This window comes from Bombyx mandarina, chromosome 15, assembly GCF_030267445.1.
Source record: "Bombyx mandarina strain Sakado chromosome 15, ASM3026744v2".
NCBI classification, from domain to species: Eukaryota; Metazoa; Arthropoda; class Insecta; order Lepidoptera; family Bombycidae; genus Bombyx; species Bombyx mandarina.
In genome coordinates, this window is record NC_143221.1 from 6,052,929 (window position 1) to 6,297,921 (window position 244,993).

The 244,993-nt window shown below is 38.4% G+C and overlaps 11 protein-coding genes, 2 long non-coding RNA genes and 1 pseudogene across 17 annotated transcripts; 5 read left to right on the forward strand and 9 right to left on the reverse strand.

The window, feature by feature from the left end:
- The first annotated feature begins 2,349 nt into the window (after window positions 1–2,349).
- On the forward strand, window positions 2,350–9,634 carry LOC114247130 (uncharacterized). Its single transcript, XM_028179994.2, has 6 exons — window positions 2,350–2,631; window positions 2,737–4,153; window positions 4,697–4,868; window positions 5,414–5,676; window positions 5,890–6,073; window positions 7,466–9,634. Exons 1-6 carry the CDS (start codon window positions 2,566–2,568, stop codon window positions 8,706–8,708), a joined length of 3,345 nt encoding a protein of 1,114 aa, XP_028035795.2. The 5' UTR covers window positions 2,350–2,565; the 3' UTR covers window positions 8,709–9,634.
- LOC149501436 (uncharacterized) lies at window positions 9,136–10,608 on the forward strand (annotated as a pseudogene).
- A 1,485-nt stretch (window positions 10,609–12,093) lies between these two features.
- On the reverse strand, window positions 12,094–31,968 carry LOC114247146 (uncharacterized). The gene is made up of 32 exons (XM_028180010.2): window positions 31,736–31,968; window positions 30,759–30,992; window positions 29,079–29,238; window positions 28,515–28,677; window positions 27,864–28,227; window positions 25,352–25,464; window positions 25,010–25,141; window positions 24,387–24,581; window positions 22,555–22,629; window positions 21,461–21,571; window positions 21,124–21,384; window positions 20,849–21,046; window positions 20,657–20,773; window positions 20,467–20,557; window positions 20,292–20,389; window positions 19,549–19,710; window positions 19,307–19,351; window positions 18,967–19,173; window positions 18,436–18,687; window positions 18,164–18,344; window positions 17,932–18,074; window positions 17,545–17,761; window positions 17,307–17,467; window positions 16,252–16,521; window positions 15,635–15,796; window positions 15,259–15,474; window positions 14,715–14,979; window positions 14,193–14,342; window positions 13,720–13,883; window positions 13,133–13,248; window positions 12,865–12,967; window positions 12,094–12,328 (listed from the first exon to the last, which is right to left on the reverse strand). Exons 1-32 carry the CDS (start codon window positions 31,803–31,805, stop codon window positions 12,191–12,193), a joined length of 5,334 nt encoding a protein of 1,777 aa, XP_028035811.2. The 5' UTR covers window positions 31,806–31,968; the 3' UTR covers window positions 12,094–12,190.
- A 5,378-nt stretch (window positions 31,969–37,346) lies between these two features.
- On the reverse strand, window positions 37,347–48,034 carry GSTz2 (glutathione S-transferae zeta 2). The gene is made up of 5 exons (XM_028180005.2): window positions 47,796–48,034; window positions 46,514–46,700; window positions 39,281–39,399; window positions 37,885–38,102; window positions 37,347–37,526 (listed from the first exon to the last, which is right to left on the reverse strand). Exons 1-5 carry the CDS (start codon window positions 47,796–47,798, stop codon window positions 37,403–37,405), a joined length of 651 nt encoding a protein of 216 aa, XP_028035806.2. The 5' UTR covers window positions 47,799–48,034; the 3' UTR covers window positions 37,347–37,402.
- Window positions 42,393–46,507, reverse strand: LOC149501437 (uncharacterized). The gene is made up of 2 exons (XR_016324156.1): window positions 42,512–46,507; window positions 42,393–42,481 (listed from the first exon to the last, which is right to left on the reverse strand). It is a non-coding gene; the product is annotated as an uncharacterized LOC149501437 (long non-coding RNA).
- A 117-nt stretch (window positions 48,035–48,151) lies between the features above and the next one.
- On the reverse strand, window positions 48,152–110,273 carry LOC114247155 (uncharacterized). The gene is made up of 3 exons (XM_028180022.2): window positions 109,978–110,273; window positions 49,198–49,915; window positions 48,152–48,966 (listed from the first exon to the last, which is right to left on the reverse strand). Exons 2-3 carry the CDS (start codon window positions 49,913–49,915, stop codon window positions 48,749–48,751), a joined length of 936 nt encoding a protein of 311 aa, XP_028035823.2. The 5' UTR covers window positions 109,978–110,273; the 3' UTR covers window positions 48,152–48,748.
- LOC149501438 (uncharacterized) lies at window positions 57,448–63,279 on the forward strand. Its single transcript, XM_089732776.1, has one exon. The coding sequence runs from the start codon at window positions 58,088–58,090 to the stop codon at window positions 58,952–58,954; it is 867 nt and encodes a 288-aa protein (XP_089588902.1). The 5' UTR covers window positions 57,448–58,087; the 3' UTR covers window positions 58,955–63,279.
- A 1,072-nt stretch (window positions 110,274–111,345) lies between the features above and the next one.
- LOC114247161 (kynurenine formamidase) lies at window positions 111,346–127,353 on the reverse strand. Of its 2 annotated transcripts, XM_089732778.1 has the most exons (6): window positions 127,205–127,256; window positions 125,278–125,366; window positions 124,931–125,043; window positions 113,905–114,006; window positions 112,703–112,916; window positions 111,346–111,879 (listed from the first exon to the last, which is right to left on the reverse strand). In XM_089732778.1, the coding sequence occupies exons 3-6, from the start codon at window positions 125,040–125,042 to the stop codon at window positions 111,417–111,419; spliced, it is 891 nt and encodes a 296-aa protein (XP_089588904.1). In that variant the 5' UTR covers window position 125,043; window positions 125,278–125,366; window positions 127,205–127,256; the 3' UTR covers window positions 111,346–111,416. The 2 variants fall into 2 exon arrangements, with proteins under 2 accessions (XP_089588904.1, XP_028035833.2); XM_028180032.2 differs by lacking the exon at window positions 125,278–125,366 and having other exon boundaries at window positions 127,205–127,353.
- A 7,591-nt stretch (window positions 127,354–134,944) lies between these two features.
- serpin-21 (serine protease inhibitor 21) lies at window positions 134,945–145,035 on the forward strand. Of its 2 annotated transcripts, none has more exons than XM_028180007.2 (9): window positions 134,945–135,222; window positions 137,197–137,331; window positions 138,709–138,915; window positions 139,014–139,112; window positions 139,738–139,878; window positions 140,661–140,870; window positions 141,275–141,419; window positions 142,366–142,553; window positions 142,737–145,035. In XM_028180007.2, exons 1-8 carry the CDS (start codon window positions 135,166–135,168, stop codon window positions 142,494–142,496), a joined length of 1,125 nt encoding a protein of 374 aa, XP_028035808.2. In that variant the 5' UTR covers window positions 134,945–135,165; the 3' UTR covers window positions 142,497–142,553; window positions 142,737–145,035. The 2 variants fall into 2 exon arrangements, with proteins under 2 accessions (XP_028035808.2, XP_089588903.1); XM_089732777.1 differs by lacking the exon at window positions 134,945–135,222 and adding an exon at window positions 135,307–135,348.
- On the reverse strand, window positions 142,918–171,357 carry LOC114247148 (kynurenine formamidase). Of its 3 annotated transcripts, none has more exons than XM_028180014.2 (5): window positions 171,191–171,357; window positions 153,747–153,870; window positions 151,899–152,000; window positions 146,011–146,224; window positions 142,918–145,033 (listed from the first exon to the last, which is right to left on the reverse strand). In XM_028180014.2, the coding sequence occupies exons 2-5, from the start codon at window positions 153,850–153,852 to the stop codon at window positions 144,574–144,576; spliced, it is 882 nt and encodes a 293-aa protein (XP_028035815.2). In that variant the 5' UTR covers window positions 153,853–153,870; window positions 171,191–171,357; the 3' UTR covers window positions 142,918–144,573. The 3 variants fall into 3 exon arrangements, with proteins under 3 accessions (XP_028035815.2, XP_028035814.2, XP_028035813.2); XM_028180013.2 differs by lacking the exon at window positions 171,191–171,357 and adding an exon at window positions 157,208–157,356; XM_028180012.2 differs by lacking the exon at window positions 171,191–171,357 and adding an exon at window positions 154,221–154,397.
- Window positions 171,358–185,687: 14,330 nt separating this feature from the next.
- Window positions 185,688–187,051, forward strand: LOC149501439 (uncharacterized). The gene is made up of 2 exons (XR_016324280.1): window positions 185,688–185,994; window positions 186,882–187,051. It is a non-coding gene; the product is annotated as an uncharacterized LOC149501439 (long non-coding RNA).
- A 7,577-nt stretch (window positions 187,052–194,628) lies between these two features.
- On the reverse strand, window positions 194,629–208,354 carry LOC114247175 (carbohydrate sulfotransferase 4). Its single transcript, XM_028180051.2, has 5 exons — window positions 207,190–208,354; window positions 206,003–206,182; window positions 205,442–205,658; window positions 197,367–197,549; window positions 194,629–194,939 (listed from the first exon to the last, which is right to left on the reverse strand). The coding sequence occupies exons 1-4, from the start codon at window positions 207,912–207,914 to the stop codon at window positions 197,439–197,441; spliced, it is 1,233 nt and encodes a 410-aa protein (XP_028035852.2). The 5' UTR covers window positions 207,915–208,354; the 3' UTR covers window positions 194,629–194,939; window positions 197,367–197,438.
- Window positions 208,355–210,645: 2,291 nt separating this feature from the next.
- LOC114247183 (ATP synthase F(0) complex subunit g, mitochondrial) lies at window positions 210,646–214,289 on the reverse strand. Its single transcript, XM_089732832.1, has 4 exons — window positions 214,256–214,289; window positions 212,708–212,791; window positions 211,109–211,215; window positions 210,646–210,887 (listed from the first exon to the last, which is right to left on the reverse strand). The coding sequence occupies exons 1-4, from the start codon at window positions 214,287–214,289 to the stop codon at window positions 210,717–210,719; spliced, it is 396 nt and encodes a 131-aa protein (XP_089588958.1). The 3' UTR covers window positions 210,646–210,716.
- Window positions 214,290–217,549: 3,260 nt separating this feature from the next.
- Window positions 217,550–218,449, reverse strand: LOC114247121 (uncharacterized). Its single transcript, XM_028179982.2, has one exon. It carries the CDS (start codon window positions 218,248–218,250, stop codon window positions 217,615–217,617), a length of 636 nt encoding a protein of 211 aa, XP_028035783.2. The 5' UTR covers window positions 218,251–218,449; the 3' UTR covers window positions 217,550–217,614.
- Window positions 218,450–244,993: the final 26,544 nt, after the last annotated feature.

A 244,993-nucleotide genomic window follows, 5' to 3' on the forward strand; every position in this document is an offset into this window, starting at 1 on the left:
CGCCGACGCGCCGTTTCACAGCGAGTGCATTTTACCGCGGTCTGCCACTTCACCAAATATTATTATCTTTGTGCGAAATTTCATCAAAATTAAACACAAATCACAAACGCTCATTTGACCTCAATCTAGGATACCTTCTACTATCGGAAATAGAGATTTAGTTAGTAAATTTAAATATATACACGTTTGCATTTATAATGCAATTTGGGAATATTTTTTGAAAAGTTAGTAATGTCCGATGTGTAGCAATAATTAGTATAAAGTTTTGTAATTTTTGTTTTTTGTTACCTTGTTGTAAACTTTTATTTATTAAGGTCTTCCTAAAGTTATTTTTCTGTTTACTTTCTACTTACCTGTAATGTTAATAGTGCAAACTTGTTTAATTTTTGTATATCTATTTTGAATGTATTTTATGGGTGTTTTGTATAGTAACCGGCAAACATCTTGAGCAAATGACCTTGACTGCGCAGAACCGAATTTTAGATCACTTTGGTGGTGAGGGTGAGGCGCGACGGCAGGGGAAATCGTATCGAGCGCGTTATTGGTAGATCAGTCGAACCTTGCGTCCCGCACCGCGCCCTCATTCCGCTTGCTCCCAAAAGTACGCTTGCGTACAGTGGAAAGTTATTATATTATTAAAGTCTATCGTTATTAATCGTTAAGTTATTTGTTATAATTACTTGTGGACTTTGTTGCCATTGCTATTTGTTGAGTGTTTGTTGATTTTTTATAAACATACACTATGCCGCGACAAACCGGTGTAGTATTCAAAAGAAAGGGTAGAAAAATTGTGTACGACGTATATTGCTTCATTATAAAACAGGGGAAGAATGATATGGAAAAAGTAAAACAGACTTCGGAAGTAACAAAACCATCAGTGAGGACTGTTAGGTGCATTATTAAGGAAGCTAAAGGCTCTGGCTTGCTCGCCGTGTTTCGGACTCCGGGTAAGAAAAGATCAGGAAAGAAGAAAGTTATCGGAATGGATAGTTTCGTTCAATCTGTAATAAAAAGATGTAATCATAATAACTACATAACAAGCAGCGAAACTCCGTACCATAGAAAGGCTTCGAAAATTTTAAAGAAGATATAAATTTTAATGGCTCGGAATGAAGCTTACGACGTATTATGAAAGAGCTAGGCTTTAGATGGAAAAAAAGAACAGAAAATAATCGGAAGCTGGTAATTGAAAAAAGTAACATTCGATTACTACGAATCGAATATTTTCAAAAAATAATTAATTATAGACAAAAAAGAAGACCGAATCGACCGAGTTGTAAACTACACCGATGTGCCCTATGTCGACTAATCACGATGATAGCGACTCGGGTGATGAAAACAGTGATGATGATGATGGTGGTCAAGATTATGATAACGAAAAAAAATATACAAATACCAGCTTCGCTTCAACTGAACCAAGACCTGGCAACAGCTCTAGTTTTGACTTAATAGAAGGAATATCTATTTTACCCCAAGATTAAATTATTACAATTATTAACCTACATTTTTTGTTGATGTTCTAATAAATGTATAAAAAAATACATATGTTGATTTTAATAATTTAATTGCATTATGACGCAGAGCAAATAATGTTTTTGCACGTGAGTGTACCATGCGCAAACTTACCCCCACTACGTCAACAAATGCTCAAGAAGTTTGCCGGCTATTATACTGTTACTGTTTTCCAAATAAATAAATGTATACACATTTAACATAAAATAAGATAAAGACAAAAAAATATTTTAGTTACACGTACGATTCCCCAAAATGGAATTCCGAACTTACGATTCTCAGCCCAGTAGTTGGTGCACTGACTACGGTACCCCGAGTCACTCGATTTGTGTACTAGTGTACTATTAAATAATATTTAACTAAATAATATATATAGGTATAGTCGTAAATGTAGTTTTAATTATTTTTATTTCTTCGATGGGTGGTCGAGCTCACAGCCTACCTGGTGTTAAGTGGTTACTGGAGCCCATAGACATCCACAACTTAAATGCGCCACCCACCTTGAGATATAAGTTCTAAGGTCTCAAGTATAGTTACAACGGCTGCCCCACCCTTCAAACCGAAACGCATCACTGCTTCACGGCAGAAATAGGGAGGGCGGTGGTACCTACCCGCGCGGGCTCACATGAGGTCCTACCACCAGTAATAAATTCCATGTATGACTCTGGAAAACTCAAGAATCACAATGGTTTTGCCAATTTAGATATAAAACTTTTCATTCGTTTTGTTTAAATCCCATTTAGGTAATAAAAATGTGAGCCGACGTGGATGTAAGGCGATTAAAATTAAAGATCGATTTTCCAAAAGATCGATTCCGATCGGGCCCATCTATGTACCTACGCACTTTGCCGCGATCATAGATTAAACACTTTACGCGATTGTAGGCTTTCGTTGATGCACCTATTTATTTGTTGATATAACTTTCATTCCTGTTTTATGAAAAAATGAACGTATTTCGCTAGAGTAATGAAGCAAAATATTCCAAGTTTGTAACCTACAAGGTTTATAATCGATTACAAAAATATTAACATTCCCGATTAACATTGATGCAACATGGCAAGCGAAGATGTGATAGAATTAGGTTCTTCAGATGATGATACTGAACCAGCGCCAAAGAAAGTATGTACCCAATTTAATATATATGTAAATTTAGCGCACTTTTGCATATAATATTTGATAGACCACTAAACCTAAACAAGTTGTTTAATTGTTATAAACTTTCAGGCAAAAACTCGACCGAATGCCATGGTTCACATACCAAATAATCTTTGTGGAATAACTATAAAACCCGCAAAGCCGTCTAATAGTGCTCTCCCACTGTCGTTAGTGGGTAGGTCAATTACAGTTACTAAAATCCCTAAAGATGTTAATCCAGTTTCAATGAAATTTAAGAATAATGGGTGTGCTATTCAGAAGAATAATTCAGTTTCACCGAGACCAGTTGTTAGACAGTATATCAGACAATCACCAAAAAGTAAGATGACAGGGTGCCGAATTCCAGTCAATTTGGTCAATATGAATAATGCAAGAATAGGGAATGTTCCACAGCAGTATAATAAAAATCTTGTACCGAATCCAATTTTGATACAGAATGCGAAACCAAAGGGATTGTTACCAGCTTCCATAACTGTTAAAAAAATGAATACCATGAAACTAGCCACCCCACATGTAACTAACCCAAATATGAAGAAGAAATTAATAAAAATATCACCAAAAATACCAATAGCTAATACAACAGTGGAACTTGACGATGATGATGGTGCTTCTCCAGGCCCTGGACCTGCTCGTCAGTGGTACCTGAGACCCGAAGAGCCGACTCAATTTGAAAATGATATAGGGAATGATGCCTCGGAAATTGAGAAACAAAATAATGCAGAGCCTACTCCATCTGATATGGTCGAGATAACTATACAAGACAGTCCTGTTCAGTCTGCAAGAAAGAGGGCATTTGAAGTTGGAGCTGAGTTTGCTATAACTATTGATGATAGTCCTAGTAAACCACCAGCAGATAGCAAAACACAAGATAATGGTAGTGATATTGAAGATAATGTACAAAAAAAGGAATCAAGTAGAAAAAAAAAATTAGAGTATCCTTTGGAAGTGAGCAAAAGGCAGTCAATAGAAATTGAAATATTACCATTTGAAAGTGTACCAGTAAATAAAAGTAATGATGAAGATACAGGAAACAAACACAATACTGGTACTCAACACAATGAGGTTATTGAAATAGAAGAGTCTCCAGCAAAGTCTCATGACCTGCAAGCAAGCACACCAAAGAAAAAGATTCCATTGGTAGTAGCACTTAAAAATAAAACATTTGATTATCAAGAGAATGAAGTAAAAGAAAATAATGAATTTCATCCAGTATATCAGGAGTTTATAGCATTATGTTTCAAATTGGAACATTCTGATGATATGGAGAAAATAGTTGAAAAAAAGATTAAAGCCTATTACAGACAAGTAGACAAAACTTATACTGAATCAGAAGATTTCATAGAAATGGTAGCAAGTAAAATTATTTCAATGAAGGCAAGCCCTGAGAAAATGTATTTGTACATAAAAGATATTGTTGATGAACTAAATTATAAAAGAAAAATGACAAAATCAGTTATTGTCACCGAAGATTCAACTAAAAGTAGAGGTATATAAAATGTTTGTTTAACCCTTTTTTTTTTTTTTTGGTCATGAGGAAATCGCCGGACTTCCGCCCTCCCCTGGGGATGGAAGGCGGGGCATGTCGGAGTCGAACTGACTAAAACCTCCTGTCGCTCAACAACCCGCGTCCGAACCTCGCATGAGACAGAACCCATGAAAAGGCAAAGGGGGGAAAGTGAAGCGTTTAGTGCGGAGCACATCTCTCCCATCACCCTCCCCCTCGGGACGCCGGACCGGCGGTCGTCGGCGCCACGACCACCAGCCCTCTCGGTCGGCAGGTTGTTTAACCCTTAAGTACTGATCTATTCTCAACAGATTATGATTCATAATCATAGTCTCAGAAATATCTATATTTATATGAGAAGTGTTTCTGCACATATATGAACACTAACCATGACATGACTTGTCATGTTTATGGGCTCCAGTGACTATTTAGTAACAGACGGGCAGAGATCTCAGTCACCCAAATACGTAATAAAAAAAGTACATTTTTGTAACATTGGTGAAAATGTTAATTTTATTATTCCAGATGAAGAAAACTTTTTATATGGTGAAAATAGTGAATTTGATTCAAAACGGCAGAGACAGATACGGAAACTTGAAAAAACACTCAAGAAGTTGCACCGAGCCATACAAAAACTTGAAGAACAGGAGGTTGATTTTGATGATGATGAAGATTCTGTTTATTTGTTAACTGAAAGGTAATTCTATTGTGTTTGGGAAGTTACTAGATTTTTTTTAATCAATTGATGATGTACTTATAATGTACATCATTAATAGAACACTATTGAAACTCTGCCTAATGCATGTGTTAAAACTTGTAACTGAATTAAATTTAATAAGACATAAAAGCAATAATTAAAGATTATTAAAATGGTATATTTGGTTGAGACCTAAATCTTCATAACAATAGTTTCAAGATATTGACTATCTATGTTCAGATTTTTCCTTCTGCACTGGGAAGCTGTCTTAAGAACTTTTACTATATAATATGTGGTATGAGCCAAACAAATTTGATTTAAATGTGAGGAAAAGTTTGCAGGGAACAATTGTATTTGGTATTGTGATATGAATTGAAGATCTTCCACTGTTGTCGCAAGACTTAAAGTAGACCGATCATAGGCCTTATATGTTATGTGGAAGTTATTGTTTGTGTAATCCAATTTTCACCAGAGAGTTAATCTAAAATATGATAGGCATCATTACTATGCAAGATCCTCTATTATAGAAAATTTTAAATATGTAGGTACAAGGAAAGAATGGTTCGAGTTCATGCAAAGTTTTGTCAGCTGACCAACACAAAGATGCCTTCAGAGCCTCGCTTACAGATCGAACCTCGACCTGGTCATCCTAAAGGACCAGCCAAAAAATTAGAGAAATGGATAAACAAAAAAATTCCAATAGGCACACCATTACCTTTCCCAGACTTCCACGATGTACTGAGGTGTGTGAGAGAAGCTAACGAAGAAGACGATCTCAGGTGGAATGAGGTTGATATCATGGAAGAAGGTATGATTTATTCAATTTATAGTTTTCATAAAATATCTTAATAGCCAGAACATTACGAGAAATGGTTCCAAAAAATTTTTTGAAGTGCACTTTTACTATGTGAAAAAAAAACTGTTATGATCATTACTATAAATACTACTAATGAAAAAAAAAAAATAGAACACTTATTATCTTCCCAATTTTAATATTTAAATAATGATGTTTGATTTTCAGCTCGAGATCTATTCACAAGATGTGGCAAAAAATTACAGAGACGTAGACAAGAAAATGAATGGAGGTTAGCAGCATCAAGACTAGCTGTGGATCTCGACCCTGCCGAAAATAGCACTGACCTTAAAACTAAGTTACAACATAATAAAGTATTAGCGAGCAAGAAAGAGACAGATGTTTTTAACAAGTAAGTAGATGTTTTGTGTGCAAATTAATCATGTCTATAATAACACTTGAAAAAATGTTAAAGATAACTTTTTCAAGTGTTTGTTTAATTTGGTAACCACAGTTAAAAAAGAATCTGAATATCGAAATTTGGTTTCTAGAATCTCATGATTCATTAGGAAGTAAAATTTAGAAACGTAATTTAAGCATTGAACTAATTTTAATACAATGGAGCCTACTCAAATCGTCTTTTCGCATTAAAAGTGTACAATTTCCAAAAATATTCGAAATTCAGTTAATATGCGGAATCATTTGGTATCATCACCAGTATTTTTCTCATAAATACTGTCAAAAGAATGTTTTTTTTTACCTATGTTTTGACTACTGTTAAAAAAATTAATACATAATTTTATCTTAATTTAACAGACATTTAATGTATCTGATAAAAAAAAAATGTTGCAAAGATGAATAATATTAAAAATATCACATGTTAAACCTTTAAAACACTTTCCTGTAAAATTAGTAAGTTTTGAGATTATACAGTTTTAATGTGAGAAAATGAAATATGTCTTTGTTATATTAACATAGCAAGGCACACCAATGTCTAAGAGCCTTTATGTAATTCATCGTTATTCAAATCATTTCAAGTTTTTCTATTGCCAATAAAATAGCAGTAATCAGAAAATAGATAAGACCACTCGCAATTGCGGTCTGTAAAAAATTACCGGTTCCATCCACCGCATCTGGCATCTGGTTTCACTTTGTTACTGGATAGTCAAGTAGCCGACACTTTGTCGAACAGTCCAAACTTCCGTTTACGGACCAATTTGCCACAATTGAAATAGATATTTTAGCAATAATTCAGTCATTAATCAAACACAACCACCTACCATAACAGTTAAATTAATCAAACACCACCACCCGCTTCTTAAATGAAGACAACTTTTAGGCATTGGTGGTAATGGCAAGCAATGCCGTCTTTACCATAAGGGCACACGGGGCCTGTGCCCAGGGCCCCCATTCTCAGGGGGCCCCTAAGGACCGACAATTTCTCTCACACATTTATTCGGTTTCCGTTATCGTGATCGTAACCAAAAAACCAGCAGCATTCTAATATCATTAATGACATATTATATCATACCGTATTTGATTACCTATAATAAATGGTCATACTCGGTAAAAAAATGTTATTATAATTCGCTTTTTTTACTTTCCAAAAGGGCCTCAAATTCTTGTGTGCCCAAGGGCCCCAGCCTAATTTAAGACGTCCCTGATGGCAAGTCATCATTGTCTTCTCCACAGGTTTCTGAAGATAGGTCCCAACAATAGTGCCTCATCTATAACTAAAATTTTAAATAGATTTTTGTTTTTTCTTATGCTAAAAACAAAAAAAAATTCAAATTTTCTGTTTCAGGTATGCCGATAAACAGAATCAACTTAAGCTAGAAGCAGAAGAGATAGGTGACAAGGAAGCTGAAGAGTCACCGGAGGAGAGTGACGACGAGGACACTGTTAATTTGGAGATGTCTTTGAAAACCAAAGAAAAGAGAAAAGAAAGATTAAAGAGATTACTTCAGGGTAAATCTAAAAAGGCGAATACAACGAATGACACACTCAGTAAACCTGATGACACAGTGCAACTTATTGAAAATAGTGAAAATCCTGTCACAAAACCCACTGACGAAAATGCGTCTGACGAGGTACAGGAAACTGAAACAGTTGAAAGTGAAGATAAGGCCCAGGCTACGAAAGATCGTGAAAATAATTCAGACTTCGGCACTTCACTAAATGATAGCAAAGAAATTGAATCGGACATAGACGAACTTCATCTTCTTGAAAAATTGCACTCGGATCAGTTCAATTCGTCAACGTCAAATTCTTCAGATTCAGGAAGTGCCATACAATTGTCAGATACACTCGACTCGAGCAATGACGATAATCCTGACCGAGATGTCATTAGTATTGAAGACTCTAGTTACTCAGAATCAGAAACCCAAAAGCAACCAGACAGCTTATTTCAAATAGATGAAGTTATGAAGAATGAAACGGAAGAATCTAAGCCTGATAATAAACTAGATGACGAAATGAAAGGCACTGTTGAAAACGAATTATCTTTTGCTGGAGTCAGGTCGCGTTACAAGACAAATTATACAAACAATGAACCAGTAGACGTTGTTCTTGCTTCCTCCTCCGATGACGAACATATAATGAACAGCAAAGAGAGACCTGAGAATTGTGTAAATTTAAGTGATGATTCTATTTCTAATACTGGCTCCGTTAGTGCTGGCGTTACTGAAAACAAAGTAGAACATGACGATATTAACGAAGCTGATAATAGTGCAGTGAGTAGTTTTAATATTCCGTGCTCTGTTAGCAATTATGTAGAAAGGGAAAACATTGATATTTCGGAGAAAATTTGCGACCCAATCCAAGACGACAACCCAATGAATTGCGAAACGGATTTATCACCTACAATCGAAAATGAAAATAATCTGACAAGTATTAATGCAACTGTCCAAGTTATTGAGAACAAAGAGAAAGGAAAGGAAGAAAACAAATTAAGTGAACATTTATCTTGTGAACTCGAGCATCCCATTGGGTCCAGTACCAATGAAAATGAAGTTGTCACAACCTCACATCACGATCCAATCGACTGAGTAGTGATAAAATAAATAGGAATAGCTTAGTCAGAGAAGTTTAGTTTTCTGGATGGAACAAAAACCAGAGTATAGCGGGCTAACAGTTATTATGTTAATCTCATTATTGTGTGTAAAAGGGTATTTTACTGGGGTTGTTTTTCTAAGCCCCGTGTATTGTATATTGATCAAACAATATAAGTGCTAATAAAGTATTTAACAAAAAGTGTTTAAAGTTTTTGTGGCCGATGAGAGATAATATTATTTTTTTTCCCTGCTAAGCAGGCAGCACTGTGCCATATAATAATGAATGGCGCTCGTAAAAGTTGTCGTCACATATTATTTTATATTAAAATTATATTTCTTTTTCCTAAGCATATTTTTGTGTTTCTTTATTTGATCAGAGAATATAAATATTCTGTTAACTTTCCTTTTCATTGCAAAAGTAATGAAAGATAAATCAGTAACATTGTAATATGTAATATGTGACCTGCCTGCTTAGGGGCAAATAATACTGTTGAACTTTACTTCATTTTAATACTCTTTAATTTGCTATTAGCTATGTGATGGAATCTTTCAACTTCAGATTTCCGATTAGTTTGAAAGTCTGCACACGTATCTAGGACCGATGTCAATTCACTTATTTAATATTACTTTGTCCAAATGTGCTGACCACCACTCTCCAGAATACTTTTATTTACTTTGGCTCGCTCGATCTAAGCGTGTTTTTTTTTTAAATCATTTATTTATTGTTCATTTACATTTAAATTTATAAAGGGTATTTAAAATTGAAAATAATGATAACGAATTATTTCAGTTTCATGAATACGTATAATATGTTATTTGAAATGTTATTACGCTCAAAATTGAGAAACAATTATTTATTTTGTTTATTTATGTTTTAATTCACACATGATATCGAAAATATATAGATAATTACCAACGTGCTTTTGTGTTTTATTGAAAACAAAAAGATTAGGCACATACAATATTTATTTGCCAAACATTATTGTAAATCTAACTTAAATTTTTGTAAATTGAAAATATAAATTGGACCTTTATACTGTTTGAACGATTTCAAGATTCATTGCATAACGTGTTCTATTATGTTGTTTTCATAGAAATAATGTGAAGCTGATTAGGGGGTGTAAATTGCAAACAAAACGAAAGACTGGGCTATTTTAGCCGAATTAGAACGAATAATTTCAAGATTTTTGAGTATCCATGTAGACAGATCTTTTATTTATAATGTGTGCATTGCGTTGTGCATTCTTATTTCAATGCCTGTTTTGAAGTTATTTGGATACGATACGATAACGACTTTCTAATTCTTTTTTGTAATTTGATGAATTCACGGTTCATATGATGTTAAATGGTAACTTTAAGTCACCATTTACCTTCACTTAACCTGAGAGTCAGTTCCGTGACTTCAGAGTCACATTAAGTGGACTGGTCCGCGACTGCGAGACCACGGGTCCAAAGACGTTTTCAGGGACCTACCCACTAAACAAGTCCCCTGCACTTTTCGCCCAAGCGTCCGATCCCCTCCGAGGTCAGAACCCGGATGAGGTAAGGGGGTTATCGCGGTCAACACTACAACCAGACGGCGCAGCTCACCCCAAGGACGCTCGGCCGACGGAGCGGAGACGAATCGAATACCCTGAAATGTCGGCCGTCTTGGTACGGCAGCCCGTCAGGCCGCCCATACGGTGCAGCTGGTGGCCCGGAATACTTTGCTGGACTCGAACCAGCCTACCAGGTCGGGACGCGATATACCGCCAACCGGTTGTACTTTCGTATCTCCTTGGCGGCGCGCTAGAGCACTGGTAGCGCGCCGCGCGGCCTCTACTCGCTCAGGTCGCCCCGTGACCTTTACCGGGGGGAAGCCGCCACCTTCAGGGGTCGGGATGTGCGAGTGTAATCCCTCCTCCGGACCTCGGCTCGAGGACGACGCATCCTAAGGGGGCCGCGGGCCTAAGGGTGTTTTAGGGTCCTACCCACCAATTGTCGTGAAGGATAAGACGTCCAGTGCAAAGGTAGATATCTAGCGATGCACCGGTGTTCGCATCCCGCTCTCAATGGCAATTTTTCTAATGAAATACGTACTTAACACATCTAAATAAATGACTTCCATTTTAAAGTACATATAACATTTTGTAATAAAAACTCGCACGCTCTTTGCGTGGCGAATTGGCGGTTGTCTTTTGAGCCCGCGCGGGTGTTTTCCACAAATCTGTTTCTGCTCAGTAGCAGAAATGCGCTACGGATTGATGGGTAAAATAGCCATTATACTATACAATTGAGGCATAGGCCGCATTACTCAAACTTAGGTTAGATTGCCGAAGTATCTGTTGTTGACCCAACGGGGTAACCCGGAACACCCGCAACATAGCCCGGGCGGTCTGACATCGCGAGTCTAGTTGTATTGTTGTCCGAAACCACCCTACACGCCCGGGCTCCGAAACTGGATGGAGACTTTTTAATTTATTTATTGCTTACTTGGGTTGACGAGCTCACGGCCCACTTGGTGTTAAGTGGTTACCAGAGCCCATAGACATCTACAACGTCAATGCCGCCACCTAACTTGAGATATAAATTCTAAGGTCTCAGTATAGTTATAACGGCTGCCCTTAAGTACCTACGTATTTCATTAGAAAAACTGTTGAATTTTATGGTCCATCGCTCGATTTGAGCTGATTTTACGTTTTATTCTTTAAGCCATGAAGACTTATTGAATTTATAACATGTGATTAGAAATATGTAGGATTGGGGTAGGTTCCTGTGCCTGCGGTAGCCCATGTACCAGTAAATCATTAAAACGATAGGTGGTGCGCTAGTGGTTTTAGGAAAGTTGTTGTATTTGTATTACCAGACTCTTCATACTAATCAGTAACTACTCATAGCGAAGCATGGTCGGGAATTATAATTTTTAAATAAATAAAGTCCTTTCGGTCTTCGCTTCATTAAAGCATCACTAGCTTGTTAGTTAAAAGCTGTTGAAACACTACGAGTATTTTATAGACTTGACTAGAAGGACATCTTTTAGACATATCCGGATCTCTGCTACTGCTGAGTGCTACTAACTTTAAGATCAACCTGGGTCATCGTATTTGTCAAACTAATTAATAATCCACGTGAAACTTAGTCCATACGCCCGTTGAGTTTCTCGTCTTATCTTCTCAGATGGCCGACGTGGGTAGATGCATCTGCCAAGCAGTTGCCCTCGGGCTACTAGGCCTCCTTCAGGGGTGCCGAGGAAGTTATTAACGAGCCTCTCTCCCGACTGAACCGTCGAGTTCACCTACCCGTCGTGATAGCGTCCTGGCTTAGCCATAGTTTAGTTCCTAGTCAAAATGACGTCAATGCTGAGTTTCCTTCTGACAACACAGTAAGTAAAAGTAGACAATAATTCGTCGTCACATTTATTTACAAATAATATTTACAAAGGTCTGTTTTAAGTACAATGTTTAATTTATCCTTATTAGCTTAATCGATCCTGGTATTTACGTGAAACAAATAGGTCCAACTTTGAAGCCAAATTGATGTTTTGCTTCATTAAAGCTTAGCGGTTGGAAGTCTGTTATCGGAAGTCTTTCCGTCCTTGACGTTTTAATCTCCAATACGATCTCGCCTGACCCATCCTGAGGATATAATTGTAACTTAATAAATTGAGTAAACAATATTTTTTATTTCAGATATTTCTTTTTTTGAACAATTTTCCTTAGACTTTCTATACTTTGTACTTAGTTAGATAATTTAAAATGAATTAATTTTCATATTGAATTAATATCTTTTATTTTCAGGCGAATCAGTTTTCTTGGATTTAAAGACAAACAAAAGTTAGGCTGGTATCATGATTAATATATGAGTACTTAACAATAATAAAGTAGATAGATAAACTTAAAGAACAAAAGGAATAAAAATGAAAAATCTAAACCTTTTTAACCGGATGAACCTCAGGATATTAGGCCAAAGTAATAAAATTATTGTATTGACACTAGTCCTGGATAAGTATACTGTAAAGTTTTGCTTAAATAATTCACGAGCTTAATTTATGTTGATATGTGTGGAAAATATCATGTAAATCGGACGTGAAGATGCTGAAGTTGTTGAAAATTACATTGAAAGATTATTTTACATAAATAGATATTTAGAATAGAAAAATCAATCTTCGTACCTTACATTCGTCTTTGACAATTTGGGGTTCCCTAAATTCAGCAGAGTTGAAACCGTACAGTTTGATATTGCTAGCTATTACCAAATCCATCGGGATATCAGATCTGGAGATTTAATAGAATTTTTATATTATTAGATTATATTAGAAAACATGATTTATTTTTTAGAGTGCATGCAGAGTTAATTACTTAATTATATGTTGCTATTAATTGATATGTACAAATAATTAATTAAAATTATTTAATCATTAGTTAAAATACAGTCGTCACCTTTGTTGTATTTCGGTATTTACGCATATATACGAGAAGTTTTGACGGGCTCCTTTCGAAAGTAGCCTCAGGAAACGCAATTGTATGGCTCCAGATCCTTCTGCGTCATAAGATATCTAAGAAAAAAAAAATAGTCAGATATTTTTGTGAATTTTGTGATGTTCTTTATATTAATCGAGTTACCTACAATTTATTGTGTACTCGTACAACGAAATGCAGGTAAGTAAAATACAAAACTATAGAAAAAAAGAAGTGTTTTATTTTTTCTTTTATTGCTTAGATGTGTGGACGAGCTCACAGCCTACCTGGTGTTAAGTGGTTACTGGAGCCCATAGACATCTACAACGTAAATGCGCCACCTTCGCCAAAGTCGCAGTATAGTTACAACGGCTGCCCCACCCTTCAAACCGAAACGCATTACTGCTTCACGGCAGAAATAGGCAGAGTGGTGGTACCTACCCGCGCGGACTCACAGGAGGTCCTACCACCATTAACAAACTTTAACTATAATTTTAAATTAAAAATAAGGTGTCACTTTTAAATTTCTTTTTTGTTTTTACTCTTTGAAAATTGAACTTTCTACTTACCCGGAAACCGTTTTTCATCTGTGAAAACTTATGGGTATTGGCGTCGTTGCTGTAAACGCTTTGTTCTTTAACATCCGGATATAAACAAGTACTATATCCTTTGCAGTAGGCTTTGATTGGACGTCCGCTCCCGCTTCCACCTCTAGCATCAATCCAATAATCGCCTACATTTAAAAAAAAAAGATTTACAATGCTTACCTCATTATGCATGACTACAGGATTCAGAAAAGACTACGACATTTAAAAAGTTTCGCTTCTAGTTTGCTTAGTGTGAGTTTTTTAACGTTTTCGATAGCGAAAAAGCTCAGATTTGTATGGAGTTCGAGCGTTTGCCTACGTTTGCCGCTAGGGGCGCTGTTCCAACTGCATACAAATTCGAGTTAACTTTTACGCTATCGAGAACGTTAAAAAACTCGCACTAAGCACACAGCACTTTATTTACAATAACCTAAATACTTTGTTAGTAAGCTTACCGTCAGTAATATTAGGAAAGGACGTCTTTAAGTCTTTGCACGACAGTGCTGGATTGCTTCTAGTTCCTCTTGGACTTTTAACGGTTTCCAGAGTGCTGCGAGCAACTATTATTCCTGACATTATTTCTTTCACCCAGTTGATGTCTTCCTCTGAAAACGTATGTAGTACAGACAAAGGCTTCAAGTTCATTAGCTAGTAGCAAATAATAAATAGCTATGATTTGATGACATGATTGCTCCGTGCCAAACTGAGTCGTAAGACTATCACTAGAGCAACTAAAAGGGTAAACAGTGGTAATTAAAACAAATATTATAGTTAAATTAGGGCTAAGGTTCCCGAAAATCGAAGAATATGCTTTAGCGGTGAATTTTTAAGTTATTATAATAGTTTTTTCTCAATTTAAATTTCAATATAACAGTTTGTACTCATTACTTTGATTGTATACTTTAATCACAGAGATTTGAATTGTCTAGGTCAAATTAGAAGGATAGCTTGAGTAAATTTATATGTTATAGGAATACCGTCATCAAAACTGTCTTCAGTGCCTGTTTCAATAGAGGAGGAAATGGAGTCAACACTGCGTTTTCTTCTATAAGATGATAAAAGTTCTTGAGGAATTTGTGGGGCTGGTGCGGGGGGTCCGGGTGGACCTGGTGCACCTGGTGGTCCTGGTAATCCAGGACGGCCCTCCGGTCCTGTCTGGCCTTTCGGTCCTAGAGGACCCTCAGGTCCTGTAAGACCAATCGGCCCCGTATCGCCTTTTTGCCCTGGTGGCCCTATGGGTCCCTTAAACAAATATATTTTATTTTTAATCTTTAAATCTTTATCTTTTATCTTTAAAGTAGCATTATTCAAATTAAATGCTTGCAGACCATTATATATTGATGAAGTAATTGTTTGATAATAATATAAGTTGGTAACATATTATAATAGTAACTTTTTTTAAATAGTCCATTGTTTCTCGTAATTCTGACTTGGAATATGATGAATATTTAGAATTTTTGTTATTTCTGATGTTTAAAGGAATTACAAATAAAATATATTAAATATGTTTAATCAACTAACATTATCGCCCTTTGGGCCTGATGGACCCATTGGGCCGGCTGCTCCTGTTTTTCCGACTTCGCCTTGATCTCCTTTCAGGCCCATAGGCCCTGTATTTCCGATATGCCCTTTAGGTCCTCTGTCTCCCTTTTCACCTCTGATACCCGGATTTCCAGGTGGCCCAGCCTTTCCAGAAGGTCCCGATGGACCCATTACTCCTGGTGCTCCAACTTCGCCCTATGAATAAGTACAAGTACAGTAATTTAATTTAATTTTATGATATACAATATTATATATTCCAATACATTGATTTAACATTATCTTTAAAAAAAATGTATCATTAATCAGCTAATATATATATTTCAATGTTGTGTGAATACAAAAGACGTTTACTAACATTAGGTCCTGGTGATCCTCTAATACCTCGTTGTCCTTCTGGACCGGGAGGTCCTGGTGGACCATTCGGACCAGGTTCACCTTGAGCTCCTTTAGCTCCAACATCGCCTTTTTCCCCGGCTAAGCCAGGACTACCCTGTAGACCTGCAGGACCCTCGGAGCCCTGAATGAGATGTATTTACGTATTTGATAACACGATTAATCACAGAATAATGAATTACATCATATATTTAAAATCAATTTCATTCTAGACTAGCTGTGAATAATGGTACAAATAAAATATAATATAAACGGCCGTCTGGTGCAGTGGTAAGTGACATGGTGACTTTACAAGGGGGTCGTGGGTTCGAATCCCGCCAAGGGAAGATGATATGATAAATATAAAAATGTCTTTTCCAAGGTTATGGATGTATATTAAATACATATGTGTATGTGTATAATAAATATCTTACATTTATTTCCGTTATCTGGTACCTGTAACCGAAGTTCTTTACGAACTTAGCACGGGACCAGTTAACGTGGCGTGATTGTTAGTAAATATTTATCTGTTATTTATAATATTATACAATGAACATGTTCTAGAAGTAAGTTTTATAATGGACTGTGTTTGATACTTACAGGACTACCGGGCATCCCACTTTCGCCAGATTTTCCTGTTGGTCCCACAGGTCCGGGTGGTCCTGGTAGACCAGTACTGCCCTCGGGACCTTCAGTTCCGGGTTCACCCTTGATACCAGAAGGTCCAGGTTCACCTCGTTCACCTGGTAAGCCGGCAGGTCCGTTGTCGCCTTTGGGGCCTTCCGGGCCAGGTAAACCTTTAGGCCCTGGTTCTCCTTGTAAGCCAACTGATCCGTCATCACCCTTAGGTCCTACTGGTCCAGTTGGCCCCTGTATATAAAAGTAGAAAAATATAAATATCGTCTTCCGAGGTCTAAAGTATGTCTAAATATGTCCTTATTATTCCCTTACACCATCGTAGCGTTTGTATTTTGTTGAAGTTTATACATTATGTGAGCGTCACATGTTTATATTTCGAGTCTTGATATATTACCTATATCATTAAAATCTAAAAAGCATTGACCTAGTTGAAACTAACTTACCAGGGCTTAAGGTGCGGTATTCACGTTGTTATGACATGTCTATGGGCCCTCGTAGCCCTTCACCACTAAGTAGACCGTAAGCTCGTTTACGAATATATGCAAAATTAAGAATGATACAAGGAAAAATAAAATTATATAGATATGAAAATTTAGTAACGCTTTTTTTTTTATTTTTTTTTTATTGTGTGGTGTTAAGTGGTAACTGGAGCCCATAGACATCTACGACGTAAATGCGCCACCCACCTTGAGATATGAGTTCTAAGGTCCCAAGTATAGTTACAACGGCTGATCTACCTTGCTTTACGGCAGAAATAGGCAGGGTGGTGGTACCTACCCGCGCGGACTCACAAGAGGTCCTACTACCAGTAATTACGCAAATTATAATTTTGCGGGTTTGATTTTCATTACACGATGTTATTCCTTCACCGTGAAAGTCAATCGTGAACATTTGTTGAGTACGTATTTCATTACAAAAATTGGTACCCCCACCTGGGGTTCGAACATCGGTGCACCGCTCAACACGAACGCACCGGACGTCTTATCCTTTAGACTACGATGACTTCAAAAACTCACTTGTTTTCCTTCAGGGCCCGATGGCCCTGGTTGGCCCGTTGGTCCTGGACTGCCTATTTCTCCTTGTTGTCCTTCTGGCCCACGTGGACCAGGTTCACCTGCTATCCCTTTAGCGCCACGTCGGCCCGGCGGCCCTGTTGCACCCGGCTGGCCGGTGGCGCCTTTAAATGCCGATTGCTTAACATTCTTCCCGAGTTAATTATTTAGTAGGTATTTAGAAATATATCAAGATATTTACCAACTGGACCTATGTCACCAGCGTCTCCTTTTGGGCCCTGTTGTCCTTTGATTCCTTGAAGTCCTGTAGGGCCAATTGGTCCCGGAGGTCCACGTGTTCCATCGATACCAGGAGGACCTGGAAGTCCAATATCACCCGGAGGTCCCTTTTCTCCTGGAAGACCAACTGGACCAACTTCTCCACGAAGACCTTGAATGCCAGGTGCCCCTTGAGGACCCTACAAAGCCCGTAAACATTGAGCTTAATTTCGTTATATTTTATTAATCTAATGCGTGCTTTGAGATAACTTTTGAGATAATTATTCTCAACTGGTATATGAGTAGGTGTTTCACTTCAAACCAAGCTACGCATTTGACTTAATGTGCCATATTAAAATTAATTACTTACCGATTCGCCCGTGGCACCTTTAAAACCTTTTTCTCCGGGTGGCCCTGCTTCTCCTTTGTCACCATCTTCTCCAGGAGGACCTACAGGGCCTGGAACTCCTGGTAAGCCTCGTGGGCCAGTTAAGCCATCACGCCCGATTGGCCCTAGATTGATAATCAATTCGTTTGTTATTTGTTGTTTATTTGTATGTGTAAAATTTTTAAATAATTATATTGTTTATTTGGATGTATACCTATTGGCCCCTGTTCACCAATTTCGCCTTTTTGACCACCTGGGCCTGTAAATCCTCGCGGTCCTTCACGTCCTTGAGGTCCTGCATTACCTTCATGACCGGGTTCACCGGGCTCTCCTTTATCACCTCTTATTCCAGGGGGTCCAGGTGGACCTAAATCTCCTTTGCTTCCGGCATTTCCCTAGAGTTTAAAATAAATGAAAACAGCTAAATTAAAAAAAATGTTATTTCTTAAATGTGAACTATTTCATGTGTTTGGCTCCAATTTTTACCGGTGTTCCTGGTAAACCAGGATCTCCTTGGGGTCCTTGAGGTCCAGACGAGCCCACGGGTCCTTGTTTTCCTTCAGGGCCTGGAGGTCCAGGCGGACCTTCTTTACCAGCTTCTCCTGGAGAACCAGCCTCACCTGGAGTACCAGGTATTCCGGAAGATCCCGTTGGTCCTGGAGGACCCGGGTCACCATTAGGTCCTTGTGGGCCCATTATTCCTACGGGTCCTATTAATCCTTGGGCACCAGGTTCACCCTTAAACAAAATTTATTTATTTCATCAAACGTGGCCCGTGATACGTAGATATTTAGTGCAATAAAAACGCGGTCAAGTCGAGTACCGATGGTATTAAATGGTTATAGTTTTACTCATATATTTAGAAAGGTTGTATGCTCTTAGGAGAGCGACCATAGTGCTCCGTTATCTCGTTCCGTTTTGAGTTTCTCTTTTTATTTCGTCCAGGATTTCTCCAATAGCTTTGTCATTTGTTACTGACATTGTACTATTGTTAAATTAATTATTAATGTGACCTACTGTAGGGCCCCGTTCTCCTGTTGGTCCAGGTAACCCAGGTTTGCCATCAGCTCCCGGAGGGCCTATAGCTCCCGGGAAGCCTCTCACTCCTTCAACTCCTTGAGGTCCCCTTTCTCCTATCTGTCCTGGTGGTCCAGGTTGGCCAGTATCACCTTTAGCACCGGGGGCCCCATCTGAACCACGGCGTCCTCTAGGACCCCTATAACCCTAAAATATATTTGTTATTAACAACTATTAAAATAATAAGATTATTTTTTTGGTTTGAAACATAATTAATCGTCATTAATTACTGCACGTTTCCAGAACGTAGTTAAGACTGAGAGGTTTTTGTAATACTTACTCTTGGTCCCATTTCACCACGGTCGCCTGGATTTCCAATAGCACCCTGTAAGTTGCAAATATATTATACAATTAAAACTCAGGTTTACCGCATGACAAACGAGTACAAGCTTTACTGTTTAAATATATTAAATTGACCATATCAATTTCCTCTTTTAAAACCTTTTCGGGGTAAAATAGAACGCAATTACTTAATTATCAGTTTTTGTTTTACATTCTGTCTTTTTTAAATAATCGTAATACCGTATTTCCTTTGTTTCCTCTTCGACCTCTTCGTCCTGAAGCTCCTTTATCTCCTTTTTCACCTTGGGTGCCCGGATATCCTTGAGGACCGAGAGGACCAGTAGCTCCCTTCTCACCTGAAGGTCCAATTGGTCCTGTCTCTCCTCTTGGACCTTCAACGCCCTTGAGATAGACAGATAAGAATTTTATTTATAAAAGAGAATTCAGATTTTCTACATGGGTTGTACTTATCACTAATCGATTTCACTAACAAAAACAAATAATTGCGTCCTTCTTTGGCGTAAATCCGATTCCCACTTAGCACGACAATGGTTGCATTAATTTATTTTTTGGTTAGAAATTTGGCTTGTGTTCTGTGCCGGGTACTAAAATAAGACATTATATTGGTAATTAATACGCAATACAAAATCAAATTGCAAATTAAATAAATAAGCTACGTTCGTTTTTTTTGTGACATACATTTAAAACCATTGCTCATATACGAAGTCATGACCAGCTTGTTGTTAAGGGCCTAAAGACGTGTATGCCATCATACACCTTGTGATATGAGTTCGAAGTCTTAATTTTATTGTGTCACGGCTGTTCCACACTTAAAATTGGAACGTATAATTGCTTCGCAGCAGATACAGGCAAGATGCCGGTACATACCAATGCGGTCTCATAATATACCCCAACACCAGATTAAATAAAAATTTAGATAAATGATTATAACAGATAATTTTAAAGTGATGATCCATACTCACCTTCTGACCTTCAGGCCCTTCTATACCAGGAGTCCCAACTTCGCCAGATAGTCCTCGTTCTCCTTTAGGACCCATGTCTCCTTTCTCGCCCTCAATGCCTACAAATTTACGAATAGTATATTATGTACACCGATTTTGTTGTCGTAACAAAATTAATTTCCACGTTATAGCTAACCCCTTATGCCTTTATCTCCTTTGTCTCCTGGTAAGCCCCGTGGTCCTTCATCTCCTTTTATTCCACGAGTTCCAGGGAAACCTAACATTCCCTGTAAAACAAGAAAAGTGATTTGAGTTCAGGATAACAAATTGTCTTTAGTATTTATGGCATATGATAATCCAGTTATTTAAATTAAAAAAGAAAAAACCTGTGGTCCTTGTGGCCCAACTTCTCCTGGAGATCCTTGTTGTCCTGGATTACCAGGGGTACCGGGTACTCCTTCCGGTCCTGGTAGTCCTGATATTCCAGATTTGCCTTGAGGCCCCTGTACATTACAATTGTTATTAACCAACGGCAATTTAATTTGAAGTTCGACCTATTTTGAAGGACTAAATTATACCTGCAAGCCCGGTATTCCGGTTGGTCCTTGTGGACCTGGTGCTCCTGGAGGCCCACTTATACCTGGTTGTCCTTGCGGCCCGGATGGCCCTGGTTGTCCTGTTGCTCCTTTCGTTCCTTGGAGACCCTCGTTCCCAGGTATGCCAGGATATCCTATTAAGCCTGGAAAACCTCTAGGTCCCACAAAACCTCTTGGCCCCTGCAAAAGTCAATAATATATAGTAGAATAAAATGTGATATACATACGTAGGAATTGAGATGTAGAAAAGTATTAACCAGTTCGCCAGAAAGCCCTTGTGGCCCCGGAGGACCGTCGTCTCCAGGTGGACCGTCTTGTCCTGGAGCTCCTGGTTCACCCTGTAATCCTGAGATGCCCCGCTCTCCTTTGTCTCCTGGCATGCCTGAAGATCCCGGGTACCCTGGTTCACCCTTTTGACCGAAAGGTCCTGTTGTACCTCTTTCGCCATCCCTCCCGGCATGACCCCGGCGTCCTTGTCTACCTGGCGGCCCTTGGGAACCTCTTGGACCTGGTGGGCCCTAAAAGTACAAAATTCCATCAAAAAGATGTTGAAAGGTGAAATAGAACTCTAAATTGATTTTTGTATATTCTCACTGGCTCTCCTTGTTCGCCCTGTTCACCTTTCGGTCCTTCAGGACCAATTCCACCTTCAGGTCCTGGAGGTCCGGTTAGACCCATCGGGCCTTCAACACCTCGCATTGCAGCCTGGTGGGAAATCATAAGTTATGTTCAAATTAGAAAGTATACAAATACAAACACTAAAAACTATAAACTATAAACACTAAAATCAAAAAACTGATTAGGCGTGACCTTCGCCAATTCAACACAACAAAGATTAAAGAGGCAATAGAACAAAACAAAGGCACCAAAGTGTTTATACGGCAGCAACAACTAGGCCGAAGCCATCTGACGAAGCTCAAAACTGCCGATGGAAGAATTGTTAACTCAAGATCAGAAGTCCTCACTGAAGTGGAGAACTACTACCGTAGTCTCTATGCCTCACATGCTCCCAAACCCTTTGGCCACCCAGAGAATGACCACCGAGCCCCTTTAGTCCGCCACTATACGGAAGACATACCCGACGTCAGTATAGAGGAGATAAGGGCTGCTTTGGAACAGCTTAGAAATAACAGAGCTACAGGGGATGACGGAATCAGTACAGAATTGTTGAAAGCAAGTGGTACACTAGTTCTCAACCAATTATGCACAACGTTCAACACCGTCATCCAAAAAACGACTACACCGGAAGCCTGGAGCAAGGGTACTGTTATTCTTTTCTTTAAGAAGGGAGATCGTGCTCTGCTCAAGAACTACAGGCCTATTTCACTTCTTAGCCATATTTATAAGCTGTTCTCGAGAGTCCTTACAAATCGCTTGGCCTCTAGACTTGACGAGTTCCAACCTCCGGAGCAGGCTGGGTTTCGCAAAGGCTACAGTACGGTAGACCACATCCACACGCTGAGACAGGTTATTCAGAAGACTGAAGAATACAATCGTCCTCTGTGTCTCGCGTTTGTGGACTACGAAAAAGCCTTCGACTCCATCGAAACTTGGGCTGTTCTGGAATCCTTACAGCGATGCCTAGTCGATTATCGGTACGTTGAGGTGTTGAAGAGTTTATATAAAGCCGCCAAAATGACAGTTAGGGTATTTATTTAAATTTCGTAGGTAAAAAAAAAAAAACTCACCATGTGTTGCGTTAACATTTGTCGCAAGGCTTCAGACTGAACATCGGGGCCTTTATCACTGCCTGATTGTTGTAACTGAAATATAATTAAAAAATACTCATATCATCTTTAACACGTTAACCTTACGTTGCTTATCGCTTGAAGATCTATGACGTCGCTGAAGATCACACAGCTAAATCATCTTAGTTCGAGCGTCTCACGTACGAGTAAATCTTTCAAGTTGATAGCCCTAAAGCTTCTTCATTTAATTATCGATAGTTAATTTGTCAAAGTAGTGATTTGAATCTTTAGTATAATGTTTGGCTTTAAGACATCTTTTACCGATTATTGAATTCCTGCTTTAAGTATTTACCACGGACAAATTATACAAAAAATCCGTCTTGTTTTGAGTAGTTGGGGATTGTAAATACTATAAAGGTTACACTATGATAATGAGCATTATTTTAATGACAGAAAATTCAGGCAAAAAATTTTTCTGAGAAATAGATTAAAGTTACTGCAAGAGCCAAGACATTGAGAGAGATTAAATTTATCAAAAGTTTTCTGAATACGTATAATATACTAAATAGTAAGCACTGAATACTCGTAGTACTTAATTAATGAATCTTCTATATATAAGTATATAAAAATGAATTGCTGCTCGTTAGTCTCGCTAAAACTCGAGAACGGCTGGACCGATTTGGCTAATTTTGGTCTTGAATTATTCGTAGAAGTCCAGAGAAGGTTTAAAAGGTGAAAAAATATGAAAATGCTCGGAATTATATAAAAACAAACAATTTTGTTTTTCCTTTGATGTGTCCCCCGTTGGACGGATTCCTTTTGTTTTTTTTAAGTTTATTTTATACAAAAGTTTAGGTCTTTTATTTATCGATTTAGGCACTACGAAGTGTGCCGGGTCAGCTAGTTACTGAATAAATGACTAGCACTATTCAGCTAACACAACTATGTAGTTAGCGAATAATTTAGTTTTTTTTTTTTTTTTTTCCACAGGACAAAATCGCCGGATCCCCACCCGCACGGCGGGTGGGGTATGTGGGAGTTGAACCTCACTAAAAACTCCTGCCGCTCACAGCCGGCGCCCTACCCCGGACTGGGTGGGAACCCAGTCGGAGCTATTGAGACGGCGGGACAGGGTTTACGCAGAGCATATTACATCCATCCCGCCGTCCCCCAGACGCCGGACCGGCGGCCGCCAGCGACACGACCGCCGGTTCCCTCGGTCGACGGGCCAAGAGCCCGCATTGATGGTGCCGCGCTACACCTTCCCCCGGAGCGGTCGGGGGAACGCGGCTTACCACGCCGCCCCACGCCTAGGCTCCCTCCCGCACAAAACGGGTGGAGCCCGAAACTTTTAGGGGGCCGGGTTACGGACGAGACCCCGACCCCCCGCTCGGCGGCGGCGGATTTCTGCGTAGTGAGGAGAGCTTTGCCTCACTCGCCCCGCCGCCTCCTTCTGCGAGATGGTGCACTCGCAGAAGTCGAGCATAGCCTTCCAGGACTCGTCACCGCCAAGCATCGACGCCACGACGCCAGGCAGCGACAAGTCTGGTCCTATCTTTGCGACCAGGACACGGCGCTGCACCTCCCAAGCGGGGCAGACAGCGAGCGTATGCTCCGCCGTGTCCAGGTCGTGTCCACAATGGTGGCACCTCGTCGTCGGCTCAGCTCCTATCCGGTGCAGATACTTTCCGAAGCATCCGTGCCCAGTCAGCACCTGCACCAGACGGAAGGTGAGGCGTCCTCGGCCACGGTTCACCCAGTCATCAAAGACTGGGTAAACCGCCTCGACGGAATAATTTAGTTAGTACATTTTAAAACAGCGCTTGACTTACAGGTACGACAAATACATGTCCAGGCGGACCTTGAAATCCTTGTTGTCCTTCTACTCCTGGTTTACCTGGTTCACCTTTCGGCCCTCTTGGTCCCTGGGGACCAGGCGGTCCGGCATATCCTCTTGGACCATTATACGAGCCAGAGCTACCATAATCATAATATGTTTCTGATGAATCATAATTTGATGAGTTATTCTGAAATACAAATATAATTATAGATTTATTTTAGCTAATAAAGTACAGCTTAAGAATTCGATTACGATAATTCAGTTTAGGATTCAGTCTTGGTACATTTCAGTTTTGATCTCAGTAGACTTTGGTAACCTCTTAACACCTGGTGGGTCATCCACTCGTTAACCTAAATAGTGCAATCAGGACCCTCAATTTGTGAAGGATTATTCTAGTTCTAGCTTATAAACCTTTAACATCCTATTTATTGTAGGATTCACATGAATTGTTGAACAACATTTTTATAAATTCAACCTTTTCAGTCATTTGATGAAAACATTGTGAAATACAGTTATCTTAACCTAACCTAACTACATACGTAGCTTTCATAAAATGCGGGACGCATTATACAACGTACATATACAAAGCTTAACGTAATAAAGGCGTTATCTCACTTCGGCTTCATCCGGCGGGTGTGTGAGCCAATTTGTGTCTTCTGTGGTTGTAATAGGGGTGTAGGGCGAGTCTGTTGTTACTAAAGTTACTTCCGTCTCTTCACCGGTCCCTGGCGTAATGTGTGAGGTGTCCTTTTAGAGAAAAAATAATTTGACGTTCAAAAAGGCTGCTGTGAAAGATTGCCAGTGGTTTTTATTTCATTATGTTTGGTAATGGAACCCGCATAAGCAATCTATAGTTATTTCGTACTTACTACTGATTTTTAATAATTAGATTACAATTATTGTAGCAAACTTAAATTGAGACCTTCCATTCAATTGGTTTTTATTCTATATACTCACAAGACTAGGCGTTATTTCAACAGTTTCAGGAGTGGTCGGAGAGCTATCAGCGTCTAATGAGAGAGCAGGTATAAATTCGTCATCAGTAAATCTTCCAAATATGCTGTTTTCATCTAAAATTACAACAATAGTTTATGTGATTTGATTTATTTTTAATTTTTGGAAAATTAAAGAGGAAAAAGGTAAGAAAGACACGTTTTCCAAGGATCTTAATAGCGTGTATCCATGTAATAAGAACTCATTTATGATTTGCACCACTAATATAGTCGAATAGGATATATCCATGTACTCATCTACCTCCGAGAAGAAAAATCGTACTATACGTCTATAAGAAGCTTATTTTAATCCCACAGCCATAGCCAACTGAGTTTCTTGCTGGCTCTTCTCAGTGGGTCGCGATTGCGATCCGTGTTAGATTCAGCGAAGCACTACTTTTGCTAAGATGCCTACACGTTCGGTGAATCTAACCCCTCGAAGTTACAGGCAGCTTGGCAAAAAAAGCCTCTTTGAAAGTTTTATCGTGATTTCACTTGTAAACACCTTTTAGAGAAGTTATTAATATACTATAGGCAAGCATTATTGTGCTTAACATGGCTGCTAACAGGCTAAGAACATTTAACATTACGAACATCAAATAAATATATACGTTACTAGCTGACCCGGCAAACGTTGTGTGGCCTTAAATAAGATTTCTAGTGAAATTCTACTGTAGAAATAAAAACCTCATTTAACCACATAATACCTCATTATAAACAAAAAAATATATCCAAAAAATTAAAATAAAAAATAAATGTTTGGGGTGGACAACCCTTTTCACTTAGGGGTATGAAAAATAGATAGTAGCCGATTCTCAGACCTACTGAACATACTATTGATACACAAATAAAACCAACAAAACATGGCTGAAAAATGTATAGTATTGTATAGCTCTCAAATATATTAAGTGTATAATCTATAATGTATAATGAGTAAGTAAGACAGGAGACCGGCTTCGTGCCCATCCCTACTACGTGATGTTTGCTGGATCAGTGGTGACACCTGGTGGGGATAGCTGATCGATTGATAGTTGATCAGTAGTCGACCGGCGAGCGCGGGAGATCAAATTCAATTTAAAAAAAATCATAATTAAAGGAACTTGAAATTATAAACTCTGAATAAGAATTTATCGTACTACAATTATAATATTTGATTGCCATCTTGCAACCTTATTGCGGATGGAAAAATAGGGGTTGATCGTATAAGAGTGAAAATTGAGAGTAATATGATTTTTTTTATTTTAAGTCATGAAAATTTGATGTATGTTCGTAAACATATTGAGGAGTTTCCTAAGATGTCGGACATACATAATAGAAATACTAGGAACAAACACAAGCTTGTTGTGCCGATGAGTAGGTTACATAAGATACGAAATTCATTCGGGTGTTTGTCTGTGCGCCTGTACAACAAAATCCCACAAGATGTTCAGAACCTACATATACATAGATTTAAGAAAACTGTTAAAGAACATCTGTGCAATAAAGCTTACTATAAAGTCAATGATTATCTAGAAGATTGCACAAAGTGGGAATGAGTTGCTCGCTCCGGGAATTTCAATATTGTAAAATTGTTATGTTATAATTACTTATTGTAATATGAATATTTAAAAAAAAAAAAAAATTAAAATAAAAATAAAAATCTAATATTTAAAAAAAAAAAAAAAAACATGCCCGCTGAGTTTCTTGCCAATTCTTCTCAGGACGGAGGCTAATTCTTGTGAATTGGCGGTAATTCTTTTGACGTTCAACAAGTATGTACTTTCATTTATGTTGAATAAAACTTTTTTGATTTGATTTGATTTGATTTGATTTGATTTGATAAAACTAAATAAAAAACTTGCCAAAAAAATTAAAGTTTATAATTAACAAAAAATAGGAGTTGATCATAGAGGGATGAAAAATTGAGAGTAACATCAGATTTTTTATTTTAATTCATGACAAAATAAAAATAAAAATGAAAATCTTGCCAAAAAAATTAAAGTTTATAATTAACAAATAAAAAATAGGGGTTGATCGTAGAGGGGTGAAAATTTCAGAGTAATATGATTTTTTTTATTCTACGTCATGACAAAATAAAAACAAAATTCTCGCAAAAAAATTTAAAGTTTTTAAATAGCAAATAAAAAATAAGGGTTGATCGTAGAAGGGTGAAAATTGAGGATTGTATGTATTTTTGTATGTTGTATCATAAAAAAATAGAAATTAAAAATTTTGTCTAAAAAATAAAAAATAAAATTTAGGGGTGGACTACCCCTAACATTTAGGGGGATGAAAAATAGATGTTGGCCGATTCTCATAGATACCGGATAAGTACAAAAAATTTCATCAAAATCGGTCAAGCCGTTTCGGAGGAGTATGGCAACGAAAACTGTGACACGAGAATTTTATATATTAGATTTAGCGAGTTCTACGACTATAGTGATATTTGCACTGTTATACGTTCCTAAATGTAACAAATATTAACGTTTTTTAGGTACCTGCATCTGTAGAACGTACGAATTGTCCCGTAAGCGGATTGTATGACTCTGTGATGTGCCAGTTTGGTCTGATCGTTGTTAATTCTCTGCTAGCGACTTCCCATGGATTATTAGTTTGATTCCTATCAATGAATCTTTCTGTATCGACATTCTCAAATGTCCTCGGCTGCTCTGTAGTTTCAACATTAAAGTCTGTTTGAGTAGTTATTTCGTTGTAATGAAGAGGTCGATATCGGGGCTCTAGTTCAGAATTAAAAATTCCTCCTGCAAAGTAGCCGAGACCTCTGCAGTCTGGTGCAACTACTGTGCACATTTCATAGGCAATATCAGGTTTGTCAGCGAACTGTAGCATTTCTATATCCCCCTATAAATAAAGTGGTTTGGTTAAATCAAAATCACTTTTCTGATATATCTTGTTGAAGTCGTTCGAGTTTGCAAGCATGATTTTTTGTTCGAATGATTTTTAAGTAAATAAAAATTCATTGTGAATAATAAATTAGTTTCATCTATGATTCAACAGTCGTAAAATGAATAGTTTTATCGATCAGGATTTTTAAGAATAGTTTTGTAGGTGGCTAAGTTGTTTGAATTTTACAATGGATTACTAACTAATTTATCTACTTGTTAAATATAAAAGTTTTTGTGACAAACCTCGTAATATTGATCTGGGGTATACTGAACTCCCACAACGATAGCACCGGCTAAGTTGAACGTGCTCCCAGGTTTTCGATTCAGAGGCATTGTTTCTATGTAATCGCAATCCACAATAAGAGTGGCTGAATCGCCTTTTATGCTGAGCGCTAGACGATGCCATCTGATGTGAAAGAAACTCAGATTAATTCACGTGAGTAGCTAGAACCATACCAATATGTGATACCAAGTCATCGTGTATTTCGAATCGAAATATAGGACAGCCGTTTTTCAATACCGTTGAAGACTACGGGTCGAAATTGATAAGAGATTACATAGCGGAATTTAAAGAAGGGTTTGAGTTCATCTTTTCACTTGATAAGGTAACTTATAATGACATCATTGGCATTGACTTGATAAATATTTCGTGTGGAAAAATAGCATATTTTATCGTTGGGATCTTGGACGGATATTATATTTAAGAATAGTTCCACAATAAGCGTCGTCGTGATTTCACATTGTACGAAAAGATACTTTGGTAGGTACTCATACCTCTTTGTTTGTTAGTTTACAGGTTAACCTTACCTTCCATCAGCAATATTAGCGCGATAAGTTAGGAGCTCATGGTCTTGAGGATCACCCCTTGTATCTTCGTAATATAACTCGACAATTTCTCCAACTACCAGTTGCAGTTGTTCGTCACCAGCATCCGAGTACATCACGAATACGGGGTTCTGTTCTGTGCCTGAGGCAAAAGTACATTTATGGAAATCCACAATAGTTTTACTAAATAAAATTAATTGAATTGAATTTAGATAAAATTAATTGAATTGAATTTAGATATAATTCAACGGCTGAAGGCCTCAAACGGCGGAAATATGAAAATCTCTCTAAAGATTTCATTTTTGTTCCGTTTGAGGTAGAAACTTTGGGCCCCTGGGGCCCATCTGCCAAATGTTTTTTTAAGGACCTTAAAAAAAACTATTTGAGGCCTCGGGAGATCACAAGGCGGTACGTATTTTGCACAAAGAATTAGCATTGTTATCCAGCGTGGAAATGCTGCCAGCCTTCTGGGAACGCTGCCAACTGGCGGTGAGCTAACGCAGATTTTCTATTTATAAGTAGCTTTACCTAAATAATAATTATTTTTATTCATTTATTAGTAGTAGGTCCTTTATTTAAATATTTTTAAATTGGTCTGTATATTTAACTAGTGTTCGCACAATGATCTAAATTCGAACATAATTACACCTCCAAAATTAAAAGCTCACGATCTCTTTATGTTCATTCCACGATATAAGTATACTTACTTACTTTAATTTTATTTTACATTTTATTTTAATTCAATTAACTTTTCAATTCAATCAAATATCAATTTTTTTCTCTCTAGTAAGAGAGAATAAAAAAAATATATAAATAAAATATTAATTAGCTACATGTCTAGAGAAACTCTTTATTGAAACGCCACTTAAGTTTCGATTTTGGCTGTTTTATTTGTTGCAGAAATATCTTCTAGATAAAACGTAGAATTGTACAGATATAGTTAATAAAAATATAATAATGTAGTCTACAGATATAATATTTGAGACAGAGATATGAGACTAGAGAAATGAATGGATCCGTAAAGTAGGTGCGTGGGTTTTAGCTTTAATTTGTTTATGAAATGTCAACGTTGCTTTACATACGTATTTATTAAATGTAAGATTATTACTTCATTAGTTCTAGGATTTATGGACTGTGATGAAATATTGATCTTAATATTGATACAATTAAAATAATTTAAAATATTATTTAAATTATAGGTATATTTTAAATTACGTTCCAGCTAATTTTCCGTAAGACTTTTCTCAAATATTTTATTTGCTACCCCTGTCCTTTTTTAACCCTTTTGTCGTCTCGAGAAAAGGGTCTCGCTTTAACAAATAAAGACTAAAGAGGCTAACAATCCCTCGATGTAGCCTGTAAATGACCTTTGGGGATGTCTTTTTTAAAACATTTAGAATCCCGGTATAAAATTTAACGCTTTTAGCGGCTTAATCAAGATGCTGTCTTTTCCGATCTCAATCAATTTTATAATTTAATAAAAAGTGAATTATGGTTATGATTTTACTAAAATTATCTAACAAATCTTACTGTTTCAAACGTTCTACACTTAAAGTCTTCACAGTTTTTCTTTTAATAATTAATAACAAACTGAGTAAAAATAGTTATTTTGGAACGAATCATTGCAATAAGAACTGTAAAAAAAAAACGTTTTCTTCTTACCGTTTGGCATTCTAAGTACGGCCAAAATGGAAAAGTCCTCAGGGAACGTGTTGTAAAACATCCCCGCGGTGAGATGATGTAAGGACGCATTTTCGTTTAGACTGAAGGCGGTGTATTCAGATTTGGGCGTTGAGTAAGATTGGCATCGTCCTTCAGTTCTTGTGAATCCTTCGGGTAGATCACCGCGGCGCGCCTCCGACAGTAGATCAAAGAACGCTACTCCATCGACTACATCTAAATTAATGAAAACAAAATAAACGGTAATAAAGTTTGACATACATGCAATGTATGTTAAGAAATAATTTTATACTAGAGGTCCCACAGTAGTCGAAATTCGACTATAATTAATTGGAATTGTAAGTTTGTGATTATAGTATGTGTATACTATAATCACAAATTTCGCCAAGGCTACACTATAAAAAAATATTAATAAAGACAAACAATATTTAATCTATTCTCAATTTCACCACAGACGTCAAGAACAAACGTTTGACAATAAATAGTATGCATGCATGTGTTCGTCAAATATATGGTATGTAGTGTGTGTAATGTTTTCTTTATTGATATAATGTATCTTTTATGAATTATTTAAAAAAATATTAGCATTGTGCACTTCTTCTCTATATTCTCTATAAGTATGGAAAATTTCATACTCCTCAGTCCGCGCAATTTTCGTAAAAAGGGATACAAAGTTTTTGCTTCACGTATTAATATATAGATTTTTTATCTATACGAAGGCAGGCGTGTAATGGTGCTGTGCTCTTAGAACCTATTATTGAACTTACCCAGCATAAAAAAAATGTTTCGGTAAATATAAATCGATTTCTCTAAGTAATTAATTGCTTTTAGAAGCTGTTTTTTCGTTAGACGAAAACAAAGAGAAAGGCTTCGAAATTTGTTTTCGAAATGAATGCGTAGGCATGCGTCGCAAAATCGAAAACGAAGGTATTAAGCAAAATAAACCGATGTTTACTTACCGTCCCCGCTTCCTCCACTAAGCACGCAAAACAATATGAATAGAAACTGAGCGCTTGTCTGTGGAGCCATCGCGGCCCAAATAAATATGTTGCAGGAATAATATTCTTTAGATTCGGTCCCATCCCGGTCGGTGTTAGGTTAGAGGCTGTGGTGCTGGGGCAGCCTCCAGCAAGCCTCAACGGACCGGTGGGACATGTTGTCAGGCCGACGGACCCCAACTCTATGCTGATTCCTAGGCTCTCTGCCTCATAACGTCACTTCGCATTTAACTATTTTATTGCATTAATTAAGATCAATGAACAATCAGAGTTGCGTACAACCTATACTACGCATTTAGCTAATATTTTTTGTTTCTCTTAGATTTAGTAATACGAAATAAGAACGAGATTTCGTGCATTGTTTTATCAAAATAATTACGCATTTGGCATTGCGTCCATGAGCGACGGTAACCACACACTATTAGAGAGAGAGAGAGGGAGAGAGGAAGAGAGAGAGAGGGAGAGAGAGAGGGAGAGAGGGAGAGAGAGAGAGAGAGAGGGAGAGAGAGAGGGAGAGAGGGAGAGAGCCAGAGAGAGAGAGAGAGAGGGAGAGAGCGAGAGAGAGAGAGAGAGAGAGAGAGAATACACACACCAAAACATAGTTTACATTAAAAAAACAGTCAAAAAGCAGATTCTATACATTTGTACAATAAACTTAGGTGGGCTGTATGGTCGTCTGCCTAATCAGGATAATAAAAAAAATGGTAATTTAGAATTTCTTTAACTTTATTTTAGTACACAAATATGTTTGCGCATAGTACTTAAACTATCGATCTATCGATTGTGTGGATTTGCTGTTAGGATTGAAAGGGTTAGGTACCCTTTTCTACGAATATATACATATTTGTTCTAGAATTAATCTTATTTGTTTTGTTAGTTCAAATGAAACGTATGGAAAATGTTTACGATTTCTGAACTTCATAATATTCAGATCGACGTTACGGATGTTTTGTGGTACAAAGCCGTTGGGAGATGTCCTCATTAGAATTGAGACGAAATAACATTCAGTTCCTACGCATAGAAACATTCAAGCTGTATGATGAAAGCACTAAGTTATTTACTGACGTGTTTATTAAGACTGCAAACGTTAGGTATAGTACAACGGAGTTGAGTTGTGAGCGAAATATTCTCGAGACAATGAAATTGGTTAGGCTTGTTCAGGAGTTATGATGAGTAATATTATATTAAGTTTTACGTTTTTTTTTTGATGTAGTGATAACAGTCGAGTTGTTATTTGCTTAAAGCTCGTTTATGGAATACGCAATTTAAAATAATGTCATCATTTTATTATTTATTGCTTAGACGGGTGGACGAGCTCACAGCCCATCTGGTGTCGAGTAGTTACTGGAGCCCATAGAAATTTACAACGTAAATGCGCCACCCACCTTGAGATGTAAGTTCTAAGGTCTCATCACAGCTACAGCGGCTACCCCACCCTTTAAGCCGAAAAGCATTACTGCTTCACGGCACAAATAGGCGGGGTGGTGTTACCTACCCGTGCGGACTCACAAGAGGTCCTACCACCAGTAATTACGCAAATTAAAACATTTTGCAGGTTTGATTTTTATTACACGATGTTATTCCTTCACCGTGGAAGTCAATCGTGAACATTTGTCAAGTACGTATTTCATTAGAAAAATTGGTAACCCCGCCTGCGGGATTCGAACACCGTTGCATTATTAGATACGATGTATCACTGCTTCACGGCAGCTCACAGCTTAGCATGTTATTTATAAACAGTACAACTAGTCAACCCTTATCTGCAGCATAAAAGTATTTTCGTTACCCGTAGCATTGCACCTGAGAAAAAATACTATAGAATGTTTTATAAAAGTAGCTAAAGAAAACAAACAGATGCTTGTTACATTTACTATACTGACTTCCTTAACACTCGGCGTTTCTAAATACATTGTGTTCTTAACGTGACATCGCATTTTCATTTTGAAAATCTAATACTAAGTAATTCAGTCGTAACTCGTACCTTCTTGGTTTTTTTAACCCTTGCATTAGACTCATTTAGCTCTAACACTAGAAGTAGAGACCCCGGTAACCGTACTCGTCGAACTCGGCAAAGAGTTCGACGTGCAACCTAACCTAAACATCAGCCCGCTCAGTTTCTGGCCGGATCTTCTCAGCAGGTCGCGATTCCCATTCGGTGGTAGATTCATTCGCGAAGCAGCAAGCATTACTCTTGAGTTGTTAGGTCTCCTTTGGAGATGCTCGGGTAGCTGTTAGCAAATCCCACCCCTCCTGGCTGAGCCCTTGCTCGTCCACCTGCCTACCGTAAAACTGGAAAGGGGCCATCAGTAATCTCTCAAACATAAAAAAAAGAAGTTTGACTTTTTTAAAGTGATTAATAATAGTGTACAGCTAAATATGTAGGGAAACTTTAAAATTATCATATCAATAAACGTCATAGTTTTAATTTCTCGGAAAAATAAGTGTTTTGATTATCGCACTTGTGGTAACTGCTCTTAGTAAAAGTAGGTGGAGATTTCATAAAAATCAGTAAATTCTGTGAAAATATCGTCATCATTATCAAAGGCTATCATCAAAATCAACCTCGCGTCCCCAGAAATTGTTGTCGTAAGTTTCAATAAGAAGTTGCGAATTATTATTTTTATTAGTTAGATAGATTCTAACTAATTTAATTAATTCAAAAAAATGCCTTATTCCTATTTGGTCTTAAATATACAAGTGATCCAAAAAATATACAAGCTTTGCGAAAAGAAAACTTGTATTTATAAAAAGATTCAAATATATCTTTGCATTTCAAATTATCGTAGGGCACAGACGATTGTGAGAAGGTGAACATTTTCATATTCCCCAACGCAAACTCTGAATTGGGTCGAAGTAAATATGTATTATAGGCTTTTATCGCTCGTGGGAAAGATCACAGAACGCGCCCGCATTCAAAAAACTTGTTCATGAAACTTTTCTATTGAACGCAAAAGAGTTTTTGTTGACTGTGGCGATTTACTGCTCAAAGTCACAGTTTGATTTTAGTTTTATCTACTGGCGTAGGTATACTGGATACATTACGAAGTGAGTACGATAGAATTATATTCAAAGTTATTGGACTAAGTTTAAATTGCCTTTAGGCAGTTTGGGTTCTTGGCTACTTCATTTAATGCTTTTATTTTGTTTTTAAAGCAATGTCATTAACGACTTGTATTAAAATCAAAAGAGTTACTTTTGCAGGTACTGAAACGTACAATTCATATGGGAATTTACTAAATACCTATTTCATCTTCTCCTATATCATCATCATCATTCATCATTATCCTGCCCTTCTCCCAGTCACCTGGGGTCGGCGCAACATGTTTTCTCCTTCCATACTCTTCTATTATATACCATTTCTTCGCTCACTCCCCTCTTCTTAGGTCTACCTCTTCCTCTATATCCTTCCACATTCATAGTTAACACTCTCTTAACAACCTCATTTTCATTTCGTCTCATCACATGTCCATACCATCCTAAACGCGCACTCCTCAGCTTCTCTGTCACAGGTGCCACTTTCAGACTTCCTCTAACATATTCATTCCGTATTCTATCTGTTCTCGTTACTCCACACATCCATCGCAACATTCGCATCTCTGCTGCATGCAATCGCCTTTCATCATATATTCGTATTAAAATATAAAAAAATATTTACGGGATTTTTAAACTAAAAGGCTTGAATTATTTGTTGCTGTTGTAATATCAGCTATAGTACTCTGAATACAAAGTAAAACAGCGCTAGGAAATTTTCAAATAAATACACAAAAAATGGTAATTGTTACAAACAAATAATATATTACAAATCCAAATAAATCTTTTACCGGATTCGATTGCCTGTAAATAAAAAACAATACCTCTATCTACCTATCTATAATATATCCAAATACCTTAATCCTGGGGTCGGTTTGTTGTCTGCAGCATCTTCGTAAGCTACTAAATGCAGGAAATAAAAATGGTAAATTAATATAATTGATTTTTATTGTTCGTGCCTACATGGGTAGACCAAGTCATGGTCCACTTAGTGTTTGTATAACCAGCCCGACAGAGGAGACTTTGTATAATAGTAGGCAGTGTGTTAGCTCTGCCCCTGGCTTTGCTGGCGTCCATGGGCGACGGTAACCACTCACCATCAAGTGGGCCGTATCTTCTTCTGCCTCCAAAGGTAATAAAAAAAGAACATCAGCTCAAAGTGTCAGCTGTATAGTAATAGCGGTAAACGATTTTTTTTTGTTGCTTGGAATGCTGGACGAGCTCACATCCCACCTGGTGTTAACTGGTTACTGGAGCCATAGACATCCACAACGCAAATGCCCCACCCACCTTGAGATATATAAGTTCTGAGGTCTCAAGTATAGTTACAACTGCTGCCCCACCCTTCAAACCGAAACGCATTACTACTTCACGGCAGAAATAGGCAGGCAGGATTTTTAAGCATATCTATCATGACCCATATCAATACGCTAAAAGCTAAGCTAAAAAGATTCACAGGAAGTATCGTAATGTATAAGCGGCACAGACATTGCCTTTCTAAGATTTTTAGACGTTTTCATTTAATTAAGTCGATGGTATTATTCTGAAGTAATCCACAATAGGTACCGTGCCGAAGCTAACTCAATTGAAACCCTCCCATTGAACAGATAAGTGCTTAATTTGGCGCACAAGTTCTTTGAATGGATGAACTTAGAATATTAATCCGTGTCCTCGCTTCCTAAATGAAATGTTTCCCGTTCAATAGCCTATTTACCGAAGTAATTTTATCTTAAGCGTAAACCTTATATCTGGGTCGACTCTCGTATTTGTTTTGATGCCAAACTTTTTGACATATTATGTTGTATTATTAGCGTTAGGGCTGCCAACCGTGAGTTCTCGTGAGCACACTTCACGTTACATGCTATACTCAGAAAAACGTCGAACTTTCCATTATTTACTATTTTATTTCACGTGGATAGATTGGGATCTCTGGAGAGAGTTTGGTGCTATCCTATACCGTATGTTCCATGGGGGTGCTCTGAGAAATTGTTTGAGATGTTCTCGTCACCTTCTGTTTAGCGTCTTACTAATGGACAGAGGAGTAGAATTAATTCCTATTAAGTTTTAATTAATTCCTTTGCGACGTGACTAATAAATTCCTGAGATTTTTAGTGGTATGGTCTGCTTCAAACGACTTTGAAAAGACTCTTCAACGGTAGGGACTGGTTGTGTCTCAGGCATTACTGATGTCCATGGGTCAAGTTCTCCATTAAGGGGTTCGTAAGCTGTCTACTTATTTAGTAGAAGAAAGTAGTACCAGAGATGGCACCTACATCATAGAATTATCTGTTAGCATTACCATAGTTCGGTAGTACGATCAAGTTAGCTTTTTCGATAGCTTAACATAAAAGCAAGCTCTGGGCCGTGAGTATTCGTGAACACACTACACATTGGTTACGTAATAATCATATGACTTTCAAAAAATCCGAAGAAAACAACTACAATACGTTTGCTCGCTCAGTATTTCTTGACTCCACGACTATTGAATTGGTATCGCTGGTCCTGAATTTAAATAATTAATTAATAAAAAACTTTTTTGCTATTGAGTTCATTTGTGTTTTAATAATAACAAATCAGCAACCAATATATAAGCATGATTTACAAATTGATTTTCAACTTTTCCTTAGTGGCTTTTGGGTGAGTCGCCTGAAATAATTCTTCTTTCAATAAATTCTCGTAAACTTTGGATACTATTGGATACGTCTTTAAATCCAATTTATGTCTGAAAAATACAATAAATTATGTACGTTATTTATTATTTTAAACAAAATGTTCTCATCGGGGTTCGCCATATAGATTTTTTTTATTGCTTAGAAGGGAGGACGGGCTTACGGTCCACCTGGTGTTAGGCAGTTACCGGAGTCTATAGACATGAACACCATCGCCACCCTCCTGTACATACGGATTCCAAGTCTCAGTTTTAATGTACAACGACTGCCTCTCTCTTTAAATCAAAATGTATTACTGCTTCACGGCAGAAACAGGCGGGGTGGTGATATCTACTCGGGTGGGCTCACAATACGCCATAAAACCAATTAGTGACATTTAGGTTTCACATATAGATGTAGATATTCCATTACCTGCTTACTCCATTATAAATTTGTGGCACAAGACAGATATCAGCCAACGTAATTTGATCTCCGATGCAGTAAGCTCCTGATGTTTTCGCTAACAAATCATTGAGCGTTTGCAGTCCTCTTTCAGTCCAGTATTTTGTGAAGCTAAGGAATTTCTCCTCCGTTCCCAAATGTTTCTTCAGACCGAAATTTTGTAATGGTTGTATACCGGATACAATAGTCTGTTTCGTAAAATATGTCCTTAATATTTAGAGACAGATGCAAGGAATAACTTTGCAAATCATAATATTTAACTAAAGCAGAGTTACAATGTTAATCGTTGTTGTACCTGTCGATTTGATAGTAATAAGAAAATCATTTATTGTTGATAAGATTTTCAATAACTTCAGTTGAATTGTAATCTTAATGAAAACTATACTATTTCTTAATTTTATTCTAGTCTATTTATTTTTATGACTTTTTTAAAGAATTGAAATAATACATTTATTCTATCAGTTCATAAAATTAAATTCTCTTTTCGTCTAGAAAAGGATAAAGTATTTCGATTCTATCGTACCACTTCGATTCTAAAGGTGCGATATGTGATCAAACAAAATATAAAACATTAAGAATAGAATGACTGTCCAGGTAGACTCACGTCAGTGATGTTCCGAAATAAAACAAACTCATTCATACAATACTATACTGTACACATTAAGAGGAAATTAAGATTACAAAAAGAGTCTTCAAAAACTACAAAGAAAAAGAAGCCCATCACATTAATGAGTTTAGAAATTACGGGGTTCTTTTTTATATCCTACCTAAACTCGTAGCCTTAAGAGGGCTATGCCAGCGTAACCGAAGGCGTGGGGTTCTATTAATAGTTTTGTGTTACTAGACTCAGATTTATTACTATAGTACAAGCGTATTTGTATATTATTTAAGGGTGAGACCAACTCTCGATTCGCCTGCAAGTTCTAAGCATAGTGAATGTTTTCTTTTATGATTGAAGGATTACTTGTGATCAGGAGGCCTTTCCAGTTTCACCAGGACATGTAAGCGAGTATGGGCTCAGCCAGGAGGGTTGGGATTAGCTAACAGCTATCCAAGCGCATCTAAAGGACAACTAACAACTTAAGAGCAATGAGTCTACTACTGGATCGGGATCACAACCCTCTGAGAAGCCCCGGCGAGAAACTCAGCGAGCTGATGTATGGATTAGGTTGGACGTCTGACTCTTTGTAGAGTTCTAAGAGTACGGTTATAGGGGCCCCTAAGACTGCTCCTAACGTTAGAGCTGAAGGCGTCTAATGCAAGAGTTATTGGGTCTGATGGATCCGTTAGGACGTGTTGTTTTGTTTTTTTGCACAAAACCCTTCGTACATAAAACTCTTATTCTAAATTTGGACCAAATTCTAACCTCGCATATTTCTCTCATACGGGCGCGTTGTAGTGCTGTGTCTGGCATGAGTTTCGGTTCAGGTCTCGTATCTTCTATGTACTGTATTATCGCCATAGATTCGACTAAGGTGACTCCATCTACACAGAGGAAACTGACTATACCTATAACTTTTATTTATTTATTGCGGAGTTTATTTAGGCACGGAGCCGAAATACATCAAGCGTTCATTTCGCTATCGACCTGGAAACATGAGATTGAAGTCTCTCTGGCACTCCTACACTTTAGGCCGAAGCGAATGACTGCTTCGCATGAGAGTTTACAAAACGCCCTACTACTGGCAAATATTAATGATATTCCATACGAATAATTCGGTCGCTTTACTCATCAGGACGCGGACGCTTCAAAGTTCTAGAAATTTTAAATGAACGAATGTAGCCATTGAAGCAATAAACGTTAAATATAGAGTTGGGAGAGCGATGACTCGATACGCAAATTGAACCAATGGAGCATAACAGAACAATGAACTGCAATCATAATTTAGCACGATATTATTAGTTAGACTTTACACAGTATATTAACAAAAAAACAAACAAACAAAAAAAGGGTGCGTGTACTTATGTATGCACGTAAGAAGTTATACTTTATTTCTATTAAATTTATTTCTTTTGTTTATTTAAATTTTAATCAATTTGAAAACAAATCGATTAAACAACATCCTCAAACACGCATATTGGACATCCCTTTTCTTGACATCGTATAAATTCGGTAATTCTCGGTACGGTTCGGAAAGTTCACCTGCGGCTATATTCAGACTCGCCAAGTTACGTCGATCGTATTGTAATGAGCGATTTAGTGGGCAACTTTATTCTGTTAATTTTGTGTCACGGTACTCTCATAAATTTTTCATAACGTGCCTAAAGAAGTATAACTTCAAAAATAAATGATGACAGGAGTTGTCCTTTTTTAATAATTAAGAAACAAATGTTTTTTTACTTCTGACCTGTAGAATTGAGTTTTATCGGCTTTTCTTTAAATACCAAAATTAGTAAGAACATGGTTATTGTTAAATTCATTGGCTAAAGAATCGCGAACCGAGTCAAATCAGCGGGTGTGGATTTCCGGCATAGGAGCGAATATTTTTTGTAGTCGTCTTTTGAAGAATGTTATATACATAATTGAATTATAATTATAATATATCCATATAAATTTCGTGTGTCTATATTAAAGTTGTGTTAATTTTGTTATGCGATTTTGGACAGATGCTTTTATTCGAGAGGTTTGAGATCGGCATGTTTCAATTGTACTCAATTTTGCTAAAATTATATTTACGGAACTTGAACTGTATGTGTGTTCCAGTGTATTCACGCTTGGCTGCCAATAATGTTAATGTTGAAAGAAATGTGAGCGACCATTGTGCGAAATCTTGAAATTTAGTTGCTGCATAGGTTTTTTAATTATTATATTGTCAATTTACTTTCCGAGGAATACACTACGGCTTTCTGTGCATGTATGCTACGATGCGAACTTAAAATACCGGCCCGAGTTATCAGCGGCTTCTCCGCTCAGCCTCACATAACAAAAGCAAAGCACAGTTGAATTGCTCAAGTATTTCGATTAAATATTACAAAATTATTCTCATATTCAAAATTAAATTCCATGTTCGCTTTCAATAAATGTCTAAGTTTATTGATTTGGAATCAACCGAGATTCGAACCGCGAACACGAAATTGTGTAAATATTTAAATGAATAATGTTTCTCGCCAGTTTCACTTAAAATTTCTCAACAATTCGTATTATATTATTGAATCAACAAACGGCTATGTCAATGTTTTCATCTAAATATTGACTGATGCCACACAACTCAGATACTTGTCTAGTCGCTGATCGAAATGAATTGAGAATTACGTTTATTGAGAGTCATGTACCTTAACAATTCATTGACCTAAATAGTTGGCAATCTATGAGTAGTTTTTCTATAGGCGTTATTAATGTGGCGACATATTTCTTAAATTCATCACAATGTTATTGGTCGGTCTATAGAATCAAACGGTTCACTTGTGTTTACTAATCAAGGGGTTGTTTTATTTCAATCTAGGTACTAAAAAAATGTGTGTGTGTGCAAAGTGCAAGTCACACACGGTAGAAGTGAAAATTATAAAGTATAAAAATAATCGCAAGGGTAGACCACTCCGCAGAGCAATGGAGCAGCCGTACCCTGAGGGAACCGCCTGCATGATCACGGTATCCCGACGCCAGGTAGGTATGATTAAGCAAGAGAAATACGAGAACGTCTACCAACTGTGTAACATCTCGTCACTGCGATTCAGGAATTGTTGAATTTACGTGCAGCGACATCTGTAGATAACAAACTAAATAGAAATAAAATAAACATGGCGCGTAACAGAAGAAATTAAGATGGCGCGTAACCGAAAAACGTTACATACGTTTTTTCCTCCCTACATCAATAAAGAAGTTTTATTTCAACAAATCTGTTATCTGATGTCAATGGGCTCCTTAATGGGCAACTTAACATCTCTTCTTCAACCCGTGTCCACCCAATGCTGAGTGTAGGTCTCTTCGAATGTACCCCATTCTCTTCGGTCTCTTGCCTTTCTCATCCAGTCTCTACCAACCACTTTGACCAGGTCATCGTTCCACCTCGTTGGCTGTCTGCCCACGTTACGACGTCCAGTACGAGGTCTCCACTCCAGTACTTTTTTACAACAACACACAACACTTACACTTACAAAACGTACAACTTAACATCGAAGCTTATCTTGCAAAAGTCGTTAGTCTGATTCAAGTTTTTGTCACATTTTGTCATATTTCTCTTCTATGATACCAACAGAGTTTTCGTAGTCCTCCAGTTCTCATACCGACATAACTAATATCTTAAGGTTTTTTTTAAGAGTAGTTTAATTTTCACAATAAAAAAATCCCAGAGCCTAGATAAATGACAACCATCTCCTTTGTTAGTTGTTGGAAAAATAATATATGTGTCTATAATACAAAAAAGTATAAAGATTCTGCGTTAGAAAATTAGGCGCATTTTCTTAAAATGTAATTGAAGTCGGTTTCGCGACAAAAATAAGCAGAATCTGTCAAGGTTTTGCCAGAATTGTAATTGTTCAATTATGTATTCTTTTTGGAGTTTACTCCTTTAGAATCGATTTACATATATAGGCCCGGGGTATGAAAATTATGGGGACCAAAATCGTACTAGCATGTCACACGAAATGCGTTATGCGCCTAGCATGTCACACGAAATGCGTTATGCGCCTGATTGGCTCCTGATTGCGTGATGCGTGCGCGCGCCAATCAGGAGCCAACGCGCGGCCGCGTTATCGCAGGTGACGCCGGGCTGCTGCGCCGGCAGTCCGCCACAAAGCCTCGTACTGATCGCGCGTTTCTCTCATTATTGTATTTTCATATATTTGTTAGTCGTTTGTTTTGTGTCTCGTTAATTTGTTAATAATCTGTTGTGTATCGTGTTGTCGTAATATAGAACTATTTCTCGTATTGTTTCGTTTAATTTTTTATATCCAGTAAACTCCAGTCGTGCGTCGGAGCGGACACACACACTTTTTTTATTTATTTTTGCTGAGTGGTTACTGTCGCCCATGGACTTCAGCAATGCGGGGGCCAGAGCCAAGCCGCTGCGTATTTGCGTATCGCGTGATATTAGTTACAAAACTATCATCCTGGAATTTATAATCGAAACTTAATCAAGTTTGATAATCTGCCAGGCGCATTAGCAAGAACCTCATTCGGTAGTTAGAATCTCATTACTTTCATATCTTAGCATTAAACGACCTCCGAGATGTGAGCTATATTGTTTAGTTCTAAGGAGTTTCCCGCTTACGAGTTTTGTTATCGTGACGGACAACGTTATTGCTTTAAACCGACTAATTGAGGTGCTATTTTACTGCAAAATAAAACTCTTTTATTAGATGCAGCAGTATTTCCGTATTACCATTTGATGGTTATAAGTCCGCGAATAAAGTTTAGTATTTTGTGCAGACGATTTATATTTTTACTGTCGGTATTTTTTAAATGTATTCCAGAATTTATTTAGTTCTTGGCTGGAAATTGGGCTAAAATAGAACATGGACTCGATTGACCTGCCCAGTTTAGACAAGTCAACGTTCTCACTAGAACAAAAAACAAAAACATATTATAGTAGATTAATTCAAAAAAATCTCCTAGCGGTCATATGAAGAATAAAGCAGAAAGCTATTTATAAATTTATAGATAACAAAATACATCCAGCGAATAATAATGTATTCTGATGGTAATGATATGGTGATTAGCAGAGGCTAGAGTGCACTCGATACGGCTAAGGGCCCTTGTGACCCAATGACGAACGAGGCCTCGTCAAACGTGTCGTGCTGACAAGAGAGAATAATCATTTAATAAATAGTGTACTAGTACCTACAGAGATATATGCTCTTTAAATGATTTTTTATGTTAATAATAGCATTTCGGTTCTATTACCTTATAGTATCTGAACGATAAGACGAACTGAGAGGCCAAAGATCGACGCTTTTGAAATGTGGTGTTGGAGGCGGGTATTGCTAATGCCATGTACAGTACGCCGGACCAACTTATCCAATCTGAAGGAGCTTGGTATTATTACAAGACTGTCCACTATCTGCTTCTAACGCATTCTCACGTATTTCGGTCAAATCGCTCGTAGAGACCTCGGTAACTTAAAGAAGCTGATGGTAGTTAGTTAGGTTGATGGGAGAAGATCACGCGGACACGCTCACCTACCCACTGGTCTGGTCTGATCTGATATAGACGCTAACCGGCCTGCCAATAATCGAGGCTATGAAGACGTGGGGAAGATTGAGTGATCAATATTACAAACTAAACACCTTCTTTAGCAATGAAGAGACCGACTCAGAAGAAGTGGTTATTAGAAATATTTGAGTCACCATTTATCAATTAAGTACTAAATATATCGAGCAGGCATAAACAGGATCAGAAATACCGTTTCATGCTCTGCGAACATTTTCCATATTCATTTATTATCATTATTTCATTTTCTACATAATATGTATATATTTAAATATATATAAGTTTCTTTATCAGTTTATGGCAACTATAACACAGGGAATCATAAATTGGGGCTGGATGATCGTGCGTGATTTGTTGTCAGTTATACTTTTCCTATTTTATAATTTCCGCCGACCTTGAAACATGCATTCTAAGTTTCAGTTCTATAGTATACAATCGCTGCCCGGCCCCACTGGAACGCTTTACATCGACATTGAGATAGGGTGCTGCTCGCCGCCTATCTATGTTAATGACTAATGGGCTAACATAACGCTCATTAGTCATTACGCGATATATAATTTTAGGGGATTTGATTTTTATTAAACGACGTTATTCTGGCATCGTGGAAGTCATTGGGAAGTATGTGTTAAGTACTGAATTATCCACTCTCATATTCACGAAGAACTTCTTAGAACTGATTGATACCTGTCTGCAAGATTCTAACACCGATGCAGTCGTTTTATAAATCACATAGACCGGTGATATGTATGCACTGGGTATCTAATCCTTTAAGCCATGATGACTTCAAGTTTTTTTTACCTATTAAACTCATTTTAACTGACTTTCAACTGTAAGCTTTCGTCCCGAATACGAAAAAGCTGAGTGCGTGTGGTCTAGCTGTGGTGGAACAAGTTTTTTAATTATATTTACCTTTCTTTGACTTTGAATACTTTAAGCTTCTCTTGTAATCGGAATTGTCTGACATCGTCTGCTATAATTCCACATCATTAGACTAATTAAGGACGAGACAGACTAAATATTGATTGATGTAAATATCTAAAATACGCATTCTTCTTTGTGATTCTAAATACTTCTTATAATATTCCTTTATTTCAGCACTTAATACTACTATTATTTTAATGATCTTTTGAAATGTGAAATGAAATTTATAAATGTCATTTAAGATAAGTATGTCGGAGGAGCCACAATTATTAACACCATCGTCAGACATCGTAGGGGCAAATAGGGTGATCGAGCTAAGAGAAATATTGAGTACACCAATCACGTTTGTTGTCTTAGAATAATTTAGAAATCTTCTCTTGACTAGTATAAAAAGGCTAAACCTATAACGATTTATGGGCGATATTTTAATATTCTAAAGTTGACAATGATTCGATTCAAGGGACGGTTCGCGCGGATACAAAAAAATATCCCTTCGTCTTCGTTAAGGAGCATCCAATTCTCATAATGTAGGGAGTGACTAAGTCACATTCAGCGAATAGCCGAATACTTTTCCCATTTCCTCTCTGATAAATCAAACGGATATATGTGTATTAGCAGCCTTCATGTCAGATGTGGGTATAATGGTCGTGTATTTTCAAAGTTATACTATCGATGATTATGTGACAAAAAGAGTTAAGCAGCATTACCTCTTGTGTGTGTTATTATTAGCGTGCTTTACTCGTGTCACGAAAAATGTATGAAATTAATTTTTTTTTTAAATGACAACACACTAACGTATCTTGGTATATCTACCACCTTTTTTGTTTTTTTTTTCTTAATATTACAATAAGCTACTTGCGATACTGTTTTGGCCAGCATCGGTTTTAATCTTTATTTTTTATTATACTTGTAAATTTATGTACATACTTACTTTGTTATATGAAAATGAAATAAAGTTGAATTATGTGAAATTGCAATAAATTGGGATGAAATCTAATAAAATAAAATGAGTTGAAATGAAACTTTTTGAAAGAACCTTAAGATTCACGTCCAGCGACTTTGTTTCAACCGCCCACATTTGTCCACTTTCACAGACGTTGATCAGTTAATAAGCTACTTATTATACACGTTTAAACCTGAAGAAACACTAAATTAACAATATAAAACAAATTACACAACTTCGCCCCTCACATTTCGTTAAAGACATTATTGGTAACGATTGACTAGAGTTATTAATACAAAATTTCGAAATAACAAAACAAAAGAGAAAAAGATACATATTTAAATGAACGTAAATCTAGAGGTGCCAATGATTTCAATTATTGGACGAGCACTGTTAATTATAAACATTGTGTCATTTATATCATGTCATGTTTGAAAACACTCATAAAAAAAGAACCAAAACTTCATACTTGATACCTTTTATAAGCATACTGACTCTAACCAAGATTAAAATTCAAATCAATCTAGTGTGGCACATGATTATGCGTCACCTGATCAACAAGTCGATGAAGTCAACCTTTTTCTTACCTATCTCGAGAGCTGGTACTTTTTGCGCTGGATTGATGGCTCTGTACTCTTCAGTTAGCTGTTTACCAGTTTTAACAATATCCACTGGGCGTTCTTCGAAAGGTATGCTTTTTGCATGTAGCATTGCTCGAACACGCCACGAACACGAAGACAGCCAGTAGGCGTGCAAAATCACACGATTTTCAACCTTGCGTAAATAAAATGAAGAGCAAAACTTAATGCATTCTTAAAATTGCCAATGGGTTGGGCGAATGAGTTAACAGTCCACCTGGTACCTGAATAAAGCATATAGACAACAGAACCTTGAGACATAAGTTTGAAGTCCGAATCATATTAAAGTTGTACTTTACAGGGGACCGGCGGCAGTTAGTAATTTAATAATTTCGCACATTTTCAATGCTATTTACACATGTATAAACTTGCGTATTTATTTCATTAAATTGTATAGGCTGCTGAGGATTTGAATTATATATGTATATGTATGATTATCGGAATGGCAGCCCGATGAGAAGATTCGTCGAGAATCTCAGAAGGCTAATAGTATGGGTGAAGTGTGAAGTTTGAGTCTAGTTCGACGAGAATGGTGACTTGGGTTGTGGTTGCTGTTAGCGTTCTGCTAGGAGCGTAGAACAATATCAATAGTGGATCAGAAATAGTGCTAGTACTAATAGTTGTTATCTTATGCTAAGCTACCTACATATTTTCAGCGTCAACCGAGATCAAACGGAAATATAATAAAAATTATTTTCTGAATTCCAAACAACTCTAAAATTTGAATATGTAAGTTCCGAATTATCAGTTCCTTTAAGAAACACCAATTTGAGAAACAATTTTGTATTTATTACATTAAGATTGATTCAACAGCTAGTCTCCTTTAGGTATTTTTTGAGTGATAGATGTGTTTAACTATTTACTAGGTAAATAGATTTAAATTGCCATAGATGCTACACTTCATATTACTGTAATCTTACTCTATTCGTGCACAGGCAAAGTACTACTGCCTTCATTTAATTTAATTACATTTCACTCCATATTATCATTTTTCGTAAAAATAAGATTATAAATTATAATGACATGACTTAAAGGTCTTAAGTACCAAGTCTTAAAATCCCTTTAAAAAAACCAAAGTACTAGTCGTCAAAATGATTGAATGTATAACAACTTTATCATTGAACTGTTTATTTTATTCGAAAATTTTGAGGTTAGTAGATTAATGTAGGAAAAAGGTGTCGCTGTCGTTTTACACAAATAAAAATGAATAATAAAAATGTTAAGAACTTACCATTGTCGCTTATGAAAGATAGAGTATTCTAAGTATTATTCAACAATTTTTTGCGCCGTTTGTGTTTACGATTGTTTTCTCACTAGAGAGGTATTTACTTTGTCAGAATATGATTCGATAAATCTTATCTGTCAAGGTCAAAGTAAGCTGTATTTAAATTCGTTATTCAATTGACATTTTTACATTTATTAATGGAGGTTATGAATAATAGCTAATAGCCATGAACCAAAGGCAAAACAAACACTGGAATCAAATCGTTTTATGATACTAACAGAGATGGCGCTAGCTTCCTTTTGATCAGAACTAGCAGACATTAATTTATTATTAGGTAGCGGGAATTTAAATAAAACATGATAGCTCATATACTTGGTATTTATTTACATGAAATATATAACGACTAGGTATATATTATTACGCCAGGAATTCATTAGTACTATAAATTCCATTACAATGTTTCATATTAGGTATATTGAATTTTTACAGACACAATAGAAGCGGAAGTTACACGGGTTAACTTGTAAATCTAATAAAAGACGTAAAGCGTTACACATTATAAATGCACAAACGGAGATACATCATACATAATTTAATATTCCTCTACAAAGTTATAAATTCAAAAATACTTATATCAGACAAATGTCTGAGTTAATATTCTTTGGTCGTTTTATTGTTCTGATCAGCTATTTAGCTTATATTATACATGTTTTTATTTCAAATAATCTATTTACTTAATTTAGGAACAATTAAAGTACTAAACATTGTCTTTATAATAAATAAAAAAACACAAAATATTTTACACATAAAATTTTTGAGCCTAATTGTTGTATTCAGTGATTCAGTTTCATGAAATAACATCAAAAAATATTTTTTAGTTAGAACTTTAATATCAGTCAACAACTACTTTAAATACTTTCTAAGCGAACATAGACCGAGCAAAGCACGATCATATTTTATCAACCCCATCTAAGCGGAGATCCTGGCGGTCTCATCAATGTAGCCCTGGTTTCAGCAGTTAACACTCCTCCTCCGTCGCCGTCAGGAAGTCCATAGAACGCGTGCAGATGCCGCCTGTGGTGGAGCTCATGGCCTCTGTTATGGTTCAGACCTTGGAGACGACTCCACAGGGAGAATATCCTTTTTGCCACCACTTTATTTTCTTCCATGGAATTTTCTGAAAAATAATAATGACAGCAATTATTATTTTTTTATTAATTTATTTTGCTTATTTCTAATTGTGAGATAAAGCTTCGAATTCAGTGATAGGGTAACATTTATTTCAACATAATTGATAAGTCAATCTCTTGGACTGCCAGCGATATTCACACTGCAGTTTGATTGGATTCACTAATCGTTTAATATTAGACATAAAGCCTCTTTACGTGAAAAAAATAAAAATGCCCACCTGTATTTTCGGTTTTATCTAATTTATCTTTTAATAAAGCGATTTCGGGGTTTAAATCAATGTTTAGTCGTGCGTTTACATCTTTACGTTCGTTCTTTCTCGGTTGAGTTTCTGATACGATTGCTGATTCAACATCGTCTTTATATTCAAAGCGAATGTCTTTTAACATAGGATCAGCAGAACGGACGTATTCGCCGTCAATGTTTTCATTTAAATCGGCCTTGTTGGCCATTGCTTCATATATTGGTTCTTCGTCTAAAGCTTGTTGCTCTCTGTCTTCGTCTTCAAGTTGTCCGTTGACGTCCAAGCTCCTTTTATCAACATTATAATGTTCGTATAAATATTTGTGCAGTCGATCAAGTTGTCTGGGATAGTTATGCCATTGCTCTTGCCTGAACCCCTCATCATTGTAGTTCTCTTTCTTATTGATAATATTCAAGTTCGTTATCCATTCATCGTTTTTAGGGTCTGGGAATTGTAATTCTGATTTTTTAAATTCCAGATTTATATCGTCTTGTACTTCGGACTGCGGGCTCAAATATAGGCTGCCGGGTAATTTTATATTATGAAATTGACTGCTAAATATATTGTCGTTTTGTAGATCATTCAAGTCGAATGGTTCTGTTTCCAGTTGATTTTTGGACAGCAGTGGAAGAATGTTGCTGGAAGATAACGCCGCTGTTGCGAGGACTAGTACTGGAATAATGGCTTGCAGCATCTGTAACAAAACAATACTACAGTATCTATTTTGGCTAGCTTATCGCAAACATTTTTACTGCGCTATATGGGTATTCGACATAACGAACCTAAAGTGTTGAGTTACTGAAGTCATCATAACATGATTAATGTTACCTAACTCGAGACGTGAGGTCATAGTTTCATTCTTTTTAGAGAGCCTAGTCTTCAAACTGGAACGTGTGACCGCTTCGTGGCAGAAATAGACTGGATGCTATTTAGCCGTGTGTGTTCACATTGCGTCCAGTCACCAGATAATAGATCCGAGTTTACCAAAGCCAACTGCGAACAGCCTAATTTCAGTTTTGATCGATAAATAATTGAAACTAGGTCAGGTGAAAACAATTACGATTGATCGTCATTCAGCTTAATCGGGCAATCATGCCAAGTAACCCGTCTATTGTGTTCAGTGAAAGTGATTCAATCCGAAAACCACGAAGTATTAAGACACGTACGACCATTTAAAGAAAGGTTTTTCCTATTTATCTAACACGTGGCAGAAGCTAGGAATTCCTGAAAGGCAATAAAGGTTATTAATGGGATCCGTTCGGTATACGTAATTAAAGACGAATGATGCCCCAGAATACAAGCAGGAAAACGTTACTAGCGAACTGTGGCATATCTCTTGACGTAGAAAATGGGTTAATGAATAATTTATTTTGGTTAGGGTTCGTCTGACATTTGGAGGTATTTTCTGTCAGTACTTTCTTTTTCGTGTACCTAAACAAAGAAAAAAAACCAACAGATAACAACAGATAACGCCTTCATTGAAATTTTGTAATAGATTTCAATATCTTTTAGTTAATCAAATATGTTAAACATGTAATCATCATCAATTTTGAAGTCGTCGTGGCCTAACGGATAAGACGTCCGGTGCATTCGTGTTGAAGCGATGCACCGGTGTTCGAATCCTGCGGGCGGGTACCAATTTTTCTAATGAAATACGTACTCAACAAATGTTCACGATTGACTTCCACGGTGAAGGAATAACATCGTGTAATAAAAATGAAACCCGCAAAATTATAATTTGCGTAATTACTGGTGGTAGGACCTCTTGTGAGTCCGCACGGGTAGGTACCACCGCCCCGCCTATTTTCTGCCGTGAAGCAGTAATGCGTTTCGGTTTGAAGGGTGGGGCAGCCGTTGTGACTATACTGAGACCTTAGAACTATATTTCAAGGTGTGTGGCGCATTTACGTTGTAGATGTCTATGGGCTCCAGTAACCACTTAACATCAGGTGGGCTGTAAGCTCGTCCACACAGCTAAGCAATAAAAAAAAAAAAAATACTTATTTCTAATAATACAGTAGAATCCACATTCTGTATACCTACATATTGAAGGAAAGTAATAAAAATAATTCTATAAATTAGCGATTTATAATATTATTTTCTGCCTGTCTTTATTTCTCTAACAAATATCTCTATATCTAACAAATAAATATATATATAGTGTCAGTAGCAGTAAATTGTGTTGTAACAATATAAATAGAGTCGGTCAGAAGTCAAAGCTTTGTTTCATTAAAATCAGATAATGCAAAACAGTTATCGTCATTTAAATATCCTTAGAATTTAGTTTTAGATATTAGAAGTCACGTTGTAAATTTTAGTACGAAAGTAACTGTCTGTCTGTTACGTTTTAATGCTGGTTATTATGATTACTGAAATTCGGTATAGGACACAATATAGGGTACATCATTATACTTCTGAGACTCCTTCCACCTAGTACAAAGTTTTTTTTTTTTATTGCTTAGATGAGTGGACGAGCTCACAGCCCACCTGGTGTTAAGCGGTTACTGGAGCCCATAGACATCTACAATGTAAATGCGCCACGCACCTTGAGATATAAGTTCTAAGGTCTCAGTATAGCTACAACGGCTACCCCACACTTCAAACCGAAACGCATTACTGTTTCACGGCTGAAATAGGCAGGGAGGTGGTACCTACCCGTGCGGACTCACAAGATGTCCTACCACCAGTGTAGTCAATGCAGGTGAAGTTGCGGTCAGAAAATAAATCGGTGTAGATATAGCTCTGGGATATTAGTATGGTCTGGTCAATCATAGATAGCGGATTAGCTGTGCTGTTGGTAACGCTGATGGCACATTAGCAATACCAATGCAATAGCAATGTATATTATTATTTTTAATTTCCTTTGTAGGTAGACGACCACACGGCCCACCTGATGGGAAGAGGTTACCGTGGCTCATGGAGGTCAGCAATGACAGGGTGCAAGTCGCTGCCTACCACTTTGCTGTACATTTGCCACCAGGTTGGCTTAGGCCCGTCTGCATCCTATGGTTTTACTTACAGTTCGGTTACAGTTTGCAGGGTTTAGTAGGTGGTCAACATGTGAGCGGCAGGCGTCTAGTAGATATTATTTGCTTCTAGTTAATATCAGGTATGACGTTTTCTTTACTCGTTATTTTTATTTTACAATAACAAAAATTGTTTATTTATAAGTATAGGTAGGATTGCGATAAGACTCAGCTACTATTTCGATAATTTGCAATGATAATGTTGTTAGTATTTTTTTCGTCATGTTATTCGCGCACAGTAATTTCCGATCACCGTAACTTACATCACTTTAGTTTTTTTTTATTGCCCTTGTAGGCAGACGATCATACGGCCCTCCTGATGGTCAGTGGTTACCGTCGCCCATGGACTTCAGCAATGCCAGGGGCAGAGCCAAGCCGCTGCCTACCGAGCCAAGCCGCTGAGGGGGTCAGTCGTATCGAGGTAAGGCAATTCGCGGCGCGCTGCTCTAAAGCGCCGATTATTTAGATACTCCTCAAAGGAGTAGGACCTACCTTGTATATCAAATGCATAAAAGCATCAGTTTACGGACTTAGGTATACTACGTGCTAGCTGTTGACTGTTGCATTACTTATAGCCCTTTTTCATAAAAGTGAATGACTTCATAAAGGTTAAAGGGTTAATTTATTACTCGGTACACGATGAGTCCATTGGTACCGCCACGTACCTTTGCTAGGGCACGATAATTGTTCGAAAAGGTCGATTGTCGAATAATTATGTTATCCAGTAATAAATGTGATGATTCAGAAATTCAAACTGTGTATAATTTTTAATTTTTAACATATGTGCTGTGTAAGCAATGTAATGTGAAAATGCCTGTAATAATATAATAGCAAATGTGCAAACGTGTAATATGTATTCATTGATAAGGTATTTGTTTTTATGGAATTGTTTGACGCTTTTCTTTTACAATTAAGTTGATGTAGGTGTTTGATTTTTCTGCGGAAGAATTTCGATTCCCGCGGCCTCGCGCGCACCTGTGGGGAGACACCGGGGTGGTTTTAGCTGGTAGGGTCCGGCAAGCCCCTCCGCCTTTCCCCAGGCGGAGGTAGTCCATGAGGATTTCCCTCCGAAAAAAAAGGTGTTTGATTTTTGAGGAGGCAGTCTCTTGCCGGTGATGGTCACGGGGTGATCTGAGGGGGTAGAGGCTGCGCCGCACGCTACCGTCACTCTAGCGCGCTGGCACCAGGAGGACGGGACGACGTGTCGGCGGGTGCTGCCTGCGATGCGGTCCGCATTGTCGACGTCGCTGTCGTCGCCGAACATACTGGGGAAGAGCAACCCGGTTGGCGGTGTATCGCGTTCCGACCCGGAAGGCTGGTTCTGGCCCAGCTGGGTATTCCGGAAAACCAGCAGCATCGCCCAGGCGGCCTGGTAGAGCTGCCGTACCGCGGGGACCGGCGTCGTTGGTCGTCGACTATCGCCTCAACGACCCGTCGGTCGGGCGTCCTCAGGGTGGCGCCGCGTCTCTGGTTGTAGTGTTGACCGCAGGAACTCCTCTACTCTGACCGGGTTCTGACCCCGGACGGAGTACGGACGTCGGGTGTAAGAGTTCAGGGAAGTCGTTTAGTGCGGTAGGGCCCTAAAATTTCTTGGGTCCGCGGTCTGTTCCCAACATCTGCAGATCGTCAAGTCCCACATAAACCGCTCGCCCCTTGGGCGCGGGGACCTCGTAGGAGGTTCGGCCCCCGGCCCAAAAAAAAAAGGTGTTTGATTTGTAATTATAGGAATATCTCGTGTTAAGTAATTACCAGAGACTATAAATACCGGTAATGCAGGAAGAGTCTGAGGCGATTGCATACATTCCTTGAACCTTGTTTTATGGGGGACATTCAAAGATACATATTAGAACATAATATGATAGAACGGAGAAGAAATAAGCTAACTAGAGCAAAATACTTGCACCGATCTGTACCATCATAGACTTAAACGAGCTGGCACTCCGAGCAACGGGTTGGGAATAAAATTGAATGCATTGCATAAATAAAATAAAAATCTGTGTGACCTATTGAAACATTAAAGTTTAATTTTTCTTAGTTATTTTAATTAATTCAATGCAAAATGCACAATCAGACGGGTGTATGTGTTGGATGCATACGGAATTAGGATGAATTCGAAATACATTTTAAAATAATTATTTAAAAATAATACATTCTAATAAATTTGAACACTTAAATATGTTTGTTATTATGAAGTTTTTTTAATAATACGTCTTAGCCTATGAACTTGCTGTTTTACAACACTGGCCATTTGAGACGTACTTATTTTATGTGTGGCTGGCGATAAACTCTAAATTGAAATAAATGTCATTGTTAAATATGGAATTCTATTTTCAAATTCAGTTATTTGTTTATTGATTTGTGTTTTGTTTTTTCATCGATATGGGAACGATAAAAATATGAGTAAATACAATACTAATTTAGTCAGGTACCTACTAGACGTAGCTAGCTACGTTAGCCACCATACTTACGCGACCTTGCGCCGATAGACTTCTATTTTTTCAAAAGAGAGACAAGTTTTTGTCTGTGAAAAAATCAATACCCGCGAGGTAGTACAAAATGCCTTTGAAGAGTTTATTGGCTCCTGTACCTGACTTCTTTAAGAAGGACATTGAAAATTTACCACTGAATTGGCAGAGAAGCATTGATACCATGATTGCATACTTTGATTTGTAGAAAAAAAGAATATAATTGTATAAAAGAAACGGTTTTCTTGTAAGTACCTACCAGTTAAACTTAAAATTCCTAATTTTCTAAAGCATTTATTCGCAAATAATATTGCGTCAACGAATGAAGAATAATTCAATGAAATACCTACATACTTTTACCGACTAGGCGACCCTGTAATGTTTTATTTAGTCATCTTGCAACTAAGTCAACAAGCCAGTGAGTTGGTAAGTTAATGTTTTTACATTTAGTTTTTATTTATTGCTTAGATGAGTTGACGAGCTCACGATCCACCTGGTGTTAAGTGGTTACCGGAGCCCATAGACGTCTACAACCTAAATGCCGCCGAGATATGAGTTTTAAGTTTTCAGTTTTTACAGTACAACGGCTGCCCCACCCTTCGAACCGAAACGCATTACTGTTTCACGGCAGAAATAGGCAGGGTGGTGGTTCCTACCCGTGCGGACTCATAAGTCTACCACCAGTAAAACTAAAGTAAAGCTATATTAGATGTTGAATTCCACGTGAAAAATCGAGAATGATCATACAGGCCAGGCGTGAAGGTTCCAATGTAAATGTTTCTTAGAAGCCACAGCTTGTAGCTATCAAAGAAAACGCGTATGGAAGTGGGCCGTGTGGTCTTTTAGCCGACGCGAACGCTTTGGTATTCAAATTTAATAGACAGTTGTAGTTTTTATCAAGATTATAGATTATTATCAAGATTCTATTAAAATATCTTAAAAACTAGACCGTAAAAGTCGCTAATTTTTATCTCCTGTGTAAAATATCGTATTTTATAAATTTTAGAAAGAAAATCTCAAGTTGATAAATATACTGATTCCCTAATTTTGGCTTGGTCCGAATGGTAGGTATAGTACGCTAGGCTCATCGGTGGACCGCATGGCGTTCAACGTGCTAAAACCTCTTTATCAAGTGTTTTTGAATTGCGTTTCTCCTCGACTCTAGTGCGAATATTCAGACAAATTTGTCGACACAAGCGTTGCTAAGCAACCGATAACAACATCACACTTTGTATCATGAAATATTCTTGTGTATGCCCGTGTTCGGTAACCGGATTTACAAATATCCTTGAAAAGATTTATTTGGTTGAGCTTTGTATGCGTGAAATATGTGAAAATACGCGAATAGTGAATTCACCGACGGAATTTTGTTTCCTGTATACCTACGTATCTATAACATTGAAAATTGGTGATTTGTTCGGAAGTTTTATACTTTCATTTTTCTATTATGACCAAAAAAAAGGACTTTTTTATAGCTTAGATGGTTGGACGAGCTCACAGCCCACCTGGTGTTAAGCGGTTACTGGAGCCCATAGACATCTACAACATAAATGCGCCACCCACCTTGAGATATAAGTTCTAAGGTCTCAGTATAGTTACAACGGCTGTCCCACCCTTCAAACCGAAACGCATTACTGCTTTACGGCAGAAATAGGCGGCGTGGTGGTACCTACCCGTGCGGACTCACAAGAGGCCCTACCACCAGTAAAATACATAAAAATTTATGGTTCTAAAAAAGAATCAACTATACTAATACAAGAATCAAATGCTAAAATATGTTCTGAATAGGGTAACATTCTGTTTTGGACACTACAAGAAAGTTTCCTTTATATGCGTGTCAGTGAAACCCTGAAGGCGACAGGCAATTTCGCCTTCATCAAGTCTATGTGGGTCGTGAATGTCCATGACGAACTCATTAATATGATATGACAACGAAAATTTAATTCAAACAGCAGAACCAACATATAGCGTTTAATAGCTATAGGTTGCTGTGCGTCTTGCATATTAAGTGTATAATCTATGCGTCTTGCATTGCTGATGTCCCTAAATATCGGTGATAGATGCTCCTCTACCTACAAAGGCAATAAAAAGATCCCGAAATTGAAAAGTAGGTTAGAATAAAATTGTAATTAGCTGTCATTAGTGCATAAATTAAAATTTAATATTATAATTTCGTAGTCTTGTAAGCAAAATAGAAATAACAATTATTTTGCTAAATCACCTATTTATAAATGCTATTCAAAGAATGCTCATAATTCTGTTTTAAATCAAATATTAGAAGTCAATTTGATTTAGAAGTTTCACGAACATTAAGAGTGAAACGAGGAAAAGTTTGTACATAATATTGAAAATTTGCATTTGTATTATCTCTAGGTCCGTGATTGGTTCATTTATTGGAAAAGTTAGTTGCTATAAAGTTATTCTCAAATGAATTTCGATTCGAATTCGATTGAAATACGAATACCAAAGAAAAATAATAAACAGAGTTACAAATTATTTGCTACTTGTGTTGAGATTATAATACGCGAAGGAAAAACTTTGTATCCCTTTTTACGAAAATTGGACGGAGGAGTATGAAATTTCCCACACTTATAGAGAATATAGAGAAAGAGTGCAAAATGCTAATTTTTTTTAAATTATGGCTAAAAAATACATTAAATCAATAAAAAAAAACATTACACACACTATAGGTAATGTATTTGACGCACACACGCATGTGATAGCTTATGCCTATGTATAGGTATAGATATATAACACAAATAATGTTAGTAAATTAAGTAATAATATATTGATAGTTTATGCCTATGTATAGGTATAGAAATATAACGCAAATAATGTTAATAAATTAAGTAATAATATATTTATAAATAATTGCAGTAAATACAATTTTAAATTAAAGCCAACGTTCGAGCGATGACAAACAAGTATGACGCATAGTTGTTTGTCACCGCCTACAAAAGCCCCTGCGCCGACCAATCTCGATTCATTCTCGGTTGAGACGTCGGGCGGTGCGGAGCTCTCTCTCTGGCTTGATACTGTGTATAAGTGTGGACATTGTGAATTAAAAGATAAGTATAATTATTACGTTATTAAATAAATATTATTATGTATGTAAAATGTTTCTATTTGCCATTTATCATAAATAAATGAATATACAATGATTATTACATAATGGTATTATTATTACTCAATAGATAGATGTTCCTGATGAAGTAACTGTTTTGAACTATGCTTCAATATGCAATTCAACAAATATATAGTGTAGAATTACTAAATTGCTAATTCTTAGGTTGTTGTTAGATAAAATTGTTATTATCAGAAGTGGGATTCGATAATCCTAGCTTGTTGATTAATATTTTTCTTTTAAAACTCCAGATGGATTTACCTATCTTACAAGAGCTTCTGAAGGCCATCAAAGACGCAGTTTCCGGTTCCCGCCAGAACGACAGCGAGGTCGCCCTGCCCGTATTTGATCCTGCTAAAAGTGACCTTGGTGCTGAATCATGGTGCAACAATATTGAAACCCTCTCCAAAGAGTTTGGATGGAGTAACATCGCAACAGTCGCCAAAGCTGGTAAGGCCCTTAAGGGATCCGCCTTATTGTGGTTTGAAACATGGGACCCGGCTGAGGGTCGTTCGTGGGACAATTTACGTTTAGAGCTGGTAGCTTTATACCCTGAGAAAAAGAATCTAGCAGAAAAACTTCATAAGGCAGTACTATACACGTCGGAAACTGCAGATTCTTATTGCGAGTACGCAAGGGAAAAAATTAGGTTACTAAAGAATACAAAAATTACATTTACGGAATTACAATTGATTGAATTAGTCTGTGGTAGTATATGCGATGTTAATGTAAAAATGGCTTCGTTTAACAGCAATGTTAAAACTACTTCAGAATTAATTGCCCTATTTACTTCTTACGCGAAAACAAAAAAAAGGCCAATAGACAGTAAAGACTCTTACAATGCGCAACCCTCTAAGCGCTTTAAGACTGATTCTAAACCCGATGACACAAGGTGTTTTAACTGTGGTAAAATCGGTCACACCAAACAACAATGTTACAGTAAAAAAAGTACCCAAGATAATAAACCTAATTCAGAACAAGGATCAAATAATGAAAAAAGAAAATTTTGTACTTATTGCAAAAAACCCGGGCATTTAGATTCTTACTGTAGATATAAACCCAAAACGGACCCTTCTAAAATTGATAACGAAGTAAATTTTTTAGACAAAGCGAATTAGTTTTAACACCAGTACATATTAATAATGTCTTAATTCAGTCACTTATTGATACAGGATCAAGCTGTAGTATAATCAAACAATCTATAGCAGAACGTCTTGGCGTCCACTTTAACCCATGTTATTTATCTCTTTGCGGGATAGGCAAAGGTACCTTGAAAGTATTTGCCAAAATTACAGTTCCTGTTAAATTTGATGAATTGTGTATCGAACTAGATATTTTTGTCATTACGGATACCGATTTTGAATACGGTCTGTTGATTGGCAGAAATGCTATCCAACATCCCGACATTGCATTAGTGACCGACTATTTAGGTTCTCGATTAGTGCGAAAAAGTATTACGAAATCTAGTTATAACGTAAATTTGATACAAAACGTTAACCTTAATAGTATAATGGAACTCTCAGGTGCGATAAACAGTCTAGATCATCAGCTGCAGGATAGGATAAGGGCTATTTTTCAAAAATACCCCTCTGTTTTGGACAATATTGGTCATGTAAAGACTGGTGAACTTGAAATAAAATTAAAAAGAGATGAGGTAATCTATTACAGGCCATACCGATTAGCCCCGATAGAAAGAGAGAAGGTTAAAGAATTAGTGGAAGATTTATTGAATAAAAAAATAATCAAAGAAAGTAATTCATCTTTCGCTAGTCCCATGATTTTAGTTAAAAAAAAGATGGAAGCGATAGAATGTGCATTGATTATAGAGCGTTAAATAAGATAATAGAAAAGGATCGATATCCTCTCCCGCTCATTGAAGATCAAATAGATAAATTGGGAAATTCAACGTATTATATATCCATAGATATGAAAAATGGCTTTTATCAAATCCCTATTTCCAGTAACTCCACTAAATACACCGCCTTTGTAACACCAGACGGACATTACGAATTTACGAAAATGCCTTTTGGAATTTGTAATGGCCCGTCGGTGTTTCAAAGAGCTATCACTAAGGCAGTAGGCCATTTACCATTTCTTTTGGTGTATATTGATGACATTTTGATCCCGTTTAATACAATTGAAGAAGGTTTATCTTATTTGGAACAAACAATTTCGGCACTTAGCTCTTGTGGCTTTACAGTTAATCTTAAGAAATGCAAATTCTTCCTAGATAGCATCGAGTATTTGGGGAGACAAATATCTCGTGAAGGTGTTAGGCCGGGTGAATCTAAAACCAATGCTTTAGCAAATTCACCAACACCCTCTAATGTTAAACAAGTCCGACAATTTATGGGCTTATGTAGTTATTTTAGGAAATTTATACCCGATTTTGCCTCGAAGACAGCTTGTATAACAAAATTGACTAGAAACAACGAAAAATGGGAATGGGGCATTGAACAAGATAGAGCACGAAAGTATGTAATTGATCGTCTTACCTCCAAACCTCTTTTGACAATATTTGACCCTCAGCGTCCAACAGAGTTACACACCGATGCTAGTGCTATAGGTTATGGAGCAATATTATTACAAAAGTCAGACAACGTGAATAAGGTGGTCGCTTATTATAGTAAACGGACAAGTCCAGCAGAATCCAAGTACTGCTCTTATGACCTAGAAACACTTGCCATTTTTAATGCATTAAAACACTTTCGAGTATACCTTCTTGGCATTAAATTTACAATAATTACTGATTGCAATGCAATAAAATCAACCATGACTAAAAAAGATTTGTCACCTAGGGTAGCACGTTGGTGGACCTTTATGCAGGATTTTCAGTTTGATATCCAGTATAAAAAAGGTAAATTCATCAGTCATGTTGATTTTCTAAGTCGCAATCCTGTTTCCGCTCCTTCAGAACGGCAGCATTATTTTAAAGTTAATCTTATTGAAGCCGATAATATAAGTCCCGAGTCTTGGTTAAAAATCTCGCAAACAAATGACCCCGAAACCCAGACCCTAATGTCGCAATTACAAGCCGGTAACTTAGACACTAACCAATATGTAATTAAAAATAATTTATTACATTATAAAACTAGTCCTGATGCTGAGCCGAGGTTGTTTGTGCCGAAGGGATGTAGATTAAAAATCTTAAAACTATTTCATGATGAAAATTGTCATGTGGGGTTCGATAAAGTTTTACATAAAATCCGACAATATTTTTGGTTCCCAGGGATAACATCTTTTATCAAAAAATATATTAACCATTGTCTTACTTGCGTTAAGAAAAAGGGAGTCTCTGGTCCTAAACAAGGGTTATTACATCCGATCGATAAAGTTGCTGTACCATTCCATACCATACATTTAGATTGCACAGGGCCTTTTCCAACAACCACGGAAGGCTTTAAGCACATACTATTATTAGTTGATGGTTTCACAAAATTTTGTCTCTTAAAACCCCTTAAAACACTAAGTGCGGGAGAATTAATACCAATTATCCGAGAAACTGTTACACTATTTGGTACACCATCATTGGTAATAACTGATCGTGGTACGAATTTTAGCTCTAATCAAATCAAAGACCTTTTTAGAGAACTGAATATCGAACACCACATGATAGCTACTGGTACACCTCGAGGCAATGGTCAGGTTGAGCGTTATGTGGCTACTGTAGTCAATATGTTAAACACTATGTGCGAGGAGCCGTCAGAGTGGCCGAACGTATTGCCAAAAGTACAGCAGTCAATTAACACGACAGTACAAAAATCGACTGGTTTCACCCCCTTACGTTTACTAACCGGTATAGAAGCAAATATACCTATAGTACAATCTCATCTAAACGGAATTATTAATGATGAGGATTTACACCAGAATATTGACGTCCAAGCTGATCGTGAAATAGCCAAACAGAGACTACAAAAAATAGCAGAAACATTTAAGCAACGATTTGATCATGTTAGGCGGAATAATAAACAATACAATATAGGTGATTTGGTCTATGTCAGCCAAGATCATAGGCGTAATGATAAATTAAGATCTAGATTTAAGGGCCCTTACGAAATTCAGTCTATCCTTCCAAATGATCGCTATACTCTGAAAGGCAACGGTAATGTTAGGAATATAGTTGTCGCTAAGGAAAAATTACGGTTTTGGCCAGGAGAATGGGTTGATGATAATTTGTGATTTCTTAGATTTCAAGATTATAATTGTTTGATGATTATATTTATTTTTCAACTATATAATGTTTTGTATTTAAATTAGTTTTTTTTTTAAGAACATGGGTTACCTACATAAAATGTTACTAAAAATATATACATGGTACAAAAAGAAATTGAGAAACTCACGTCATATTGTGAATGAGTAAAAATATTTGGCTTTAAATTTTATCTGTCTGAGTACCGCTGGTCGGCCTACTATTTGGTGTCAATTATCTCACAGGCAGCGGGTGAATGTGATTGACATGTCTATGTAGTTGGCATTACTCAATAATTTTTCAATCCGAGTACCGCTGGTCGGCCTTCTATTTGGTGTCAATTATCTCACAGGCAGCGGGTGAATGTGATTGACATGTCTATGTAGTTGGCATTACTCAATAATTTTTCAATCCGAGTACCGCTGGTCGGCCTACTATTTGGTGTCAATTATCTCACAAGCAGCGGGTGAATGTGATTGACATGTCTATGTAGTTGGCATTACTCGAAGTCAGAGTACCGCTGGTCGGCCTTCTATTTGGTGTCGATTATCTCACAAGCAGCGGGTGAATGTGATCGACATGTCTATGTAGTTGGCAAATTACTCTGTTACTTATTTAAAGGGGACCATCGTGTCTATACAAATGATTCATTCGACTTGTTTGAAATGTTTTGACTACTTTCTTTTTTTTTCTGTGCCATGTATATTATGTTGATTAATGAATCGCATATACCTACTCATATATTATAAATAAAATAGTAACACAATACTTCGAGGACGAAGTACTGTCAGTATGGCCGTGATAGCTTATGCCTATGTATAGGTATAGATATATAACACAAATAATGTTAGTAAATTAAGTAATAATATATTGATAGTTTATGCCTATGTATAGGTATAGAAATATAACGCAAATAATGTTAATAAATTAAGTAATAATATATTTATAAATAATTGCAGTAAATACAATTTTAAATTAAAGCCAACGTTCGAGCGATGACAAACAAGTATGACGCATAGTTGTTTGTCACCGCCTACAAAAGCCCCTGCGCCGACCAATCTCGATTCATTCTCGGTTGAGACGTCGGGCGGTGCGGAGCTCTCTCTCTGGCTTGATACTGTGTATAAGTGTGGACATTGTGAATTAAAAGATAAGTATAATTATTACGTTATTAAATAAATATTATTATGTATGTAAAATGTTTCTATTTGCCATTTATCATAAATAAATGAATATACAATGATTATTACATAATGGTATTATTATTACTCAATAGATAGATGTTCCTGATGAAGTAACTGTTTTGAACTATGCTTCAATATGCAATTCAACAAATATATAGTGTAGAATTACTAAATTGCTAATTCTTAGGTTGTTGTTAGATAAAATTGTTATTACATGCATACTATTGATTTCTTGTCAAACTTTTGTTCTTGACGTCTGTTGTCAAATTGAGAATAGATTAAATATTGTTTGTCTTTATTATTATTTTTCTATAGTGTAGTATTGGCGAAATTTGTGATTATAGAAGTATAATAGTCTTTGAAAATAGAATCTTAATAGTGTACAAACTTATAATTTCAATTAATTATAGTCGAATTTCGACTACCGGGCGACCACTAGTTGAGATTATTTGTTTATTTAAATAATGTTAGATGCTCCGAGAACGCCTCCGTTTTGGACTGACCGGGTGCTTGTTTCGGGAAGTATCGACAAGAGAATTAAGCCGGGTTGATGGTAGAGTAACATTCCTGTGGATGCTACTGCGACATACGAAAGAAATTGACACTTTTAGCTGCCGAGCATTTTGAGTGCAACGCTTGGCAGAAACAAGTGGTGGGGCGTTAGAGAGACCTCTCTTTTCTCATTCCCGATCCTGCGGATCCTCTCGATCCACTAATGGTGCATTTAGGTCCTACCTCAAGCACCGGTCATCGTTCTTGTCGAGCGCGTCGCTTGCGACGAAGTGCTCTGCGGGTAAATTAACCAACAGACATATACCACTGAGTTTCTCGCCGGATCTTCTCAGTGGGTCGCGTTTTCGATCCGGTGGTAGATTCTGCGAAGCACGGCTCTTGCTAGGGTTCGTGTTAGCAAAAATGTCAGGCTTGAGCCCCGGAGTTCACCTACTCGCCCGGTTACGCTGAAACGGTCTCTCAAGACCTTCATAATAGTTAAAAAAAAACCTCTTTTCTTCCGCATTTACATGTCGCGCCGGGAGGTCGGGATAATCCGATTGCTGATCCGTATGTTCCTATGTCAACTTGAGCACTGATGAGGAACACTAAGGAATATGACGTGCATTATACTGTCTAGTGAAAGAGCAACGATGGACTCGCGCAGGTTCCGACCCAGCGATGCCTCTGAGGTCCCATTCGATTAAGGAGGCTCCACTCCACAATTACCTTATTGTTAAAGAGTAACTGTTCTGTTCTGTAGCCGTTAAAATATTCGTATAAAATTTTATCACCTTATAACGTTGGGAAGAGGCATCGTATAAAATTCAATACAGCGACTGTAAAATGAAAAATCGTACGTATTGGAAAACATTCGTATCACGATAGCATTCATGCTTCTAAGCACCATTGCTCATACTCCACATCGGCATCTCAATGTGAAAAACTGTGTTGCCATTCCTCAGTTGTATAAGCCGCAATAAATGAAAGAACATTTCAAATAAAATCCGTTCATTATTTTACGGTACAGAAGAGAAATTTAAATAGGAGTATACATTACGGTAATTTTTAAGGCAGAAATACTTTCCATAAGGAATGTTTTTTAAAATTTTCGGTTTTTTGGGTCGAAGGAAAACTGTCTACTCTATCAAAATTTGTTTTGTTTAAAATAATGTTGTTCAGAACGTATTAGGGGAGCTTATGCCGAGTCTCGCTTTTTCCGTATACATGTTTTATGATAGCAACCGCTACGTATACCTATGTACATATGTAGTGTTATATCCTCCTCCTTGCGTCGATAATCCTCAGTGCTGAGGGTCGTGGCCTCCTCTAATCACTTTCTCCTGCATCATCTTGCGCCATTCCTGCCTGTCCTCGGCTGTGTGGATAGCAACGTGGACTGAGGTATTGAGAGTGGAGCGTATTTGGTCCGACCAGCGCATTGGATTTCTGCCTCTGTGCCTTCTCCCGCATACCTTGCCTGTCACCAGCAGCTTCTCCAGATTGTCACCTCTCCAAATTGTCACCTCAGTGTTATATAAGTGCAGATAATTTTCCAGAAATCGTTATGTTGGCAACTCTGTTTCAATATACACTTTTTTCAACATACTGCGTCGTGCCAACCGAACTTATGGCCTGATTTTTCACACAAAGAACATATATTTACATCTACGGCGCAATAGTATTATGCATTTTGTGAACAAATTTAGTTATAATCTGAAATGAAATTATTTCATTAATTGCCTAAGCAAATTATTACAATAATCTGCATGATGTCATTTCGTAAATATTTTAAACTCATAATGTTGTTTTGACGTCACCGAAGATTCCACCAAGTGGTTATTTGTCTGTATATCGCAGCTACGTTTTGAGTATTTTTTTTAAACAAATAGATTTTGGAGTATGTTTTTGGTTTTTTATTGGTGTCACAATTTGTTTTTTTTATAGAATAAATAGTTGACCGGAGCCCATAGATACCACATGCTCAATGCAGCCACTTACCTCGAAACTGTGTCGTTACGCAAATGCTATTTTATTTTGTGGGATTGATTTTTATCACATCACGTTATTCCTTCACCGTGAAAGGCATTCGTGAACATGACCTAAGTGTGTGTTTCGTTATAACCAGCCTCCGGGATTTCAACACCGGCATAGCCGCATCGCTCGATCGAAGTACTGTCGAGTACCATTGGCGTCCTATCTAACAAGCCATTTTGTGGGATTGATTTTTATCACATCACGTTATTCCTTCACCGTGAAAGGCATTCGTGAACATGACCTAAGTATGTGTTTCGTTATAATAGAAAAAATAGTACCTACCAGCCTGCGGGATTTAAACACCGGCATAGCCGCATCGCTCGATACGAGTACCATTGGCGTCCTATCTATTAACCCACTACGATTTCGCTGTTAGAGTTCAACAACTGTTTTCTATAATGTTACAGCAACGTAAGCCTAGCAGTTCATTACGCTGCTTAACTTTAAAAGCGAATTCGATTAATGCGAACAAATATTTTTACATGTAAAAAGGTTCCATACAAATTTTAATAAAGCGCTTTCACCCCCTTCGCATTCGTAAATTTCTATAAAGCTTTAATGGCTTTATCATAAAGTCGGCCTATACCGCCTGCGTCTGATTGTGTTCTGCTTTTAATGTTTTAATCGTTGAACTTCTAAACGAAATTATAAAGGTTCGTACCCAAGTTAATGAAAAATGGCTACCGAAGTAAGATTCCTATTACTTTCCGATTCGTAAACAGTTCATTCATTCAATAAAGTAACCTTTTATTAACCTAACATTGATGCTGTTGCTTTTGCTAGATACATAAAAGAGGATAAAAAAAGATCCTTTTTTCAATATTGAAACCAGTGTAGGTACATAAGAAATAATTGAGAAACTATATACAAGAATTCTAGTTCTGTATTTTTTTTATTGCCCTTGTAGGCAGAAGAACATACGGTCCACCTGATGGTGAGTGGTTATCGTCGCCCATGGACATCAGCAAGGTTAGGGGCACAGTCAATCCATTGCCTACTGTTACCGTATTTATATGAGCATTTGCCGAACTCTGAACTTGAATACATAATTAAACAAAAAATAATAATAATACGTTACAAACAGTTGGCTTTTGAAACCTGCAACCTTCTTATAACACAAATTTTGCCTGATCTGCGAATCGAACCCACTACGGTGCTAACTACAGCATGACTGAGTCAGTACAATGAGACTTCGACTATATGTCTCAAGGAGGAAGATGGCTTTTACGCTGTGTGTGTTTTATGCTTGGGTAACCGCTTTAGATAGGCTGTAAAATCACGTTCGCATCTACGGATATAAAAAAATCATGATTCATCTTCCCGCGTTCTCTGATAGAATTGTGGCACACTATCCTGAGGCTTAGTTTGTTTTCCTTGTTAAAAGCTTTCGAGGACTAAGCTTATATATCGAGGTTTCAGATTGCAATACGAGACTCGGGCGAAAGATAAAACTCGGGTGGCGTTTGGTGAGCATAATTTGAATTTCGCCAAAACTAAATGGTATTATCCATCCAAGGCCGTACCATTTGTTTTTATATATTTTGTTATCGAAAAGCCGTGATAGAAATGTCAGATTTGCCAGACTGATTCCTGTCCTATTTCGAAAGACACATGCTAGCTTATCCACGGTCGGAAAGCTGGATTGACAGTTCATCGATCATTCTGTGACAAAGCCCATTAGTACGAAATCCTTTATGCGCAGTATTTTTATAATGTTATAATGACAGACGAGCATCCGGGCTAAGAATTTGAATGTGGTCAGTATTGGTGGCCTAACAGTGCGGTTTGTTCATAGGAAGGGAATGTTGAAGCTCTCGGGGAACTTAACAACTTCAATCTAACTTTTTTAAATATAATACTTAGTAAGGCGGGAGAAGAGACGGGTATTACGAATTTGTTCGTAGACCGGTGTTGATAAAAGACTCACAACAACTTTCCTCTCTGTTCGCGCTAGAATTTTCTGCTGTGCTATTAGGATTGGAAACATATACACGACGCAACAACTGCTACAAAGACCCCAGTGTATATAAGTACACCTAGGATGGACCCTTAGGGGGCAATACGATTACGATGTCCATATGCGCTAAAAAAAATTGTAAGCATTCAAAAACGAGTTTCAGGTCGAATTATTTTAACTCTCTTTTTAAATATTATTAAATATTTAAGTTAAAATCATAACAATATTTTTTGGTAATTTTAGATTATATTTCAGCGTTTTTAAATCAATTTATTTTTAAAGAAACAGTGTTAGTTAGATAGAGGCTGTAATACAAAACAAGCTAATGAGTTACATTGTATATCTGTCTGGTTTTGATTAAATCAACTGTAAGTATACAAAACTTATCGAAGTTCATATGAATAAAACGAACGTCGATCGTATTCCTGAAAACCATTTACGCGTTTTATATAACATGAAATCTAATTTTCTCAGTTCAATTGATGATCAAGAGCTGACCTATGACATTTTCAATGTCCTGGTGTACACATGTGACGTCGTCTCGTTTCACACGAACCCATCGTTGAATGGTCCTGATTGAATAATGTTGCTGTAAATGGATTTTAGGACTATTGAGTTACGGTCCTTAAAATAATTCGATTGGCTCCTTTTACTGGAGAACTGTGAGTGTCTACGCCTCACGGTATTGTATTAATAGAATTAGAATTCAATTTCCTAGTAAAAAAAAAACTTAATTTTCGTAAGTTACAATCATTGGTCTAAATAAATTCGGAGAAAATATATTAACAAGAATGACGATAAATAGATTCTCGAACAATCTCTAATTAACGAAATAAAGAATTCACTTCAACGATTCCACGTTAAATTTAGTATGGTAACTGTAAACTGCCGAATAAATTCGTGGACTAATAAAATAATAATCTAAGAAAGACACAATGAGGATAGACTTTATAAAGTGTAAGAAACAATCCGCGATAACATAGGAGCACGTAGTGACAGTTGCGTACATCATACTCATGTGTTAGGTAGCATGAACTAATAATTTAATTACAATTATGATATAACTAGCTGAGTCCCGTGATGTACCACGGGTAGCGGTTATTGTCGTACCGCGGGTGACAGACTTCGTAGTGCCTCAATTGATAAATAAAATACCTAAACTTTTGTTTAAAATAAACTTAAAATAATCAAAAGGACGGATTCCTTCTGACGGGGGACACATCAAAGGGAAAACAAAATTGTTATTTTTATTGAATTTCGAGCATTTTCATATTTAACTTTACCTTTTAAACCTTCTCTGGACTTCAACAAATAATTAAAGAACAAAATTAGCCAAATCGGTCCAGCCGTTCTCGAGTGTTAGCGAGACTAACGAAGAGCAATTCATTTTTATATATACTTAGTCTGGCCATAAATACTGTTACAATTAAAAATAAACAAAATATTACATTTGAATTTGGAATCTGTCTTTTTTATATGATTGCTCATTGAGTTTTCTCATTTTGGCGCCAATCCATTGTACAATATTTTGCGATATTAAAATGGGGTGGGGTGATAAAGAGAACCGAATCGCTGTGATTGCATTACAGAAAGTAGATATGGAGCCAAATGCAATTTTTGAAACTCTCCATACGCTTGGTATTAGTAAAATGTTTGTGTACCGGGCTATTAATAGGTGCAGTGAGACCTCCTCTGTTTGTGACAGAAAAAGATCTGGCCGTCCACGTAGTGTTCATACGAAAAAGGTGGTCAAAGCAGTAAGGGAAAGAATTCGAAGAAATCCTGTCCGAAAGCAAAAGATTTTATCTCGGGAGATGAAGATAGCACCTAGAACCATGTCGCGTATTATAAAAGATGACTTAGGACTTGCCTATAAGAGACGTACTGGTCATTTCTTAACTAATAATTTAAAAGAGAATAGGGTGGTAAAATCGAAACAACTACTGAAGCGGTACGCAAAGGGAGGTCATAGAAAAAAATTGTTTACGGATGAGCATTTTTTTACAATTGAGCAACATTTTAACAAACAAAATGACCGTATTTATGCTCAAAGTTCTAGGGAAGCTTCCCAATTAGTCGACAGAGTGCAACGTGGGCACTATCCGACTTCAGTGATGGTTTGGTGGGGTATTAGCTATGAAGGAGTGACTGAGCCATACTTTTGTGAAAAAGGTATCAAAACATCTTCACAAGAGGTAGTGAAGCCCCTTAACAACACCATGTTCAATAATCAAGAATGGTCCTTCCAGCAAGACTCGGCGCCAGGACATAAAGCTCGGTCTACGCAGTCTTGGTTGAAAACGAACGTTTCAGACTTCATCAGAGCTGAAGACTAGCCGTCGTCTAGTCCCGATCTTAATCCGCTGGATTATGATTTATGGTCAGTTTTAGAGAGTACGGCTTGCTCTAAACGTCATGATAATTTGGAGTCCCTAAAACAATCCGTACGATTGGCAGTGAAATTTTTTCCCACGGAAAGAGTGCGTGCTTCTATTGATAGCTGGCCTCAACGTTTAAAGGACTGTATTGCAGCCAATGGAGACCACTTCGAATAAGCTTATTATGCTTTAAATTGTTTTATGTTTATGTATTAAACTAACACACTGTAAACGTAATAAATGTTATTTGCAATAGATCTTTTTTTATTTTTAACTGTAACAGTATTTATGGCCAGACTAAGTATAGATAGATAGATAGATAGATACCGGAAATACTTTGGTATTTCAGCCCGGAACATATACATATTTACATCCACGCCTCAAATAGAAAATATCTTTAGCACTGACTCCGGCCGCCGGGAATTCATGGTTGTTATCTAGTTTGGTATTGAATAATTTCTTCATCGTTTTGGACACACTATTGCAGTAGTGATTTATGATTCCCTTGATTATAATTTACGAGAAAATCTTAAGAAATTTCCTTTCTAAATGTTACTAAAAAGGTAGGTGGCCATTCAATTTATTTTTACTATCCAGTATCAAGATTGCCCATCATGGAGTCAGCATTTTAAATTATAAATGTTTCAGGAATTGTGAAATTAAATTGGGTGGCAACATTATGAATTATGTAGAAGGCTGTCAGGTGAAGATAAGGCACGTCAACGAATCACATCAATTTAAAGTCTGTTATTGTGATTAATTTACATAGCATAATACAATCGAATAGCTTTGTTTTTAGGGGCCGTTATTTGGATTTTTTTTCAGAAACTTATCATTTTATTGGTGAGCCTTTTTTATAGTGTCCAAAGCAAAAATATTTGGATAAGGTTAAGGTAAATGTTAAATTACTCTGATTACAACGATTCTGTAAAATCTGCTCTAAATTGAATTGATTACATGATTCACTATTTATGTAGGTGCGTTGATAACAAACATAAATTAAAAGAATAATTTGGACTATTCATGTGTTTGCGCGTTTTTAATTAGTTTTGTTATGCCAAAAATGTACTTGGAATTAATTAATTTTCAGAGTCCGTAGACATCTGAATGTAAATACTATCACCTTTAAATTTAGGTTGAAGTCTTATTTATTTCGTAGATATAGACGAAAACACTCCGGAAAGTCGTGCACCTTTGCTTCATAGCCAGAACGACTGCGATAGATGGTAAAAATATTAAGACATACATTGAAATACGTAAAAGTTAATTCTCTTAAACGTTTCCCGGTCACGAGGTAAAATAAGTAGCTCAAAGTGAAACAAGCTTACCTGCAGATACTACACGTCCTCACAACACAATGCCGGCATAATCTCTTTTATGATTCGCTCCGAGAGCTGTGGATCCCTTTTAAATAGGCTTTCACACCTTGTTAGCGAATATTCTTTAAGACGAGATCCGTAAGGTATTTTTTCGAACATTATATCTTCCAATGTAATGTTATTTTTGTCGGTAAAATTTTCCGAGAAATGTCTTAGGTTTGGAAAAACGTTTATGAAGTTGCAATCAATATTAAACACGTGACCGTACCTAAATAGGGGATCTTAAAATTTTGTCGTAGAATATATTTTATGGTGAGAGGGTTGTGAGCCAGGATGAATTGGAACAACCATCCCAGCTGCGCCTACCACGAAGCAGTCAAACATTCCAATTTGAAGGGTAATAGACAAATATCCGTTACATTCTCAAGGTTTTCAATAATTGATTTCTGAAACCCGTGGATGGTCTAGAGAGAAAATAAAAAAAAGAATGAAGTCTCAAATCATTTTTTCTGGCGGAAGGCAAATACGCCTCTTATTAAGGAGTCTACAGAGGTAGTCTATTTCGGCGGCGTCAATACATCATTTCAAAAAGTAATTGACATCTACCGCACGCTTCAAGATAGTTTGCGGAATTCACGTCCGATACCTAACTAATTAACATACTGTGAATCCGGAGCAGCAATTCTATCCATATAGTGAGCAATAAAGATGTTTCGAGAAAGAAACGGAGCGGGTGGAGGTATCCTGCGATGTAAGCTAGGTGTCCGACACAGTATTTCACATACGACACAGAACTTAGACGAAGAGTAATATCAAAGCAAATCTATAGGGAGTGGTGTAACAGGTTGACTGCTTTGTATGTACTAGAGGTACCGCAGTAGTCGAAATTCGACTATAATTAATTGGAATTGTAAGTTTGTACACTATTATGATTGTATTTTATACTTCTATAATCACAAATTTCGCCAAGACTACACTATAAAAAATATTAATAAAGACAAACAATATTTAATCTATTCTCAATTTGACAACAGACGCCAAGAACAAAAGTTTGACAATAAATAGTATGCATGCGTGTGTGCGTCAAATACCTGGTATGTTGTGTGTGTAATGTTTTCTTTATTGATTAATGTATCTTTTATGCATTATTTTAATTTTTTTTTAGCATTGTGCACTTCTTTTCTATATTCTCTATAAGTGTGGAAAATTTCATACTCCTCCGTCCGTGCAATTTTCGTAAAAAGGGATACAATGTTTTTGCTTCACGTATTAATATATAGATTTGGTGTACAGATATTTATATGTGATTTATTTTAGCTTTTTGTTTTGTTATTGCCCACGATGGCAGGCAAACGACTTTAAGTAGTCGACTACGTGTTTCTATTTATTTATTAGGAAGGAAATATTTTCTTCAGACCCGAGGCTATTCCAGTTCCACGAGGATAGGAGGGCGAGCACGAATCAGCCAAGAGGAATGGGATTTGCATTTGCTAACAGCTGTCCGAGCGCTTCCGAAGTAGATTTAACAGCTCACGGGCAACTGCTTCGCGAATGCATCTGATACGGATCACAATCTGCCGTGAAGCAGTAATGCGTTTCGGTTTGAAGGGTGAGCAGCCGTTGTAACTATACTGAGACCTTAGAACTTATATCTCAAGGTGGGTGGTGCATTTACGTTGTAGATGTCTATGGGCTTCAGTAACCATTTAACACCAGGTGGGCTGTGAGCTTGTCCACCCATCTAAGCAACAAAAAAAACTATCACGACTTGCTGAGACAAATGACGATCGGGCGAGAAACTGGGCTAGCTCATTAGCTATATCATTATATGGGTTAGGTTTCACGTAGAACTTTTTGACGATTTCGGCGAGTAAGATTACCATTGTAATAATATATATCATTAATCTCGGTTAGTTATAATTAAATCTCGAATATGATTCCTAATACGCCGCTCGTTACAGAATCCATACGAACTGTCTGAACCAAACAATTAATCACTTTTAGGCGTTTCCAGTTAATAGTTACGACAACTGTACATTATGTTCGTGACACTGGAACAAAGTTAATGAACTGTTCGTCGTCGTGACTTGTCACTAGTTCCCTAATAATTTACTTTCTCGACGTAATATCATTTGGAACGTGACTCACGGAAACTCACTAAACTCATTAATTCCAATACTGAATCGATCTCGATGGCGCAACTTGTTTCGTTGAGCCGATAAGGTAAGTAAGTGTATTGTTAGTGACACGAAAATAGTAATCAAAGTATATTATTAAAATAATTATTGTTGTGTAAAATAACAATAATAACCATAGCAGCATTCAAGAAATCTGTTATGGAACATTATTTATCCTTACCATCTTAAATAAATTATATATATTTGTATAATGTATTATAATATAAAGTAAGTATATGTGTGTATGTTATATATATATGTGTGTGTGTGTGTGTATTTGTATGTATATATATTGTTTTGTATCTTGTAATATGTATATATTATTATATGTAATGTTTACTGTATGCACTAGGTTTGTGTTCCTATTTCTTCTTTCCTTTTGCGGGCCTACTGGAAGAGATTTCAGCATGAAATAAGTAGTGCCCTTGTACTCTATATCCTTATTGACGTGTCTTTTCTAACAGCTGTGTGTACAAAAAATATTGAATAAATAAATAAACAATATTAACTATATTATAATATTATCACACTAAAACTGTCACCGTATTTATTATTGTTTGTATTTTTGTTTTTGTGGTAGGTTTAACTAAATAGTATAATAATCGTAATATTGGCAATTAATGGGTGATAATTATTATGTATACAGTCTTTAGAAAACTGAAAATTAACTGGTGACGAATGAAAAACCAGAATCCAAGATGAAGGCATAACATCGTTGTGACTTCGTTTGCCAGTCTTGGTGATTAGTAAATCTAAGTGTTTAAAAAAATTATTCAGAATCCTTCAATTATTAAATAAAAACTTTGAGTACCACTCATATTTAACTCTGCGGTGAAATCGGTAAAAGCCATAAATTGTGGTAACGTTTCTCGAAATATAATATAAACCAATATGACATAAACAATTCATTTGGATCAGAGTAGGTTCAGATTATATATTTGGTATCTATCTCAGTGAAAGGCAATAAATGGTTTTATTACTTTTATTAAAATATAATTATTAAATAAGCTGACCAAACGGTTTTCTCGTATTATGGGTTCGAGAATAAACATACGCAAGATAAACAAGTAAACCTAACGATTTACCAAAGATACTGTCTTCAACTGGGATTCGAACCCGTATCCCGTAGTTTTTAATTTTTTTTATTGCTTAGATGGGTAGAGGAGCTCACAGCCCACCTGGTGTTAAATGTTTACTGGAGCCCATAGACATCTACGACGTAAATGCACCACACACCTTATATCAGTTCTACTGATATCTTATATCAATTCTAAGGTCTCAGTATAGTTACAAAGCCTACCCCGCCCTTCAAACCGAAACGTATTACTGCTTCACGGCAAAAATAGACAAGGCAGTGGTACCCACCCGTGCAGAGTCACAAGAGGTACTACCACCAGTAAAAGTACACATAGTAGCCTCTAACAGCTGCTACTCTATTCCCTTAACTTACCTGTAGTACCTGTTAGGTATTATTCAATGACTCATGCACTTCCAGGAGGATCGGGGATCGCAAGAGTGTATATAACCATTGCACGTAAAAGAGACACTTTGTTATTGAATTGAGTTCTGAAGAAATCCCCGCCTTTCAAGATTCGAGTCCGCTGGGTTGGCTTCATTTATATTACACTAGCTTTTTTGCCCGCAACTTCGTCTGCATGGAATAGTTCAAAAATAATGCTTTATTTTAGAACAAATTTGGTCAGCATAAAAAACGTTATAGGCAACCTTAACATATAGACATATGCTGTCGCAGACTTTTTTTAGATCTTTTAAAGGGGAACAATTCTCTCATACATTATTTTAGCGAAACAACCGTTTCCGCAGCGCACGCAGCGGAAGCTCTCAAAAAGGAAAAAACCCCCAATTTTGCAACATTGTGTATTGGTCCGTTTGTATTGGTCTTAGCGTGGTGTTATAGCCTATAGCATTTCTCGATAAATGGGCTATCTAACACTGAATGAATTATTCAATTCGGACCAGTAGTTCCTGAGATTTACGCGTTCAAATAAACAAACTCTTCAGCTTTATAATATTAGTATAGATAGCATCCATCCGCTCTCCTCGTTAGAGTAGAATTGTTTTAATATCACATTGAGGCTTCCATCTTTTCCGGTTATCGTTTTGTGATTTCATGTTACAATTAGCAGCTCGTAAAAGCCACCTTTTGTTGCATTACACAGGTTCTCGACTGGCGACGTAAGATCGAATGCTGAATTGTATTTGTATGACGAAAACACCATCCTTCAAGTTTGAACGCAAGTCTGTTTCGGTGCAAAAGTAGATAGGATGATGGTATATGCCCGTGCGGTTTTATAGCACCACATGTAACCACCGACTAATCACTTCTATACATCTCACTTGCATGGTATGATTACATATTTTATATGTGACTTTGAGTCATAAAATGCAAGGCCTAAGGCACGAGATCCCACCGACTCAGAAATATATCTAGCGGCCAGTATAATATACTCTAGCATCAACATTATTGTAATGATGATGATAATGGTCAAAATAAATTAATTATTATAATGAAGTTATTTTGAATATTCCAGGATATGTTTAACAAAAATGAATAATAAGCAATATGCGTGCGATAATAGAAAGTAATCGTGCTGTAATTATGCATCAACCCTTGTCAACGTCACGGCTGACATTTTTGGGTTGCATATTTTTTGTAGGGCTTAAACTAGTTTTGCTAATAAGATTAACACATATTCTGTATATTGTTAGTTAATCTATACTCGCGAAGCTCAAAATTAAAACAGGGCTTTTTAATATCTTCCTCAAATGAATAATACAGTAAATCGGGCACATTGCCAAGAATGATGGAGACCATCTTGAAAAACGGATCATCCGTTACTGACAAATTAGAAGTAAAACTGACAAATTAGAAGTAAAACTGACATACTGACAAATTAGAAGTAAAAAGATCGCGGGAGCTTTGTCCGGTGCGTTAGTCTGAGCAAGTTCGCGTTACCCTCGATTCTTGCGTCTATGATATTCTCAAAGTAGCTGAAGACAAGACGAGATGGTATAACATCGCGAGGACAAAATTCATAGATGACGAGCATGACTGAAGGAGATATTGTTAATAGACGAGCTCATGGCTTGCCGGAGTCAATGGGCAGCGTGGGTCGTGAGGCTGTTCACCTTATGGTATAAAATCGAATATGGCCATAATATACTCGTATACCCTCCAAGCTAATAATTATATTTTGAAATCCGTAAATGTGTTATAATTTTAATTACGAGTATATAAAACACTCACTTCTTAATATTGAAACTAGATTTAATCAGGTCAAGTGTTAATTAAGCTAGTTCCTTCCTAGTCAGATTAATGAAGTATAAAAAACATGTCCCTACGCAAGTATTGGATTTACAGTCCGAATTCAATTGGTTTGCAATAATTTTATTTAAAGTAGCATCGTCGCGTGCAAATTGAGTGTTTAGTTAATTATAGAAATCCGATAACATGAGAAACTGGACGGCTTTAACCTTTGATGTTGTCGTACCAACTTAACGAAGCGTAAATATACACAGACAGTCTTTTACCGTCAGATTTTATGTATAATTTGTCGCTCTGAGAGGATTAGGTTTTTTTAAGTAATGTCAGCAAAAAAGCAAGCATTTACATGAAATTCTATTCCCTTTGATTTCCACCCTCAATATAATGTGATGTTAACAAGTATGTACAGTTTCAAGAGGTTTGACTAAGATTAAAGTTAAGTTTCCATTTAATTGATAGCTTGTCGCTGTTAAATCAAATTGCCTTTTCTGTTAGTTATAATTCGAAGCTGACAATACTAAAATACTGTACGAAGTTGGAAGCAATCCAACATTTCGGTAAACTTATCCCCCAGCTCACGAGCGGGAGACCTTTTTTTTTTTTTTATCTCGCAGAAGGAGGCGGCGGAACGGGAGAGCGAGAGCTTTTCTACCCTCTCGGCGCGTGCTGCCGCCGCCGAGCCGAGGGTCAGGGAGGGCGTTCGTCCAGCTCCGGCCCCTGTGAGAAGGCATTCTCCTTCCGGGGATAGTCACGGGGCGACCCGAGGGGTTCGAGATACGCCGCACGCTATCGTCACTCTAGTGTCCTGACAACAGGAGGATGGGACGGCGCGTCGTTGGCTGCGGTCCGCGTTGCCATCACTGCTGTCGTCGAAGAACGTACTGTGGAAGAGCAACCCGGTCGGCGGTGTATCGTGTTCCGACCCGGCACGCTGGTTCTGACCCAGCAGCGTATCCTGGAACACCAGCAGCATTGCCCGGGCGGCCTGATAGGCTGGATGGACGGACGACACGGCCGCCCGGCGTCCTAGGGGTGGCGCCGTGAATCTGGTTGTGGTGTTGACTGCGGGAACCCCATACTCTGATCGGGTTGTGATCCTGGGTGGAGATCGGTCGTCGGGTGTGAAAATGTAAGGAGAGTCGTTTGGTGCGGTAGGGCCCTAAAATTATTCTTAAGCCCGCGGTCTGCTCTCAACATCTGCAGACCGTAGGAGGTTCGGCCTCGTGCCCGAAAAAAAAGGGACTGTAAACATGAATATTAACTTATTTGTAAGTAATTGTGGCATAAACGGCGATAATTGGTGAAAGTGTGCTTAATTATGTTATCTAACTAAAATCGGCACTTTTAACAAAGCTATTATGGAGTACTATTTACTAAAATAGGTTGCTACACTAACCTCACATTGTAGAAATTGTAAATCTGCAAATAATTTTTTTATCGTGTAAAGACGTCGTACTAGTAAATTCAAAATTTCTAGTATGATGAGCTAGACTATGTATATATATGATGAGCATGGCTATCTTGCAATGCGCTAAATAAAATTTAATATTTAACATTTTATTTAGCCAAACGAACATTACCGCCGTACCTTGATTACGAAGTTCATGTCAAATCAATATATTGCGATGCTCCTATGTTCGTCCGTCTGTAAAAATTTAATGCCCTAGTACACTATCGATCTCCAAGTATGACAGGGGCCTTCACAGTTTGTTAAACAGAATACGAGTGCTTAACTACACGTTAGATTACCTTTCAGTATTTAATTTAAAAAAGCCATTAAACCTTTCACAGGGTAATGTGGTAATGCCAACTTAGTCGTGTATTGTGCTGTATTATTCAATAATTTTTTTTATGTTTTTAGGATTTTTTTTCCTACCTATGCTGATAGCCTTGAGAGGCTATTTCAGCTTCGCCCTAACGTTTGTAGGTGAGCTCACGGGGCTCAAACCTGACTACGATGCTAACACGAACCCTAGCAAGGGCCGTGCTTCGCAGAATCTACCACCGGATCGGAAACGCGACCCACTGAGAAGATCCGGCGAGAAACTCAGTGGGCTGGGTTTTTAGGAATTTGTAGTCTAATGCGCTAAATGCTTAGTGTGCTAGTGTCAACTTATGTAAGGGTGAACTGAATTTTTTATGAAAGAGATGCTCGCTTACGGCTTCCGCGATGAAGGAATGCTATTAGGTTATAAAAATGAAGCAGGCAAATTTTCTTTTGTGTTATTGCTTGTAGTAAGACGTGTGCTGAGCTTGCACGGATGAGTGCCGTTATTCCGTTAACTTCTGGCACGAATTTTTCCGCTCCAGTTAAAAGAAGGCTATCTATTAGAGAATAAAATTTAAAAATCTACCTCGTGTCTGCAGGCTCGGGTGTATTCATATTGGGATGTATTATAATACATTTCTGGTTCTGATAAACACTTGACACTAAGTGAGCGGTGAGTCGCCCATCTACAGCAAAATCTATAATGCCTACAACAGAAAATAAGCTCAAAAATTAAAATAAACAACGTGCTTATTTTTAAATATGGTAGTCAAATTGGAATCTGGTAAATTTTGTTTATCTTGACGCGATAATCATATTTCGAACCATATATTATCCAAATATAATAAGAATAATAACATACCTAATTTATTGCCTGTCAGACAAATTTAGGACACATTGCTTTATGAGTAGTCGAATGTTTTAACTTTTATCCATTGAATAATATTATCGTTTACAACATACTTTAGACGCCATTTTTATTTATTAGATTACTATATTAAAAACGCGATTAAAATAGCACGTTGTATTATTAGAATTTCTAGATATTTAAATAGATTTTTTGTAAATTTTTATTGCGAATAAATTTGTATTTTTAAATGTTTAAGCGTCAAATAATTTAATGGGGTTTTCAATAGTTATTTTAAATCAAATTAAATACTTTAAATTTCGAACCTTAAAATAAAATCATTAACATTATTTATTAATTGTTTATTTAATACAGTGAGGCGCTATTATTAAACCATATTCACGGTGAAATGGAGAAATACCTCTGAATTCAGACGTATGAGTTTTTGAGCAATACGCATTCAGTCAATGCCAGAAGGATTTGTACAAGTCATTTTGGAAACTGAAGAACACTTCCACGAGATAATCTGGCTGACGACACAATATGGCGGGGGAAACTATGCATCACATATTTTGTGTATAACGCCTAGCAACGACAAGAATGAACTTCTTGGGTATATTAGTATACTATCCATAGGCTCATATTTTTAATTTTATTTTTATTGCTTAGATGGGTGGATGAGCTCACAGCCCACCTGGTGTTAAGTGGTTACTGGAGCCCATAGACATCTACAACATAAATGCCGCCACCCACCTTGAGATATGAATTCTAAGGTCTCAGTATAGTTACAACCGCTGCTCCACCCTTCAAACGCATTACTGCTTCACGGCAGAAATAGGCGAGGTGGTGGTAACTACCCCTGCGGACTCACAACAGGTCCTACTACCAGTAAAAAACATATCTCCTAACGCTATTACAAGATTCATGTAGACGGTATTCGAAAATGACCTGTAGAGAATAATGACAGAAAAGACCCTAAGGGTTGACGTTTCAGGCAGCTGTGTGCCCAGCCCTTAAATACAAGATAAGATAACGGCGAAGGCTTTTCAATACATTTAATTTTGGTGCCATAGTTGGGTGTATTGTGGTCTCCCGCGGGTTCGACCACACCGTTTTTCCTATATACCGCGCGTTCGGTCTGAGAGAGAGGGTAGACGTAATGCTCAATGCAAAAGTGACTTTAATCACTACAAATCAGCTGAGATGTCTGGATTAAGATGCTTAAAAATATTTAATTGCGTCTTTAGTATTTTTTTTATAAAATATACGCTAATTTTCTCAATTTATAAAGCTGATTTAAACTTAATTAAATATTCACTGTAGTTATTTTTTAACATTTTTTTTTATAAGTAGCTTCAACTTGTACACTTGATTTCGATGTTTATTGCATAATTTTGTTTTTAAAACTCATCAATGTTTATATTTTACAAAAATTCAACGGAGGAAAAAGATTACTATTCTGTTAAACGCTCATCGGGAACACTAGACTGCTAATAAAAATCAATGAATCGTGCGTATATATGTATCTATATACTTTTATCAAAAATAAAAAGGTACCTACTCGTGGGCCAATTATTATACTACTATTAACTATTAATTTACTATTACTACAATTAATATAACTACTTTCTTAATATCATTTAGTTAAATACCTTAAGCTATCTCTTGGCTCTTGTCGTAGATTAGATAAAGATATCAAAAGCTTTAGATGTATATAACTACAAAAATAACCAGGATTCTACGTATGTACAAATGCTCAGGTCACAATCGTAGAGGCACGAACATTTTTAATAAAACTGCGGAGATATGTAGATGCGGCTCATACTGAAGGGTTCTTTTTTATTAGGTACCTGACGGTATGTACAAGGGTACCTTGAATAATAAAAACACACTCCCATATTTTGACCTTAGCTCGTTTATGAAAATCCTTTTGAGTTGATGCCCTATCGACGCAGGACGATCTCTCATCCTTAGACCCTTTAATTCCATCCGAGTTCTTTGAAGTGGACATTAGACATCTTTTTCCGAAGCGAAAAATGTACTAAAAACTTTTTTCGTTTTTTCGTCCGAACACGGATTTCTAATCGATAATATTTCGCTAAATCGATGTTAGGAATGAGCGCAATATAATATGAATTCAGTAAAAAAGTTAGGTTAGTAAAAAGGGGAAAAAACGTTCAAGACAAACACAAAAATCGATAATATTAAATGGTAGTTAGTGACTTGACTAAAACAAACAAAAACCGACTTCGACAATTTAAAATCAGAATATCATCAATGTGATCGAAGTCAAATAAATATGCATCATCAAGGTTTTCAAAAACAGGTAACATCTAGATAAAATTGAAATAGGAGACTAGAAGCTACAGTTTTAAAATTAAAAACTATGCTTAAAATCGGTTTACCCAGAAAAAAGTTCACACTCATAAAAATGCAGTTGAATTGAAAACTTCCTCGTTTCATCGAATGAGTGTCCTGACGATTTCGGGCTACTTACTAATACTGGTATCATTTCCTTTGTTACAAACTTAACGACTCTTAATTAAAGATCTCTAATACATTAGCTGATTTATTGTAAATTTCTTTTGACAATTGAATTTCCCGTCAAAATTAAAAAATCAGGTGTTGGTCATAAAATTGTTCGTCGAATTACACAATGGACTAATGCTGTGTTAACTCCGCTTAATAAGAGAAGAGAGTAGAAGATGAATTAACACCAGTGAGAACCGAGGCTTAATACGCCTCGTCTGTATATCCCTTATAATGGGCTAAATAAAACCTACACTTTTCTGTCGTGTGGAGGCCGTAATATCTATTTGATTTAGTGTAGAAAAGTGATGAATTTATATCAAGTTGTCCTATTAAAACAGAATTCTCGCTGTGAACATGCTATTGAGCCTAACGATATTTTAATATTTTTTAAGGAATTTTATGACCTGGTGACTACGTCTTTTAAGTTATGTCTTATTTTAATGTATATTCTTATTTTTATGAGATTTTTTCAGTGGACTGTTTGGAGGATCCCGAGAAGTTACGTCCAGCGGCTTTGTTTCATTTTTCCACATTTGTGCACTTTCACAGATACTAAACAGTTCATAAACCACCGTTATAACACATTTAAACCTGAGAAACACTAAATAGACAAAATAAAACAAATCACACAACTTCACTCCTCGCGTTCCCGCCAAAAAGTTCGATATTTAAACGTATTTTGAAAGAATGCTAAAATCTGAAAAAATACCAGTTTATTTTCTTAATGTAGAGTGGCTTCACGGTATGAGTCGCGCCGCGTAACGCAGTTAGACGCAATCTCAAGTAAATAAGATTGTAGCCAATCTCATCAAGTCAACTCATTTATTTGTGGACATGGAGTTGTCTGATGCGCGGAGACTTTTAAACAATGTTTTATTCGCTTACTTAGTTACCGTTCGAGGAATGTTTTATCTCAGACATTTTATTGTGACGTTGGAATTCTAAATGACTTAAGTTATAGTTTATTAGACTTCTCAGCTTAATGGAAGAGAGTTTTCTTTCGAAAAATTTAATTAAATTTTATTGCGGTTTCAACCGTGGCTTATTGGATTAGACGACCTGTATAATTATCGAGTGATGCAACTATTACTGGCGGTAGGCCAATTGCCCTTACTGGTAGGTACCATCCTGCTATTTCTGGAGTGCGTTTCTGTTCGAAGGGTGGACTAGCCCTCATAGATTGCAATTGAGACTCTTGGTGGTGATACTGTTGTCTTATTTGCAGCTGTGATCTTATTTGCCAATTTAATAGCAACAAAAAATATGTACAAAATAAGCGTAAAATCAGCGTATAGGCGACAATTCAATGGAAACTTATGTCTAATTTTATGAATTTAACGATTTAGAATAATGATCATTATAAAACAAATCATAGTACAAAACAAGTCATATTACTAAAAAAATCATTACTAAAGTTAGATTTAGTGCAATTTAAGTTGGTAGATAATAAATTTATTGAATGTCTACGTCTGTGAAATATTACAATTGTTAATGGGAGTTAAAATATACTTGATTTCATTACACAAAGAAGCTAAAAACGTAATAGAACACAATAATATATTTTAGTACCTAGATTTATTGTTGGTGACAATATTATTAAAGTGCGTACGATTATTGTCTGGGTCTAAATGCTTACTACAAAGAAAATGATAATTAAGATACAAAAAATGAAAGAAGGAAAAATATTCAAAGAGTCCATTTCCTGAAAGGTTCTGATTACGAGCAATTACTTTATTTCGTGAGGCGAGGAACACGTCGGAATCCAATTTAAAATAAAATGTGAGCGTTGACAATCGACAACAATTCATTTTTCGAAATGCCTTTGTGTTTGTTATATATTTTTGAAGTAGAAAAAATTAGACAACATGATCATAATACTTCTGAAATGATTAAGTTCTTATTTGTATCATAATATAGTGTATTAATACTCGTACTAGAAAAGTTTCGAAGTTTTAGTAAATTTTTATTTACAATAAGTATATGTATAGTAACCGGCAAACATCTTGAGCAAATGACCTTGACTGCGCAGAACCGAATTTTAGATCACTTTGGTGGTGAGGGTGAGGCGCGACGGCAGGGGAAATCGTATCGAGCGCGTTATTGGTAGATCAGTCGAACCTTGCGTCCCGCACCGCATCCTCTTTCCGCTTGCTCCCAAAAGTACGCTTGCGTACAGTGAAAAGTCTATCGTTATTAATCGTTAAGTTATTTGTTATAATTGCTTGTTGACTTTGTTGCCATTGCTATTTGTTGAGTGTTTGTTGATTTTTTATAAAAAATACACTATGCCGCGACAAACTGGTGTAGTATTCAAAAGAAAGGGTAGAAAAATTGTGTACGACGTATATTGCTTCATTACAAAACAGGGGAAGAATGATATGGAAAAAGTAAAACATACTTCGGAAGCAACAAAAACATCAGTGAGTACTGTTAGGTGCATTATTAACGAAGCTAAAGGCTCTGGCTTGCTCGCCGTGTTTGGGACTCCGGGTAAGAAAAGATCAGGGAAGAAGAAAGTTACCGGAATGGATAGTTTCGTTCAATCTGTAATAAAAAGATGTAATCATAATAACTACATAACAAGCAGCGAAACTCCGTACCGTAGAAAGGCTTCGAAAAATTTAAAGAAGATATACATTTTAATGGCTCGGAATGAAGTTTACTACGAATTATGAAAGAGCTAGGCTTCAGATGGAAAAAAAAAACAGAATATAATCGGAAGCTGGTAATTGAAAAAAGTAACATTCGATTACTACGAATCGAATATCTTCAAAAAATAATTAATTATAGACAAAAAAGAAGATCGAACCGACCGAGTTGTAAACTACACCGATGAGCCCTATGTCGACTCATCACGATGATGGCGACTCGGGTGATGAAAACAGTGATGATGATAATGGTCAAGATTATGATAACGAAAAAAAATTACAAATACCAGCTTCGCTTCAACTGAACGAAGACCTGGCAACAGCTCTAGTTTTGACTTAATAGAAGGAATATCTATTTTACCCCAAGATTAAATTATTACAATTATTAACCTATATTTTTTGTTGATGTTCTAATAAATATATAAATAAATACATATGTTGATTTTAATAATTTAATTGCATTATGACGCAGAGTAAATAATGTTTTTGCACGTGAGTGTACAATGCGCAAACTTACCCCCACTACGTCAACAAATGCTCAAGAAGTTTGCCGGCTATTATACGAATATGTAATAAAAATATAGAAGGGAAGAAAATTTAAGGGTGAAGCAGCCGTTGTAACTATACTGAGATCTTAGAACTTATATCGTTGTAGATGCCCATGGGCTCCAGTAACCACTTAACACTAGGTGGGCTGTGAGCTCGTCCACCCACCTGAGCAATAAAAAAATAATCCTAGAAAGGTGTATTAACACTTATTCGAAACTTCCAGATGTTAATGTGCGTGCTTATAATACATGAGTCGACTATTATCAAAGCCGGCAATGTGACTTTTGGACAATTATCGGTAAATCAGAAAAACGAATTATTGACTTTGTATTCCATTGGCAGTCACAAAACTCTTCTGAACGACATCTTAGATAAATAACAGGTTAAGTATTAACCTTTATTTAATGCAGGTTTTGAACCGTATTCTTTGAAGGAGACGATTATATTCAAATCAATCTGTATTGACATATCAATAACATTTTTTTGTCCAAATGCACAGATTGCCACCTTTGATAATAGGCGACTCACATAACTTACTATTAGCAGTTGTGTTCGAGGGTGTAACTGACTTTTTGTTTTGTTGCAGTGATTGTTATACTGCAAGATCTTGCCCTAATTATTTATCGAATCAGTCTCTATTTTTCCTCTTTTTGATTTTGTAGTATAATCAGAAGTTTATAACTTAATAAGTTCTATTGTATACTCGTAAAATATATAAACGATTACAGTGCAACCTTAATATAACGAACCTCAATATAATGACGTCCTCGATTTAACAAATTTTTCGTAATTCCCTTGAATTGTCTATAAGAGACAATATAAAATATACCTTTACATTACGAAGATTTCTTGCGAACAATCTATTTATAACGATTTTCCACTATAAAAAAAAGTGTTAATACCCTCTAATTAACGAATTTTGTCAACCCAAAACCACTATAATATAACGTTCCCACCACCTTACCTAAATATCAGCCCGCTGAGTTTCTCGCCGGATCTTCTCAGCGGGTTACGATTCCGATTCGGTAGTCAGTGATGGCAACTCCGGGGTTTTCCCTTCCCTTCCCTCGTTAAAGAAAAATACTTAAAAATACTAAATAACTATTGTTTCCGTCGTTGGGGAGTTTTGTTTTGAATTTAGTGGTTTTTTTGGGGAGTTTTGTTTTGAATTTAGTGGTTTTTGAAATTGCTTTAGGGGGAAAGTTTTCAAACAGTTGGCGACACTGTCGGTAGTACATTCATTCGCGAAACAGCTACCTACTCTTGAGTCGTTAGGTCTCCTTTAGAAGCGCTCGGGTAGCTGTTAGCAAAGCCCATCTCTCCTGGCTGAGCCTTTGTTAGTCAACCTGCCCTGATAAAACTGGAAAGGCCTCCGGACCACCAGTAACTTCCCAAATATAAAAAAAAAACCTTCCCACCACTATGACCCAATCCCATCATATGTGAATCCAGTCTCGACAGGTTACGACACGTTTTATTTGTAAAACAATCAGTGTTTTGTTTGATGGGACGTAATGTAAGCAGTGCTGCTCGTTGTTGATTTTTACCTTATATCGTGAGTTTTGTTGTGTGAATTTACTGCATTTACTCTTGATTATTTATTAAACTAAGGTAAAAAAATTGTTACCCACCTATTTGTTTTTAAATAGAAAATACATAGGTGCAGTAATTTGATAAAAATGTGTTATCATTTATTAGTAGAACTTGTTCGCTATAACAAGACGAGTACGTAATGTTGAGGTGAACAAAACTATATTTTTTTATCTCGTTATAAAAAATGGTAGACCACCCTAACCTTAATATAACAAACCTCAGTTTACCGAATTACTTCATTTAAAGAATATTTACTTCCTCCCTTCCGATTTCTTCAAGTGGGCAAAATTGTGTATCTGAATTTTTTTTTACTTTTATATGGAAGCTTCTTGGGAAAGGAAGCTTCATATATCTATCGTTAAATTTTAATTAAATATGTAAAAGTAATACAATAGACAATCTTGAGTTATATATTTTTCACGCAATTATTCAACTTAACTGGAGACCAATGTTACGCAGATGTGTTTAACATTGGTCTCCAATTAAGTTGAATGATGCTGTCATCTATGTAATGTTGTTTGTATCTCATTAAATAAATGTTAACGAAATGAAAATGTTCACGCAAAGACAAAATCGATTTCTGTAAAATGGATATTTGTTTTTGGGTTTTTTATTTTAATGAAAATACATATACGTCATGTCCACTTCTTTATATAGCCTCCATTTTTTTTTCGTCAACTATTTTCACTGTAGGTATATAGTAATATTGTTACTACTGTTGTTACGGTACATTGAAAGTTTTAATACTATAGTATTCAAATTTCGATGATGCTCTACATGAATTGGTTCCTTTTTAGTTTAGTTTTCATTTATTTCATTCCCATTGGAGTAATTTTAAAGAAGGACTATATGATAGTGAAATCGTTTGGAAATGGAAATTTGCTTAGAAAGTAGGGTTGCCATTGTCCCGTATTTCCCGGGATGTCCCGTATTTTAGGCTTAGTTTAAAATGTTCCGGCGGGACTGACCCTGACCCGTATTCGAACCGTACGATAATAATCGTATTGATTTTTATAAATATAATAAAAATATGTTAAAACTGACTAGCTCCTCAGAGAAATAACAAAAAAAAGAAAAAAAAAGAATGTCACTATATAATTTTGTTTTATTTATTTAAAACGGGTAAAAAACGAAGTTCCCATATTTTTTTGCCTATTTAAGCATTTGCCTATTATAGGCTGAAAAAAATCTGGCAACCTTATTAGAAAATATTGTCACCTTTTAGTAATAGTGCACCAAAACCACCGGTGCATCCAAACATTGCGTAAATTATTCTAAATCCACAAATGTTTGAAACAAAATATTGCGCAAGGGTTTTTCATTATTATATTTTATTATTTCATACATTAGCGATATATTTAAGAAATTACTAAATCCTGTTGATCTATATATACTACGAGATCATCAACTTCGTTAAAACCGGTCATGCATTAAAACCGATCCTTTTAAAGTGGAACTCACAAAAATGTTGGTTTGGGTCAGTTATAACTCGATTGGACCCTCATTAAGAAGCCTTCGAGTTTATTTTTGCATTTGTGATTTATCCTCTACTAAGAAGTCGCATACTACCTCCCACCAGTCATTGTGCAAAATAAAATTTTTGGGGATTTTTTTTACATAACATTTATAACCTTAAAATTTTGTTAAGAAAAAATTGTTGCTTATGTTTTGATATTAAACTATTTTATTATTATTATTATTAATTAATATTGTCATTGTCAGTTATATACATTATAATTACCACCTGTTTCAATATTGTGTAGTTAGAATTATTGTTTTACTGTAAAATCGACTGGCAATCTTGAAGAAATTTTTTGTATTTGTAAATTAAAAAAAAATACGTTTCTTTTGAATAACAAAACGTGTCGTACAGCTTTTTAGACCCAAACCTCGGATAGATATTTTTTTTAATGAAATCAAATTGTTTTTTTATCATTTTTTGTTAATTTTTATGAATTTATTGTATGGTATTTATATAACATATTTACTTTAATTTTAATTAATTATTTATGCTATACTAATCAAATATATATCATCTCGTGTTACATATATGTATTTTTTATTCTTAATAATCCTTTTTGTATTTGGTTTATTCCTATTTCAATACTCTGTTCTAATATACAAAATGAATATTTTTAGGTTTGTTCACTTATCTGTTCGTTTTCTGTGCATTCTTGTTTTGGGTATCCGAAGGGACCTTCAAAGAAAATTCAATGTTTTTTCAATAAACAAAAGTGTTACTTGCGAGCAATCCGAAAAAACAATCTGATATATTGATATCGAATAATGTGACTATACCCAGGTGTAAATCTTGGAGGTACTATTATTTTAAAGCATACATAAGGTGCGTTGACGAATGACTTGCAAAATTAAGAAACAATAATATTAATTTTATAAAAATCTAAGCCCCATAATTTAATTTTTTATTTTAGCTCGGTAAACCAGCGTAAGACCTGCGTGGTATTGAGCGGCTACCGGTGCTCATAAACGCTAATTCCGCTAACCCCGAGGGTATGTATTTGTGGCAAGCCTATATTTCCATGCTGCATATTTCTAGTGCATTATATAGGTAATAAAGTTGGAACTTCGACCTTATTTTTCAATGCGATTTGGAATATTCTCATTTTACTTCAGTAATCATTTAATAGTAGGTGAGCTTTGAGATCTCCTGGCATAGAAAATAGCTGTGGTCATAGCGATTCGTGGCCAGGATTCCCACTATTATATGATACAAACAATGGCGTAGCTTCCCTACAAGTGACCCCTGGGTGGTGCAAAACGGGAGCCGAATACATAATCGGTGGTAGGACTTGTCCGACTGGCTGGCGACCACCCTCCAACTAGAGTCCGCCGCCAAACAGCCTAGCTGTGTTCCGGCGTGTGGGTTGGAGAGCCAGTGTTATTCCTTCCCTTTCCTCTTCCTTGTTGGGGGTGAATCTTGGCGATACCTGGAACATGCGGAGCAGACGTGCGTGTGAGCTCGCGGGACGTGATTGTTTGACGGGGGTATAGGGAGACCCAGTGAAACGGTGTTCGCCGCCGCCCGCCGGTCAGTTGGGGACCTGAACCCGGGTGTCACTACTAAACTCCGCCCCGGGAAGCTGTCCCGCCAACCGGTGTAAAATCCTGTCGTGCGGTCGTCGTGCCGGAGTCGGAGACCGGAGTGGATCCCGGCGATCGTACGCAGGGTGGACTGGGGGCCCTTCCATGCCCTGCGTCAGTCGCTCACGCAACCCGTGGTCGAGCACGTACTGTGCTCCGCGCTTTATTCAGGTATTGTCACGATTTCGCCTCGAACATCCTACCCCACCCAATTCCACTCTCCAAATAAAATTAAAAAATATATATGAAAGTTCGAAAAAGGAAAAGGGTTTTGTCGGCGATTCCCCATTCCACATTTAATGTGGATTTCAGCAATGTAAGGGGTCTACATAGCAACCTCGACGCCGTACACCACCATCTTGAGACGGCGCAGCCTGCCCTCCTTTTTCTGACGGAGACGCAGATATCTGCTCCGGATGATACTTCGTACCTTGAATACCCCGGCTACGTATTGGAGCACAACTTCCTGCGTAAAGCCGGGGTGTGTGTATTCGTCCGGGCTGATGTCTGTTGTCGCCGTCTACGAAGCCTCGAACAACGGGACCTGTCCCTCTTGTGGCTGCGCGTAGATCACGGGGGTTGTACCCGAGTCTACGCGTGCCTGTACAGGTCCCACAGCAGTGATGCAGGTTCAGCTCTGATAGAGCATGTGCAAGAGGGGACTAACCGCGTGCTTGAGCAGTACCCATCTGCGGAGGTGGTGGTTCTTGGAGACTTTAACGCTCACCACCAAGAGTGGTTGGGGTCCAGAACCACTGACCTCCCGGGTCGGGCTGCCTACGATTTCGCCTTGGCCTACGGCCTCTCCCAGCTGGTGACACAGCCCACCCGTGTCCCAGATATTGAGGGGCACGAGCCTTCTCTGTTGGACCTTCTGCTGACCACCGATCCAGCCGGATACAGTGTGGTGGTCGACGCTCCACTTGGATCGTCTGATCACTGCCTTATCCGTGCTGCCACACCACTCTCTCGTCCTAGTCGTCGAACGACGACCAGGTATCGAAGAGTTTGGCAGTATTTGTCAGCAGATTGGGATGGATTGCGTGAGTTTTACGCATCCTACCCATGGGGGCGGTTCTGCTTTTCCTCTGCTGATCCTGACGTCTGTGCGGACCGTCTTAAAGACGTGGTGCTCCAGGGGATGGAATTGTTTATCCCCTCCTCTGAAGTGCCCGTTGGGGCTCGCAGCAGACCCTGGTATAACAATGCCAGCAGGGATGCTGCACACCTCAAGCGGTCCGCATACGTTGCATGGGATGATGCTAGGAGACGTCGGGATCCTAACATCTCAGAGGAAAGGCGGAAATATAACGCCGCTTCCAGGTCCTACAAGAAGGTTATTGCCAGGGCGAAATCGGAGCACGTTGCTAGAATTGGCGAGCGACTGAAGAGCTATCCCTCTGGGAGCCGTGCTTTTTGGTCGCTCGCCAAAGCTGCAGAAGGTAACTTTCGCAGGTCTAGTCTCCCACCACTACGCAAGTCCGATGACAGTCTGGCCCATAGTGCGAAAGAGAAGGCTGACCTTCTGGTCAAACTCTTCGCCTCGAACTCGACTGTGGATGACGGGGGTGCCACACCACCGAACATCCTCCGGTGTGATAGTTCCCTGCCGGAGATCTGCTTTACACAGTGTGCAGTCAGGCGGGAACTCCGACTCCTGGACGTCCATAAGTCGAGTGGGCCAGACGGCATCCCTGCAGTGGTTCTGAAAACGTGCGCTCCTGAGCTGACGCCTGCGCTAACGCGTTTGTATCGCCTCTCTTATTGCGCTAACAGGGTTCCGTCTTCATGGAAGACCGCCCACGTCCACCCTATCCCCAAGAAGGGTGACCGGTCGGACCCATCGAGCTATAGGCCTATCGCGATAACTTCCTTGCTTTCCAAGGTGATGGAGCGAATAATTAATATACAACTCCTGAAGTATCTGGAGGATCGCCAGCTGATCAGTGACCGACAGTACGGTTTCCGTCACGGTCGCTCAGCTGGCGATCTTCTTGTATACCTTACTCACAGGTGGGCTGAAGCCTTGGAGAGCAAGGGCGAGGCTCTTGCTGTGAGCCTTGATGTCGCGAAGGCCTTCGACAGGGTCTGGCATAGGGCACTTCTGTCGAAGTTACCATCTTACGGAATCCCCGAGGGTCTCTGCAAGTGGATCGCTAGCTTTTTGGATGGGCGGAACATCACGGTCGTTGTAGACGGTGATTGTTCTGATACCATGACCATTAACGCTGGCGTTCCACAAGGTTCGGTGCTCTCCCCCACGCTTTTCATCCTGTATATCAATGACATGCTGTCTATTGATGGCATGCATTGCTATGCGGATGACAGCACGGGGGATGCGCGATATATCGGCCATCAGAGTCTCTCTCGTAGCGTGGTGCAAGAGAGACGATCAAAACTTGTGTCTGAAGTGGAGAACTCTCTGGGGCGAGTCTCCAAATGGGGTGAATTGAACTTGGTTCAATTCAACCCGTTAAAGACACAAGTTTGCGCGTTCACTGCGAAGAAGGACCCCTTTGTCATGGCGCCGCAATTCCAAGGAGTGTCCCTGCAACCTTCCGAGAGTATTGGGATACTTGGGGTCGACATTTCGAGCGATGTCCAGTTTCGGAGTCATTTGGAAGGCAAAGCCAAGTTGGCGTCCAAAATGCTGGGAGTCCTCAACAGAGCGAAGCGGTACTTCACGCCTGGACAAAGGCTTTTGCTTTATAAAGCACAAGTCCGGCCTCGCGTGGAGTACTGCTCCCATCTCTGGGCCGGGGCTCCCAAATACCAGCTTCTTCCATTTGACTCCATACAGAGGAGGGCCGTTCGGATTGTCGATAATCCCATTCTCACGGATCGTTTGGAGCCTCTGGGTCTGCGGAGGGACTTCGGTTCCCTCTGTATTTTGTACCGTATGTTCCATGGGGAGTGCTCTGAGGAATTGTTCGAGATGATACCGGCATCTCGTTTTTACCATCGCACCGCCCGCCACCGGAGTAGAGTTCATCCATACTACCTGGAGCCACTGCGGTCATCCACAGTGCGTTTCCAGAGGTCTTTTTTGCCACGTACCATCCGGCTATGGAATGAGCTCCCCTCCACGGTGTTTCCCGATCGCTATGACATGTCCTTCTTCAAACGAGGCTTGTGGAGAGTATTAAACGGTAGGCAGCGGCTTGGCTCTGCCCCTGGCATTGCTGAAGTCCATGGGCGACGGTAACCACTCACCATCAGGTGGGCCGTATGCTCGTCTGCCTACAAGGGCAATAAAAAAAAAAAAAAAAAAAAAAAAAAAATAGCTGATCGTAATTAATAACTATTTCAATAAGTTCTATATTTCGTATTTCAATTTGTTTAAAGTTCCATGAACAAACGCGAACTATAAATTTAACTTTAAACTACTGAAATTCTCTTATTGTTTTAAGTCATTGACAAATTTTAACACGTATTCGTACTTGTGAGTCCAGAATTTATAATTGGGCACGCGAATTCAAAACAAACTTGTTTTTGTGTCTAAATAGTAGGTAAGGTAAAATGGCAAACGGAGCCTTTCGGTTTATTATTCAATAGAAAAGTTTAGTATCAGAATTATTTAAGGCTGTCGTATTCTATTATATGAATTGACACAAATATTGAACAGATTATTGCTAACGATGACAGTAACGGAATGTAGGTATTTTGCAATTTTTGTAAAGGAGTACCTAGTTGTAAAAGAAGACCCTTTGGAACGTTTTTTTTTATTGCTTAGATGGATGGACGAGCTCTCAGCTCACCTGATGTTAAGTGGTTACTGGAGCCCATAGACATCTACAACGTAAATGCGCCACCCACCTTGAGATATAAGTTCTAAGGTCTCAGTATAGTTACAACGGCTGCCTCGCCTTTCAAACCGAAACATAATAGTTTTTTTTTTATTGCTTAGATGGGTGGACGAGCTCACAGCCCACAGCCATTTGTTTGAAACTATTAATTTATTCGCTGTAATATTGTGGCATATGGCTACGTTATCTGCTGTGTGAAAGCTGTGCAATTATACGCAGTTTATTAAGTCTGTTTCAAAAGTTTCGAACTTCATTCGAAACAATTACTATGTAACTATACTTGAGACCTTAGAACTTATATCTCAAGGTAGGTGGCGCATTTACATTTTGGATGTCTATGGGCTCCAGTAACCACTTCACACCAGGTGGGCTGTGAGCTCGTGCCCCCATCTAAGCAATAAAAAATAAAAATTGCCAACGACCTGAGTTAAGTATCACCTTCTTTCTTTCAACCGAATTTTCTTGTAGCTATTCACGCCTTTTAGTGTAAGGAATAGTAATTTTGGAAATAGTTTGGTTTTTCTTTAAAATGTTCATTAGAACAAAAGAGAAATTGATAAACATAAAATTGTGCTTAAAAAGTCTTGACATGTCATTGGTTAGGATGATTCGTTTCGTTAAGATCACTAGTTAATTTAATTATTCAAAATCGTTTCAATGGTCTAGTTAGTGATTAGCGCACTGAACCTCTTGTTTCATATTTGATTTCCAGCTGTAATCAGTGTCTTTTTTTTTATTGCTTAGATGGGTGGACGAGCTCACCTGGTGTTAAGTGGTTACTGGAGCCCATAGACATATACGAAGTAAATGCGCCACCCACCTTAAGATATAAGTTCTAAGGTCTCAGTATAGTTACGACGGCTTCACCACCCTTCAAACCGAAACGCATTACTGCTTCACGGCAGAAGAAGGCAGGGTGGTGGTACCTGCCCGTGCGGACTCATAAGAGGTCCTACCACCAGTAAATGTCTTTGATTGCAGCTGTTGTCTGATATATATGTTTGCGGTAAGCACAGGAGAAAGCCTTAGTACGTTGGCTCCAGGGGCCGTCATGATTACAAGCGTCGAAACCAGCGTCGTGCCTTTTTGGGTGGGAAGCATTGTCGTACGGTTCAGAGGAGCTTAGTCAGGACGCATAAGCGAACTCGAGGGCTCATCCAGGAGGAGAAGCTTTCTAACAATTACATGAGCACCACCGAGGAGGCCTAACAGCTTAAGGACAGCAGCTTTGCGAGTGAATCTACTATATCGAATCGATCCCCTCGGGAGATCAGACGAGAAACTTAGCATGCTGATACTGCAGGCTAACCTTCACGTGCAACTCTTCGCCGAGTTCGACGACTGTGGTTACTTATGCTTTGGTTGCTGCTACCGGGTACACACTAAAAAGGTTGTAATTTAGATAGTCTGCTGACCTGTGCAAGTAGAAATCTCTAGTTAAATAAATGAAAATTCAGCTCATTGTGTATGATGATGTAGATATGTAAAACCAGACGCCAAATCAGCGAAAACCAAGTTTTGCTGCTCTTGCCGAAAACATTTAATGAATGTACGAGATTCCACGTAAATTGCGCAGAGCACCCGTGGAAGTAATAACGCGAGAGAATGTTTTAATTATAGCATAATAATCGTGAGACAAAGGCGAGGTCAACATGACTACCATTGTCATTCATCGTATATCTTGGAGGCGCGTGGGACGGAATGCTGGTACCCAAATTTCACACAGGAGATAAATAGTTTTTTGTTTTCGTACGGCGTTTAAGAGAGCTTTAGACGAATATACTAGTTGTTATATACATTTTACATATTAACAAATATTTATACAAACGAAAACTTTGAACGTGAGAGTTATCTGAATTTAAAACCAGGTATTTACTAAGTTCAATAATGGTACCGGTTGCATACCAACAGTTGTTTACATTAGATGAAATATGTAATGATATTATTTCCTAACGAATATAATGCTATTATCTTCTCCGGCTCTTCAATTCATTAAAATGAAAGAGGACGGTAAAGTATTTTCGTAACGTCTTCACAAATAAATACATACTTCAAAGTTTCCGTAAATATTTGTACTATAATTTTAACGTGTTGTCGAGTGGAATGTAAATGCTTAACCGTGGCGCGAGTGAATGATTTCACAAGGGCCCAGGCGTAATTTGGACGGATAAAAGCGAGTGGTTATATTGTCTTTTAAGCCAGCGGCAATCTCTGTACTGAAATCGAAAATGTCAAAAATGTAAATGGCACTTTAAACTTATTTAAGGCGTTATTTTAGCGCCGTCATTGAAATTCGTATTTTTCAGATACTTATCTACTGTGATTTTTTTGATCTTTTGAGTGAGACCACTATTGATTTTTACTTTCACAATATTGGTCTGATTTCCCCCGAGGAAAGCTATAATAATTGTTCAATCATTGCTGATTGACATGGATTTCGTGTATGAAAGAAATTTACGAATTTCAAGTTCTTTTTAGTCTACGTAATAAGTATTTTTGTTTTAATTTTACGTTTAGGGTTTGAAACTGTTGTCAGTTTTGAACTTAGTTTTAAACTAGATGCTTTAGTTTTGTGATTCCTAAAGAATGAAACACTTTCCATTTTCTCGCGATAAAGAGTTGCGTTCTTAGACTGCTAGTTACTTTGTCGAACCCATTATCCTATTTATTTTAGCAGATAAACCCGGCGTTATTTGCTAAGATAAAAAGCATCCTATCTGTTAATCCAGGTAATAAACAAAAGCTAATTGCCCTTCACTAGTTACCACAAGCCAGGTTTTACTGATTGATGATATAATTTACATTGTCTTCTATAGAGATAGAATAAAAGTTTTAAATATACAATGAACTGTCGTAAGCCAGGGCTCTCTCGTTGTATTTGCATACTAAAACATAAATCGATAATACAGATACACGTAAAACACATATCTTGAATCATGATGACTCTGTCGACATCTATCCCCGAATTCTGTCCTACAATTAGTTAGATCCAGACCAATGAGGTCATAGAAAATTCAGATGTTAGAATAAAATAAATCAATTTTAAACCAGGTAATGAAGAATTAAGATAATCTAAGAATTCCTTTGTTGCATATATGGTTAAGCGAGCGCTCAGACTACGTGATGGTAAGTGACTAGCAGGGCTCATAAATATTACAGCCGTGATTGCCGGCACCGACCGTTATGATATAAGTTAACGTGTAACATAAGAGTGCTCTATGTTTAACACAAATTTATTAATATTTTTACTTTTAATATTGTTGCAAAAACAAACTTAACAAGATGCTCCTAGTATAATTATAGTATAAAAGTATGCATGGATGTAAAATATAAAAGCAGATGTAAATAGATTTATTTATTGAATAATTTGTGAGATATTAATTTTTGCATGCTTGAATCATGGAATGATTTTTTTTACGTCGCTCAAAATCGCCAATCCAAAAAAGCCTAGAATGTAATTTTTATAAGATATAACATGACAATACAGACAGACTCATTAGGTGAGTTTTAAAGTACCAATTAAACAGATTAGAACTCAAGAGTTCTAGCCTTAAATTCTACAAAGGTTGTTGTTTCGAGCCACTTTATATAATTACTAAAAACGATTAATAATTAACAATTAAATATCAAAAGTTATCGCGTTGATTATAATTATTATTACGTACGGAAGATATACTTGTATAACTATATATAAGATATTATTACTGGTGGTAGGACCTCTTGTGAGTCCGTTGGGTAGGTACCACCACCCCGCCTATTTCTGCCGTGAAGCAGTAATGCGTTTCGGTTTGAAGGGTGGGGTAGCCGTTGTAACTATACTGAGACCTTAGAACTTATATCTCGAGGTGGGTGGCGCATTTACATAGTAGATGTCTATGGGCTCCAGTAACCACTTAACATCAGGTGGGCTGTGAGCTCGTCCACCCATCTAAGCAATAAAAAAAAATATATATACTGTTACGAACACAAAATATTAAATATCGCGATTTCGTAATAGATTCCCGTTAATCAAATAGATGATTAGCAAAATTTTTATTAACGCCTAAGTCGGTATCGGTTACCGATTAAGGAGTATTTTTAGACGGTGATTAATCGTTAATTACCGCTCGAGTATCCTGTAAAATTTTCACGCAAAGAGGCGGCTCTCTTAGTGACGACCGCGCAATGGTATTTAAAGGTTTGACAATCTTATGAAGTCGTCGTGGCCTAAAGGATAAGACGTTTGGTGCATTCGTATCTAGAGATCCACCGGTGTTCGAATCCTGCAGCAAGTACCAGTTTTTCTAATGAAATACGTAGGTACTTATATTCACGATTGACTTCCACGGCGAAGGAATAATATCGTGTAATAAAAATGAAACCCGCAAAATTATAATTTGCGTAATTACTGTTGGTAGGATGACGTCTAGTGAGTCCGTACGCGTAGGTGCCACCACCCTGCCTATTTTTGCCGTGAAGCAGTAATGCGTTTCGGTTTGAAGGGTGTGGCAGCCGTTTTACTGAACCTTAGAACTCATGTGTCAGGGTGGGTTGCGGCATTTACGTTGTAGAGTCTATGGGCTCCGGTAACTTAACACCAGGTGGGCCGTGACCTCGTCCACCCATCTAAGCAACAAAAAAAGGCCCTCTTTTGAGTTAGTATGGATAGGTACCACTACCACCTTGCCTATTTCTGCCGTGAAGCAGTAATGCCGGCAGTGGGGCAGCCGTTGTACTGTAAAAACGGAGACTTTAGAACTCATGCCTTGAGGTGGATGGCAGTATTTACGTTTTAGATGTTCTGGTAACCACTTAACACCAAATGGGCCGTGAGCACATCCGCCCATTTAAGCAATAAAAAGAAAAAGTTCCACTACTTTTAATGTACAGCAGCAAATGATGTTATACCGTTGCGCTAAAAAAAGCACTAAAAAGCACTAAAAAAAACAATTTTGTTTTTCTTTTGTAGCAGGTACGCTGTTTAGAAAGCTAAAATGAAAACATTATTGGAGGTAGGGCGTATTGTGAGGCATGCGCTCTTAGCGATAAGACTGCCCATTGTACTTTTTTTTTATAAAATGTTATGGATTTTATTTATTTTGTGTACAATAAATCATAGTCTCTTTCTGTCTCTCTCTCTCTCTCTCTCTCTGTGCCTTTCTCTATCTATCTCTATATCCGTATAGGTAATTAGGTTACCAGTTTAGGCAGGAAAAAAAACAAGTATCAAGGTGGGTAGCGATATTTACATTTCTTTGTTGTTAATAAGCTTCGTAGCACCCATACAATATCAAATCACCCATAGCTATATCAAATGAATTTTATAAGAACAAGTAACACCTTACTGGTGGTAGGACCTGTAGTGAGTCCGCACGGGTAGGTACCACCACCCCGCCTATTTCTGCCGTGAAAAAGTAATGCGTTTCGGTTTGATGAGTGGGGCAGCCGGTGTAACTATACTAAAATATTAGAACTTATATCTCAAGGTGGGTGGCGCATTTACGTTGTAGATATCTATGGGCTTCAGTAACCACTTAACACTAGGTGGGCTGTGAGCTCGTCCACCCATCCAAGCAAAAAAATATATATATAAGAAGCAAAGTATAAATAATTTGTCTTTATTCAAAAAGTTGTGTAACGTTTTTATCTCGTGTAATAATTATTTATTTAATGTATCTTACTGACATGTTGCAATAAAAATACAACTAAAGGCCAGCGGGTTGATCTATTGCGTCCAAGTTCGACATCACCCAGCTATTTTTAAGAGAATGATAACAGTATTTAGTATTCAAATTTATTAAGTTAAATTATATTTCTTCTCACCCATTTCCGACCGTGGGGGTAGCGAAGTTGCTGCAACGGCCGCAACGCACCATCGCGGTCAGGGTCATCCGTGGTTATCGCACCATCTCTTTTGAGGCGGCGTGTGTACTGGCTGGGACGCCGCCTTGGGTCCTGGAGGCGGAGGCGCTCGCCGCTGACTATCAGTGGCGAGCTAACCTTCGTGCGCGGGGCGTGGCGCGTCCCAGCCCCAGTGTGGTCAGAGCGCGGAGGGCCCAATCTCGGCAGTCCGTGCTGGAGGCATGGTCCAGGCGGCTGGCGGATCCTTCGGCTGGTCGTAGGACCGTCGAGGCGATTCGCCCGATTCTTGTGGATTGGGTGAATCGTGACAGAGGACGCCTCACTTTCCGGCTCACGCAGGTGCTCACTGGGCATGGTTGCTTCGGTGAGTTCCTGCACCGGATCGGAGCCGAGCCGACGGCAGAGTGTTACCATTGTGGTTGCGACTTGGACACGGCAGAGCACACGCTCGTTGCCTGCCCCGCATGGGAGGGGTGGCGCCGTGTCCTCGTCGCAAAAATAGGAAACGACTTGTCGTTGCCGAGTGTTGTGGCATCGATGCTCGGCAGCGACGAGTCGTGGAAGGCGATGCTCGACTTCTGCGAGTGCACCATCTCGCAGAGGGAGGCGACGGGGCGCGTGAGAGACGCACAAACCCCCCGCTGTCGAACGGAGCCAGGGAGGCGGATCTCGCCCAAGCCCTGGCCCTCTAAGTGTTTTGGGTCCCCCTCACATGTCGGTCTGGGGACCGGCAAAGGGGGCCTAAGAAGACAACCTGTAAGCTGCTCTGCACGCGTTTTACGCAAGAGCATCCGGGTGATGGAAGGCCGGCTATCCTCGACCCACGCTGGTTCTGACCCAGCGGGTTATTTCGTAGGATAACCAATTCAAACCGGCGCCATCTAGGCGGGCTTCGGACAGCCTGCCGACCGAGAGGGCTTGTGGTCGTGGCGCCGACGATCGCTGGCCCGGCGTCCCGAGGGGGAGGGTGATGGGAGAGATGTGCTCCGCACTAAACGCTTCACTCTCCTCCCCTTGCCTTTTCATGAGTTCTGTCTCATGCGAGGGTTGGACGTTGGTTGTTGAGCGACAGGAGGTTTTAGTCGGTTCGACTCCGACATGCCCCACCCTCCATCCCCAGTGGAGGGTGGGAGTCAGGCGATTTGCTCCTGAAAAAAAAAAAAAAAAAACCATTTCCGAATTTGGTCTAATTATAGCACTCACGAGAAAAGTTCTTTTACTAAAAGGAATATTTTTAATAAAGATTTTATTTTTAATTTATTTTTTACATCGATGGGTGTACGTGCCCATGGGCCACTTTATAACCGGGATGCAAGACTGCTTCGAGGCAGATATAGGCAGGAAGGTGGTACCTACCTGTGCGGGCTTACAATCAGCCTTAGCACCAGTGAATACCGGTTGGCGATCGCAGTGCGCTGGTATAATAGGACAAGGACAATACTACCGATTCTCCAACGGATCTCTGGGTCGCCTTTTACGACACCCATAGATAGAGATAGAGTGGTGTATTATACACCAACACCACACAGCCTAAGTTGATTGGTTGAGCTTTCGCAAAAATATACTATTAATTTATTTTTATTGCATTGATAGGTGGACGATCTCACGGCTCACCTGATTTTAAGCGGTTACCGAAGCCCATAGTCATCTAGAACGTAAATACCGCCACCCACCTTGGGATATGAGTGCTAAGGTCTCAGTATAGTTACAACGGCTGCCCCACCCTTCAAGCCGAAACGCATTACTGCTTCACGGCAGAAATAGGCAGGGTGGTGGTACCTACCCGTGCGGTCCTACCACCAGTAAAGATTTACATTAACTGGAAGGCGAAAAGTGATTTCTAGCACGATCCAAGATTAAAGGAGACAAGAACTATTTTGTTTCCTAAATCCATCGATCGATGTAAATCACCTTGTCTATAATATATATATTTCTATAATGATCGAAAATAAAATCGTAAAAGCCAGTGGAGTATCATATTGAGTTCTGAATGTAAAAATAAAATCATAAATGTACTTAAATTTCGTAGTAACAAAATCAGGCTCTTAGTCTAAAAAAAACAGTACTGCGGACAATTTCAGACGCAGTTAAACAAAATGTTACGGCAGCACATTGACTTGTGGTTTACTCAGACGTTCCTTTATGCCTCTGACTTTATTGACTACTCGAGATTTACGGCTTACTTGTAAAAGAAATGAATTATTGAAAGGGATGCTACGTCTAATCTTGATTCGTGTCGTAGAGAGATCGAACAGATGAATAAACATTTTCATTTAGGTTAATCTTGCTAGTTTCTTGGCAGTTACCGACACTAAATAAGATGTTTGAAATTTTTTTTAAACTATTTATGCCCAAGAAATAATCACAAAAGCGCGAGCGCCTTTAGATGTATCTAGATTATTTTAGTTCTTATGATTACTTTATTTTTTACTGGTGGTAGGACCTCTTGTGAGTCCGCGCGGGTGGGTACCACCACCCTGCCTATTTCTGCCGTGAAGCAGTCATGCGTTTCGGTTTGAAGGGTGGGGCAGCCGTTGTAACTACACTTGAGACCTTAGAACTTATATCTCAAGGTGGGTGGCGCATTTACGTTGTGGATGTCTATGGGCTCCAGTAACCACTTAACACTGGGTGGGCTGTGAGCTCGTCCACCAATCTAAGCATTAAAAAATATGGACCCTGACGTGGTAGCTGCCCCAAATATCAAATTGGAATGCATGAATATTTTGCGGCAGAAACAAACTTTAATCTATAATGTCCAAATCCTAAATAATCTTACCAGTAAAACTAGATTCCATAACGTTTCGGTAGCATTATTTAGCCAAACTAGCAGTTCAGGTAGCAGATTGTCGATGAAGAATATTGTTACATTAATGTTTATACGTCTAATCAAGGTGGGGGTGTCTTGTCTTGTCTTGTCTCAAGGTGGGTGGCGCATTTACGTTGTGGATGTCTATGGGCTCCAGTAACCACTTAACACCGGGTGGGCTGTGAGCTCGTTCAACCATCTAAGCAATAAATAAATAAAAAAACAAATAATCGGATTTATTTGAAGAAAAAAAAAACTCGTAAAGTTCATTTTTAACATGACTACTCTGTTATTATTCTTTAATATTGGGACTCCCGATTACTTAACGATTATTCGACTACAAAAATCGTGCCAACCGAATTCCAATTATCTGTTTGACATTTGAGTGATATAGAGGTTACCTATTGGCTATCAGTGGATCCGAATATAGAGGTGTTAAATTGAATGGTTCCTGAATTCATTTTCGGCTTCCTATTTTTATATATACGTGTTAAAAATATTAATAAATGAATATGTAACTAAACGTATTCAGTAAATATTGTAATTTTCGATTCTAAGATTGTTTTTTAAGCTCTGGTGTCCTGCTACTGTCTGAGAATTTTGATATCCTTTGATTTTTGGTTTTGATTACTAAAAAAAAAGCAAAATTGAAAACAAAACCTGTGTCAAAAAATGATATTTATAATATTCAATAAAAGAACGCGAAACAAGAACTTATATAATATTACAATGTTTTTTTTTTTCAGTTTTTAATTTCCACTATTTTTAAATGAAATCATATCAAACACATTGTTTAATTTTATAGCCACATCTATCTAATAATACTAACATAAAGTTAAAGTGTAAGTAATATAAAGTAAATATAATAATATACAACTTTCATTTATTATAATTTGTACCTAATAAATCAAAGATCATATTGTATGCATTGTTTTCGTTTTAAGAATTCATCGAAAATTGCTAAGATGTCCCTGGTGTTTTTACCCGGCAATATGTCCGACGATCGAACAATAACAACTAGTCCGGGTTATGACGTATTCTATATATTAATACGTGAAGCAAAAACTTTGTACCCCTTTTTACGAAAATTGCGCGGACGGAGGAGTATGAAATTTCTCACATTTATAGAGAATATAGAGAAGGAGTGCGCAATGGTAATATTTTTTTTAAATAATGCATAAAAGATACTTTAAATCAATAAAGAAGACATTACACACACTACCATGTATTTGACACAGGCATACATAAAAATATACTCTTTGTTTACTGTCAATTGAGAAACTTTTGTTATTGTTTAAACCACAGTCGAATTGAAAATAGATTAATATTGTTTGTCTTTAATATTATTGATCTAACTAATATAATAGTGTTTGACAATAGAATCATAATAATGTTTAAACTTATAATTTCAATTAATTATAGTCGAATCTCGACTACTGCGGGGCCACTAGTTCAAATAAAAACTAGGATATTTCTATATTCTTTTGTGTATTTCGTAATGTATGAATCAAATTCCGGGCTCGCCAGGTTCACACGGATTTTGGGATTGTGATCTTTTATTATCTCTTTCTATTTTCTTCTTCTATTATATTCTCTCTTTATCTATTTTGCGATTAAAAGTGGACTGACGCTCGAAATCTACGATCTGATAAAAGAGGGTGAGACCGAAGCCTTTACGTCATTTTCCGTATACAGTAAGTAAGTAGTTTTTACCCTGCTCCGACCTCGGAAATGTTTTCTAAACAACCCTTATATGGTGTAAAAAAACCGTTCACGAAACCGAATCAACAGTGAGCTCCCCAATATAAGCGAAAAACAATATTTATCCAACAAGCTGAACATAAATACTTTGCTTAGATTTCGTCAACGGATGAAGGTCTTCTCTTGCAAAACTCGGGGTCACCGCAGTTTAAAAAAAAAAATTGTGTGCAGTACCAAAATATATTAAATTAGTGATAATCTATATATATATATACCTAGTCAGGTCATAAGTATTGTCACACAGTAAAAACTTTTCTTTTAGAATGCTGGCCACAAAAAAGTTTATTGAATTCGAATTTCGAATTGTTCATGAAAATAAAAATGTATACTTTTAGAATTTTACTCATTTTTAAATATGGAGTGGACGCTTAAAGAAGACCGTGTTGCAGTTATTGCGTTGCATCGTTGCGGTTACGCGCCAATTAAAATTTTTAACATACTGAAAAATTTGAATATAACCAAAAGATTCGTTTATCGTACCATCAAACGATACAATGAAGACTCTAGTGTAGATGACAGGTCAAGAAGTGGTCACCCTCGGTCTGTTAGGACTCCAGCAGTGATAAAAGCTGTGAAGGCGCGATTTCAAAGAAATCCCAAACGTAAGCAGAAACTGTTGGCCCTTCAGATGGGGTTAAGCAGAACCACGGTGAAAAGGGTGTTAAATGAAGACTTAGGGCTTCGGGCATATCGAAAAAAAACAGGACATCGTTTGAATGCTCGTCTAATGGACCTGAGACTGAAGAGATGCCGCGCTTTGTTGAAGCGGTACGCGGGAAAAAAATATCGGGAAATTCTTTTTTCGGATGAAAAAATTTTTACCGTAGAAGAGAGCTACAACAAACAAAATGATAAGGTGTACGCACACAGTAGTGAAGAAGTGAGCAACCGTATTCCGCGTGTCCAACGAGGTCATTTTCCATCCTCGCTCATGGTATGGTTGGGAGTTTCTTATTGGGGCTTAACAGAGGTACATTTTTGTGAGAAAGGTGTAAAAACGAATGCAGTTGTGTATCAAAATACAGTCCTGACGAACTTTGTGGAACCTGTTTCTCATACCATGTTCAATAACAGGCACTGGGTATTCCAACAAGATTCGGCGCCATCTCATAGAGCAAAGAGCACACAAGACTGGCTGACGGTGCGTGAAATCGACTTCATCCGGCACGAAGACTGGCCCTCCTCCAGTCCAGATTTGAATCCGTTAGATTACAAGATATGGCAACACTTGGAGGAAAAGGCGTGCTCAAAGCCTCATCCCAATTTGGAGTCACTCAAGACATCCTTGATTAAGGCAGCCGCCGATATTGACATGGACCTCGTTCGTGCTGCGATAGACGACTGGCCGCGCAGATTGAAGGCCTGTATTCAAAATCACGGAGGTCATTTTGAATAAACTTTAGTGTCATAAGAATCTATGTTTTGTTAAGTTCATTTTGGTATATGAATGGTTACATAATGAATAAACTTGTTTCAATTATTTTACATTAAACATGTGACAGAATTTATGACCTGACTAGGTATATATGAATTGCTGTTCGTTAGTCTCGCTAAAACTCGAGAACGGCTAGACTGATTTGGCTAATTTTGGTCTTAAATTATTTGTGAAAGTCCAGAGAAAGTTTAAAAGGTAGACAAATATGAAAATGCTCGGAATTAAATAAAAATAACAATTCTGTTTTTCCTTTGATGTGTCCCCCGTCGGACGGATTCCTTTTGTTTGTTTTAAGTTTATTTTATACTAGCGACCCGCCCTCGCTTCGCTTCGGAAACATTAAAACACACATGAAACCAAAAAAATATTTTTTATTTTTATTTTTAAAAAGTAGCCTATGTTCATCAGGGACAATGTCGACTTCTAATGGAAAAAGAATTTTTCAAATCGGTCCAGTAGTTTCGGAGCCTATTCGAAACAAACAAACAAACAAATCTTTCCTCTTTATAATATTATAATACTAGTATTAGTATAGACAAAAGTTTAGGTCTTTTGATTTATCGATTGAGCCACTACAAGGTCTGCCGGGTCAGCTAGTATATTAAATAATATTAGCAATACTCTAATATTATATTTCTAAAATTATTTAAAGATTTTTTTATCATTACTTATTTTTATTTCTTTTAGGGCTTCGTAGGCAAACTCCTCATGTTCATCTGTTTTTTGTTTGCCTCCATGCCATTTTACTGAATAATAATAACAAATTAATTAAAATAAAATTGATAGATCCAATTATTCCTTGAACCTTTGTGCAATATTAAACTTACAAAGAAAAAACAATTCGTTTTTAGAAGACACACCAGTAACTCGACACATGATATGAAAACAAAACTACAGTATTGATTACTGGACGTTAACGTGGGAATTTTTAATTAAATATACTCGTAATGATTGTCATAATGATTTGAAGTTGGATTCGACTAAGGAACTTCTTCATCGAGCAGGAAAACGTGTCTGTGACCACTTTTTTACAAACACAATTGTGTCATAAATATGTAATATATTTGAAGTGTCAACGAATCAACAAAGACAGCCTTGACTTACTTCTAAAAGTCCGACTTCATACGTTATTAGGAGTTTCTGACTTTGATTGATTGTCACATTACAGAAAATAAAACGTTTGGTTCAGCCATGCCTTATTCGTTTCACGAAATTCAGAGTGTTTTAAAGTGGATTTCGATACTATGCAATCAGGGCGACGACAAAATTTATTCCGAAGTTGTTTTATAAGCTTATTAGTACGTACTTTTGTTTTGGGTCGGTACGGTTTATTTTTTCTTTTGTATATTACTGGTTGTTCTCTTTATTTTTACGAAGATTTCATAGTATCGTTTGGGTTGCTGCATGAAATGTTTTATATAATAATAACTAGCTGATCCTGCAGACTTCGTAGGGCCCTAATCGATAAATTAAAGACCTAAACATTGTATAAATTAAACTTAAAACAAAAGGAACCGTCCGACGGGGGACACATCAAAGGAAAAACAAAATTGTTATTTTTATTTAATTCCAAGCATTTTCATATTTATCTACATTTTAAACCTTCTTTGGACTTCCACAAATAATTCAAGACGAAAATTAGCCAAATCGGACCAGCCGTTCTCGAATTTTAGCGAGACTAACGAACAGCAATTCATTTTTATATATATGGATAGATAATAGAATAATAATGATTTTGTTTATAAATTAACTTTTATAATTAATGCATTAAACCTTTATAGACTTCTCTGAAATGTTCGGTAATATCACATGTTTAATTAGTTTAACCGGTTCTTGAGGTAAGTTACTCGAAGCTGGATTCTTTGTTTTTAGATTTCATCATAGAGTAGACAAACAACGGTCAAATCTGTACGTGATAAAAACAAATTTCTTGATGCCAATCTCCATTGCAAGCAGCACGAAGTAACAGTCATGATATGTTGCAGCTTTACTTGGAGTTTCACAATTTTTAATTTTGCATATTACTGATACGTATTGTTAGCTCGATATCTTTTTTATTTTTTTATTGCTTATATGGGTGGACGAGCTCACAGCCCACCTGGCGTTAAGTGGTTACTGGAGCCCATAGACATCTACAACGTAAATGCGCCACCCACCTTGAGATATAAGTTCTAAGGTCTCAGTATAGTTACAACGGCTACCAACCCTTCAAACCGAAACGCATTACTGCTTCACGGCAGAAATAGGCAGGGCGGTGGTACCTACCCGTGCGGACTCACAATAGGTCCTACCACCAGTGATTACGCAAATTATAATTTTGCGGGTTTGATTTTTATTACACGATGTTATTCCTTCACCGTGGAAGTCAATCGTGAACATTTGTTAAGTACGTATTTCATTCGAAAAATTGGTACCCGCCTGCAGGATTCGAACACCGGTGCATCGCAACAACGAATGCACCGGACGTCTTATCCTTTAGGCCACGACGACTTCAAATCTATGCCGATCTCTGCCGCGAAGCACTTATGCGTTCCGGTTTTAACAATTGTGGTTTAAGCCATGAGCCATGTCACAACGTCGGTTGTGGTATAAACATTGTTTGGCTAAAGGGCAATGGTAGGACTTAACTTAAGACGGACTGTGAGTTTGTTGACTATAAAATTAAAACTATTTGAAAAACGTCTGCGATCGATTTTGATAAGCCGATTTGTTTTCTTATTTGTATTTGAGCGAGTATTTGGATATCGTCAAATCTCATCAAGTCATCGAAACACTTCCCAGAGTATGTTGACCAATAGTATGTAGAGTATGCTTCCGCCTATGCTTGACGTCATGTCCTCGACCCGAAAACGTTTCCATTCATTCCAAGCTACGGTACTGTATCTTCATTCTGATTGATGCTAATAAACCCGTTTCACCGCGTTGTCTTGGCGCGTTTTGGATCATACTGTTAAACTAAAGTTACGTAGTTCATTTTGTAATTACATCTTGATGAGATGATAACCCGATTCTGATCTGTCGTAGGATTCAAGTCTCCAAGTTACTATGTCTACTTATATCTTGTAATTTTTATTTTCGTGTATAAAAAGTTTGTGTCGTCGTGGCCTAAAGGATAAGACGTCCGGTGCATTCGTATCGAGCGATGCACCGGTGTTCGAATCTCGCTGGCGGGTACCAATTTTTCTAATGAAATACGTACTCAACAAATGTTCACGATTGACTTCCACGGTGAAGGAATAACATCGTGCAGTAAAAATCAAACCCGCAAAATTATAATTTGCGTAATTACTGGTGGTAGGACCTCTTGTGAGTCCGCACGGGTAGGTACCACCGCCCCGCCTATTTCTGCCGTGAAGCAGTAATGCGTTTCGGTTTGAAGGGTGGGGCAGCCGTTGTGACTATACTGAGACCTTAGAACTATATCTCAAGGTGTGTGGCGCATTTACGTTGTAGATGTATATGGGCTCCAGTAACCACTTAACACCAGGTGGGCTGTGAGCTCGTCCACACATCTAAGCAATAAAAAAAAAATAAAAAAATAGAGAAAGAAACCAAATTAACAAAATTAAATCAGTTTTTGCGGATTCAAATCGAGTTTATTTAATTAAATATTGAATACTTTAATGAAAAAAAGAAAAAAAAACGTGAGATTAAACTTTAGAGTAGTTTTAATTAGGTCTACGCGTTTTGAAAACCGAAGAAAATGCGAAAATTAATAATTTAATTATTTGTGTGTGCAATGAAGTATTTGAGTCTATTTTAGATTTGTTTTTGTATAGTAAATGCTCTCTTTTTTGTGGAATTTAATGAATCAGTAGTCCTTGTTTATATAAATGTTGCCAGTTTAAATTTTCCAAAACAGTTTTAATTCTATCTCTTTGGTTTCTTTATATAGGGACCTGATATGTTCCGTGGTTTTGGCTGCTTTAATTTAGTACTTAACAAAATTTCGTTTAGAAACTAAAAGAGCACTATTTGATGGCAAGCATAGCGATTAAATTAAAATAATCAATTTTAATTCTGGTGATACTGACATTGGGCCAAATTAGGAAAATTATTGTATTGTCATCAGTTCTTTGTACGCATACGATTTCAACTAAAACGAACGCCTTGAAGTTAGGAAGAAATTATTTTGAAATATTCTGTGAAATATGTATGTTGGACAAACTATTGAACGCAAATTAAAAATTAATAAAAAATAATTTAAAATATTTACATATTAGGTCTTTGCGTTGTTACCTGTCACTCATGCACTCATATTTAGTAAGAGACGATTGGCTTTTTCTTTCAATTTCAGTTAATTAAATTCAAAGAACCAAGTCAAGTTTGCGATAAATTATTTATATTAAAATTTTATGCTTATTATTATTGTGTAACCTATGTTTAGCAGTAGTTAGGAAGAAAAATATACCGTATTTACGTTAAACTTACCTTGAAAATTGTTAGCTGACGCCAAGCACAACGGTAATTACAGCTATCGTAAACACGTTACAAAGCCTGAGCTACATCAAACTTCTAAAACTACTTTAAAAACTTTTAATACTAAGGAAAATATTAAGTATTGCTCTTAGTCGCACGACTTAGGTTTAATACGATAGTATAATACTGTTTGTCGAGTTAAAATTCATTAGTCCCTACGAGTTTGAGCGATCGCATTCTGGTGGTTCACATCATGCGAAGTACCGCGGAGTGTGGCCAGCGCGGCGTCGCGTAGCGTTCTGCCGCCAGTACGCGATACGAGGCACGACACTACGCCGCTTGGCAATATCCAACTTTTAGTCAACTTTCCACGCAATTCGCCATTGAACACACACATTTTCACGCGTTTTCACACGGGCGTAAAGAGAACTTTGGCCGAAACGGGGAAAAATATAATGTAAACGTAAAACGATATTCATTTATAATAACAATTACGTTAATGCCCGTAATGTAGCTAGCTACAAGGTAGTGGGTAGGCGCCCTCCTCCTTTCCTCGAGACCGTGTATTCCACCGGTTATTTGATTTTTATTTTTAATACATTGCGTGCAATCCAAAAATATTGCTTATATTTTTTTGCATTTTTTTTATTGCATATCACAGCCCACCTACTGTTATGTGGTTACCGGAGCCCATAAACATCTACAACGTATGCCGTCACCCACCTTGAGATATAAGTTCTAAGGTTCTCTTACCGTATGTTCCATGGGGAGTGCTCTGAGGAATTGTTCGAGATGATACCAGCATCTCGTTTTTACCATCGCACCGCCCGCCACCGGAGTAGAGTTCATCCATACTACCTGGAGCCACTGAGGTCATCCACATTGCGTTTCCAGAGATCTTTTTTGCCACGTACCATCCGGCTATGGAATGAGCTCCCCTCCACGGTGTTTCCCGAGCGCTATGACATGTCCTTCTTCAAACGAGGCTTGTGGAGAGTATTAAGCGGTAGGCAGCGGCTTGGCTCTGCCCATGGCATTGCTGAAGTCCATGGGCGACGGTAACCACTCACTATCAGGTGGGCCGTATTCCCGTCTGCCTACAAAGGCAATAAAAAAAAAAAAAGGTCTCAGTATAGTTACAACGGTTGCCCCACCCTTCAAAACGAAACGCATTACTGCTTCACGGCAGAATATTTAGTGCCAACAATCACTTGCTTTACTATCCAATGCAGTTTTCTAGAATATTTCTAATACATTCTGTATAAACTCATTTGAATCAAGAGGTGAAGAGAAGAAGAATAAATGAAATGTGGTGTTGGGGACTTAGATTTAGCAACCATGCACTAACGAATTTCTCTGGTTGAATTAAATACAATCACGTTAGTTGGAACAGCTTAGGCAATGTTTATTGTATTAATTTACATGTAAAGCTATTTAAATATCAATGTACATTAATCACAGACACCGCTTGATATAAAAAATTTCAAGTAATTTTCATGTTCTCCGAGCGCTTCGACTATGTCGAAATGATCAAAGTTTTCCATAATGTCTAGGTAAGCCTTCACACCGAAATTCGATTGCAGAACTTTGCAAAAATCCCTGGACTGCTTCTGAAATGTGGGACTATCATGTTTTCCGACTATGATGTGCACCCGTATCTTGTCAAACACATCACTGTCCCGTATGTGTTGATAATTGCTTAGAATCGGTGAAAATGCGGCAGCCGTTGTTTCATTCAATTTTAAAGGAGCATTTACAGTTGTCTTGATTAGATCACGTAAATCGTAAACTCCAGAGATGAGAAATACACCAAGGAGCCGATCAGAGCCGGAGGTATTGTGAAGTAATTCTGCGTTATCAAGTATTTTCGAAACGAGGTGAGCTCCAGCCGAATGCCCAGCAAAATATATGCCCCTGTGGACAAATCGAGAGTAAATTCTACGTAGGGCGTAGTTCAGTAGCAATTGTAATCGTTTTACAGCGAACACTTATAGTTGACTATATGTTATTGTAGAATAGCGGTCGCAGCGCATAGAATAAAACATCCACTGTTTCAAAATCTTCTGTTCTATAATTATTATTATTATTTTTTTATTGCTAAGATGTGTGGACGAGCTCACAGCCCACCTGATATTAAGTGGTTACTGGAGCCCATAGATATCTACAACGTAAATGCGCCACCTACCTTGAGATATAAGTTCTAAGGTCTCAGTATAGTTACAAAGGCTGCCCCACACTTCAAACCTCATTTAAAAATTAATTAACACTATTATTACGCCTTGCTCATTTTTTAACCGTCTTCCTTTTCTCTGTCATTCTCTTTCCCCTTTCTGTTTTTTCTCATTCACATGTTAACGTTCCGTTTCACACTCTTTTCATGCGTTCCGTTCTAACCAAGCCTACATTATTATACTTATTATATTATATTATATTATTCTTATTGTTGATTTTATATTGTTAAAAAAAACCCTATGTTTGGTTTGTTGTTGCAAAATTAATTTTAAAATTGACATTTGATATGATACTGTGGAGAGGTTAAACATCTTTATCAAAAGCATTTACAATACTATATTACAATAATAACAGATTATAATTATTTTTTTTTCCACTTATATTGGTTCTTCAAAGCCGATCACAATAACAAAAAAAACAATCGCTTTTTGCAACGTCAAAAGCATCGAGGCTATTATCGATCGTTCACGGGTCATTAGTCTATAATCTAACCGTCTCATCTCACCTAGAGTTCATTTTTTCAGCGTATTCGAAGACGTATTTAGCAGCATTCTGTATCTCTTTGATGATCTCTCCGAGCGTAACCGTAGGGCACAGGTCATAACCTATAATTATCGTTTTGATTCCAGCTCGATAAAACGGTTTCACTGGATATCTGGATATTTCTCGGGAAAGTTCCTGCCAGTATCCACCGTGGACGTAAACGAATATCGGAGCATCTACAATGAAAATACCCATCTGTATTGTAGGCCTACTGAAATCTTCAAGTTTTTATTATTGCGCGTTGTATTGTTTTATGAAATCAAATAAGAATACGAACAAATAAAAATACTGGCAAACTTTGTCGATACCTTTATTCAGTTTCATTTGATATTGTCTAAAATAAACAGTTTCAAGTTTATGTGCAATCTTTATTAAAGTTTACACTGAATACTGGATTATTTGAATAGAGTTTGTATTAAATAAAGCGTGGGCTCACATCTAAATCCACTGGGACCTTTTCAAGAGATAATTACATTTAGGAAACATTTTCAAGTCGATATCAAGTCGAAGTGTCTTACTTCTAATGTCCTATTTTAAGTTAATTACGAGTATTACTCGCATTTGACACGGCTATTAGACTTGAAAGAAAAATGAAGACTATGGAACTCTAATTGCCTTTATATTTCATTAATATCGTGGACGATCATGTGCCCTGCTTGGCTTTTTTAATTCCTTTATCGGATGGACCAACTCACGACCCATCTGGGTCTAAGTGATTACGAGAGACAACTTCTGAGTTACGGATATGGGCCAAATGTATTAATTACTATAAAACACAATATTGCTTCATCGTAGAAGTCGTTCGTCAACATATGTAAATTACATATTTCATTACAAAAATGCCTGCCGGTGATTTTTTTTCCTACCTAAGCTGATAGCTTGAGAGGCTATGTCAACGTGACCGAGCGAGTAGGTGAGCTCACGGGGCTCAAACCTGGCGAAGTTGCTAACACTGACCCTAACAAGAGCAGTTCTTCGCAGAATTTACCACCGGATCGGAAACGCGACCCACTGAGAAGGTCCGGCGACAAACTCAGTGGGCTGTGTCTGTCGGTCTGTGAGATTACAGCACCCCATAGTAGCATCGCTCGATACAATTACACCAAACGTCTTATCCTTTAAGCCACGGTTGTCTTCAAATTGTTATCAAAACATTTGGCTTACCATTTGGAAGGTCCGTTCCAAAAATATCGAGTTTCTGTCGAGATGTGGGTCCATATTCTATATCCAGTTCATGAGGTATTTTAATGACTGCATCTAGGCTAGCTGAAATAAGATTTTAATCTTAGTAAATTCTTCACTATTGACTTCCACGGTGAAGGAGTAACATCGTTTAATAAAAATCAAACCTGCAAAATTATAATTTCCGTAATTACTGGTGGTAGGACCTCTTGTGCGTCCGCGCGGGTAGGTACCACAATCCGTTGTAACTATGCTTGAGACCTTAGAACTTTTATCTCAAGGTGGGTGGCGTATTTACGCTGTATATGTCTATGGGCTCTAGTAACCACTCAACACCGAGTGGGCTGTGAGCTCGTCCTCCCATCTAGCAATAAAAAAGAAAATTATAATATGGTAATAAGAGCGTTAGCGTGGTGTGCGTTGTTTGATGTCGTTTGAAGTTAAAAGGATAAAGTGCCCATACTACTCGTATCAAGAAATGTGACTGTGCCTTTGTTCAGATACTCCAGACAAATACTTTTAGTTCGTAGATCGATTAATAATTAAAGGCTCTAATGACTGATTCGGTGGTGCAGTAGTTTGCGCCGCAGATTACTGTGTCGAGGGTCATGGGTTCGATTCCCAGATCAGGCAAACATTCGTGTGATGAACAGGTTTGTTTTCTCTTTGTCTGGTCGTGTAATATCTATTTATGTATGTATTTAGGCGTATATAAATACGAATATCGATGTCTGGTTCCTATAGTATAGATAATCCTAGTGTAGGCCCAGATGGCTGTATGTTACTTGTTTTCAGTAATTATATTAATATTATTATTACTAATAAAAATTTGAAAATTTTCTTAGATTTTTTAGTCAGTTCCGTAATGTTTTCGTCGATAAAAAGTGAATTGAGCTTAGTAGTCGCTAAGAATAATTATATTGATCAGCAAGTAATGTTATACTGGGCAGCCTTAAGGTTACCAATCGATGTCATAGGAAATTAAGCGGATCTGCAGTGATATTAGTAATAGAGCAGCTGCATATCGAAAGTGTTCTATTTCCGGAAGATCTAAAAATAGTTGATCTAATAATAATAATTCTTAAAAGAAACTTACATTAAAAGTAACGTGTTGTGATACTGCTCACATCTATAGTTAAAACAGTTCATGTAAATGTTATCAAATATATTTTATAGGAAGCACATTGTAATTTATCGATTTGATTTGACGGACTGGGAAACTGGTCCTTTTGTCTAATCTCATTAAAGTATTATAGGCATTTAAATATGAAAGAAAAAACAAGTTCTTTCTCTCTGTATTGATTTCTCAGGAGTTTGTAGCTCAATATTAGTACATAATTGATTAACCGACAGATTGGATGATAGCGGTTTATGTGGCCCGCTGCTGACTTTTTTAAGTCAGTACTAGTCAAGTTTTTAAGTCAGTACTTTACTGGTGGTAAGACCTTTTGTGAGTCCGGGCGGGTGGGTACCACCGCCCTGCCTGTTTCTGCCGTGAAGCAGTAATGCGTTTCGGTTTGAAGGGTGGGGCAGCCGTTGTAACTATACTGAGATTTTAGAATTTATATCTCATGGTGGGTGGCGCATTTACGTTGTAGATGTCTATGGGCTCCAGTAACCACTTAACACCAGGTGGGCTGTGAGCTCGTCCACCCATCTAAGCAATAAAAAAAAAAAAAAGTAGGACATAACCGGACTCCGCCTACGCGCGACGGTGGCAAGTGCGACATTTCCGATTCGAACCTGTTAAAAATCAGGTCTCTCAAAATCCGACATCCGAGCTTTGCATGAAGCAGAAATCATCTGAGACAAGGCGAGTGTTGCTAGCTTGTTGTTCGAACTATTTAGAATCCGAACTTAGAGAGAGAAGAAGGGTCGTCGTACCCCCTTACGGGGGTACGGAACGGGCCTCGGGGCGAACCCCACTGCCCGGGCAGAAGCTCCCTACCACATAGGGCAGGGGTGAGTTGATGCAGGGGGGAATGGGAAGAGGGTTCGTATGCGCGTTCGGCGCACTCCACATCGACAAAATATATACATATACATAATACGATGAGCTTGATGTAAGCGACGGATTGATGCCCGCGGAGGTGGCACCCCGGCGCCGGCTGCTGTCCTTGGCTTCGGTTTTTTTTTTTTTTTTTTTTTTTTTTTTTTTTTTTTTTTTTTTTCCCCTTACAATCTAACTAATTCTAACTAAACTAACTACAACTAACTATACTACTATATACATCTATATACAAGGACCCAGGGCAACAGACAGCAGACGAGGGGCCCGCCACCGGCCCCATGCCGCGGCCCCACCTCTACAATTCAGAGGGGGGGCCGCGGCACTACTTTGGCGCTCACCCGCTAGGAACTCCCCAAAAGGGGAAGGCCGTCGCGGGGAGGGACCGACGTATAGTCACTTCCCATAAGGGGGAGTGGTCCACCCAACGGGGGTGGGAAATGGGTCCCCATAAGGGGGGCACCCCAACAATGTGGGGGGAACTGACGAGTGTGGACAGCTCAGTCCCATGGGGGCACTCATTATGAGCACTCCCATATCACTCCGGTTAAGCCGACTATCTTACCATAGAAGGGGGTTCTAGTAGCTCCCTTGGTAGCGCCCGACCATCAGGTGGTCTGGCGTGCAAGGGAGCTAAATTGTGGAGATGCTCGTGGGGTCCACCGTCAGCCCGCTCGTAAAGATTACGAGCTAGCCTCCGGATGAACTCCTCGAGCGACTCCACATCCAGATCCCGGGCGATTACGGCATTACTGACGTAACGCCCAGCTCCGACTATCGTGCGAAGAGCCAGATTCTGCTGGGCCTGTAACTTCACCCGCATGACCTGCGGGATGAGGTGATACCAGGCCGCAGCTGCGTACGTGATACGGGAACGGACATACGTCTTATAAATGCCGAGCTTAGTCCTGACCGGCAACCCGGAGGCTAACACCGGCCGGAGGAGGAATCTCGCATAGCGAGCGGCCGCCAACGCCGATTTGGCGTGGGCGGTCATCCTCAAACTCCGGTCGATATCGACCCCCAAGTACCGGACGCTGGATCTAAACTCGACATTAGCGCCACGGAGACTGAGCTGTCCCGGGACGACTGTTGTGCGGACCGGACCGAAGAGGATAGCCGCAGTCTTCCCCACGTTGACCGCGACCCTCCATCGGTCCAGCCACTGGGGCAGTAAGTCCAATAGCCTCTGCATCCTCGAAATGGCCGCAGAGGGGAAGTTGGATGACGCGAAGTAGGCGCTGTCGTCGGCAAACAGCGCCAACTTCACGTCGGCTTCCCACGCTTGGAGGTTGCCCTCAAGCGTGGGAATGTCGTTGGTATAGAGAGCGTAGAGGAGTGGTGCCAGGACACTCCCCTGAGGAACTCCGGCCGTGACTGGGCGCACCGACGACTTGGCGCCCTCGACCGCGACAAGGAAGGATCTTCCCTCCAGGTACGACCCCAGTAGTCGCACGTAGGCGTGCTGGAGGTCCGTGTTCCGCAGCAACTTGTGAACCAGTCCCGCATGCCAGACACGGTCGAAGGCCTTCTCGATATCGAGAAAGACTGCGGCCGTGTACTGGCGCGCGTTGGACCGATCCGCCAAGTGATGCATAACTCGGACCAATTGCAGCGTTGTCGAGTGACCGCTGCGAAACCCGAATTGCTCGGGTTTGAGAAGGATGTGCGGCGACACCCTTCTCAGCAGCAGCCGCTCGAACAACTTGCCCACATGCGACAGCAAGGTGATCGGACGGTAACTGGAGGGATTTCTCCTATCCTTGCCGGGCTTGGGCAAGGCAATGACCTTGCCCAATTTCCAAATTCCCGGGAAGTGTCCTGTGGACAGAATGGAATTGAACAGCCGTGTCATGTATGACACGACCGTTTCAGGGAAGTGGAAGAATGCGAGGGAGGGAATACCGTCCTCACCCGGCGCCTTGCGCCTCTTCATCCGCTTGATGGAGAGACGCAATTCGCCGGGAGTGATGAAATCATCATCTCCCAACGGTGGCACCGGGGAGGAGAGTAGGTTCGCTACGCTCTCTTCCACCGATTGGTGGAATGCGGCCTCTGAGGATACAGAGTCATTTGGAGCGAACTGCCGCTCCAGCATTGCGGCCAGGACATCGGCGCGGGCCTGAGCCGAGAAGCATCGGTTGCCCCTCTCGTCCACAAGTGGACAAGTGGGGGCAGGCCGATTTGAGAGCTGGCGGCAAAGTCGGTGGAGGGACACGGAAAAGGGGTCCTCACGGGCCTCCTCAATCCTTTCCTCCCACGTATAGCCCCGGAAGGAGCTAATCTTCGCCGCCAACTCCGCTTCCAACTCATTAAGCTCGCGCTTGATCCTGGGACAACGAGTTGTCGCCCAGAGCCTCCTCAGGCCCCTCTTCCGGCGAATGATCGCTTTCAGATGGGCCGGGAGTATACCTCTGGGCCCGCCGCTGGGCACAAGAGTCGTCGCCTGGTCGATCGCTCCCCTGATGGAGTCGACAAGGCGGACCGCCGCGTCGTCGACCCCATCAGGGGTGTTGGGGTCCTGAATTACGGGAAGGTCGACCAGTCGTCTCTTAAAGAGCTCCCAGTCGACCTTCGGTCGTAGGGGCGAGGTCGCAACCCGGGTGAGCCCCATACCCAGTGTCACCAGGATAGGGAGATGGGGGGTACCCAGGTCGTACAGTGCCTCGATCGTTACGGGGCACCGTAGCCCCTTATGAACACACACGTCCAGTACATCGGGCTGATATCGCGCGGCGGACGGGACGTGCGTGGGTTCGTCGGGGCCGACCACGGAGTAGTCGCCCCTATCGGCATCTTCTAACAGCCGCCTGCCCACTGCTGTGTTAAGTCGGGAGCCCCACGCGACGTGTTTCGCGTTGAGGTCCCCGACCAGCAGAGCTGGGCGGCTGTCGTAATTCAGGGCCCGTCTTATATCCTCAGGGTGGAACTCAGGCCCCGGGGGTCTATACGCGGCGTAAATCCGCATATCTCCCCCCGAGGTGTGTACCCTCACACCGACTGACCTTGTCGATGTGAAGGACAGCAAATCCAACTGATCATGCACCACGTCCCGCCTGACGAGGGCCGCAGTGCCCCTGAACGGCCGCCCGGCAGGGGTAAGCTCGTCACGTCGGTACATGAAGTAGTTGGGAATCCTGAACGCATCCTGAGGACGTAGCTTGGTCTCGCCCAGGAGCACAACCTCAGGGTTGTACTCCCGGGCGAGAATCAAGAGGTCGTTCTTACGGGATTTAATCCCGTCGGGGTTCCAGTAGATGATGCGCAACTCCTGGCTAGCCATTGAGCTGCGCAATCATCTGGTAGAACCCCGACAGGAGCGCCCCGAAAGGGCTAGCTCCCGAGGCGATCTCACGGATCACTCCGGAGATCACCTCGGACAATCTCTCCCACAGTGCGAGGAGCCATGCAGCAAAGCCAGCAGGTTGTGAGGCCTGCCGACCGCTGCGCCGCTCACGCTGAGGGCGGGGAGGGAGGGAATGAATATTTGGGCCCGAGGCCGTTGGGTCTACGGGCTTTTCAGTTGAAGGTTTTGTTGTTGGCCTGAATATAGAGGAGGTGGAGGCTACTGCCTCTTCCGGCTCCACATACTCCACCTCCATTTGTTGAGGCGCCTCTTTTTGTGACTTGGGTTGGGCAGTTGAAGTACTGCCTGTGGCTTGGGTTTGCAAGGCTTGTTCTTGGGCCTTTGCCGCAAGTTTCTTCTCCTTTTTTTTGATCTTTTTATTTTTGTTTTTCTTTGCGTTTCTTGCAGCTTTCCCTCCGGTAGTGCGTACTTGCTTAGAAGACGCAACAGCTGGAGCTCTTGGGACGGGAGCAGAAGATGTGGAAGGACGTGGTGGGTTAGCCTCCGCCATCAGCGTTGCCGCTGCGGCGTGGGCCTCCACATTCGTAGGAAGGAGTGTGGGTTGGGAAGGAGGAAGGGAAGATTTTCCCTTCCCCTTACCCTTCCCTTGGGGGATCGGTAAAGGGGCAGCGGTGGGAGTAAGAACTGGGTTCGCCCTTGGCCGCGGCACCGGTGGTAATGGAGGGGGAGCGGTTACCCCCATCATCCTCAGCCTCCTGCGGTAGGTTACACACCGTCTGTCGACGGCGGCATGATCCTTACCACAGTTTGCACAGGTGAAGGGGCCCTCCCTCGGCCTCGGGCAGTCCGCCACGACGTGCTCACCTGCACATCGCACGCAGCGGACCGCTCGATGACAATTGTAGGAGGCGTGACCAAAGGCCTGGCAGCGGTGACACTGCGCAGGACCCTTGCCGGGACGCCAACCTTCAACCGTCACCCCCGGCAAGTATAGCAGTTCACTGACTGCATACAAGCGGGCGAGGTCGACCTTCGAGAGGTGGTCTAGAGCTACATGAAAAATGCAGCTCGGCCTACCCTTCTTGGCCTCTATACACCGGGCATAGCGCGCCGGGAATCCCAGTTCTTTGAGGGCGTTGATGATTGCTGCCGAGTCCGTGTCGGCAGGGAGGCCCCGAATCGCTACCTTAGTGGGGATGTCCTCCGACATTGCGTAACAGTACCACTTAATGGTACTGTCCGCGGCGGAGGCCCCCGACAGGTACGACTGGACCGCCCTGTATTCCTCCACGGACGTAGGCAGGAATCGAAAACCGGACCCATGGGGCCTCACCGAAGGAGCTCGGCCTAGTCGCTCCCTAATGGCGGCCATGTGGCTAGGCCAATTAGGGAGCACCTCCACCAATATAGGTGGGTGGCGTTTGAGCTCTGCGGCGCGGCCCCTAGTGCCCGGGGTAGGAGTGGCTGATGTAATTGGGACTGTAGCTCTTGGAGGAATGGAACGGATTGGAGGACGAACTGCGGCTTTGGCCGCGTACGAAGTTCTTGGGACGGTAGCTGGAGCAGCTGGGAATGAAGGAGTCTGCGTATGCGTACGCAACTGCGTGGCCTCTAAGTCCATATACCTCGTAGATTCGAGGTTGCCTGCCGTGCTGCTTAGGGCAGGGGCACCTCGAGGCCGAACAGAAGGGATGGGAGATATAGGAGGAGAAGGGGAACGAGGAGGGGTTCTCTTGCACCGTCGTACTTCCGCCGTACTGGCAAGAGCCCTTGGCATAGGAGTGGGTTTAGAAGTGGGAGTGGGTTCAGGACTACCACTGCGAGAGGAGGAACAAGAAGAGGAGGGAGTCGTGGTATAGGAAGGAGAAGTAGAGGAGGACTCCTCGCTGTTGTCATCCTCCCTAGACCTAGACGACGGTCCTATCCTGGCGCGTTTGTCACCTCCGGATGAGCCCTGGTCCGACTCGGACCTGGCCTTCTTTCGAGACCGAGTGGCCCCCGAACGAGCGGCCGGAGTAGGAAAGGTACTTTCCCCCGGACCGGTCTTCGGGGACCCCTGGGCCTCTCTGGAAGGTCCAGGCCGATTGGCCAGGTCAGGGTCCATAAGACCGGGGTTAGGGGTCGAAGGTCGGTGGGCAAACATGCGTGAGACCACAGAACGTCCTTTGGACGGGCCGGGCGTGCTGACTATGGGGGGTGATGTCCCCCCAGACATGTTTTTACCGACTCCTATCTTACCGAGTTCATCGGTCTTCCGAAGTAATACGGATTCAGAGAAGTAAAAAGAAACTAAAACCGATAAGGGAAAGCAACTTGAAATATAACAATGTAACTGAACTACTTTTTTTTTTTATCAAACTATTAAACAACAGTTAAGCAAGAGGCCGGTCGATGCTACCGCTATCTATTGAATTTATTGTAAACCTGTCAATGAACTCTATACTTTGTTAATTAATGAACTGAATTGTTGGTAATTGTGAATCGAATACTAGGTGGAGCTGTAACTAATGTTATTATTGAATATTTATTTTATAATAAATGAATACTAAATTAATTTAATAAACTAGAAACTAAAGAACTAAGGGAGTCACACTCCGCGCAACGCGACAGCGGCTCAACTAATGTTGTTGACTATTTAATTTACTGAACTGAACTATTATACACTAAGATCTAACTACTATGATATCGATCAAATTGAATTGAATCAAATTAATACTGGACTATATAACTAAGATAAAGAAAATAAAAAGATGAATAGTAATAATGAATAATGAAAACAATTTAATTTAACTAATTAGTAATTAACTGTACTTAATTTCAACTATGAACTATCTTAATTAATGTATCATTCGACGGCCGGCGGCCGAAGACCACGCGCCAGCACAGCTCGGCCAGTCAGAGGACCCAGGATCTCAAGGTTGACGAAACAATTTCGTCGCACTATGAACCCCGGAGTCGACTGGCAGGCAGAGCCACTACCGAACACACGGTCCACGAAAACCTCCGCCGAGCAACACCACAGTTTACTAACCTGGTCGCAGATAAGCTGTACCACTGTCGCGCCCGCAGGATCTGTCAAACTAACTTAATAACTAATGCTATCTACTAAAGAAGTTAATGTATAAATTAAATAAACTAATCAAATGATATATAATAGAAGTGTAGCGAAGGAGGTACAAACGTTGGTTAATTGTATAATAAAACAACAGTTTGTACATGGTTAATAAAAGATGAATTTAGGAAAGCAACGGCATTCAACGAACGGCCCACTTACCGTTGGGTGGGGTTGGTAAATTTCCTTGATGCTATGTAGTAAATTAAATTTAATAGAATTTGGATCAATATGAAAAAACAAGTCTAAATGTGGGTAGTTGGGTGAAGAAAAATCTGTGTAAAAGAACAACGCCTCTGATTGGCTTACGGAACTATTGTAATTATTGAACTAATTTTATCTTAAACTAGGGAAATTTACCAATTAACTATGAACCTATGAATCCAACAATATATATACAAAATGAGAATGAATAAAAAAACTTACTACTATTTACTTACGGGGGTCACGATAAACTGGGCCACGGCTACAAGGAGTCAGTTAACCGGGTTTAGTAGCAGCCCCGCCAAACCCCTAAGGGTAGGGGAGGACTGGGAGCGGACACGGATGGCCAGACTCGGTGGCGCTAACGTAACTCGGTTTTATTCTTTAGAATAAAGTGAGTACGCAGCTTACACAGGTATGAACGACACCCACCCGCATTAACAGACGTTAAGAAATATGGTGTCGAACAACTCACCTGTTCCCGGGTCCCGAATTTCGTTTGCTCGGAGCGTCACCACACCGACACAACACTTCTGGATCACAACACTCACGCTTTGGGCACACACAATCGCACAGCACAAGCAATAGGGGCCTCGTAGCACTGGTGTCCCGGGCTGATCCGAACTTTCACCGTGAAAATTGACATCTGAAGTGCACTCATTTTTAAGAGTCGAGGCACGGCTCAGGGTTTTCTACTGGGTAGTTGTGGATATAGTTGTGGATGACACTAACTTTTGCTGTTTGCAGCCCCATTTAGATTCTCTAACGAGGTGGTGTTAAGATGACGACTTCATACTTAATTAAAAATCAATTTATTCATTATTGAATATTTCAGACCATTCCATGTACAGAGCTTAGTAGCGCTCGACCATGGATAATTATTATTACATATAAGCTAGAACTGTCCATTGGTAGATATTGTCGAGTACTATAACAATATGCTTTAAGGTTTATTATGGATTACAAGTTTAATTGCAGCATTCACACCGAGCGAGTTTGCAATAAACTTAACTAACCATAATTTTACAATACAGTCGCTTTGATCGTAGTTACAAATATAATTTTTATGCCATTGCTGCTGACTATATGTTTTATTTTACTTTATTACTACTGTTAATTTTGCAAACAAAAGCATTACGAAATCAACCGAATATTTTCTGATTAATTGGGTAGCCACTCCAATCAATCATCATAATAAATAAAAAATAGCCTCCAGTACCGAATGAGGGTAGTTTTTTCACAGCCGACACAAGCATATTAAACAGGCCAAATAACTTTTAGTTATTTTTATAATTGACTGAATGTAAAAATAAAATAATGTTTTATTGTCATACATAGATTACAGCCCACTTTGTGGTAATAAGTTACTATGCTCATGGAGATTACATATGCTAGAGATACAGCTCGGTACCTACCGGCTCTTTTGGTTCATTCCCAAGTCTGAGGGTAGGTAGCAAAAATTACGCACTGTTCAAGAACGCGATTCCAAATTATAGGGATGAACTTTGCTTAGGTGACGTATGGTATGGTAGTAAAGGAGATATGGTAGGAGGATCACGTCAATTAATTAATTCCTCAGCGCTCAATTTAACTGAATCTTTAGATCATATCTTTCTGGAATGCGCTCTTAATGATGAATTTAAAAGTCGTCGTGGCCTAAAAGATAAGACGTCCGGTGCATTCGTATCGATCGATGCACTGGTGTTCGAATCTCGCTGGCGGGTACCAATTTTTCTAATGAAATACGTACTCAACAAATGTTCACGATTGACTTCCACGGTGTAGGAATAACATCGTGCAATAAAAATCAAACCCGCAAAATTATAATTTGCGTAATTACTGGTGGTAGGACCTCTTGTGAGTCCGCACGGGTAGGTACCACCGCCCCGCCTATTTCGGCCGTGAAGCAGTAATGCGTTTCGGTTTGAAGGGTGGGGCAGCCGTTGTGACTATACTGAGACCTTAGAACTATATCTCAAGGTGTGTGGCGCATTTACGTTGTAGATGTCTATGGGCTCCAGTAACCACTTAACACCAGGTGGGCTGCAAGTTCGTCCACACATCTAAGCAATAAAAAATAAAAAAAAGATTGCCCACCACTATATTGTTTACTAGCTAACACTAACATCCCGTTCCCAATTAATATGAACTATCTCTTAACATTCCCTAATCCTAAAGTTGTAAATGCATTAGCTTATTTTATTTCCCGCAATAACATTAAACTGTAAAAATATTTACAAATTTTTCTCCAGTTCTCATTCATCTCATCTGCTACCATCTATCTATATCACTGATATTCTATACCTGGTACCTGACATTGGCAGAGTCATTCGTCAAAGAAGAGACTCGAGCCATAAAAAAAAAAACCAATAAATACCTTCGGTAACTAATTTTACGTGATTTTGTAATACTTGTTCTGGGGTTGAGAATCGTGGTGACCAACGACTCGGTGAATATTCTCGTTCAAAATCCAAAACTTCCTCTGACATCCTGCGAACAGTGTTGATCTGTTTAAAGCTGATTCAATAAAACAGAAATCATTATTGTCAAAATCATTGTACTGGAATGCAGTTGAAGTTGATTCGAAAGAAATAATGCGACAAAGAACCATTACTAATTTTGTTTATTTATTATTATTATTTTTTGTTGGCATACGCGTATGCCTCCGATCTAATGGTAAGTGATCAGTGCGGCTGATGGACGTATGGAATAGTAACATCTCACCTCTTCTAATTTCGTGTGTCGTCAAAGTCGACGACTGTATTCACTGTAAAATGTCTTCTTTAAGTATTAAATCAGCCGAATCACATGCACTGAGAGTAGAGAATATTTTAAGTCCTCATTTAAATCCTATACATTTCTACCGTGAAGGAATCATATGATGTACATTTCAGTTTGTAGGGTGGAAGAGTCAATATTATAAGTCCTCATTTATATGCTAAACATTTCTAGCGTGAAGGAATCATATGTACATTTCAGTTTGCAGGGTGGAAGAGTCAATATTATAAGTCCTCATTTATATGCTAAACATTTCTAGCGTGAAGGAATCATATGTACATTTCAGTTTGTAGGGTGGAAGAGTCTTTGTAAAATTGAAAGATTGACTGCATGTGTCAAAGTGGATGGCGCTTTCTTTTTGTGATGCCACGAACCCCCATAACCGACTAATACCAAAAATAGTCGCATTATACTAGGTCATCCTGCTCGTTTGCTCAACACCACAGATACCTAACAACTGTCTTAATTAAATTTTTTTGGAGTTGGAACAAGTCAGAATCCAAATATAAATAGGAAGTGTAGAATAGGAAGAAAACAGTTAAGTACAATTGACTCTTTTTTTCGTTATCCGATTTTCTTTCTTTTTAGTAGCTATTGAAGAACTTTAGTGTTAACCAACAAAATACATCGGAGATATTCAGTCTTTTTTTTTTTAAAAAGAAAAATATTTTCTCCTTTGTTTGTCAATCGATTATTTATTTTTAATAGCTATTGACACACTTTAATTGTATCAATAAAACGTTTTTGTTACTCAGTTTTACAAAAAGCAGTTTTTTTTTTTTTAAATGTCATTACAACACAAAAGAAAAGTTCAATACGTTGAATAAATTAAAATATTGATATTTCAGCAATTGTGGTCAAATTTCGATCATTGAGCTAAAAGATAAACCGAATAAAAAGAAAAAAAAATATTTGATCAACTCACTAAAAAAATTAAAAATAACATTGTGTAAGTTGAATATGTTGAAGTGAAAGATATAAAATATTTATTTGATGTCAAACAAATTCAGTAAAACCGGTTGGTTGGTGCCACCAACTTGGTGGAACTAGTTTTACTCGTAATTGTTAATTCCTTATTATATAATTTTTCTTGTCTAGCACCGACTACAAAATAAACCGAACATTACAATATCATTTTTAATTAATAACTAGATGATGACCGAGCTATGCTCGTTTTTTTTTGATAACGCCATCTTGTTGTGTCTTTAAAGCGGTTAGTTGCCCTCAATTAAGAAAAATAGTATTATTATTCGCCAATAGATGTCGGGAAGAGTTGATTATTGAAAACACGAATAAAACAACATTTTCTGAAATTAAATCGTAGCTAGATCGATTTATCGCCCCCGAAATCCCCAGTATACTAAATTTTATGAAAATCGTTGGAGCCGTTTCGAGATCCAGATTATATACATATATATTAATATACAAGAATTGCTCGTTTAAAGGTATAAGATAAGGTAAGATAAGACTTCTTGAAAGAGTAAGAGTGTTTTTTTTAAAATGCTCCCTTCATTTGAAAAGCGCCTTTTTGGGTAATTTTTTTCTGGGAATTTAGGTCAGAAATACTCAATAGATCATAAAAAGAAAAAAAATGGGACTGCATTAGAGTGTAGCCCGGGCAATCCAAATGAGATCAACGCAATCGATTTAGCTTAACAGAGTTAAAAAAAGGGTATACAAATAAAAAGAGAAAGAGTTCGAGTTGATAGTCTCCTTCCGTTTTGAAGATAGTTAAAATTTTAACTTTGTTATAATATAAAATTGTGACTGAATTCGCATGCCATAAACAACCAGTCATAACATTAGGAAACTTCGTACTGTTACGAAGATATAACAAACAACATTAATTCATAATATTTGAGTAAGTACTTACGTTAATTAAACAATTAATTTAAACGATAACGTTCATTAGATGTTTCCCGTGCGACTTCAACGTGCTTACTGAGAGTTCGCTTAGATTTCGAGCTGTCTTCTTAATAATACGAACTTACTTGACACATAACTCAGTCACAGACTATGTATGCATGCAGATGCCTTTTTTTTGTATCGTAGCACAAGCGTGCTTCCCACTTACGGCCGGTCTCAATAACGTATCCTCGATATTTTTCAGTGATCTCGGATCGAAATTTCAATCCAAAAATTACAAAACTGTTTTCATAACCAAACCACAGATTGCTTTGGAAATCCGAAAATGCAATCTATATGCCAGAGGGCGTCAATCCATTTCGACCACTTTTTGGATCGCCCTCTGTGGGAAAAAATCTGTGGTTGGTTTTCAATAATCGATCTTTTGACTTTGACAAGTCTACCATCAGGTTACCGGATCCCGAAGCCACTACAACCAAAATGCCATCTTGAGACTAAAAATCCTAATCTCAGTTGTATTGTTTAATTCATATGCTCTTACTGATGATTACAAATTAGCAAAGCCGCGAACGCGTCGCGCCCCGGCCCTCAGACTCCCGTTGCGCCTCCAGCCCGTGCCACTCCGTCCCCGCGTCCGGTGGCACAAAATAAAACCCAGACCCCTCCCCCGGTAATCCTCCAAGAGAAGGCAGCTTGGGATCGAGTTTCCCTGGCCCTTAAGGCCAAAAATATCAACTTCACGAATGCCCGTAACCTCGCGAACGGCATTCAAATTAAGGTTCGAACACCCGACGACCATAGGGCCCCCTCTTCTTACCTCCGTAAGGAGCGTATAAGTTTCCAGACGTATACGCTCCAGGAGGAGCGCGAGCTCCGTGCCGTCATACGTGGCATCCCTAAAGAGTTGGATGTCGAGCTAGTCAAGGCCGACCTTCTCGAACAAGGCCTACCGGTTAACTCCGTACACCGCATGCACACAGGTCGCGGAAGGGAGCCATATAACATGGTTCTCGTCGCCCTCCAGCCTACCCCCGAGGGTAAGCAAATATTCAACATCCGAACGGTCTGTAGCCTTTCCGGAATCGCCGTCGAAACCCCACACAAGAAAGGCACACCTAGCCAGTGCCATAACTGCCAATTATACGGGCATTCTTCCCGTAACTGTCACGCGCGCCCCCGATGCGTCAAGTGTTTAGAAGATCACGCCACGGCCCTCTGCACTCGCGATCAAAAAACCGCGACGGAACCGCCTAGCTGTGTCCTGTGTCGTACACAGGGTCACCCCGCAAATTACCGCGGATGCCCCCGAGCCCCGAAAATAAATCGCCGCGTCGCCCGCCAAAACCGCCTCCGAGCTTCCGGCCCAGACATCAAAGCCTCGGCACCCTCTGTGTCGCAGGCTAAGCCAGCGTTCGTTCCGGCGCCGGTGCCCAGTGTCTCGGCTTGGGCGAAACCGCTGCCGTACACGAACACGGTTACAACTCCCTCCTCCGCGATTCGTCCCGCCCCCGCAACTCGTCCCTCTCCCGCGACTTGCCCTCCGACCGCGTCCGACAATCTCGCTTTAGCGATCGACTTCTTTCAGTCGATCAACTTTGAGCGCGTTAACGCTTTGGGCGACGCCATTCGCGCTGCATCCACTGCACAACACTTTATCGCCGTTGTGCAAGAATACGCCGACGTATACGCGTCATTAAATACGTACGTCCTCCCCTCACTCCGCCGGTAATCAATGGCGTATATAAGTAGAATAAAGCCCCTATCCGTAACGATAGGATTTTTTAACGCTTACGGTCTCGCAAATCAACGTGATCAGGTTTCTGACTTTTTGCGTGACCATCAAATTGATATCTTTTTAGTGCAGGAGACCCTACTTAAGCCCGCGCGCCGTGACCCTAAAATCGCGAACTATAACATGGTCAGGAACGACAGGCTCTCTGCTCGTGGTGGTGGTACCGTCATTTACTATAGAAGAGCCCTGCATTGCGTCCCGCTCGATCCTCCCGCGCTCGCTAATATCGAAGCATCAGTGTGCCGAATCTCACTGACGGGACACGCGCCGATCGTTATCGCGTCCGTTTATCTTCCACCGGATAACAGCCTGGCCACGGGACATTCGCCGATACGAATATTCGCGCGGTGCGAACGGCGAAGCGTCTAGCGACTAAAATAAGAGCATAGAAATGTACCTAACAAGCCACGCGCACCGGCGACCGGCGAAGCGACCGGCGGAATGTACCGAGCGAATCGCGCGGGCGACTTACGATGCGGCGGGCGAGCAAAACAAATGCATGAATAAGGACGGCGCAAGCCACGGAGTCGAGCGGTAGTCGCGGCGAATAGTGCAGTGATTAAATGAGTTTAGTTGTTTTCGCCGCGAAAAATGAACGCCGAAATTTTTATATTTTATATTTTTTATTATTTTTTTTTTTATATTTTTAAACTCGTCGTGGCCGAACGGATAAGACGTCCGGTGTTGAGCGATGCACCGGTAGTCGAATATCAGGCGGGTACCAATTTTTGTAATGAAATACGTACTCAACAAATTTTAATGTTCACGATTGATTTCCACGGTGAAGGAATAACATCGTGTAATAAAAATGAAACCCTCAAAATTATAATTTGCGTAATTACTGGGGGTAGGACCTCTTGTGAGTCCGCGCGGGTGGGTACCACCACCCTGCCTGTTTCTGCCGTGAAGTAGTAATGCGTTTTGGTTTGAAGGGTGGGGCAGCTATTGTAACTATACTTGAGACCTTAGAACTTATATCTCAAGGTGGGTGGCGCATTTACGTTGTGGATGTCTATGGGCTTCAGTAACCACTTAACACAAGGTGGACTGTGAGCTCATCCACCCATCTAAGCAATAAAAAAAATATATAGCTGAAATACTAGCTAGACCAGCTATTTGGAAGTCTAGCCACCCAAAGTATTTCTCGTACCTACTTCTTGTGGAATTCTCCATCTATAGGTATACTCTGATTCTTATTCAAATCATGTACTTCACAATCTTTTCCAAATAATAGGTCCTGAACCAAAAAACTATTAATTTGTAAGCAATATCGAGATAATTTCGATATAGACATTTCGCTGTCGGACTTCCTTACTAGTCGCGGCGGCGAACGTGAGTACCCGTGGCCTGCAAACGGTGCTGCGCGAATGGTCGCCTCGTCCACCGCTTCGCTGTTCGCACCGCCGATCCCCGTGGCCAGGCCGTAAGATCGTTCTAAGCAGTGATATCGAGGCGCTGCTCGGCATGGGGAGCTCTGTCATTCTGGCGGGCGACCTAAATTGTAAACACATCAGGTGGAACTCACACACCACAACCCCGAATGGCAGGCGGCTTGACGCGTTAGTCGATGATCTCGCCTTCGATATCGTCGCTCCGCTAACACCGACTCACTACCCGCTAAATATCGCGCATCGCCCGGATATACTCGACATAGCGTTATTAAAAAACGTAACTCTGAGCTTACACTCGATCGAAGTAGTTTCAGAGTTAGATTCAGACCACCGTCCCGTCGTTATGAAGCTCGGTCGCGCTCCCGACTCCGTTCCCGTCACGAGGACTGTGGTGGATTGGCACACGCTGGGCATCAGCCTGGCTGAATCTGATCCACCATCGCTCCCGTTTAGCCCGGACTCTACCCCGTCTCCTCAGGATACCGCTGAAGCCATAGACATCTTAACGTCACACATCACCTCAACATTAGATAGATCATCGAAACAAGTTGTAGCGGAGGACTTCCTTCACCGCTTCAAATTGTCCGATGATATTAGGGAACTCCTTAGAGCTAAGAACGCCTCGATACGCGCCTACGACAGGTATCCTACCGCGGAAAATCGCATTCGAATGCGTGCCCTACAACGCGACGTAAAGTCTCGCATCGCCGAAGTCCGAGATGCCAGATGGTCTGATTTCTTAGAAGGACTCGCGCCCTCCCAAAGGTCTTACTACCGCTTAGCTCGTACTCTCAAATCGGATACGGTAGTAACTATGCCCCCCTCGTAGGCCCCTCAGGCCGACTCGCGGCGTTTGATGATGACGAAAAAGCAGAGTTGCTGGCCGATACATTGCAAACCCAGTGCACGCCCAGCACTCAATCCGTGGACCCTGTTCATGTAGAATTAGTAGACAGTGAGGTAGAACGCAGAGTCTCCTTGCCACCCTCGGATGCGTTACCACCCGTCACCCCGATGGAAGTTAAAGACTTGATCAAAGACCTACGTCCTCGCAAGGCTCCCGGTTCCGACGGTATATCCAACCGCGTTATTAAACTTCTACCCGTCCAACTCATCGTGATGTTGGCATCTATTTTCAATGCCGCTATGGCGAACTGTATCTTTCCCGCGGTGTGGAAAGAAGCGGACGTTATCGGCATACATAAACCCGGTAAACCAAAAAATCATCCGACGAGCTACCGCCCGATTAGCCTCCTCATGTCTCTAGGCAAACTGTATGAGCGTCTGCTCTACAAACGCCTCAGAGACTTCGTCTCATCCAAGGGCATTCTCATCGATGAACAATTCGGATTCCGTAAAAATCACTCATGCGTTCAACAGGTGCACCGCCTCACGGAGCACATTCTTGTGGGGCTTAATCGACCAAAACCGTTATACACGGGAGCTCTCTTCTTCGACGTCGCAAAAGCGTTCGACAAAGTCTGGCACAATGGTTTGATTTTCAAACTATTCAACATGGGCGTGCCGGATAGTCTCGTGCTCATCATACGGGACTTCTTGTCGAACCGCTCTTTTCGATATCAAGTCGAGGGAACCCGCTCCTCCCCACGACTTCTCACAGCTGGAGTCCCGCAAGGCTCTGTCCTTTCACCCCTCCTATTTAGCTTATTCGTTAACGATATTCCCCGGTCGCCGCCGACCCATTTAGCTTTATTCGCCGACGACACGACTGTTTACTATTCCAGTAGAAACAAGTCCCTAATCGCGAAGAAGCTTCAGAGCGCAGCCCTAGCCCTAGGACAGTGGTTCCGAAAATGGCGCATAGACATCAACCACAGCGAAAAGTACTGCGGTGCTATTTCAGAGGGGAAGCTCCACACGGATTTCCTCCCGTATTAGGAGGAGGAATCTCACACCCCCGATTACTCTCTTTAGTCAATCCATACCCTGGGTCAGGAAGGTCAAGTACCTGGGCGTTATCCTGGATGTATCGATGACATTCCGCCCGCATATAAAATCAGTCCGTGACCGTGCCGCGTTTATTCTCGGTAGACTCTACCCTATGATCTGTAAGCGGAGTAAAATGTCCCTTCGGAACAAGGTGACACTTTACAAAACTTGCATAAGGCCCGTCATGACTTACGCGAGTGTGGTGTTCGCTCACGCGGCCCGCACACACATAGACACCCTTCAATCTCTACAATCCCGCTTTTGCAGGTTAGCCGTCGGAGCTCCGTGGTTCGTGAGGAACGTTGACCTACACGACGACCTGGGCCTCGAATCTATACAGAAATACATGAAGTCAGCGTCGGAACGGTACTTCGATAAGGCTATGCGTCATGATAATCGCCTTATCGTAGCCGCCGCTGACTACTCCCCGAATCCTGATCATGCAGGAGCCAGTCACCGTCGACGCCCTAGACACGTCCTTACGGATCCATCAGATCCAATAACCTTTGCACTAGACGCCTTCAGCTCTAGGAGCAGGCTTAGTGACCTCGGTAACCGTACTCGTCGAACTCGACAAAGAGTTCGCCGTGCAACCTAACCCATGAATCAGCTCGCTGAGTTTCTCGCCGGATGTTCTCAGCGGGTTGCGATTCCGATCCGGTAGTAGATTCATTCGCGAAGCAGCTACTCTTGAGTTGTTAGGTCTCCTTCGGAGGCGCTCGGGCAGCTGTTAGCAAATCCCACCCCTCCTGGCTGAGCCTTTGCTCGCCCACCTGTCCTGGTGAAACTGGAAAGGCCTCCGGGCCACCAGTAATCCTTCAATCATAAAAAAAAAAAAAAAAAACTGATGATTACTTCTCGGTAGCAATAGGCACGATGGGGGTTTCTACTAGTGGATGCTCAAACTAGGCCCTACCATCAGTAATTACGAAAATAAAATAAAATTACCATTATTTTTTTTGCATAGTACGTTGAAGTCGTGCGCAGTTTTAGATACGTATTTATTCGGGAGCCGAATACGCTTCATAAGAGTACATCGTGTGTTTGGAACTTTAGATTACTTTGGACTACAACGACCTTAATACATATTTATATATAATACTTAATCGTATGTTCTACATTCTAATCTACGTATTCTAGTGTTCGATGTAACAGAGGTTGAGCCGCAGCTACTCACATTACACAGAAAATCAAGAGTAGGATTACAAATTGAAGGATTGAACTTTTTTTGTTATTGAATTTACGTGAATATTCTTCTCATGTTATGTTTGCCATTAAAGCGAATACTGCAAGTATTTCGATTGAAAGTGTATGTGTAGGAAGAAAATATGGTTCCACTAAAAATCAAAGGCATAATGTCGAAGGTTTCGGTTGATTTTAATTAGCTTTGTACAAATGAAATACCTAATATTAACAATAACAATTTTTAAATGTTACATTTGTCGTTGTTCTTTATAAAATTAAAGGTCAATTCAACTTCATATTAAGATTAATTTAAATCGTTCAAGATGTTGTTGTTATCTGTAAATGCGTTATGTTATCAAGAACACAAAATTATTCCAGAATATGTGTAATATCTATTCACTAATTATCACGGCTAGCTGGTTATTTTTGTCGATTGGGATACTATATAGTTTGACAACGTACATATATTACGTGCTAAACTTAAGACACGTGTCGTCTTCTCGTATTAAAACTGTATAATCTCAAAACTGACTAGTTTTACAGGAGAGTATTTTAAAAATTCAATATGCGATATTTTTAATATTAATCATCTTTGCAACATTTTTTTTTTACCAGTACATTATTTGTCTTTTAAAGTAAGATAAAATTATGTATTAATTTTGTTAATAGTAGTGAAAACGTAGGTAAACTAAAAAAAAAAAAAAACTAAAACTAACCTACGCTCTTTTGACAGTATTTATGAGAAAAATACTGGTGATACCAAAGGATTCCGCATATTAACTCAATTTCGAATATTTTTGGAAATTGTACACTTTTAATGCGAAAAGACGACGTGTGCCTGGATACTTTAGGATAAAAAGCCCTATAAATATATACTATACGATGCAGTGTTTTTTTTTGACAATGTCTAATATTCTTTCACCTCTCCACATATTTGAATAGCAAATTGATTACTAGAGAAAGCTTCGGCCGATTAGCTTGGTTTTTTTTGTGAAGATTACATTTAGTGTGAGTTGAATACTGATATATACTTTGAAATGAACTAACTAAAGTAGGTACGTTCATTTATGAATGCTGATAAATTATTTAATCATTCCAATGTACTCGTATCAAGCGATGCGTCTATGCCGGCGTTCAAATCAGGCATGCTGATAAAATATTTCGTAAGGAAATACGTGATTATTCCGTGTTCTCACTCTCACGAACTACTTTCCCGATGAAGTAATAATGTCTTGTAACAAAAATCCAACCGGCATTATTATAATTCTTATCATCCTATATTTGGGGCAAATCTTTTTTTCGGTTTCAATGGTACAGCCAGCCGTACAATATATCTTCATACTAAGTACTTTCAAAATGTAGGGCAGCGATCTAATTTTTACCCCTACTGTTTATTATAGCAATGTTTGGCCTTGAGAGATCCCCACTTTTTGAGCGTGATTCACTGTTACGTGCGCTGACCGGTCGACGTCGCCTTATGAATGTTATGATGTCATCAAGAATGCACACGTTAATACCGCGCGTTGTTCATGCCGGCTGTCTGATGGCTGCCATCTACAATAACATTTGCGGCCACGCAAAATAGTTCCGTTGTACTCTCTTAACATATTTAGTTTTATTTTAAAGAAAGCGAACCAAACTGTGGTCGGTATGGATACGAAGTCGTTCTCCTCGACAATAGCAAAGTTCTCAGCCAAGTTTTGCAATGTGAGTATGATGATATGCTTTAATAATATTATATCATCATATTATTGTGGTATAGAGTGTCAAAACGTTACACAATTAATGCTAACAGTTATTTGTTTAATGTTTCCTGTTGGTTGTAAGGTTACTGTGAGTATACGAAGACCTTGACTTTGATCGTTTTGTATCTACGATGACAGTTCCGTCAGATATTTGTGTCATAGTTTGTGGTTGTCTGGAATAGATCGTTTTTAACGATAAAACCGTCTATTGTACAAATATATCTCTACTTGTTGACTGTTTTTTAATGTTAGTGGTGTTTTGGTGTGCAATAAAGTATATTCTCTTTGTTTCTCTCTCTCCTCATAATCCGACACTTAGCGATCTTAAAGAGATGAAGCTCACATCACAAACCAAAAAGAGCTTAGTATTTTTTTATTGATGAAACTTGAGCTTTATGCGATTGAAGAAATTTTTGAAAAAAAATAATGATTGCCTTTTTTATTTCGACTGCCGTCACAATAAAAACAGTAATACTTTTTACAGTTTCAATATTTGTCGTCGCTTCGGGCAATTGATTTGTGATCATCAAATCAATCAATTTGAAAGTAATTATAGCGCCTGAAACAAAACAAAAAAAAGGTCTATTCTGAAATTTTTCCTTTTCACTATCTCAGTTTATTCGTCATCAGTCTGCCTACAGCATATATAATACGATATCGAAGTCCTGATAACCTGGAAGGGCTGATGGAATGTGGAAGGGTATACGGCCAAGATGCACAAGGCCAACATGTTGGACGGGTCAGATATCCCACCAACTGGCTATGGACCTGTCAGCGTTGCAATTCACTAAGCGGCTGATAGCATCAAATGGAGTCCTATTGTCGAAAGAGTGCTACAGTAGCGAGGGAATGATTAAGAAAAAAAAGTGTGCCTACCTATTATCTATGAGTTCAATGGTTTTATTTTTTTAGCGTGTAGACAGATCAGCGTACGCACCGCCTGATGGTGAGTAGTTAATAAAGCCCATATACGTCAGCAATGCCAGGGGCGGAGCCAATCTGTTGCCTTCCGTTAAGTTCTCTCCACAAGGCTCGTTTGAAGATGTCCATTTGTATAGGCGATTTTTTTCTTTTGTCCACATAATTAATGCAATTTTAAATATTCGTAGAATTGTCGACTATTCCGCAATCCCAAAAGTTAATTAGGGGATAAGCCCTGTTGGCCCCACTCACCTGGCGATCTTAGATAACGTTTATTCAGCTCCCGTAATCGTTTACGGTTATACCGTACGTGAACTTATATTCCCATAAACAAATACATAAAATATTACTTTAATATTGAGTTCCGCCAAGGTATTGTTACGCGCTGGGGTTCGAGATAAATAAAATTCTACCGAAATACAAATTAAAAACTGTATTAGCACTTAGAATACTTAAAACACTGCACAAACACTTTAAAATTCTCAATTCGTTTCTTCCGCTTCGCTTCAGATGATCCGTTCGCTGTTTAGCTTCGAGTAGTTCCGATTACTAACCGACTGGGTGTCATATCTGCAACGCTTTTATAGTCGATACGACATCCCTAAAATTGTCGAGAACATTCCTCACAAGTCGAGTATTTTCTATGTGTGTTTCCGCTATCTGACAATAGATGGCGTTGTACTTCTCGAGCGTTCTAGATGTTACTAGATCCTTTGATATTCGTTTCAGCTGTTCGGCAATAAATGGCGTTACTCTTATGGGTGTAACAATATATCTGAAGCTTAATGTTTCATCCGTGAAAATATACATTAAGACATTCACATAAAATAGCAATATTTACTGTAATTACGATGGTAATTGTTTTATCATAATGGTTTGCGCGTAATGTATGGAGCTTCGAAATTGTTTCGATTGGTCATTGTATCGTCATCATAAATTAATTTATGAATGCGCAAATTTAGTAAATAGCTTTCCAGAAGATTGTTTTGTTGTAAGTTCAATATGGCTTCAACAGGAGCTAAACGGTGATAAAGATGTGGTCTCGTCACCGTTGTCAGCGGAATACTTATTGGCGCTGATAGCTTTGGGTTCAACGGATACTGCACACGAAGAGCTCTTAACAAGCCTCGATATTCCAGATGACGACACGGTACGTATCTTAATCTATCGTAATTAGAACTAAGTGCATGCTTCTGCTCATCACTGCGCTGCTATAGAGAATTTGTTTTATTTTCATATTTATTGCCCAAGCTGAGCCCAAACGAGCTCACAGCCGCCTGATATTAAGTGCTTACCGGAGCCCGTAGATAACGCAACGTGAATTCGAATCGCCGTAAGCGGGATTTGAACACTGTCAGAGTCGCTTCGCTACGATATGAGCATAGCGAGCCATCTTTTAGGCCATGACGACTTCTGTTGCATTCAGCTTAAAGATGAGACCTAGAGGGTAATCATTCTAGTGAAAAATTCAGACCTGGTCGTATGTCAGCTCATCTGTCCATCTGGAGTGTCGCGGTATCTATGATAGAATTTAAGAATTTGATAAATCCTCATATCGATGCTAAAAAATGGAAAAAATGCATATAAGTATACACACAAATATTGTACAATAATTTTCGAAACATCGATTTGCCGAGCAAAAACAACTTTTTTTTATTGCTTAGATGGGTGGACGAGCTCACAGCCCACCTGTTGTTAAGTGGTTACTGGAGCCCATAGACATCTACAACGTAAATGCGCCACCCGCATTGAGATATAAGTTCTACTTAGGCGTTACTACTTCACCGCAGAAATAGGCAGGGTGGTGGTACATACCCGTGCAGACTCACAAGAGGTCCTACCACCAGTTATTACGCAAATTATAATTTTGTTGGTTTGATTTTTTTAACACGATGTTTTATTCCTTCACCGTGAAAGTCAATCGTGAACATTTGTCAAGTACGTATTTCATTAGAAAAATTAGTACTTGCCAGCGGGATTCGAGCACCGGTGCATCGCTAGATACGAATGCACCGGACGTCTTATCCCTTAAGCCACGACGACTACAAGTTCTTCTTTTTCTATCATATCCCACCAGAGCAATAAAAAATGAGTATCGTTACAATACTCATAATACATATTAATTAATTTTGATTTTGAAAACATTGATTTTTTTCCATATTCCCAAATTAGAAATAGCAATTTAGCTTCAAAATAAATATATTATTGCGGTATCTTCATTTTATACAAGATTGTTCTTTGAACAAATAAATCAAGAGATTAAAAGAGAGATCCAAGAAAATGTTCACTTCTCTTCATTTCGTGATATGAATTTTGTCGGATAGCCCGACCATAGGATAATAAACTTCCTGCGTATTATGAACACTCAATAAATATTCAGTATTCTTTGATGAAGGCGTCGCCGTCGCTTTGACCCTTAACCTATTCTCGATTCTTGGTAAATTTTGATTTCAATGTAGTGTATACAAATGGACAATACGACAGATTTTCTATGTTTTTTTTAAATATTTAATAAGTGTTTTTTCAGATACGCACGCTTTTCACTGCGGCCTCTGCTAAATTGAAAACTATTAAGGGTATTAATTTAAGTTTAGCAAACAAGATATACGTTAAATCGTGCGATTGTGAACTCAATTCGCAACTGAAGAAAGACGCCGTGGACGTGTTTGATGCGGAATTGGAGAAAGTCGATTTCGGAGACAGCGCTGCTGCTGCTAAACTGATCAACGGCTGGGTAATGGTCTTCAATTCACCTTGTTATAATGAGATTCATATTGACGATAACTGGATCTATTTTATGACGTTTTGGAAGTGTGTATTTTTTATGTACAGGTCGAAAGTAAAACAAATGAACGAATTAAAAATCTGGTATCCAATAGCAGCCTCAATTCTGACACGCAAATCGTTCTGATCAACGCTCTCTACTTTAAGGTAAGACTGTTATTTTAATATATGTATGGTACACGTAAAATAATTGAAGAAAGTTACTAATTTTACGTCCTAAAGTTACCTACTAATTTAAAAAATCATGTTCAAAGATTCTATTACATACTAACATACAAATGTCTGAAGCTAATAAAAGCGTATTAAAAAGAAAAGTATTTCTGTCGATTTTATCAATAAGTTTTACATTGCACTCGATAACACATTTAAAATTGTTGTTCAGCACCAATAATTTATTCCGAGAGAAGGTGTGAAGTTGATTAAGAATTACATAAATGAAATATATTTGTGCGAAAAACTGAGTAAATCAAGACAATATAGTTCCAATAACACTGAGGTTTTTTTTCGGTTTCGTTGGTTTTATGATGGTGAATTTTGAAAACGTAGAAGCGGGTAAATGATACCTTATTTTTTTTTTTACACGCTGGGGAATCCATTTACGGATACCCGGTCGAGCGGGGTAAATGATACCAGTGAAAGGTAAGCTATCTTACCATACTTCTCGCCGTCGGAGGGGAGCTTATCTCTTCCACCGAATTCTTTTCACGAACAGTACGTTTCCAGAGGAAGATTCTTTATCGTACTATAAATAATTTTAAATATTATTTTGAAGGGTTCATGGAAAAACCAATTTAACCCTAAGAGCACCGTGGAGCATCCGTTCTATATTAACAACGAAACATCTGTGAAAGTTCCCATGATGTACCAAGAAGACAAATTTAAGTACGACAACAACGCTGAGCTCAACGCCCAGGTACATATTTCGATTTTTTCTTGTTTAAAGACTGCAAAGTTATCTATATATGTTTAAATAAAAATTAATTGCTGTTCGTTAGTCTCGCTAAAACTCGAGAACGGCTGGACCGATTTGGCTGATTTTAGTCTTGAATTATTTGCAGAAGTCCAGAGAAGGTTTAAAAGGTAGATAAATATCAAAATTCCTTTTGTTTGTTTTAAGTTTATTTTATACAAAAGTTTAGGTCTTTTATTTACCGATTGAAGCACTACGAAGTCTGCCGGGTCAGCTAGTTTTGAATAAAAATTATTAAAACCAATTTAATTTTATTGTTTAAATTTCTTATAATTATTTTCTAATGGTACTAGTAGTTTTAGAAAAATGAAGAAATGAATGAATAAACTTACAATGTGTGGTACTTATATTCAGTACAGTGGTATTATTGATCTACTAACAAAATAAGCCCGGTAACCGTACTCGTCGAATTCGGCAAAGAGTTTGACGTGCAACTTAACCTAAGCATCAGTCCGTTAAGTTTCTCGCCGGATCTTCTCAGTGGGTTGCGATTCCGATCCGGAGCAGATTCATTCGCGAAGCAGCTACTCTCGAGTTGTTAGGTCTCCGTTGGAGGTGCTCGTGTAGCTGTTAGCAAATCCCGCCCCTTCTGGCTGAGCCCTCGCTCGCCCACCTGTCCTTATGAAACAGCGTGAAAAAGCGTGAAAATACTTGATCTAAAATATAATTCCTATATTGCAGTACGTGTGAAATTTTTGAAAAATCTATTTTTACCGTTTTTTTAGATCTTAGAAATGGCGTATGAAGGTAACGAGGCCAGCATGGTAATTGTATTGCCGAACGAAATTGATGGCCTTGATCAAGTCCTACAGAAACTAGCCGACGGCTTCGATCTCATTGCAGCCTGGGAGAAGCTGATCTCAACAAAACTACAAGTGATAATACCCAAATTCAAGACGGAAACTGAAATAGACCTTACGCATGTTTTCTCAAAGGTACCTTATCTACATATAGAATTACTTTTATTGGTGGTAGGACCTCTTGTGAGTCCGCACGGGTAGGTACCACCACCCTGCCTATTTCTGCCGTGAAGCAGTAATGCGTTTCGGCTTGAAGGGTGGGACAGCCGTTATAACTATACTTGAGACCTTAGAACTTTATATCTCAAGGTGGGTGGCACATTTACGTTGTAGATGTCTATGGGCTCCAGTAACCACTTAACACCAGGTGGCCTGTGAGCTCGTCCACCCATCTAACTAATAAAAAAAAAAATACGCATACCCATGCTTACTAATGAACGTAAAAAAAAAATTAATTGATTTAAAGTAGTTTCAGATTTGTACCTGCATGTAGTTGCCAAATTGATTTTAGAACTTCAAACAAGCTAAATTAATTTTAGTTGGGCATTAATGAGATCTTCCGTCGCGGAAATTCTGGTGTGTCGAAGATCTTGGATAGCAACGAGTCGTTGTATATCTCGAAGGCCATACAAAAAGCCTTCATTGAAGTGAATGAAGAAGGAGCCGAAGCGGCTGCTGCCACTCGTAAGTACGATTTAAGTCTGAGTTCTAAGTCTTTAAGAAATACTTAAACAGTCTTACTAATTTATAACATTTTGGTTTAGATATGGTCACGACGGTGGAACTTAATATTTCTGTAAAATACATTAAAAAATCACATAATTTGTGTCATCACAATTATGTTTACAATCGTCTACGTCAATTTTACGATGTAAACTGTATGACTTTTTTTTTTCGTTGTCTAAAGTAGATATTGTGCTCGTAATTACTGCTCTTTGAATTGAAAATACAGTGTTATAGTGAGCGGTAGGTCTCAGGGGTATTTTATTCAATAAAACTATGGGTTAGTCACTAATATCAAATTTTGAATTATAATCTTGTTATATACACAAGCAATTTTCGATTTAAAACGATAATTATAATAAGACGCGGGCGCACGCTACTCACACTTCAAACGGAAGCTCCCGGAACATAGATTATACACTTCTCTGTCACCGAATGGTAAACCGTCGACGTCGCCCAAAGCACGTCATTATGGATCCTCCTGATCCATTAACGGCGCTTTTAGGCACCACAAGCACCGGTTACCATCCTCATCGAACCCGTCGCTTGCGACGAAGGGCTCGACGAGCGAATTAACCCATAGACACAGCCCACTGAGTTTCTCGCCGGATCTTCTCAGTAGGTCGCGTTTCCGATCCGGTGGTAGATTCTGCGAAGCACTGCTCTTGCTAGGTTAGTGTTAGCAACTCTCCGGTTTGAGCCCCGTGAGCTCACCTACAAACGTTAGAGTGAAGTTGAAATAGCCTCTCAAGGCTATCAGCATAGATAGTTGAAAAAAAAAAAAACATTGTCAAAAGACGGACATAGATACTATGTAGATACTATGTATAGCGAGCGGGCATACGGCCGCGAGAGTGACGTACAGGTCGGTTTGCTATAGTGTTTTTTTTTATTGCTGTTCACATAGATATGGTGTTAAGAAAGCGGCGTGCTCATTATCCCGCTCCGATCGTCCGGGCTGATCGACCTTTTCTATACTTCCTCATTGGGCCTGATCACACGATTATATTCGTCGGTCTGTACAAAGGACGTACATAACTCAGCCTTATATTTGGATGAGCATCTGTTCCCCGTCAATTACTTCCGCTTTTAAAGGTAATCTAATTAGCTTTTTTGTATGAATGCCAAAAATAAATTTCAAAAGATGTACATATTTCTTCGGAGTTGTGAGTGTTTCAACTTTTTACTTAAAAATTTCAACTGTGCTCTATATTCAAATTTTTACATTTAAGCTCGTGAGTTTTTCCATTTTTCATCAGTTTTAAGTTTTTCTTTTAGGTATCCCAGTGTCTCGTCCTTCTACATAATAAGAGGTGGTAATAATACTTCTGGAGTATTTATTTGGTATTTATCCTGTTTGAGTATTGATACTGCGACCGCTTGTAAAAAATTAGAATTAGCCTGTTGACAACAGAGTGATGAGTATGAAAAGAAATTTGTATTAAATAATAGAAATATGTGTTTAATTTATTATTATATTTAGAATTAAAAGTTTTCTGTTTGCTGTAAATATCCTATTATATCATAATATATGCTACATTCGTGAAAAAATAGACAGTATTTCATTTATATTAGTTTGTACATTGAAGATATTCACGAACCCTATTTACGGGTTTTTTGTTTGAAAATTTTGTCTTTCAAAAATCTTTTACAACACTTTTAACTTCAACGACAATAAAAATATACACAACGAAATCAAAGAAGATTGTATTTCAGAGAATCTCAAAGTTTTGCAATATTCAATGTATTCTTAAAATAAACAAAAACAAGTCTGCTGGACTTGTGTTTAACACTAACTTAAATTAATAAATGTAATCAAAATTAATTAAAAAAATAATATGTTAGTACCTAAAAGTTACATTATTAAGAGATCCATTATCGACATTAAATAAATGTTTTTTTTTTAAATATTAGTATCAATTGATTACAAATTTATATTACTTTGTCAATTTCAGAGAGAAAAAAACAATAATTTCAGCATATATATAAAAATATGAACATGTCCACCTAATGGTGAGTGGTTACCATTGCTTATGGAGATCGCTACTCGAGGAGGATTTTGTTCAAATCGTACCCAGGATACGCCGCTTTATTCAAGAGTAGTATATTATATGTTTTGATACGCCCTGTAGAATGAGCTCATTGCTGCCAGACAGTAGTGATGGGCTGTGCTCCGCGTGGGTGAGGTGCGTTTTTATGGGAAAATTGAGATCATCTCAAACAATTACTCAGAATTGCTTATGTTTTGTTGTAATTGGAATGCTTCATTCTAAATTTGATTACATTTTAAACACAATACGTGCTAATGCGAAAACCTATATAGAAAACATCTTCCTCTTCGATAAACGATAAACTAAATAATCTGTCTACTCCAAATACGAATTTACCAAGGGTTTATAGGACGATCGATTTAATTCAGCAAAATTAGAAGGTAAAGTAAATCGAAATTTCCATGATATAATTAATTACTATATTCATAAGTACTATTCCGAATATTTGCACTGTTCATAATTCTTATTTTACCATTAGGTACAATCCTTGTTCATTAATCGAGTAATAGATTAATGAATATTTTTTTGGTGTTAATTAGATGTTGCGCAATGGATGCTAAACGTGCTCGTTTCAGACGATCCGTTATGAACCAAGGTGAGATATAAAACCATAACCTACAACGATTTAGCTCAGTGCTCTGCATTTATTTTCAAGTTTATCTCGTGCTGTGAAAGCAAATAAATAATCTATTGATTGTATCCTCATTTGAATTAATGTTAGTATCTATCATTGTATGCAGTCTTAAGAATTGACCAGAGGTAAAAAATAGCAAATATATAGGCCAGCCTTTCCCAAATTGGGCGATAACGCCCCCTTGCGGGCGCTCCAGGCTTAAAGGGGGGCGGTAAGAGACCCAGAAAAAAAAAGGGACGTGTGTAGAGGCTTTGGAGGCGATTTGTAATTTCTAGGAGGGCTCTTAGACACCGACTAAGCTCTCGCTATAGCGGTTTTTAAGTAGGTGAAAAAATGGGGGCGCTAAAAAATAATATTATTCTCAAAGTGGGCAGTAGACAAAATAAGTTTGGGAAACCCTGATATAGGCTGTTCATTATTTAAGGTCGCGTCATATGTGCTTACGAATATCATGAATCAACAAGTTCTTAAGGTAGTTGTTGCTGTTCGCGAAGCACTCGACTATTTCGTGATGATCCATATCGTCTTTGATCTCCAAATACATGTTCTGCATCAAGCACGTATTGTGTAGGAGCTCATAGAACTCTCTCGATTGCCTCTTGAAAGTCGGGCTGTCATTTTGGGCGGCAAAAATGTAAATTCTGATCCTTCGCGACTGTAAGTGGGAGAAACAATCGAATTGCGGGGACAGCGGCACCGCCCACTCGTGAGGCAGTTGCACGGATCTGTTGACTGATGTATTTACGACTTCCCGTAAGTCGTACAGTCCTGAAATAAGGAAGGCTCCCTGGAGGTGGTGTGAATCGGGCGTGTTTTCGAAGAATTCGGAACTGGCCAGGAGTTTCGCTACCAGATGCGCTCCCGTTCCGTGTCCCGCGAAGTAAACGCCTCTGAAATACGATGAGAATTCCGTTTTGTCAGGAGAACAGTAAAACAGCAAAGGATTGTTCAATTCATCGTGAAGTCGTCGTGGCCTAAAGGATAAGACGTTCGGTGCATTCGTATCTCTAGCTATGCAACGGTGTTCGAATCGCGCAGGCGGATACCAATTTTTCTAATGAAATACGTACCTACTTAACAAATGTTCACGACTGACTTCCACGGTGAAGGAATAACATCGTGTAATAAAAATTAAAACCCGCAAACTTATAATTTGCGTAATTACTGGTCGTAGGACCTCTTGTGAGTCCGCACGGGTAGGTACCACCACCCCGCTTATTTCTGCCGTGAAGCAGTAATGCGTTTCGGTTTGAATGGCGGGGCAGCCGTTGTAACTATACTGAGAACTTAGAACTTATATCTCAATATGGGTGGCGCATGTATGTTGTAGATGTCTATGGTCTCCAGTAACCACTTAACATCAGGTGGGCTGTGAGCTCGTCCACCTACCTAAGCAATAAAAAAAAACATTAAATCAATCGTCAGATATTATTTTAAAGCAGTAATGTTTTTGTTTGTTTAATGTTATATTCCATCTTAGACAAAAAATAATAATAGTACTATTAAAAATAATTACTAATTATCTTATAAATACGTGGGACTAATAATAATTAAAACTACTTATATGATTAAGTCTCACGTGGTCTTTCGTTACCACGAGGAGTACAATGTATTCGGAATGTCCAAAATAATGAAGTTACAATAATAAACACGAGGCTAAACCGTAGAATTACCTTTTATTATTTACGACTTGCGAATCCTGAAGTAAATTTAGTACATACTTAATTACTTTCCAACCCTGCACTATTCAAAAAGCGGGCTCATAAAAGTAAGAATGAATGTGTTGACTTTAAACTATTTCCTTGTGCATAATGGTTCCTATTGTGTCAAATTCTGCATACAGTAGCTTTTAATTATTTTTCCTCACCTACAATTCATCTTCTCAGCGTATTCGAAGATGTATTTCGCAGCGTTCTGTATCTGATTGACGACCTCAGCAAGCGTGACCGCGGGACAGAGATCATAACCAACAATTATCGTCTTAACGCCGGCGGGGTAGAGGGATTTTGCTGGATAACGTGATATTTCACGAGACACGTCCGGCCAGTATCCACCGTGAATGAACACGAGAATTGGAGATTCTGCAAACATAATGCGTAACTAATATACAAAAATGAATGTTTGTGTGCTTTGTTTGACGAATTCATTCGCGTTTGGTTTACACGATTTCTTTGAAAGTTGGTACACTAGTTACGTTTGGTACAGGATTTTTTCAAACGACCATCAATGTAGCACACGCAGCGTAGCGTATCTTTCTTTTTTATTGCCCCTGTAGGCAGACGAGCATACGGCCATCGCCTATGGACTTCAGCAATGCCAGGGGCAGAGCCAAGCCGCTGCCTACCGCTTAATACTCTCCACAAGCCTCGTTTGAAGAAGGTCATGTCATAGCGCTCGGGAAATACCGTGGAGGGCAGCTCATTCCATAGCCAGATTTTACGTGACAAAAAAGACCTCTGGAAACGCACTGTGGATGACCGCAGTGGTTCCAGGTAGTATGGATGAAGTCTACTCCGGTGGCGGGCGGTGCGATGGTAAAAACGAGATGATGGTATCATCTGGAACAATTCCTCAGAGCAATCCTTCGCATCAGTTCGAGTAGTACTTCGCATGCATAATTACTATAAAAAATATCGGTGAACATGTCTAATTCTATGTAAATAAAATAAGCTACGTGTACTTTAGTGTTTAAATTATTGTTTGGTTTATTGAATAGGATACTGATGGTATGGCGTGTTGTGATCCTACACGAGTAAGCACTACCATCCTGCCCCTTTCTGCCGTGAACCAGAAATGCCTTTCGTTTTAAATCTTAGCGCAGCCGTTGTTTGGTAAAATTGAGACTTTGAACCCAAATCTCTAGGTGGCTGGCGGCATTTACATTGTTGATGTCTACGTGTTCCGGTATCTACCTAACACCAGGTGACCTCATCCACTGATCTCAGTAATAATAAAAATATTGAATAATATTATACATCAACATTACAGACTATTAGTAGTACAAGATGACGCGACAAGACGCCACGCAAAGGGCGGCGACACCAACTGGTGAGAGATATACTCGTATGTATTAAACGAGTCATAAAGCACAATATAAAAAATCATATTTATACAAACATATTTAATCTGAACATAATAATTTTAGGGTAGACAGGCGTTACAGTATCCATGGCATAAAAATAAAGATAGATTAAAGATACCAAAAGTGAGTTATACGCATTTTTGTTTATTCACACATTAGTTATTAAATTAAAACTTTCTTAGTAAATAAAAAAAGGTAATGTATATGTGTAAATCAAGCAATTACAAGACAATTCCGACACTAGACAGAATCGAGACAGAATCAGAAATGAGGAGATTCGTAGAAGAACCAAAGATGCTGATATAGCCCGTAGGATTAGCCAGCTGAAGTGGCGGTGTGCAGGCGACAAAGCGCGAAGATCGGACGGCCAGTAGAACAAAATGTTTCTTAAATGGAGACCACGTACTGGCAAGCTCAGGCCAGATCAGGCCAGCTCACGCCAGGATCGATGACTAGTGAAAATGGCTGGGTCACGTTGGATGCAGATAGCAACGGACCGGCTGCACTGAAGATTTATGGGAGAGATCTATGTTCAGCAGTGGACAGCTATAGGTTAAGGTGATGATTGACCCTTCTAGCTTGCACGTGTTCTTCTGATTAACCTTATAGTAACCGCTTTTGACGAAATACTCATTATAAATTTAAATTTTATTTTAAAAGTTCTTGACACGATTTTTAGTATTGATGAGTTTCCGATATCTCGGCACTTTCTCAAGGGTCATACCCGCGAGTAGACTTGTGTTTCAAATGTAGTGAACCGAGAAATTTCGACATTTTGTTTAACTTGAATCATTACAACTTCCGTATGACTCTTTTGTAATTATAGAGACGAAAACAAAATTTAAATATGATAGTAGTTATTTAAATATAATATTATCTTACGAGATGATATCGTAGTATGAAAACAAAACGCATAACGCGGAAGAATTTTAAGAAAATAAAGTATTCTTGTGTATTGTTTTTCGTAAACAGTGTTCCGAAATAGTTTCCTGTCTATAAATACGTACTCTATAAAGTAGGTAAATATTTAAGATATATTAAAATAAGGTAAACATACTTAAATAGATATTAACATTGTGTAGTTCCGCAAAAAAAGATTTATTTATGTACATATTTGCGTTATGAATCTTAAATTAGTGAGAAATAAATAAAGACACTTTTTATATTAACTCATATAGTAATTGTCAACAATGTTGACAAAGGAGACGGAAAATCGTGGGCCAAAAATGTAATAACTTGGAATGTAGTCTAAAAAATTTGTCATATTTTTTTATATAAGAATATAAAAAATCACCTCAATCCTCTTTCTGGGACCGGAGAAAAATGAGAAAGTTAGTTTTTGTCGGTATAACGGTGTGATCGATTTAATTAATCGATTACAGGATTATAAAAAGAAAAACATTGCACTAGGTAAGTAATTAATGCAAAAGTATTTAAATGAGCGATTTATACTTGTTGTATATAAATGCGGTATGCGCCGGATTTAATTGCGATTATATACATAAATGAAGAAAAATTCTATTATTACTTAGCAAAGTAATATGATTATCGATTTCAAATCGATTAAAATCGATTGTATTTTTGATGACAGCTTTGACAGTAAGCTGACATGACGTTTGTTCATAGATTATACAATTATTTTTTGGCGCTTGTTGGTTTTTTCTGCTCTACTCGTTTTGTATGTTCGACGCATTTTGAGTGTGTATCTATCGGGCTGTTTTTATATTTTCAACGATCACTGCTTTATTATTACGGATTCCAACTCTGCCAGCCTTGTACGACAATTGCTTCTACACTGGACACCAAAGATCGCTCACACGTTTGACTTGAAATTGTTGCATTGGATACTGTTGAAATTATGGATCGTTGTATGAATTGTGGGATAGCAATTCCATATTCCATACCTGATATATATCATTGATATTCATTCATAATATGACATTTAAAAGATTATCCAATGGATATAATAAACATTTACTTATGCTTAAATAAGTTATTATTCAGCTCTTTTAAAGAGATTGTAACATAACCTAACTTTTACTAAATCTTGATTAACTCGGCTCTCAGATTGAGAAAACTTTTATGATTTTCAGCAAGGTACTGATAAATCTGAATCTATTAATTCATATTAGTTTCATCACGTTACATTCGGGCCCAAAAATGTATGTAATCGTTTCAGTCTCCTTTAAATATTTCTTGCAAATTATTTTCTGCTGAAATTTTATATTTAACTTGAATAAATAATATTGTCTTCGTTTGGGATACGCTTTTGTTTTAAGTCAATGGTGAAGCAAATATGCATATACAGAGTTTTTTTAGCGGAATTGCACAAATTTCTAAGTACACTACACTTTTTTTCTGAGAAAGTATAGTAACCGGCAAACATCGTGAGCAAATGACCTTGACTGCGCAGAACCGAATTTTAGATCACTTTGGTGGTGAGGGTGAGGCGCGACGGCAGGGGAAATCGTATCGAGCGCGTTATTGGTAGATCAGTCGAACCTTGCGTCCCGCACCGCGCCTTCGTTCCGCTTGCTCCCAAAAGTACGCTTGCGTACAGTGAAAAGTCTATCGTTATTAATCGTTAAGTTATATTTTGTTATAATTGCTTGTTGACTTTGTTGCCATTGCTATTTGTTGAGTGTTTGTTGATTTTTTTATAAAAAATACACTATGCCGCGACAAACTGGTGTAGTATTCAAAAGAAAGGGTAGAAAAATTGTGTACGACGTATATTGCTTCATTATAAAACAGGGGAAGAATGATATTATGGAAAAAGTAAAACAGACTTCGGAAGCAACAAAAACATCAGTGAGTACTGTTAGGTGCATTATTAACGAAGCTAAAGGCTCTGGCTTGCTCATCGTGCTTGGGACTCCGGGTAAGAAAAGATCAGGGAAGAAGAAAGTTACCGGAATGGATAGTTTCGTTCAATCTGTAATAAAAAGATGTAATCATAATAACTACATAACAAGCAGCGAAACTCCGTACCGTAGAAAGGCTTCGAAAATTTTAAAGAAGATATACATTTTAATGGCTCGGAATGAAGTTTACGACGAATTATGAAAGAGCTAGGCTTCAGATGGAAAAAAAAAACAGAAAATAATCGGAAGCTGGTAATTGAAAAAAGTAACATTCGATTACTACGAATCGAATATCTTCAAAAAATAATTAATTATAGACAAAAAAGAAGATCGAACCGACCGAGTCGTAAACTACACCGATGAGCCCTATGTCGACTTATCACGATGATGGCGACTCGGGTGATGAAAACAGTGATGATGATAATGGTCAAGATTATGATAACGAAAAAAAAATTACAAATACCAGCTTCGCTTCAACTGAACGAAGACTTGGCAACAGCTCTAGTTTTGACTTAATAGAAGGAATATCTATTTTACCCCAAGATTAAATTATTACAATTATTAACCTATATTTTTTGTTGATGTTCTAATAAATATATAAATAAATACATATGTTGATTTTAATAATTTAATTGCATTATGACGCAGAGTAAATAATGTTTTTGCACGTGAATGTACCATGCGCAAACTTACCCCCACTACGTCAACAAATGCTCAAGAAGTTTGCCGGCTATTATACCAGTAGTAAAAATAAAATCCCTGAATACATGAATCGTTAACAACCAATCAATAATCGGTACCATCTTAAGCACCCAAAACCTTGACCCGTTCAAGACAATTTGCACTCCATTACTCCTTGTTTCCAAAAGGTTTGAAGTGCAGTCGGGCGGCTATCAAAGGGTTAATCCGTGCCTTCTATAGTCTGGATAACTTAAGAACGTAACCTACAGATTGAGTGGTCTTTTTACGCATTTTGTTTCTTGCGGCTTCAAGCCAATATTGCAAGGAGGGCGGAAATTAAGGTTTTTTTTTTAATCGTTTAGATGGGTGGACGAGTTCACGGCCCACCTGGTGTTAAATGGTGAGTCTATAGACAACGTAAATGCTGCCACCCACCTTGAGACATGTGTTCTAAGTTCAGTCTTTACGGGGGTAAACTTTAAGGCAGTAATACGTTTCGGTGCGTGTGTGGACGAGCTCACAGCCCACTCGGTGTTGAGTGGTTACTGGAGCCCATAGACATCTACAAACGTAAATGCGCCACACACCTTGAGATATAAATTCTAAGGTCTCAGTATAGTTACAACGGCTGCCCCGCCCTTCAAACCGAAACGCATTACTGCTTCACGGGAGAAATAGGCAGGATGGTGGTAACTACACGTGCGGACTAACAAGACGTCCTGAAACCAGTAATAAAGACGCTGTGGTGTCTATGGACTGTGCTAGCCGCTTAATGGCAGACAATCACGAGTATGTCCCTCGTTGTAGACTAAAAAGAAGTATACAAAATACATTGTACAACTTTAAATGTAGGAATTAAATTGTTCAAACTTTCAGACTTCATGACGGGTTTTCAATAACCTACCCTACAAACATACTATGATGAATGGACCTATCTAAATTGTCATCAATCTATGTCGTCCGTGACCAGAAAAAAAACTAAAGTATTCGAAGCGTCAGATAATAATAAAATGAAAATAATAAAAGCTAAATGAAAATCGTAAAAGTAGTTTTTATTATGTCTACGATTCGCCAAAGCCGGAGAAAATACTGTATTTTAGATTGAACGAAAATAAGTTTTACACTTACCATTCGGGAGGTCGGTACCGAAAATGTCCAGCTTCTGTCCGGGCGTTGATCCGTACTCAATCTCCAATTTATGTGGAACGTTATTTGTGGCTATTTCGCTCTCTAAAATAATGTAGATTGAACAGATTATTACGAACATATCGAGTCTATTTATACTTGGACGTATTAAGAGATTAGTTTGAACGAGACAATGCATCTACTGAATACTCTAAGTTTGTTCAATTTCAAACTTTAATGTTATTTTAAGCTCTTACGCGCCCAAGAATACACGTAAGAAGATTTGGCTTTACAAAGATTACTATATCGAATTTCGATCTTTAAATACAGCTTATTCATTATTCTGATTAAGGAGAAACCCTTTGCAGTAATTAATACAAATGATATTCTAAACAGCAACAATTATAATAACACGTGAGCATCGCGATTCACCTTGGAACGTGGGGTCCTGATGAGAATTCCAACAAGCTCGTTTTGATACATCGTAGCTACATATATTTAAAGCTAGTCTTTTGTTTTTAGCGCAAAATCTTTCATTCAATACGCACATAAAATATTATAATTCTAATAACTGTTAAAATTAAGTTTATAATTAAATGTATAGCCATACTCCAATTAAAAAGTTTATCAGCAAAAAAAAAGGTGACTTGTATGTTTCAGCATTTTAAATTTCACTTTATCGTCAATAGGTTACATGCATAATTATAGGTATGTTAGTGATGTACCTAACGTATTTTATTTCCATGGGTGTGAATTCCGAGTATTCATTTATTTCTTTTTGTTATATGACGCTCAAAATCATATTTCCAAAACGATCATCTTGATTTGTTCTAATAAATTTAGATTATTTTTGTTAATTGAGATTCCGTGTTAATTTTGTTATTAGTCTATAGTTTGTTCGATTGACACTTGGCTAGTTTATTCTGCATATTTTTTACTGTTTTAATTGTTATATACATATAAAATGACTTGAACATCCTGGAGTTGTCGATTTTTTAAATGAATATGCAATTTCGAAAAGGGCACATGTCGCATATTTTGTCTAATACGTTTTTTCATATACAATGTAGTTTTGAGGCTTACCTACACCCATTTTATAATAATTCTAGTAATTTTCAATTACTAATCAACACTAAAATATATCTCAAAAGTTAATATTTTAAATTTTACACTGTTTTAGAAAAGTATCAGCTTTTTTTAATTTCCTGAACATTTTACATTTTCAGAGATGTGCCCTTTTCGAAATTGCATATTCAAATATTTTCGAATGTTCCAATATTTTAAGTCGTCGTGGCCTAAAGGATAAGACGTCCGGTGCATTTGTATCTAGCGATGCAGCGGTGTTCGAGTCCCGCAGGGGGGCATCAATTTTTCTAACGAAATACGTGCTTACCAAATGTTTACGATTTACTTCCACGGTGATGGACTAAAAACATCGTGTACTAAAAATCAAACCCGCAAAATATAATTTGCGTAATTACAGGTGGTAGGACCTCTTGTGAGTCCGCACGGCTAGGTACCACAAGTCTGCCTATTTCTGCCGTGAAGCAGTAATGCGTTTTGGTTTGAAAAGTGGGACAGCCCTTGTAACTATACTTAGAACTTAAAACTTATATCTCAAGGTAAGTGACGGATTTTATGTTGTAGATGTCTTTGGATTCCAGTAACCGCTTAACACCAGGTGGGCTGTGAGATCGTCTAGCTACATAAGCAATAAATAAAAATTGTATGGTTTTTCGCATATTTTTTCCCACATTTCAAGTATACTTGCAAAATAAAGCGAAGATTCGATAAAGCACTAGTGTACTTGTAACTGAAAATAAATTACTAAAAGAAAGAAAATGCCTTCACCTGCTGTTACAAGGTTGATGTGCAAGTTGAGGCGATGTTCTGGGGTATATAGCCGGTTCGACCACAGCACCGGTGTATATTCTCTTTCCAAATCCACAAATTCCATGGTGACCGTCCCTTGTATCTAAAATACGAATCCATAAATATTTGTTACTTAAATCTTTTGTTAATCTATTTGTTATTATTATTAAATATATTTAATGTTTCAAAACGAAATACAGTAATATGTTTTATTTGTTTATATCTTTAATTTAGTTGTTTTAATTCTCAGATTATTGATCTTACAACGCGTAACTAATTTGAAATTCCAATTCGAATTATCTTTTGCCGATAGATCCAAATTGAGTTATTTCTGTTAAAGGAAAAATACGACTTTGAATTATGTTTTCACAAAGAAAGTTATTTTGGAATGTATATAATAAAATAAAATGATCTCTTTTTTCACATAACATAATACCTGAGCACAAATTTTACCTCATCCTCTTTCGCGTCGGAGCGAAGGTGTTTTCTTCTAAAATAAGTATATCTCAAAAAGTCTTTAAATTTAATAGTGATTTTTGTTAAAGGACTCATTTTAACACGGAAATTTATAGTAAAATTTATAGAATAGTATTTCAAGTAAACACGACCCGTGTGAAAGACAACAGTGCACAGAGTGGTTGACGATTAAACAAAGCGGAGAAATCTTATCATAACGAGCTATATCATTAGATGTTATTTTATAACCGGAGGACCATTTATCTAATCGTGAATATAATAGATAAATTATACCAAATATGTTTATTAATACAAATTATAAACGTGTTAAAATACTTTCTTTCGGTGCTCAAATAAAAAAATGTAATACTGTCTTTAGAAACGTGGAGAAATTTATGTGATTAAAAAACCAAATTAAACTTAAAATGTCATTAAAAAAATATAAAAAATAAATAAAATAATTTAATAACTTTTATATCATGGTTCAATAAGAAACTAAAACGAATCTTTAATTATTTTTCTATCGTAGTTTTAACAGGAAACAAAAATGCCAGAGTCAATATCTTTAGTACCGATAGTTGCTAGAAAGATTAAAGTAATCTTATCATGACATTGTATAGTATGTGACTAGATATAAAATTCAGGTAATTTAGTTTTATCGTAAATGTTTTTTTAAAGTTTTCACTGCACTATTACAATGACGAAACGCACTTTGAAACACAAAAGAAAAAAAAACGAAAAGATTATATCTTTTGAATAAAATAAAACCTTTTTTTTTTTTCAATTATGAGAGACGCCTTCTGTCTTTGTTCAACAGTCAACTGTATTGATCTTCATCGTCACCTAGTCTATACAGCTAGCTCACTTTTAATTAGATGTTAAATTAATGAATTTGCCATTGAATTAATAACTCAAGAAACAATGATAACGTTTATTTATTTAACTTTGCTTCGAATAGTTTTGCAAATTTGAATGTTGTTCTCGGTAAACTGATTGTGCATTATTGAAAATAAACTTTATCACAATGGAAACTTAATTAATGAGGTTTGTTTTGTTTTAAATGAAATTTTAATTAGTCAGCATTCTTCATTATTTTCATTCATTTTATTTTTTTACTTTGTTTAAATGGTCAGACGAGGTTAATAAGGACGTACCGGCATGACTGATCGAGATATTTCAGAATGCATACACTTTTATTCAAAACACAAGCAAATAATTCATTTTAATTTAATGTTTAAAAATAAGTAATCCCCCTATTTCTTTCGCAAAGCAGTAAAGCATTCTAATTTGAAGGTTAAGTTTGAGTTAAGGTTAAGTTAGTTTCTCAAAATTTGTGTAATTATTGGTGGTAGGGCGTCTCCTGAGCTCGCACGGGTAGGCACCACCACTCCGCCTATTTCTGCCCTGAAGCAGTAATGTGTTTCGGTTTGAAGGGTGAGGCAACCGTTGTACTTTAAAAACTGAGACTTAGAACTTTCAAAATGGGTGGCGGAGTCTAGGCTGTTGATGTCTATGGGCAACGGTTATCGCTTAACACCAGGTGGGCTGCGAGTTCGTCCACCTTACCAATAAAAAAAATAAAAACTTTTTCGTCAAATTGATTGTGGTGTTAACGCTGATCCTATTGCTTATATTAAATTAAACATTTTACAATCATACGTTGTGAACACATAGAGACCTTTTAAACATGTACAGCATACTATTTTGTTTGCTGTATACCTACCCATTTTTGAGTTTCGATTGTCTTTTGTCGATTTACATGTCATTCAATTTGATTATAGATTTATGTGCTCACAAACAAGAATAGTACAAAAAAATAAGTAAATAAGTACATATTATTCAAAGCTAACGTAACAATGGCTTGGAAATGCGTCTTCATTTTAACGAGATTGCCTTCGAACGAAATATTTATTCTTGTTAAAGGACATAAAGAAAATTTTGTTAATAGCTGCTTTATCATAGAAATAAATATACGAGCATTTTTAAAGAAAATACTTGAAAAACAATTAACATTTCATTTTTAATATTCATTCAATATTTTAAATAAATAATTTTCAAATTTAATGAATGAATAAATTTATTTATATTTATTTATTTATATCAGGTGGGCCATATGCTTGTCTGACTATAAAGGTAATTTTATTATTATTTCAAATCTAATGATGGAGTTTCATCGAAGTATGATTATTTTGATGAGTTAACTCTTTTTTTTTATACTCGTACAAACATATTATACTAATATCCAAAATGGATGGTGGCTATATATTTTTTATTGGTTAACTAGTTTATTATGATATGTTTAATTATTGAAGTTAGATACTGAATAACTTATAGCTTCCGTTCGCTTTTATTGTTTTGTTGACAGTGCTCATGATATTTGTAAATAGGTCAATTGTATTGGCAGTAAATCTGATATAGATACAATAAATTATGCATGATTACGTGGTATATTTGCTTAGAAAATTTATGCAACTCTTTCTACAACTCATCAAGTTTTTAAACAAACACTTGTGTAATATGAACTTTAACCAAAATTAAATGTTTAGAATGTTTGGATTATGGAACTCTTAGTATGTACTAGAGAGAAGATGTTGATCCGTTCTGAATTCGAAAGACTGATTTTAAATGAATTTTTTTATTGTTTACTAGCGACCCGGCCTCGCTTCGCTTCGGAAACATGAAATTTTATTACTGATTATTTACGACATCACATTAGAAACCTCAAAAATAACAGTATTTCTCCACTATTTAATGGATGTTATTATACATATAAACATTCCTCTTCCATCACTCTATCTCTAAAAAAACGGCATCAAAATTCGTTGCGTAGTTTTAAAGATTTAAGCGTACATAGGGATATAGGGACAGGGAAAGCGACTTTGTTTTATACTATGTAGTGATGTCGATACGCGTTCGCGGCTCATCTGATTTTAAATGGTTACTGAACTTCCTACAGACATCGCGAAATGAACGACGCAACTAACCTTGACTCCACAAGTCGAAGTAGTTTGTAACGATGGTCCCATTCTTCAAATCGGACTTCTGCGGTCACAACAGAAATAGTTGTGATGGCATTTACCCGAGTGAACCCACAATACGCACTAACACTGCCAAAGCCGGTATTTAGAAATTTCTTTGGAGGGGATACAGCGGTAATAACATTTATTTATTGTAAATAATTATAGTTATCATAATGATCATAATGATATAATAATCATAATAATTATGTCTGACTAATTAAATCTAATACCACTGGACTAATCACAATTTTGTTCGGAATTGATGTGGCTAGTATATCTGGGGTTTATTCTAGAAATAAAAAAGGCCATCAATGAAACAGGATATCAACTTTCAGCACATCCCAAAAGGCGGACTATGTTTGTTTATGCAAAAAAAAAACGTGAAGTTCATAAATTGTTATTGTTACCATCGGCTTTTGGTATGGTTTGCTCAGGACTTTTATTCATGCAAACAGGCGGTGAACACAAGGATAACCAATATCGTAAACATGGACGCTTCGGTTCTCTGTTTGTGTTAACCCTTTGTAATCCAATTTATTTGAAACGATTGTAAATAAATTGTAAATTCGGTCGTTGCGTTTACTAAGATGAACTAGCGATGGCCAAATCCGAGATGTTCAGATATTCGATATAATCGTAAATCGATTCAGTTGTATCATTCGTCAGAGTTATCGTAGCGCGAACAGTTCAAATTCAAAATCATTTATTTCAACTTAGATGTCAGTATGATACACACTTGTTGAATGTCAAAATATAAATAACAAACTCTACCACCAGTTCCAAAAAAAGCCACAGTCCTGAGAAGAACCGGCGAAACAAACTCAGGGGGCTTTTTTTTTGTTTTTTCTCAAATATTTACTTTTTTTTTTTTAAATAAGTATAAATATTTACCATAAAGGAAAAAAGGAAAAACGTATTGTAACTCAATTATTTAAATACATACCTTTGCGAACATCGATCCGTGTATTCGGTACTCAAAGTTGAAACATTGCAATCGTAATTCTTTAAAAACTCCAACTCGACTACAAGAGAAGATCATCCCGAATTATCGGGATGTTTTAACAATCGAAATAATCGACTTGAACGTTACGGCCTCGTCTTTCGCTAAGACCAACCCTGGTTTTAGAATGGTATTTTTAGCACGTAATTCCAAGTCAACCTTCCCTTTTCTCCCTGAATATATTCCGCAAATCTCTGTTACACAATCTTTTACATTCTCGTATCGCTTGTAACCGAAAGCTTACAAAAATGTGGAAAAATAATTTGACAATATCATGTTAGTTTAAAAAAAGTTGTTATCGCCGAAAAATAACTTATGCTTACTTTCACGTCATCGTTAAATATCTATTTTTTATCAAAACAATTATGTGATATTTTTTTCTCTATTCAGAATAAAAGTGAACATTGAAATAATTTTACCTTAAAAGGCAAAAAACAATTATAATGTAAGTATACTTATAATAATTGGATACGTTTACGGGAATCTAATTGAGACCCATTTAAACGTAAAATTGTATAATTTTAGTTAGTCGGAAAATATTTAAATCTATCAAATTTATCCCAAATATTAAGTCTAAAACGCATCCCGCAGTTTTATCTTTTTTTTTTGGTCAGGCGGAAATCGCCGGACTTCCGCCCTCCACTGAGAATGGCCGGCGGGGCATGTCGAAGCTGAACCGACTAGAAACCTCCTGTCACTCAACAACCCACGTCCAAACCTCGCATGAGGCAGAACTTATGAAAAAGCAAAGGGGGTAAAGTGAAGCGTTTATTGCGGAGCACATCTCTCCCATCCCTCCCCCCCTTGGAACACCTGACCGGCGGTCGTTGGCGCCACGACCACCAGCCCTCTCGGTCGGCAGGCTGTCCGAAGCCCGTCTAGATGGCGCCGGTTAGAATAGGTTATCCCAAGGAATACCCGCTGGATCAGAACCAGCGTGGGTCGAGGATAGCCGGCGCAGTTTTACCTGCGTTAAATTTTTAATTCAGAATGAATGAGACTTATCACATATTCTCTAGATAATAAAGTTTTTGTGTTACACTCGGGTTTATAAATTATCAGTCGATTCATATTAGCAAACAAGCTGTATTTATGAAATCAGATGTTTGTTCCGGTTTATGTTATTTACCGTGATAAAAAGTATCTAATCTGTCAATCCAGGTTATACAAAATCTTTATCGTGGTTTTACCCAACGTGACTGAGTAATAATGACGGCAGCTTAAATGTCTTCTTTTGTCCCCCTCGTCTGACCCCGACCTGGGATATGATTACCCTTAGATTAAGGAGAGGTCTCAATTCCGACCCCCGGCTCCATGACGACGACTTATTACGGAGAGAGTGCTTTCATTTATGGTAACATCATCGTCATCACTTGAAATCATTTTTAAGAATAAACGCTTAGAAGTTAGTATTACACTTTAATGAAATTAAATGAGGTTAGAATCGTAGCAAGAGTCATTTAACAGACTTTCAACTAATGTGTGAAATTACACTAGACGTTAGTAATTGTATCGATACATATAATGTTACAGTTGATATTTCACACCATCATTCCGATAGAGGCACCCGTCACGTGCGGACGTGCTCATCGTCCACTCGATCGCCCGGTCTTTGTTCGCCCGGCTTTTGTTAGCCCGGCCATTGTTCGCGCGGCCTGTGTTCGTGATACATCTGCCGACCAAGTGTGTTTCCTGGAAGCTTTTATTTGTTTTGTTTTAGTTATTTTTGTGTTCGTGGAACATTTGCCGACAAAGTGTTTTCCTGCAAGTATTTATTTGTTTTGCTTCTTTTTGTAATTTCTGTTTTGTTGTGCTTTTTCGTTGTCCTGTAGTAATCGCGCCGCATTGCCACCTGTGTTCAATAGAACCGCTCAGGTCCGAGAAGTTGGGGCCTCGCCGCAAGGCGAGTGTTTTCAAGACCCGGGGCCGCCCCACCTGGGTACTCAGCGATCATGGACGCTGTATTCGTGGAATTCCTCCGACTTCGTCACCCACAGCTCGCCTCAGAGTTTCTGGCTTTCAAGGCCAATCACACTGCGAGCTCTCTCGAAGACTCCGCCGTGCTCGCTGCTCCTGCGTCGCCTGTACCTGCGTGCAAAGCGTCTACATCGAGCACCGCAGCCTCCGTCGTGCCTGCCGTTCCCGCGTCGCCTATACTGGCGAGTAAAACTACTGCGTCGTCCGCCGTGGCCACCGTTCCAGCAGCGCGATCATCCGCGGCCTCCGTCGCGCCCTCCAAAACTCCTGCTTGTAGGTCACCTGCGCCCGCCTCCTCGTCCTCCGACTCTGACTCGGAGATGGAGGTCGACCTCGCCCCCGCCTCATCGACGGATGGATTCACCCTGGTACAAAAGGGTAAGAAGCGTGCCGCGGAGTCTCGAGCTCTCGCGGCCGCTAAAATTAGCAAAGCCGCGAACGCGTCGCGCCCCCGCCCTTAGACTCCTGTTGCGCCTCCAGCCCGTGCCACTCCGTCGCCGCGACCGGTGGCGCAATCTAAAACTCAGACCCCTCCCCCGGTTATCCTTCAAGAGAAGGCAGCTTGGGACCGAGTTTCCCTGGCCCTTAAGGCCAAAAATATTAATTTTGCCAGCGCCCGTAATCTCGCCAACGGGATTCAAATAAAAGTAACGACGCCCGACGACCATAGGGCCCTCTCAAGTTACCTCCGAAAGGAGCGTATAAGTTTCCACACTTATACGCTCCAGGAGGAGCGCGAACTCCGCGTTGTCATACGTGGAATCCCGAAGGAGCTAGATGCCGATCTCGTCAAGGCAGATCTGATAGAACAAGGCCTACCAGTAAATTCCGTGCACCGCATGCACACCGGCCGCGGTAGGGAGCCATACAATATGGTTTTAGTCGCCCTCCAGCCTACCCCCGAGGGTAAGCAAATTTTTAACATTCGGACCGTCTGTAGGCTCTCCGGTATTGCCGTCGAAGTCCCCCATAAAAAAGGCACTCCTAGTCAGTGCCATAACTGCCAACTGTACGGGCACTCTTCCCGTAACTGTCACGCGCGCCCCCGATGTGTTAAGTGTTTGGGCGATCACGCCACGGCCCTCTGCGCTCGCGACCAAAAAACCGCGACGGAACCGCCTAGCTGTGTCCTGTGCCGAACACAAGGTCACCCCGCGAACTACCGTGGATGCCCCCGAGCTCCAAAAATAAATCGCCGCGTCGCCCGTCAAAACCGCCTCCGAGCTTCCGGCCCAGACATCAAAGCCACGGTACCCTCTGTGCCGAAGGCTAAGCCTGCTTTCGTGCCGGCGTCGGTGCCCAGCGTCTCGGCTTGGGCTAAACCGTTGCCGTACACGAACACGGCTATAACTCTCTCCCCCGCGACTCGTCCCACCCCCGCGATACGTCCCTCCCCCGCGACCTGCCCTCCGACCGCGTCCGAAAATCTCGCTCTAGCGATCGACTTTTTTCAGTCGATCAACTTTGAGCGTGTTAACGCTTTGGGTGACGCCATTCGCGCCGCCTCCACTGCACAACATTTCATCGCCGTTGTGCAAGAATACGCTGACGTATACGCGTCGTTAAATACGTACGTCCTCCCCTCACTCCGCCGGTAATCAATGGCGTACATTAGTAGAATAAAACCCTTATCGGTAACAATTGGATTTTTTAACGCTTACGGTCTCGCAAATCAACGTGATCAGGTTTGTGATTTTTTGCGTGACCATCAAATTGACATTTTCTTAGTGCAGGAGACCCTACTTAAGCCCGCGCGCCGTGACCCTAAAATCGCGAACTATAACATGGTCAGGAACGACAGGCTCTCTGCCCGTGGTGGTGGTACCGTTATTTACTATAGAAGAGCCCTGCATTGCGTCCCGCTCGATCCTCCGGCGCTCGCTAATATCGAAGCATCAGTGTGCCGAATCTCACTGACGGGACACGCGCCGATCGTTATCGCGTCCGTTTATCTTCCACCGGATAAGATCGTTCTAAGCAGTGATATTGAGGCGCTGCTCGGTATGGGGAGCTCTGTCATTCTGGCGGGCGACCTAAATTGTAAACACATCAGGTGGAACTCACACACCACAACCCCGAATGGCAGGCGGCTTGACGCGTTAGTCGATGATCTCGCCTTCGATATCGTCGCTCCGTTAACCCCGACTCACTACCCGCTAAATATCGCGCATCGCCCGGATATACTCGACATAGCGTTATTAAAAAACGTAACTCTGCGCTTACACTCGATCGAAGTAGTTTCAGAGTTAGATTCAGACCACCGTCCCGTCGTCATGAAGCTCGGTCGCGCTCCCGATTCCGTTCCCGTCACGAGGACTGTGGTGGATTGGCACACGCTGGGCATCAGCCTTTCTGAATCTGATCCACCATCGCTCCCGTTTAACCCGGACTCTACCCCGTCTTCTCAGGATACCGCTGAAGCCATAGACATCTTAACATCACACATCACCTCGACATTAGATAGGTCATCGAAACAAGTTGTAGCGGAGGACTTCCTTCACCGCTTCAAATTGTCCGACGATATTAGGGAACTCCTTAGAGCTAAGAACGCCTCGATACGCGCCTACGACAGGTATCCTACCGCGGAAAATCGTATTCGAATGCGTGCCCTACAACGCGACGTAAAGTCTCGCATCGCCGAAGTCCGAGATGCCAGATGGTCTGATTTCTTAGAAGGACTCGCGCCCTCCCAAAGGTCTTACTACCGCTTAGCTCGTACTCTCAAATCGGATACGGTAGTAACTATGCCCCCCCTCGTAGGCCCCTCAGGCCGACTCGCGGCCTTTGATGATGACGAAAAAGCAGAGCTGCTGGCCGATACATTGCAAACCCAGTGCACGCCCAGCACTCAATCCGTGGACCCTGTTCATGTAGAATTAGTAGACAGTGAGGTAGAACGCAGAGCCTCCTTGCCACCCTCGGATGCGTTACCACCCGTCACCTCGATGGAAGTTAAAGACTTGATCAAAGACCTACGTCCTCGCAAGGCTCCCGGTTCCGACGGTATATCTAACCGCGTTATTAAACTTCTACCCGTCCAACTCATCGTGATGTTGGCATCTATTTTCAATGCCGCTATGGCGAACTGTATCTTTCCCGCGGTGTGGAAAGAAGCGGACGTTATCGGCATACATAAACCCGGTAAACCAAAAAATCATCCGACGAGCTACCGCCCGATTAGCCTCCTCATGTCTCTAGGCAAACTGTATGAGCGTCTGCTCTACAAACGCCTCAGAGACTTCGTCTCATCCAAGGGCATTCTCATCGATGAACAATTCGGATTCCGTACAAATCACTCATGCGTTCAACAGGTGCACCGCCTCACGGAGCACATTCTTGTGGGGCTTAATCGACCAAAACCGTTATACACGGGAGCTCTCTTCTTCGACGTCGCAAAAGCGTTCGACAAAGTCTGGCACAATGGTTTGATTTTCAAACTATTCAACATGGGCGTGCCGGATAGTCTCGTGCTCATCATACGGGACTTCTTGTCGAACCGCTCTTTTCGATATCGAGTCGAGGGAACCCGCTCCTCCCCACGATCTCTCACAGCTGGAGTCCCGCAAGGCTCTGTCCTCTCACCCCTCTTATTTAGCTTATTCGTCAACGATATTGCCCGGTCGCCGCCGACCCATTTAGCTTTATTCGCCGACGACACGACTGTTTACTATTCTAGTAGAAATAAGTCCCTAATCGCGAAGAAGCTTCAGAGCGCAGCCCTAGCCCTAGGACAGTGGTTCCGAAAATGGCGCATAGACATCAACCCAGCGAAAAGTACTGCGGTGCTATTTCAGAGGGGAAGCTCCACACGGATTTCCTCCCGGATTAGGAGGAGGAATCTCACACCCCCGATTACTCTCTTTAGACAACCCATACCCTGGGCCAGGAAGGTCAAGTACCTGGGCGTTACCCTGGATGCATCGATGACATTCCGCCCGCATATAAAATCAGTCCGTGACCGTGCCGCGTTTATTCTCGGTAGACTCTACCCCATGATCTGTAAGCGGAGTAAAATGTCCCTTCGGAACAAGGTGACACTTTACAAAACTTGCATAAGGCCCGTCATGACTTACGCGAGTGTGGTGTTCGCTCACGCGGCCCGCACACACATAGACACCCTCCAATCCCTACAATCCCGCTTTTGCAGGTTAGCTGTCGGCGCTCCGTGGTTCGTGAGGAACGTTGACCTACACGACGACCTGGGCCTCGAATCAATTCGGAAATACATGAAGTCAGCGTCGGAACGATACTTCGATAAGGCTATGCGTCATGATAATCGCCTTATCGTTGCCGCCGCTGACTACTCTCCGAATCCTGATCATGCAGGAGCCAGTCACCGTCGACGCCCTAGACACGTCCTTACGGATCCATCAGATCCTATAACCTTTGCATTAGATGCCTTCAGCTCTAATACTAGGGGCAGGCTTAGGGACCCCGGTAACCGTACTCGTCGAACTCGACAAAGAGGTCGACGTGCAACCTAACCCATGCATCAGCCCGCTGAGTTTCTCGCCGGATCTTCTCAGCGGGTCGCGATTCCGATCCGGTAGTAGATTCATTCGCGAAACAATTGCTCTTGAGTTGTTAGGTCTCCTTCGGAGGCGCTCGGGCAGTTGTTAGCAAATCCCACCCCTCTTGGCTGAGCCTTTGCTCGCCCACCTGTCCTGGTGAAACTGGAAAGGCCTTCGGGCCACCAGTAAACGTTCAATCATAAAAAAAAAATTTAAAAAAATTTCACACCATATTTACATTATGGAGTAACACTAGAGAGCTTTAAATATTTTGTAAGATATAAAATTATAAAAAAATATTTCTGTCTCAAAATCAAATCTGTTTCAAACAATTAAAGATAAATACTACTATTTATATTTACTTAACAACTAGCGGCCCGCTCCGGCTCCGCTCGGGTCTTTAACAAAAATTTCAACAATATTTGACGTTGTTTTATTTTTTTTAAATAAAAGAATACTTTTTGTAGCATAACTATAATAGTTAAACATATGCCTTTTTGTAAATAATAATGTGTTCTACAAAGTAGAAGTACATTATTTCATTCTATCATCAATAGTTTTCGCAGGGCACGCGATGTAAAGAATATTTTAGGTCATTTTTTTTACACCTTGGGTTACATTATTTGAGTTTTAGTAAGCATCCTTAATTTTTTTTCAAAAGTTCAAAAAAATTTCAGTAAATTCGGAGCCTATTCAATACAAACAAATAAATAAATATTTCCTCTTTATAATATTAGTATAGATATATGTAGACGCGTTCTAATTCAGTAAACCGATTTTCGATTTGGGAAACTTTTTGCCTATTTCTGGCGCGAAGCAGTCAGGCGTTCTGGTTTGAACGGTGCGCAGCCGTTAGTTATACAATACAATTGAAATTTTACCCTCATACCTCAAAATGAGTGTCGGCGTTAGAATCGAATAAACGATTTTTTTTTTTTTTTTTTATATAAAATAACAGACATTTATTGTTAACAAAAAGTCAAATCAAAATAATTTAACATAAATCAACTCACACAGTAGAACAGATCTTCCAATGCGCTTGAAGGAGGCACAGTTCCCAAGATACTGGCTACGTTGCCTCGTTGGACAGCCAGACTCACTCTCTGTGCAAAGTACCTACCAGCCAGCCTTAGCATCACGTGTAACCTCCTTCAAGCGTTTGGAGATTTCTGTTAAAAAAATTCTTTGCTTCACGATTTGTTAAATTTCTGGAATCTTATAGTTTGTTATATATTTTTTCAACAAAATATTTTAATACAATTTGATATACATTGTACCAATTTGTTGTAAATGCAGCACGGCTGTAACTTACGAGACAGGCTCAGTAAGCGTCGGGGTTAATGTTTTAAAATAATCATGCACAATCAATCATAGGTTCAATCGCATATAGTACCAAAAACGGATGAAGTAAAAGGAACATCAAAAGATGAGACAGAAAAGTCCCATCCAATGGCACGTTCCAAGCCATATATGGACTTATAACCCAGGGAGGGTGGACGTCAGACTGGGTCGGTCGTAATATATTTAAAATTTGAATGCAGCATGATAAAAGGACATGCTGCGCTGACTCCACATAATGTAAGGGTAAGGACAAGAAGAAAAAGAAGCGTTCAATATAAAACGCAGCTGTGTCTACGTCATTTACAATAAAGACAATTTACAAAAAAGGCAAGGATGTACATTTGTTTTCGCAGATTCTACTTAGTAGTATCGGTATTAGAATAAGATTAGTTTGACATCGTTTTTCCAAATTTAATTCTCTTTATCGTCCAAACAACCTTAAGCTTTCGATAAATCCGAATCCATCAATCTTCCTTATCGCTTCTCTCATTCTTGCTTTCCACATAGACCCGCAGCAGTGTTCCGGGTAGTACGAATTTGGTTCATTGAGTTTGAGGATCTCCCGATTAAATTCTTAACGAAAATCCGTTCACAAGGTACAGCAGTAGTATATTAAAATGTAAATTTCTGACGAATACAACGAGTAAGAAGTGACTAATAGATTTTTGATAAAAATGTTCCTATAATATCCAAATTTTTATTCAGAACGTTCTTGCCGAGGAGTATTCTTACGTCACAAGAGTAGCATACTTAATTTTTAATTGAACTCTTTTTACAATTCTTGTTGTGATTGGACCCATTTGTGCAGTCCAAGCTCTATAATTCTCTATGGTTATAGTAAGACAGCAACTCAGGTGTGAGCAATAATGCATCATATAATACTATACCATTCATAAATAACATTTTTAATGAATTGGTTTGGTCTAAGTAATAAAGTCGTACTTATTTTTCCGCAGTTTGTTCAAGGAAATAATTAAATTTGATCTCGTAACGACCGGAAAACTTAATAAATTTACTCTTTTAAAGCACCGATAAAAATATTTTAGGGTTAAGTGCCTTTTGAAGCTTAAGCAGCTAAAATTCTGTCGCCCCTAAAAACTTACTACTAGCTTTAAGTCCAGGAATTGTGAACCTAAATCTGCTATTGTCTTAAAATTAGTGTTTTGTTTCATTTGCTAACAGATAAAAAAAGTTCATTAGTATTAATACATGCAAAAAATCTCACGTGTAACTAGATTTTCACACATTATGGTACTTAAAATTAATTTTCTGTTAATAATGCTCTTTTTGAACGGTTGTAAATTGTATGTATTGTATATTTGTTGTATCTACAGTATCTAAGTATTATCATGAGAAGAAGGTTTTGCATTATCAGTGTACACAAATACATAATTTAAACTTGTACACTGTAGGTTTAATTTAATGAACGTGGTATTTAATAGATATTTCTATTTATAATTAGATATTATGTTTGTTTTTTTTATTGCTTGGATGGGTAGACGAGCTCACAGCCCACCTGGTGTTAAGTGGTTACTGGAGCCCATAGACATCTACAACGTAAATGCGCCACCCACCTTGAGATATAAGTTCTAAGGTCTCAGTACCACCCTTCGAACCGAAACGCATTACTGCTTCACGGCGGAAATAGGCGGGGCGGTGGTACCTACCCGTGCGGAATCCCAAGAGGTCCTACCACCAGTGATTACGCAAATTATAATTTTTTTAATTATAATTAATAATTGTTTATTAATGAGTTACACTAAAAATCTTTGTCTCTAATTGACACAGCTGAGAAATCCAAGTTTCTCAATAAATATATATACAGCAGTTTCCAGTATTTCACATGTTGGTTGACGACTCAAGGTGATTACCGCCACCTACCTTGAGTCAAAACGTCGAATTAATTGAATTGTATAATGGATGTGCCACCGCTTAGACTAGTACGTTCGACTGCTTTGCTTTAGAAATGAGTCGTCTATTATCAAAGGTGGCAATCTGTGCATTTGGACAAAAAAATGTTATTGATATGTCAATACAGATTGATTTCAATATAATCGTCTCCTTCAAAGAATACGGTTCAAAACCTGCATTAAATAAAAGTTAATACTTAACCTGTTATTTATCTAAGATGTCGTTCAGAAGAGTTTTGTGACTGCCAATGGAATACAAAGTCAATAATTCGTTTTTCTGATTTACCAATAATTGTCCAAAAGTCACATTGCCGGCTTTGATAATAGTCGACTCAAATATACTAACTACTTCGCCTGCACCAGTATAATGTTGTACGCAGTTTATATTTCAATGTCAATTTGAAAGTGCGATAAACTTTAGCCTTCATTCGAACGAAAAAACGGCCTAAAATTTTTGTCTATATTTTCGTTCTCGTCGAGACAAACTGCCTGAGTAACAAAAACTATTTAAAGTATCGATCGATTCAGAATTTTTGTTTAGATATTTCATTCACTGAACTTGGACTAAATGTAACAAATTTATTGTGAAATTATAAAAATTATGTTCTTCAAAATCAACAAAGTTTGTATGTATCTTTTGAAAATAGAAATAATGTAGGTATTACTGGTGGTAGTACCTCTTGTGAGTCCGCACGGGTAGGTACCACCACCCTGCCTATTTCTAACGTGAAGCAGTAATGCGTTTCGGTTTGAAGGGTGGGGGTAGCCGTTGTAACTAACTATACTGAGAACTTAGAACTTATATCTCAAGGTGGGTGGCGCATTTACGTTGTAGATGTCTATGGGCTCCAGTAACCACTTAACACCAGGTGGGCTGTGAGCTCGTCCAACCATCTAAGCAATAAAAAAATAAATAAAAAGGTACGGAAACATAATATTGTGTAATGTATTACGTATTCATATCTTTTATTTTTACTGTGTAATAAGATTACTATAGTGATTGTTTGTTATCGATAAAACTTAATGAGCGTAAAAAATTGCATACATATTTGCCTCGAAGGTATTTATTTATTGGTAACATTGTTTTGCGGTCGACACGTGTGGACGACACATTTTACCTGCATTTAATAATTGATTAATACTAATTAACGACGCATCCAAATGATGGAATATACGAAAGGCTACGTCAAAAAATAAGTTAAAAGTCTAAAGAAAGGCTATGTAAAAAAAATAAGTTAAAGTCTAAAAAGCTCTTTAGAGGACTCGCGTATCAAATATTTGTACGTGCCTTTGCTTATCATTCTTGGATTAGGATAAGAGGGCAGGTGCCGAGTTAGACAAGGCATATCACCGAACGCGTTCGTTTTAAATAAAATATCACTTCAAAGGTAAAGTCGTGTGAGGATGATGTATACGCGCATGGATGGGCGTATAATATTTAGTTTTGTTCATAGTACTGAAGCTCAGAAACACAAGGGCCCACTGAGTTTCTCGTCGTGGGTCTTCTGAGTGGATCGCGATTCCGATCCGGCGATAGATTCTGCGAAGCACTGCTCTTGCTAGGGCTAGTATTAGCAAATTCTCTCAGGTTGAGCCCATGAGCTCATCTACGCGTCCGGACGTAGCTGGTATAGCCTCTTAGGTTACCAGCGAATAGGTAGGAAAAAAACCCCCACCATAACGTGAATTTCGGCACAGTGTGCTCAGTGCGAGTTTTTTAACGTTCTCGATAGCGTAAAAGTTAGCCCAATTTTGTATGCAGTCGCAGCGCCCCTAGCGGCAAACGTAGGCAAATTTTTTTTTTTTTTTTTTTCCTACCTATGCTGATAGCCTTGAGAGGCTATTTCAGCTTCACCCTATCGTTTGTAGGTGAGCTCGCGGGGCTCAACCGGAGAGTTGATAACACTGACCCTAGCAAGAGCAGTGCTTCGCAGAATCTACCACCGGATCGGAAACGCGACCCACTGAGAAGATCCGGCGAGAAACTCAGTGGGCTGTGTCTATGGGTTAGTTCGCTCGTCGATCCCGTCGCTTGCGACGAAGGGCTCGACGAGCGAACTAACCGGACGGTGACCGGTTGTAGGCAAACGCTCGATCTCCATACAAATCTGAGCTAACTTTTACGCAATCGAGAACGTTAAAAAACTCGCGCTAAGCTCACAGACCTTAAGACATAGCGTCGAAGTCTCAATAGTATCGTATAATAGTTGTTCTAACCTTAAAGTACTTCGTCGTGAGCTCCGACTGACGGTCTTAAAAAAATAATTGCACATCGTGCTTTTATTATTTAATAAATACAATAATTTACGTAATAAATAAACACGTTAGATATATGTATGTATCATCAGTCAGACCTACAGGTGGTGTTTGAAGTTCGTTGTATTAATAATTATAAAACGATATTCAAGTCTCATTTTTCATATTTATGTCTGTGTAGATAATTTTTAAATACTGTTTTTGATAAGTGCATTCGAATCACTCCAGAACGGCTGTACTGATTTGGGATTTTTTTACGTTCGTATAATTATATTAAAGAAAGAAAAATATAGAAAGATTGCCCGTAAAATTTGGAAAATACTATAACAACAAAGAAATGTAATTAAATTTCAACAAGATTTTTTGCTGTCGCTAGTGTTCTATCCAGATTTTTGCCTATTTCCTCTTCCTTCATCCAGATTATTATCACTAAATAATAAATATGTCTAATAACAAAACATAAAAAAATTAATGTTTTATTGCATTACATTTTACTTTACGTTTTACGGTGCACAATAAAGTGAAAAGGCCTCATGCCTCAACGAGGTGATGGCAATGAGCTGCGGTAACAATTTAAGGGCAGTGGTGTGCTTAGGGCGAGTTTTTTAACGTTCTCGATAGCGTAAAAGTTAACTCAAATTTGTATGGAGTTGGAACGTTTGCCTACGTTTGGCGCTGGGACGCTGTTCCAACTGCTTACAAATTTGCGTTAACTTTTACGCTATCGAGAACGTTAAAAAACTCACTCAAAGCACACAAATGATCCTATTTAATTCCAGGAGAACTCGTTGACCCATCGCATTAATTACATAAAAACACACACACACACACAAATTTAAAATATATTTAACGAACTTTATTTTAAATATTAAATTTTCTTACTCACACAGATAAACAACGAAAATAATTATACAAAGAACGCATTTAAAATAAAACAAACAAATCAACCTACCTTTCAAAGTACTCAAAGGTTAAAAAACATATAAAATTGAAGGTCCAATCTTGTTTATAAACAAGCCCGGGTCGGTCGTGCGCGTGCTCACTTCAAACTCTTGTAAAACGCACGGCAGACAGCCACAGACTGTACAGATTGACTACTGGTAGTCCAATGCGCTTGAAATCTCATTTCGCTTTGTTATAAATCGTTAAAACCGATGTCTTTTTGTTTGTTTATTATTGTATTAACGTTCGAGAGCAGAGTTAAAATTTGTTAGCTCGTAGAATAATTTTAAAAGCAATTTATTTAAGAAGGAATCTATGTACATATAATAATATTGAAGGTTTTACTGTGCTAAAAAATTTTTTTTTATTGCTTAGGTGGGTGGACGAGCTCACAGCCCACGTACTGTTAAGTGGTTACTGGAGCCCATAGACATCTACAACGCAAATGCGCCACCCACCTTGAGACATAAGTTCTAAGGTCTCAGTATAGTTACAACGGCTGCCCCACCCTTCAAACCGAAACGCATCACTGCTTCACGGCGGAAATAGGCAGGGCGGTGGTACCTACCCGTGCGGACTCACAAGAGGTCCTACCACCAGTAAAACATAATATGTAATTAAATTTTACGCAATGATGCAATGTCAATTTTGAAGATATTTGTAATTACAGATTTTAACAGAAGTCCATGCTAATACGCCATTGATAATATCTTTAGTACGAACATTCATGAAAACTATTCGAGACATAAATATAACACATGTACATCAGGTACACGTGAAATGGATTAAATATAAGTACGTACTTAAATGTTATAAGTAAGTACGCGTTGGAAATTAGAGAATTAAAAATATACATGTATCACGCAACACAAGACACGTATGATAATTGCAATATACATTTAGCTCGTTCATATTCGTTGCGTAGATAACGCGGTTTATTTATGTCAATATATATGTAGTTATTACAAAACAACGTATTAAGTTCTTTTTTTTTTTTTTTATTGCTTAGATATGTGTACGAGCTCACAGCCCACCTGGTGTTAAGTGGTTACTGGAGCCCATAGACATCTACAACGCAAATGCGCCACCCACCTCGAGACACAAGTTCGAAGGTCTCAGTATAGTTACAACGGCCACCCCACCCTTCGAACCGAAACGCATTACTGCTTCACGGCGGAAATAGGCGGGGTGGTGGTACCTACCCGTGCGGACTCCCAAGAGGTCCTACCACCAGTGATATCACCTTATTACATTATTGATTGAAGCTGTACAATAGAGATGTCCTGTTAACTATGTATGATTCTTATTAGTTTATACGGTATATTTTGCTGATTCTCTCATGTATGTAAGTGTGCTTCTAAAAAATATTTATGTAGTAATTTAAAAAAACCTTATCATTAGTACATTAGGAACGCTACTCTTGCGTGCCGTAAAATAATATATTTTATTCAAACTCCAGAAGAAACAACACTTCTTGTATATATATACGTTGACAAATTATTTAGTTACGATCCGTTGAATCCAAAAAGGTTAGTCCAAATTTTTGAAAAATTAAAACAAGACGCATGTAAGGGGTCATAACACAAATATATCCCCGTCATGACTTACGCGAGTGTGGTGTGCGCTTACGCGGCCCGCACACACATAGACACCCTCCAATCCCTACAATCCCGCTTTTTCAGGTTAGCTGTCGGGGCTCCGTGGTTCGTGAGGAACGTTGACCTACACGACGACCTGGGCCTCGAATCAATTCGGAAATACATGAAGTCAGCGTCGGAACGATACTTCGATAAGGCTATGCGTCATGATAATCGCCTTATCGTAGCCGCCGCTGACTACTCCCCGAATCCTGATCATGCAGGAGCCAGTCACCGTCGACGCCCTAGACACGTCCTTACGGATCCATCAGATCCAATAACCTTTGCACTAGACGTCTTCAGCTCTAGGAGCAGGCTTAGGGACCTCGGTAACCGTACTCGTCGAACTCGACAAAGAGTTCGCCGTGCAACCTAACCCATGAATCAGCTCGCTGAGTTTCTCGCCGGATCTTCTCAGCGGGTCGCGATTCCGATCCGGTAGTAGATTCATTCGCGAAGCAGCTACTCTTGAGTTGTTAGGTCTCCTTCGGAGGCGCTCGGGCAGCTGTTAGCAAATCCCACCCCTCCTGGCTGAGCCTTTGCTCGCCCACCTGTCCTGGTGAAACTGGAAAGGCCTCCGGGCCACCAGTAATCCTTCAATCATAAAAAAAAAAAAAAAAAAAACACAAATATTATTAAAGTGAGACGTCATTACGTTATCAAAATCCTGTGCGTGTTTTTAATAAGTACATATTAATATCAACAGAGCCTTGAATATTTTTTTAGAATCACGGTCACAATGAACAAGTTCACCACTCTGACCATATAGTTTTTTTTATCGATTATTTTTGTCAGTATCAGGAATTATTTATACCGCCGATTACCGCTTGATTTAATTTTCGGGTTTAGTTTGAATACGACTTGTATTGAATTGGCTGTTAGTTTATTGTTTACTGTAACAATCGAATGCTTAATGTCAATTAATAACGTTGGTTCAAAATGGAGTGATGTCATTCAGATACTTTGAAAATATGTAGATATAATAATTTTATTAGCATCGATTAAGAATAATGTACGACTACTGGATTCAGTCAATTGTAACACTGTGGAGGTTGATAAGAATATCATTGAAAGTTCATATTATATTATATCTCCAAGCAGATTATCTTCTTGTATTGTATAGATTTGAAGAAACCGATATAGATTTCAAGATACCTTGTTAATATATGATTTTACAGTTGCATTGACGTCCTTCAGAGCATAATCTCCGATAATGTTATTGTGGTAAATATTTTTTTTATAGCTTAGATGGGTAGACGAACTCACAGGCCACCTGGTGTTAAGTGGTTACTGGAGCCCATAGTCATCTACAACGCAAATGCGCCACCCACCTTGAGACATAAGTTCTAAGGTCTCAGTATAGTTACAACGGTTGCCCCACCCTTCAAACCGAAACGCATCACTGCTTCACGGCAGAAACAGGCAGGGCGGTGGTACCTACCCGCGCGGACTCACAAGAGGGTGTACCACCAGTAGAGCAGAGCATCTAAGCAGAGAAGCAGAGAAGTTGTCGGATCAACTATATACATATGTGTGTGTAATCCTCAGATGTTTTATAGCTACAAGTCATTAACAGTCAAATGATCAGACAGATACCATCATTTAAATTTCTATTTATATCGAGGAACATGTCAGTTACAGCGTCCTGTTGAATGTTCCTGACCTGATCCACTCTCAGTGCGATTGGGAGCTTCCGGTACTAACGCCACCAGAAACCAGAGCGTCAGTAACGAGGCTCATCGAAGAGCTTGCCATCACACTTAGCCCATAACTTCAGTCCGCTGAGTTTCTCGCCGGATCTTCTCAGCGGGTCGCTATGCCGACCTAGTAGTAGATGAATTCGCAACGCAGCTGCCCTTGAGTTCTTAGGACTCCTTCGGATTGTTATTAAAAGAACCCCACCTGTCCCCCCAACAAACCCTGCATAAAAATGTATGTTAAAGTTTTCTAACTAGCAGCATTAAATGTCAATCAAGATAATAAAGACAAGTTTGTTAAAATAATATAACAAGTCCCATGAAGATTGTGCACTCGCAATCATAGCAAATATGTTGCATATGGTTACAACCTGAACAAATAAATGGATAAAAATAGCATGTTTGATATGTGTATGTGTACATGCGTAGGTATTAATACAAAGATTTTGATATGTGTACATACATAGGTATTAATTAAATTACATTATGAAGAGTAAAATTCTTGATACATACCGTCTACTAGTTTAAAATTGAGTAACCCATAATACTTCTTACGAAAAAAAATATGAATGCGTACGTGCTTTGAGTCACTGAGGCAATAAACCTCCATTTCCCAAACATTTTAGATAAAACAGATTGAATTGAACGTGTCATAGGGAATGTATACTATAACAAAAAACAAAAAAAATTTATACTAGCTGACCCGGCAGACTCGTAGTGCCTCAATCGATAAATAAAAGGCCTAAGCTTTTGTATAAAATAAACTTTGAACAACCAAAAGTAATCCTTCCGACGGGGGACACATCAAAGGAAAAACAAAATAGTTATTTTTATTTAATTCCGAGCATTTTCATATTTATCTACCTTTTAAACCTTCTCTGGACTTCCACAAATAATTTAAGACCAAAATTAGCCAAATCGATCCAGCCGCTCTCGAGTTTTAGCGAGACTAATGAACAGCAATTAATTTATATATATATATATATTTAGATAGATAGATAGATAGATGTCAGTCCTAATACAACAGAACAGTGATGCATGCATAGTGTTTTTTTTATGATTGAAGGATTACTGCCCGGAGGCGTTTCCAGTTTCACCAGGAGGTGCAAACCATGGTGAGCAAAGGCTCAGCCGGGAGGGGTGGAATTAGCTAACAGTTGCCCGAGCGCCTCCGAAGGTTCACGGGGCCCGGAGAGCGCCGCCTCAGGGGGCCCACCTCGTGATCGGAGGCGTTCGCGTTGAGATTGAGGCGACCGGGTTGCGGTACCTCGGTCTCGTACTGGACGGTCGTTGGAGCTTCCGCGCTCACTTTGAAAGATTAGGTCCCCGACTGATGGCAGCCGCCGGCTCGCTGAGTCGGCTGTTGCCGAACGTCGGGGGGCCTGACGTGGTAGTGCGCCGCCTCTACACGGGGGTGGTGCGGTCGATGGCACTGTACGGGGCTCCCGTGTGGTGCCACGCCCTGACCCGCGACAACGTCGCGACGTTGCGACGGCCACAGCGGGCGATTGCGGTCAGGGCGATTCGCGGGTACCGCACCGTCTCGTTCGAGGCGGCGTGCGTGCTCGCCGGGACGCCCCCCTGGGACCTGGAGGCGGAGGCGCTCGCTGCGGATTACGCGTGGCGATGCGATCTTCGCTCCAGGGGGGAGCCGCGTCCTGGCGCGGCGGAAGTTCGAGCGCGGAAGCTTCAATCTCGGTGTGCCGTGCTCGAGGCGTGGTCTCGCCGCCTGGCGGACCCCGCCTACGGGTGACGGACCGTCGAGGCGATCCGCCCGGTCCTCTCGGACTGGGTGAATCGCAACCGAGGATGTCTCACCTTCCGAGCGACGCAGGTGCTCACGGGACACGACTGTTTCGGTCGCTACCTGCACCTCGTCGCCCGGAGGGAGCCGACGCCGAAGTGCCACCACTGCAGTGGCTGCAACGAGGACACGGCGGAGCACACGCTCGCATACTGCCCCGCTTTCGCGGAGCAGCGCCGCGTCCTCGTTGCAAAAATAGGACCGGACTTGTCGCTTCCGACCGTCGTGGCTACGATGCTCGGCAGCGACGAGTCCTGCCAGGCGATGCTCGACTTCTGCGAGTCCACCATCTCGCAGACGGAGGCGGCGGAACGGGAGAGGGAGAGCTCTTCTTCCCTCTCGGCGCCGTGCCGCCGCCGTCGGGCCGGGGGTCGGAGGAGGGCGTTTGTCCAGCTCCAGCCCCTATGAGGAGGCAGTCTCCTCCCGGTGATGGTCACGGGGCGACCTAAGGGGGTTGAGGCTGCGCCGCACGCTACCGTCACTCTAGCGCGCTGGCACCAGGAGGACGTGACGGCGCATCGGCGGCTGCGGACTGCGATGCGGTCCGCATTTTCGTCGTCGCTGTCGTCGCCGAACATACTGTTGAAGAGCAACCCGGTCGGCGGTGTATCGCGTTCCGACCCGGCAGGCTGGTTCTGGCCCAGCGGGGTATCCCGGAACACCAGCGGCACCGCCTGGGCGGCCTGGTAGGGCCGCCGTACGCGGAGACCGACGTCGTTGGTCGTCGACTATCGCCTCGACGACCCGTCGGTCGGGCGTCCTCGGGGTGGCGCCGCGTGTCTGGTTGTAGTGTTGACCGCGGGAACCCCCCTACTCTGAACGGGTTCTGACCCCGGACGGAGATCGGACGTCGGGTGTAAGAGTGCAGGGGAGTCGTTTAGTGGGTGGGCCCTAAAATCCTTGGGCCCGCGATCTGCTTTCAACACCTGCAGATCGTTGAGTCTGACATACCTCGCGCGCCCCCTAGGCGCGGGGACCTCGTAGGAGGGTCGGCCCCCGGCCCGAAAAAAAAAAAAAAATCGCCTCCGAAGGAGAACTAACAACTCAAGAGCAGTTGCTTCGCAAATAAATCTACAACCGCATCGGTATCGACACCTCTTTTTCTTCTTGCCCTTGTCCGTACATTATGTGGGGTCAGCGCAGCATGTTCTGATCGTGGAATCTGGTGGATCCGTAAGGACGTGTCTAAGGCGTCGACGGTGACTGGCTTCTGCGTGATTAGGATTCGGGGAGTAGACAGGGGCGGCAACGATGAAGCGATTATCATGACGCATATCCTTATCGAAGTAACGTTCTGACGCTGACTTCATGTGTTTTTGGATTGATTCAAGGCTCAGGTCAGGATTCAAGTCGACGTTCTTCACGAACCACTGAGCTCCAACGGCTAACCTGCAAAGATGGGATTGTAGGATTGGAGAGTGTCTATGCGTGTGCGGGCCGCGTGCGTGAACATCGCACTCGCGTAAATCACGACGGGCCTTGTGCAAGTTTAGCGTAGATTCTGCCGAGAATAAACGGGGCACGGTCGTAGACTGTTTTTATATGTGGGCGACATGGCATGGGTTGGCCGAAAAAGGTAATCGGGCGTTTTAGGAGGCTAATCCGAGAGGATATCCGTGTGTAACTTCCTCTTTCAAATAGCACCGCCGCTGAACTGATGTTTATGCGCAATTTTCGGAACCATTGTACTAAGGTTACGGCTGCGCTCTGGAGTTTTCTCGCGATTAGGGACTTGTTTCTACTCGAGTAGTAAACGGTCGTGTCGTCGGCGAATAAGGCTAGCTGGGTCGGCGGCGACCGGAGATTGTTGTTAATAAGTAAACTAAATAGCAGCGGAGAGAAGAAGGAGGCTTGCGGGACTCCCGCCGTGAGCGGTCACGGCAAGGAGCGGGCTCCCTCGACTCGATATCGAAAAGAGTGGTTCGACAAGAAGTCCTGTATGATGAGCACGAGACTGTCCGGCAGGCCCATGTTGAATAATTTGAAAATCCAGACAGATTGTGCCAGACTTAGTCGAACCCTTTTGCGACGTCGAAGAAGAGAGTTCCCATGTATAACGGTTTTTATCGGTTAAACCTGTTGTACGCATGAGTGATTTGCGCGAAATCCGAATTATTCATCGATGAGAATATCCTTCGATGAGACGAAGTCTCTGGGGCGATTGTAGAGCAGACGCTCATACAGTTTGCCGGTAACTTGTCGCATGATTTTTTAGTTTACGGGATTTATGTATTTACTGGTAGTATGATTTACTGGTGGTAGGACGTCTTGTGAGTCCGCACGGGTAGGTGCTACAACCCTGCCTATTTCTGCCGTGAAGCAATAATGAGTTTCGGTTTGAAGAGCGGGGCGCCCGTTGTACTGTTACAAGTGAGACCTTAGAACTCATGTCTCAAGTTGGGTGGCGGCATTTACGTTGTAGATGTCTATGGACTCCGGTAACCACTCAACATCATGGGAGCCGTGAGCTCATCCACATATCCAAGCAATAAAAAAATGTATACCGATAACGTCCGCTTTTTTCCACATCGCGGAAAAGATCATGCATAATTTGTTTAAGAGTTTAGAGATGCTAATGTAATATAATACATAATATGTATCGAAATGCAGTAATTTTTAAATTTCGTGTTTGTTTTGGTAATTGAAACATGATATAGTTTTTTTTTTGAAGAAGTACTTTATCATAGTACCATCGACGAACGACTGGTGGTGCCCATGTAATTTCAAGAATCGTGTGTATTTCACAATAGTCACAATTTAGTCGGTATTCATTGATTACGTATGTGACAATAGATTGAGTCCTTTATATAAGATGATATTATGAAAAATCAATACGCCGAAAACGTGTTCTTATTGCCTTAATACGCAGACGAGAATACGGTCCATCTGATGCGAGTGGTCATCCATTTTATTTTTTAACTAAGCTGATGGTCTAGAGACCATATCAGCGTAACGCTAACTAGTAGGAGCTCACGGGGCTCAAACCTGCTGATGTTGCTAACACGAACCCTAGCAAGAGGCGTGCTTCGCAGAATCTACCATCGAATCGGAAACGCGACCCACTGAGAAGATCCGGCGAGAAACTCAGTGGGCTGTGTCTGTGGGTTAATTTACTCACCGAGCCCTTTGTTGCAAGCGACGGGTTCGACGAGAACGATGACCGGTGCTTGGGGTAACTAAAAGCACCGTTAGTGGATCGGGAGGATCCGAAATGACGTGTTTTGGGCGACGTCGACTGTTTACCATTTGGTCCGCAGGATCGGCTATGTAGTTTCCGGCGGTCACGATGAGAGGATTCTCATATTGTGCCGCTTTATCGAAGTGGTCATCCATCGATCACCTCTCATGGACTTCGTGAATGCTAGAGCACACAGGTGAACCACTGCCTTGAGGATGCAATCTTTTCAAAATGTAAAAATTTAAATATTTCAATACGATTGATAAATGAACTCAATTACTTACTGACTTACCGGCTCTTGCGGTATTAATCACCAAATTGATTAATTACTAAGAGTTGTATTGAAATACTTTTCGGGGTATTTTCACTAATGGGTTTTTAATAATCTTAACCAATTCAATGAGTGATAATGGTTTAACGATAGGACTTTGGGTATCTGTGTTTTGTGGCGTATGTTTTTATTTTATTTACTAACTGTTTAAATGGATGGACGAGCATACGGCCCTCCTGGTGTTAAGTGGTTACCGAAGCCCATAGATATTAATAACAACGTAAATGCCGCCACCTAACCTGAGACATGAGTTCTAAATCTCAGTTTTTTATAGTACAAGTAGCCCTTCCAACCAAAACGCACAACTGCTTCACGACAGAAATAGGAATGGCGGTGGTTACTCCCCGTACTGGCTCACCATTAATAATGCAAATTATATTTTTTGCTGCTTTGATTTATATTATACGACGTTTGTCCTACACCGTGGAAGTCGTTCATGAATATTTGTTAAGTACGTATTTCATTACAAAAATTGCTACCCGCCTGCGGAATTCGAACACTAGCGCAGTCGCATCGCTCGATACGAATGCATCAGGCGTCTTGTCCTTTAGGCCACGACGATTACAAAACATTCCATGCACCAAAAGAGATAACAATTTGTGAAATCGTTTGAGACGAACCTACATAACTCTGTTTTACCATCGTCACCGGAATAAGAGTTAAAAACGCTATGCTCTGAGATAGTGCCTTTTTTTATTGCTTGGATAGGTGGACGAGCTCACAGCCCACCTGGTGTTAAGTGGTTACTGGAGCCCATGGACATCTCCAACGTAAATGCACCACCCACCTTGAGATATAAGTTCTAAGATCTCAGCATAATTACAACGGCTGCCCCACCCTTCAAACCGAAACGCAACACGCTTCACGGCAGAAATAGGCAGGGCGGTGGTACCTACCCGCGCGGACGCACAAAAGGTCCTACCACCAGTAAAGAACCTTCGAATGTGCTCAAACAACAACTCAAAACAGAGTTAATAGAATTGTGTAATATTTTTGAATTACGCATTAGGAGCTGATTGGTAAAAATCGTATTATCACTAAAGAAAGTATTTTGCATAATCAATTTCAGTGCTGAAATAAATTATAAATTATCAATTTGATTGTAAATAGCGAAACTCTAATTATTATTTTTAATTCTAAATCATTCATCCCAGTATCTAAGAAGTTTTGCCTAGAAACTAGAATCATTGAAAACTTACATCATTGACAAGTTATCAATATTTACTTTAATAGTAAGTCAAGTGCATTAATTACAAAACAAAGCGCGATACAACTAACAATAATTCTAGTTTATGTTATCTGTAGGTAATGAATATTAATTAATTATTTTCAGACACATTTTAACTTCGTTATTGTAATTGTAATATTGTTCAAGGTCCGTTTTTTATAAAATGGAGCAAGCTATTGTAACAAGGTGAACATTAAAATGATTATTTGGAATCTAAATTACCATAACTTACTTGACTTTAAGTTGGTATTTAAAAAAATGTGTGAGCTGTATTTTAATGTTTTTTATTCAACAAAATTCAAATGAAATTTAAAATGGTCTATTGAATTCTTAGATGGAGAAACCTTCGATAGTCAAAGTTTATTTTGAACACGTCTAACATACATTTTACATTATTTTTCAGCGATGCTGGTAATTTTAAGCTATATGCGTTGTTAGCTGTAAATATAACAGGAGCCGTCGGTTGTATATGTTTAACCATTCTTCTGGTTCTATCTGCACTTGGTTAGTTATTTTATAATGTTTTTTATTTATCAAATCTGCTATATTTCCTTACAGATTGCAGCGTTTCAGTGATGTTTATCATGTCCCATACATAATTTGGTGCATCACGGGCATACTGAAGTTATGGTCTCATTACAAGAAATTTTATTGATTCTTATTTTGATCGATACGAAAATCAAATCCTTATCCAACTATAACCGCTGAGCTATCACGCAATTTTCATCTCCTTTTACAGCGGAATTATTGACTATGTACTCGACTTCCATAATGAAAATAACCATTAATTTACGTCACTTAAAATTCAACACGAACAAATAAAAGTGTCCACGTTCAACACCCCAATATTATTTTCTTCTATAAATACTAAAAATACGAGACGAAACCTTGTGGTATAATAGTTATTCACTAACCTCGAGTTGACTCAACCTCCCTAGTGAAGATATAGAGCCCTCTTTTTTTCCTACCTATTCTAGCGAGCTCGAGTGGTTGTACTAGTAGATTTACCGAGCGCGTAGGTTAGCTCACGGGGCTCTAACCAGAGGACGTTGCTAACACTAGCCCTAGAAAGAGCAGTGCTTCGCAGAACCTACCACCGGATTGGAAGCGCGGTCCACTGAGAAGATCCTGTGAGAAACTCCGTAGGCTCTGTCTATGGGCTAGTTTACTCGCCGAACTTTTCATCGCAAGCGACGGGTTCGACGAGAAAAAAGAACAGCGATGAAAGCAAAGAACTAGCGAACGATCAAAGACATTTTATAGCACTGATCGACTATACAATGTAACTTCAAAACAAGGCAGGATGTGAATTATTGTATTTATTTTGTGTTTTGTTTCACCAAAAGTATTACATATAATATTATGTACAATAGAGGTTATTGTTAGCTCTTTGCAGAATTGGGTTCTGAATTATAATAGCTTTCATTTATACTCTAAACAAAGGACAGCAGTTGCTATTTGTTATGTTACAAAGTACGTTCTAGATTCGAAGAATTGCATGCTATGCTGTTATCAATTTGTGCCGTTTCTGCGTCAAAGAACATTGTTAACTGACTCATTGTTGAATAATAATTATTTTGAATTACATTTCATAAGTACGCAATAATCATAATTATAGAAAGTGTACTTTTACAAAAATGATGGGTATGTATATTTTATGGTTCATGCTACACAGACAGAGTTAAGTCATAAATAAATACGAACTACATGATTATGTATACGTCAGCAATAAAATTAGTTTCTAATAGGTGTGTGCTTACTGCTCTTTCAATATATTCATATTTGAAATAAATAATTGGAATGTTCCTTCAAACTTGAATTAGAAGGTCACAGAAGTAATTGTAACACTTTATTTTGTGTTATATTTACGGTGTCACGCGTGCCGACCTAAAAATAAAACAGCTTTTAAGACTAATCACAAAAAATCGTTCAGTACTCCTTTTTTGTTCGATAATCGAAGTGAAAAAACACGAATAGATCAACAGAAAATGTAAATCGGTAATTTGTGATCCAAACGCATTAACCTAAATTTTTTTTCTCAATACTCTGACTGTACTGGTATCATGATTTATCTAGAAGTTAAGAGCCAAATAGTAAGTGAACCAGTGGCTTAAACAGACCCGTCACCCGTGCTCTTTACAATTTAAATATAAGTATTGCAAGCGTTCAAGTTTTATCTCACGTAAACCCACTTCATCTCATTCATGTTCATGGTTCCCAGACATCCAGATTTGGAAACGTACCAGGTCGAGAGATTGGAAACTGCGACCTATCGCATGGAGCCGCACTGCGAAATACATGTCTAGGAGTGCCTTTATTTTGTCACAATTTAACGAATATGTAAACTTGTTAAATACTCTTTTTTTTATTGCTTAGATGGTTAGCTTAGTGGAGGAGCTCATAGCCCACCTGGTGTTAAGTGGTTACTGGAGCCCATAGACATCTACAACGTAAATGCGTCACCCACCTTGAGATATAAGTTCTAAGATCTCCGTATAGTTACAACGGCTGCCCCACCCTTCAAACCGAAACGCATTACTGCTTCACGGCAGAAATAAGCAGGGCGGTGGTACCTACCCGCGCGGACTCACAAGAGGTCCTACCACCATTAATTACGCAAATTATAATTTTGCGGGTTTCACTTTTATTACACGATGTTATTCCTTCACCGTGGACGTCAATCGTGAACATTTGTTGACGTAATTCATTAGAAAAGTTGGTACCCGCCCGGGATTCAAACACAGGTGCATCGCTCAACACGAATGCACCGGACGTCTTATCTCTTAGGCCACGACGACTTCGAAACATACATGTGACACTTAAGTTAAATACCTTGAGACACGTGATACAAGTCTCAGGTGTATTACGACTGTGCCACCTTTAAAACCGAAACGCATTACTGTTTTTAGTAGGAATACTAAAAGTTTAGTTTAGTTTAAGCTTTAGTAGAAAGATGGGAACTGAGTCCACTATGGTCAATTGTACTCGAAACGCTTCGAACCGCCATACCTGGAAGCGCATTGCCTGGAGGGCGGACCTTAGGAGCATGGGCGATCTAATGGGTGCTTCTGTTTTTTTTTATTGCTTAGATGTGTGGACGAGCTCACAGCCCACCTGGTGTTAAGTGGTTACTGGAGCCCATAGACATCTACAACGTAAATGCGCCACCCACCTTGAGATATAAGTTCTAAGATCTCAGTATAGTTACAACAGCTGCCCTACCCTTCAGAGCGAAACGCATTACTGCTTCACGGCAGAAATAGGCAGGGCGGTGGTACCTATCCGTGCGGACTTACAAGAGGTCCTACCACCAGTAAATCGCCACCACATCGCCAGCGCAACCACGATCGCTCTGACAAGAGTGTCCCACTGAGAAGAGAAGAGAGTAGAAATACGCAGGGTACCTAGCTACCCATGCAGACCTTACAATACACGCTATCACACTGTGATACTATCCCAAATTAAATAACAGAAATATATTATCTGTTGCTCTTTGTTCGTTAGGTGTGATTTTCGAAGAACCGGACATTGCACCTATTATATTGCAATTTATCGAAAAATATGAAAATTCAACACTAGCACTGAACGAAGATCTCGAAATTAATTGGCTTTGGGCTTTAATGGAATTTTGATGCAGATTGTCGCTTAAAAATAAACTTTTATTATTTCATTCTTTTGTGTTCTTGTATCTCAAAACAATATTGACACTAGTGTTATAACACAATTAACCACTTTGACAACTCTTTTCTTTTCTTTTTTTTCTTACCTATGTTGATAGCCTTGAGAGGCTATTTCAGCTTCACCCTAAAGTGTAAGTGAGCTCACGAAGCTCAAACCGGCTAGGGCCAGTGCTAACAACATTTCCTTCCCTGGCCTTCGCAGAATCTACCACCGGATCGGAAACGCGACCAACTGAGAAGATCCGGCGAGAAACTCAGTGGGCTGTGTCTATGGGTTAATTTACTCGTCGAGCCCTTCGTCGCAAGCGACTGGTTCGGCGAGAACGGTGACCGGTGCTTGAGGCAACTAAAAGCACCCTTAATCGATCGGGAGAATCCGTAATGACGTGTTTAGGGCGACGTCGACTGTTTACCATTCGGTCCACAGGATCGGGTATGTAGTGACAACTCCACAATGCTTCAGTCCACGATACCTTCCACGCAGCCGAGGATAGACTGAGCGTACCAGAGGATAGCGTACCAGAGGCCACGACCCTCGGCACCGAGGTCTATCGACTCAAAGAGGAAGAACAAGATTTGACAAGGTGAACAATGACACACATATTGAGGCATGAGCTCGAAATCTTATATTACTGACCAAAATAGACAGTGTTATATACAAATTAAAATAATAATAATAATAATAAATAAATAAATATTTACTAACAATCACGCCACGTTAACTGGTCCCGTGCTAAGTTCGTAAAGAACTTGTGTTACAGGTACCAGAGAACGGAAAAAAATGTAAGATTTTTATTATACACATACACATATTTAATATACATCCATAACCCTGGAAAAGACAATTGATATTTATCATAAAATATCTTCCCTTGGCGGGATCCGAACCCGCGACCCCCTTGTGTAGTTTCCATGTCACTTACCACTACACCAGACGGCAAGAAATAATAAAGATAACATGAGTTAAATATAAAATTCAAAACCTAAAGTATTGCAATGCGAAAATCGATCGCACATTCCGTAATAATTAACAATAATGACGTCGGAACCAAAATGGAATTGCTTTATTAGTTTCATATCGCACGTTAAGTGAATTCATCCTGATAAACCATCCAGCTCTGAATTGAAACAATACGATAACCCGTGTGCGAGCCACTTCATAACTAAATGAGCATCGTAGAATTAAGTTGAGTTTTTGTTTCGACGAACGAAAATGTTTTGGATTTTTCTCTTCATTCTCGTGTTTATCACTTTAGCAGGTAACATTAAAAATGCATTCTTAATAATACAATAATTGTTGGTCTGCCCATAGCATTACGTTTTTTTTTTTTTTTTTTTTTTCCCTACCTATGCTGATAGCCTTGAGAGGCTATTTCAGCTTCACCCTAACGTTAGTAGGTGAGCTCGCGGGGCTCAACCGGAGAGTTGCTAACACTGACCCTAGCAAGAGCAGTGCTTCGCAGAATCTACCACCGGATCGGAAACGCGACCCACTGAGAAGATCCGGCGAGAAACTCAGTGGGCTGATCATTACGTATGAATCGATACTGAAAGGAAAATAATTTACTTCTGTCGTCACGACCACGTCTATTGAAAATAGCTTCTAAATTCCGTTTATTCGGCAGAATTGAACAAACCCGTTGCTTATGAGCGAGACAACCCCTATAGTTTTTCAACTGTGATACGGTGAGGGGTGTTCAAATTTAATTTTCATTTAGTTTCTTGCGCATAACCATCTAAAGTCTACCAACTTATAATTAAAGTAGCTAAATTCACCAGAAACATATTTTGTTTGGTAACATTAAGGACATTCTTTGTCATGCATTTTTCAGCACGTGCGCGAACGTTGTCCTTATGAGTCGATAAGTCGGACCGGTAGATAAGCATTTGTGCTTCATACAAGACCTGGTCAGTCGAAAGCAGCGTAGATGCCCCGGGAAACACATACAAATTGAACATGGATCCACGTTGCTAAAAAATCTTCTGGTCCGTATGTTAATGACAATGGCACATTAAAATTAGAGAGTATCCTCAGTGTGACATTTTGTCACATAGTAGTAGACAGTAAACTTCTAATCGTTAGGGGCGTTTTCGTTTTGTTATTCCGGTTAAATCAGTTAAGAGTATTCGAATTGCTTTGTTCCAGCCTCGCCAGGGCCAATGAAAGACCGCATTGAACACGGGAGAAATTCTGCGCCAAATTTCACTGGAATCATGCAGAACATATTCGAAGCATCTATTTTTACTATCCTTATATGTGGAATATTGATTGGTATGTTTGTGTGTCTGATTAAAATACATTAATCCTTTATTATTGTTATGACTTTTCTTTTCGGTATGACCGTGAAATTGAAAACTGCGATAGATTACTACTGATTTTTAGTGGACATATCTGAATCATCTCAAGTTATACAATTAGGTTTTTATAAGTATAATGAAGATCTAACAAACCTGCCCTGAAAAAACCATGCATAAATTGTGGCGCTATCTACGACACAAGGCACCATTAGTTAGTACAACCCGCAGCGTTGTTCCTTCAGTTCGAATAATTTGTATTTATATTAAACAAATAGCAACAAATAGGACAACCGGTTAACCTACATCACATTTTTCAATCTCCTCATGTGATCGCCGCTGTGGATCGGGGCTAAAAACTAAAAAACAAACTAATCAGAGTGAAGGACGGATAAAAAACTTGTCTATGCAAATGAGCGGTCTATTCACGCTGGTAAACTAAAAATTTCAAAAAGGAATGTAACTGTTTGAAATATCTCATATCCAGTATCTTAAACACAGCCAAAAAATACAACTCCACTTACCCCACGCAAGGGCCGCCTTGTCATTGAACTTGGAATATTTTTAACTGTCTAGCTGCGTAAACGATGTCATATTTCAGTGTGCTTAGTGCGAGTTTTGAAACGTTCTCGATAGCGTAAAAGTTAACTCATATTTGTATGGAGTTGGAACGTTTGCCGCTAGGGGCGCTGTTCCAACTGCGTACAAATTTGAGTTAACTTTTACGCTATCAAGAACGTTAAAAAGCTCGCGCTAAGCACACAGACTATGTACAACATTAATTAATTTCAATACTACATAGTATAAAACAAAGTCGCTTTCTCGGTCCCTACATCTGTCTGTCCCTATGTATGCTTAAATCTTTAAAACTACGCAACGGATTTTGATGCGTTTTTTTTAATAGATAGAGTGATTGAAGAGGAAGGTTTATATGTAAAATAGCATCCATTAAATAGTGGAGAAATCAATAATAAATTAGTTTCCGAAGAGAAGCGAGGGCGGGTCGCTAGTTAAAAATAAAACGAATACAACCTCTTTTTGTAACTTTATTAACTTTAAATAAAAGATAATAGATACATACATTATTTTGCAGTAATAACGCCGGCCGTGCGAGTACATTCTACATATTTAATAAAAACTTTTAACATTTTTTTTTTGTTCAATTCACAACTCTTAGTCTAATAAGGCTACCCTTAAATTCTACCTCTTTCTTTGAGTATCGGCCAAAATACGTAATTACGTTTTATTGCTTACGATTTTGAATAATGCACTTTATCTCTTACATTTAAGGGCTACATTCACAAATTAGAAACGATCATGATTCCTTCTCGTCTTACAAACTGCGTCAAATTACAATAAACACATTTTATATAACGTCAAATCAACTAAAATAGAACTTAAATTACGGAAAAATAAAGTTGTTTTGTAATTTCAATTTCGAGTATTTTTATTTTTTTATTATATTTTTAATGACTAAAAATAGGACAAGTTCACTTATAAGTTTCATTTTAAAATTCAAATTTCGACAACGAGAGCAAACCGTCGCCACATATACGAATAGAAACTTATTAACTATAAATATGCTATTATGCATCACAAAACAACGTCACAAATCAACGATGTTCTGTCTACTGCTTAAATGATAAAATCTAAATGCAAAAGAGTTAAAATATAATAATAATACAAAGAAAAACACTTTATTCGAATGAAATAATGTATTCGAAACATTAAATACGTATAAATTAAAAATTAAGTTGGTTGTAAAAATGTGTGCATACAAGTTTAATTATTAACTGGCAACATTTAAAAGACAAGGTTTTTTTTAAGTTTCTGTAATTAAAATAATATGTATTCGCATCAGTCACAGTTGAGTGTTGCCAAGCTAATGATCGGCAGTGTTGCTAATCACAAAGAAAATTTTATTTAATTACGTTATCAGTTCTTATCTAATCATGGTGTCGTTGATAGCGATATTTAAACTTTATTACAATACAACCGTTATAGTTTTATCTCGTCTTATTTAACTACATAATTTTCACGTTATAAATTATATTGCACACGTTCTTGTATGCACACTTCGTTATATTCTTAAACGTATTGAAAATACAATAAATATTGTTATTTTTTAAATAATACAGTGTATAATTATGATATGCTAACGATATGATCAAAAATCTACCCGGGTTTCCAAACCAGCCCACTAGTAATCTTATTTATAAATAACGTATATTTCTTACATGCAATACAAATTTTATGCCTTAATGATTATATTAAATTTTTATATATTGTCAGATCTATCAGGAAGCATGTTACATTATTAATTAATTAGTAATTGATGGCGTTTCATTGACTCTTAGTTTTATTTTAAGCGTATATTGTGGACACAAGTGCAACCATAGGCCCGACGAGTAACTAGATTCATATTTATAGGAACTTTATTCAATTTGTTTACTTTCATATTTCAGTCAAGACTTAAACGAGATTCTTATAAGCTTATAGCACTTATAGCACACCCCATTCAAAGTAAGGCATGCTATCTGATTCTATTTTTATTACAATGAAAGATTCACCAAGCTATGATTTGCATAGCCACTAATGACGTCACAGTTTTCGTGTCATACAAAATATTATCTTTGTGCTAGCATTCGTTTCCCAGAAAACAGAATGGCGAAATGCTATTGTAACTCTTTAAACATTTGCAGCTCCGATATTTTATGGACAATCTAAATTATTTCTTCAAAGTTTTTTTTTTTTAATTAGGAGATTCGCTCAGACTGTTTTAATAAATTGGGATGTCAATCAAACTTCTATTAAGAAAAATTATAATTTCAATGGACATCCATATTGTTTTGGTTTTTTTTTATGGACCGTATTCATTACAACAACTACATACAACGAAAAAATCTACACGCGAATAGGATGGTATTGATTTTAACAACAAAAAAAAAATAAACAAAAAAGTTAGGATTTAATTGCATGGGTTTTTTTTTATTGCTTAGATGGAAGGACGAGCTCACAGCCCGCCTGGTGTTAAGTGGTTACTGGAGCCCATAGATATCTACAACTTAAATGCGCCACCCACCTTGAAAATGAATGGGAGCAAATGGGACAATACGTTTAGGCTATTTGACATTTGATAGTTCATTAGCATTGGATTTTATTCGATAGCGGATTTTTGCACTTGTGTCACTACAATACCATCTACTTTAAGTATGTACCTATAAGAGATTTAGTGATAAACATTTCTTAGGCAGATTATAAAAAAATTAACACTATCTCATTCGTTGTCATAGCGACAGTAATAGACCGAACCACATTTTGTTGATTGATATGATTTAACGAATAACTCGGGAAGTCGTTAATAACAGCCTTATTGTTTTGTTTTAATTGATTTTTAGTCAAAAATTAAACTGAGAAATCAGTGTAAGTTTTATGTTACACTTCTATTGGTGCATGTGATAGAATCAGATCTTTGTATTTTAGTGTGCGACGACTTAACTCATTTATCTATACTAATATTATAAAGAGGAAAGATTTGTTTGTTTGTTTGTTTCGAATAGGCTCCGAAACTACTGGACCGATTTGAAAAATTCTTTTTCCATTAGAAGCCGACATTGTCCCTGATGAACATAGGCTACTTTTTTAAATTTTTTTTTATTTTATTTTTTTGATTTCATGTGTGTTTTAATGTTTCCGAAGCGAAGCGAGGGCGGGTCGCTAGTTTCATTATAAAAGTCGTGTATCAAGATAAGAGGCTATATTTATGCAACTATTATTTACGAGTAAAATTTTATATAAGCAAATAAATAGATTCTGTCAATATTCTTTGTTTAATAATTTAATTGCACCAGAGAAGTGTAACTTCTTACATGCGTATATATTATATGCATATACTTATAGAGTACATAATATATAGCTTTTTTTTTAAATAAAAAATACTTTTTATGGTGAACAACGAAAAGCCGTTACAAGATGAAATTGATTTGAAATTGATTAATACATTAATATACGATCGGGATTTTTCTCGATTTTATAGGCAGGTCTAGTTCAGCAAATTTTCTTCGACAATAGTTTATTTTTATTGCTGTTCCTTCATCGTTTTGTGTGTACCATGTAAAATATCACTCACCTCGTTTTCGACAACTTGATTCCGTTTCAATTAATCACCGATCTCAATTCTTCAATAAACGTTAAAATGATCATGACTTGTGTATTGATTTGATCAAAGTCCTCTCACTAAAATGCTCACTAACATATTACATCAAGTGCACTTAATGATCACTCACCTAAAACGTCCGACTTTCAATATTACTTTCACGTATTTACCATTCTCATCGCTACCAATAAAGTAGCAATGTCCCGTGACACAACTAAAGCTAATACACGCCAATACGAGAGAACCAGCAGTGAAACGTTATAAATAAAATAGAAATATATTTGCTTAATATTCATTTTTCAAATGTTTTCTTTTTTTTTTTTGAAGCAAGGCTTTCATAACATTTATTGTGAAAATAAAAAAAAAGTTTTATTTTGTGTAAAAGTTATTTAGTTAAGGCTGAAAATAATGATATTTATACTTTTTTTTTTGAACTTTATTTTTACTTTTTATCCCCATATTGACGTGGCATATCTTTTTACTCGAAAAAACCTACAGATAGCTAAAATTAGCCTACAATTTGTGCGATATTTCGATGAACGTAATTGCGTATGATTTTATCGTATCTTATAATTCGTAGCGGTTAATTTACATTACGTTATAATGTTCCACACGATTCTAATAATAAAACTTTTTTATCCTCTTTCAGTGAGGTCTCCTTATAATACTAAAAAATTTAAGCCTCTTATTTATTGTAGTAATTTCACCGAAGTAAACCCGATGTACGGAACACGGTGTAAAATATAACTAGTGTTGTAGCTTCGCGTCCGCTGATAATTTACCTGATATGTGTACCAGTAACACGTATTTGTCGTTATGATATGTGAGCACGCTAATTCGTTTTCGAATTTAGAATTAATCAAAATGGTAAACTCTTTTGTGAAAGTATCACCCTCTATATACATACGTCTTTGAAACAATAAATTAAATGAATTGTCCGATAATCATGATAGATGATAATCTTAATTTTGTTCACTTAGAATAGAAAACAAAAATGTCTTTAACATAAAACCCCCTTTAAATACTAAGGCAGAGTTTTTTTTCAATGATTTATAAAGTTAATACACACTGTATTTATTGTGACAGCTGTCAAAGATTGTAGCTATGTTTTTCTAATCTTGTGGAATATAGACGTTATAACTAATCGTAGATAATTCGCAAGAAAATATTCTTGGTTTTCTAGAGGTGTCTATACACCTAAAAAAAAAACCTATCTATATAGGTTTTTTTTTTAAATTGGCCCAAAGCTTGGCAATGGGCGGAAGTTTTCTTGAAATATTTGTTTTTTCTAAATTTCTGATGATAGTAGTGTCGTTAATTGTTGATTCCAGTGTCATTTCAATTGAAGACTATTTTAGGATGTATGTCATTAGTATCATTTACACAATGTATCTATTTTTTTAAACCAAGCATTTAAGCAAATATATTTTTAGCTAGAATGCAAATAACTGATTATTGTTCAACATATCCGCTAATGAGAAGTCAAGACACGCGATCACTAGAAATGAGTTAGGAAGATCTCTCGTGCGAAAGAAAAATAGATAAATATAAGAACACGCTATTAAAGTTTGAGACGCGACATGAGAGCTCATAAATAAATTTAATTAAAACAATATCCATCCGTTTAGCTCGTTCAACTCGATTGCAAAAAAATATATTAGTCATTTAAACTGTTTTAAAGGTTTACTACGCAACCGGATTTGTGTGACATTTTTATTTATTCAAGGTCATTTGATGCGCGTCTTGTGTTTCATTGATGGTCGGTGCATAGTTAATTTTTTTATTTTTATTTGTGCTCTATTATCATTCGCATCCGATTCATTTATTTCGTACTTAATAAGCGACACTTAAGAAAAATAATCATAAATCAAACTTAAAATGGCTCTCTTGTAAAGTTTCAGAAATGTCGCTCAAACAAAATAGCTTTTCAAACTTCGATATGCGAATCGTTGATAAGAATCTTCGAATTATAATCATATAATATCATTTTGTAGGCAGCGGCTTGGCTCTGCCCCTGGCATTGCTGAAGTTCATGGGCGACGGTAACCACTCACCATCAGGTGGGCCATATGCTCGTCTGCCTACAAGGGCAATAAATATATATAAAAATATATAAATAGTTTCAGTATGGTAATTTTTTTTCCTACCTATGCTGATAGCCTTGAGAGGCTATTTCAGCTTCACCCTAACGTTAGTAGGTGAGCTCACGGGGCTCAAACCGGAGATTTGCTAACACTGACCCTAGCAAGAGCAGTGCTTCGCAGAATCTACCACCGGAATGGAAACGCGACCCACTGAGAAGATCCGGCGAGAAACTCAGTGGGCAAATAAGGTAATGAATTTCACAAAAGAGTTCACCCATCGTTGGATGCGCGAAGCATTTAAACATTATTTAAAAATCACCAATAGTCATAGGACTAGTAAATATACGCAATTCCTTTCGTTATTCTTCGTTCGGTTAATCTAGTATGACCCTTCGAAGTCGCTAGATTAAGTAAGAAAAAAGAACGTTATTGTATGTAGTGTACTTTTCGTGTACTCGTCGTTATTATTGTTACTGAAGTACTTGGACGGAGATCGTGTACACATCCTAAGTAAATTCCAATTAAAAGACTTACTTATTACATTGCGTTATGACACAAAATCCAATGTAGCGACCAGTTATTGCAATTCACGTTCACTGGAATTACGACCGTATACGTTAATTTTTAAAGTTTAAAATCACTGTTCGTTTATTGTTATTCCAAAGTAATATTGTATATCTCACTGTATATTGGTGTTTTTGATTTTTATCTACATTTATCTTTCCAATCCAATTATATTATCCAATTAGAATACTTACTCATTACATTGTGTTAAGACAAATAATCCAATGTAGTGAATAGGCATTGCAATTCAAGTTCACTGGAATTACGACTGTACAGATTAATTTTTAAAGTTTAAAATCACTGTTCATTTATTCTTGTTCCAAAGTAATATTGTATATCTCACTGTATATTGGTGTTTTTGATTTTTTATCTACATTTATCTAAAGCCTCTATCGAGACCAACATATTGAGCGATCCCTAGATTTTCAACTGCAAATTTCAATCAGCACGCTTCTTAATAATTAATATATTATATACGTTCACTTAAATTATTATATTCTTACTATTTAAAAATAATGCACTTCTATCCTAGTCGTGTCTATGAAGGAAGCATCAACATTTTCAATTCCGTGAGTGCTAGACGCCTAAGCTAAACGCATTAGATGATCGAGTTTCGAGTTGCCTGAAGAATTCATATATATATGATTTTATATATTTTATAAAACAAACAATTCGAATCTCGCAAATGGTCCATCATTTCAATAACGATACTACAACATACCCACAAGAGTGTTGGGCGCAAACTCACTCGGTTCCAGAATGATCTTGATTTCACTTTTCATAACTTTTCCTTCTTTTCTTTTTTCTGCGTTACGGTATAGAGAGAAGTCGTGGAAGAATTCGAATGGAAAATATTTCGATTTAAACACAATAATTTTAAAACTTACACCAACTAAACAAGTACATGATCTTATCAAAAATATTCGATGCATTTAATGCGAGTTATTTGATCGAATTAAAATGCTTTAAAAATATTCTTAAATAAAATAAAATGTAATACGATAAAATGCTCGTTTTGTAAATGATTATGTGTGATCCGTGTACCTTTATTGGATTCATTCAGTAGATTGTCGCTTGTGGATTGTTTAATGATATGTAACGCCATCTGGAATGTAAAACAAATGTGATTGGAAAAATTTAATCGATATTAGCCATTATTTCGATATCGATCGATTATCGATATTTCGTGGTTCCGATGTATGATACGAAACCCACTCGTTTTAAGATAATGATTTGCCACCTTCTGCTCTTACTAGAAACCTCTTATGAAACACAACTTGGAAAACAAGCACGTCAAAAACAACTTCGAACAACAATCTTGTCCAATTCAATCGGATAAAACACAAACAAATCCACAAATGTCCGTTTTTATATATTAAATTGATTTTGTTAATGTTTTTCAATACACGGAGTTAATTAAAATACATTCACAACTAAGCCTCGTCTTTGTTTTATATCGCGAAGCAGTCGTGCATTCTGGTTCGAGGAAACTTTGATTTCATGCTTAAAAGTCGGTGGTGGTATTCGAGTCAACCCCCCAGCTCGTCAGACTAGAGTTGTCCATTGCTCACTCTACGTGTGTCCCACAAGATGGCGCTAACCAACAACTAAGCTACAACTGTATAGAGATGGTAGGTCATTGATGAACGAAAACATTAGATCGGTTCGGGGAGGTGTGTGGCGTTAAGAAAACATTATCCTTTAAGTGCCGTAAAGATATTTTAATCCGAAATTTGATAAAGGTTTTCCTGCATATTTGTAATCTGTGGACATTGACGTGTCTAAAACTAACCACCCACACTCACTTTACCAACAATACTGGCTCCATGTAACGAAAACTTTTGGCAGTGTTGGTGATTATTCAATGGATAATTTTGAAATTTGAAAAAAAAAACTTCTTTTAAATAAATATAAAAATATTTGGTACAGAGCGCAATGTATTAGAAACAAATCAACTGAGCCGCAGAGTCAAATAGTGCGTCGTCTATCGGTGTCATGTGAAACGAGGACGAGGGAGGCGTCAGCCAGCTACGTACCTAAACCCACAAAATATTAACTTCCTAAAACACTGAGTATTAATTAATTTATTTATTTAACTTAATGCACAGAAGTACAATGGCGGACTTAATGCCTGAGGCATTCTCTACCATTGAACCAAGGGTGGTGTAGATGTTCAGCTTATCAAATTAATATTGTTTCCTGTTTGTGTACATATATAACTGTACATTTTTTATGTTTTCGGGCTTCGGCAAAAGAGACCTAGCATTTTTATTGAGTGACTTGGTGGCGCTGTGGTTAGCAGCCCTGACTGCTGGGACGAGGTTATCGGGTGTGATTCCCACTTTGGGCAAACAAGAACGAACGAATGGATTTATTTGTTCTTTGACTGGATGTTAGTATCTACATACTATGTCTTTTACTTAAGCCTATATAAGTATGTATAACAACATCTGGTGCAATAGTACTGGTCAATGCATCACCGCTTTCGATCGAGGACCATGCAAACAAAATTGCGGGAATTCGGGCAATGATGCATTTAAAAATTATCAAAAGACAAAAAAAAATTGTATAGTATTCCCATCGTACCGGTGTGTAGTTAAGATCATGTGCTTTATTAATAAATGTGGAGTTTAAACATCTTAAATAATAAACAGAGTAATGAACGAAATTTCGCATACAAACCGCTCAAGGCACAGCTAATTATAGATGCTGTGTTCAGAAAGCAAACGGTTATTTGTGATGTGATGTGGTGAGGTAGTTGATTTTTTTTGCTGTTCTTGTATGTGAAAGTGATTTTCTGGATGTTGACTTTCATCGCCGCCCATCGACATCAATAATGCTCAAGGGACAAGCAAAACCTTGAAAGCTCTTTCCAAATTAATCTTTGAACGAAATGTCATATCGCTCAGGAAATACCAGTTACGCTACGCTCTGACCAGTAGAGGAGCTCACGGGCTCAACCTGAGAGAATCTGGTAACACTAGCCCTAGCAATAGCAGTGCTTCGTAGAATCTACCACCGGATCGGAAACGCGACCCACTGATTTCAGTGGGTCCAGCGAGAAACTCAGTAGGCTGCGTCTATGGGTTAATTTACTCGTCGAGCCCTTCGTCGCAAGCGACACGTTCGGCCAGGACGGTGACCGGGAAATCCGATATAAAACAGTCAGCACTGAAGTCACGAAAACGAACAGCGTAATGGTTTTTTGTAAAGAAATTTGGTATTCAGGTCGATAACGAAAGATTAAACGCATAGATTTTTTTACATTTTGACAGTACCGTGAATCGACGCCAGCTAAAAAGTGACCTAAAACCAGACAATCATGGAACTACCAAGCGATATATTTGTGTATAATCGACACATATGCAATAAGCTTTCGTGGCCGTAGGTACTGCTGTTAAAATTTTCCCGTTACGAAGCTGAAATGACTCATCACCTCAATATACGACGGAAAATATTATTAATTTGGTACCTAATTAATAACAATTGAACATTAACGTTTGGAAATAAATACAGGATGTGTGTTACTTACTTTACTTATAGTGTATCCAGCAACAATTAATGTAGACAAGAAAGCATCGCCACTTGAAATACGTAATTTCCATCACTGAGTTATCGTATATGTTTCTAAAGGATCAAATTCTTTGCTTGTCATGTGGGTGGCGTTGTGAGCCATACGATAACCCCATAAATTCATGGCTTCTTTACACGCCATCTGAAAAAAAAAAAACTTTATTAAATTAAGATTTTTTTTATTGCTTAATGGTATTATCTGGTATAGTGGTATAGTGGTGACTGGAGCCCATAGACATCTACAACGTAAATGCGCCACCCACCCTGAGATATAAGTTCTAAAGTCTCAGTGTAGTTACAAAGGCTGCCCCACCCTTCAAACCGAAACGCATGACTGCTTCACGGCAGAAATAGACAGGGCGGTGGTACCTACCCGTACGGACTCACCAGAGGTTCTACCACCAGTATTGATAGCTAACGCTATCGGGCACGTATCTTGCGATTCTTGTAAATATATTTAACTCATTAATCTACTTATACTGAACTCATTAATCCTATAAGTTTGGATATATTAATGATACACAGACTTTTATTACTTTAGGTCGCACGCAATGTTCAGAGAAGCCGCGTTAAAATCCAACGTGCTCATATTACGTAGTTTTCTTTACATTCATGATAATCGCCTTATCGTTGCCGCCGCTGATTAGTCCCCGAATCCTGATCACGCAAGAGCTAGTCACCGTCGACGCCCTAGTCACGTCCTTACGGATCCATCAGATCCAATAACCTTTGCATTAGACGCCGCCGTGCAACCTAACCCATGAATCAGCTCGCTGAGTTTCTCGCCGGATTTTCTCAGTGGGTCGGGTTTCCGATCCAGTGGTAGATTCTGCGAAGCACTACTCTTGCTAGGGTCAGTGTTAGCAACATTCCGGTTTGAGCCCCGTGAGCTCACCTACACACGTTAGGGTGAAGCTGAAATAGCCTCTCAAGGCTATCAGCATAGGTAGGAAAAAAAAAAGTGGCCCAAAGGATAAAGTGCCTGGTATACTACATAGTTTCGTACGAAGCGACTATGCCGATGTTCAAATCCGGCAGTCAGGTACCGATATTTCTAATGAAATACGCACTCAACAAACGTTCACATATGTTTTTCAGAAAGAAGGTTGAATAAAAATCAAATCTTCAATAATTATAATTGCGTAATTACTATACAACTGAGACCTTAAGTGTCAAGGTGAGTGGCGGCATTCACGTTGTGTGTAGGCTGCGGTAACCACTTTTTTTTATTGCCCTTGTAGGCAGACGAGCATACGGCCCATCTGATAGTGAGTGGTTACCGTCGCCCATGGATTTCAGCAATGCCAGGGGAAAAGTCAAGCCGCTGCCTACCAACACCAGGTGAGCTCGTTCACCGGTCTATGTAATAAAAGTCTCAATTTCTAATAAGGGAAAGTAACGTAGTATCGCAGATATTTAAGGGCAAGGATTATCGTCGCACCATCATTCTAACTTATTGAAAACGTGATTGGATGCCACGCTGGGATGTCATCCAAGAGTATGGTACTGGTTTAACTACATTATTATTTCAGTAGCAAAATTTAACCTTACGCTTATTATAAATAACATGAAGTATTTTTATAACGGAACGAACTTCTATTTTTTTAAACACCATATTTTGCTTACACAACTGTATTTACGAATTCAACAATCACACAATACATACTGCGGTGTAAGTAAATATTGAGCATGCATTATTATTTTGTTCAAACAGATAAGATACCGTTTGCATTTTAAAATGTTGTGTGTGTTTTAAGCTTAAATAAAACAGCGGGAAATACGCTTAACAATAGAAAAACGCTAACGATTATAAAATAAAAAAATATAATTATTATGTATATTAAAACGTTCCACACTCAAAGGATTTCCTGCTGTTATAAAATATAGTTACCGGAAATATACGAGATAAAAACATCTTTATCGCCTAGGTGGGTAGGCGAACTAACGGCTCACTAGGTCTTAAGTAGTTACCGGAGCCCACGAACGTGAACAAAGTAAAGGCCGCCACCCATCTTAAGACATGACTTTAAAGTCTAAGTTTTGTAGTAGGTACAGCGCATGCCCCGTTCTTCAAACCAAAATCCATTACTCCTTCGGGCCAGAAACAGGCGGGAAGGTGGTACCTCACATGCGGGCTCACAAGATGCCTTAACACCATTAAAATCAGAACTCAAACTTTTTTTTTCCTCTATAAGCTGATGGCCTTGAGAGGCCATTTCAGCGTAACCCTAAGAAGTAGGTGAGCTCACGAGGCTCAAACCTGACGACGTTGCTAACACTAACCCTAGCAAGAGCAGTGCTTTTCGACGAGAAACTCAGTGGGCTGTGTCTGTGGGTTAATTTACTCACCGAGCCCTTCGTCGCAAGCTACGGGTTCAACGAGAACGATGACCGGTGGTTGAGGTACCTAAAAGCACCGTCAGTGGATCGGGAGGATCCGCAGTGACGTGTTTTGGGCGAGACCTCAAACACTAAATATCATTAACAAAGACAATGAAGCATTAGAACAAAACATATTTATTGATGGTGAAACATATCGCAACACCATTGCATATTATTATGTATCTCAAATTACGGTAAACGTTTGTCTAATCAAATGTAACAAGATATCCGAGGTTAGTATTAACACGATATAGGACATTGGCGGAGTCTCGACTGAATTTAGGTTACAAAGTGCAGACCTATCCGACGGCCCACTTGCTGTTCAGTGGTTTTTGAGTGTGTGTGTGTGTGTGGGTGTCTGTGTGTGTGGGTGTCTGTGTGTGTGGGTGTCTGTGTGTGTGTGTGTGTGTGGGTGTGTGTGTGTGTGTGTGTGGGTGTGTGTGGGTGTGTGTGGGTGTGTGTGTGTGTGTGTGTGTGTGTGTGTGTGAATGCTACCAGTGCTGCCAGGCTAGTTGAGAATTTGGGTCTTTATTGTAATATCGTTCTAAGTTACGTATCGGCATGCATCACCCTTTCGCATTGTATATGGGATGGATATGACGAGCGACTCACTAAACGTCCTAGCCTAGCGCTGGAGATCCACTATTTAAGCACGTGACGTTAGGTACGTATTTATTTAGAAGCGTACCTGTCCCAGATTTGAAATATACAATCGAATCAAGTTTACCGAGGACATCCGGCGGTTTGTCAAGTAAGCCCGATGAATTTATAAAGTACCTTCTTAAAAGGCAGTCGAGAACATTTCATTGTACAATATTTGCAAAATCTATCAATCCACCTAATCGAACATTTCATTAGAATAACACAAAGGACAAATACCAGATCCGTGTACGTGGTTTGATATCAACAAACATTTTTAATGAGCTTGTGGTCAAGGCGTCCTGCAAAATTTTTAATGATAACGTATTGTTAATAATTGAGGAAGATTGTAGATTTATTTGTAAATTTAGAATTATCGGCCAATGGTATTGTGGTTTATATTTCCGTATGACATATTTGGTGTATAATATTTTTTTAATGAGTGAATTCATAATAATCCTTTTTGGCAGCAAGGAGTCTTCATGTACCACGGAAGAGTTAAAGAGACAGCGAATTATTTGCGGAGAGCAGCGGTTTCGCTGTACCCCTAGCATTGTTCAAGTAGATGCTACCTAATAATATCTTTGGGCGTTATTTACGCCGATATGTACGAAAATAATTTTAGATAAACAATGGTTTATTAACTATTTGATTTTGATTTCTTATTTATCAATAATTCATGATGATTATTTATTATTATTTATTCTGTGAGCGAGACGCGAACGTGTCTGTTACATACCACGTCATCTTGGCCCTGGTGTGTGCACACCTCTCGCATGTACAAACATTTTGTAGCCGAATCGATACGGAAGTCATTTTCATCGATACCGCAAAGGCGGTTGATAAAGTCTCGCAAAACGATTTGATTTAGAAACTGTACAATATGGTAGTGCCAAACAGTTTTGTGCTCATGTTACGAGACTTGTTCGATATCGAAGTAACACGTTCTTCTGTTGGCCTCTTCTCGGCCGGAGTCCTGCAAAGCTATGCTGCCTCCCTGCTCCTGTTTATTTGCTATATTATTGACTACTCCGGGTCATCGCCGACCCAGTTATCCAGTTAGAAAGACATCTTCGCCGATGGCACTCTTGTCGTCGTCACCTCGCCTAAGCGACCAAGCGAACTTGTTCTTGTGACCATTAGTGGCCACAAGAACAAGTTCTCCATTGCGAAAAAACTTCAGACAGCAGTCGGAACCTTAAGACGGTAGTAGCCAAAGTGTTGCGTATTGAAGTTAATCATACGTAAAAGAAGGATGTACTTTTTTCAAAAGGAAGCCCCGCGTAAATGTCCCCTTTGTGATGCAGTAACCTCAGCCCAATCACCTTCTTCGGCCAGCCAATATCTTAGACCAGGAAGGTCATAAGCCTGGGAATCATGCTGGATAGATATATGGCCCTCAGAATGAACATAAAATAAAACCACAAATGCAGTGTGTTCGTCCTTCTTAAACTTTATCATCTGCAAACTGAGTCAAACATGCCTTTGCACAGTAGACTCCGTCCAAAACTTCGCCGCTTCCTTGGATTAACTGTCAGCGCACCGTAGTACGTGAGGGATGTAAATCTTTACACGAAGTCAGCATCGAAAAGTTACTACTAGATAATCCACATTCCGTGGACACCATCAAACACACCTCTGGCCCGGCTCACGAGCTGTCATATTCGACTAAACACGTTTTAATGGATCCGCTTGATCAGCTCCTAGGCTGATTAGACGCAACTGGTTCTGATAGATACAAACCGCCCATAGACACAATCCACTGAGTTTCTCGCTTATCTTCTCAGAGGGTCGCGATTCCGATCCGGTAGTAGATTCTGTGAAGCACTGCTCTTGCTAGGGCTAGTGTTAGCAAATTCACTCAGGTTGAGCCCGTGCGCTCACCTACCCGTTCAGGCGTAGCTGGAATAGCCCCTTAGGCCAATAAGTATAGTCACCGTACTCGTCGATCGAGATACTTAACTACACATAGAAAGTCACAGGGATATTTATCTCGGTTTCCTCGATTTGTCAAAAGCTTCCAACTCGGTGAAATGTCATTTTGTATAATACATTATTTGATTGAAGTAGGTATATCGGAATAAATCGAACTAAATGGACTAAGTAAAGGTATATCTGATTAATATCAATTAAAGCGTATGGCCCGCATCAGAACGGTCTAACTCTAACGTCTTCAGGCTTGGTCAACTTTTGTGTGAACAAATTAAATGATATTGGTTTAATGTAGTTTGTGGGTGTTTTTTTGCCCTTGTAGGTAGACGAGCATACAGCCCACCTGATGGTGAGTGGTTACCGTCACCCATGGACTTCAGCAATGCCAGGGGCAGAGCCAAGCCGCTGCCTACAGTAAATAACCTTAACTATGCAAACGACATGGTGCTGCTGGCACTCTCTATTAAGACTCTTAGAATCCTGGTTGGTATTTGTTGAGTGGTTGGCCACCGAGCACTTCCTCAAGTACAACTCTAATTATTCAAACCTGTTTATATTCAAACCTGGATATTTAAAACCAGCTACAACGCCTCCTATTGTACTAGAATTGATTGTAGAAAGGATACTGAAGGATTACATGAACATAGAGTATAGGACGCTGACGGTGAAAGCCAACGATTGCACATGTCCAAGAAAAACAGCATTGTTTGAATCTTACTGTAAATTTTTCTACTCATGCAACTTGTGAGTTAGACAAACGTAGCGCGCGAAGTCTCGCGTCTGCAATATATGCTTACACAATACTTTTGCGACTGCCGCCGATACTGCAGTGCGTCGCACACGTTTCTAAGGGCACAAGTGAATGTACTTTGAGCTACGAGTTGGTTAGTTTTAGAAACCTAACATTCTAATAATGCTGTCAATTTCTTTCTTATTTTTTTCTTTCCCTACCTGTTCGCTGATAGCCTAAGGGGCTATTCCAGCTACGCTAGAGCGTGTAGGTGAGCTCACGGGCTCAACCTGAGAGAATTTGCTAAAACTACCCCTAGCAAGAGCAGGAAGTACTTTTTAGAACCTATTACCGGATCGAAAACGCGACCCAGTGAGAATATCCGGCGTGTCTCCGTCTTTGTCTATGGGTTAGTTCGCTCGTCGAACTCTTCGTCGTAATCGACGAGAGCGACGAGGATGCTCTCCAGGCCAGGAAAGTGACATTTTCAAAATAATAATTAAATTTCACTAACATATTCTAAAGTTTTCGTTATTACTAAAAAAAAACCTAACTACTATTTCGCTGAACCAAATTCTAGTTAATCAGCCAATGTTGAGCTTTAATTTTATTAATCACTAGCGATCCGCCCTCGCTTCGCTTCGGAAACATTAAATTTTATTATTGATAGGCGAGCCCCGCCATGTTGCGCGCGGTAAGACAATAACTGCGGGTGCGGGTAGGCCGCGGAGTGAAGCTAGTCTAAAAAAAGTAGCCTAAGTTACTCCTTATATATATCATCAGCTACCTATCAGTGAAAGTCCCGTCAAAATCGGTCCAGCCGGTCCAGCCAGATTAGCCGGAATAAACAGACAGACAGACAGACAGACAAAAATTGTAAAAAATGTTATTTTGGTGTATGTACCATATATAACTAGTCAGGTCATAAGTATTGTCACACAGTAAAAACTTTTCTTTTAGAATGCTGGCCACAAAAAAGTTTATTGAATTCGAATTTTGAATTGTTCATGAAAATAAAAATGTATACTTTTAGAATTTTACTCATTTTTAAATATGGAGTGGACGCTTAAAGAAGACCGTGTTGCAGTTATTGCGTTGCATCGTTGCGGTTACGCGCCAATTCAAATTTTTAACATACTGAAAAATTTGAATATAACCAAAAGATTTGTTTATCGTACCATCAAACGATACAATGAAGACTCTAGTGTAGATGACAGATCAAGAAGTGGTCACCCTCGGTCTGTTAGGACTCCAGCAGTGATAAAAGCTGTGAAGGCGCGAATTCAAAGAAATCCCAAACGTAAGCAGAAACTGTTCGCCCTTCAGATGGGGTTAAGCAGAACCACGGTGAAAAGGGTGTTAAATGAAGACTTAGGGCTTCGGGCATATCGAAGAAAAACAGGACATCGTATGAATGCTCGTCTAATGGACCTGAGACTGAAGAGATGCCGCGCTTTGTTGAAGCGGTACGCGGGAAAAAAATATCGGGAAATTCTTTTTTCGGATGAAAAAATTTTTACCGTAGAAGAGAGCTACAACAAACAAAATGATAAGGTGTGTACGCACACAGTAGTGAAGAAGCGAGCAATCGTATTCCGCGTGTCCAACGAGGTCATTTTCCATCCTCGCTCATGGTATGGTTGGGAGTTTCTTATTGGGGCTTAACAGAGGTACATTTTTGTGAGAAAGGTGTAAAAACGAATGCAGTTGTGTATCAAAATACAGTCCTGACGAACCTTGTGGAACCTGTTTCTCATACCATGTTCAATAACAGGCACTGGGTATTCCAACAAGATTCGGCGCCAGCTCATAGAGCGAAGAGCACACAAGACTGGCTGGCGGCGCGTGAAATCGACTTCATCCGGCACGAAGACTGGCCCTCCTCCAGTCCAGATTTGAATCCGTTAGATTACAAGATATGGCAACACTTGGAGGAAAAGGCGTGCTCAAAGCCTCATCCCAATTTGGAGTCACTCAAGACATCCTTGATTAAGGCAGCCGCCGATATTGACATGGACCTCGTTCGTGCTGCGATAGACGACTGGCCGCGTAGATTGAAGGCCTGTATTCAAAATCACGGAGGTCATTTTGAATAAACTTTAGTGTCATAAGAATCTATGTTTTGTTAAGTTCATTTTGGTATATGAATGGTTACATAATGAATAAACTTGTTTCAATTATTTTACATTAAACATGTGACAGAATTTATGACCTGACTAAGTATATATATATATATATATATATATATATTCATATGATGTAGTAAAAAAAGGCTATTTCAATATTACAAACAGACACTCCAATTTTATTAATATGTATAGATGCATAGATTATTTTTAAGTTTTGCTTACCTGTATTTGATCAGCATATTCAAAATCCAATATATTCTTCCACCGAAAAGGCACTTCACGGGATACTCTAAAAGTGGAGCTGACTCCACTCACTTCTGTGTTGGTGTGAGAGTTTAGATACTCATCAACAGCTTGCGTGTGACTCAGTCTTAGGAACTTTAATAATTTGTGCGTGGTACTATTTAGATTCAGGGCCAAGTCTTCGTAGCGTAGCACCCTGATAAATAAAGGAATTCAATTGGACCAATAAATGAACTAGAACAGTAACTAAATTGCAACTGCAGCATACACTTTTCTTTTCTTCTTGATTTTTAATTGAACTACTATCTTGTATTGTTAAAATCTGATTCAAAACTATTATATTAAAACATACTACACCGCAACATACCTGCTATATCTTTATCTGTCTAGAATTTCGGGTAATTAAACGGTTGTCTCGAAGAGATTGCTTTTAGCGATAAGACCGCCTATTGTACAAATGTATCTGATTGTTGACTGTTTTCTGATGTTAATTGTGTTTTGGTGTGCAAAAAAAGTATTATTATTATTATTATTACTTACATAAGTTTATCAGGGTAAAGCTTGAGCAATCGGCTCGCAGCCACATAATCACTTATCATGTCTGCACAGAGGAGCTCAGGATTCGAACAATCTGGTGAAGGGCGACAGAAATCACGACGCAATCTTGACTGTATGACACCACGAGGATCTCGGATTAAAAACACAACTTTTGCATTAAGCCTGTAACAATTTATTTTCTAAATATGCTGTCACTACAACGGCTGGGAAATTTAATTTTTTCACTTATTTTACCATAAACCAAAAAAATTTAAGCAAATTGGTCCAATATAATTTACCTAAAACTTGAAATATGATCAGTATGGTTTATTGATGTCAATATTGATGTCAAGAGTTTTAACAATTTTTATCAATAAAGAATTCATACTTGTATCATATTGAACATGGGATTGACAAGTTAGTACAAGCTCACTAATAGTAGTAGTAAATAATTATTTATTCATTAGGAGCAAATTACAGTCACAGACCATATTCATTAGCATAACGGCAACTCCTTACCACAATACAACATTCATTTTCAAGGATTAAAAAGTCATCTTCACTGAAATTAACATTGATCAGATATTTTTAAATCAATAAAATAATGACTTTAATTATACAAGATATGGTAAACTAGAAATTAAAGCAACACAGAATACTGAACCTAATAAAATAACTTTTTTCTTACCATTATATTTTATGAAGTTGAACTTTCTTGAAAAGTATGTTACATAAAAACAAATATATGAGTCGTCTATTATCAAAGGTGGCAATCTGTGCATTTGGACAAAAAAAATTCTTGATATGTCAATACAGATTGATTTGAATATAATCGTCTCCTTCAAAGAATACGGTTCAAAACCTGCATTAAATAAAGGTTAATAGTTAACCTGTTATTTATCTAAGATGTCGTTCCGAAGAGTTTTGTGACTGCCAATGGAATACAAAGTCAATAATTCGTTTTTCTGATTTACCAATCATTGTTCAAAAGTCAGATTGCCGGCTTTGATAATAGTCGACTCATATATGAAGTATGAAAACTACAAGTAGTAAGTAGTAATTAAAAATACAAGAAGACTTGCTAATTATTTTATAGGGACATATTTTGGCTTTGGAAGTGTAATATAGAATTATAACTTATTTATCAAAAACAAAATTTAATAAATTATATTGTATAGAAAATTACTCACTCTTTATCTTCCAACACTTCCTGAACAAGACGTAGTCTAAGGCGGACAACTTTCATACTTTGAAATGGAAATAATTTGCAAAATTTTGACATAAAATCAGAATCAAAACAAAGTTCCTTCTTATATTTACAATGGTCCCATAATCTGGTGTTATGACTGAACTGATGGTTATGTCCTCTTCCGTAATCTAAAAAATCATCCATCTCTTCAAAGTTACACTTGAGCATGTCTCTCATTGAATTCAAAACGGTTTCAGCTAGCGGAGATCCTCTGATTTGTATAATGCCATAATTCAGAAAAGGTTCATAATGGTAATATGTACCAGGAATAGCATTAATCACCTCACCCAGGAATGTAGTACCAGATCTCCAAGAAGATATTATGATACTTCTCAATGGACGACCACCAGTTTCTATAATTAAGTCATCTAATTTTTTAACTCCAGAATAAGTAAAGTTATAGTTCCACAATTCAAATTGAATTTTAGCTCGTGTTTTTTCTAATATTTTTTCTATATTCGGTGTTCCATCGTAAGAATTCGTAGGTACCGGCTGTGATTCAGTATCCTCTACATCATCAACTTTAAAAAAATTCTTTATATTCCTTCGACTCTCGGACATAGGACGGTAATTTGTGTTATCTGTATATCGACTTCCAGCAAGAATCAGAAGAACGCTGAGACCAAATGCGAAACATATTGAATAAAAATTAACACGTCGAAACATCACGTTACTTAGTAATTTAATTTAATTGAAAAATTGTAAGGATGGAAATTATTTTATTAACACCAGCACTATATAAGATCACTCACAAGCATATTTTTAAAAGTTTTATTTAAATTTTATTGGAGTCATAATGCTAGCCCTCTGTTTCCGCGGAAACACCGCATTGCACCCTCATTTCTTCATCACGACCACTCAATTGAAGTTTGCAACATGCAATGACATTCGGTTGTCATGAAACTTTGAAGCTTTTTTAAGCCTTGGCAGAGGGTTTTACAAAAAGAAAAAACGAATTTAATTAAGTTTCAAGTTAAAAATAAATTATTTAAATATGATGAAGAACTACTACGCACTATACTTAATAGATTTTCACAAACTATTTTAGTGCTATACGTTCGTAACCCAGCACACGTGCAGCGCGTTGTACTCAGTCGATAACAACTGAACAACAGTCAGGAGTGAAAGCTATTTCAATCAAATATACTATGCAATTTCAAATGTAATTCAAATAAGAAAACGAAGCTACTTATTCGTTTACAAAGTTTAAATGCCACATGAATTGTTGTTACTCACTGTTTCCTGTCGATCTTTTTATACTGCAGTACCTACCTGGGTACTTATAATCTTATTTTTTAAGTTTATTATCATAGAAGTATATTATTATGTTAAACATTTACATCGATAAGATTTGAGAGGTGGATAATTTTACCTGCAAGTACCTTTATCCGCAGTAACAGTTTTTTTTAAATGAGTATATTGTACAAAGACTGTTGCATCTATTATTTTTGGGATTTTACTCCTTGATGACAGCTTTAGTTTTGAATGCATTTTTTTAAATGTTTTCCTATTAAAAAAATATAAAGTTCTCATAAGTGTGCCTATTGTCTATTGCTTATATAGGTGTACGAGCTCACAGCCCACCTGGTGTTAAGTGGTTACTGGAGCCCATAGACATCTACAACGTAAATGCGCCACCCACCTTGAGATATAAGTTCTAAAGTCTCAGTATAGTTACAACGGCTGCCCCACCCTTCAAACCGAAACGCATTATTGCTTCACAGCAGAAATAGGTGGTGGTCCTACCCGTGCGGACTCATAAGAGGTCCTACCACCAGTAATTAATTACGCAAATTATAATTTTGCGGGTTTAATTTTTATTACATACACGATGTTATTCCTTCACCATGGAAGTAAATCGTGAACATTTGTTAAGTACGTATTTAATTAGGAAAATTGGTACCCGCCTTCGGGATTCGAACACCGGTGCATCGCTCGATACGAATGCACCGAACGTCTTAGCCTTTAGGCCACGACTTCACTATAAATATACTTTGTTTGTAAATATACCTTTAACCTCGCTTTTCTGTGTCAAGTGACCCGGTTAAGGTTGTAACATCATAAATGACGAGGAAATGCAGTTGTAGTGAAGTTTGAAATATAGATATTAAATTTTTTAAATATCACTCTACTCCCTCAAACTGCAGTCTGTACTGAAAATACTTTTAGGTACAAAACGTTGAAAACGACATTTCGTATGCCCCTCGTTTCCTTAACGAAAAACCGAGAGTTAAACCTTACGCTGATCAGTTTTCTTTATTTATATGTTTGCTGCATGTCTCACAACGACAGCATAAATTAACAATTTCGTAATTTTTTAAGGTTCATTATTTCTATAATGTATGAAAGAAAGAAGCCTTACGTATATAATATATTAAAATAACTCAATCGGAGGGAAATATTGATCTCGGGAGTAAACAGGAAAATACAGTTTGTATTGACTAAAGGCAATAAAAAAATGTTTGTTTAAATTTTAAAGTTACATACCTATTGAACACGTCTGGGTTCAGCTGTGTTATATAACTTTAAATACTATTTATGGTCATTACGAGAAGAAATAATGGAGAGTTCTAAAAGTATCAGTACAGATAAAAACTCGAAACTACTCTAAAAGTAGAACATAAAAGTTTTAGATTTTTAACGTAATTAACAGGTAATAGACAAAAGACTCTAAATTTTCTAGAAAATGCATGGATGTGGAGACGACAGTGAAATGTTTCGAAATACCAAAAATCCGCTAATACCAATAAATTAATATTAAGAAAACTTCAAAAATAAAATCATAATATTACAGAACAGAATTAATTGCTTAAAAAAATAGCTTGAGCTAATGATGGAAATTAACAAAATCAATGAAAATTTATTAAAGACTAAACCACAATTACCAGATCATTTGTAACGTGTGTGTACCTAGGTATATTGTGAATTCGCATCACCAGTGCATTTTAAACAACTTGAACAGCAACCAACTTAACTAATTAAAATTGACGCCAAAACTGACAAACAACTATGTATATCTTACGAATATCAAATTTAATGTAGGTAGTTATTTTTGTTTGGTGTATATCCAATGTTGATCATACTGGACCAGAGTTGCAGAGGACCGAGCCCAATGGAGAGAGCTGGAGGAGGCATATGCCACGAGGCACGCCGAACTGCGAGATATATTATAATAAATAAAATGTAAAAAAAACACAAAAATGTTAAATTTCATGGTTGTACTTCGGAATTAAAGGGCTTTATTATTATTATTATTTTATATCCAATGTAACGCTTCGTGTTCCTTTACGACGAGTTAATTAAATTATTATTCAGCGTGTGTCATCGTAATTATATTAATAAAAAATCAAAATAATATATGCAAAATTTAACAAACACACCACTTCTGTTTTTTTTTTCTCAGTAAGTAATATATAATATATCGATGCAGTATTACGATCTGTACAAACTTGTACGATTGAAATAGTTTCAAACTTGATAGCCAACGATGTGAAATTTCCCAATAGTTTCGCCCAAGAAGAACCATAGGCCGATTTCCGTACTAATCAAGAAGAGAAGCCACGCTTGTTTGACTGTCAGGTGTTTGTAGCAGCCAGATTTCATGAATTCTTGAAATAATTTCAAATCTTCCTTAAGTTTCTAAAAAAATACATCACATCTCTTAAAACAGAAGAATATATTTTCTTTAGTTTAGCCTTATAAGCCTTATAAATAATTAAAACTACTTTTACAACGTTCTTGTGCCCAAAACTAAAAAGTATTCGCAACGTCCGAAAATAACAAAAAACGCGAGATTAAATCGTAAAAATAGTTTTGATTACAGAAGAACTAATTTCATATTCTTATTCTAATTTATTTACGGCCATTTCCTCTGAGCTTGATGGTGGTGCCATTTCCAGGGTGTAAAAACCTTTCGCGGTCTTCATTTTCTCAGCAAGTTTTGATCTTTTTGCGTTTTCGATTTGCTCTATGAAAAAAAATATGAAAGATTTATGGGATATTTTTGAGCTCCTGTAACCTTTTTAACCGACTTAAAAAAATGAGGAGGTTCTCAATTCGACTGTACGTTTTTTCTTTTTATATTTGTTACCTCATAACTTTTGACTGGGTGAATCGATTTTGATGATTATTTTTTTATTAGAAAGCTGACGCTTCGCGTATGGTTCTTTTTCAATTTAGTTCAGCTCTGATAATGGTATCCATAAGAAAACCATATAAGTCTTAAATTTGCCTTAAGTACGTGCGCGACAAATAGATGAATAACTTAATAACTCAATATCACACCAACCGATTTCGATGATTATTGTTTTTAGTGTATATTAATTTGTTTTGGAATATCTTTTTTTTTCAATTTGTAGTCGATTTTTGTTAAAGCATGTCTATTTACAATTATTACAGTCAACACCTGACAGTTAATTCTGTTGCTCCTTTGATCCAATACAAAAAACACCTGCCCAATTAAATTACATGCTTTTCCTTTTAACCAAATAGCGTTAGTGACTTTGCATAACAAATAAAATTGATAATTTTATTGATAAAGCTAGTTGTTTTAATTAACTATTGCTGTTCAAAAAATCTTTAACATCTACAAGGTCCCTTTAAAGTATTTTATCAGAATTTGTTGTTTCGAAATTGTCGGCTTTCGGCTCTACTGCAGAATGATGACGATACAATCTTGAAATAATATTTAGAATTATTACTCACATGCTTTGTGTCGGTACTTTAAAACGATAGCAATACTTACTTGTGGTAGGACCTGTTTTGAGTCCGCGCGGGTAGGTACCACCACCCTGCCTATTTCTGCCGTGAAGCAGTAATGCGATTAGGTTTGAAGGGCGCGACAGCCGTTGTAACTACATATACTGAGACCGTAGAACTAATATTTCAAGGTGTGTGTGTGTGTGTGTGTGTATTTGCATTTGTAGATGTCTATGGGCTCCAGTAACCACTCAACACCGAGTGGGCTGTGAGATCGTTCACACATCGAAGCAATAAAAAAATCAGAGATAATGTTTTAAGTAGGATAAGGAACCTTGATTGCTAATTCGCTTGCGTTTGTTTTATTAAGCATTACATTTTGGTAAATGTATTGGAGGTTAAGCCGGTCGGATTTGACTTCTCCCGGACAGAGTAGGTCAGAGGTTCTCAAAACTTTTGACACGTGGCCCCAATAGCCGTAGTCCAACTTCTATCATCGAGCGTCCTTTCATAACCTTCATGTTTATACGAGTACATAATAATAATTTGTACTTACTTTAAAAAAATATACTTAGAGCCAGTGTATTATTTTTCCTAATGTGCATTTGTTGACGTGTTAGACATATCATAATTATGAACCATTATTTATTTGAATAAATACTATATACATTTTATTATATATTGTAACTACGGCAATACAATAAGATCTTTAGATTTAAATAAATAAATGCGATTATATAATGTAATGAATTAAGTTTTACCTTGCAACAAATCCTTTATTTTTTCTTTGCTTTTCAGTGGCATATTTACTTCTGCCCATTGTTGGAACAACGATATTTTGCTGCCTACGGATTTATGATTTATTTTTCTTAATTAAATAAATAGGCCTACATTTGGCCCAACTGTATTAATAGAATTGAAAATTGTGTGATGCTATTAACACAAAATGAAGGCTGATTGATATTCTGCTTATATAAATTTGTTAGAAATTAAACAAGTGTTTTTTAATTGCTCTAAGCGTGAACACGGCTCAAAGTAATTACAGTGCGTATGTCATCACCCACATTGAGGTCTTGAGGACCACTTGAGGTCGAAGTCATAATTGGATTGTATACAATTTGTCGCCCCTATCAGACGGAACGAAGACGCGTCTGCTTCACCACCGCAGAGGGCGTAATGATATATAATTGTATTTATTAATATTGTTTAAAAGTTTGATTTTGGAACGAAGTTCCTTATCGCGCGTTGTGAAAGGGGGCTAGACGGAAAAAATTCTTACGAAAAGTTGTCACGACACTTTATTTTTAGAGGTACTACTGCCATCTATCAATTTTTATGGGAACAACTTAGACTGTTGAAATTATGGAATGAGTGCAACAGTTACTAACGCATCTAACATCTGTATCTATACTAATATTATAAAGAGGAAAGATTTGTTTGTTTGTTTGTTTCGAATAGGCTCCGAAACTACTGGACCGATTTGAAAAATTCTTCTTCCATTAGAAGCCGACATTGTCCCTGATGAACATAGGCTACTTTTTTTTATTTCTTTTTATTTCTTTTTTTTGGTTTCATGTGTGTTTTAATGTTTCCGAAGCGAAGCGAGGGCGGGTCGCTAGTAGTATATTATAATATGAATGTCACACAATAATAATAGAGAAGTATTTTTAGCAATTGTTTAGTAATTATAAAATTTGGTGAGCCACAAAAAAACAGCATTGACATCATTTGGTCGGCGTACAAAGATTTTGTTTGCAATTAAAAAAATCAGGCAGCAATCCTTGTTGGAACGAACAGCAGAAGATTTTTATTATTTATGTATAGTCTCAGTATAATTAATGGCTATAGTGTCTAATGTATAGTCTACATGCTGACGGTCATTATTATTATTCACATAAATAGCTGTTTCTTTGTATATTATTTATATTTATTTTTGATAAATCATTGTGAATAAAATGAAGTTGATAATGTAGTTTTTTTATTGTTATCAATAAAAAATGTATACCCGAATTATTATTTTCTTTATACCTCGAATATAACTTAAAATTAATATTTTTATAATAAGGAAATTCGTTCCTGTCCGGTGTCCCATGACACCACACATCTTTTTATTACACGATAATCCTTTATCGTGGAGGTCATTTCGTTTACAAATGACCTCCACGATCCGGTAGGCATTTCCTTAGAAAAAATTGGTACCGTCTTATCCTTTCTTCTTGATGGCAATTAAGCTAGGACGTTATGCAATTTTTTTGGTGTTTACTTTAAATGTGAATTTAAAAGATCCAGTGACTTACGAAATAAATTACCAGCGAGCTTAACAACGTTTACGCCTGTAGCCATATCTATTAAGTTCCGTTATCTTTCCGAGTGAATGATTGCTTGTAATTAACACACCAGTAGAAGAATTATTTATGTATGTGCATATAAAATACACGAAACACTAGATAAGTACGGGATGCGCATGTGCTTCAGATATTCATAAAATCATTCTAATTTAAAGTTTGACATTACGTCGCTTGATGCGTCTATGCGCGTATAAAGAAACCGATTTCAAAGAGTTTCGTTACCTTGAATAGTACTAACAAAACAATTTATTTGAAAAATACGTGGATATTTGTGCATTTGGAAATTTCAAGTAAGTTGGTGTAGTCACTGGTGGTACGACATCTTGTGAGTCCGCATGGGTAAGTACCACCACCCTGCCTACTTCTGTCGTGACCTTGGAACTCATAATTTAAGTTGGGTGGCGTTATTTACATTGTAGATGTCTATGGGTTTCGGTAACCACCTAACACCTGGTGGGCCGTGAGTTCGTCAACCCATCTAAGCAAAAAAATAATTAAAGAGAACCCCTAGATGCCATGCATTAGAAGACATCCATCCACCCATTTATCTAAAATGACTATTTTTCTAATTTCACGAATTCTTACTTAGTATTTTTAGTCATAGCAGGCTGGTGTAATTACTCTTGTTTCCACACCCCCGATCATCCGTTTCAGCCAACCAATACTCTGGGCTAGGAAGGTCAAGTACCTGGGAGTCACCCTGGATGCATCGATGACATTCCGCCCGCATATGAAAACAGTCAACAACCGCGCCGCGTTTACTATCGGCCGACTTTATTCTATGATCTATAAGCCGTGTAAAATGTCCCTTCAGAACAAGGTGACACTTTACAAAACCTGCATACGGCCTGTCATGACTTACGCTAGTGTGGTGTTCGCTCACGCAGCCCGCACGCAATCCCTATAATCCCACTTTTGCAGGTTAGCCGTAGTTCGTGAGGAACGTTGACCTACACGATGACCTGGGCCTCGAATCAATCCGGAAATACATGAAGTTAGCGTCGGAACGGTACTTCGATAAGGCTATGCGTCATAATAATCAGCTTATCGTTGCCACCGCTGACTGCTCCACGAATCCTGATCAAACAGGAGCTAGTCACCGTCGACGCCCTAAGCACGTCCTTACGGATTCATCAGATCCAATAACTTTTACATTAGACGCCTTCAGCTCTAACACTAGGAGCAGGCTTGGGGGGGGGGGGGCTGGTAATCGTACTCGTAGAGTTCGACAAAGCCTTTGCTCGCCCGCCTGTCCTGGTGAAACCGGAAAGGCCTCCGGACCACTTCAAGCATTAAAAAAAAAACTTTAATTTCCATGTCCCTAACTGTATTCGGTTTTAGTGTTCTCATTCTCATTCAGCTTAGATACTTATATATTACTACTAGCCTTTAAGCTGGTGGTTTCCCATTAACTTTACTTGTAGGAAATACATATATTATAATATAATAAATTTACTGCAGACCGAAAAGTTCCTTAAAATATAGTCGTGTAAAGTATTTTAAATTTGATGAAACGACTCGCGCACTACCGTTTGTCATAGACCTATATAGTAGGGACACGACATATTGTTCTATACGTACAATTGCTTATATAAATAGCACCCATTTTGAAGGCACACACATAAACATATATCTATCTCGTTCTTACTCAGCACTTTAACTCGCAGGAAAACAATATAACAGTATTTCAGTGCGTACATAAAATGAAACATGAATATACGTAAATGTCTCCGTCTCCGTCTAATGAGGCCGAAAATCCGCCATGTTTAGCGCGCCAAATGTCATTGTCACGTCAGTTCGGCCGTCTGTTTTGGGTTGTACATTATTTATTGACTTTGATATCGATTTAATATGATTGCTTATATAAAATTTCTAATTTTATCATGCTTAAAACATACAAAAATAATAATTAAAACATATTTTATAGGATCTCAAGAAAGTCGATGCCCCAAAACTATTATCTATATATATTTAAATTCATTATGGAGACCTCATCCGAAACATAAATTATACACTGAATATATTTGAATCCGAAATATCGGACACCATTTTTCGGTCGGAATCTATTCATCATGACACTAATCATAAATACCTCTTTAAAATATGTCATCAAAACATATTTAGACATTCTGTTTAGATATTTCGGGAAAAAGGCTACCGACAAAATCTCTTCGGAACTATATAAATAAAATAGTTTTATTCCGCAGTGAGTAAAACACTATTGTAAATTCGTTAAATATTTATTAATTAAGTGATTTTAGAGAGGAAGTCACAAGGAATGACGTTTGTAATTTCATTAACGAATAAATGTTCTGTAGGTGTTTTTTTTTATCAGGCGGTCTCTTGATAAGTTTAAAATTTGCGTGCGGTGCGGTAGTGCGGTGCAACTTCCTTGAGGTGCGCTGCGGTAGTGTGTTACGGACTTTAGAGTCAGCAAAACAATTAAAATAGATTGTAATAGTCTCAGAAAAACACGTACTCAAAATACGATAACATTCAGCATGCTAGAAATGGGCTGATGGCACTGTACTATGCCATATTTTTATGTTTTGCGGAAAACGACAACTTTATAAAATCAGTGTAGCAAATTTAAAAAATCGTCATATCGTTTACTTGGAAAATTTGAAGCACGAACTCGTCTTAGATTTCACATAATATCTAAATCACATCATCTTTGCACATAACAATATACTTACTTCCTATTAAAGTATAAATTCTACAAATACATTAATACTCAACAATATTTAAAATAAAATAAGCCAAGAACGTTTATCGATAAAACCTACTAACATTAAAATCTTCTGGGCAGCACTAAAGCCGCCATGTTTTGTGGCCAGATGACGTCACAGTGGCACGAATTTTTTGTTGACGTTTCATTTCCATAGGCTTCCTACTTCAGTGCCGTTTGTAGTCTGTCGGTTCTATACAAAAACTTTCACTGAAATGTCATCAAGAACTGCTCAAAGTTTTAAGTTAATTGAATAAACAATATATATATTTCCTTTATTTATTTATTTATTTATTGTGGTAGACTTTTAACCGGTCTAAAAAGCGATACCAGACGTTAAAGCTTAATAAAAATGCTCTTTTTTACAAATAGCAATATTATCTAGCGATAAGAAAATGTTACTTTGCCAGGGGCTTTATTCGTTTAAATTAACATCATTAAAACAAGGAAATAAATGATAATCGGAAGTTAGGGTTTATTTTAATATAAAATATTTTTGTCATTAATTTAGATCGATGTTGCTGATAGACCAGCTTGTATTAAATGATTACCGAAATCCAAATACACCAACCACTACGGTTATAAAGATCAGCTATTTCTTGGGTGCTTGTTTCGCATCTTTGTTTTTAGAACTCTCTTTACTTTCTTTAGGCTGAGGCTTTCCCGTCATTTTGACATTGGTCTCGACTTTTTTAGCAGGTTGCTGTTGAGGTTTGGCTTCTACCTTTTTAACCTGTTGACTTCCAGCTTGCATTTCAGGCTTCTTGTCACTTTTTTTTGCGTCTTTGCTCTCGGCCGTACCAGTTTTTTTCTTTAATTTTTCCGCTTCATTCTTTTTCCTCTCTTGCTCTTTAGCCATCGCTTTCAATTTTGCTTTTTCTTGAGCAGCTTTAATAGATGCCTCCTTCTCATGTATTTTTCTTCTCTCTTCGGCATCCATATCCCTTAGCTTATTTTCCAAACCACTAATAAAACTATCGACCGTCTTGGAAACGATTCCTTCCAAGTTTTGTCCCACTTTTCCGTGAAAAAAATTCAAAGTCATTGGTGGTGCCATTTCGGTTTTCGCGTATTGCCATGCAATGGAAATAGGAGGTTTTAAAGCTTTGCTTGATGCTGTAAATGATAGATATATATAAATATATACAACAAGCCGTAAAAGGGCAATTGTCACTGTTGATTTTATATGAAAAACAATTCGTTTCGTTTTAATTATACTTGTTTGCATCACGACTGTTCGCCCTTCAATTTTCTTTTGACCTTTTCTAATTCTTTTTGAAGATATTCTAACTCTCCTGGCAATTGTTTATCTCGTAATTGTATCATTTTCACAACTAAAAGCTCTGTGACCCTATCCAGTGCGTCTTCCACCTTTGTTACAACTGGATTGCTAACAAGCGGTTTGACTGGTGTCGAAATAATAGTTGTTTTCGTCATATACCACAATTTAGACACTACTGGACGTACTGTTTGTATTGAAACTGAAAAATAAACAAACGCGGATTTGTATTTGAATAGTTCGTACGAATCCGCTATTGTTTAAGGACGTTTCATAATTAAAATTCAAAGATGTTGTCAACATGGATTTACTCTTTCTTAACTGTGACCAAACAAGTAAGATTCGTTAAACACAATAGCTTAAAGAGGTGACTCAGTGATAGCGTAGATTGCAAATGTGCTCGAGAGCCATCGGGTGTATAATTAGAGTTCATATACATAACGAAATTATTGCCATTCTTATTGAGAATTGAGGTCTAAGTCTCAATATTATTAACAGCTATATCATGAATCTTGAATCTGGAACGCGGATTGCTTTTCGGTAAAAATAGCAGTAGGTAGTTCTAATCCATGTAATCTCAAATCATGCCTATCACTATGACGCTAATTCGTAGATTTTGTGATTTATTTCTTCAAACTTAATTGCTTGAGAATTATCCCCACCATAGACCATAGACTACACTGATCTCTTACCACAATTGAGGTCACGGCGCGGTCGCTTTTTGCTACTTAATCAACAGTAAATTACTAATTAAGATCTTCGTTTTAAATTAAAGAAACCTATTTACCCAAGGCTAAATCTAGAGCTTTTCGTGTTACTCTAGCCATTTTCTAAAAATTATAATTTCTTGTGTTTTCTCGCTTGTATAATTTCCTAATTTACATTAATTTCGAGTTCATAGACACTTTGTAAACAACGAAATGAAGTCATTGTAATGACAACTGTCAAATCTATTGCACGACCGAAGCGATGTCTTAAATATGATTTTCATGGCTGCCAGTACGTGGATTAGTTATAGTTTTAGTACGCTATGGTAATATAATATACATCACTTAAACACTCTAATAAGACCAGCCTTTTAGCGGCCCATGTTTCTTAAGCCGTCATTGCCCAATGATGCGTATGAATTGTCTAGTCATTGTATTTCTTAAGTTAAGAAAAATATGTACTTATAGTTATTTTATTTTTGGTGGATTTTTGTGGCTTGCTTACTAATAGATTGATTATACAGGAACCATTGGATCGTTTCAGAATGCGATAGCTAAAATAAAACATTTGCTGTTTTTGTTTTTTAGTTACGCACTTTATTATCTATAAATTTAAATAACTAATAGTTCTACTATCTAGGCAAGCCGTAGGGGTGTTATCAACGGCAGAGTGCCACCATTGCGATTTGCACACGGCAGAGCATACGCTCGTCGCCAGCCCCGCATGGGAGCGGTGGCACCGTGACCTCGTCGCAAAAACAGGAAACGACTTGTCGTTGCCGAGTGTTGTGGCATCGACGAGTCGTGGAAGGCGATGCTCGACTTCTGCGAGTGCACCATCTCGCGGAGGGAGGCGACGGGGCGCGTGAGAGACGCACAAACCCCCCGCTGTCGAACGGAGCCAGGGAGGCGGATCTCGCCCAAGCCCTGGCCCTCTAAGTGTTTTGGGTCCCCCTCATATGTCGGTCTGGGGACCGGCAAAGGGGGCCTAAGAAGACAACCTGTAAGCTGCTCTGCACGCGTTTTACGCAAGAGCATCCGGGTGATGGAAGGCCAGCTATCCTCAACCCACGATGATTCTGACCCAGCGGGGTATTCCGTAGGATAACCCATTCTAACTGGCGCCATCTAGGCGAGCTCCGGATATCCTGCCGACTGAGAGGGCTGGTGGTCGTGACGCCGACGACCACCGGTCCGGCGTCCCGAGGGGGAGGGTAATGGGAGAGATGTGCTCCGCACTAAACGCTTCATTTTCTCCCCTTTGCCTTTTCATGAGTTCTGTCTCATGCGAGGTTCGAACGTGTGAACGACAGGAGGTTTTAGTCAGTTGGACTCCGACATGCCCCGCCCTCCATCCCCAGTGGAGGGCGGAAGTCCGGCGATTTACTCCTGACCAAAAAAAAAGGGTTTACGTTGAATATATGGCAGTTGATTAATTAAAAAACAAATTGGTTTATGTAGCATAAAGCAGACAAACTTAATATATATATTTGCCCTTAGCAAGCAATTCAGATGCAACTCGTTATTAGGAAATAAAATAGAATTCCTATCAACCATTAACACGCTTTATGGTATATCTATATTTAAAAAAAACTGAACATAATGGTGGTGGTACATATTCAAACCTGTGGTTTTATTTGTAATATCGAAAATTGATACGGCCACGAGTTGTGTCAACATTATAATTTACGTAGAGTGCATTGTGTAAATGTGTGCGTGTGCGTGTAATACGTTTAAAGAAAATAATCGTCCATCTTGATAAAATCGACGTGATTTATGCATCAAACTATTTGATAATAACTGAATTTATAAATGAAACCGCTGATATGTAAAAACAAATACGCAATCTTATAATGAAAATGAAGAAGAGGCTACGAATGTCGGTTGCCTATTTGTAAATTCACTTACTTGAATCTGATAGTTTTACCACCAAATAGAATAACTAAAGGTACACCACTGGCAGCGCCATTCTAATTGAGGTCAGTGACTTAGAGACGCTTTGGTCTCTTGTTGGTAACGTAAAATGAATGCAACAATGTAAGTAAACTTCATAAATTATTTATTTCGTGCCATTTTGATATCATTTAAGGCGAATAACTCAAAAGCCTGAGAGGCCCGTAAATAAAGTTTAACTTGACGTTTCGAAAAACTATAATGAATAAATTATTGCTTAAAGATTTAGGTGAAGGTTGTTTATATCTATTCTTATTATTATAATGTACATTAAACAAAGCAGTGTCTTTGGTCAACGACTCCGCAAAATTTTGACTTTTTGTTTTATTAACATTGAAATCGTTATCTATTTACAAAATAATCACGCTCGTTAACTATTTCAAAATTAAGATAGTAGATTTTAATGTTAAGTCTCCCTTTCTAAAGTATTTTTGTAAACTAAACTTAACAGAACCAATAGTGGTTAGAAACCATCGATTTGTAGGAAAAAGTTCTAGTTATCGAAGATAACCATATAAAAGGATCACGATTACCTTCGTATTTTTGTTCACTGCGATTTATTTATAATAAAATAGGACTTGATGATGCAAATTGGGAAAACCTTGAGGAAATGACGATAATGAGGAAACACAGCAGCACTTTCTTTATTCTTTATTGTACACACAGTTAATATTACAATAATTGCGTAAGATATAAAAAATGGCGAGCTTAACTCAACAATTGAGTTTTCTACCACCTAACCGTTCTTAACGAAGGAAAGCTTTAAATGAGTGGGTAGAAGAATACAATCTAAACAATTTACAATTTACAATCTAGACATTACACTTAATAAAAATAAAAATAAAACACTAATACATAATATATTAGACTACATATATATACATACACACATAAATAACGTAAACATATACATACACGTACATATATAATGACTATGAGCACTATGTGCCGATGGTGAATAATTTGGTAAAAATCACATTAAATGAAGACTGCAGATTAGTCTATTCCGGAAATTATTAAACTATAGCAGAATAAAGCAAAAAAATATATCTGCAAATTCGATAACCAATAACATTAAAACACTCTTTTGATTTTTGAATTGGACCTTATATTCTATATTGGCATATTCGTATACTGTGTCCATATCTCACTTAAAGAAAATAAAACATGACATCTAATCGTTTATTTTGTGAATAATAATATAATTGGTGGAAAGCTGTATTATCTAGACATAAATTATTCGATCGTATATACCTACCATTTTATTTCTCTCGATTACCAAGAATCGTTATTGTTTCCAAATCCGAAAAAGCATATAAGATTGGTTAGTTTAAAAATGTCAATGACATCGATATTAAGTGTAATCGTAAAAAATATTGTTTGTTGACAAAGATCGATCAGTCGGACAAGGCGTTGAAGAGAGTTCATTCGCTCTTTTTGCGAATGATGGGAGATACGTACATATGTACACTGTATATTGTGTTCAATACTCATATTCGTTATACACGTATTCGGAGGATATTTAAGTTTATCTGTATTCATGAATGTGCCTTAAAAGTCTCTCCTTAGTCATCTAAATTAACAAAAAAAAATACATAGGGTAATAATCATAATGTAGGTATAATAAACTTTTTAATTCTAATTTATTTACAAATGACACTCCCTTTTTATTTAAATAAAATCATACATAATTATTGGGTGCGTGACCTTAAGCGGCTGCCATCGCACACGTAAAATGTATTGCAAACTATTCCTTCTGCTTCTCATCATAGAAAATACTTTAGTTCACCGTTGATTTCCAAATATAAATATGACATTTGACAGGACTGAATGGCAACAGAGGTCAAGCTGCGATAAGGAAAAAAAGAAGAAGATGAGTTTCCATTGTCAACTTTAAACTACATGAATTATTGCAAGATATAAAATAATTTTGAAATGACTTGTGTGTTTAAATTTTTTTTTTTATATATTAAAATTACAAGCCTAATGTTTCTTCAGAAATCTTCTCACGCTTGATAGTTTTAAAATATTCGTACATTAAACTAACCAGTCTGGGATTATCGGATACAATAGAAGTTCATTTATTTTGAGCCTTCTCTATAAAAGTACGGATTTGGGATGAAGTAAAGGAACAAACATTTTCGAACCTAAACTGTCTTCGAAACGGAATGTAATAAATTGCAAATATACATCATAATAAGTTCATGTCTCAGAATGTCAAGAGTGCATTGTCCATTGTCCAAGCACAATGAAAACCTGATCAAATTGCATATTATAACTGCAGTCTTGGCTAGCAAATCGATTCACGATTAGATTACATATGCGCTAATCAAGTTGCACAATAAAAGTTAAAGAAGATTTTCTTTAAAAACAAACTTCAAATTGTTTCGGTGTTCGGTATATCTTTTTTTTATGATTGACGGATTACTGGTGGTCCGGAGGCCTTTCCAGTTTCACCAGGAGAGGTGGTTATCTCATTTCTATGGTTTCAGTCGCTGAACTGATTATATTTGTAGAATATTTCAACAGCTATGTTGAAACTATTAGAATGATTTAAAAGGGAAGACCACGCTTGTTTTCCATTTTTTAAAAACATACGGTACTGTGCTTGCAGTGTCTATGTTTGGTAAGAAGTAGAGTCTATGTTCCTACCTCATGCGACCTTCGACAAAATGCTTTGGTTGTTTGGATATGTAGTTTCGTCTACTAAAGCACTTAGCAAAGAAAAACTGTTTAATATCATGTCATCTAACATTACAAAGGCTTATGTGAACATTTGTAATAATAAAAAGCTTTTATTCAAATTTTTATACAGCTAAGTCATTTAGTGTTCTTTATTAAGGTTAATCACTTTTTGCTGACGAAATATGTTAAATGCAAACCTGCAAATATTTTTTCATATAATCACATAATCAAATAAAATGCTTATTTGAACAAAAATACATATTTGCATTTACTTCACAGTAATGACATTACATACAAATTCATGCATCATACGAAGAAGGAATTGACCTTCGACAGAACTTTGATTAAATTTGGGTTCAATTTTTTTTTTTTTTTTTCAAGTTTTAATGTTTTATTTCCCCATATATAATGTATGCTTATATTATTTATGTAAACTTTGTATGTTTGGTGCTTGTTACTCCAACACGCCGAAATGATTGAACGAACACGGATCTGGATGAATTGGGGGTCCTTGATAGTTGTGTCGTTTTCAATGACAAGATCCGCACATCGACCGCTTTTTTGTATTACAATAAATACGACAGTGTGTTTGCCGGGATGTGATTTTACGACAAACCGATCCACAAATCGACTGGCAGTTAATAGACCAGAAACTGACATGAGCGACATTTTATCCCCGAAAAATACAATGTATATTGTTCGTCCAACCGGATACGTAAATGGAACATATGGAATTCATACAATCTTATCATTTAATATTTTTAGAATTATTTACGTTTATGTTCTTTTTTGGTGATGTGTGTGTGCGTTTGTGATTACTCGTATTAAATAATACATGACTAATTTTCATTCCGGATGGTTAATTTGTCTTCTCCGCGAAACTTATTTGGAACTTTTATGACGCAAAATTTTACTCGGACTTGTTCGATTTTTTTTGTCACACTTATCCATTAAGCCTTCACACCAATTTTCCATCTTTAATTGCACTTTACCAAATGCAATGCAACAAAAATTTCTTTGGTTGAAATCAATCAGCGGAATATTTTCAATGCTGTTCTTATTTTGTTACTGTAAATGTATCGAAAAGGTACTTTGTTCTTTATCGCTTATTAAATATTATAAGTTGTTACGGGAGCCCATACATTGAATAAAACCTTTATATAAGGGATTTAATTAAAAGTCGTCGTGGCCTAAATAATAAGACGTCCGGTGCATTCGTATCGAGCGATGCACCTGTGTTCGAATCCCGCAGGCGGGTACAAATTTTTCTAATGAAATACGTAGGTACTCAACAAATGTTCACGATTGACTTTCACGGTGAAGGAATAACATCGTGTAATAAAATTCAAACCCGCAAAATTATATATTTTCCTAATCACTGGTGGTAGGACCTCTTGGGAGTCCACACGGGTAGGTGCCACCCCGCCTATTTCCGCCGTGCAGCAGTAATGCGTTTCGGTTCGAAAGGTGGGGTAGCTGTTTTAGCTATACTAAGACCTTAGAACTTATATCCCGAGGTGGGTGGCGCATTTACGTTGCAGACGTATATGGGCTCCAGTAACCACTTAACACCAGGTGGGCTGTGAGCTCGTCCATCCACCTAAGCAATAATAAAAAAGTTTTGTGATCCTAATAACAGCCGAGTAGTCGGCTTTTTCCAAAGTTTAGATAACTTCTTGGCAAAGAAAAAATTGAATACCCGAGATACAGTACAAAATGTCTTTGAAGAGTTTGTTGGCTTTCAGACACCTGAATTATTCAACAATGACATTGAAAATTTACCACTGCTCTGGCAGAGACACATCGATACCATGCCTGCATATTTTGATGAGTAAGAATAAAAATATTTATAATGTGACTTTAACTTTCTGTATACTAAAAGGACAACTTCAGAAATAGATAAAGACCGAATATGTATTTACATTAAAGCACACGCTATAGGAACAGCATTCGATTTCACCAATTGAAACTATTCCATTCCACCACAACTAACCACAATACGTTTATCTTTTGCATGAACTTTCCTCTATCTATCTCTTAGGTTTATGGCGTTTCCTTTTAGATTTCGCCAATGTCAAGTGTATTTAATACTCTGCTTTCTATAGCGGGCTTCGTGAACGAGCAAGGTCACAGATATTCACTAAGAATTAAGTGAGTAGCTAAGAATGTTTGATGACAGGATCTCCGCGGTATTTTCTGATCGCAATGACATCTGTCTTTTATCAATAAAAATTTTAAAAGGTCAAGCAGCCACTTAGCTCTACCTTTTGCTTTGCTTATGTCTTTTTTTTTTTTTTTTTTTATTGCCCTTGTAGGCAGACGAGCATACGGCCCACCTGATGGTGAGTGGTTACCGTCGCCCATGGACTTCAGCAATGCCAGGGGCAGAGCCAAGCCGCTGCCTATCGCTAATGTCCATTAGCGACGGTCGCCACATCCCTATTAGAGCCGATTCCCCGTAAAATAAATTTACTATATGACTGCTTTGGTTGAGTATTTGCTTATCGTACAGTCTTAATTAAATTGATTAGATTATTTTATCACATCCATGATTTGAATACCGCGAAATAGATTACTTAATCCTAAAAGTGATATCGAATTCTATGAGATCCCTATCAGCTATCTGATGTAACTGCTGAATAAAACTGTTTCAAAACGATCTAATAGAGACAAAGTAAGCTTTAAATAGATTACAAATGAAAAAATGTGATTTGTCTTCTTAATACACACAAGATTTAAAATCAGCAAAATTGGAATTAAAGTCATCATCATCATTTCCTGCCCTTCTCCCAGTCACTTGGAGTCGGCGCAACCTGTTTTCTTCGTTCCATACTCTTCTATCATATATCATTTCTTCGCTCACTCCCTTCTTACCCATATCGTCTTTTACGCAATCCATCCAATTCTTCTTAGGTCTGCCTCTTCCTCTATAGTCTTCCACATTCATAGTTAACACTCTCTTGGCGATCTCATTGTTATTTCGGAACTAAAATAATAACATCATACTGTAAATGTCAGTGTACCGACCGTGGAGGTAATTCTTTAAACTAGAGGTCCAGCAGTAGTCGAAATTCGACTATAAATAATTGGAATTGTAAGTTTGTACACTATTATGATTGTGTTTTATACTTCTATAGTAACAAATTTCGCCAAGGCTACACTATAATTTTTTTTTAATAAAGACAAACAATATTTAATCTATTCTCAATTTGACCACAGACGTCAAGAACAAAAGTTTGACAATAAATACTGTGCATGCGTGTGTGCGTCAAATACAGGGTATGTAGTGTGTGTAACGTTTTCTTTATTGATTTAATGTATCTTTTATGAATTATTTTAAAAAAGTATTAGCATTGTGCACTTCTTTTCTATTTTCTCTATAGTGTGAAAAATTTCATACTCCTCCGTCCGCGCAATTTTCGTAAAAAGGGATACAAAGTTTTTGCTTCACGTATTAATATATAGATACTGGAGACAAAAATAGACAATAATACTTGTGAACTAATCGGAATGAAATTAAATAGGTTGTCTTTTGTATTTGTTATTTTCGAAGGGCGAATAAGTAAAGTGCCCACCTGATAGGGAGTAATCATCGCCGGTCATTAACATAGTCAATATCAAATATATATTATGTACATACACTACGTACGAAAATTCTGAATTTGAAGGATCAATTTTTTTTATGTGATGGTGCCACTCCACTGCTACTTTTATGCAGACATTTCTGTTAGACAAGTTCACCCGAACGCCAGTGCTTTTACGGTCAGTCTAGTTAAATATATGAAAACAGTGAATAGAAATAAGTGAAAAATTGTAACAAGAAATATTATATTACACGGAGTGTTAGCCGAAATATCTTATAGAGTTTTGTTAACGACTTCAGAACTGATACTACCCGTGTTTGTATTTTTTTTTGTTATGTTTGTTAAATAATATTAATTCTATACGTTAAATAATATTATATTATCTCTATGTATCTATGTTTATACATATTTAAACGTATATAAGTATATATGTCAGACTGGGATACCCATAACAGGGAGTTCCGATTGGAGGTCGGATAACCGTGCATGATTTGTTCCCAGTTATTTATTTATTCTTTTCATTTAGTCAACAATTTATTATATTTGATTTAAATATTGTGAGCTTTGGTATTATTACTTTAAAAAAATGTGATAATTATTTTTCTTACATTGACATTAAAATATCTACAGCAATACAGAATATAATTATTATATAACGAGAAAATGTAATATGTAATCTCAGAATACAGAAAAAAGTGTAATCTGTATTCTGAGTGTGTAATATGTAAAATATGAATCTAAATCTTGAGATAGCAGTGATTACGGTCTCATTTCGACCACCGAATTCTAGTTCAGATAAATTAACGCGTTTAATTTATATTTTATGAGTCTGATTTGATAATATAAATGTTTGTCTTACATAACTTATTATTCTATATATCTTATTTACAGCGCTGTATGGAGAGCAAGGTTAGTAGATTAACAGAAGCGTATCGTGATTGTAGTTCTAATCTCAACTGTAATGATTTGTGTTGTCTTTCAAATCGTCTATTAGTTTAGTTTTTACTAGCGGCCCGCTCCGGCTTCGCTCGGGTCTTTAATAAAAAATTCAACGATATTTGACGTTGTTTTATTTTTTTAAATAAAAGAACGATTATCGCGACATACCTATAATAGTTAGACATATTATGCTGTCGCGACACTTTTTGTAAATAATAATGTGTTCTACAAAGTACATTATTTTATTCTATCATCAATAGTTTTCGCAGGGCACGCGATGTAAAGAATATTTTAGGTATTTTTTTTACACCTTCGGTTACATTATTGGAGTTTTAGTAAAGATCCCTAATTTATTTCAAAAAATATTATAGCCTATGTCACTCGGGAATAGTGTAGCTACCAAACAGTGAAAGAATTTTTCAAATCGGTTCAGTAGTTTCGGAGCCTATTCAATACAAACAAACAAACAAATTTTTCCTCTTTTTATTATTAGTGTAGAAGTATAGATATCCTTGTGGATCTGATAGCTCAGTAAAACGCTTTGTTTTGGACAGGGTACCGAACCTCCTACACGAGGATGTGGATACATGTAGATAATAATGGTCCGCGGATGTTGGGAGCGGACCACGAGCCCAACGATGTTTTTAGAGACCTTTCCACACCAAACTTTCCCCTTGGACTCTCTCACCTGAACTCCAATCTCCGTCTGGGTTCAGAATTCGGACAGAGTAGGGTTTTCGCGTGAATAAGACCCTAGATTTAGTCGTAGTTACGCAACTAGGTATGTAAATGATTCAAATCCTTTACCGATTTCTATAACTAAGCACGTAATCTACACGTGTTCACGGAGTACTTCTATGATGACGAAATAACATCGATTAATAAAATCATATCCGGTAAATTTAAATTTTGCATAATCTCAGATACTGAAGCGTTATTATAAGTATTGGTTTGTACCTCAGTTTTATACTTAAATACTTTCCTATGTCATTAAAGCAATATTGTACTCAAGTTCAAATTATCTACTTGTATCTTTGACGCTTTATATAGGTTTATAGAGAACTAGCTTTAGCCCACGGTTTCGATCGCGTGGTCAAAGAAAAGTGTCAGTTTACTGCCCCTTGGGAATGAGATGTTTTATCGGGATACAAGATAGCCTGTGTACTGTAGAGTAGAGTACTAGATACTCTCCTAACTTAAAACTATCACATAAAAAAATCATGTCAGTCCGTTTTTTCGTTTCGACGTGAAAAAGGACAAACAAACACACTTTCACATTTATAATATTAGTATAAGCGAGTCCGTTATCGTACTAAGACATCACAGATTTTACAAAAATGAAATCTAAAAACGTTATTATATCATATAAATTTCACATTTCGTTCGGCTTAGTATTACACATTTGTGACCTTTTGTATTTAATATTGAGTGCAGATAAACCGCACTTGTTTGTTTAATGTCAACATTCTAGACCAATCTAGAACATCGCCCTTGAAGTCGCAATAAAGTTACCTTTTTGTAATCATACTCGTGCTCACTATCGTCAGGTATCTGATAACAATCTAATATTAAATCGATAGACGTATTCAAGTCATCGAATGGACCGATCAACATTTTTTCGCCATTGAATATGCATACAACATGCATTTTTTCCTTTTGGGTTTTCATATTATTTTCGTATCGTTTATAATCTCAGGATCGTACTCTTCTCCTCATTTCTGCCGCGAAGCAATCGTGCGTCCGATTTGAATAATAGAATAATGGTCATTCCTGTAAAAATGAAACTAGTTTAATTAAAGCTTCAATTCTAGATCTCGAGGCTCGGCAGCGATCACGACGCGTTGCCCATGGGCTCTTGTAACAGCTTTGAAACAGCCTTCCGTTTACACAAACAAAAGAAATTCTTCTATAATTTGTGGACACTGAAATCCAGTACACGTCAAATTCACACTCAAAAGCTGCTAGCCAAAAAAGGCACAAGTTTGTGTAACCTATTTATTAAAATTCCACGTTTTCTATTAAAAAAAATAACATTTTATATTCGTGTCAAAACTAAAATACAATTGCGGAAGGCCGTTCGTATTGAGGTACTTTGACTTTCGACATAAAGTCATAAGTCACCGTACAAATTGTGAGCTCTAATTGTTCTGTCACAACTCGCGTGCCATCTCTGCACAGCACTTTCGCTTGAACGGGCCGGTCTGATGCAAGCACGAAATTGTCCTCCACCAGCTTACGACATCGACATTAGGGTTCTCCTCTGTTCTGATACAGATTTGTTTTCTATATAATTCAAAAAATTCAAGTTCCGTAACATATACACTGGTTTGAACCAATAATTGATCATTGACGAAATTTTGTGGCATAATTCGAGTTTTATCAATAATGCAAACAAAAATCATTATGAAGAGAGTTATATGTTAATACTGTAGTGGAATCTCGATATTTCGAATCTTTATGTGGAAATCAGTAAGAAAAAAACACCAGTCCCTTCCACTGAAATAGAAGAAAATATTTTTCGACTTATTGATATTGCGTGCTTATAATCTCTAAATGGAACTTTAAAAAAAGGCGTCATAAGCCGAAATTATGAAATTTGATGACGTCCTCTTGGGAATTTCCCGAACTCATAGCACTAAAATCATAAATTAATATTCGGTGCTTTTATTCCACTATCTGTAGGTACATTATATTTTTGGTGGAACACTAACTGACGCTGAAATCATTGATGTAGTTTATCAATATGTAGATAACGGTACTGCTAATCATAATGACGTTGACGATACAGTTCCAGCAAGGTTTTGAACCATTGGAATGAAATAAACAGAGCAGCAATATGCAGTGGCAATAAAATACTATGATCCTACGTTGAGAGATGTAATTGCAGGGATGATCATATTCCCGGTTCATTGTTTGATCTTGAAAAAATTATTGATTCTGTATAAATCAGGATTTTTTACAAATAAAGAAAATACATTTTTATGTTGTTGCTTGTACAATGTACTTCACTAATCATTTATGTGTAAGTACCATAATTAGGTCGAATTTTATTTCAACTACATCTTGAAAATTATGGTTAGAAATTACGACTTTTTGGGTCAAATTTCGGTAATTAATCTCAATATCCTTTAAGTCGAAGACGTATACGCTGTATTTTTTTGCATCTCCCTTGAAATTCAAATTTTGGAGATTCCACTGGATTATTTATTGGATTGATAATAACAGTATTATTAAACATTTGTGGTTTACTCATCACACCAGGTCCCTTGAAAAATAAGGCTTGAAGCTCAGTGATCGAAAGTCTACTAAAGTGATAAGGCGTTGGATGTTATAAAGGAGGATGCACAGAAGATTTAACTGGGACTGACCACATTTTTCAGTGACGTAGAGATTGCTATTGGCCCGAATGTCTCTGCAGCTTCACCAGATCAGGTGGGCTAGATTAAAGGCTCAGTTGGGACAGAAGAGGTTTGTAAAAAGCTGCCCTAATGCATTGGAGAAAGATCTAACATTTCGGACACTTGCTTTGGGAATGAATTTACCACGATATAACGGTAGGCAGAGGCTTGGCTCTGCCCCTGGCATTGCTGAAGTCCATGGGTGACGGTAACCACTCACTATCAGGTGTGCCGTATGTTCGTCTGCCTACAAGGGCAATTAAAAAAAAAGGGAAAAACTCAGCGGGCTGATGCTATGGGTTAGCTGTCACGGCCTTATTATCTCACGTGGCAAATATAGTGGTTGGTTTCTGCATAAACCATGTCAGGGTGGTATTTAAGGGAACTACCTAGTCAGGTCATAAGTATTGTCACACAGTAAAAACTTTTCTTTTAGAATGCTGGCCACAAAAAAGTTTATTGAATTCGAATTTCGAATTGTTCATGAAAATAAAAATGTATACTTTTAGAATTCTACTCATTTTTAAATATGGAGTGGACGCTTAAAGAAGACCGTGTTGCAGTTATTGCGTTGCATCGTTGCGGTTACGCGCCAATTCAAATTTTTAACATACTGAAAAATTTGAATATAACCAAAAGATTCGTTTATCGTACCATCAAACGATACAATGAATACTCTAGTGTAGATGACAGGTCAAGAAGTGGTCGCCCTCGGTCTGTTAGGACTCCAGCAGTGATAAAAGCTGTGAAGGCGCGAATTCAAAGAAATCCCAAACGTAAGCAGAAACTGTTGGCCCTTCAGATGGGGTTAAGCAGAACCACGGTGAAAAGGGTGTTAAATGAAGACTTACGGCTTCGGGCATATCGAAGAAAAACAGGACATCGTTTGAATGCTAGTCTAATGGACCTGAGACTGAAGAGATGCCGCGCTTTGTTGAAGCGGTACGCGGGAAAAAAATATCGGGAAATTCTTTTTTCGGATGAAAAAATTTTTACCGTAGAAGAGAGCTACAACAAACATAATGATAAGGTGTACGCACACAGTAGTGAAGAAGCGAGCAACCGTATTCCGCGTGTCCAACGAGGTCATTTTCCATCCTCGCTCATGGTATGGTTGGGAGTTTCTTATTGGGGCTTAACAGAAGTACATTTTTGTGAGAAAGGTGTAAAAACGAATGCAGTTGTGTATCAAAATACAGTCCTGACGAACTTTGTGGAACCTGTTTCTCATACCATGTTCAATAACAGGCACTGGGTATTCCAACAAGATTCGGCGCCAGCTCATAGAGCGAAGAGCACACAAGACTGGCTGGCGGCGCGTGAAATCGACTTCATCCGGCACGAAGACTGGCCCTCCTCCAGTCCAGATTTGAATCCGTTAGATTACAAGATATGGCAACACTTGGAGGAAAAGGCGTGCTCAAAGCCTCATCCCAATTTGGAGTCACTCAAGACATCCTTGATTAAGGCAGCCGCCGATATTGACATGGACCTCGTTCGTGCTGCGATAGACGACTGGCCGCGCAGATTGAAGGCCTGTATTCAAAACCACGGAGGTCATTTAGACTTTAGTGTCATAAGAATCTATGTTTTGTTAAGTTCATTTTGGTATATGAATGGTTACATAATGAATAAACTTGTTTCAATTATTTTACATTAAACATGTGACAGAATTTATGACCTGACTAGGTATTTGTTAAGGGGTCATCGTGTCGCATTGCCGTCGTGAATAAGCGTTCTGATTCTGTACTTACAGAAGGTTTCGAGACTCAGCGTAATTTAATTCTACATACTGCCGGTACCAACGGTTAGCCTAAAAAGCGGGATTGTACAGAGGGAGTGTACGTGGGTGCAGGTCGCGTTAACGCACTCCACACTTGTATACATCATAACGGGGTCAATGCAAGTTGTATAAATGGAGACATTATTAGGAAGGAATGCTCTACTCCGTTTGCAGATAATGGGTTAGGGCCTGCTGAAGATCAGAAGGCCATGGAGCTATCCAGGTAACTCCAAGACTCTTGTATTTTCTGGTCTAGGGTAACTGGCTGAAGGCGGTGATGTTCCTGTGTCTCATATGGAAGGATATTTGCGTTGAGCTCCCAATAAAAAAGTAGAGCTGTGATTTAGCCTAATTCCCTTAATGGAAAAACTGTTCTAGAGTTCTATTCCTCGGGTACTATTTCTAGGGATCTATTTCTACCAGAGTAATGAACAGCAGTGCCATTGGCGAAGAGGGCTAACTGGGTCGACAGAGACCGGTCGATACCAGGGAGATCACTGAGCGGAAATGAAGAAGTTGCAATGGTTTGCATTGCACTGGCACTGGAATTGTTGAGCTGATTACACACCAGACCATTACTATTATTTTTGTTTATTTTGAAGCCTTTGAACATACGGGTGGTGTGTACTTTCGCAATTGTTAAATTTAAATAATCATGTCTTTTGGGTTGTGAATGAATATCACTGGGATATATTTTAAACTCGCTGACCCGGCAGACTTTGTAGTGCCTCAATCGATAAATAAAAGACCTAAGCTTTTGTATAAAATAAACTTACAACAAACAAAAAGAATCCGTCCGACGGGGGACACATCAAAGAAAAAAAGATTTTTCTTTGTATTTTCCGAGTATTTTCGTATTTATCTACCTTATAAACCTTCTCGAGACTTCCACAATTATTCAAGGCCAAAGTTAGCCAAATCGGTCCAGCCGTGGATCCCGGCGATCGCACGCAGGGTGGACTGGGGGCCCTTCCATGCCCTGCGTCAGTCGCTCACGCAACCCGTGGTCGAGCACGTACTGTGCTCCGCGCTTTATTCAGGTATTGTCACGATTTCGCCTCGAACATCCTACCCCACCCAATCCCACTCTCCAAATAAAATTTAAAAAAATTATGAAAGTTCGAAAAAGAAAAAGGGTTTTGTCGGCGATTCCCCATTCCACATTAAATGTGGATTTCAGCAATGTAAGGGGTCTACATAGCAACCTCGACGCCGTACACCACCATCTTGAGACGGCGCAGCCTGCCCTCCTTTTTCTGATGGAGACGCAGATATCTGCTCCGGATGATACTTCGTACCTTGAATACCCCGGCTACGTATTGGAGCACAACTTCCTGCGTAAAGCCGGGGTGTGTGTGTTCGTCCGGGCTGATGTCTGTTGTCGCCGTCTACGAAGCCTCGAACAACGGGACCTGTCCCTCTTGTGGCTGCGCGTAGATCACGGGGGTTGTACCCAAATCTACGCCTGCCTGTAAAGGTCTCACAGCAGTGATGCAGATTCAGCTCTGATTGAGCATGTGCAAGAGGGGACTAACCGCGTGCTTGAGCAATACCCATCTGTGGAGTGGTGGTCCTTGGAGACTTTAACGCTCACCACCAAGAGTGGTTGGGGTCCAGAACCACTGACCTCCCGGGTCGGACTGCCTACGATTTCACCTTGGCCTACGGCTTCTCCCAGCTGGTGACACAGCCCACCCGTGTCCCAGATATTGAGGGGCACGAGCCTTCTCTGTTGGACCTTCTGCTGACCACCGATCTAGCCGGATACAGTGTGCTGGTCGGTGAACCACTTGGATCGTCTGATCACTGCCTTATCCATGCTACCACACCACTCTCTCGTCCTAGTCGTCGAACGACGACCAGGTATCGAAGAGTTTGGCAGTATTTGTCAGCATATTGGGATGGATTGCGAGAGTTTTACGCATCCTACCCATGGGGGCGGTTCTGCTTTTCCTCTGCTGATCCTGACGTCGGTGCGGACCGTCTTAAAGACGTGGTGCTCCAGGGGATGGAATTGTTTATCCCCTCCTCTGAAGTGCCCGTTGGGGGTCGCAGCAGACCCTGGTATAACAATGCCAGCAGGGATGCTGCACACCTCAAGCGGTCCGCATGCGTTGCATGGGATGATGCCAGGAGACGTCGGGATCCTAACATCTCAGAGGAAAGGCGGAAATATACCGCCACTTCCAGGTCCTACAAGAAGGTTATCGCCAGGGCGAAATCGGAGCACGTTGCTAGAATTGGCGAGCGACTGAAGAGCTATCCCTCTGGGAGCCGTGCCTTTTGGTCGCTCGCCAAAGCTGCAGAAGGAAACTTTAGCAGGTCTAGTCTCCCACCACTACGCAAGTCCGATGACAGTCTGGCCCATAGTGCGAAAGAGAAGGCTGACCTTCTGGTCAAACTCTTCGCCTCCAACTCGACTGTGGACGACGGGGGTGCCACACCACCGAACATCCCCCGGTGTGATAGTTCCCTGCCGGAGATCTGCTTTATACAGTGTGCAGTCAAGCGGGAACTCCGACTCCTGGACGTCCATAAGTCGATACTTGGGGTCGGCATTTCGAGCGATGTCCAGTTTCGGAGTCATTTGGAAGGCAAAGCCAAGTTGGCGTCCAAAATGCTAGGAGTCCTCAACAGAGCGAAGCGGTACTTCACGCCTGGACAAAGGCTTTTGCTTTATAAAGCACAAGTCCGGCCTCGCGTGGAGTGCAGTACATCTCTGGGCCGGGGCTCCCAAACACCATTTGACTCCATACAGAGGAGGGCCGTTCGGATTGTCGATAATCCCATTCTCACGGATCGTTTGGAACCTCTGGGTCTGCGGAGGGACTTCGGTTCCCTCTGTATTTTGTACCGTATGTTCCATGGGGAGTGCTCTGAGGAATTGTTCGAGATGATACCGGCATCTCGTTTTTACCATCGCACCGCCCGCCACCGGAGTAAAGTTCATCCATACTACCTGGAGCCACTGCGGTCATCCACAGTGCGTTTCCAGAGGTCTTTTTTGCCACGTACCATCCGGCTATGGAATGAGCTCCCCTCCACGGTGTTTCCCGAGTGCTATGACATGTCCTTCTTCAAACGAGGCTTGTGGAGAGTATTAAGCGGTAGGCAGCGGCTTGGCTCTGCCCCTGGCATTGCTGAAGTCCATGGGCGACGGTAGCCACTCACCATCAGGTGGGCCGTATGCTCGTCTGCCTACAAAGGCAATAAAAAAAAATTATAATAAACAGGCGTTCTCGAGTTTTAGTGAGACTAACGAACAGCTATTCATTTTTATATATATAGATAAATAATGTATAGATTATATTGCCAATTCTGATACGAAGAATTCCAATTCCAAGAATATAGAACTTTATTTTCTCTAATCTCTATAATAACGGATATTATACAATTAACCTTGTATTTAAAATGTTTTGTCTACCTATTAGCTTTGCTTAAAATATCCATCTGCTCTCATACATCGATTTAAAAATTCAAAGGGTCGTTAAAACATTGTTGAAAAAACTAACAGATGTAATTTCTTTTTTATTTAACATCTTTGTTGGGGGTATGTTTAGCTGTCTACTTTTTACTTTGTGTGAATATAAACATAAATTGTGCACTTGTTTTAACAGAAGACAATATGTGACCAAGTCGTTCTTATTCATATATTTGATAATTGTCGTATGCAGCGAATTCTTAAGTCTAATTTTAGACATATGTACTTACGCTATGTATAATATTTCGAAGTTGTTATGCAATTAAAATTTGCTGATCCCGATAGTTATAAAGTGTATTATTCTGGAAGTATGTAATGGTAAACGTGTAAATTTCCAAAAACAAAATTAATAATTCATGAAGAATTACGTTTCCTAATTCACACAATATTAGCTTTTAATGTTTCGTTTTTACAGACGCTAAGCCGTGACTAGATTAGACCTTTATAAACATAATCTGCTCCTTGCGTCGTATTCCTCAATGCTGAGGGTCGTGACCAACCTTCTGTATCACTTTCTCTCGGACGATCTTTCTCCATCTGTTTTTGTCTCTGGCGGTGTGGAGGGCGTTGTGAATAATGCTTTGAGCTTTATTTCGTACAAGTTTTTTTTTTTTTTTTTTTATTGCTTAGATGTGTGGCCGAGCTCACAGCCCACCTGGTGTTAAATGGTTACTGGAGCCCATAGACATCTACAACGTAAATGCGCCACACACCTTGAGATATAGTTCTAAGGTCTCAGTATAGTCACAACGGCTGCCCCACCCTTCAAACCGAAACGCATTACTGCTTCACGGCAGAAATAGGCGGGGCGGTGGTACCTACCCGTGCGGACTCACAAGAGGTCCTACCACCAGTAATTACGCAAATTATAATTTTGCGGGTTTGATTTTGACAAGTGAACAAATTGAAACGAAATCTAAGGCTGGTGGTTAGGTTAGTTTAACAAGGCTACCCCTATGAGGAGGCAGTCTCCTCCCGGTGATGGTCACGTGGCGACCTAAGGGGGTTGAGGCTGCGCCGCACGCTACCGTCACTCTAGCGCGCTTGCACCAGGAGGAAGGGACGACGCGTTGCCGGCTGCGGAATGCGATGCGGTTCGCATCTTCGTCGTCGCTATCGTCGCCGAACAAACTGTGAAAGAGCAACCCGGCCGGCGGTCTATCGCGTTCCGACCCGGCAGGCTGGTTCTGGTCCAGCGGGGTATCCCGGAACACCAACGGCATTGTCCGAGCGGCCTGGTAGGGCTGCCGTACCGCGGAGACCGACGTCGTTGGTCATCGACTATCGCCTCGTCGGCCCCGACCCGAAAAAAAAAAAAAAGAGCAAGGCTAGAATAGTGTTCCACCATTTTACTGAGATTATATTTCATCCCACATCATCTCATCTCTTTAATTTCATTAAACTTCATATTATAATTTTTCATAAAACTATGAATATAAATTAAAATAAGACTTGACCTAAAGGTCTTAGTTACCAGGTCATAAAAAACCTTTAAAACAAAATGTAACAAAATTTTCGTATTACGTAAAGCATTAGCACTGTAGATGGTGAATCCGAAATTGCTGTTTGTTTCGACTCTCAATTTAATCAGTTACACAAGACAATTCACGAAATACTAGCTTGATTAACACCTAAGTCACAGTGTGTGTTTTGTTACAATGTCACTATCATGTTTTAACGGTGTAATATCTACCTACGTTTAAAATATCAGAAGATATGAATCTACTGAACTATTTTCACGGCCTCTGTGTGTGTAAAATATAATTATTCTTGTTATCAACAATTTTAAATCTATGTTATCTAAAGAAAAGATAGTGAACTGTTAAAGCTTCAACGTTTGATAAAATCAGGGATTGTTTACTAGTAATTCAACGTCAGCCTTTGTTACTACAAAGACTCAAGCAAACTAAAAGATAACCGGAATTAATTGTCTGTGTCAATGTTTAATACTGTGCATTAAATTTTTTTTTATTGCCCTTGTAGGCAGACGAGCATACGGCCCACCTAATGGTGAGTGGTTACCGTCGCTCATGGACTTCAACAATGCCAGGGGCAGAGCCAAGCCGCTGCCTACCGCTTAATACTCTCCATAAGTCTCGTTTGAAGAAAAATTGTTAGATTGTATTATATTGAATAGGCAGTTACCGCTTAGTACTAAAAATTTGCCTGTGTTTCTATACATTCCAATTATTATTATACGTGCAGCTTAAAAATGATTCGAATAATTCACTGAAGCGTTCACTTATATCATCATTACAAGCTATTAAAACAAAATCGGTTATATTACATTTATTGCACTATAACAGTTAACCCGGTTAGTTAACCTCATTAGTGTTGCCCAATTTCAGTAATACAAAATCTAAATCATAGGTAACGTAACAGGTACACGATAATAACAGCTAGTAGGTAAGCGTTAGAGTAGTAATCGTACCGATTAATATCAAATATGAAAGAGCTAAAAGCACGACAATGCATTGCCGCTCACTATTTCAAAACATCTTCATGTATCTACGAGGTACGCCGATGAAACTTGTTGTCGCAACGCCGCATTCTGTCACAGAATTGTCTGAAGCTCAAAAATTACCATTGTTTTCATAAACACAATATTAAATGAAAGTCTTGTTTAAATACTCGCGTGTTGCGATTTGATTTGTACATTAACGTGGCGAAATAGTTTTCGGACGCCTTACAAATATAAATCGTTGCGAATGTTATGGTTGTCGAATTGCGGCGAGACAGCAATTTGACAATTACCGTAATCTAATTGAAATTCAAGATCTATTCGGGCTTATAGTTTTTATCTTGCTGATCAAATGGAATTCCGTGGTACCAATTTTTTTGTTAAGTCGCTCACGTATAAGTGGGTGTACGTATGCCAATAATTACAGCATTTCGGCCGTAACCTCGATATCGTGTTGGACATTTTTTTCGTCTCCCAGAGGTGTTTTTGTGCCTTGTCCCCATTCACAGGTTCGTTGCCTTCGGCGTCTAACTGAACAGTTTTTTTTATTAAGTTCTCTATAAAGCTACTCGTTATGATACGACGGATGCAGCGCCATAGTTTTTGGATTCAATTTGGTGATTAATAAAAACCGTGAATATTTTTTTATGACTTACAAGAAAGTTTGGTCAAAGTCTGGTCGCAAATATTCCTTTGGTTACATCGAAATGAACTAGGAACATGTGGTCCCATTATTCGCCTTAATCTCGGTTCTAATACGCTTTCAAATACATATTCTAGGGGCTGCTATAATACCCTTTAATCGTACCCAGGCACGCGGATTTGGATACCTATACCTCAGTATACGCCAGACAGGCATTTTCCTACAAACTAAAGGATAAAGACAAAAAGAAGATGAAAAATAAATTCATCTACGGAACCACGTTGTTAAATTTCATTAAAAATTGTCCATACATAATATGGCTTAGTTTTTTTTTTGTTTTGTTTCGTGCACTCAATTTAAGTGTGGGTGTGTACAAGAACTTTTTGCTTCGAGAGAATAATTAGATTCTGTTAGATCCAGTGGCATGTTCTGCGAGGCGACCGGTGACAGCGCAATGAATTTATACCAACAATGAAGACGTAAATAACGTTATTTCGTATAGACTTCGCCTTAATCGAATTCGACAATCAATTCCGTTATGTTTTTACCGATTAGGTTTTATCAAAATTATTAACTAGCAATTATTATTCTGAACTAATATTAGGGCTTTTTGGCGGGAACGCAAGGAGTGAAGTTGTGTGATTTGTTTTATTTTGTCTATTTAGTGTTTCTTCGGGTTTAAATGTGTAATAATGGTGGTTTATTAACTGTTTAATGTCTGTGAAAGTGCACAGATGTGGGAAAATGAAGCAAAGCCGCTGGACGTAACTTCTAGGGATCCTCCAAAAAGTCCACTGAAAAAATCTTAGTAAATGACCACCATTTTACTGAGATTATATTTCATCCCATTTCATTTCATTTAATTTCATCCCAGTTGATTAATGTCTCAAATTAATCATCTTCATTTCATTTCACTCCATAATATCATTTTTCATAAAAATATGAATATAAATTAAAATACGACATGACCTAAAGGTTACCAGGTCATAAAATCCATTAAAAAAAATGAACTAATATTATTAATCGAGGTGAAGTTTCTCGCATATGTTGTTTTGAAGGTAGAATTTTTTTCTTCTGTATTTTAGACGGCGATAAGTAGTGTGGTAGGAGCTCGCCACATCCGCCATACCAGTGCACAAGATAAGAATAAGCGGTAGGAGTGGAAGGAGTGTCTACATCTCAACTGTATTGTATAGCGGTTGTTCCATCCTTCGAACCAGAGTCAATTAGCGCGGCAGAAATAGATACGACGGTGATACCTACTCGTGCGGGCTCAGAAGACATCCTACCATCAATAACTACGTAAATTTAATTTCTTGCGGGATGATTTTTGTGATGTTATTCCAACATCACGAAAATCATTCATGAACTCATCAATGAAAAAATCGTATATACCTGCATGATTTGATCGTTGCTTCGACAAGTACATCGGGTGTCATCTTTTAGACTACGACAACTATAAAAGTAACAAATACGAATAACAATTTATTCCTTGAAGGTGTTTTAATGATTTATTTATTCGGATGGTATTAGGGTCAAATTACAACGTAAAAATGAAAATAATATAAAACGAATAACAGCATATAAGCGTTTTTTACGACCTTGATGAGCAGTTAATCATCTTAACAATATTAAACAGAGAGGCACGTAAAACATGAAACACGATTTCCAGTTTTTTCCAAGCCTCATTGAAAACGCCTTTAATAATATTTGTTTGAGGATATGAACATCAGTTCATGTGCTAAAATATTTACTGATGATCAATGATTGTAAGTTACCGGTCACGACTGGTTTGAATAACACTAGTTTTATGGAAACTTATAAATAATTATGGTTATTATGTATTAAGTTAAGGGTCATAGAACTCTTAAGGTATCGATTTTCTTAAAATTTAACATTTTATTATTACTTTTAATATGTATCATTTGTATTTTTAGTTAGTTGTCGTGGCAGTAATTAAATTATATTGTTTGACCGATGAGCTCACGGCATACCAATCAAATGGTTACTGGAGCTCATAGACGTCAATCACGAGATCGAAATCTTAAAATGTATAACGGAAATTAACTGTTGATTGAGTTTCAAAAATGCCCGCGACAACATTTATTATCTATGACTTCGCTCGGCTTAAAAAGAAAAAAATACAAAATAAAAAACAAACAAACAAAAAAGGAAAAAAAAACATAATTACTTCCATGAATATAAACGGTTTCGTGATGATAAAGGCCTAGGCTCTACGGCGCCTTACGTCATGTATTTATCATCTTCACATCCTTGAGGTGATGCCGTGATGATCTCAGACAGATTATATTTAATTCTTCTGTGATTGATCACGAATATCAAGAGACGTATAAAAAGTCGCATAATAAGTCTAAAACGATACTAAATGGTTAGATAAGCAATTGTCGATTAAGCGGTGTCAGAAATTAACCTATGTTTCTGCATATTTAGTATTCATGCTTTTTTTTCTGCCTAAGCTGATAGCCTTGAGAGGCTATTTCAGCGTAACCTTAACTAGTAGGTGAGCTCACGGGGCTCAAACCGGAGTGATGCTAACATTGACCCTAGCAAGAGCAGTGCTTTCAGAATCCCTCACCGGATCGGAAACACGACCCACTGAAAAGATTCGGTGAGAAACTCAGTGGGCTGTGTCTATGGGCTAAAGCGCTCGTCGAGCCCTTCGTCGCAAGCTACGGGTTCGATGAGGACGGTGACCGGTGCTTGTGGTACCTAAAAGCACAGTTAATGGATCGGGAGGATTCGTAATGACGTGTTTTGGGCGACGTCAACTGTTTATCATTCGGTCTACAGGATCGGGTATGTAGTTTCCAGCAGCTGCGACAAGAGGGTTCTCATGTCGTGCCGCCTTCTCAAAGTGGCGCAATGATGCCGACTGTAGATTCTGACTGATTCATGCTTGGAATCAAATGAAGTACAGGTAATCCTTCTATATGAGTCGTCTATTATCAAAGGTGGCAATCTGTGCATTTGGACAAAAAAATGTTATTGATATGTCAATACAGATTGATTTGAATATAATCGTCTCCTTCAAAGAATACGGTTCAAAACCTGCATTAAATAAAGGTTAATACTTAACCTGTTATTTATCTAAGATGTCGTTCAGAAGAGTTTTGTGAATGCCAATAGAATACAAAGTCAATAATTCGTTTTTCTGATTTACCAATAATTGTCCAAAAGTCACATTGCCGGCTTTGATAATAGTCGACTCATATATAACACGATTAATACGTTCCTACAAAGTCCCGTGTTGAGTATTTTTTTAACGTTTCTTTCTGGTCGTTCCCTCAATGCTGAGGATCGTGACTGTATGTCAACCTTCTCCACTCGGTCCGGTTCTGCGCCATATGTACCGCTCCTTGTATCTTATTCCCATATATTGTGTGATCATTGCGCATTATGTAATTAATTTTCTAAATAATCTTAAACAAAAATATCATTATCGTGTTGTAGAAGTACCGTGTTATAAGTGGTTTTTTGGGTAATTTTTCCTTTCGTATTAAAGTGGAAACGCCTTGTAAAATACCGTGTTATACTTCTGAAAACAAATCCCTATGGTTTTTTTAATGAAAACTTTATAGATACTTAATAATAATAACACAGAATCAAAGCACATTTATTTTAGGCAACGATAAGTGAATAGTGAAGTTAAGTTTTCCTTATGATTAATTTTTATACAGAATTTTGCTAAGCTATTCTCATTGAAAACATTTTTAGCAGGCTGCTAAGGGCACAGTTTAAACATAGGTACCTCGTATTACGTGTTTCTAGACAAGACCTCACTCAAAGCGTATAATAATATAAATGCAATGGAGAGTTTTCGTGAGAATTATTCTGACATCGTGCGCTACAGGATATGACTTCCATTTATGAATGAATGCTTTATCTTAAACTGCGACATCTGTTATTGGCGATGATACATCGTGCGACGAATAAAATAAGCTTTATACAGCGTGTAGTTGAAATCTCAATACAGGGTGTTGTAGCGCAGACATAGATGACTCGTGAACTGGTTTTTATACAACATTGCAACGAAACGTAATGTTTGTTTGTAATACATTTGTCGCTATCTTTATTGTAATCGTCTCCATAACCACCTGCACCAACTACCACAAACCGTCATGTTCGGTAGCAATTCTAGATTCTAAAACAGTTTTTATTTAGAAACGACAAATATCATTAATGCTCCGCTGTTATTATCGTTAAATGTGGGAAAAACATCAATTTAAACGATTTACGCAATACTTAAAAGCATTGATCGGAGCCTTCCCTGGAGGATCATTAACAACGATTCAAAGTTTTAAGTCAATCGGATAATCATGAAGAAACACACGAACACGCAAACATTAACTATAAACATCAGAGGAAAGTGAGCCTAATGTCATATCATCAGCATTCTCGTAATAACGCGTTAAATATTCATAAAAACCCGCTTTAGTCTAGCTGCTAGAGCATATAGGCGATTTAAAATACTTGTAAATGTACAAATGCTCGAGTATTTAAGTCTAGAGCTTCTCCGGTCGTTCTAAATATGTATAAGATTAACTTTACAATGAGTTTGACTAATAACTTATCGATTGCCTCTAAACATATTTATTTTTTGTGAGTAAGCTATTTGTTAGTTTAATCATTTGATATGAAACTAATATTCACTCTTGCGAGGCAGGAATAGTAATGTTGTGAATGTTTGATTACCTGATAGTTGTGCGAATGTACTTAATTAGTATTAAGCCAACAGCAGCTGCGTGGTTTGGTCGATGTAAAACAAAAACTAAAAACTAAAAATATATTATCATAGTGAGAGTACCATAATATATCAAAATCTCCGTCATTAATATTTCAGCTAATTGGATTAAAGAGAAAACAAAATTTAATTAAAAAAGAACTAATTATAAACTATATTATATTTAAAAGCATCTGAAATGAGAAAGAACTACATTTTAGTAACAGTCCTACGAAGACAGGTAGGTGTGCGGGCCACCTAACTGTGAGTGTTCACTGCGGATTATGGGCATCAGCAACCTAGCTAGAGGGCAACCA

Coding starts and splice junctions, on each gene's coding strand:
- LOC149501438 (XM_089732776.1), top strand. CDS start 58,088: ATGGATTTACCTATCTTACAAGAGCTTCTGAAGGCCATCAAAGACGCA.
- GSTz2 (XM_028180005.2), bottom strand. Junction 39,400..46,513: donor AGTACCAGCTCTCGAGATAG/GTAAGAAAAAGG, acceptor TCCTCTGTGTAG/ATGGAGTCACCTTAGTCGAA. Junction 37,527..37,884: donor ATTTATAATGGAGTAAGCAG/GTAATGGAATAT, acceptor TGTATTTTTCAG/ACATAAATTGGATTTAAAGA.
- LOC114247175 (XM_028180051.2), bottom strand. CDS start 207,914: ATGTTTCGACGTGTTAATTTTTATTCAATATGTTTCGCATTTGGTCTC. Junction 205,659..206,002: donor CTTTACCCTGATAAACTTAT/GTAAGTAATAAT, acceptor TTTATTTATCAG/GGTGCTACGCTACGAAGACT. Junction 197,550..205,441: donor AATATGCTGATCAAATACAG/GTAAGCAAAACT, acceptor TTTTTTTTTCAG/ATGGCGTGTAAAGAAGCCAT.
- LOC114247155 (XM_028180022.2), bottom strand. CDS start 49,915: ATGCTGCAAGCCATTATTCCAGTACTAGTCCTCGCAACAGCGGCGTTA. Junction 48,967..49,197: donor AGATAAAACCGAAAATACAG/GTGGGCATTTTT, acceptor ATTATTTTTCAG/AAAATTCCATGGAAGAAAAT.
- LOC114247121 (XM_028179982.2), bottom strand. CDS start 218,250: ATGCAAACAAGTATAATTAAAACGAAACGAATTGTTTTTCATATAAAA.
- LOC114247148 (XM_028180012.2), bottom strand. CDS start 154,319: ATGAGTCCTTTAACAAAAATCACTATTAAATTTAAAGACTTTTTGAGA. Junction 152,001..153,746: donor CATCAACCTTGTAACAGCAG/GTGAAGGCATTT, acceptor ACATTATTTTAG/AGAGCGAAATAGCCACAAAT. Junction 146,225..151,898: donor CGGTACCGACCTCCCGAATG/GTAAGTGTAAAA, acceptor TTATGTTTGCAG/AATCTCCAATTCTCGTGTTC.
- LOC114247161 (XM_028180032.2), bottom strand. CDS start 125,042: ATGTCAGAGGAAGTTTTGGATTTTGAACGAGAATATTCACCGAGTCGT. Junction 114,007..124,930: donor CGTAAAATTAGTTACCGAAG/GTATTTATTGGT, acceptor ATCTTATTTCAG/CTAGCCTAGATGCAGTCATT. Junction 112,917..113,904: donor TGGAACGGACCTTCCAAATG/GTAAGCCAAATG, acceptor TTTTCATTGTAG/ATGCTCCGATATTCGTTTAC.
- LOC114247130 (XM_028179994.2), top strand. CDS start 2,566: ATGGCAAGCGAAGATGTGATAGAATTAGGTTCTTCAGATGATGATACT. Junction 4,869..5,413: donor GTTTATTTGTTAACTGAAAG/GTAATTCTATTG, acceptor TTAAATATGTAG/GTACAAGGAAAGAATGGTTC. Junction 5,677..5,889: donor GGTTGATATCATGGAAGAAG/GTATGATTTATT, acceptor TTTGATTTTCAG/CTCGAGATCTATTCACAAGA.
- LOC114247183 (XM_089732832.1), bottom strand. CDS start 214,289: ATGGCTACAGGCGTAAACGTTGTTAAGCTCGCTG. Junction 212,792..214,255: donor AAACGTTGTTAAGCTCGCTG/GTAATTTATTTC, acceptor ATAAATCCGTAG/GCAGCAAAATATCGTTGTTC. Junction 210,888..211,108: donor CAAGCTCAGAGGAAATGGCC/GTAAATAAATTA, acceptor GTATTTTTTTAG/AAACTTAAGGAAGATTTGAA.
- serpin-21 (XM_028180007.2), top strand. CDS start 135,166: ATGGATACGAAGTCGTTCTCCTCGACAATAGCAAAGTTCTCAGCCAAG. Junction 138,916..139,013: donor CTAAACTGATCAACGGCTGG/GTAATGGTCTTC, acceptor TTTTATGTACAG/GTCGAAAGTAAAACAAATGA. Junction 139,879..140,660: donor ACGCTGAGCTCAACGCCCAG/GTACATATTTCG, acceptor CCGTTTTTTTAG/ATCTTAGAAATGGCGTATGA.
- LOC114247146 (XM_028180010.2), bottom strand. CDS start 31,805: ATGGCTCCACAGACAAGCGCTCAGTTTCTATTCATATTGTTTTGCGTG. Junction 21,047..21,123: donor AAGGGCTTTCTGGCGAACTG/GTTAATACTTTT, acceptor TGACTTTTGCAG/GGGCCAAGAGGTTTTGTGGG. Junction 13,884..14,192: donor CTTTCCTAATATTACTGACG/GTAAGCTTACTA, acceptor TTTTAAATGTAG/GCGATTATTGGATTGATGCT.